The sequence below is a fragment of the Hypanus sabinus genome, chromosome 4 (genome assembly GCF_030144855.1).
Source record: "Hypanus sabinus isolate sHypSab1 chromosome 4, sHypSab1.hap1, whole genome shotgun sequence".
Lineage (NCBI taxonomy): Eukaryota > Metazoa > Chordata > Chondrichthyes > Myliobatiformes > Dasyatidae > Hypanus > Hypanus sabinus.
In genome coordinates, this window is record NC_082709.1 from 183,312,417 (window position 1) to 183,600,774 (window position 288,358).

The 288,358-nt window shown below is 45.2% G+C and overlaps 1 protein-coding gene across 10 annotated transcripts; it reads right to left on the reverse strand.

The window, feature by feature from the left end:
• Nucleotides 1-962: 962 nt before the first annotated feature.
• On the reverse strand, nucleotides 963-132,146 carry nrip1a (nuclear receptor interacting protein 1a). Of its 10 annotated transcripts, none has more exons than XM_059968969.1 (5): nucleotides 131,616-132,146; nucleotides 64,453-64,580; nucleotides 32,541-32,581; nucleotides 21,799-21,964; nucleotides 963-4,864 (listed from the first exon to the last, which is right to left on the reverse strand). In XM_059968969.1, the coding sequence occupies exon 5, from the start codon at nucleotides 4,441-4,443 to the stop codon at nucleotides 1,429-1,431; it is 3,015 nt and encodes a 1,004-aa protein (XP_059824952.1). In that variant the 5' UTR covers nucleotides 4,444-4,864; nucleotides 21,799-21,964; nucleotides 32,541-32,581; nucleotides 64,453-64,580; nucleotides 131,616-132,146; the 3' UTR covers nucleotides 963-1,428. The 10 variants fall into 10 exon arrangements, with proteins under 10 accessions (XP_059824952.1, XP_059824950.1, XP_059824951.1 ...); XM_059968967.1 differs by lacking the exon at nucleotides 32,541-32,581 and adding an exon at nucleotides 82,543-82,691; XM_059968968.1 differs by lacking the exon at nucleotides 32,541-32,581 and adding an exon at nucleotides 127,300-127,424.
• Nucleotides 132,147-288,358: the final 156,212 nt, after the last annotated feature.

The following is a 288,358-nucleotide window of genomic DNA, read 5'->3' on the forward strand; positions in this document are numbered from 1 at the left end:
AGACCAAGTAAGTAATTAAAATTAGATTATTAAGACATTAAATTCTCTTTTACTCTCCTTTTTTAAATCTTGTATTTTTTTTAATAAACACATCACATTTTTTGTGCATAGGACTTCCACATGCTTTTCGTCTCATGCGGATTTCGGAGTTAGAGGGCTTCTTCAACAATAGTTTCAACAATAGATTGGACAAAATATGCATATATAACTATACAATATTTAACACTTGCAAATGCAAACACATGCAACACAAAATAGGCACCTTCCCCCATTCAACATCCGTACGGGCACTGTGTATATATACACACTCATTGAACAGTCAATGTACATAACAAGCTGAGTAACTCTCCGGAGATGCCAACTCCTCGCAGAGCAAGAGACAGAGAGATGGTAAAAATCAGCGGCGGGCAAAAGAGTAGGTAATGGTTCGCTTGCGTGGACAAAACACGACGGTCGTCTTGAAAAGAAACCAGCCCCACCCCCTCAAAAAAAACAGCTGGTTTTACGCACCGTTTTGCGTTTGGAGGTAAAACGCGTTGGAAGGAGCTACGAAATTTTAAAAAAATGTATTGTGGAGAATTGGGAGTTTGTACCACCGCGATCTAACCCTCTCTCCACCACATTCGCACTATCCCCACGTCCCCCCCCCCCTCACACACATTTTAATATCTATTTCCCTGCACTGGAGCGCGAACCTGAACAGTAGACCAGAGGCGCACCAGGAGAGAAGTGTGTGAGGGAGGAGGGGCCCCGAGCAGAAATAAACAGCATGTCTCAAAGGCCAGAGAACTTAGGCGGGGCTGTCGCGGTCCCCCCTCCCCCTTGCGAGGCCGCCTACATGAGAGGGAGCTCAGCGCAGGGATCCCAAGCTAACGTGGTCTCTCTCTCCCTAACCAGCACACCCACCCGCTGTAATCACCATGCAGATCTAAGAGAGCGGAAGACAAGTGGTTTCGTCCGCCTTGTGTGTGTGTGAGTGAGTGAGTGTGTGTGTGGTGTGTGTGTGTGTGTGTGTGTGTGTGTGTGTGTGTGTGTGTGTGTGTGTGTGTGTGTGTGTGTGTGTGTGTGTGTGTGTGTGTGTGTGTGTGTGTGTGTGTGTGAGTGAGTGTGTGTGTGAGTGAGTGTGTGTGTTTTTGTGTGTAATATATATCTGTCTATATATAAAATTATAATATAAAAATCGGTAGATCCCAATATTTTGACATTCCTGACAACAGATACAAGTTCCAAACATGAGCACGCCCTCCAGTAAGATGTCTGTCGGCGCTGTTATATATATTATATACATTTCTCTCTATATATATTATATATATTCAGCATGTGCTCTCCCGTTAGCTGACCCGCGGGATATTGCACAAGACCTGGTCCTAATAACAAGATTGTCTTCTTGCTTGTCTGATCTGTTTGCTTTCGCCGGAGGCCCTTCCCTCAGTCTGGCTCGCGTTTGATTGCAGCCACTTTCTCCATGATCTGCCCGGGGCTTGGCGGTGGCGGGACGCGAAGGGACCCAAAACATGCCAGGGGTTCCTCTGGCTCTTCCTTCACCCAGCAAGGGCCGGCCTGACTCTCGGCATTGGAACGAGGCTGGTGCCTCTTCCTGTCCTTCCTAAACGCATCTCCTTCGTTCGCTCTGGGCTGGACCTCGTCCCCGCCTCTCTGCAGCATGTAATAGAGTATCGGGTTGGCTTTGGTGAGCCAGGGTGGCTCGGGGTGGGTTCCTCTCTGGGGCTGAGGGAGCCGGGCTGTCCCAGGATACCTGGGGGGCTGCACTGGACTCTCCTTCCCGCCCCTCCTGAGGTCGCGCTCACGGTAATACTGGGCGGGGGCCCCACCCGGTGCCTTCGGTTCGCCCAGGTCCCGCGCGGAGCCACCGTTCTGCAGGGTGCGGTGATCCGACAGAGCTTTGATGCCATTCTCGGACAGCAGTAGCTGCTTCAGTACATTGAACCCTTGCGTATCCTTCAGGTAACTGCGGGGCCCTGCCTCCGCGCCGCCGTGCCCAGGCCCACGCTCCTGGGGTTTGCAGCCTGCTTCCGCAGCTGACAGCCCGTTGGAGTAGAAAGCGTGACCGTTAATGGCCACTGGGCGTTCTGGCATCTTCTGTAGGTCCCGGCGATCGGCTGGAGAACTGGGCAGTAGGTGCCTCAGCCCGGGGCAAGGGTTGGAGGGGGTGGCCGATGCTTCTAAGCTGGCCGGCCCGCTGGAAAGGTACCCATGCGGTGGTCCCGAGCTGTGCCGCAGTAGTTGGCTAAGGACCCCTCCCCTGGCGTGGCTGGAGGACATGAGGGGAGACGGGGACTGGGGTGACCTGACCTCTTGTTTCAGGTTCTCCAGCAGCAAGGGGGTCCCTGAGGTTCGCCTCTGGCACTCGGGGCTCTCCTCCACCTTATAGAAGGGGGTTCTACCATCGTCATCTTCGCTGGGCTCAGTCTTCACTTTGACAATGGAGACGGTATCGGCCTCACCGAGGCTATCCGGCGCTGCCGGCTGCTCGCTCCGCCTAGCCCGCGGCTGTCCGCGCTCCTTCTCAGTGCTCCTCAGCAAGAGCTGGAGGACGCTGCGCCTCTCCAGGTCGCCTGCCCGCCCTGCCCTTCGCTCGTGTCCCGCCCCGGGATCACTCCGCTGGAATCCGAGTGGGCGCCCTCCGCCCTCCTTGGCCACCTTGGGCTCCAGGGAGGCCCTGAGCTCGGGCTCTAAGTGCATGGGCTCGGGTGACCTATGGGAGCCGGTGCGCGCCAGGTCGTGGAGCAACTTACTGGCGCTGAAGGAGAAGTTGGAGAGGCGTCCGTCGCCTGCCAGCACCGGCGCGGGTGCACAGGGGCTGGACTGGCGCAACTCCAGCGGGAAGAGCTGCTTGGGGAAGGGGGCGGCCAGCGGTGACTCGCTAGCCACCGGCCGTTCCGGGAGGAAGCGCTGGGCCTTGCCCAGGTCGCCCGGCTTGGGCCGGGGCCTCGCCGCAGAGTCGGCGTGCAGGGGCAGGGTGTGCGACGGGCAGTCAGCAGGGGAGGCGGGCTGGCCCCGGCGGGCCCCGAGGCTACCACGGGGCTTCAGGGAGGTACTCCTCTCCGCCAAGGAGGGAGCGGGGGACGGGAAGGGCTCTCTTTGGCTGGGCCGCCTGCTCCGGGCCGTGGCGGCTTCCCCACCAGGCTCTGGGGTGCGGCTACCGGGCTGGTGGTGACCCAGTAGTAACTGAAGCAGGGTGACCTTCTGGTGACTCTTGCGTTCAGTGCCCTCCTCGTCCACCTTGGGTTCAGGGCCCTTCAGCCCGGGGGCTTTGGGGTTCCAACTGAAGAGCAGGGACTCGGTCATCTGCTCCAGGGTGCCAGGCTGCAGGGACGCGGGCTCGGCGGATGATACCCTGCCCTTGGTTGACAGGTCCATGGGAGTGCAGTTGGAGCGGGCTTCGGGCTCGACTCGGCGGCCTATGCCTCCCCGCTCCTCCTCCCCACCCTCTCTGGATGGCCTGCCACCAGCTGGCGGGTGGCTACCGGGACGGGAGCCCACTTCTCCCGCTGCCGCCCAGGCGTGGCCATTAGCGGCTGGGAGCTTGGGCGAGTTCAGGAGGTGTTTCAGGAGGCTACTGCCGGTGGCCGGGGAAGCGGGCGAGCGGCTGGCCCTGTCCCGCGGTACCGAGGCGGGACCCTTGACAGCCGGCCTCTCCGGCGGCGGGACCCCGGCAAGCTTCTTGCTGGCGATGGCCGCTAGCCGCTGACTCGCTGAGGGGGCCAGGGACCGTGCACGGGAATACTGCTGGAGCTGGCAGTCGCTGGAGAGGAGCAGAGCGAGCTGGCTGCAAGCGGCGCTGGGTTTGGGCGAGCTGGGGGCGCTGGGGCCTTTGCCCACCATGCTGGCTACCGCCTTCAGCCGGGCGGAGCAAGAGAGACGCTGGGCGCCGGGGATGGGCGGACTCTCCCGCTGGGGCTCCTCATTCTTCCCATCATCCAGCAGAGCTGCTAGCCGCCCGCAGGCCCCGGGCTCCTCCTCCTCCTCCTCGGGTGAAGAAGCTCGGCTTCCCGGAGACACGCCGTGCTGCTGGTGGTCTTGCACGCCGGAGCCGAAGGACTGCAAGAGGGAAGCCAGCAGGGTGCTGTGGGTTTGCTGCTGGGGTCTCTCCGGACTCTTGGACTCCTGACCACTGATCTTCCTCCTCTTTGCCCCGTCCCACGCCTCCCCCTGTAGCAGCCTCGCCTTCTTCACGTTGAGCGCAGGGCCTGTTCTGGCGGCCCTGGGAGGGGAAGGGGCTGGGGGTCGGCCGGGGATGGGGGCCGTGTCGAGCGCTCCCTCGGCCCCTCTGCCCGGATGCGCCGACCCCTCAGGGCCACTCTTGCCAGGAGAGCCGGCCGCGCTGGCCACCGCCGCTCGATGCATCAGTACGCTCTCGAGGTAAGTCAACACGACGGAATCTTGGTGCATTTCAGAGGAAAGTTCCTCGCCATGGGTCATGTTCAAAGAACACGCAAAGCCAAAAAAAAGTTGAAGATGCAGACAACCCACGCACTCTCTCACACACACGCACAAAGCAACCTAAAAGTCTTGGGGCGAGGGTAAATTAAGTGTCCATTCACTTTCTGGGCAACCTCTTTGTAGGGTCCGAGTCCATGGAGGGAGCGCCTTGGAGCGAGGGGCAGGCAGGATTCTGCAGAGCCATTCCCAAACACGAGGCTAATAGACCTCCGAATGTCCCTTCGCACCTCCGCCCGTCCCCTTGTGAGTTATGAGGTGGAGGGATTTGAGCCTTGGTCCTGATACACGCTGTTGCTACGAGGGGAGTCAGCCATGTGCCAGACCCAGCGAAGCAAAGGGCTTTCCATCTGTAGTCTCCCCTGGAACATACGAGGCCTTCTCCTGGCGAGTGAAATTCCACCTGTAAGATAAGTAGGCACGGTCAGTTGCGGTTGCTTGTGGCATTCAAGATATGGAGATACAAGAGATGCTGGAATCTGGAGCAACACACACACACAGAATGCTCGAGGGACTCAGCAGGTCAGACTGCAACGAGCAACTGGACTGACTCAGTGGGTCAACAGGTCCACGGGCCTTGATCTGAAATGTTGTCCTTAGCCTGACCTGCTGAAGTTGGTTCATTTAAAGATTCAGCGCTGAACAGGTCCTCCTTGCACAGTGAGCCGCATCGCCCAGCAACGCACTGATTTAATCTTAACCTGAGTCACCACACACAAAATGCTGGAGGAACTCAGGAGGAGAGGCAGCATCTGTGGAAAACATTAAACAGTCGACGTTTCCGGCGTAAACTCTTCATCAGTCCTGACGCTTCAGATCTCAGCCGGAAACATCGACTGTTTACTCTTTTCCACAGATGCTGCCTCTCCTGCTGGGTTCCTCCAGCATTTTGTGTGTGGTGCTCCGGATTTCCAGCATCTACAGATTTTCTCATGTTTTCTATCCTAACCTAATCACAGGGCAACTTACAATAACCAATTAACCTACTAACCAGTGCGTCTTTGGACTGTGGGAGGAAACTGGAGCACCCGGAGGAAACCCATGCTGTTTACAGGAAGAAACATGCCAACTCCCGTACTTACGGCAGCAGAATTGAAATGCGAAAACTGACGCCCTGAGCAGTGATAGCATCACGCTAAACGCTACACTGCCATGGCACAAAATTGTCATATTGTTATTGCCACATGTACTGAAGTACAGCAGAAAACTTTGTTTTACCTGCCGTCACACAGATCATTTTGTACCTGTGAATAAGAAAGATTTTTCAAGGGATATGAACCAGAAGCAAGTAAATGAGACTAGCTGAGATGGGTATCTTGGTCAGCATGGAAGTGTTGGGCCGAAGGGCCTATTTCTATGCTGTGTGACTCGATTAGTCTTTGACACTATTTATCTTATAATTAATAGTAACGTTTGGGTCTTGCCCTGCACAACAAATATATTTGTCAATGATAACGTACCTGATCAATGACTCCGGAGGACTTTATTGAACCATAAGATGCTGAGCAGTTAATGTGGAGAGTATATTTCCTCATGGGAGAGAATATAGATTGAGATGGTGGGGGGGGTCACTGGTTAAACAGAGGGATTCACTATTTAAGACAGGGAAAAAAATATATACTTTGTCAGAGAGTGGTGAGTTTTTAGAGGACAAGAGGTGTAGATTGCTTGACAGCCAGAGACTTTTTCTCAGGGTGGAAATGACTTGTACAAGGAGACATAATTTTGAGGTGATTGGGGAAAAAAGCATAGAGGGGATACCAGAGGTAGTTTCTTTACACAGAGAGTGGTGGGTGTGCGGAATGCCCTGCCAGGGGTGGTGGTAGAGGCAGATACATTAGGGATATTTAAGGAACTCTTGGATAGGCATATGGATTATAGAAGATTGGAGCTAAGTGGGAAGGAAAAAAAGAGTTAAATTGATCTTACAATCAGGTTCAAAGTTTGGTATAGCACTGTAGCCTGAAGGGCCTGTACTGTGCTATGCTCCTCTTCCTCAAAGAGTAGTGAGGCAGAAGCTTTGAATATTTTGGGCACCATGGTAGCATAGCCATTAGTGTGACACTATTACAAGCTGGGGTGTCTCAGAGTTCAATCCCGGCACCGTTCAGTAAAGAATCTGTACATCCTCCCTGTGGAATGTGTGGGGGTCCCCTGGTGCTGCAGTTTCCTCCTACAAAGATGCATCAGGTAGGTGAATTAAGTTTGGATTACTCAGGTTTGCTGGCGCAGGAAGGCCCTTCTCCATGCTACATCACTAAATAAATAAATACTTCTGGGACTGGTGTAGAATAATGTTTGATAAGGGGGAGGGATTCAGAGCTGAAGTTATGGTTGTGATGCAGTGGGTTTGAGGAATTTTCCTGTCGCGATTACAGAGTCATTGGTACAAAAACACAGCCCATCCATGCTGATACCTGAGCCAGCTTCATTTACCTGAGCTGGCCGATAGCCCCCTAAACCTTTCCTACCTATGTACCCGTCCAAATACCTTTTACATGTTATTGTACCTGCCTGTCACTTTCTCTAGTAGGTTGTTCCAGAAACACACACCAAACAATGTTAACAACTTCAAAGTCAAAATAAATTTGTCATTGAGAGTGTACAAGTGTCAACATATACTACTTGAGAGTTATTTTCTTACAGACATTTACAGGAAAGTAATGATATAAAATAGAATTTATGAAAAACTATACATAAATAAAGTTGACTTTCAGGTCCCCTTTAAAACTTTCTCTTCTCACCTTAAACCTATTTCTTCTAGTATTAAGTTCCCCTGCACTAAGAAAAAGACTGTGACCATGCCTATGCCCCTGGTGCTTTTGGGTATATGGTTGCTTCTCTGTTCCACGCTCCAGGGGAAACCGTCCCACTCGAAACAGCCTTCTCTGATAGCTCAATCCCTCCAGTCTCCAGAACATCTCCGCAAAGCATTTCTCTACATATTAATTGCAACCCTCCTATGGAAAAACACCAGAACTAAGTAAACGTGAGGTCTCACTGACTTCATGTACAGCTGCATCATGACATCCCGACTCTGAGAATGTAGTAAAGTATAGGGACTTCAACCCCGCCCTTTTAACCTACACCAAGATCAATTTAAACCTCCCCTCCCACATAGGACTCCATTTCCCTTTCATCCATGAGCTTATCTAAGAGTTTCTGAAATGCTCCTAATACATCTGCCTCTACCACCACCCCTGGCAAGGCATTCCACGCACCCACCACTCTGTGAAAGAAACTTACCCCTGACCATACCTTCTATACTTTCCTCCAATTACCTTAAAATTATTCCCCCTCATATTTACCATTTCTGCCCTGGGAAAAATTCTCTGGCTGTACACTCTAACTATGCCTCTTATCATCTTGTACACCTGTGTCTAGACACCTCTCGTCCTCCTTCGCTCCGAAGAGAAAAGCACCAGCCCACTCAACTTATCCTCATAAGACATGCTCTCTAGTCCAGGCAGCATCCTGGTAAATCTCCTCTGCACCCTCTCTAAAGCTTCTACATTCTTCCTTTCATGAGAACATGAATCAGAATCAGAGATATTGGTCATGAAATTTGCTGTTTTGCGGCAGCAATACATAATAATAAAAATATAAATTACAGTAAGTATTTATACTTTTAAATTAGTGCAAAAAGAGAGGAAAATATTGAAGTAGTGTAATCTGATGTTAGTGGGAAAGAAGCTGTTTCTGAATCATTGAGTGTATGTCTTCAGACTCCTGGCGGTAGCAATGTGAAGAGGATATGTCCTGAGTGGTGGAGGCCGTTACCGATGGACACCACCTTTTTGAGGCAGCGCCTTTTGGAGGTGTCCTGGATGCTGGGTTCTACACTCCAAGTGTGCCCTTATAGTTGGAACAGTTATTCCCCCCCAACCATCAGGCTCTTGAACCAGAAGGGATCACCCCAGCACTGAACTGATTCCATAACCTATGGGCTCACTTTAAAGGAATCTACAGCTCATGTTCTCAATATTTATTGTTTATTTATCTTCTTTTTTTTTTGTTTTTTTTTGCATTTGCATAGTCTGTTATCTTCTGCACATTGGTTGTTTGGTTGCCTTGTATACGATTTTTCATTGATTTTATCGTGTTCCTTTCCATTTACTGTGAATGCCCTCAAGAAAATGAATCTCAAGTATATGATGACATATATGTAGTTTGAAAATAAATTTACTTTGAACTTTTGAACTTTGACCAAGTCTGGCAAATGGCTTCTTCACCAGCCCCAACAACATACATGTGATGCTTCTAATCCAGATATATTTGTGTGTGCATGTTTGTCATCACAGTGTGCTGCAGGATCAGTAATTCAGAACCCTGAATTAATAAATGATACTTAAGTTTGAAACCCACTGTGACAGCCGAGGAATGTAAATTTGATTAACTTAATATCTGCAATTGAAAAGAGCACACCAGTACTTCTGACCATGAAACTACCCGATCGTTCACTAATCTCCTCCAGGGAAAGGAAATTTGCTGACCTTACTCAGTCTGTTCTTTACATGGTTCTGGATTCCCAGAAACAATATCTGTTCTCTGGAACAGTCTATCTAATCACCCAGCTCAAGGGCAGTCAGGGATGGGCAATGAATCCTGAACACTCCAGCAAAGCTTGCATCCTGTAAACTCATTATGAAAAGTTTCATAGTCAGTGTTGCTGAAACAGCAATTGCTTCAGCAAAGCAGAATCATTCCAGTTATTTCTCATATATTCCCACTTGTGAGATATATATATATATCTTACAAGTACACCCACACCTGTGACACATTTCACACTGAAATGATGTCAATACCCATCATTGACCGATGACGGAGAGTCATTGATCTGACTAGTTAACCCTTAGATTTAGATTTATTGATTTGATTTACTTACCTATCAATTGCATTTCAAAACATGTGAAATGCACCATTTGTATTCACCATCAACACAACTTGAAGATGTTGATTCATCCCGCCACTGTAACCACACATTCCGGCACCAAAATAACATGCCTGCAATGTTCAGCAGAACCCGCACAACCAACATTGAACAAGCAGCAGCAACAAACACACCCCTTTCCTACACACCCTCCACTAACACACAGAGATGGGCCTCCAACCCCAGGTCAAGCTGACTCCAGGCCCCCAATCTCCAGACCATGGCCTAGAACTTGCAGACATCGGGCTTCTGACCTCAGGGCTTCAACCTCCAGACTTGCTTATCACGGATCTCCAACCTGCTGACTGACCTGAGACCTCCAATCCCAGGACTGGCTGACCTCTGACTCCCATGGCTTGTTTCCACGGATGTTGCTGCATGTTCCGGGCACCTTCTCTTTTGATTTCAGATTTCTAGCATCTGCAGTTTTCCGTCTATTGACATAACTCCCCACCATGGAAACAATCTCCCAAGAATACATTTGACTTTCTCACCCATCTCCATGGTTGACAGTAGTAGTAGTGAGATAATTCAAATCAAGTGTGACGTTGCCTGAAGTGGTTGTCCATTGGCGAGTTTCCAGATGGCTGTAGAGGCCGATCCAGGATCCACTCATTCTGGTCATTAGCGGTTTCTAAACCTCGCAATTCTGCCGCCTTCACCACTTGCTGATCACCACAGTATTTATTCCAGGGTGTGATAGGGTGGTCCCTCAATGGAAACTGCCTATGCGTGACTTATTTAACGTGGGGAGGGTCATCTGCAGGCAGCCACCACGCAGTTCCTGACAGACTGGGGTCAGGGTCCAGTGTCGTGGATTGCAGGATGAATGTAACACATCTGGAACATCCACAGCGCAGTGTCACCCTTGCCTCAATGTGTAACAGACCACAGAAATTTAAGGTGGGAACGGAGCGGCCATTGCATGGCATTGGAAAAAGCTGCAGAGGATTGTAAACTCAGCCAACATCCATCATTAAATATCCCCATCTCCCAGGGCACGACCCCTTCTCATTGCGACCGTCAACGAAGAGGTACCAGAGCCTAAAGATGCACACTCAATGTTTCAGAAACAGATTCTACCCCTCTGTCATCAGAATTCTGTATGGAAATTGAACCTATGAACACTACCTGACTACTTTTTATTTCTTTTTTCTGCTCTCTTTGTGCACTATTTATTCAATAAAATTTTTATATATATTTCTTACTATAATTGATAGTTTTTTTTGGTATTATATATTGTGATGTACTGCTGCTACGAAACAAAAAATGTCATGATATATGCCAGTGATCCTGATCCTAAAGATTATGGGAAAATCTTCCAGTATGTTGCAGTCAGAATATCTTAAGGCAGTGAACTGTAACCTGCCTCAGATAAAAGGTGAAATGGTATTACTTCATTGAAGCAATTGGAGTGTGCCTCTCTTGGATTTACGCTAAGCCGCAGATACTGCCTTAAGGAATGGACCCTTTTCTCATTGCTACCATCAGGGAGGAGGTACAGAGCCTGAGGACAAATGTTTTAGGAAAACCTTCCCCTCATCATTAAATCTCTGAACAGACAATGAACCCATGTACACGTATTATTTTGTTTTGCTCTCTTTTTCCACTACTTATTAATTAAATTTACATACAGTGCCTTGAAAACTATTCAGCCTTCGACCCTTTGTTCATGGAAATGAGTATTACATCCAGGGATCTTGATCAATTTAACTCAGAATTTTATTTTTGTGAATCACATACTCCTTTTTTCACAGTAGATCCCAAAAAATGGAAAATTGTAAGCATGAAATCTAAAGATTCAAAAACTGAAATATCAAGCAGTTCAAAAGTACTCATCCCCCTTTGCTCAGTTCGACCATCTCTTACAGCTATTACAGCCAGTAGTCTTTTTGGATAAGACTCTGTTAGCTTTGCACAATATGATGGGGCAAGATTCGCCCATTCCGCTTTGCAAAATTGGCCAAACTGTGTCAGGTTAGTTGGGGAGCAGCGGTGGACAGCAATCTTGATGTCTTGCCAGAGATGTTTGATCTGGTTAAGGTCAGGACCATGAATGGGCTATTCAGGGACATCAATTTCCTTAATTTGAAATTACTCTATGGTTACTCTGGCATTGTGCTTTGGGTCGTTGTCCTGCTGAGAGACAAACTTCCTCCCCAGTTTAAGCTTTCTGGCAGAGGCTGGCAGATTTTTATCCAGGATCTCTCTGAATTTAGCAGCATTCATCTTCCCGTCAATCTTGACTAGATTTCCAGTACCTGCTGCTGAAAAGCATCCCTCTAGCATGATGCGATGCTACCTCCACCATACCTCATAGTGGGGAGCTGTAACCTGCCTGATATGCAGTGTTAGATTTACACCACATGCACCACTAAACAGAAAAGCATATGCTTTCTTGTAAAGACTTCGCAAAGCTTCACTTAGAAAATACTATAAAGGTGTGGAAGAAAGACTTGTAATCGGGTGAGACAGAAGTTGAACTTTTTGGCCTCAACACTAAGTGGTACATATGGCATAAATCTAATTCCGTGCATGCTATGGGGATGCTTCTCAGCAGCAAGTGCTGGAAATCTGGTCAGGACTAATGGGAAGATGAATGCTGCTAAATACAGAGAGATGCTGGATTAAAAACCTGCTAGCTTCTGCCAGAAAGCAAGTTCATTGTTCAGCCGGACAATGACCCAAAGCACACTGCCACAGCAATCATGGAGTTGCTTCAAAATGAAGAAAACTGATGTCCTTAAGTGGCTCAGTCAGAGTCCTGACCTTCACCCGATCAAACGTCTCTGGCAAGACCTCAGGACTGCTGTCCACTGCCGCTCTCCAAGCAACCTGGTACAGCTTGACCAATTTTGCAAGGTGGAATGGGCAAATCTTTCCCATCATGTTACGCAAAGCTAATAGAGACTTATCCAAAAAGACTACTGTCTGTAATTGCTACAAGAGGTAGTTCAACTAAGGACATTTCAACTAAGCTGATATTTCAGTTTTTTAATTTTTTTGTTTTTCATGCTATACAATTTTCCCTGGTTTTCTATGGGCTCTATTATGAAAAAAAGGAGATTGTGATTTACAAATAAAAATCTCAGTTAAATTGATCAAAGTTCCTGGTTGTAATATTCATTTATGTGAACAAAGAGCTGGGGCTGAATATGTTTTCCAAGGCACTGTACATAAACTACTGTGCAAAAGAGTGTCTAAGACATTTGTCAACACAGAGTGGAAATTAAGTTGGTAAATCTGGTGGGAGCAAAGGATGTTGGGAATGGTGAGGGTAGAGCGCCGTGGATGGGGTGTGGTACAGGTGGCAGAGAAGGAGTGCCAGGGGCGAGGGTTGGTGCGGGTGCAGACACGCCCAACCCTGAGACACCAGGCACAGTAATTTGATTCCAAACAATTGGTTTATTGATCATTACAGTATGTCTCTCTGGTGCTTCCCACTCACTCCCCTCTCTCTTCCTCTCTTCCCAACCATGATTCCCCTTGCCCTTTCCTCTTCCCGTTCTCAGTCCACAATAAAGACCCAGATCAGAATCAGAGTTGATCATCACTCACATACGTCATATTTTATTGAGATACAGTGTAGAATAAGCACCACACCACCCAGCAATCCCACAATTTAATGCTATCCTAATCACAGGACAATTTACAATGACCAATTAACCTCCCGATTGGTACGTCTTTGGATTGTGGAAGGAAACTGGAGTACTCATGTGGTCCCAGGGAGAATGTACAAACTCCTTACAGGCAGTGGTGGGAATTGAACCTGGGTCTCCTGTACTGCAAAGCGTTGTGGTAACCACTACACTACCGTGCCGCATCATGAAATCTGTGTTTTTTGACGGACAACAGTATAATGCAATGCATAAAATTACTACAGGACTGTGCAAAAGTCTTAGGCACCCTAACACATACACTTGCCCAAGACCTTTACACAGAACATTTATATATTGTATTCCACTATACTGTTGCCACAAAACAACAAGTTTCACGATATCTGGATGTATACATTAAAACTGATTCTGATTCCATATCTGATCTGCTTTGTTCACACTGCACTCTCTAGAAGCTTTCTTACAACATATGTACAAATTGGGTGCCTTCCTGCCTATAGATCAGTGACTGTGAAACACTACACAAATATCCTGAGGTTGTGAAACTCCATGTGTAAATAATGGACTTGGCAAAGGACTGAGCGGTGAGGTAGAAGGAAATGTAACTTTTCCATGCAGGTGAATGCTTTTACAATTGCAATCTGGGGTCAGTTGTCTGAATGAGCAGTGGATGCAGATTTGCAGAAAGATTAAAAAACCAAACCAATAAATATTGCGCATCTGTTTACATCACCAGTGCTGAGGGTTGAAGGTTTGAATTTCTTAGAAGTGAACATCACCAATTCCATGTCCTAATCCAATCATGTAAACAACATGGTCAAGAAAGCTCACCAGAGCCTCTACTTCCTCAGGAGGTCAAAGTTGTTTGAAATGTCTCCGTTGACTTTCACTGACTTTTATCGATGCATTACAGAAAGTGTCACAGCTTGTGACAACAGGTACAAGTTTTCTCTTCGGAGAGAAGGAGGATGACAAGTGACTTGATAGAGCTGTACAAGATGCTAAGAGGTATAGATAGAGTGGACAGCCCGAGACTTTCTCCCAGGGACAGGGGATGAAATGCCTAATGCCAGAGGGCGTAATTGTAAGGTGTATGGAGGAAAATATGGAGGGGATGTCAGAGGTAAGTTTTTTTTTTACAGAGGGAGGTGAGTGCATTGAACGGCCTGCTGGGGGTGGATATATATGAGTGACTTTCATATTTAAGAGACTCTTCAATGGGATGGATGGGCACATCGATGAGAGAAAAATAGAGGGCTGTGTGGCAAGGATTAGATTCAATAGGTCGAAAGCTCACCACAACATCATTTAATATCAGAGAATACTATATTACATTATACAGCCTTAAATTCTTGCTCTTTGCAGGCATCCAGGAAAACAGAAGAGTACCCCAAAAGATGAGTAATAGTAAAAAAAAAGTTTAGAACCCCATGATGCACCATCAATAACTCACACTGAGACGTAGGCGAGATATCGGCTTTTATTGACTGGAAGAAGGAACCAGGAGTGAGTGTCTATCATACAAGGTCCTGGAGACTGAGGCCGATCTTCAGGCCGCAGGTCTCCTTTATACAGGGGCCTGTGGGAGGAGCCACAGGAGCAGTCAGCAGGGGCGTGTCCCGACAGGCACATAGTTCACCACATTCACCCCCCCTTCGTTTGAAAAAGTCCTCATGTAGCGAAGGTTCTTACAAGTCAAGCCGATCAGGCGGTCGAATCTGTCGCTGCGATCTACGTAGCACCGGCTGTGACCGCATAGGTGCCGGCAACATTGGCGATTGCACAGGGGACGGGGTTTGCGCGTGTTCTTGCCCACTAGGCGCCGGTGATCCCTCATGCATGTGCGAGGCGCCTGGTATAAATGCGTACGAAACGCCCGGTATACAAGTGTCGTGAGGAGTCTGTGTAGGGCCTGGTGAGTACGGTGTCACCTCTGGTGCAGGGTTCACAGTTACCGGAGAGCCTTCAGGGTAGTGGTCTGCTGCACCTGCGGGTGCCAGGTCGCGGATGGAGACCGTGTCCTCCCGCCCATCAGGTAAGACCACGTAAGCATACTGGGGGTTCGCATGGAGAAGGTGAACCCTCTCCACCAGCAGGGAGTATTTATTGCTCCTCACATGTTTCCGGAGCAGCACTGGCCCCGGGGACGTCAGCCAAACTGGTAGGGTGGTCCCAGTGACAGACTTCCTGGGAAAAGAGAATAGGCGTTCGTGAGGGGTGGCATTGGTGGACGTACATAACAGAGAGCGGATAGAGTGCAGTGCCTCAGGGAGGACCTCCTGCCATCGAGAGACCGGCAACCCTTTGGACTTAAGGGCTAAAAGTGTGGCCTTCCACACTGTGGCATTCTCCCGCTCCACCTGGCCATTACCCCGGGGATTATAACTCGTGGTCCGACTGGTAGCAATGCCCCTAGCTAGCAAGTACTGGCGCAGCTCCTCACTCATAAAGGAGGACCCTCTATCACTGTGGATATAGCAGGGATACCCGAACAGAGTGAAGAGCTGGCGCAGGGCTTTTATGACGGACGTGGCAGTGGTGTCGGGGCAGGGGATGGCAAAGGGGAACCGTGAGAACTCGTCAATAACACTGAGAAAATAGACATTGCGGTCAGTGGAAGGAAGGGGGCCCTTAAAGTCAACACTCAGGCGTTCAAAAGGGCGGGTGGCCTTGACAAGTTGTGCCGTGTCAGGACAGTAGAAGTGCGGTTTGCACTCGGCACAAATTTGGCAGTCCCTGGTCATCGTCCTGATGTCCTCCAGGGAGTACGGCAGGTTCCGAGCTTTCACAAAATGGTAAAATCGGGTGACCCCCGGATGGCAAAGTTGTGCATGAAGGGCGTACAGCTGGTCGAGCTGTGTGCTAGCACATGTTCCCCGGGATAGGGCATCAGGGGGCTCATTGAGTCTGCCAGGCCGGTACAGGATATCATAGGTGTAGGTGGAGAGTTCTATCCTCCACCGCAAAATCTTATCATTTTTGATCTTGCCCCGCTGTTGGTTGCTGAACAGGAATGCAACCGAGCGCTGGTCGGTCAGCACAGTGAATCTTTTGCCAGCAAGATAGTGCCTCCAGTGCCTAACAGCCTCCACTATGGCCTGGGCTTCTTTCTCCACCGCGGAGTGCCGAATTTCAGAGCCTTGGAGGGTGCGAGAAAAGAATGCTACTGGTCTGCCTTCCTGATTAAGGGTAGCAGCCAGAGCGAAATCGGAGGCATCACACTCCACTTGGAAGGGAGCGGTCTCGTCCACTGCATGCATCGTAGCTTTGGCAATGTCCGCTTTAATGCAGTTGAAGGCCGCGCAGGCCTCAGCAGAGAGGGGAAACGAGGTAGACTTGACCAGGGGGCGAGCCTTGTCTGCGTAATGGGGGACCCATTGGGCGTAATAGGAAAAAAACCCCAGGCACCGTCTGAGGGCCTTGAGAGTGGTGGGAAGAGGGAGCTCTAACAGGGGGCGCATACGTTCGGGATCAGGCCCAATAACCCCGTTTTCCACGACATACCCAAGTATAGCAAGGCGAGTGGTACCAAAAACACACTTGTCCCTGTTATAAGTAAGGTTCAGAGCTGCGGCCACTTGGAGAAACCGTTGGAGGTTGGCGTCGTGATCTGGCCTGTCATGACCACAGACGGTGATGTTATCCAGATAGGGAAATGTGGCCTGCAGTTGGTACTGGTCCACCATCCGGTCCATTTCCCTCTGGAAGACAGAGACACCATTCGTGACACCGAAAGGGACGCGCAGGAAGTGATAGAGCCGGCCGCCCGCCTCGAAGGCGGTGTAGGGGCGGTCCTCTGGGCAGATGGGGAGCTGGTGATAAGCGGATTTCAGATCTATTGTCGAGTACACCTTATACTGAGCAATCTGGTTGACCATATCCGCGATGCGGGGTAGGGGGTATGCGTCAAGCTGCGTAAACCTATTGATGGTTTGACTATAGTCCACCACCATCCTATTTTTCTGCCCAGTCTGAACAACAACCACCTGGGCCCTCCAAGGGCTTGTGCTCGGCTCAATGATCCCCTCCCTGAGCAGCCGCTGCACCTCCGACTGAATGAAGGCCCGGTCCCCCGCGCTGTACCTCCTGCTTTTGGTTGCCACAGGTTTACAGTCGGGGGTCAGGTTGGCGAACAGCGGTGGGGGAGGGATCTTGAGAGTGGAGAGGCTGCAAGTGTCGGTAGCACAGCTGTTGGCCTGGTTCTGGATGGGATGTGTGTGTCCGTGTGTGTGTGTGGGCAGTAGCAGGGTATGTGAAGAAGTCCCACAAAACTGAGGATTCTTGACAGTGAGTGGTGGGAGGGGCCCGTCGTATACCATAGTCACACTTTCGAGATGGCTCTGGAAGTCCAGCCCCAATAGCACAGGTGCACACAGATTAGGCATGACCAGCAGTTCAAAGTCCCGATATACTGTGCCTTGCACCACCAAAGTCGCTACACAACCCGCCCGGATGTCTGCGGACTGCGACCCAGAGGCCAAATGGAACCTCCGACTGACCGGCCGCGTTGCAAGTCCGCAGCGTTGCACTGTGAATAAAACTGTGAATAAAACTCCCAGTGCTGCCCGTGTCAAACAGGCATCCAGTCCAATGCCCCTCCACCTGGATGTCCATCATGGATCTTGCAAGCTGGTGTGGGGCGCTTTGGTCGAGAGTCACAGTGGCCAGAGTTGGATCGCCGTCGGGGTACCCGGTCAGCATCGGAGGGTCGGGGGCGGGGCATGCTGACGCCGACAAAGATGGCCGCTCACATCCGGGGTACCCGGTCAGCATCCGAGGATCGGGGGCGGGGCGTGCTGACGTCAACAAAGATGGCCGCCCACATCCCGGCATGCAAGATGGCGGCCCCCACGTTTCACCCGCAGCGCTGCACTCCGCTCGAGGTTGAGACTTACAGACCTTGGCGAAGTGGCCCCGCTTTCCGCAGCTGGAGCAGGTCGCTTCTCGCGCTGGACAGCGTTGTCGAGGATGTTTCTTTTGGCCACAGAGATAACAAAGCACGAGTTTCTTACGGGCCACAGCCGTGGTCTGGGTCGGGGAGCTCGTGGAATGGCGACTGGCGGCGGCGTTGGCGAATTCGCTCCCGGGAGCCGGCGGTGGCGGGGTCTGAGGCGTCCACGAAACCGGCGGGGAATCGCGCGACTGGACAGCGTCGGCGTTATGCCGCGCAGCTTCTAGAGCGTTGGCCTTCTCTATCGCCGAGCTTAAGGTAAGATCCGAGTTCTCCAGCAGCCGCTGGCGCATGTACACTGACCTCAGTCCCGTCACAAAGGCGTCTCGCACCAGCAGCTCCGCATGCTGTTCTGCCGTGAGCGTCTTGCAGTCGCAAGCTCGGACGAGTGTCTGTAGTGCTCGGAGAAACTCAGCGCACGATTCGCCAGGCCGCTGTTGCCGGGTAGCTAAGCGATGTCTTGCGTAGACGGTGTTCACCGGCCGCAGGTACTGTCGTTTGAGGGCGTCCAGTGCCCCATCGTAGGTCGGCAGATCCCGGATAATGGAGTAAACTTTGGAGGAGACCCTCGAGAGTAGGATTCTGTGCATAACGGCGGGTTCAGTCGCACGAAGCTCCGCCAAGTACGATTGGAAGCATGCAAGCCAGTGTTCAAAAGCGAGAGCTGCGTCAGGGTCTTGAGGGTCCAAATCCAACCGGTCCGGACGCAAAACGGGTTCCATGTTTTAAAACTTCCAGTCAATAAAATTGATGCACCATCAATAACTCACACTGAGACGTAGGCGAGATATCGGCTTTTATTGACTGGAAGAAGGAACCAGGAGTGAGTGTCTATCATACAAGGTCCTGGAGACTGAGGCCGATCTTCAGGCCGCAGGTCTCCTTTATACAGGGGCCTGTGGGAGGAGCCACAGGAGCAGTCAGCAGGGGCGTGTCCCGACAGGCACATTGTTCACCACACCCCACAGCCCCCTTCTCCGCTCCCATGCACAAACAGCAGCAAAACATCAACCCTCCCCTCCCCACCTACTTCAGCACCCACCACCCACCAAGCCAGCAATTGTAAAACACCCTAGAAAGACCATGATCTGCAGTACAAAAGCTAATTGTTCATCCTGACAAATTCGACATGCCACAGCCGCTCTCTCTCTCTCTCTCCCTCCCCCCCCAATAAAGGGGTAAGAGGTGTCACACAGTGAGAGGGGAGACTATCAAAACAAAGAAAACCATGGGCGGAAGGGCCTGAACGGGTTTGTAATGTTCTACGTTTTAACTACGTCGTCTATGATTGGAGGAAACCATGGAGAGATGTAGACACACAGCTCAGCACACCACTGAAACCAGCCTCCCCTCCGTGGACTCTGTCTACAATCTGCACTGCCTTGGCAAAACAGCCAGCACAATCAAAGCCCCCGCCCACCCTGGACATTCTCTCTTCACCCCTCTCCCATCAGCCAGAAGATAAAAAAGCCAGAAAGTTATTCCATTAGGCTCAAGAACAGCTTTAATTCTGCTGTTATTAGACTATTGAACGGTTCCCTAGTACAATAAAATGGACTCTTGACATCACAATCCACCTTGCTATGTCCTTGCACCTTGCCCAGCACTTTCTCTGTAATGGAAACACTTCACTCTGCATTCTGTTACTGGTTTATCTTGTCCTACCATAATGCACTGTGTAATGAATTGATTGGTATGAACAGTATGAAAGAATAGTTTTTCACTGTATTGGCTACATGTGACAATAATAAACCAATTTACAAGAGGATTAAATCATAAACACAAAAGATTCTTGGAAATAATTCGGAAAATGTGTAGTTCGGGTGGCTGATGATTGGGTTGAGTTGTTCTCTGATCTTGGCAATTTACTTGCAACCATTTCCACCCCACATCACAAATGAGTTTCCAAAATGACAGCCAATCAGCTGATCGATAAGTATATAAAGGACAAGCATTCGGAGAACACACCCCAAACAACAGCACATTGATGATGTCTCCTCGAATGGTGATGAAAAGTTTGCAAGTAATTACAGCTCAACCCAACAAGAGATTCTGCAGATGCTGGAAATCTAGAGCAACACACAAAATGCTGGAGGAACTCAGCAGGTCAGGCAGCATGAATAAATGAATAAATACTCAATGTTTTGGGCTGAGTCCCTTCAGCAGGACTTTGAAAGCTCTCGTTTTGACTTCTGGTAAGGTGGCTGCACATTTGGTCCCAATGGCCTCTCTGGGTCTAACAAATGATGTAAATATGGTCTTAAATATTTTTTCTTGTGACAACAAAACCTCAATACTGCCAGTACGGTTTATCGGTTCATTGGTAAGGCAGATGGCGGGGAAGCTGTGTGGCCTCTGCTGTTGCGCAGTCCAGGCCCTCCTGCCGCATTGCTTGTTACAGCCATCCGGGGGAGGATGTGCCGTGGCAGTGTGGGAGACAACAGAGCACAGCGGCCACTCAGCCTGGCTCTCCAATAAGTGCTGTTCTCCAGAGTTCACCCCCTGGAAGACGAGCCAGCTTGTCCCAGCACAAGATGAGGAACTGCTGCGTGCTTATTGGCTCCAGGACAACATCCCAGCACCATCATTCTTCAGGCTAAACCAGTCAAGGCCTTGTGCTAATATTATCTTTGTGTCTATATGTGCAATCATTATGATATCAACGTTTAAAGTGCAAAGTAAACTTATTATCAAAGTGCATATATGTCATCATATACGAACCTGAGATTAATTTTTTTGCAGGCATACTCAGTAAATCCAAGCATCATAATAGAATCAGCGAAAGACTGCACACAACAGGATGAATAAGCAATGTGCAGAAGACAACAGACAGTGAAAATATAAAAGCAAAAATAATAAATAAAAAAGCAATCTATATTGTGAATACGAGATGAGTCCTTGAAAGTGGTTGTGGGAACAGTTCAGTGATGGGGTGAATGAAGCCATTCCTCTGGTTTACCCGTGATGGACTGGGACCTACCTAATACTTTTTGTAGAATTTTCTGCAGAAAGGCTGAAATGTGCTGTGTGTTGTGTGATTACAGTACTGAATTTTGCATCTTGGCCCTAGAGTAACGCTGTTTCGTTTGGCTGCATGCATGTTTCTGGTTGAATGACAACTACACTTGAACTTGATTTCCACCCTTGTGATACCAGACACATAAAATTGAGAATTCATTTCCTGCATATACTGTGCCTGTCTAAATGCCCCTTTAATACCACTATCATATTTACCTCCAATACTACTCTTCACAGTGAGTCCCAGACACCTACCACTCTGTGTAAGGGAAAGCTTAGCCTACACCTCTCCTTTAAACATCCCCCCTCACACCTTCATTCCTACTCTGGGAAAAAGAGAGTTATAGACTCAGTCAAGTCCCTGCCCACCACTGAGGACATCCCTCACCATCTGTGACATGCCCTTTTTGCCTTTCTACCAGTGAGGAACCTGAGACCAATACTCAACAATTTAGGAACAGATTACTGAATAACCAATGAACCCACTATCACTAGCTCATTATTCACAAACACAGGGTTCTGCAGATGCTGGAAATCTAGAGTAACACACACAAAATGATGGTGGAACTCAGCAGGTCAGGCAACATCTGTGAAGAGGAATAAAGGGCTGACATTTCAGCCCAAGAGCCTTCTTCGGGGCTGGGAGGGCAGGGGGAAGAAGCCAGAATATGAAGGTGGGGTGAGGGGAAAGCATTCAAGCTGGCTGGTAACAGGTGAGCACATGAACAAAGATGAGCAGGGATCACCGAGGGGGAGTAGCGAGACAGGGTCTCACAGAACTCCCACTGAAGAGAAGATTTAAACCTTCGGGGTGGACATACCTGGAAAAGATTTCACAGTGGAGCAGCAAATCATAGATAGAAGTGATTCTGCAGATGTTGGAAGTCCAGAGCAACACACAAAATGCTGAAGGAGCTCAGCAAGTCAGGCGGCATCCATAGAGGGGAATAAACAGCTGATGTTTCGGACTGAGATCGTTCATCAGGACTGGAAAGAAGAGGGAAGAAGCCAGAATGAGAAAAGTGTGGTGAATTACTCTTTTTTTTTAACATTATTTATTTATATTTGTATTTTATACATTTTATGTCTAGCAGTGTACTGCTACTGCAAAACAACATGTCATATCAAAGTCAAAGCGAAATTTATTATCAAAATACATACTGTATATGTCACCATACACTACCCTGAGATTCATTCTCTTGCAGGAATTTACAGGAAAATAAAGAAATACAATATAATTTGAAATAAAATACATAAACAAAGACTTTCGAACAACCAATGTGCAAAAGAAGATAAATTGTGCAAGTAAAAATATAACACAGAGAACATGTGTTGTAAAGAGTCCTTGGGAGTGAGCCTGTAAGTCATAGAATCAGTTCAATGTAGTGGTGACTGAAGTTATCCAAACGGGTTCAGGAGCCTGATAATTGTAGGTCAGGGGTTTCGTAACATTTGTTATGGACACCAACCATTAACTGAGATGTCCATGGACTCCAGTTTGGGAACCCCTGTTGTAGGGTCCTGAACCTGGTGGTGTGGCTCTTGTACCTTCTGCCCAATGATGGTAGCAAGAACAGAGCACGGCCTGGATGTTGGGGGTCTTTGACGATGGATGCTGCTTTCTTGTGGCAGTGCTCTATGTAAATATACTCAGGTATGGGATTGTGCTGATGGTGATTGTGGAGGAGGTGTCGTTGCCAATCCATACAAACTGGGGTCTGCCAGTGAGGAAATCTAGGATCCAGTTCCACAGTGAGGTATCAAAACCTAGGTCTTGGAGCTTTGCAATGAGTTTTGAGGGGGTGATAGTGTTCAATGCTGAGCTGTACTCAATGAAGAGTAACCTGATGTATGTATCTTCATTGTCCAGGTGTTCCAGAGCTGATTGAAGAGCCAATGAAATGGCCTCTGGTCTTGACCTGTTTTGATAGAGTCTAGAGAACAGGTTTAAGGAGAGAGGGGAAACATTTCAGAAGGACCTGAGAGGCAACTTCTTCATGAGAAGAGTGATATATTTCTGAAACGAGCTGCCAGATGAAGTGGTCGAATAACAGTTAAAAGACACTTGGACAGGTACATGGTTAGGGAGGGTTCAGAAAAGGGTTCCCAACATTTTTATGTCATTGACTCTTACCATTAGCTGAGGGTTCTATGGTCACCAGGTTGGGAACCCCTGAGTTTAGAGGGATATTGGTCAAATATGGGCAAACAGGACTACCTTAGGTGGACATCTTGGTCAGCATGGACATGTTGGGCCGAAGAACCTGTTTCCATGAGTCTATTATCCCAAGCCTTGAGAGATTTGTTTGGAGATTGCTGGTTGCAATTTCCTCGTGGAAAGGCGAAGGTTCAGGGGAGACAGAATGAAATAACATCAAATGAAATATTTCTGATACAATTTCACATGTTTGAGATACTCCAGAGAACCGTGAAGTGTATAAGAGGCAGATCACTGTTGTAGTGTATGGAACAGCAGCAATCAGTTACTGACAGCAAGCTTATGATGACATAAGTAGACCATAAGACATAGGAGCAGAAATAGGAAATTCAGACCATCAAGTCTTCTCTGCCATTGCATGGCATGGATAATTTATTATCCCTATCAATCCCATTCTCCTGACTTCTTCCCATAACCTTTAACATCCTGACTAATCAACCTCCACTTTAAATGTACCCAATGACTTGGCCTTCACAGCTGTCTATGGCAATGAATTCCACAGATTCTCCACTCTCTGGCTAAAGAACTTCTTCACAACTCTGTTCTGTCCCCCTATTCCGGGGCTGTGCCCTCTGGTCCTAAACTTACCCACTATTGGAAGCATCATCTTCACATCCACTCTATCTAGGCCTTTCAATATTCAATAGGTTTCAATGGGATATCCCATCATTCTTCTAAACTCTCGCAAGTACAGGCCCAGAGATTTCAAATGTGCTCTTTATATCTCAACCTTTTCATTCTGAAACCTTTCTTGTGAACTTCCTCTGGACTCTAATACCAGCACATCCTTTTGTACATAAGGGGTCCGAACTGCTCACAACACTTCATGGGAGATCTAATCAATGCCGTATAACTTCCCAGCTTATTATAATTAGTGATGTTAGTTGAAATGTTCAAAACTAAGTAGGTTCTTGACTAATTCAAACCTGCCTACACTGGCTGGAGAGTCAGTAACTAAAAACTTAAATATACAGTATTGGAAAGATGATTAGTGAGGATGTTGCAAGTACTCAAGGGCTAGTGTTATAGAGAGGTTGGGCAGACTGGGAATTTATTCCCTGGGGTGTAGGACACTGAGGGGTGACCTTATAAAGGTGGTGTAAGGCTATGAGAAGCATAGATACGGTGAATGTAAAATCAAATTCTCTTTGCAGAGTGAAATGACTGTGGGAACGCACAGTAGCGTAGCACTTACAGCTTCAGATTTCACCAGTCGGGGGTTCACCACTGCCTGTAAGGAGTTTGTACATTCTCCCGTTGGGTTTCCTCTGGGTGCTCCAGTTCCCTCCCACAGTCCAAAGATGTGCAATTTGGGGTTAGTGATTTGTGGGTATGTAATGTTGGTGCCAGAAGCACGGTGACACTTGCGTGCTGATCCCACGCAATCCTCGCTCATTTAGCGCAAATGATGCATTTCACCGTATGCTGAGATGTATACTACATGTGACAAATAAAGGTAATCGTTTAAGATGAGATGAGATCATAGGTTTAGGATGAGCAGGGGAAGATTTAAAGCAGTGACTTCTTCATTCAGAGCGTGGTCCATATATGGAAGGAGCTGCCAGAGGAAGAGTTTGAGGCAGCTACAAGGATGACATTTAAGAGACGTTTACAAGCATTTTGTCTGGATGCATTACAGATTGGTATGGCAATTGCTCTGTATGTGAATGCAGGAAGCTAAAGAGACACAGCTCAGCACATCACAGGAAACAGCCTCCCCTCCGTGGACCCTGTTTACACTTCTCACTGCCTTAGTAAAGCTGCCAGCGTAATCAAAGACCCTGCCCACCCTGGACATTCTCTCTTTACTTCTCTCCCATCGGGCAGGAGACACAAAAGGCAGAAAGCACATACCATCAAGCTCAAGGACAGCTTCTGCCCAGCTGTTATTAGGACATTAAAGAATTAGGCCATTTAGCTCACTGAATCTGCTCTGCAATTGAAAGGTCCCCTAGTACGATAAGCTGGACTCTTGGCCTCACAACTTACCTTGTTAAGATCGTTCACTTTATCATTTACTTGTCCTCATCACTTTTACACTTCATTCTACATTGTTATTGTCTTACCACATTCTTTCTCAACATGTAATGATCTGATCGGCATGAACAGTATGCAGAACAAGCTTTTCACTGTATCTTGGAACATGCAACAATAATAAACCAATACCAATATCAACAGATTAGGATAGGAAACGGTTAGAGCAACCTCCTTTATGCCACGGACCTCTACCATTAAATGAGGGGACCATGGACCCCAGGTTGGGACATTATGGGGTGGTACGTCAGCATAGTGGCTAGCACAACACTTTACAGTACCGGCAACCTGGGTTAAATTCCCGGTGGTGCCTGGGAGGAGTTTGTACGTTCTCCCCGTAACCACGTGGTTTTCCTCCGGGTGCTCTGGTTTCCTCCCATAGTCCAAAGATGTAGCGACAAGTGGGTTAATGGGTCAATGTAAATTGTCCTGTGATTAGGCTCAGTTAAATCGGGGGCTGCTGGGCAGGCCGCTCGAAGGGATTGCAGCAGTATCTGAATCGATAAATAAACAAGATGATGACCACACTTGGTTTAATTTGCAAATTGCTGTGACCTTGACTGGCAGTGGAGACATATTCAGCAGGAAGGTTACAAAAGAGAATTGGATAAACATTTTAAAAGAAAAGCTTTGTGGGTTGTGGGAAGAGGACAGGGAGGATAATGACCTGGAGAACTCCTTGAAAGATAGACATATGGATATTTTATTGATCCCGAAGGAAATGAGTCTCACAGTAGCATTAGAAGCATACAGATATACAAATATTAGAAGAAAAGTAAGAAATAAGTTATCTCAAACAGTCTCACAGGCAGGGGCACCACCTCCCCAGCCATAGGTTGATTCATTATAGAGCCTAATAGCCGAGGGTAAGAATTACCTCATCTAGCGCTCCTTGGAGCAGTGCAGTTGTCTCAGTCTATAACTAAAAGTCCTCCTCTGTTCAGCCAAGAGAAACATTAAATAGGATTTCTAGGACTTTCCGTGGGGTCTTGTTCTAGTACCACAGCCTCCAGTGTGTCCAGTTTGACTCCTATACTAACCAAGCCAGCCTTTCTAATGTTCTTTGAGCTTGTGTTGACGCCAATGGCTCAGCACACCACCACACAGAAGATTGCACTGGTGACAACAGACTGGTAAAAGCTGTGAAAGAGAGGCCTGCGTACTCCAAAAGACCTCAGGAAGCAGAGCTGACTCTGGCCCTTGTACACAACCTCTGTGTTGGTGCTCCACTCAAGTCTGTCATCCGGGTGCACCCCAGGTAATTGTAGGTCCTCACCACATCCACGTCCTCACCATCACCAGTAAGAGGGAACAGCGCAGGCTTAGTCTTCCTAAAGTCCATCGCCATCTCTTTTGTCTTACTGATGTTGAGCTGCAGATGATTCAGCTTGCACCATTCAACAAAGTCCTGCACCAGGGCCCTGTATTCATCCTCCCGTCCTCCTTTTGTACTCCCAACTATTGCTGAGTCATCAGAGAATTTCTGCAGATGACGTGACTCAGTGTTGTATCTAAAGTCTGAGGTACACAGGGTAAACAGGAAGGGAGACAATACAGTCCCCTGTGGGGCCCCTGTACTGCTTATAGCCACGTCTGACACACAGCTCTGAAGATGCACAAACTGGTCTGCCAGTCAGGTAGTCCATTAGTCAGGATACAATGGAAGTGCCAGCCTGCATTGTATGGAGTTTTTCCCCCAGCAATGAGGGCTGTGTGGCATTGAAGGCAAAATCAAAAACCATGACCCTCACAGAGCTGTCCTGCTTATTCAAATGGGAGTCGGCTCTGTTCAGCAGGTAGACGACAGCATCGTCGACTCCAATGTGGGAAAACTGCAGGGTATCGAGGGCTGATATGACCAGGGGCCAGAGGTGAACCAGGACCTGCCTCTCTCGGGCCTTCACAATGTGTGAGGTTAGGGACACTGGACGGTAATCATCCCAGACTTTCGGTCGGCCCTTCTTGGGTACTGGGGTCACACATGATGTTTTCCACATAGTGGGGACCCTTTCCAGGCTGAGACTCAGGTTGAAAATGCACTGGAGAACTCCACACAGCTGCTCAGCACACTCCTTCAGGACCTTGGGGTTCACACCATCCAATTCCAATGATTTGCCGTGTCTGAGTTTCCCCAGAGCCCTTCTCACCTGCTCAGTGGTGAAGATGAGTCCATGATGACTGGTGAGTTGGTGGAAGGTGGAGATCAGGACGATAGCAGTTGGTATGTGGAGGTGTGAATGGTAGGTGCAGGGCACAGAGAGGTATAGACAGCATTAGCCTGTGTTGTTCATCCATGTGTTGAATTTGAGGGGGGAGCATTGGATGCCTCAGCACCTGGACTGGTATGCTGAGGGGGGTGTGAGAGGGAGGGCAGTTATCAAACCTAATGAAGGATTGCTTAACCCATTCACGGGTGCATTCCGAGATTCTACAGCTAGGCTGATTGAAGCCAGCGATGCTCTTCATGCCTCTCAGCACCTTCCATGTGCTACTCTGCCCAAGCTTGTTCTCCAGCTCTCCCCTGTATTCCTCTTTAGCCACCTTGATCTTCTCCTTCAGCTCCCTCCGCATGTTCCAATTCCTCCCTGTCTCCTGATCTAAAGGCTCTCCTACTGTGGTTGAGAAGAGCACTTGACCCATGGTTTGTTGCTAGGGAAGCATTGATGGTGTTACAGTGTCCACACAGAAGTGAGCCCGTGTCCTCCCCATACGGTTCACAAAGCACATTCCAGTCATCAAACTCAAAACAGCCCTTCAAGGCTTCAATGGCCTCTAGTATGTGGAGGTGGAAAGAGATAGTACAGGGGCAAATGAACCAAATGCCTCCTACAACTGGATTCTATAGAAACCTGCTCTTCCACATCAGGGTTTCTACAGATGTGTCGTGGAGAGCATTCTGACTGGTTACAGGAGCCTGAAGGCACGCACTCAATGATTCAGGAACACCTTCTTCCCCTCTGAATGGACATTGAACCCATGAACACTACCTCTGTACAATTTTGCACTACTTATTTAATTTACAGGTACTTATTTAATGTACAGGCATACGTACAAAATTAAGGGAGTGAAGTTTAGGGGAGACATCAGGGGTTAAGTTTTTTTACACAGAGGGTTGTGAGTGCCTGGAATGACTTGCTAGGGATGGTGGTGGAGGCTAAAACATTAGGGGCATTTAAGAGCCTCTTGGACAGGCACATGGATGAAAGAAAAATGGAGGGTTATGGGACAGTGAGGATTTAGTACTTTTTTTTTAAGGATTATATGGGTCGGCACAACATGGGGGGCTGAAGGGCCTGTACTGTGCTGTAGTGTTCTATAGTTAACTATATACGAGGGGTGATTGATAGGTTTGTGGCCCAGGGTAGAAGGAGTCAATTTTAGAAAACCTAATACATTTATTTTTCAACATAGTCCCCTCTTACATTTACGCACTTAGTCCAGCAGTCATGGAGCATACGGATTTCTTGTTTGTAGAAGTCGGTGTCTTGGTCCACAGCATGGGTGATGTTATTAGCTTCAAACTTTCTGCATAATCTCTCAAAGAGTTGACCCGCATGAGCATGTAATGAGAGCTGTATAACTCATCTCTTTCTACCTTAGGCTATGAACTTATCAATCACCCCTGCTGTGGACCACCTGGGGGTCCAAGACTCTCAACATGCAGTTCAACTCTTTGAGTGATTATGCAGAAAGTTTGAAGTTAATAACTCGTCTCCTTCTACCTCAGGCCACAAACTTATCAATCACCGCTCGTATATAAAATTTGCTGTAATCCAGTTCTTTTATTAAGTATTCCAATGTTATGCCATTGTAAAACAACATAATTCATCACATACTGTATGCTGGTGATAATAAACACGATTCTGATATATTGCTCTGAGTGTGCAGCAAATCCGAATCAGGTTTATTATTATTGAAAGTGTCTCTATTTTATTTCTTATCAGTTTACAGAGATCAGACATTTCACCAAAAACGTGAACAAACTTCTATAGATGCACAGTGGAGAGTATCCTATCTAGTTGGTGTTGTGTATTTAGTACTTCAGTATTATTTGAGTGATCTTGTAAATATATTGTTTGATTAACCATTCTTTGTTGTTTAAATAATTCATTGTAGTTATATATAAAAATATGTTCATTGTATACATCATGACACTATGTGACATCTTGCTTAAAGTAACGAAGAAAGATTTTCTTCTAAGTAGTTTAATGTTTTGGAGTTACAAAACATAACAATTGCATCATGGCCTAATATGGAAACACCAATACCCTAAATGGAAAAGCCTAAATGGAAAAGTAGTGAATATAGCCCTGTTCATCACAGGAAAAGCTCTTCCCACACTGAGCTCAGGTTACATGGAATGCTGCTACAAGAAAGCAACAACAACCTCTCACTTCCCATCAGCAAAACCAAAGAGCTGATTATCAACTACAAGAGGGAAAAAGCAGAGGTCCATGAGCCAGCCCTCATTATGGGAATGGAGGCAAAGAGGGTCAGTAGCTTTAAGTTCCTTTGCGCCAAGATTATAGAAGATCTGTCCTGGGTCCAGCATGTAAGTGTCACCACAACAATGGCACGTTGTGCCTCTATGTTCTTAGAAGTATGCATAGATTTGGCATGTCACCAAAAACTGAGACAAGCTTCAATGGTTGCACAGTAGACAGTATCCTAATTAATTGCATCATGGTCTAGTATGGAAAGCCAATGCCCAGGAATAGAAAAGTCAACAGCAAATGGCAGATATAGCCCAGTACATCACAGGTAGAGTCCTCCCCATTATTTTAGCAAGGCATTTGACAAGGTACCTCATGCATCATGACACTATGTGACACCTCGCTTAAAGTAACAAACAAAGATAAGTAACATTGAGAAAGTAAGGAGGCATGGGATCCACTGGGAAATTGCTTTGTGGATCCAGAAATGGCTTGCTCACAGAAGGCAAAGAGTGGTTGTAGACAGGTCATATTCTGCATGGAGGTCGGTGGCCAGTGTTGTGCCTCAGGGATTTGTTCTGGGACCCTTACTCTTTGTGATTTTTATAAATGACCTGGATGAGGAAGTGGGGGGATGGGTTACAAAATCTGCTGATGACACAAAGGTTGGGGGTGTTGTGGATAGTGTGGAGGGTTGTCAGAGGTTACAGTGGGACATTGATAGGATGCAAAACTGGGCTGAGAAGTTCAACCCAGATAAGCGTGAGGTGGTTCATTTTGGTAGGTCAAATATGATGGCAGAATATAGTATTAATGGTAAGACTCTTGGCAGTGTGGAGGATCAGAGGGATCTTGGGGTCCAAGTCCATGGGACACTCAAAGCTGCTGTGCAGGTTGACTCTGTGGTTAAGAAAGCATACAGCGCACTGGCCTTCATCAGTCGTGGGATTGAGTTTAGGAGCCGAGAGCTATATAGGACCCTGGTCAGACCCCACTTGGAGTACTGTGCTCAATTCTGGTCGCCTCACTACAGGAAGGATGTGGAAGCCATAGAAAGGGTGCACAGGAGACTTACAAGGCTGTTGCCTGGATTGGGGAGCATGCCTTATGAGAATAGATTGAGTGAACTTGGCCTTTTTCCCTTGGAACAACAGTGGATGAGAGGTGACCTGATAGAGGTGTATAAGATGATGAGAGGCATTGATTGCGTGGATAGTCAGAGGCTTTTTCCCAGGGCTGAAATGGCTAGCATGAGAGGGCACAGTTTTAAGGTGCTTGGAAGTAGGTACAGAGTGGATGTCAGGGGTAAATTTTTTACGCAGAGTGGTGAGTGTGTCACATGGGCTGCCGGTGTCGGTGGTGGAGGTGGAAACAATTGTGTCTTTTAAGACACTCCTGGATAGGTACATGGGGCTTAGAAAAATAGAGGGCTATGGGTAACTCTAGGTAATTTCTCAGGTAAGGATATGTTTGGCAGAGCTTTGTGGGCCGAAGGGCCTGTATTGTGTTGTGGGGTTTCTATGTTTCTATATTTCAGTACACCATGGATTCTGGTTGATTGGAACATATCGGGATCAGTACATTTTGGCCCAATTAAGCAGGTGCCCAATTAGCCAAAGTTTCATGGAAATGGTTAAAAGGTATAAGAAAAACAAACTACCATTTAACTGAGTAACAAACTATGTAATTAAATGAAATACAGAACAAATTAGAACACTACCAATACCTCTACAGTACAATAAAACTGTGTATTAGTGCCTAATAGTTATCGATGGAGGAATTCATCTGTCATGTTCTTTTGATTGACTACCTTCCTACAATGCTTTAAATGATTGAATCCCCCAAATCTTCATTTTCATTGTGACATTCACAATGATTGTCGATACTTTCCTGATTCCTAACTTGATGAAGTCGTGAAAATGTTTCATTTTCACTTACGGCTGTCTCTGGCATCTCTAAGTCTGATTGCTTGAATCCATAGTGAGCAGTTCTGAATTGTCGCCAACTATCAGTGACAAAAATCATTGCCTTTTGAACACAAGCACACACAAATGACGCTACTTAAAAGCTGATCGCACTACACACAGTGTAGTGTCTAATGGCCATGCAAGAGCACGCGACTGATGCCTATTAGAAACTGTTCAGTAACAGTCTGCTGCCGAAATTAAGCAGCATCGTGCCCCAAATAGATGATGGGAATCTCGGCTATTTGCATGGTTTTGTTTTTGATTTGGAGTTGTCTCAAATAAACGGCTGTCCCAATGAACCAATGCCTCAATTAATCACAACACAATATACTTACATAGAGCTCTGCTTTAAGAAAGCAGCATCGATCGTCAAGGACCCCCACCATCCAGGCCATGCTCTCTTCTCACTGGAGTTACAGGAGCCTTAAGTCCCACAACAGGTTCAGGAACAATTACCGTTCAACCATCAGGCTCCTGAACCATTGAGGATAACTTCACTCACCTCAACTCTGAACTGATTCTAACACATATAGACTGACTTTCAAGGAGTTTTTACGACTCATGTTCTCAGTATTTTTATTTGCATAGTTTGCCTTTTTTTTTGCACATTGATTGCTTCTCAGTCTTTGTTTATGTAGTCTTTTTTTCATAAATCATATTGTATTTAAAAAAAAATTTCTTGTAAATGCCTTCCAGAAAAGTAATCTCAAGGTAGCACATGGTAACATATAAGTACTTCGATAATAAATTTAGTTTGAACTTTGAACTTTTGAACTTTGAACACATCTCCAAAGCACTGTCTCCATAGCAACCTTCCCGTATAACTCTGTGAATGCAAATGCTAGCATTCAGAACATAGATACAATTTTCTTTGCTATCTCCCCATCAAAGTATTGTTAATTGCTCCATACCTTATAATGTTCTGGCTGGGTTGCTGACGAGACAGGGAAAGCTGCAGACAATATCCACAAGAAAATGAAAATCAGGGTTGCATGCAGTGACATACTGTATATGTACTTTGATAATACATTTACTTTGAACTTTGATATTTACTTTACGTCAAATGTGTGATGATTTGCAGAAGCCTGCTGCCAAGGCAAGGCATCTGAGATCGGGAGGAGAGGCCTCAACTCCTGGGTGTGTGTGGGGAGGGCTGAGGGGAGTCTGAGGAGGATCTCCGAAACAGAAGTGCTGGTAATCTTTGGAAATCAGACCCAATTCAGGGTTCGGACCCGGAATGTCAACAATCCCTCACATCTCCTGCTGCCTGACCCATTGAGCTCCTAGAGCTGATTATACAATGTTGAGCCAGATTTTTAACCTACTGTAAAGTCAATCTGACCCTTCCCTCCCATATTTCCCTCCAATTAACCCACGTGCCTATATAAGAGTCTCTTAAATGCCCCCAATTTGCCTGCCTCTACCATCATCCCTGGGAGTGTGCCGCACACCCACTACTCTCTATGTTTGAAACTTACCTCTGACAACCCCCTATACTTTCCCCCAATCACCTTAAAAATTCTGTCCTGGGAAAAAGACCCTGGCTATCCATTCGATAAATGCCTCTTATAATCTTATACGTCTCTATCAAGTCAACTCTCCTTCAGTCCAAAGATAAAAGCTCTAGCTCACTCAACCTATCCTCATAAGACATGCTCTTTAATCCAGGCAATATCTTGATAAATCACCTCTACACTCTCTCTAAAGCTTCCACATCCTTCCTATAATGAAGTGACCAGACCTAAAGTTGTGTTGCTTCACAAGTGTATGGTTGGATTATCCTTTTGAGTTTTTGGGTAATATTGTAGGAGGCAACAAGGAGATATACAGGAGTGGTTGAGTGGTGTCAAAAGAACAAACTTGCACTGAGCAGCAATAAGAATAAGGGATTGATTGTGGACTTCAGGAAGGATAAGTCTAGGAAGCTCACACCAGTCCTCAATGAGGGTATCAACAATGGAAAAGGTAAGCAGTTTCAAATTCCTGGGCAACAGTGTCTCTGAGGATCTACTGCATTCTGGGCCCAACGTATTAATACAATCACAAAGCAGACACACCAGCAGCTATATTTCATTAGGAGTTTGAGGAGGTTTGGAATATCACCAAAGACTAGCAAATTTTATTCAGATGTTCCATACAGAGCATTCTGACTGGTTGCATCACTGTCTGGTATGGAGGGGCCACCACAGAGGATCAGAAAAAGCTGCAGAGGGTTGTAAACTCAGCCAGATCCTTCATGGAAACCAGCATCCCCACCATGAAGGACATCTTCAAAATGCCATGGACCAATACCATTAAGCAAGAAGCCTGTGGACCTCAAGTTGGGAACCCCTGATTTAAGGTGAGAGGGGACAAGTTCAAAGGAGATGTGTGAGGCAAGTGTTTTTACACAGAGAGTGGAGGATGCCCGGAATATGCTGCCGCAGGTGGCGGTGGAGACGGATGTGATAAGAGGCTCTTTGACAGGCACATGAATATGCATTGACAGGAGGGGTATGGACATTGTACATGCAGAAGGGACTAGTTGAGTGAGGTAGTTAATTACCGGTTAACTAGCTTGGCACAACATCATGGGCCAAAGGGTCCGTTCCTGTGCTGAACAGTTAGTTGTATGTAGTCAGGATCACTGGGCCAGATAATACCAGGAATTTCAGCTACATGGTAAAACAACAGTGGAGGCTCAGTGGACAGAGGTTGTGGTTCAGAATCCCATAAGTTCAGCAATTAGGCCATTCAGCCCATCAAATATGCACCACCATTCTATCATGGCTGATTTATTATCCCCTGCAACAACTGACTTCCTGACTTCTCCCCATAATCTTTGATGCCCTTACTAATCAAGAACCTATCAATCTCCACTTTAATTATACCCAATGATTTGGTCTCCATGGTCGTCTGTGGCAATGAATTCCACAGATTCATCACCCTCTGGCTGCATCTCTGCTCGAAAGAGATGTCTCTCTATTCGGAAATGATTCTACAGGTTATAAAATCAATTCAGTGTTGAGGTGAGTAACTCTAGTTCAGGAACCTGATGGCTGAAGGGTAATAGCTGTTCAGGAACCTGGTGGTGTGCGCCAAAACGCTAGTTGGCGGTGGGGTTTCTATGCCACCGTGTTGAGCTTCTTCGTGAGAGACATGGACGAGGAAATGCATTTCAAACATTTGCGCATGTCGGCAAGTAGATTTGACGATTCAATTCATCTATTTCGTGTCGGTGTATGCACAGCCTACAGACATAGCGGAGAGGAAGCAACCGGAAATGTGTAGGAGGAAATGCAACGCTACCAAGCAGACCAATCACAGTTGTTGCGGTCTGTGTCGCCGCGACGCGTGAGTAACTTTTCTGGAGTGGTGCACATCACTCTACAATGTAGGGTACGGCGTAGGGTATGCGTTAGCTACGGCATCAATGTGACGCACAAGTATAAATCAGCCTTAAGGCTCCTATAGCTCCTTTCCAATGGCAGCAGAGAGAAGAGAGCATGGCCCAGATGGTGGGAGTGCTTGATGATGGATGCTGCTTTCTTGTGGCAGCACTCCTTGCAGCATTTATGTTGCATGTTTCCACTGTCCCCACGTGCTTTACCATTCATGAAGTATGGGCTGCAACAACAACCTCTATGCTGCAGTAACTTGGGGGTGGTGGGGGGGTTCAGGGTCACGAGGTATCCATGGAGGGAATGGAACTGTCAACGTATCAAGTTGTGGGCATGCAATGTTGGCACTGGAACGTGTGGCAAGGCTTGAGGGCTGCCCTGGCACATCCTTGAGCTGTTAATGCAAACGACACATTTCGAGACGCTGCATCACGACTAGACCTCTGCATTGCCACTTGACTGATTTGTGGTGTGGCCAGTCATACGTTTCCCAAGGGCAAATAGAGATGGACATTAAATGCTGATGCTGATACCTACACCCAGGGTATGATCTTACAATGATCTTCTATTTATGAACTCTGAGATTTCCTCTATTTCAAAGGCAACACGTCAAAACTTCTTCATTTCCAAGTATCCTGAGGTCACGAAAGGCAGGCTATAAATGTAAGTCTTTTTTTAACACTCCCCTCCCCAATTTGTTTCTGGAGGTCAATGAGATTCAAAACAAATTTTCAGAGTGCATATATGTCACCATATACAACCTTGAGAGTCACAGTAAATACAAAGAAACTTAAAAAAAAATTAAATAGGCAATGAATATCAAGAACATGAGACAACAAATTCTTGAAAGTGAGTCCATAGGTTGTGGGAACAGTTCAGTGTTGGGGATGGATAAAGGGGATGCAGTGGATGTTGTATATTTGGACTTTCAAAAGGCCTTTGACAAGGGGCCACACATGAGGCTGCTCACCAAGTTAAGAGCCCATGGTATTACAGGAAAGTTACTAACATGGTTAGAGCATTGGCTGATTGGAAGGAGACAGTGAGTGGGAATGAAAGGATCCTTGTCTGGTTGGCTGCCAGTGACTAGTGGTGTTCCGCAGGGGTCGGTGTTGGGACCACTTGTTTTTATGCTGTATATCAATGATTTAAATGATTAAGTAGATGGTTTTGTTGCCAAGTTTGCAGATGATATGAAAACTGATGGAGGTGCAGGTAGTGTTGAGGAAACAGGTAGGCTGCAGAAGGACTTAGACAGATTAGGAGAATGGGCAAGAGAGTGGCAAGTGAAAGACAAGGTTAGAAAAGGCATGATCATTCACTTCACCTCTTTCACCTCAGATGGTTGAAGATGTTTGGTATAGGTCCCCAAATCCTAAGAACTTTCCACAGGGGCACTATTGAGAACATCCTGACTGGCTACATCACTGCCTGGTATGGGAACTGTACCTCCCTCAATCGCAGGACTGCAAACTCAGCACATCTGTAGATGTATACTTCCAATTATTTAGGACATTTACCAAGACAGGTGTGTAAAAAGGGCCCAAAGGATTGTTGAGGACCCGAGTCACCCCAACCACAAACTGTTCCAGCTGCTACCATCCGGGAAACGGTACTGCAGCACAAAAGCCAAGAACAACAGGCTCCAGGACAGCTTCTTCAACCAGGCCGTCAGACTAGTTAATTCATGCTGACACAACTGTATTTATATGTTATATTGTTGTACATACTATTTGTTACAAGTTACTGTAAATTCCACATTGCAGATTTAGACAGAGACATAATGTAAAGATTTTTACTCCTGTATATGAAGGATATACGTAATATAGTCAATTCAATTCAATTCAATTCAATTCAATTCTTTTGGTAATAGAAATAAATGTGTGGACTATTTTCTAAACAGGGAGAAAATCTAAAAATCTGAGATGCAAAGGGCTGTTTAAGGTTTACTTGCAGGTTGAGTCGGAGGTGAGGAAGCTAAATGCGTTGTTAACATTGATCTAAAGAGGACTTGAATACAAGAGCAGGGATGTGATGCCGAGGCTTTATAAGGCACTGGCGAGGCCTCACCCTGAGTATTGTGAACAGGTTTGGGACCCTCATCTTAGAAAAGATGTGCTGGCATTGGAGAGGGCCCAGAGGAGGTTCACAAGGATGATTCCAGGAATGAAAGGTTTATCATTCGAGGAAAGTTTGCTGGCTCTGGGTCTGTACTTGCTGGAATTCAGAAGGATGAGGGGGGATCTCACTGAACCCTTTCAAATGCTGAAAGGCCAAGACAGAGTAGATGTGGAAAAGATGTTTCCCATGGCAGAGAGCCTAGGACAAGAGGGCACAGTCTCAGGACAGAGGGGTGCCCTTTCAAAACAGAGATGTGGTGAAATTTCTCTAGCCAGAGGGTGGTGAATTTGTGGAATTTGCTACCACAGGCAGCTGTGGAGGCCAGGTTGTTGGCTGTATTTAAGGCAGAAAATAATAAGTTTTTGATTGGACCTGGCATTAAAGGTTATGGGGAGAAGGCCGGGGTATGGGGTTAAGGAGGGGAAAAAAGGATCAACCATGACAGAATGGTGGAGCACACTCAATGGGCCAACTGGCCTAATTTGGTTGCTATGTCGTATGGTCTTATCGAGTGAAGTTATCCACACCAGTTCAAGAGCCTGATGGTTAAAGAGACAGCACAATATAGAACACTGAGGCAAATAGGCATTGCCTTCAATTACAGAAAGGTCTCCATTACATTTTTACGGACACATTATAAATATCCTCTTTATTTTGAATTCTCCTCTTCCCAGCGCTGACTTCAAACCTGACCACAGGCGACCGACCTTCACAGTACTGAACCGCCATGACCTTGCTTACAATTCCTTTACGTGAATCAATAACCAGAACCTTCAATAGCCAAGGTCAAAGGGGGGAGGGAGATGGAAGTTAAGGGAACACAAAGTGCTGTCTCATAGATTTGCCAGGAGCCTGAGATTTAGCTGAGGATGGCAGTCACTTCAGTAATGCTACTAAAAGGGAAACGCATTATCCTGAAGGCTACTAATTAATGACATTAGAGTGGAATGTCGCCACAAAGAAAAGAGAGTGGAAAATATAATGTGAAGTCACAATACTTTAGCTCTCTCCTTCGGGTACACAGCACAACATAAAGGTTTTATAACGAGTAGTCAAAACTGCCCAATACATCCCTGGCACTGGCTAACCCACCATCAAGGACATATATATAGAAAGGTACCAGAAAAGGGACAGTAACATCATGAAGGATCCCCCCACCCTGCTCGTGGACTGTTTGACGCCAGGACCATCACATTCAGAAAGTTACTTACCCAAACAGTAAAGCTGATCAACAACCCCCCACAAACCCACCCCTCAACACCCCCAACTACCACTACTTTATCATGTCCTGTCAGTAACATAAAGTACAGACACACCTATGCCTATCATCACTTTATTTACATACAATCAATCCATGTATATAACCTATCTTATACATTTATATTTATTAAGTTTTTAAGTCTTTATCTTAGTGTGTTTCTATACGCTGCATCGGATCTGGAGTAACAATTTTCTTGTTCTTCTTTACATTTGGAAAAAGACATTAAACAATCATGAACCTTAAATCTGCACTGCTTAGCTGATGAGTCCGGAGTTGGGTTCCGCAAAACAGAGTGAATAAATTCAAAGGTAAAGAATAAAAGATTAGCTTTATTTGTCGCAAGTATATCAAAACATACAGTGAAATATGTTACCAGCATCGGAGACACAGTGGGGGGCCTGTAAATGTCACTACATTTCCATCACCAGCACAGCATGGCCTTTACCTAACCTACACGCCTTTGGAGTGATGGAGGAAACCGGAGGATGTGGGGGAACTCACAGGTCACAGGGAGAACGTACAAGCTCCTTAAGGACTGCGGCAGGAATTGAACCCTCATAGAACACAGAACATAGAACAGTATAACACAGCACAGCATCGGGCCCTTTGATCTACAATATTGTGCTGAACCATTTAAATTAGTAATTAAATGGCCAACTAAACTAATTCCTTCCGCCTACACAATGTCCTTATCCTTCCATTTCCCTCACAATCATGTGCCTATCTAAATGTCCCTTAAAAGTCCCTAATGTATCTGCCTCCACCACCTCCCCAGGCAGCTCATTCACGGCACCCATCTCTCTCTGTGTAAAAAAACCTTGCTGCTCACATCTCATAGAAACATAGGAACATAGAAAACTACGGCACAATACAGGCCTTTCGGCCCACAAAGCTGTGCTGAACATGACCCTACCTTAGAAAGTACCGAGGGTTACCCATAGTCCTCTATTTTTCTGAGCACCATGTACCTGTCCGGGAGTCTCTTAAAAGACCCTATCATATCTGCCTTCATCACTGCCAGCGGCAGCCCATTCCACGCACTCACCACTCTCTGTGTAAAAAACACTTACCCCTGACATCTCCTCAGTACCTACATCAAAGCACTTTAAAACTGTGTCCTCTCATGCTAGCCATTTCAGCCCTGGGGAAAAGCCTCTGACTATCCACATGATCAATGCCTCTCATCATCTTATACACCTCTATCAGGTCACCTCTCATCCTCCGTCGCTCCAAGGAGAAAAGGCCGAGTTCACTCAACCTCTTCTCATAAAGCATGCTCCCCAATCCAGACAACATCCTTGTAAATCTCCTCTGCACCCTTTCTATGGCTTCCACATCCTTCCTGTAGAGAGGTGACCAGAACTGAGCACAGAACTCCAAGTGGCATCTGACCAGGGTCCTATATAGCTGCAACATTACCTCTCGGCTCCTAAATTCAATTCCACGATTGATGAAGGTCAATACACCATACACCTTCTTAACCACAGAGTCAACCTGCACAGCAGCTTGGAGTGTCCTATGGACTCAGACCCCGAGATCCCTCTAATCCTCCACACTACCAAGAGTCTTTCCATTAATACTACATTCTGCCATCATATTTGACCTGCTAAAGTGAACCACCTCATGCTTATTTGGGTTGAACTCCATCTGCCACTTCTCACCCAGTTTTGCATCCTATCAATGTCCTGCTGTAACCTCTGACAGCCCTCCACAATATCCACAACACCCACCTTTGTGTCATCAGCAAATTTACAAACCCATCCATCCACTTCCTCATCCAGGTCATTTATAAAAATCATGAAGAGTAAGTAAGGATCCCAGAACAGATCCCTGAGGCACACCACTGGTCACCGACTTCTATGCAGAATATGACCCATCTACAACCACTCTGAATTCTGTGGGCAAGCCAGTTCTGGATCCACAAAGCAACGTCCCCTTGGATCCCATGCTTTCTTACTTTCTCAATATACCTTGCATGGGGTACCTTATCAAATGCCTTGCTGAAATCCATATACACTACATCTACTGCTCTACTTTCATCAATGTGTTTAGTCACATCCTCAAAAAAATTCAATCAGGCTCATAATGCACGACCTGCCTTTGACAAAGCCATGCTGACTATTCCTAATCATGTTATGCCTCTCCAAATGTTCATAAATCCTGCCTCTCAGGATCTCTTCATCAACTTACCAACCACTGAAGTAAGACTCACTGGTTTATAATTTCCTGGGCTATCTCTACTCCCTTTCTTGATTAAGAGAACAACATCTGCAACCCTCCAATCCTCTGGAACCTCTCCCATCCCCATTGATGATTCAGAGATCATTGTCAGAGGCTCAGCAATCTCCTCCCTTGCCTCCCACAGTAGCCTGGGGAATATCTCGTCCGGTCACAGTGACTTATCCAACTTGATGCTTTCCAAAAGCTCCAGCACATCCTTTTTCTTAATATCTACATGCTCAGGCTTTTCAGTCCACTGTAAGTCATCCCTACAATTGCCAAGATCCTTTCCTGTAGTGAATACTGAAGCAAAGTACTCATGAAGTACCTCTGCTATCTCCTCCAGTTCCATACAAACTTTTCCACTGTCACATTTGATTGGTCCTATTCTCTCACGTCTTATCCTCTTGCTCTTCACATACTTGTAGAATGCCTTGGGGTTTTCCTTAATCCTGTCTGCCACGGCTTTCTCATGGCTCCTTCTGGCTCTCCTAATTTCTTTCTTAAACTTCTTCCTGCTAGCCTTATAATCTTCTAGATCTCTATCATTACCTAGTTTTTTGAACCTTTCGTAAGCTTTTTTTTCTTCTTGACTAGATTTACAACAGCCTTTGTACATTTTCTTTGAAAATACCCCCTCTCACCTTAAATGCATGGTATTGGGCATTTAAATCTGATCTTACTGCTGGTGCTCTAATAGTGTTACACTACCCTACCGCTTCACCCATCAATGTTCAAACCACCAACAACAGGTCCCAGAACATCCACATTCCCACCCCACCCATTCAAACCCAGTGACAGGAAAAAAGGAATTATAGGTGCAAACATAAAACCATCATCCAGTATATAATCAGCTATTCAAACACACCCATACAAAGTAAAACTCCCTCTGCACCAGGGGTTCCCAGTCTGGGGTCCACAGATCCCTTGCTTAATGGTATTGGTCTATGGCAAAAAAAAACCCTGGTCTGCACGTTCTCTCATGTTCTGCTGGGAGTGTGGGCTTTGTGAGTCACTTGTGGCTGAGGGGAAAGGTGGATGTGGGGCAGGGAATGAGTACACTGACCGTGGGATGGGGAGGCTGGTGCAGGAACAGCAGCTGAGAGAAGATGGACTGAATGGCCTATTTCTGGACATAACATTACTTGCAATCGTTTGGCTCAGATTCATTTATTTGTCACGTACACTGAAGCAGACAGTGAAATGTGTCGTTTGCATTAAAGACCAACACCTGCTAGGGGGGCAGCCCGCAAGTGCCCCACACATTCTGGCACCATCGTAGCATTCCCACAATGCTCAGCAGAACAACAGAAGCAACAACAAGAACAACAGGGAAACAAGTCCTTTTCAACCACCTCTCACACACACAGCCAGACCTCCAACCCCAGGACAGGCTGCCTCTGGACCTACAGTCCTCGTCCCTGGACCCTCAGCCTCTCAGACATCAGGCCACTAACCTCCATTCCTTGGCCCTGGATTCTCAGGATCAGAGACATCAAGACTTTAAACCTCCGGACAAGCCAACCCAATCTTCGGGACTTGCCAACTTCAGTTTTCAACCTTCAGCTTTTCCCTCCAGATTTTGCTGGACTATGGGCCTTGACTGCTGGACTTTCCAAACATGGGTTTAACCCTCAGAACTCAACACCAGTACTTGCTGATCATGGGTTTGACCTTTGGGTCTCAACCCCAGGACTTACCAATCATGGATTTGACCTCGACCCCAGAATTCACCAAACACAGGGCTGTGGCTTCTGGATCTGCACAGACCTCCAACCCCCGTGTCCAGTCCAATTGTCCTTGCCTCACTGAAGCTCTCTGAACCACTTATAAGGTACCAAAGGGGAAAATGATGGAATACTGTCCATTTGCCTAGATGAAGACTGCACCAGCAAAATGCTCTCAGAATTGTAATGCCTACACTATTTTGTGCACTTTATGCAGTCCTGGGTAGGTCTGTAGTCTAGTGTAGTTGTTGTGTGTGCTTTTTTTTCTGTGTTGTTTTTTACGTAGTTCAGTCTAGTTTTGTACTGTCATGTAGCACCATGATCCTGAAAAACGTTGTCTCGTTTTTACTGTGTACTGTACCTGCAGTTATGGTTGAAATGACAATAAAAAGCGACTTGACTTGACTTGAGAAGCTACAAAAGCCTGTAAGCAGGTACCAGCAGGCTCAAAGACAGCTTCTACCCCCTTTTTATCCAACTCATACACACAAACTCTAAAACCAGGCAGCAAAGGTTAAAGGTAAGGGTGAAGAATCTTAAAAGGGGATCTGAGGGTAGCTTTTTCACGCCGGGAGTAGTTAGTATCTTGAATGAGCTTCCGAAGGAGGTGTTGGAGGCAGGAACAGTTCCTTTCACTGGGCGGAAGATATAACAGCGTGTAAGCACGTACCACCAGGCTCAAGGACATCTTCTATCCTGCCGTTAATAAGATGATGAGAGGCATTGATTGTGCGGATAGTCAGAGGCTTTGTCCCAGGGTTGAAATGACTGCCACAAGAGGGCTCCGGTTTAAGGTGCTTGGAAGTAGGTACAGAGGAGATGTCAGGGGTAAGTTTTTTATGCAGAAAGTGGTGAGTATGTGAAATGAGCTGCCGGCGACAGTGGTGGAGGTGGATACAATAGGGTCTTTTAAGAGGCTCCTGGATAGATACATGGAGCTTAGTAAAATAGAGGGCTATAGGTAAGCCTAGTAATTTCTAAGGTAGGGAAATGTTCGGCACAATTTTGTGGGCCGAAGGGCCTGTATTGTGCTGTAGGTTTTCTATGTTTCTAAGACTCTTGTACAGTTCCCTAGAATAACAAGATGGACTGCCAATCTTACACCTTATTGTCTTCCTGCACTGCACTTTCTCTTTAAAGTGTAACCCTGTGTAGCTGTTACATTTTATCCTGCATTGTTATTGTTTTACCTTGTTCTACCTCAATGCACAGTGTAATGAACTTATCTGTATGAAAAGATCTGTATCTCTGTAATGGCCTGTTCTAGCTCAATGCACTGTGTAATGATTTAATCGGTATAAACAGTACACAGTTCAAGACAAGCTTTCTCTGTATCTCAGTACATGTGACAATAAAACCCCAAATCCATTCCACTAACTCTCAAGCGGTTTGACACCAAACACAGTAAAGCATGGGAGTAAACTTAGGTCATTCAGCCCATCAAATCTGCCCTGGCATTCCATCATGGCTGATTTATTAACCTCATTCTCCTGCCTTCTTCCTGTAACCACTGCAATTAATCAAGAACCCATCTACCACCAGACAAAATATACTTAAAGACTCGGTCCCCCTAAGCTGTCTGTGGTAATTCCACAAATTCAGCATCCTCTGGCAAAAGAAATCTTCCCTCGTCTCTGTTCTAAATAGATGCCCCTCTATTCTGAGGCTGTGCCCTCTAGTCCTAGCATCCCCCACTATAGGAAAAATCCTCTCCACATCCTCTCTGTCAAGGCCTTTCAACATTCAATTGGTTTCGATGAGATCTCACTTCATTCTTCTAAATTCCAGCAGGTACAGGCCCAGAGCCTTCAAACACTCCTGGAAAGCATTAATGCTTTCATTCCTGCGATAATTCTTGCGAACTTCTTCCGGACCCTCTGGAATGCTAGCACGTCTTTTCTAAGATACGGGACCCAAATCTGCTCACTATACTCCAAGTGCAGTCTGACCAATGCCTGTTAAGCCTCAGGATTACATGCTTGCTTTTGTATTCCAGTCCTCTTGAAATGAAAGCTAACATTGCATTTGCCTTCTTCACCACCGACTCAACCTACAAGTTAACCTTTAGGGAATCCTGCAAGAGGACTCCCAAGTCCCTTTGCCTTTCTGATTTCTAAATTTTCATTGTTTATAAAATAGTCTACATCTTTATTCCTGCTACCAAAGTGCATGACCATACACTTCCCTACTCTATATTCCACCTGCCACTTCTTTTCCCATTCTCACAATCTGTTCAAGTCCTTCTGTTGACTCTGTTGACAACACTATCGATGCCTCCAACTATCTTGGTATCATCTGCAAACTTGGCCACCAAACCATCAATTCCATCATCCAAATCCTTGATATATAATGTGAGAAGAAGAGGTTCCAACATTGGCCACAGTGGAACACCACTAGGCACAGTCAGCCAACTAGAAAAGGCTCCCTTTATTCCCACTCACTGCCTCATGCCTATCAGTCAATCTTCTCTTGACTGCTACTGCATCCTCCACGCTGAATGTGGACTCCATCCTCTGCTGGAGCTCCATGGATGCAGTGTCCTGTCTACAAGCAGAATAACAATTACTGAATAACAATGCTGAATAACAATGCTGAAAGAACTCAGCAGCATCTATTGAAGGGAATAAACAGTCGGCATTTTGAGCTGAGATCCTTCATCAGGACTGGAAAAGAAGGGAGGGAGAGAAGCCAGAATAAGACAGTGGGGAGTGAGTGAGGGAAAAACCAAAATAAAGAGAAAAGATTCTGCAGGTGCTGGAAATCCCGAGCAATGCACACAAAATTATGAAGGAGATTAACAGGTCAGGCAGCATCTATGGAGGGGAGTAAACAGTTGAGGTTGGGGGCTGAGTCCCTTCATCAGCAGTGGGGAGGCAAAGCTCAGAGGACTGCTGCCACCAAGGCCAAAGAAGTAGTCACAGTGGACCAACATTATCAGCAGGTAACTCTCCAAGCTGCACACCAGCCTGACCTAGAAATATATTTCTGGTCTATTTCGTCTGTTGCCCTGGATTTCCAGCATCAGCAGAAACCCTTGTGTTTCCATCCCTTCGTCAACAGTACTATAGAAGCATCTTCACCAAAAGGAAGAGTGCTAACCACAACTCTCCCAAAAATGGGACACTGAACGACAGCATTGTTAGTAACCATCTATCCCATGAATCAGTGACATAGAGACGCAGTGGCCACTTTATTAGGTACACCTGCTCCTTGATGCAAATATCTAATCAGCCAATCATGTGGCAGCAACTCAATGCATCAAAGCATGGTGAAGAGTTTCAGCCTGGGGAAGAAACTTAATATAAGTGACTTCGACTACTGGGGCCAGGCGGGATGGTTTGAATATCTCTGAACTGTTGATCTCCTGCGATATTCACACACAACAGTCTCTAGAGTTTACAGAAAATGGTGCGATAAACAAACAAACAAAAAACAAACAAAAAAAATTCAGCATTGAGTCCTGACGAAGGGTCTCGGCCCAAAACGTCAACAGCGCTTCTCCTTATAGATGCTGCCTGGCCTGCTGTGTTCCACCAGCATTTTGTGTGTGTTGCTTGAATTTCCAGCATCTGCAGATTTCCTCGTGTTCAGCAGTGAGTGGCAGTTTTGTGGGTGAAATGCTTTGTTTATGAGAGAGATGAGTGTTGCAAATGGCCAGACTGGTTCACGCTGACTTAAATGGAACGGTGTAAAGGGAGCTTCACTCTGTAACTAACTGTCCCTGTCCTGGGAGTGTGTGATGGGACAGTGTAGAGGGAGCTTCACTCTGTATCTGACTGTCCCTGCCCTGGGCGTGTGTGATGGGACAGTGTAGAGGGAGCTTCACTCTGTATCTAACTGTCCCTGTCCTGGGAGTGTGTGATGGGACAGTGTAGAGGGAGCTTCACTCTATCTAACTGTCCCTGTCCTGGGAGTGTGTGATGGGACAGTGTAGGGAGCTTCACTCTATCTGACTGTCCCTGCCCTGGGAGTGTGTGATGGCACACTGTAGAGGGAGCTTCACTCTATATATCTGTCCCATCTTTTATTTCTGACACACGACTAGATCTAGATGTTATTTGGGTGCAAGTGTTTAAACTCCAGCATGCACGAGACTGCAGTCAACTCCTTATTATCACTTCATTTTAATATTTGTACTGCGGAGATCAATAGTGTTGTCTACATAAGCCAGTCATGCTGTCCCAATCGATGATCCCATAATGTGTTACATTACAATCGTGACCTCACTGTTTAACCTCCCATCTGCCAATGGTAATTTCAACAGGACCCTATTAATATTGGGTTTCCGATGCGTCTAATGTCAGAATCCATGGGGCTAATTCTGACACAGAGAGGCATTATGTTAGTGATCTGCCTTCAGTCCTGCTCCCCCATCACACCACAGCCCTCAGCCACTCCATCTCCTCAGCAGCCTAACTTCAGGAATCAGGGATAATTGGTTGATACCAGAAGACATAGGAATAGAACTAGGCCGGCCCATTGAATTTGTCATTCCTCTCCACTCATTTTAATGACATACAATCTGTCTATGTACATAAACGATATGATATATTTATACTTACTGTGATATTTTTTGTTATTGTGTGTGTGTTTTTTTGTGCTGCATCAGATCTGGATTTACAATTACTTTGTACCATGACTGTGCTGCAACACACAGCTCGAACTATATCATCAAGTTCGCTGATGACACCACCGTGGTGGGTCTCATCAGCAAGAACGACGAGTCAGCTTACAGAGAGGAGGTGCAGCAGCTAACAGACTGGTGCAGAGCCAACAACCTGTCTCTGAATGTGAACAAAACAAAAAAGATGGTTGTTGACTTCAGGAGGGCACGGAGCGACCACTCCCTGCCGAACATCGAACATCGTAAAGTGCACCATATTTCTTGGTGTTCACCTGACAGAGAATCTCACCTGGTCCCTCAACACCAGCTCCATAGCAAAGAAAGCCCAGTAGCGTCTTTACTTTTTGCGAAGGCTGAGAAACGTCCATCTCCCACCCCACTTCCTCATCACATTCTACAGGGGTTGTATTGAGAGCGTCCTGAGCAACTGCATCACTGCCTGGTTCGAAAATTGCACCATCTTGGATCGCAAGATGCTGCAGCAGATAGTGAGGTCAGCTGAGAAGATCATCAGGGTTTCTCTTCCTGCCATCACGGACACTTACACTACACGCTGCATCCGCAAAGGAAACAGCATTATGAAGGAACCCACGTACGCTCATGCAATTTCTTCTCCCTCCTGCCATCTGGGAAAAGGCTCTGAAGCATTCGGGCTCTTACAACCAGACTATATAACAGTTTCTTCCCCCAAGCTATCAGACTCCTCAATACCCAAAGCCTGGACTGACACCTTGCCCTACTGTCCTGTTTATTATTTATTGTATTGCTGGTACTGTTTTTGTGCACATTATGCAGTCCTGTGTAGGTCTGTAGTCTAGTGTAGCTTTCTCTGTGTTTTTTTTATTACGTAGTTCAGTCTAGTTTTTTTGTACTGTGTCATGTAAACCATGGTCCTGAAAAACGTTGTCTCATTTTTACTATGCACTGTACCAGCAGTTATGGTCAAAATGACAATAAAAGTTGACTTGACTTGACTTTACTAATGGAAATGACATTAAACAATCTTGAATTTGGAACTCTTGCTTCCTCTTGGTAACCCTTGATTCCTATTAGTAATCTAGAACCTATGAGTCCTGATGAAGGGTCTTGGCCTGAAAGGTTGACTGTACTCTTTTCCATAGTTGCCTGACCTGCTGAGTTCCTCCAGCATTTTGTGAGCATTGCTTGGATTTCCATCATCTGCAGATTTTCTCATGTAAGAACCTCAGCTTAAATATACTCAATAACTCGATCTCCACAGCTGTCTGTAGCAATGAATTCCACAGATTCACTATCCTCTGGTTAAAAATAAACCTTCCTCATCTCTGTTCTAGAGGGAAGTCCTTGTATTCTGAGGTTGTGCCTTCTGGTCCTAGAGCTCCCAATAAGGGAAACATCTCTCCACATCCACTCTGGAATTCTTGTTTTATGTCTTACTTTGCATTAGGCAGCTCAGCATCAAAGCCAACATAATGAACCTCATTAATTCAGGATTAGAAAAAGAAAAACAAACTCCTGATAAATGATAGAGTGCTTTCATTTTTTGTATTTTCTGCCTGATGGGAGAAGGGAGTGGGTGGTGTCTTTGATTATGCTGGTTGCTATAATGAAGCAGCAGGAATTACAAGCAGCTGGTTTTAGGGAGGTTTGATAGAGTTATTCAAAATTATGAGGTAGATGGGGTAAATGCAAGCAAGCTTTTACCACTGTGGTTGAGTAAGACTAGAACTAAAGGTATCCTAGAATATTGAGCTGTTAGTTCTACCCCTCTTGCAAGCAAGTACAACTAATGGTTACAATATCATAATTCCATTTAAAGTGTCTGATAACAGTGAGATAGAAGCTGTTCTTGAGGCTGGTGGAACATGCTTTCAGACACTTGTATCTTCTGCTCAATGGGAAAGAGGAGAAGAGAGAACGTCAGGGGTGGGTGGGGGGATTTCATTATGATGGCTGCTTTACTGAGGCAGTACGAAATATTAACAAAGTTCATGGAGGGGAGGCTGGTTCCTGTGATACGCTGAGCTGTAGCCACATCTCTCTGCAGTTTCTTACAGTCTTGTGCAGAGCTGTTTCCTTACCAAACCATGATGCATCCAGATAGGAGGCATCAATAAAAAGTGATGTACGTTGCTCCAGATTCCAGCATCTCTAGCATCATCAATAAAACTAAGGAAGTCGACCGAGTGAAGGAATGGTTCAGCCAAGATTGAGTCATATTTGGCTTGACGTTGGAATATATAGCATTAGTTCTTTGTGTCAGTGTTGAGTGATGGAAAATCAAGTCAACTTCAGTCAAGTGTGTTTGTGACCATTTCTCGGTCAAATCTCATCACTTGGGAAATATGACCAGGTGCTTCCTCTGATGAATCATAAACCATAAGACCATTAGGCATAGGAGCAGAATTAGGCTGTTCTGCAATCCAGTCTACTTCACCATTCCATCATGTCTGATGTATTATCCATCTCAATCCCATTCTAGTGCCTTTTCCCTGTAACCTTTGACTCCCTCAATCAATATCACCTTTCATTGAATATACCCAATGACTTGGAGTCCACAGCTGTCTGTGGCAATGAATTCCACAGATTCACCACCCTCTGGCAAAAAGACATTCCCCCTCATCTCAGTTCTAAATGGACGCTCCTCTATTCTAAGTCTGTGCCTTCTGGTCCTAGATTCCTCCATCACAGGAAACATTCTTTCCACATTCACTCTATCTCAGCCTTTCATCATTCAATGAAGTCACAGAGTAAAACAATGCTTTAGACCGGCCCTTCATCCTGAACCATACACACCAAGCAAGAGGCTCACCTGAGTTAGCAGTCCCTTGGGGTCCTGATAATTTCTTTATGAGGCTCACATGGGACGATGTTGTATACCTCAATTCCACCCCTCCCCTATCTCCAGGCTGCACCCTCCAATTTATGAATCCCTTCCTTCCTTCACTGTCTTAACAGCTTCCACCCAAGGCCCAACAATAGTCTTCAAGCCTCCACAGTGTTGCATAGCATAGCACCTCTTCATTGGGACAGCGTTCCCCTCCACACTCCAATGAAAACTGTAGAGTGATAGAGTGGTGCAACACAGAACCAGGCCCTTCGGCCCATATAGTCCATGTCAAACTGTTATTCAGCCCTGTCCCTTCTGCCAACACCCAGACCATAGCCCTCCATAGCCCTCCCATCCATGTACTTCCCTCCAAACTTCTCTTAAATGTTGAAATCACACCCAGATCCACTATGTCTGCAGAGAACCCATTCTACACTCGCGCTACCCTCTGAGTGAAGATGTCTCCACTCATGTTCCCTTTAAGTATTTCAACTTTCAGCCTTAACCAATGACCTCTTAGTTCTTGTTTCAGCTAATTTCAATGGAGAAAGGCTGCTTCCACTGACCAGAGTGCCAACACAGAATGAGTGAGCGAGAGTGTGTGTGTGTGTGTGTGTGTGTGTGTGTGTGTGTGTGTGTGTGTGTGTTTGTTTCGGTTTTGGTTTGTGAATAAGTAACAGGAGTGGAGAGTGCAGCTGCCTGTGTGAGTGTGTGTGTGTGCACGTGCGTATACACTTCTCACTACAGCAGAGTATCCTAACACTAACTATCCACAGTCTGGGGACTGAAGGTACATTCTGTCAGTATTCCCCAGGATCCCCCACAGCTCGCCTTCCTCACTGAGCCCTTCCTATCTGTCCTTTCACAAATGAAGATGAGAAACCGAAGGACATTAAGGCAGCCTGTGGTTTCCAAATCCCAACGCAGAGCGAGAGACACAATTATCCACTCGAATCAGCATGTCACGGTCACGGCCAAGGTTAGTGCAACCTTGCGATAAGTCAGCTTCTGAGTTGATGAAGGGTGACACAGTTCCCAGCTCTGCAGAGAAGTGAAAGAATTTCCTTCCTCCCGTCCGCATATCCTCATGACCTCACGGTGAACCGAAGCAGTCATGAAAGGGACAACTCCCTGCCAGAAATGCTCCTTCATTCAGTGCAGCTTATTTCTTCATTCAGTAGTCATAAGCATGACTGATCTGTGCAATATCTCTGAACTAAGACCAGAAGATATAGCAGCAGAATTAGGCCATTTGGCCCATCGAGTCTACTCCACCACTTCATCAGGGCTGATCCATTCTCCCTCTCAGCCCCAATCTCCTGCCTTCTCCTGGTAACCCTTCATGCCTTGACCAATCAAGAATCTATCAGCCTCTGCTTTAAGTATACTCAATGGCTTGGCCTCCACAGCCGCCTCTGGCAACGAATGCCACAGATTAACCACCCTGTCTAAAGAAATTCCTTCTCATCTCTGTTCTAAAGGGACGTCCCTCTATTCTGCGGCTGTGCCCCTGGTCTTAAGAGTCCCCCATCATCCTTTCCACAACCACTCTATCAAAACCTTTCAACATTCAATAGGATTCATTGAGGTCACCCCTCATTCTTCTAAATTCTAGTGAGTACAGGCCCAGAGCCATCAGACGCTCTTCATATGACAAGCCCTTCAATTCCAGAATCATGTTTCTGAACTTCCTTTGAACCCTCTCCAACATCAGTACATCCTTTCTTAGACAAGGGGCCCAAAACTGCTCACAATTCTCCAAGTGAGGCCTCACCAGTGCTTGATAAAGCCTCAGTATTACATCCTTGCTTTTAAGGTAAAGTCTCTACGCGCTGGGTGAGACAACTCTCTTTTATGGCCAATACATAGTACTACCATCAATTGCTCTTTGAAATTGAACATAAGGTAGAACATAGTGCAGCATAGTAAAGGCCCTTTGGCCTATAAGACCATAATACATAGGAGAAAATCTGGCCATTCGGCCCTTCAAGGCTGTTCTGCCATTCCATTATGGCTGATGTATATTTACTCTTTAGCCCATTCTCCTGCAACTTTTGATGCACTTCTGAATCAAGAACCAATCAACCTCTGCTCACTGTGTAATGATCTGATCTGTATGAACAACAAACAATAATAAGCCAATTCCAATACCATAAACTGCTTCTACCCACCTACTAGAAACCTCTTGTTTCTCCACCTACCCACTCTGTACCAGGAACATTCCGAAGTACATAGCCGAGACACTACATACACTGGAGGATCTGTGGTGTTCTCATGGGCAACAGAGGCATGGGGTGAGCCAGCACCCTTGGGCGAGAAAAGGAGTACATTGAGAGCAGCCAGAAGTTTTACTTCAGGATATGGAAAGGATGTTTCCTATAGTGGGGGTGCCTAGGACCAGAGGACATAGAAACAGAATGGAAGGACACTCATTTAGAACAGAGATGAGGAGGAATTCCTTTAGCCAGAGGGTGGTGAATCTGTGGAATTCATTGCCACAGGGCAAGTCATTGGGTATATTCAAACCGGGGGTTGGTCGGTTCTTGATTAGTCATGGTGTCAAAGGTTACAGGGAGAAGGCAGGAGAATGGGGTTGAGAGGGCTAATAAATCAGCCATGATGGAATGATGGAGCAGATCGATGAGCTGAATGGCCAAATCCTGCTCCTATGTCTCATGGTCTTATGGGAATAGTCTGGGACATGAAGCCACAAAGGTTGATGGATGAGGAGAGTTTAGTGGCTCTTGGCTGTACTCGCTGGAATTTACAAGATCTCACTGAAATTTACTGAATGTTGAAAGGATGTGGAGAAGATGTTTACAACAATGAGTTTAAGTCCATAGGGCACAGCCTCAGAACAGAAGGACATCCATTTAGAACATAGGTGAGGAGGAATTTCTTGAGCTAAAGTCACTGAGTATATGTAAAGCAGAAGTTCTTGATTAGTCAGGGCATCAAAGGTTACGGAGAGAAGGTAGGAGAATGGGGTTGAGAGGGATAATAATTCAGCCAGACGGAATGGCGGGTCAGTCTCGATGGGCCAACTGGCCCAATTCTGCACCTATGTCTTATGGTGTTAAGACACACAATGCAGTGTTGAATTCTTGTCCAATCAGTCCAATAAATCACAGCCTCATTGAAATCACACAAACACTGGTGACAACCAGATCTGCAAAAGCTGGAGGTAGGCTTTACCAGTCAAGGTCAGGCCACAGACGAGCTGCCAAATTAGAGGGGAGTCAAAAACAACAGCCAGCCGTGCACCGTGTAAATGACTTGATCTGTATAAACGGTCTCAAGACAAGCTTTTCACGGTATCTTGGTACATTTAATTTTTATTTTTATTTTAGATACTGTGTGGAAGAGGCCCTTCCAGCCCTTCAACCCACAGATTACATGTGACAATGGTAAACCAATACTACCCTTCTACCTTGATGCACTCATGTGATGAAATGATCTGTAAGGATGGCATGCAAGCCAAATGTTTCACTGTGCTCTGGTACATGTGACAATGATAAACTAATTATCAATTAACCTATATCTGGTTTGGTCACCTTATACCCCATTCTGGCTCCTCATAGTAACTGTCATTACTTTCAGTTCGTCCCTGGCCCTATCACCCCATCCGGGTAAATCCCTGCAGACTGCCTGGAACACACTAAGATGCCGAAACTGGATCGCATCCACCACTTCCGCTGGCAGTTTATTTCACCCTCCGACCATCGTACTCAGGTTCCCCTTAAACATTTCATCTCTTGTTAAGGAGCTAAGCTCAGTAACTCACTTTCAGAACTTTTCCAACACTTCAATGTGCTTCTTAAAACTTAAGGCCATAAGACATAGGAGCAGAATTAATTACAGGAAAGTTAAATACAGAATTTAATTACAGGAAAGTTACGTACCTGGATAGAGCGTTGGTTGATTGGCAGGAAACAGAGAGTGGGAATAAAGGGATCCCATTCTGGTTGGCTGCCAGTTACCAGTGGTGTTCCACATGGGTCCGTGTTGGGGCCGCTTCTTTTTATGTTGTATATCAATGATTTGGATTATGGAATAGATGGCTTTGTGGCTAAGTTTGCTGATGATACAAAGATAGGTGGAGGGGCCAGTAGTGCTGAGGAAACAGAGAGTCTGCAGAGAGACTTGAATAGATTGGGGGAATGGGCAAAGAAATGGCAAATGAATTACAATGTCGGAAAGCGTACGGTCATGCACTTTGGTAGAAGAAATAAGCGGGCAGACTATTATTTAAATGGGGAGAGAATTCAAAGTTCTGATATGCAACTGGACTTGGGAGTCCTCGTGCAGGATACCCTTAAGGTTAACCTCCAGGTTGAGTTGGTGGTGAAGAAGGCGAATGCAATGTTGGCATTCATTTCTAGAGGAATAGAGTATAGGAGCAGGGATGTGATGTTGAGGCTCTAAAAGGCACTGGTAAGACCTCACTTGGAATACTGTGTGCAGTTTTGGGCTCCTTATTTAAGAAAGGATGTGCTGACATTGGAGAGGGTTCAGAGAAGATTCACCAGAATGATTCCGGGAATGAGAGGGTTAATATATGAGGAACGTTTGACTGCCCTTGGACTGTACTCCTTGGAGTTTAGAAGAATGAGGGGGGACCTCATAGAAACATTTCCAATGTTGAAAGGCATGGACAGAGTGGATGTGGCAAAGTTGTTTCCCATGGTGGGGGAGTCTAGTATGAGAGGACATGACTTGAGGATTGCAGGGCTCCCATTCAGAACAGAGATGTGAAAAAATTTTAGCCAGAGGGTGGTGAATCTGTGGAATTTGTTGCCACAGGTGGCAATGGAGGCCAAGTCATTGGGTGTATTTAAGGCAGAGATTGATCGGTATCTGAGTAGTCAGGGCATCAAAGGTTATGGTGAGAAGGCGGGGGAATGGGACTAAAGGGGAGATTGGATCAGCTCATGATGAAATGGCAGAGCAGACTTGACAGACCGAATGGCCAACTTCTGCTCCTTTGTCTTATGGTCTTATGGTCAGAATTAGGCAATTCAGCCCACTGAGTCTGCTCTGCCATTCCATCATGGCAGATTTATTATCCCGCTCAACCCCATTCACTTCCCCTCTCCTCATAATCTTTGATGCCCAGAATAATCAAGAACCTATCAAACTCCACTTTAAATATACCCAATGACTTGGCCTCCACAGCAGTTTGTGCCAATGAATTCCACAGATTCACTACCCACTGGCTAAAGAAATTTCTTCTCACCTCTGTGCTAAAAGGACATTTCTCTGGTGGCATCGGAGGCTTGCCCTTCAGTCTGAGACTCCTCCATCCTCCCTACTTCCACTCTACCCTGGCCTTTCAATATTGAATAGGTTTCACTGAGATATCCTCTCATTCTTCAAAACTCCAGCAGGTACAGGTCCAGAACCATCACAGTTCCTCACATGTTAACCCTTTCATTCCTGGTGTCATTCTTGTGAACATCCCATGGACCCTCTCCAAGGCCAGCATATCTTTTTATTTATAAGGGGCCCAAAACTGCTCCAAGTGCAGTCTGACCAATGCCTTATAATGCCTCAACATCACATCCCTGCCCTTATATTCTAGTCCTCTCGAAAAGAATGCTAACGTGCATTTGCCTTCCTCACTAATGACTCAACCTCTTATTTTTGAATCTTATCCCCATTTAGAAAATAGTCTTACACCTTTATTTCTTCTACAAAAGTGCATGACCATAAACTTCCCTACACTACTCTCCCAATCTGTCTGTTCTTCTGCAGACTCCCTGCCTCCTTAATACTACTTGTCCCTCACACATCTTTGTATCATCCACAAAGCCATCAAATTTGTCATCCAATTCATTCAGATAAAACATGAAAAGAAGCGATCCCAATACTGACCCTACACAACCACTAGTCACTGGCAGCCAACCAGAAAAGCTCACTCTTTCCCTCCTGCCAGTCAGCAAATCTTCTATCCAGGCTGGTATCTTTGCTGTAATACCATGGCCTCTTGTCTTATTAAATACTATGTACATCACCTTCTCATACGCCTTCTGAAAATCCCGGAGAACAACATCCACTGACTCTCCTTTGTCTAACCTGCCTGTTATTTCCTCAAAGAACTCCAACAGATTTGTCAGGCAAAATGTCTCCTTAAGGAAACAATGCTTCCAGGTAATCACATCCTTAATAATAAGGCCCTCCAACATCTTGCAAACCACTGAATTCAGACTGTCTCTAATTCTCTTTTTTTGTCTCCCTCCCTTTTTAAGAAGTGGAGTGACATTTGCAGTTTTCCAGTCCTCCAGAACCATTCCAGAATCAAGTGATTCTTGAAAGATCATTACTAATACCTCCACAATCTCTTCAGCTACTTCCTTCAGAACCTTGGGGTGTAGTCCATCTGTTCCAGGTGATTTACCTATCTTCAGACCTTTCATCTACCCAAGAACCTTCTCCTTGTACCAACAACACTCACTTGTGCCCTCTGACACTCTCGAATTTCTGGCATACTGCTAGTTTTCTGAGTGAAATCTGATGCAAAAAAAATTATACAGTTTCTCCACTATTTCTTTGACCCCCATTACCTCCCCTCCAGTGTTATTTTCCAGTGATGCGATATGTACTCTCACCACACTATTACTCTATATATTTGAAAAAACTTTTGGTATCTTCTTTTATAGTATTAACTAGCTTACCTTCATATTTCATCTTCTCTCTCCTTATAGCTTTTTTAGTTGCCTTCTGTTGGCTTTTAAAACCTTCCCAATCCTCTAACTTCCCATTAATTTCTGCTATGTTGTATGCCCTCTCTTTTGCTTTTATGCTATCTTTTGACTTCCCTTGCCAGTCATGATTACCTCATCCTCCCTTTAGAATACTTCTTCATCTTTAGGATGTATCTATCCTGCGCCTATCGAACTGTCCTCAGAAACTCCAGCCACTGTTGTTTTGCCATCATCCATGCTAGTGTCCCCTTCCAATCAGCTTTGGCCAGCTCCTCACTCATGCCTCTGTAATTCCCTTTACTCTACTGTATTATCATCACTGCTTCCTAAGTGCTCCTTTACATTAAACTCGCCAATCAAATTGGGTTAATTACACAACACCAAATCCAGAATTGCCTTTCCCTTAGTGGGCTCAACCACAAGCTGTTCTAAAAAGCCATCTCATAGGCATTCTACAAATTCCCTCTCGTGTGATCCAACATCAACCTGATTTTCCCAATCTACCTGCAGATTGAAATCCTCCATTACTATTAACATTAACATTGCCCTTATTACATACCTTTTCTATCTCCCATTGTAATTTGTATCCCACATCCTGGCTACTATTTGGAGGCTTGTATATAACTCTCATCTCGGTCTTTTTACCCTTGCAGTTTCTTAACTCTACCCACAAGGATTCTACATCTTCTGATGCAATGTCACCTCTCTCTAAGGTTTTACCAACAGAGCCACACCACCGTCTCTGCCTACCTCCCTGTCCTTTCGATACAAGGTGTATCCTTTGATGTTAAGCTCCCAACTATGATCTTCTTTCCGCTATGACTCAGTGACATTGTCGTACCTACCAATCTCTATCTGTTCTACAAGATCAGCTAACTTATTCCGTATACCGCATACATTTAAATAGAGCATCTTCATTCCTGTATTCATCATCCTATACAATTTTCCGCACATTACACTTCAATTCATCCAACTGACAGCAACTTTGCCCTATCATCTGCCTGCCCTTCCTCACAGTCTCAGTACACACTGTGTTTACTTGTATACCAACTGCCCCATCCTCAGCCCTACGACTCTGTTTCCATTCTCCTGCCAAATTAGTTTAAAGCCTGCCAACAATGCTAGCAAACCTGCCCGCAAGGGTATTAATCCCCCTCAGGTTCAGGTGTAACACAGCCTTTTTGTACAGCCTACACCTTATCCAGAAGAGACTGCAATGATTCAGAAATTTGAAACTGCCTCCATGCACTGGTTCCTCAACCACACATTCATCTGGCAAATCATCCTATTCTTATCGTCACTGGTGTGTGGCACAGGTAGCAATCTCAGAGATTACTACCCTGGCGGTCTTGCTTTTCATCTTTTCCCATATTCCCACTTCAGGACCTCCTCCCATTTCCTACCTATACGGTCCCAATATGAACTTTGACCTGTTGAATGCCATGGACCCGATCCAAGACATCCCTCAGCCTTACACCTGACAGACAGAATACCATCCAGGTGTCATTTTCATGTCCACAGAATCTCCTGCCTTCTCCCCCTCATTATGGAATCCCCTGTCACTACTGCGCTCTTCCTCCCCCTTTCCTTCAGAGTCACAAAGCCAGACAGTACAAGCAACCTGCTCGCTGCAGCTTCTCCCTGGTGGGACGTCCCTCCCAACAGTATCCAAAACGGTACACTTATTAGTGAGGGGTACTCTGCACTGGCTGCCTACTCCCTCGCCCTCTCCCGACAATCACCCAGGTAACTGCCTCCCGCAACTCATAGGTGACCACCTCCCTATCTATCACCTCCTCATTGTCCTCTATGAGCTGAAAATCATCGAGCTGCAGCTCCAGTTTCTTGACATGGTCTCCCTCATTCACCTGCATTCTCCTACACCGTTTTTGGGAAGGATCATGAATTCTCTCACCAGTCCAGGACAAGACATTTCCTCCTCACCCCTGTGTATCAGCAATTGTTCTAATTCCTGCTTTAAGTGAGAACTTCATAGCTTAATTTCCCACAAGGAGGCATAATTGTAAGATGATTGGAGGAAAGTATAGGGGAAATATCAGAGGTAACTTCTTTACACAGAGAGTATTGCAGGGAATGTCCTTCCATGATAGATACAGTAAAGTCACTTCCTATTCCCAGTTCCCATTCCTGTTCCAAAATGTCTATCTATGGCTTCCTCTTGTGCCAAAATGAGGTTGCCCTCAGGGTGGAGGAGCAACACCTTATATTCCATCTGGATACCCTTCAACCTGAGGGCATGCATATTGATTTCTCCTTCTGGTGAACAGATATCAACCCTCCTTCTGTTATTCTTCTCTCTGACCTTTCATTTCTTATCACCTGCCTATTACCTCCCCCTGGATCCCCTCATCCTTCCATTCCTCCTATTGTCCATTCTCCTCTCCTGTCAGATTCTTTCTTCTCCAGCCCTTGAACTTTCCCTCCCACCTGGCTTCACCTATCACCTCCAAGCTAGCCTCTTTCCCCTCCATCCCCACCTTTTTACTCATGTCTACCCCCTTCATTCTCAGTTTCGATGAAGGGTCTCAGCCCAAAATATCAACTCTTTCCCATATTTGCTTCCTGACCTGCCAAATTCCTTCAGTATTTTGTGTGAGTTGCTTTGGATTTCCAGCATCTGCAGACACTCTCATGCTTGTCATGTAAGAAATTCTTAGCTAGACACATGGATGACAGAAAAATGGAGGTCTTTGTGGGAGGGAAGGGTTAGATTGATCTTAGAGTGGATTAACTTTTACAACTGTGGACATTGCCCCTGAGTCTGGGTGCTCTCGCAGGTGGACAGCTGAAAGAAGACAGCAGTCGCGCACGTGACCGCGCTCACATTCCAGCCAATTGGGGTTTCTTTGTAATTGAATTTAACTCCCTTCCTTGTGTTTCAACCTTGTCAAGTCATGAGCGATGCACAGCAAAAACAATGCTCCCAGATTACCTTAATCCACATTCTGGGAAAGAAGATTAGTGATTTAGATAGACGCTGTTAAAAGAGCGGTATTAATTTAGTTCTAGGTTACTGCTTTCAGGCCATGGTGTTAGTTTTAAGTTAGAGAGCTTTTAGTTAGCAGCCCTGTTGGCCAAGTATTTATTATTTTCCATTGTTCTGTACAGTTCTGATTAAAACTCAGTGATCTGTCCATTTTGTGTTTGTCTCTCCCTCTGCGCATGGACCATCACTGAACTTCTGTCCTTAGAACAGCCCATACAGTGCTGTAGTATTCTACATAGCCACAGAAGGTGCCACACAGTAACATAGTGATTACCACAGTACTTTACATAAAACAGGCAATCTGGGTTCAATTCCTGCTGCTGCCTGTAACAAGTTTGTACGTTCTCCCCGTGACTCCATGGGTTTTCTCCAGGTGCTCCGGTTTCCTCCCACAGTCCAAAGACTTACTAGCTGGTAGGATTGTAAATGTTCTTCTCCCTCCTGCCATCTGGCAAAAGGTACCGAAGCATTCGGGCTCTCACGACCAGACTGTGCAACAGTTTCTTCCCCCAAACCATCAGACTCCTCAATACCCAGAGTCCAGACTGACATCTACATCATTTATTATTATATTGTAATTTGTCCTCTACTGTGCTTATTGTCTTGTTTATTAATTATTGTACTGCCCTCCACTGTTCTGTGTACTTTATGTAGTCCTGTGCAGGTCTGTAGTCTCATGCAGTTTTTGTTGTTTTAGTTAGTCCAGTGTAGCCTTGTGCTGTCTCACATAGTCTAGTGTAGTTTTGTGTTGTTTCATGTAGCACCATGGTCCTGGAGGAACGTTGTTTCATTTTTACTGTGCACTGTACCAGCAGTCTATGTTCGAAATGACAAGAAACTTGACTTGACTTGATCTCATGATTACAATTGTGAGATTGCTAGATGGCATGACTGAAAGGGCTGGTGGTGCCTACTCCGTAAAAAATAAATAAATCAACATTTTACCATGCCTCTAGTTTGCATAGACACCAAGCAGAGCAGAGCAATTCACCTGCCAATGCACAACGCCAGACAAGTTGTGTCACCAGCACCCCACTGTGACACCCAGCCCCTCTTCCTCCGCTCACACTGATCAGGAGAGAAGACTGCTCCTCTGCACTGAGGTATTGCAGTCCCCTTGTGCAGCACGTCAGAAGGATTGCAAAGGAAACTGAGCACACGATTGCAAGTAATGCTCCGTCCATTTCAAAGGAGATGTGAGGGGCAAGTTTTTTTTTACACAGAGAGTGGAAGGTACACTGCTTGGAGTAGTCGTAGAAGAAGAAATATTAGAGACTTTTAAGGGACACTTGTGAGGAAAATGGAAGGATATGGACATTGTGTAGGCAGAAGTGATTAGTTCAGTCTGCCATTTGATTATTAATTGGTACAGCACAACCTTGTGGGCTGAAGGGCCTGTGCTGTACTGTTCTATGTTGTAGGTTCTACGTTCATAAAGATCAAAGTAAATTCTATTATCAAAATTACCACATTACCATTTACAACTATAACATTCATTTTCTTGTAGGCATACTGAACAAATCTACAGAATGATAACTATAACAAGATCAATGAAAGACCACCCAGCTAGCGTGTTCAACCAGAATGCAGAAGACAGAAAACAATGCAAATGCAAAAAGAAGAATTAATAATAGTAATAATAATAAATAAGCAATGATTTTCGAGAACATGAGATGAAGAGTCCTTGAAAGTGAGTCCATTGTTTCTGGGAACATTTCGCTGATGGGCAGGTGAAGTTGAGTGAAGTTATCTCCTTTGGTTCAAGAGCCTGATGGCTGAGGGGTAATAACTGTTCCTGAACCTGGTGGTGTGAGTCCTGAGGCCTGAGCACCTTCTACCTGATGGCAGCAGTAAGAAGAAAGCATATCCTGGGTGGTGGGGGTTCTTGATGATAGATGCTATTTTCTTGGGAGAGTGTTTCATGTAGATGTGCTCATAAAGAGGCCATTCAGTCCATTTTCTTTAAGCTTCTGCTTGGGAGATAAATGGGGTTTCAAATCAAACTGAACATACCAGTCAAGGTGGTGACAAGCTGCAATGGTCTGGTTCAGACTTAGCTATTTTTAGGTAACCATGTTTTTTTGGGGGGGGCAGTGTGGGTAGTTAGGGGTCAGATTAGGGTTGACAGGCACGAGGGGAAGTTAGAGATCAGAGGTAGCAAATGATGAGTCAGGACAAGAGCTGGTCATTGTGTCCAAGTCAGAGTGCTTCACAGTCAATAGCCAGCATCACTCTTGGATGGATGTCAAATCGGCAGGTGCTGAGAACAAAGAACAGCTGTCCTTGTGGCCAATGACCGGGGTTGGCAGGACCCAGGAACGAGGGCTGGCAGCACTCCAAACCCCAGACTGGCAAGTACCAGGTCCAGAGATCTGTGCAGGTGATACCGGTGAACTCCCAAGTCAGCATGTACCAGGATCAGAGATCTGTACCAGTCCGGAGGTCGAGGCAAAGAGTTCTAAGTTCCGCGGCAGGCAAGTCCTGGGGTCAATACCAGAGGTTAAAGCCTGAAAGCTGAAGACTGAATCGGCAAGTTCAGAGATCATAGCTTAATGGTCAAAGACCCTGGTGTCCAAAATGTCTGCGACTCTACGAGACCGAGCCAGGGACTGAATGTTGGGAGGCCTGGAGGTGGGCTGTTCTGGGCTTGAGGACTGTCTGTGTGTGTGAGTGGGTACGGGGCTTGTTAACTGTTGTTGTTGCTTGTGTTGTCCTGCTGAGCATCGTGGGAATGCTACAATGGCACCGGAATGTGTGGGGCACTTGCGGGCTGCCCCCCAGCACACCCGTAAGTTGTGTTGGCTGTTCATGCAAATAACACATTTCACTGTATGTTTTGATGTACTTGTGATAAGTAAATGAACTAGAATCACACGATTGCAAATAAAGTTACATCCAGATATAGGCCGTTCAGTCCAACTTCTCTCAGCTGTTGTTTCAGCTCCAGCCTCCCCATCCCACCCACTGCCCCTCTGGTAACTAATCCTACCTCCCTACACATCCACCTTTCACCTCAGCCACAGGGGACACAGTGTTCTGGGGACAAGTCCTGGCTGGAGATATCAGTGACAATCTCATATTTATTGCCCACTTCATTTTGGATTTCATCTACTTAATGATATTAAACTCAATGAAGTAAAGGCTCAGATCGACAATCACTCTGCAAAGCCTCTGGCCAATGGCACAGAGGATTCAAATGATATATATATACATATATAAAAATTGCAATACATTTATTTTTAGAAGTTTTGTCATCGCAGAGGATCGTTGTGCCAGCAGCCAGGTTGATGACCTCACTGGGTAAGTTGGTTAGGCAGTGCGGAACCCAAGTCCACGGAAAGGCAAATGACCTTCACAGCTGGTGGGTGAAGGGAGAACAGACACACAACCCACACATGTGCACGTGTACACACACACTGTCCTATTCCTCCAGTCAGACACACACACACACACACACACACACACACACACACACACACACACACACACACACACACACACACACACACACACACACACACACACCCAGTCAGATATCTATACACACACACTGTCCCATTCTTGTACTTGCTCAGCCCATCACACATCTGCACACACTACCAGGCCCCTACACACATAACTCGTCCCACCCCTACACACACAAACCCACACCTGCACCTATTCTTCACCCATACACCCATCCCTCCTCTACGCACACAGAGGCATCCCACCCCTACATTCACACACCTCTACACCCATACAGGAATGGGAAGTCAGGAGAAGCCACACCAGTGCTTCTCACCAGCCACATCAGCAGTGGAAAGGGTGAGCAGCTTCAAGTTCCTGACGAACAACATCACAAAAGATCTGTCCTGGGTCCAACATACTGTTACAATAGTGATCAAGAACACCAGTTGCTCTACTTCAGCAGGAGTTAGAGATCTGGTATGTCACCAAATACTCCAGCAAATTCCCACAGGTGGGCAGAACCCTCCCCACTATCACGGATCTCTTCAAGAGGTGGTGCCTCAGAAATGCAGCTTCCATCATTAAAGACCCTCACCATACAAGACGTGCTCTCTTCTCTTTACTATCTTCAGGGAGGAGGTACAGGAGCCTGAAGACCCAACTCAATGTTTTAAGAAAAGGTTTACTTATTTATTTTTTGAGATACAGCCCTTTAGTCTATTCGAGCTGTGCTGCCCGGCAATCCCAATTTAATCCTAGCCTAATCATAGGATGATTTACAATGACCAGCATTGTACTAACCACTACACTACCGTGCGATTCCAACACCAGATTTCTAAGTGGATCATGAACCCACAAAGATTACCTTGTTATTTAGTTTTTACATTAATTATTTAGTAACCAATATTAATTTTATGCCTTGCGATGTACTACTGCTGTAAAACAATAAATCTCATGACATACAGTATATCAACGATAATAAGCTTGATTCTGATTCATGATAATGAGAGGCAACATTTCCATGTAATTATTTCCTTCAGGAAAAGCAACTCGAACTGCTGCAGTTTCTCCTTATAGATATGGGTCCTTTCCTTGCCCTTCAGACAATCAGATCTTTGTAAAGTATATCAACAGATTTGAGGAATTTTGTTCTTCGGCTGAACATTAATTTGAGGAGCATCACCTCACCTCCTGACTTGATAGGTTACAGGTTTCCAGGATCAACAATGGCATGTCATAGTTCTTGCAAAACAAAGTTCTGCCACTGTACTTCAGTATATGTGATGATAATAAACCAATCATCAATTATCATTGCAGACAGGGGTTTCCACCATAGGGTCCACCAACCCCTCAATTAATGCTAAGGGTCCACGGCATAAAATTTTGCGGAGGTACCGCACCCATTCCCAACATATGGTTTGTCTTTGTTTCCTCCTCCTCTGTTATTTCATTCTTCTCTTCCAAGCTACCCCTCCCTGACACTTCCACTGTCCTCTCTCAGCCGGCTCATGACGTCCACTTACCCTCTCCTGATCTCCACCCTATCATAGTGGTTGTAGATGCGTCATATTCTGCATGGAGGTCAGTCACCAGTGGAATGCCTCAGGGATCTGATCTGGGACCCTCAATCTTCGTGATTTTTATAAATGACCTGGATGAGGAAGTGGAAGGATGGGTTAGTAAGTTTGCTGATGACACAAAGGTTGGGGGTGATGTGGATAGTATGGAGGGCTGTCAGCGGCTACAGTGGGACATTGACAGGATGCAAAACTGGTTTGAGAAGTGGCACATAGAGTTCAACCCAGATAAGTGTGAGGTGGTTCATTTTGGCAGAATATAGTACTAATGGTAAGACTCTTGGCAGTGTGGAGGATCAGAGGGATCTTGGGGTCTGAGTCCATAAGATGTTCAAAGCAGCTGCGCAGGTTGATTCCATGATTAAGAAGTCGTATGGTGTATTGGCCTTCATCAATCGTGGAATTGAATTTAGGAGCCGAGAGGTAATGTTGCAGCTATGTAGGACCCTGGTCAGACCCCACTTGGAGTACTGTGCTCAGTTCTGGTCGCCTCGCTACAGGAAGGATGTGGAAGCCATAGAAAGGGTGCAGAGAATTACAAGGATGTTGCCTGGATTGGGGAACATGCCTTATGAGAATAGGTTGAGTGAACTCAGCCTTTTCTCCTTGGAGCAACGGAGGATGAGAGGTGATCTGAAAGAGGTGTACAAGATGATGAGAGGCATTGATCGTGTGGATAGTCAGAGGCTTTTTCCCAGGGCTGAAATGGCTAGCACAAGAGGGCATAGCTTTAAGGTGCTTGGAAGTAGGTACAGAGGAGATGTCAGGGGTAAGTTTTTTACAGAGAGTGGTGAGTGCGTGGAATGGGCTGCCAGCGACAGTGGTGGCGGTGGATACGATAGGGTCTTTTAGATAGGTACGTGGAGCTTAGTGAAATAGAGGGCTTTAGATAAGCCTAGTAATTTCTGAGGTAGGGACATGTTCAGCACAACTTTTTGGGCTGAAGGGCCTGTATTGTGCTGTAGGTTTTCTATGTTTCTAAAAAAACACTCCTCTGTTCTCTTTGATCTGCCCACTTACTCAGCAACTTCACACTTGTTTTATTTCTGAACTCTCTCACTCGTGATGTGAGTCCATCAAACCAAAATATTGACCCTCTCTCCACAGATGCTGCTTGATTTGCTGAATGTTTCTAGGACTTTTGTTTTTTTTTTTATTTTTCATTAACACAAGCAAACCTGCAGATGCTGGAAATCCAGAGCAACACACGCACAAAATACTGGAGGAACTCAGCATCTCAGGCAGCATCTATGGAGAGGAATAAATATTTGGTGTTTCAGGCCTTTCTTCAGGACTGAGAAGGATTGGGGAGGATACCAGAATAAAAAGGTGGAGGGGAGGGGAAGGAGGCTAGCTGGTAGGTGATAGGTAAAGCCATGTGAAAGGTCGAGAGCTGGAGAAGGAGGAGTCTGATAGGAATGGAGTGAGGACTATAGGAGAAAGGAAAGGAGAAGGGCACCCGGGGGAAGTAATAGACAAGCAAGAAGAGGTAAAGGGTCAGAGTGGCGAACAGAGGAAGTGGAGGGAAGAAATTTGTTTATCAGAAGGAGAAATTGATATTCATGCCACCAGGTTGGTTCCTCCTCCACCCTCAGGATGGCCTCATCTTAGTGCAAGAGGTCATGAACCAACACAAGGGAGTGGGAATGGAATCAGAATTAAAACGTCTGGGCACTGGGAAGTCCTGCTTGTGATGGAGATGCTCAATGAAGCGGTCTCCCAATTTACAATGGGATTTTCATTGTTATTCAGGAGTTTGTTTCAATTCTGATTCATACCAAGCAAGTTAACCATCCAAGCTAGTCATCTGCCAGCGTTTAGCTTATAACTTTTGGAGGAAACTCAATGGACTGAATGGCCAAATTCTGCTCCTATGTCCAATGTCTTTTAGCCAAAGTCAGGTGTTTCCAACCTGCTTAATGATACTGGTCCATGGCATAAAACAGGTTGGGAACCCATGGTCTAAATAAAAAAAGAAAAATTACAACACAGAAAAAGGCCATTCAGCCCATCCATCTATTGTTCCTATCTGTGTACCCATCCAACTATTTTTTCAAAGTTGTTATTATATTTGCCTCCAACACGTTCTTCAGAAGCTCATACCACCCCCAGTGTGGAAAAGTTGCCCCTCAGGTTCCTATTAAATCTTTCCCCTTACTTTCAACAGTATGCTCTCTAGTTCTTCATTCCTCAACCTTGGGAAAAAGGCTGGGTGCATTCACCTTATTTATTTCCCTTCAGGCTTTATACACATCTCAGTTTCTGACGCTCCAAGGAATAAAGACCTCAATTGAATACTTTTCTATCTCCATTTCCATCAACAGGTTCTACTGGGCCAATTGGGAAATGTCCTAGGTGGATTAGTTGAGTTTATGACGTGGAGGTGACCTTTTGACACAGTTAAGATCACAGCTTGCCCTGACCCTAGTCAAGCCTTGTGACCTGTGAGGAGACTTATTGAATTAGCTGACCCCAGTGATAGGGACAGAGCACTGAAGGTCAAAACTGGACCTGACCTTTCCTGATGTCACCAGATGTTGTTGAGGTTCCTCAGAAGCTATACAATACAGGCAGCTCAACGGCCAAACAATTGCCTCTGTTAACCTGAACATTCAGGAAAAGAGTCCATAATGCTGTGCTGAGCTTTTTAAACTAGTAATTAAACACATAACTGAACTAATCCCTTCTGACTACACAAAGCTATCGCCTGCACATTTATGTGGCGATCGTGTGGACGGTCAGAGGCTTTTCCCCAGGGCTGAAATGGTACAGTTTTAAAATGCTTGGAAGTAGGTGCAGAGGAGATGTCAAGGGTAAGTTGTTTTTACTCAAAGTGTGGTGAGTGCGTGGAATGGGCTGCCGGTAATGGTGGTGGAGGCGGATACGATAGGGTCTTTTAAGAGACTCCTGGACAGGTACATGGAACTCAGAAACCTGGGTAACCCTAGGTAATTTCTAAGGAAAGGACATGTTCCACGTAGCTGTGTGGGCCGAAGGGCCTGTATTGTGCTGTAGGTTTTCTATGTTTCTATAAGACCATAAGACACAGGATCACAATTAGGCCATTCAGGCCATCGAGTCTGCTCCACCATTTGACCATGGCTGATTTATTATCCGTCTCAACCTCATTCTCCTCTATCTTTTCTCCATAACCTTTGATGTCCAGACTAATCAATGAACAAACAACCTCTGCTTTAAATATACCCAATGACTTGACCTCCATTGCTACCTGATTTCCACAGATTCATCACCCTCTGGCTGAAGAAATTCCTCCTCATCTCTTTTCTAAGGAGTTATCCTTCTAATCTGAGGCTGTGCCCTCCAGTCCCAGAACATCCCACTACTGGAAACATTTTCTATACATCCATTCTATCTAGGCCAGGGGTTTCCAAACTTTCTTATGCCATGGACCTTAACAAAGTGTGCAGATTGGGAACCCCTGATCTAGGCCATTCAATATTTGTAGGTTTCAATGGGATCTCCACTCCACCACCACTCCCCCCGCCCCCCAGCAACACTCCTCGTATGTTAACCCTATTAGATCTTAAATAATAATATCTAAGAGTTTTTTTAATGCTTCTGTTGTATTTGCCTCCAACATCACCCCTGGAAAAGCATTCCAGGGACCCACAGCTTTCCGTGTTAAAAAGCTTTCCATGCACATCTCCTTTGAACTTGTCCCTCCTCAGTTTAAGTGCATGCCCACTAGCATTAGACACCTCAACCTCGGGAAAATGGTACTGGCTGTTTACTCTATGCCTGTCACAATCTGATAAACTTCCACCAAGTGTCCCTTCGGTCTCTGCTGCTCCAGAGGAAACAACCCAAATTTGTCCAACATCTTTGTCATAACCCTCTGGTGCCCCAAGCTGGAATAGTGCCATGCCTCGGTACTTCGCGCAATGCTACTACAGCTTGGTGCTTCAGAGTTCAGAGTTCAATTCTGGTGTCCTCTGAAAGGAAGCTTGTACGTTCTTCCTGTGTGCACGAGGGTTTCCTCACACAGTCCGCAGATGTATGGTCATGTAATTAGGCTAGGGTTAAATTGGTGGGTTGTTGAATGGTGCGACTTGGTAGGCCAGAAGGGCCTGGTCTCTCTGCTGTATCTCTAAATATAATAAAAATAAATCAGTAACAGGTACTCTCTAATCCTAGCGGTATCCTAGTGAACCACTTCAGCACCTTCTCCAAAGCCACTTTGTAATGGGGGCTGCAGGAGATGTAAGCATACTTCAGCAAGACTCTACAAAGCAGAGTCATAGAAAGCTGCCACATAACTTCCTGACTCTTGGACTCAGTACCTTCATTAATAAAGAAAGCACGACTTTAACTGCCCTATCAACCACCTTCAGGGAGTTATGAACTTGGACACAAGATCCCAAGATAGTTAACGATGTTTTTAAAGCACCAGACGGATAACATACACTCAGTGGCCACAGTATTATTATATGTCCTGTACCTAACAAAGAGTCCGAGTGTATGTTCATTGTCTTCTGCTGCTGTAGCCGTCCACTTCAATGTTCCACGTGTTGTACATTCAAAAATGCTCTTCACACGCCATTGTTGTAATGTGTGGTTACTGTCAACTTCCTGTCAGCTTGCACTAGTCTAGCCATTCTCCTCTGACCTCTCACATTAACAAGATGTCTTCACCCAAGAAATTCAGCTCACTGGATTTTTTTTTTTTGGTTTTTGTACAATTCTCTGTAAATTCCAAAGACTGTTGTGCATGAAAGTCCCAGATCAGCATTTTTTGAGATACTCAAACCACCCCATCTGGCACCAACAGTAAGTCCGAGGTCGAAGTCATTTAGATCACACTTCTTCCCCATTTTGATGTCTGGTCTGAACAACAGCTCAACCTTTTGACCATGTCTGCCTGCTTTTGTGCGCTAAGTTGCTGCCACATGATTGGCTGATTAGATATTTGCATTAACGAGCAGGTGTACAAGTGTACCTGATAAGGTGTAAGTTCAGGAAAACAGCGCATGTACGTGGTTTGGGTTGAAATGAGAAGCCATAAAAACAAGAAGCTGCAAGTGACAGTAGAGCCCTGGTCCAAGTAGAGAACCAAATGTGGGCCAGACACCACAGGAAGACAGTTTGTTGGAAAAGTGTGGGCACAATCATGAGGACATTCATCTGTATAAAGACTGGAAAACATCAGAAGTACAAAGAAAGGTTAGATGAGACGTTCATTGAGCCCCAACATTCAGGTCATATTCTGTTCTCACTGCTGTCATCAGGAAAGAAGTATGGGAGTCTCAGAGCCCACAGCATCCGCTTCAGTACCAGTTATTACACTACAACCAGCAGGATTCTAAACCAGTGTGGAGAACTTCTCTAACCTGAAATCTGAACTGATTCCACAATGTATGGACTCTAAAACTCATGTTTCCTGTATTATCTATCTATCTACAGTGGTGCAAGAAAGTTTGTGAATCCTGTAGAATTTTCCCTGTTTCTGCATAAATATGACCTAAAATGTGATCAGATCTTCACACGTCCTAAAACAAGATAAAGAAAACCCAATTAAATAAACAACACAAACAATTTTTACATGTTCATTTATTTTTTGAGAAAAATGATCCAATATTACACATATTTGTTGGAAAATGCACGTGAACCTTTGCTTTCAGTAACTGGTGTGATCCCCTCGTTCAGCAAAAACTTCAACTAAATGTTTCCAGTAACTATTGATCAGTCCTGCACATCAGCTTGGAAGAATTTTAGGCCATTCCTCCTTACAAAACTGTTTGGAATGTTGGTGGGCTTCCTTGCATGAACTGCTTGCTTCACAACATTTCTATAGGATTAAGGTCAGATCTTTGACTCGGCCATTCCAAAACACTAATTTTCTTCTTTTTAAACCATTCTGGTTTTGATTTACTCTTGTCTTTCAGATCATTGTCTTGCTGCATTTTCCAACTTCTATTAAGCTTCAGGTGACGGACTGCTACCCTGACATCCTCCTACAAAATGTCTTGATACTACTTTGAATTCATTGTTCCCTCAACAACTGCAAGCTGTCCAGGCCTTGGGCAGCAAAGCGGTCCCAAACCATGATGCTCCCTCCAACATGATTCACAACTGGGATGAGGTTTTGGTGCTGATGTGCAGCGCCCCTTTCCCTCCAAACATAGCCATGTTCATTTTGGCCAAAAAACGTTCTTTGGTCTCATCTGTCCACAGAACATTGCCCCCAGGGCACTGTAAAACATGCAGGAGGTCTTTTGCAAACTGAGACGTGCAGCGATGCTTTTTTTGGAGAACAGTAGTTTCCTTCCATGACGTTCTTGTTCAGTGTTTTTCTTATAATGGCAGATGAACAGAGACTTCAGCAAGTTATGGAGATTTCTACAAGTCTTTTGCTGTTACCTTTGGCTCTGTCAGTAACCGGATTTTGAGTGTTTTTTTTTAATATAGGGCAGGGCGCCTCTACAACTCAATCTCATCTCACTGAATGGAACACCTGACTTCAAATAGCTTGAACCAGAGGTTCACATACTTTTTCCTACAAATATATTGGATTATTTTTCTCAATAAATAAATGAACAAGTAAATTTTTTGCATTATTTATTTAATTGGGTTTTCTTTATCTAGTTTTCAGACTTCTATGAAGATCTAATCACATTTTAGGTCATATTTATGCAGAAATAGTGAAAATTCTACACCACTGTAGCTAACTGGTCATTTATTTAATTATTTGCTTATTTATTTATCTATTTATTAATAATTTTTTATTTGCACAACTAGTCTTCTTTTGCACATTGGCTATTTGTCAGTCTTTGTGTATAGAGTTTCGTAAAAATCTATTATATTTCAACCATCTACTGTAAAATACAAAATGTTGAATCTCAGGATAGTATATGGTGATATACATGTTCTAATTACTCTGAAGTTTTGAATATTTGAACTTTGTGTGCTTTCAGGGTAACTTATCTGAACAGAATGTTCTGGAATGAGCTGGAGAGTATTTGATGTGGTATTGTGCAATGGGAAATGATTCATTAATGACCTCTTGTTGAAGCTACTCCTCATTAATGCAGTCATAACGTGACCAAGTTTTACAGTTAGTTAGAGGGATGGAAGACTAGCATTCTGCATGGTTTTCTGTCTCTGAACCATGAGGACAAAAAGCACAGACTAATAAAAAAACACTGGAGATTCTGCAGATGCTGGAAAGCCGAAGTAACATACACAAAATACCAAACAAACTTGGCAGGTCAGGCAGCATCTATAGAGAACAATAAACATTTCAGGCCAAGACCCTTCATTAGGAATGGAAAAGAAAAGGGGAAGAATCCTTTTAATTAGTCCTAATTAGTAAGAAGAAACTTATTAAAGTTAAGTGGTAATTCAGATCAGTTTATTGAGAGAGCACACAGAAAGTAGAACAGTACAACACAGGAAGAGGCCTCTTCAACCCACAATGCTGCGCTGAACTGGCTAAGCTAAGACACCTAACCCCATCTGCCTGCAAATGGTCCATAACCCTCCATTCTCTTCACACTCTATCAAAGAGCATCTATTCTATTTACCTCCACCTTACACCCGGCAGTACATTCCAGGCATCCACCACGCTCTGTAAGAAAAAATTACCCTGCACATCTCCTTTGAGCTTACACCCCTCTTTCCTTTAATGCATGCCCTCAAGTATTGCACATTTTGACCCTGGGAGAAAGATATTGGCTACTTACACCGATGACTTGACATCATCCAATCACAAATCGTAAACTCCGCCAGCTCCATCATGGGCAATAACTTCCCCACCATCAAAGACATCCTCAAACGGCGATTCCACAAGAAGGCGCCATTCATCATTTCCCACAACCTATTAGATGCTCCCATTGGCGAGCATCTCAAGTAGCCTCTGACGACCAAGTTCAGCTCCTGGTCTTCAGGTGTGGCTTAGATACTAAGTACCTCACAACCCAGGGCAAGCCCTCTTCTTGTTATTACCATCAGGGAGGAGGCACAGGAGCCAGAAGACACAAATTCAATGTTTTAGAAACCGTTTCTTCCCCTCTGCCATTAGATTTCTGAATGGTCCATGAACCCATGAACACTACCTTGCTATTTTGCTCTCTTTTTGCATGATATTTTTTGTATATATTTCTTACTGTAACTTACAATATGTTTTATGTATTACACTGTACTGCTGCCTCAAATCAACAGGTTTCACGGCAGATGTCAGTAATACCAAATCTGATTCTGATAAGGAGATTCTTTCTCTCTCTCACGCTCACTGGTTCCTTAAGGTTGTTGTAGCAAGGGGTGGCAATGAGGACATGCTCCCAATGGTGTGCCTCTGACAACCAAGTCCAGCTCCTCTGGCTTTCACGTGTGACTCAGCTACTAAGCCCAGCGGAACTCGTTCTACTGAGAGGAGAAGAGTACACTGGTACACTTAAAACCAGTCACTTCGGGCGGATGGGGCTCATCGGCAGTGATTAGCGGCTCATCCGGGAGGAAAAAGCTCTGATCTCAAACCTCTGCTGCCTGGCATTTACACCCACTCATGGGGAAGGCTCGGGAGTGAACCCTGAGGAAAACTGGAGTCCCTAAGACAGTCCTACATTAAATTCAGTAACGCATACGGCACCCCAGGTACCTAAATGTATGTGACTCTGCTGTTCCTTTGGGTTTGTCAGCTGTAGGAAGAGAGGGATTCTGCTATATGGGCATCAGCTTGCTCTCCATATCTTACTGCCTAGTCTGTGTATCGTTTAGACAGCTGCATGCCACATTCTTGGTTAACCCTAACCAACGGACGGCTTCATGGGGAATGCAAAAATATGGTAGATCAGAAGGCTGTTCGGGAGTCTAGGATCAGAGGGTACAGCTTCAGAACACAAGGATGTTCCTTTCGAACGGAGACAAGGTGGAATTTCTTTAGCCATTTCTACATATTGCTGCTGAGGCCAAGTCACTGGGTATATTTAAAGGTTTACATGCACTTGATTAGTGAGGGCATCAAAGGTTATGGGGAGAATGCATGAGAATAGGTTTGAGGGGGAAAATAAGTCACCCTGGCTGAATGGCAGTGCAGACTTGATTGGCTAAATGGCCTAATTCGGCTCCTGTGTCTACTGGTCCTGTAACAGGTCAATCCACAGGCAAAGTTGTCCCAACCAGAGGGCATGGGGAATTAACGTGGGTTATAGTTTCTCCCAGTCACTCAAGAATCACTCGACTGTGGTGTTCTAGGGCTAGAATGTGGCACAGAGTGCAACGGGGATAGCGGGAAGTACAAGATGCCCACAACATGGGCTTCTGTGACCCCAGTAAAGAGCAAAACCTCCCTGTGTCTGCTCCAGAAGACTTTCCTTTTTGAAATGATTCAGGTATCTTGGCGAGAGAGAACATGGTGCACTGTCACAGGAATGTCGGCACACTAACTGTCTGTGTAACAGGGACTGGTGTGTGTGTGTGTGTGTGTGTGTGTGTGTGTGTGTGTGTGTGTGTGTGTGTGTGTGTGTGTGTGTGTGTGTGTGTGTGTGTGTGTGTGTGGTGTGTGTGTGTGTGTGTGTGTGGTGTGTGTGTGTTTGTGTGTGTGTGTGTGTGTGGTGTGTGGTGTGTGTGTGTGTGTGTGGTGTGTGTGTGTGTGTGTGTGTGGTGTGTGTGTGTGTGTGTGTGTGTGTGTGGTGTGTGTGGTGTGTGTGTGTGTGTGTGTGTGTGTGGTGTGTGTGTGTGTGTGTGTGTGTGTGTGTGTGTGTGTGTGTGTGTGTGTGTGTGTGTGTGTGTGTGTGTGTGTGTGTGTGTGTGACATGGACTGCACCCTAATACTGTTGATGTGTAAAAAATCTCTGTACATGTAACAGGGACTGTGTCCCATTACTGACTGTAATGGGAACTGCTGTGCAGCAGGGCCTAGGTGTGTAACAGGGTCTGTGTGACTGTGTAACAGAGACTGTGTCCCAGCACTGACCATGTGTGTAATAGTGAGTGTCTCAGCACCGACCATGTGTGTACAGAGACTAAATCAGCATTGACTGTGTAACAGGGACTGTCCCAGCACTGACTGCTTGTGTAACAGGCGCTGTGTGTATACCCAGACTAAGGGTCCGAGCACTGAGTGTGTGTATGCAAATAGGATATGTAACTCTAGCTCAGAATCAGTATCAGGGTATCAGGATCAGGTTAATTATGACTGTCTTGTATGACATGAAATTTGTGAAATACTTTCAATGAGTTAGGACACTTTACACCCTGTTACACTCAATATTGCAAACCTTGGTGAATGTTCTACCATCTCTCAATTCATTCCGTCTTACCCCTCCCTTTCAACCCTCGCCCATTTCTTTCAGACACAAACAAGTGGGGTAGGATCTTTGATGAACCAAGGGCCTGTTCAATACTGAAGAAAGAGGTGATACGTCAGCAAAGCCTGTTTTCTCTCTAAAAGCCAGCAACTGCTCGAAAACTTCAGAGGAAATTCTCCTAAAATATAATTGATAATACTGTAGCCCAGTCTCTGCCTCCTATCTACAACACAGTGAGCTCCCACACAAGGAAATCACTATTTTAATCCCACTGTCTGTTCAGAAATAACTTCTACCTCAGAAATACAAAAGATCAATTCAGAAAGAAAACAGTGAAAATTTAAAAATCCGTCCTTCTGGGAGAAAGATTTTTTATCCTCAGAATTCTGTTGAGACTGAAAGGGAAGGATTTTGGAATAATTTATGCATTACTCAGCAGAAGCTCACAGGAAGCAGTGGAGAGACGTGAAACCCATCCCCACCCTGGCCTGACACCAAGTATTAACACCAACACAAGCAGAGAATAACGTCCCCAGCTTCAGGATAACGCACACTGAAGCAAACGCACATGCTCTAGAGTACGGGATTAAATATCAGAGAGAGAGGGGGGAGAGAGGGAGGGGGCAGGGAAGGGAGAGGGGGAGAGAGGGAGGGGGGCAGGGAAGGGAGAGGGGGAGAGAGAGAAGGGGGAAGAGAGGGAGAGAGGAGGGCGGGGAAGGGAGAGGGGGGAGAGAGAGAAGGGGGAGAGAGGGAGGGGGGCGGGGAAGGGAGAGGGGGAGAGAGGGAGGGGGTGGGAAGGGAGAGGGGGGAGAGAGAGAAGGGGGAAGAGAGGGAGAGAGGAGGGCGGGGAAGGGAGAGAGGAGGGAGAGAAGGGGGAAGAGAAGGGCGGGGAAGGGAGAGGGGGAGAGAGAGAGGGTGGGGAAGGGAGAGGGGGAGAGAGGGGGGAGGGGAGAGAGGAGGGAGGAGAGTGAGAGAGAGAGAGGGGGAAGAGAGGGAGAGAGGAGAGGGGGAGGGAGTGAGATGGAGAAAAAAGGAGAGAGGGCAAGAGAAAAAGAGAGTGGGGCGAGAGAGGAATGGGGAGAAGAGGAAGAAAAGGGGAGAGAGTGAGAGGGGAGATAGAAAGTGGGGGGAGAGAGAGAAGGAATGAGAGGTAGAAAGGGGAGAAGGGGAGGGAAGGAGAGGAAGAGAGGGACAGAGGGAGGGAGAGGGGAGATGGAGAATGTGGGAGAGTGAGGCAAAGGTGTAGGTGGGGAGTGGGGGGGGAGAAGGAGCAAAAGAGGGTGGGAAAGAGGAGTGGTGGGACAGAGGAAGGGAGAGGGGGAGAGTGTAGTGCTAGACACAGGCAAAACAAGGGTATCATCACCATATACTGACACTCTTTTCTTTCCACCTGTCTTGCCGTTTATCATTCTCTCCACTCTCTCTCTAAATCCTTACCTCTCCATGTCTCTTTTCCTCTCTCCTTTCCTCTCTTTCATCTTTCCCTACATCTTTCTCCATCTCCCACTGTGAGCCGTTCTGGTAGACACACTGCACAACAAAGGATGTGGAGACTTTAGAGAAGGTGCAGAAGAGGCTCACCAGGATTCTGCCTTGATTAGAGAGTATTTGCTATATCTCTGGAGCTCCAGAGGCTGTCAGGTGATCTGATAGGAGTATATAATATTATGTGGCTCATAGACATCAAATATTAAAATATTAAAAGAACATGGCTTTAGGATAAGAGAGAGAAAGTTGAAAGGACAGAAGTGAGGCAATCTTCTTTAACACAGAGTGGTAGGTACCTGGGACTTGCTGCCAGGTACATTTTAGGATTGAGGATTTATGATATTTAGACAGAAATATGAACAGAGAGGGAACAAAGAGATTAGCCCTGTGTAGACGCAGATAGGATTAATTAGATTGGCACCATGGTATGTATGAAAATGAGGGCCGAAGGACCTCTTCCTGTGCTACACCATCCTGTGTTCCCACCCCTATCTCGCCTTCTCTCACCCACCTTCCCCTCATCTGGTCTCACCTATCACCTGCCAGCTTGTACTCCTTTCCCTCCCCTCCCTTCTTACTCTGGCTTCTGCTCACTTGCGTTCCAGTCCTGATGCAGGGTCTCAGCTGTCCATCCCTCTCCACAGATGCTGCCTGACCTGCAGAGTTCCTTCAGCTTTTTGTGTGTGTTGCACCGGATTCCCAGCATCTGCAGACTCTCCCCATGTGGGTTTCTTCAGGGAGTTCCAGGTTGCTCGTTCAGTCCAAAGACGTACCGGTTAGTAGGTTAATTGGTCATTGCAAATAGTCCAATTACACCAGGGTTAAATCGGGGCGTGCTGGGTGGCACAGCTTGAAGGAGCAGAGGGGCCTATTCCACACTTTACACACAAAATGCTGGAAGTACTCAGCAGGTCAGAGGGATAACTTAAAGGGGATCAGAGGATGGTGGGTACATGGAATGAGGAGGCAGGTCCAATTACAATGTTGAAAATAAATTTGGACAGGTTCAAGGATACGAGACATTTAGAGAGACATAGGCCAAACAAAGGCGGGGAACTGTCGTGGCTACCTCACTAAATATATTTAACACACAGTTAAATAAGATTTTTGCATAACATGGGGTTTGAGGGTTATCAAGTCAAGTCAGGTCACTTTTTATTGTTATTTCGACCATAACTGCTGGTACAGTACACAGTATAAACGAGACAACGTTTTTCAGGACCATGGTGCTACATGAAACAGCACAAAAATTACACTGAACTACGTGAAAACAGCACAGAAAAAACTACACTACACTACAGACCTACCCAGGACTGCATAAAGTGCACAAAACAGTGCAGGCATTACAATAAGTAATAAACAAGACAATAGGTACAGTAGCGAGCAGTAAGTTGTTGTCAGTCCAGGCTCTGCAAAGGACGGTAAATGAAGCTGAGTTCAGCCATGATGGAGTGGGATTAACAGGCCAGTCATATGACTTGTTTGTTTATTTATTTATTGAGATACTGCATGGAATAGGCCTTTCTGGCCCTTTAGCCGTGCTGCCCAGCAACCCTAAATTTAATCCAGTCTAATCACGGGACAATTTACAATGACTAATTAAGCTACCAACCGGTACAGTTTTGGACCTGTGGGAAGAAACTGGAGCATCCAGAGGAAATCTACACAGTCACGGGGAAAAGGTACAAACTTCTTACAGAGAGCGGCGCAGGAACTGAACCCAGGTCGCTGGTAACGTGAAACATTGTGCTAACCACAACGCCACTAATCCTTGTGTTTTTTACGTTTTTATGTAAATAGGCCATTCACAACAGGGAATCTTGCTCAGCAGTGGCCAAAAGGCTCGTTTCTGTGCTGTGTAATTCTACTCCCTTTTAGATAAGTGGGGGAAAGTTTCGGGGAGATGTCAGAAGTAGTTTCTTTACACAGAGGTGCCTGGAATGCTCTACCTGGGCTGGTGGTGGAGGCAGACACATTCGGGGCGTTTAAAAAACCCTTAAATAGGTGCATGGATGAAAAGGGAAATGGAGTGCAGGTGGGAAGGGTTAGAATATACACAGAACATAATTTTATAGGAAAGCAACATCATCATCAAAAATCCTCACCACCCAGGCCATACTCTTCATGTTTCTGCCATCAGGTAGAAGGCACAAGTCCCTCAGGACTCACAGCACCAGGGTGAAGAACAGTTACTACTCTTCAACCATCAGGCTCTTGAACAAAGAGTCACTTGCCCGGTCATTGAGATGTTCCCACAACCAACGATCTCACTTTAAGGACTCTTGTCATTTGATGTTCTCATTATTTATTGCTATTTATTTATATTTGCATTTGCACAGTTTGTTGTCTTCTGGTTGACATTTCATTGATCCTATTATAGTCACTATTCGGTAGATTTGCTGAGGATGCCCATCAGAAAATGAATCTCAGGGTTGTATGTGGTGCTCTAGTAATAAAAAAAAATTACTTTAAACTTTGAACCTACTCTAAGATCAATCTAACCTTTCCCTCTTACATAACCCTCCATTTTTCTATCATTCATGTGCTCAACCAAGAGTTTCTTAAATGCCCCTAATGTATCTGCCTCTACCCCCACCCCTGGCAGGGTGTTCCACACACCCACCACTCTCTCTGTGTAAAAAAAACATATCTCTGATGTCTCCCCCCGCTATACTTCCTTCAAATATATTTAAATTATCCTCCCTCGTATTAACCATTTCCACCCTTGGAAAGGGTTTCTGGCTGTCCAGGTTGTTCATAGTTAAGACTGATTATGGAGTAGGTTTATATACAACATCATGGACTAAAGGGCCCCTACTGCACTCTACTCTTCTTTATTCTAAATAAGCACTTGTGCTTCTCTGGGCTGATTCATCCAGAGCAACACACACAAAATGCTGGAGGAACTCAGCAGGTCAGGCATTATCCATAGAAATGAGTAAATTGTCAACGTTTCAGGCCGAGACTCTTCTTTGGGACTGAGAAGGAAAGGTGAAGATGCCCCACTCTGACGAAGGGTCTCGGCCCGAAACGTCGACAGAGCCTCTCCTTATAGATGCTGCCTGGCCTGCTGTGTTCCACCACCATTTTGTGTGTGTTGTTTGAATTTCCAGCATCTGCAGATTTCCTCGTGTTAGTTCCCCATTCTAACCTTTTACCTCTTTACACCTGCCTATAAGTTCCCTCTGGGTCCCCTCCTCCTTCTCTTTCTTCTGTGATCTACTCTCCTCTCCTAGCCTTCCTCTCCTGTCCTTGACCCTTCCCACCCACCTGGCTTCACCTATCATCTTCCAACTAGCCTCTATCCTCTCCTTTTTATTCTGGTATCTCCGGTCCCAGAGAAAGGTCTTGGCCAGAAATGTCAACTATTTATTGATTTCTGTAGATGCTGCCTGACCTGCTGAGTTCCTCCAGCAATGTGTGTGTTGCTTTGGATCTGCACTTAGTCATATTTATGAGTAATCATAGCATGAGGTTAACATCCCTCAGTTCTCAGGTGGGAGGAACATTCCCTAAGGTTGAGGTCAGGAAAATGTAACAAAGACAAATAAAGGTACAGAGGACCTATTTGTTTCCTTCCCTTGAACATCTGTGGACCACGTGAGTTTGGACCCTCACCCTTTGCCTGAGAGGGTGGGAGGGAGGGAAAAAAGGAAATTTGTGAGGCTGTGAAAGAAAAATGGAGTGAGGGAGGATGGCGGCAAGCAAAGCAGTTATGACACAAACAGTACTTACACAGCTGAGAATCACACCCTTGAAATATTGACCATGTCAACAGGCTCCCTCACGTGACTTGTGTCATCTAGAACCTGGCAGGAAAGCCACCTTCCCATGACCTTCACCCACACCCCTGCCAGCACAAAACTCTCTCACTGTCTCACCAAGGTCACACAGGCATGGAGTCCTCACCCTGTAAGCTGACTGTAATCTATCAGGCTTAAGCAAGGCTAAAGGTGGTATGGCATTGATAGATACACACACGCACATTTACACACACAGTCTCTCTCATACACAAACACACACACATGCACACACACATACACACACACACACACATTTACACACCCAGTCCCTCTCTCACACACACATTTACACACCTAGTCTCTCTCACACACACACACACAAACACATTTACACACATTCTCTCTCTCACACACACACACACACTCATTTACACACCTAGTCTCTCTCACACACAAACACATTTACACACCCAGTCTCTCTCTCTCTCTCTCTCTCTCTCACACACACACACACACACACACATTATTTCTTTCTCTCTCTCAACACACATATACAGAATCTTTATCTCACATACACAAACACAATCTCACACAGTCAGCTACCCTGTTGAGTAGGGTGAACACATCACAGGTCTAGGATTAATGTACAACAATCACAGTCTGTACACCGCTCCTGACGCTCTCTCATATCCACCCCACAACTCACACAAGCTCTGATCCTGTCAACAACATGGGTCAGATAATTCTGCTGTGACTTACAGTAGGACGGAGGAATATGGAGGGGATGAAGGTGACAGGCACAGAAAACAAGAGGAAAATAAGGGGTTAAGGCAGAAAAGTGGGGGAGAGGGAAGAGGGTAGGGAGAACATGACAGGAGAGAAGAGGGGAAGATGGAGAGAGAGCGAAAGAGACAGATGAGAGAGACAGAGAGAGAGAGAAAGAAATACAGAGTTGTGGTGAGTGAAGTTGTCCACACCAGTTCAGTAGCCTGGTGGTCGAAGGGTAATTACAGCTCCTAACCCTGGTGGTGTGGGAACTCCTTCCCAACAGCAACAGCAACAGTGTGGGATCAAGGGTTCCTGGTAAATTTCAGACAACGTAGAGCAGGAGGAAGACTATGCAATGATTGGACAGAGACATTGCCCCAGGGAAGACTGATGAAGGTCAATCATTGGAACTCCAGAATATCACTGCAGGGCTGCCTGAAAGTACTGTCCTCAACCCAACCACGTACAGCTGCCTCATTAGAGGTCCTCCTTCCGTCATGAGGCTGAAAGAGAGGCATGCCCGCGGATAGCTGATATGTAGGTCAGTTGACAGATCAGACAAACATCTATGGAGGCACAGTGGAGAATATCCCGATCTGGCCCATCACGGCCTAGTATGCAAACACCAATGCCCAGGAATGGAAAGGACTACCGAAAGTGGTGGACGTAGCCCAGTCCATCGCAGGCAAATCCCTCCCCTCCATTGAGCACTCTCACATGGAGCACTGCCACAGGAATCATCCAGCAGCACCCATCATTCAGGCCATGCTCTCTTCTTGCTGCTACCACTGGGAAGGAGGTACAGGAGCCTTAGCTTCCACACCACCAGGTTCAGGAACAGTTACTGCCCTACAACCAAAAAGCTGAACCAGCATGGAAAACTGCACTCACTTCAACACTGAACTGATTCCATAACCTGTGGACTCACTTTCAAGGATTCTACAACACATGTTCAGCACATGTTCTCAATATTTTACTTTTTAATAGAATTTGTACAATTTATCTTCTTTTGAACTTCGCTTGTTTGTCTTTGGTATCCAATAGCTTTTCATAAATGCCATTGCATTCCTTTATTTATCTCTAAATGTCTGCAAGAAAGGTTGTATATAGAGACCTCAGTGGCCACTTTATTAGGTACACCTGTACACCTACTCGTTAATGCAAATATCTAATCAGCCAATCATGTAGCATCAACTCAATACATAAAAGCATGTAGACATGGTCAAAAGGTTCAGTTGTTGTTCAGACCAAACATCAGAATGGGGAAGAAATGTGATTGAAGTGACTTTGACTGGTGCCAGACGAGGTGTTACAACAGTGGTGAGCATCCCTGAATGCACAGTATGTTGAACTTTGAAATGGATTGGCTACAGCAGCAACCCACGTCAAGGAGCACAGGAGGTATATCCACTTGGGTTACCCGGAGAAATCGGCGGTAGTACAACACTGCATTCGAAATGGCCATAGGATTGACTTCTGTGGCACAAAACTACTGTGCCACGCCAATGGGTTTTGGGACCACCTGGTAAAGGAAGCCACTGAAATAAAACTAGAGGAAAAGAATTTTCACAGAGACGAAGATCTCACTCTAAGTAAGAATTGGAATTCAATTGCAAAGAAGGTGGGACAGCGAGAATCTAATTGGATGAAGACTAACCAATCAGGAAGGACGGATTTCCGGGGTTATAAACACCCATGGACAAGACATGCCCAGCATCATCCCTGAAGAAGATGGCAGAGTTTGTCATTGAAACTTCGATAATAATTGATACCTGCACCTGGCTGGAACTCCAAGAAGAGCTTGTTTATCATATCCGCTGGGAAAGAACTAGATCCTCAGAATCAGAATCAGGTTTATTATCACTGGCATGTGACGTGAAATTTGTTAGCTTAGCAGCAGCAGTTCAATGCAATACATAACCTAGCAGAGAAAAAATAATAATAATAAATAAAATTTTAAAATAATAAGAAAATCAATTATTGTACACATATATTGAATGGATTTAAAAAACATGCAAAAACAGAAATACTGTATGTTAAAAAAAATGAGGTAGTGTCCAAAGATTCAATGCCCATTTAGGAATCGGATGGCAGAGGGGAAGAAGCTGTTCCTAAATTGCTGAGTGTGTGCCTTCAGGCTTCTGTACCTCCTATCCTTTTTCGTGTATGTACTTTGATAATAAATTTACTTTGAACTTTACAGAAATCCCTGCTGATCTCAGTTTCAAAGGCTGTGACTACAGATCCCAGACTCTCTACTAATGGAAACATCCTTTCCACATCCACTCAATCCAGACCATCTCCGACAAGAGATTTAATCCAGCTATTGTTGACATTCAACTGTAATACCGTGACTGAGTCACACACAGTCAATACCTACTACAGGAGTTCCCAACCTGCAGTCCATGGACCTCTCAGTTAATGGTTGGGGTCCACGTCATAAAAAAAGTTGGGAACCTCTGGTCTATTGGGTAAGCACTGTGGAAGGACAAACCAAGGTAACATTTCCATCATGAGCGGTAGGGACATGGGAATACTAGAAGCATTACTCTTTGAAACTGGCATCACCATCATCAGCTGCACCAGGCGCATCTCTACAAAACGCTGGAGGAGTTCAGCAGGTCAAGCAGCATCCAAGGAAAGAAATACAGAGCAACGTTTTGGGGCTAGACCCTGCATCAGGACTGGAAAGGAAGGGAGCAGGAGCCAGAATAAGGTGATGGAGGAAAGGTGGGAGCAAAGTTAGTGGGTGGTAGGTGAGAGGGGACAGGTAGGTAGCTGGAGGGGTAGGGGACATGTTGTACAACATCAACATAAAATCTCACTCCAGTATCCAGTACTCTGCTTTATAAAGGCCAAAGTGCCGAAATCTCACTCTGTGACCCTTTGTGCCTATGACGAAATTTCAAGGAGTTATGCTTCTGCATTTGCATGTCCCTTTGTTCTATGCACAGCTCAGCATCCTGCCATTCACTTTATAAGTCTTACCCCGGTTTGTCCTTCCAAAGTGTAACATTTCACAGCTGTCCTGAAGGAGAGTCTCAGCCAGAAACATCGACTGTTTATCCATTTCCATGGACGCTGCCTGACCTGCTGAGTTCCTCCAGCACTTTGTGAGTGTTGCTTCGGGTTTCCAGCATCTGCAGAAGCTCTTCTTTTCAAATTCCATCTGTCATTTTTCAGTCCAGGGATAGATCATTTGCACAAATTGCTGGAGGAACTCAGCAGACTAGGCAGCATCTATTGGAAAGAGTAAACGCCGACTTTTCAGGCCAAGACCTTCACCTGGATGTCACCATATACAGCCCTGAGATCCATTTTCTTGCAGGTATTCACAATAGAACAAAGAAATACAAGAGAATCAGTGAAAAACTAAAAAGACTGATAAGCAACCAATGTGAAAAAGACAAACTGTGCAAATCAAAAAATAAATAAATAATGTTAAGGAAGTGAATTGCAGAAATCATAGGTTGTGGAGTCAGTTCATAGTTGAGGTGAGTGAAGTTCCCATGCAGGTGCTTAACAGCAACCTTGCATTCCTTGTCAGTAAGACCAGGGAAATGATTGTGGACTTTAGGAAGGGGAAATCAAGGGACCACACACCAGTCCTCAGTGTGGGATCAGCAGTGGGATGAGCAATTTCAAATACCTGGGTGTCAACTTATCTGAAGATCTATACTGGGCCAAACATATTGAAGCAATTACAAGGAAGGCACGACAGCAGCTATATTTCATTAGGAGTTTGAGAAGACTTGGCATGTTACCAAAGACTTTTGCAAATTTCTAGAGATGTGTGGTGGAGTACATTCTAACTGATTGCATCACTGGTATAGGTTAATAGGTTCTTAGTCAGGGCAAAGGTTACAGGGAAAAGGCATGAGAATAGGGCTAAGAGGGAAATAGATGAAATGGCGGAACCAATTCTGCCCCTATATGTTATGGTCTTATGGTATGCAGCGGGCACTGCACGGGATCGGAAAAAAACTGCAGAGAATTGTAAACTCAGTCATCTCCATCGTGGGTACTAACCTCACCAGCACTGAGGAAGTCTTCAAAAGGTGATGCCTCAAAAAGGCTGTATTCACCATTAAGGACCCCATCAGGACATGCCCTCTTCTCATTGCTACCATCAGGGAGGAAGTATAGGAGCCTGAAGGCCCACACTCAATGATTCAGGAACAGCTTCTGCCACTCCACCATCAGACTTCTGAATGGGCATCAAACCTCTGTACACTACCTCACTATTTTGTTTTCCCTATTTGCTCTCTTTTTACACTGTTTACTTAATTTAATTTTTATATATATTTCTTATTGTAATTTAATTGTAAGTTAATTAATTTTATATATATATTTATATATATTTCTTATTGTAATTTAATTGTAAGTTAATTAATTTTATTGTAAGTTAATATTATGTATTGTAAAGTATTACTGCCACAAGACAACAAATTTCACAACATATGCTGGTGATATTAAACCTGATTCTGATCCTGATTTTGACCTAAGAGCCTAATGGTTGAAGGGTAGACACTGTTCCTGAACCTGGTGGTGTGGGAATGGCAACAGTTTTGTATGTAAAGTATATTTGCATTTTAGTCTAATTGTCTAGTCCACGTGTCTGTTATCATTAAAATGTTTCTGTCCCTACAAGCAAGCCTCCTTTTCTGTCTGTTTGTGTTGCTGTGACCCTGTGTGCATGTGTGTCGATGTCTGTGTGTACTTATGTAAGTCTTTATCTGTGCCTATGTGCGTATGTGTGTGACTGTGTGTGTCTAAATGTGTGTGTGTGTGCATGTATGTGTGTATGATTTTGTGTGCATGTGTATATATTCCCATATGTATCCATGTGTATGTCTGTATGCATATTTGTGTGTGTGTGAGTGTGATTGTGTGAGTGTGAGTGTGTGTGAGTGTGAGTCTGTGTGTGAGTGTGTGTGTGTCTGTGTGTGTGAGTGTGATTGTGTGAGTGTGTCTGAGTGTGAGTCTGTGTGTGTGTCTGTGTGTGAGTGTGAGTGTGTGTCAGTGTGTGTGTCTGTGTGTGAGTGTGAGTCTGTGTGTGTGTGTGTGTGTGTGTGTGTGTGTGTGAGTGTGAGTCTGTGTGTGTGAGTGAGTGTGTCAGTGTGTGTGTGTGTGTGTGTGTGTGTGTGTGTGTGTGTGTGTCTTGCTTGACTGCATGCAAAGCTCAGGAAGTGCCTGATGTTTCCCAAACTAATCTTCCAATTCCTCTCCATAGGATACAAAGCCTCTTTGAAGTGTTTGAGCAGCAACATTTGCATATTTTATTAATTAAATAATAGACGTCCTTGCAGATGCTCTGTGACTAATTCTTCCAGGAAATAGTGTGAGAGGTTTCTCTCTATCCCTGCACAAAACACACATACAGGCATCACTGCTGCCTGGCTGATTAACTGATTTTCCTTCTGCATCCACCCCCCTCTCTCAGCTCTGCACTTCCTCACTCCCCCTTTCCCCTCCATCACTCTCAGCCCCCTCACCACCTTCCCCTCCTCTCACTCTCTCGCCTGTCTGAGCTGGAGGGCTGAAGGTGGCTCACAATGACCTTGCGCCTTCATGAAGAGCTCAGCAAGAGTCAAGCCGCCTGCAGACAGCACACTCTGCGTTTACCAGACACAAACCTTGAAAGTAAAAGCAAAGGACATTCGGAATCTTTTCAGAGGTTGTTGGATTTCATTCCCTCCCCCACCTTCTCGAATTAAAATTAATCCAATGTCACACTTAACCAGTTCCCTGCCAGAGTTGAGGGAACTCACGGTAAACAGATATTTTATTTAGACATACAGCACAGTACCAGGTCCTTTCAACCCATCGAACCCACACTGCCCAAATAGACCCAAGTGACCAATTAACTTGAAACTGGTAAGTTTTTGGGATGTGGAAGGAAACCAGAACACCCAGAGGATGTATGGGGAGAACGTACAAATTCCTACAGGCAGCGGTGGGAATTGAACCGGGGTCGCTGGTTACCGGACCGCACCGCCCAATGGCTTAGGGATCAGTGTCCCTGCTTAAACTCTTGTTCCAAGGTCATTCGTGGTATTTCCTTTGAAGAAGGCTGACTTGTTTCTGCAAAATGGTGCACAAACACACACATCGTGGGCTGTAGAGGGGCATTCCTGTGCTTTACGTTCTCATACATGCACAATCACACACACACACACACACACACACACACACACACACACAACCACATGTATGTACAAAATGGTGTACACATGGGTACCAAAGACTGATAAGACAAATACACACACACCAATGTGTTGTGGTAGACACAGATACATTAGAGGCATTTAAGAGAGTCTTAGATTCACAAATCTCAGGCTATGCGGGAGGGAAGGGTTAAACTGATATCGGAGTAGGTTAAAAGGTCATAGAGTCACATAAAACTACAGCACAGAAACAGACCCTTCAGCCCTTCTAGTCCATGCCAAACCACAAGCTGCCTTGTTCCATTGACCTGCACCTGAACCAATGCCTCCATACCCCTCCCAACCATGTACCTATCCAAACTTCTCTTAAATATTGAAGTTGACCCTGCATCTACCACTTGTACTGCCCGCTCATTCCACACTCTCACCACCATCTGCGTTTCCCCACAAGTTCCCCTTAAATATTTCACCTTTCACCCATGACCTCTAGTTCTAGTACCAGGCAACCTCAGTGGAAAAAGCCTGCTTGTATTTACCCTGTCTGTACCCCTCATAATTTTATATACCTCAATCAAATCTCCCCTCGATCTTCTGTGTTCCAAGGAATAAAATCCTATTCAATCCTTCCTTATAACTCAGGCCCTCCAGACCAGGCAACATCTTTGTAAATTTCCTCTGTACTCTTGAAATCTTGTTTACATCTGTCCTGGACGTAGGAAATCAAAACTGCACTCAATACTCCAAATGAGGCCTCACCAACTTCTTATACAACTTCAACAATAACATTCCATTTCCTGTACTCAGTACTTTGATCTATGAAGGCCAATGTGCCAAAAGCTTTTATATATACCTGTAAGACGTAATGATCACTAAATATAAAGAGTTCCCTACACAAACTCCTTTCACCTATCCTGTCTCAACCCCTAATTGGGGATCAGGTATTGCCAGATCTCTCGTTGGGACTTCTATGTACTGATTAAGAAAACTTTCCTGAACACATCTGACAAACTCTATCCCATCTAGTCCTTTGACAGTTGGGGAGTCACAGTCAAAAAGGCTACACCCACTCCTCACTTATCTGAATCTCTGTCGTACCTGTAGTGGCTGTAGCTCCCTTCTGGAGTGGGCTACAAGGTTATTGAAACAAAAACCTAATGTTATCTTAGAAATTTCTTCTCCAAGACAGTTAATCTGATCAATCATTCTAGTTGGCCACCCCCACCCCCTCCATCTATTACCTCAATCACTGCACTGTAAACACTTTAATCCATTTTTTATTATGCTGCTTACATTGAAATACATGTATATGCATATTTTATTCCATATCTGCACTTGTAACTTTATTTTTGTACAATTCTTTATTCTATACAATTGTTCAGCTATATACATGTGTATGATTGATAACAATTAAACCTGAACTTTTCTGTATTGCACAGTATTGCTAAAGCAAAACAACAAATTTCACAACATATATCTGTGATATTAAACCTGAGGCTGATTCTAACTTGCTCAGAGTTCAGCTCTATGACTCTATAAAGGGAGGGAGATGGAAAAGCAGAGAGACGTAAAGGGTTAATGCCAGGGTTTAGGAACCGGATGGCTGAAAGGAGCAGAGTGGGTGCAGATATCTCGGGTGTTTACCGGGTCAGAGGAACTCGCAGGACAATGGAGGGACTTGGAAACAATCCGAATTATTTTGGCCCTGGAGCGTTCCCCTGATTAGACATTTGTGACAGTCATTCAGAGGAAGAAACCATACCATCTCATGCAATGCTATCTCGGTGCCCTGACCTTCATTAATAAATAAACACATTTGACCTGCCCGTAAACTTTCCCGCACAAGCCACAGGTAGAACTTAAATTACATCCCTGCACGGATTCTGACATCAGTCCACACAAGTCAACACAAAAAATAGCGTCTGATCAAACAGGAGATTAGACTTTGCAGAAATTGGATTAGACTGGATTAGATGACAATGGGGAGGGAGATCATGTCTGGCTGCGGAGGGGGGGTGGCATAGCTTGTTTGTCTGGAAGCAGTGTTGGCAAGGGAGGGGGCCTCGTGCATCCTCGGTGAATTTTTGTAATTAATGAGCCTCCAGACAGTTTCCACCAGAACTCTCTGGAGGAGATCGCTATTCAAGTTTCAAGGAAGTTTATTGTCATTCTACAAAGTTCAAAATAAATTTATTTATCGAAGTACATACATGTAACATATACAACATAGAACAGTACAGCATAGAAACAGGCCAGTTGGCCCAAAATTTTCTGCTGAATCAGCTAAAGGGCAAATCAAAATCACCCAAACACTAATCCCTACAATCTACATAACGCCCATATCCCTCCATCTTCCTCACATCCATGTACCTATCCAAATATCTCAAAGCCTGGAATGTATCTGCCTCTACCACCGTACCGGGCAGCACATTCCAGGCACCCAACACTCTCAAAGTAAAAATCTTACCCCTCGCATCCCCTTTGAACGTTCCCACCCTCTGGTATTAGACATTCCAACCCTGGGAAACAGATACTGCTTGTCTAGTCTATCTATGCCTCTCGCAATCTTATAAAGCTCTATCACATCTCCCCTCAGCCTCTGGCGCTCCAGAGAGAACGACCCAAGTTTACACAGCTTCGCGTGATAGCACACGCCCTCTGAACCAGGCAGCAGTGTGGTAAAATTCAAAGTTGAAAGTAATATTTATGGTCACGGTACATATACGTCACCACGTACAACCGTGAGATTCTTTTTCCTGTGGGCATACTCAGCAAATCTATAGAATAGTAACTGTGAACAGAATCAATGAAAGAGCAAGAGCATTGAAGATGACAAACTGTGCAAATGTAAATATAAATAAATAGCAACAAAAAACAAGAGCGTGAAATAACAAGATAAAGGGTCCTTAAAGTGAGATCTCTGGCTGTAGGAACATCTCAAAAATGGAGTGCAGCTGTCCCCTTTTGTTCAAAAGCCTGATGGTTGAGGAGTAGTAACTGTTCTTGAAACTGGTGGTGTGAGTCCTGACGGCAGCAACGAGGAAAGAGCACGTCCGAGGTGGTGAGGTTTCCTACAACTGCATTTCATCTGGATGTGCTCAACAGTTAGGAGGGTTTTACTTCTGATGTACCGAGCCGATCCCACTACCTTTTGAGGGATTTTCCATTCAAAGGCGTTGGTTCCCATACCAGGCCATAATGCAGCTAGTCAATACAGTTCCCACTACACACCTACAGAAATCTATCAAGGTTTTTGATGACATGCCGAATCTCCACAGACTCCAGAGGAAGTCGAGGTGGTGCCATGCTTTCTTTGCAATTACATTAAAATAATGGGTCCAGGTCAGGTCCTCTGGGACAGTGACGCCCAGGAACATAACCCTCTTACAGCCCTGCGATTAATTTTCTTATGGACATACTCAATAATTCCAATAACTATAATACAATCAATGAAAGACCACACCAACTTGGGTGTTCCACCAGAGTGGCAAACACACAAACTGGGAAAATGTGTAAAGAATGAATAAATAAATAAATTAAATAAATAAGCAACTTAGTATACAAGTGTAAATGAGAATGAAATGATTTTTACTTCTGATCCGATACGGGCATGAAAAGACACAATAAGCATAAGAAACACAATAAAACAAAATACAAAACAACCTGTAGAACACAATGTACAAGTAACTGTTGAGTGTGGCCATGTCTACATAAGAATAGCCTATATACTTCGTGACATCTTATTAGGTAGACCTGCACAGTAATGGCAATATCTAATCAGCCAACCATGTGGCAGTAACTCAAGGTTCAAAGTTCAAATGAAATTTATTATAAACATACAGATATGTCACCATATAGAACCCGGAGTTTCATTTTCTTGCGGGAGTGCTCAGTAAATCCAAGAAATATAATAGAATCAATAAAAGACCACACCCAATAGGATAGACAAACAAGCAATGCACAAAAAGCATACAGATACAATCAAGAGGTTCAGCTGTTGTTCAAGCAAAACGTAAAAATGGGGAAGAAATGTGATCTAAATAACTTTGGCCATGGAATGATTACTGGTGCCACATGGGATGATTTGTTTATTTCAGAAACTGCTGATCTCCTGGGATTTTTGAGCACAACAGTCTCTAGAGTTTACAGAGAATGGTGAGAATAACAAAAAAAATCATCCAGCGATTGGCAGTTCTGTGGGTGAAAATGCCTTGTTAATGAGAGAGGTCAGAGGAGAGTGGCCAGACTGGTTCAAGCTGACAGGAAGGCAACAGTAACTCAAGTAACCACGCGTTACAACAGCGGCGTGCAGAAGAGCATTGTAAGATTTGGAGATTGTAAATATGGCTGAGTGGTGCCACAACAACAACCTCTCACTCAATGTCAGCAAGATCAAGGAAATGACTATTGACTTCAGGAAGAGGAAACCGGAGGTCCCTAACCCAGAAGTGGAAAGAGTCAGTAACTTTAAGTTCCTCAGTGTTATCATTCCAGAGGATCTCTCCTGGGCCTAGCACATAAGTGAATTATGATGAAAGCTCTGCAGTGTATCTACTTTCTTCGAGATTTGTAAAGATTCGGCACGACATCTAATACTTTGACAAACTTCTATGTATGTGTGGTGAAGAGCAAATTGACTGGTTGCATCACAGTCTGATATGGAAACACCAATGCCATTGAATGGAAAATCCTACAAAAAGTAATGAATTTGGCCCAGTCCATCACGGGTAAAGCCCTCCCCACCACTGAGCACATCTGTACAGAGTGCTGTTACAGGAAAGCAGCATCCATCATCAGGGACCCCCACCACTAAAGTCATGTTCTCTCCTCACTGAAGCCATCAGGAAGGAAGTACAGGAGCCTCAGGACTCAGTTATTTGCCCTCAGCCCTCAGGCCCTTGAAACAAAGGAGACAACTTCATTCAACTTCACTTGCCCCATCACTGAACTGTTCCCTCAACCTATGGACTCACTTTCATAGACTCGTCATCTCATGTTCTCGAGACTTATTGCTTATTTCCTTTATTACAATTGTTTTTTTTTCCTCTCTCTTTTGTATTTGCCATTTGTTTTCTTTTACACATCAGTTGTTTGCTTGTTGGGTGCAGTCTTTCATTAATTCTATTCTGTCTCTTTGACTTACTGAGTATGCCTGCAAGAAAACAAATCTTTTTGCTGTATATGGTGACAATATAAGTACTTTGATAATAAATTTACTTTAAACTTTGAACAGATGTACTATGGAGAGCATTCTAACTGGCTGCATCACAGTTTGGAATTGGGGGGGGGGGGCACTGCGCAGGATCAAAGTAAGATGCGGAAGTTGTGAAGTCTACTCCACCATGGGCCCTAGCTTCCTCAACATCTAGGGTATCTTTAAGGAGCAATGCCTTTAAAAGGTGGCATCCATCATTAAGGATCCCCCATTTCCCAAGACATCCTGTCTTCTCATTACCACCATCAGAGGAGGAGGTACAGAAACAGAACCCTGAAGAAAGGCACACACTCAGTGATTCAGGAACAGTTTCTTCCCCTCTGTCATCAGATTTCTAAATGGACACATTTTGCTCTTTTCCTTTTTGCACTACTTATTTAACATTTTATATATACACACACACTTCTCACTGTAATTCACAGATTTGATTATTATATATTGCATTGTACAAAATATGCTAGTGATATTAAACCTGATTCTAATTCTGTTAAACACGTCGAACCTTGAGGTGGTTGGGCTACAGCAGCAGAAGATCACCAACATACACTCAATGAAGATGTACCTAATAATGTGGCTAGTAAGTCTATAGCACACCTAAGTACAACCATGGCAACAAAGGTCTTGATTGCGGTATGTTGTACCGTGAACTCTATACCCACCACTATTATTGAGCAACTTAATTAAAAGTAAAATAAAATATGGCGTTCAAGTCAAGTCAAATCAAGTTTATTGTCATTTATCTGTATACATGTATACCGTCCAATGAGACAATGGTTCTCCAGTCCAGGGTATAGAGCACAGTGGTACACGTGACACGCATATACACAATAACTTATAATGAAGTAAGGATGAAATCTACAGATGGATTACACATAAATAAACAAACAAAAGTGAATAAATTCAATATTGTAAAGTACAGAACAGATTAACAGGTGACACTTTGAATGTGATGTGGCAGGGAGTTCAGAAGCCTCATGGCCTGGGGGAGAATGCTGTTTCCCGATCCCGACTATTCTTGTTTTTATGTATTGGAGTCTCCTGGCTAATGGCAGGAAGACTAAGAGGATGCTGATGGTCCTGCGTACAGAGCACTCCTGATAAATGTCCCTGGTGGACGGTAGGGAGCCCCCGATAATCCTCTCACTGCCCTCACAGTCCAAGAGCGAGAAGCAAGCCAGTTCAAAACCTGCCTGGCGAACAGGAAACAAATGATGATGGCCAATATACACTTTACAGTTAGGAAGGCTGTTTACAGTCAACCTCAGCACCAGATCCCTTGTGGGGAATATCAACAACTCAGATTAAAATGTATGGGACATGATCAAAAAGTTTGCAGATGATACAAAATCTGGTCATGTGATTGAAAGAAAACAGCAAAGAAAGCTGTAGACATCAGAATGTATTGTTGCCTGCTTCAGAGATTGGCAGTACAATTCAATCCAGTGATCCATTTGGAGAGGAGAATCTATGTTAGGTGAGACTACAACCAGAAGTCATAGGTCAAGGTAGAAAGGTGAAATGTTTCAAGGGACCATGAGGGTAAACTTTTTCACTTAGATGGTTGTAAGGGTGTTGAATGAGCTGCCAGTGCAAGTGGTGCACGTCAGCTCGATTTCAACATTGAGGCAAAGTTTGGATAGGTACGTGAACAGTAGGGTTATGGAGGCTTTGGTCATGGTGCAAGTTGATGGAGTAGTCGGTTTAAATGATTTTGGCATGGACTAGAAGGGCCAAATGGCATGTTTCTATGTTGTACTCCTCTATGACTCTAATGCACAAAAAAAGTGTAGAGAAACAGAGGGATAGGGAAGCAGTACAAAGATCCCGTCATTTGGATAAGAATCCATGAGGGTACATGGCTGTTTGGATCAAGGTACAGAATCTAAGAGTTTGTAAAGTACAAACTTTACAGCACCAGTGCTCACCAAATTGGGTTCGATTGCCACCACTCACCGTAAGGTGTGTGTATGTTTTTCCCATCCGTGGTTCTCAATCTTGTCCAGCTTGTGGCCCAATTGTAACTTTTATTTACCTCTATGGCCCCCACCCGCCATAGTCTCCACTAGTTGCTAAAGTTTTTCTTTTAAGTCAACTGTATTAATTATTCTAATACACAGACAATATTTATGCTTTAATGGGTTATAGGTGTTACTGTAAATTAAATATAATGTTACGGGTGGATATGAAAATAAAATTATTTCAAAACAATCTGAATAGGATAGAGGCTCAGTGAGCCGGCCTGCAGGGAGTGAGCGGTGCTTTGTGCGTGGTCAAGCAGGAGCAGGGATAGCGACTGACGTGCCACACCTCCCTCCCCAATACACACAGGCTAAGCTATTTTGCTGCCTCTTTTCTATCGTCTATCTTCCCATTCATTTCATTCCAAAGTCCAATTAATTTATGAACATATATTAATTTACCTTTTTATATATTTCAGCAATATTTCATAAAAAAGCAAACTTATCGTAGCCCATTCAAAAACTCCTGTGCCCCCCCCCCCACCCCCCCAGTTTCTTGTATTTTTTTACTTATAGCCCCTACAAAATCCGGCATGGCCCACGTTGAGAACCTGTTCCTCTTGACCATGCGGATTTCTTCCAGGTGTTCCGGTATCTCCAACATTCCGAACGTGTATGGTTAGGGTTAGTGAGCTGCAAAGTCGGCATTGGAAGCATGGCAACACTTGCGGCCTGACCCAGCACAATCCTCACTGATTTGACGCATTTCACGTATACTTCAAAGACATGTGACAAATAAAGCTAATCTCTTCAATCTCCCACTCTATTCTTCAGGCACCATCTCATTTAGTCAGTGTGAATGGGCTGTTTGGCTGATTATCTTGACCCAACCTAGCCTCACCTTGTCTGTGCTCTCTATCCAACACTTCTCTCCTTTTCACTCCTGTTAGCACTACCTTTCCATTGCCCCCCTCTTCTCCTCTCTTTTTCCCATCTGCTACTCTCTATCTTCCCTTTCCCTCTCCATCCAAGTAAATTCTACTGTGCCAACATGCAGAACCATCCAAAATCATCCATCCCAAGGATCCCCACCATCCAGGCCAGGTCCCTTCTCACTGCTGCCATCAGGAAGGAGACACAGGAGCATCAGGACCAACACCACCAGGTTCAGGAAGAGTTATTATCCTTCAACCAACAGGCTACTGAACGAGCATGGATAACTTCAGTCACCTCAACAGTGAACACAACCCACAGACTCACTTTCAAAGAGATCTCAATATTATTTACTTTTTGACTTACTTATTATGTTCATTTTTTTCTCGACTAAAGCTGGTAAAACCTGAGGTACGGGCATAGCTAGTAACTTTCAGACTATTCTAGTGGTGTTTAGTATTGTGGCTTTCTGGAGATTTACATAAATATTGCTGTGTAGCAATAATTGTTTAATGTTAGTGTGTAGTGACTTCTGGATGATACCAGTTGTAGATATTACTATTGAGACAATGTATACCCCATTCATGTTCCATAGTCTTTCAATTTCCTCTTTTAATTCAGCATATTTCTGGTGTTTTTCATTTATTGATTTCTGTAAATAATGTTCGTTTGAAATGGCTATATCTATTAAGCAAGTTGTTCTTGCTTGTTTATTCTGTATTATTATATCCATATGGTTATTATGAAAAGTCCTATCGGCAAAAACAAATCAGCCATAATATAATTTGTGGGACTCTGCCTCTAAAAACTGGATCAGGTCTGTTTTTTTTACAGTACAGAATGGTTTCTTTTATGAGTTTGTATTTTAAAGCAAGATTTAGATAAATGATGGCTGCTACTTGATTGTGCCTGATTGTGTTAAACCACTACAGGATCCTGTAATGTGTTGGATTGTTAATATTATTATTATTTATATTTGCACAGTTGGTCTTCTTTTGCACATTGATTAGCATTTTTACAGTCTGTGTGCTATTTTTCATTATTCATTGTACTGTAAATTCCCACAAGAAAATGAATCTCAGGATAGAATATGGTGACATACACATACTTTGATAATAGATTTGCTTTAAAGAGCCATATGAAGAAGCCAAAACATTTAACACAAATTCAAGACATACCAAAGCAAGTCCAGCTAGTGTGGATTTTCTTCAAGTTGCCATACAAATCTGTCAGATATAATATCTGATTTTTACTGCGATCACTGTAAGTCCCTGCTAAGCCAACGTTTGAAGTGTTAATTGGTTTCGCTCCAATGGACCAAGAAGCTCATTTGCATATTGCCAACTTCCACAAGCAGCACAGTGAAAATGACTGATAATCTGTTTTGGCCAAAGTTAATCATTGGATGGAGATCAGCTCTAGGCAGAAGAAGGGTTTACTTCTCTTCATTAAATTGATAAACAGATTTTTGATTAGTCAGGGCACGAAGGGTTTCGAGGAGAAGGCAGGAGAATGGGGCTGAGATGGGCATGGATCAGCCATGAAGAAATGGCGAGGCAGACTCAAAGGGCCAAACGGTCTAATTCTGCTCAGATATCATATGATCAAAATGGATCCAAAATATCCTGAACCTCAGAATCAAGTTTATTACCACTGACATATATCATGAAATAAGTGGTAGCCTGGTAGCATAGTAGTTAGCACAATGCTTTACAGTACAGGCGACACAGGTTCAATTCCCGCCACTGCCTGTAAGGAGTTTGTACGTTCTCCAGGTGCTCCAGTTTTCTCCCATAGTCCACAGACATATGAGTTGGTAGGTTAAATAGTCACAGTAAATTGTCCTGTGATTAGGCTGCGGTTAAATCAGTGGATTGTTGGGCGGTGTGGCTCAAGGTGCTGAAAGAGTCTATTCCATCTCAATAAATAAACAAAAACTTGTTGCTTTGTGACAACAGTACAGTAAATATATAACAATTACTATACGTTACAATAAGAAACATTAACAAATAAATAAATAGTTTCAAAAGAGAGCAAAATAGTGTGGTAATGTTCATTGGTTCTTGCACCCCTCACAAATTTGATGTTGGAGGAGAAGTTGTTATTCCTAAAACATTGAGTGTTTGCCTTCAGGCACCAGTACCTCCTCCCTGATGAGAGTAATGAGAGGACGGCATGTGCTGGACGGCGAGGGTCCTTAAAGATGGATCCCGTCTTCTTGAAGCACACCTTATGAAGATGTCCTCAATGCTGGGGAGGCTAGTGCCTGTGATGGACCTGGCTATGCTTACAACCCTCTGCAGCTTTTTTCTGATCCGTTGCATTAGCACCTCCGTACCAGTTGGAGATTCAAGATTTATCACATATACATCGAAACATCCGACCAACACAACTGAAGGTTCACTGGGGGCAGCCTGCAAAGGCCGATACACATTCTGGTGAAGTAAAGCATCGCCACAATGCATCCGTCAGAATGCTCACCATGTTTATACGTCTCATCCACTTGAGACAAGAAACTTGACCCCCCCCCCCCCCACTGAAAGACGTCACCTACCACATTGTAGTCCTCCTTCATACCTCCAAAGAGAGTGACCATGGTTAGGCTAAGAACTTACTTTCAAGACAAGACAAGGTTTCAAGACAAGAGGACCATCCACTTGGCCACAGGTGACAGCTTCACTCTTACCGTTAAAAGTTCTGTTGGATTGTAAACCCACTGCACAGATCTTTCTCGCACTTATACAACCACAGGTCAGCTCCCCTCATATACAAGTCTAGAGGTTTCTTAGCAGATCCCACCAACAACTTGCAAACATGGATAGTGCACTGAGGAATTGTCTGAGACATACTAAATGCATAAATGTTTGGCAAAATTCCTCCTCATCTTTGCTCTGAAGGGGCATCCTAAACTATAGAGTTTTGCCAAACATTTATGCATTTAGTATAGGAATGCACCCACTATAGGAAACATCCTCTCCACCGCCACTCTATCTAGGCCTTTCAATATTCAGTAGGTTAAAATGAAATTCCACTCCCCCCCCCCCACGTTCTTCTAAGCTCCAGCAAGTGACGGAATGCTCCTCATATTTCAAATCTTATATTCCCAGAATAATTTTCTCTGCTGAGATAAGGGGCCCAAAACTACTCACAACCAATGCCTTATAAAGGCTCAGCTTCACATCCTTGCTTTTATATTCCAATCCTCTCAAAATGAACCCTATTATTGCATTTAGAGAACAAGCAGCCAGAGGATCAATGTCAAAGCTGGGTTTATTGTCATATACGTTTGTTCATGTCTGCACAGGTGCAATGAAAAACTTACTTGCTGGAGTATCACGGGTACATAGCATCATATAAACAGTATTCACAAGATAAATATAAATTTACCAAATTTTAAAAAGAAAGAACTCAATTAGATTAAGAAAAACAGGTTCAAAGTACAACGAGGTCAAATCGGACTAAAATGGACTTTGTTTTGTTCTAAGTGATAGAGGCAAGTACAATTACAACATTTAATGGGCATTTTTACAGCTACGTAGATAGGAAATGTTTAAAGCAGGGCTTCCCAACCTTTTTTACGCCATGGACTACTGCCATTAAGCAAGGAGTCCACGCGACCTAGGTTGGGAATCCCTGGTTTAGTGGGATATGGGCAAGATGCAGGCAAACGAGATTAGCTCCAGTGGACACCTTGGTCAGCACAGATGAGTTGGGCCTTTTTGATTCAGAAGTGCTATTTTTCTCCTGTTAAGTACAAAGGATCCCATATTATTCATTGTGTGTTGTTCCACTCCACACCTTGGAGTGCGTTGGGTGGCAACCTTGCTGTTTTTTTTAGCATTTATCGGTTTTTAACGAGGCCGAGTTGCTAGCTCAACACTCAACCCAGCACAAATGGAAAGCATGCAAGGAGCTAGCTGGAATCAAACCCGATAGCATTTGCTTCGAAATCTGGTGCAGATGTCACTACACCACCAGCCGACATTATTTCATAGGGAGTGATTTATGGCAGGGGTTCCCGACCTTCTTTATGCCACCACTAACTTGAGTGCTCTGCAGATGCCAGGATGGCAACCTCTGAGTTGTGGCATCTAAAGCAACGCCAACATCTTTACACAACAGTCGGCATGGTTTCCCTGCTGACATGTTTGGGAATGTGTTGTCTATAATGAGAATGGAAAAGGGAAGACGTAATTCCCACTGACAGCCAATGTCCCAGCTGAACCAGTAAAGTGCAGGGCACCACTTGGCATTAAAAAGCCCCAAGCAGCAAACTAAAAGCACCAAAGCATGCCATTCAGCCCATTGAAATGATGCTACCATCTGGTAGTATTTTTACACCCATTCCCCCTGTCCTTTCTCCTGTGAAACTGAGAGAAGGTACTGAACACAAAAGATTCTGCAGATGCTGGAAATCCAGAGGAGCACACACAGGCCAGGCAGCACCTATGGAGGGGAGTAAACAGTAGACATTTTGTGGTAATGAGAATGTTAAAATACCACACAGAAGTCCATCTTTCCTATAGAAACTTCAGCCAAGTTATTTTGCACAATAAAACCAAATAAAATCAACCATAACACAGATATAAATCAAATCTAGAACATAGAACCAGAACGGTACAGCCCAGGAACAGAAGCTTTGACCCACAACGTTGTACCAGATTAACTGAACTAATAATATCTAATCCCTACATACAAACAAGCTGGAGGAACTCAGCAGGTTGGGCAGCATCCATGGAAACGAGCAGTCAACGTTTCGGGCCGAGACCCTTCGTCAGGACTGAAGAAGGAGGGGGCAGGGGCCCTACAAAGAAGGTGGGGGGTAGACTTGTGAAGACTTGTGAGGCCATCAGTAGCAATAACCAAATTTGCACGTTTCTGAAGAACCTATCATTCACTATCAAGGTCTGGATTGTGTTAGTGTATGAATTTTGCATACTACAGCACTGTCATCCACTCATTCAAGTAGGTGTAATGCCTCTAGATTGTTTTGTGCAAGATTGCAACCATATTGGTCTATATCTAAAGTGGTGGACACAGTCCAGTCCATCACAGGCAAAACCCTCCCCACCACTGAGCGCGTTTACAAAGAGTGCTGCCACAAGAAAGCAGCACTCATCAAAGACCCCCACCATCCAGGCCACGCTCTCTTCTCGCTACTACTATCGGGCAGGAGCTTCAGGAGCCTTTGGTCCCACACCACTGGGTTCAGGAACAGTAATCACCCTACAAACATCAGTCTCCTGAACCAGCATGGGTAACTTCACTCACCTCAACACTGAATTGATTCCCCAACCTGCAGACTCATGTTATCAGTAGCATTTTTTTTTTACAGAATGTGCGCCTTTTGCACATTTTCATGATTTCTGTTGTATTTATTTTTCTGCAATACCTCAAGAAAATGAATCTCAAGGTAGTTTATACTGACATACTCGTGCTATGATAATAAATTTATTTGGACTTTTGAATTTGCTGTTCGCTCACAAAAGATCCAGTTCTCAAAGACACAGAGGGCTCAAATCAAAGGCTCAGGCACATCTCTCCTGTAATCCCAAGTAAGCATCCACAACTCTCCCAAACAACCCATAGGTAGTCTGAACCAAGCTGGGATTCCTTCAACATCACCACTATCCCCTTAGGCCTCCCGCAGGTTTGCCCACAGGACAGTTGCATGCTTATCAAGATTAGAACCAGAGAAAAACATCAGAGGAAGGAGCTGACATCGAAAATCTTCCATTCTACGAGGACATGTCAGTCTACGGCCTCCTATACTGCCATGAAGAGACCACAATCAGATTGGAAGAGCAACATCTTATATTCTATCTGGGTAGCCTCTGACCTGATGGTAGGAATATCGATCTATCTAACTTCTGGACTTTCTCCCCCTCCCCTTTCTCTCTTTTTCCATTTCCCATTGTGGTTCCCCTCTCACCTCTTCTCTCCTCCTCACCTGCACATTCACCACCCTCTGATGCCCCTTCTCCTTCCCTTTCCTCTCCTATCAGATTCCGTCGCCTTCAGCCCTTTACCTCATCCACCCATCCCCTCCCAGCTTCTTATTTCAGCCACCCTCCCCCCTCCCCAGCTAAATCCTCCTGACCCGTTCTCACCTATCACCTGCCAGCCAATTTCCCTCTCGCCTGGTCTCCACTATCACCTGCCAGCTTGCACTCCTTTCCCTCCCCCCACATTCTTACTCTGGCTTCTTCTCCCTTCCTTTCCAGTTCTGATGAAGGGTCTCTGCCTTAAATGTCATCTGTTACTTTACATGCATCTGCAGCCTAACAGATACAAGCTAAATGCACACACACCTGGGCTGAGAAATGGCAGGAGGAATTTAATGCAGACGAGTGTGAGGTGTTGCACTTTGGGAGGACAGCTCAGGGTAAGACTTGCTTAGTGAATGGTAGGGCACTGAGGAGTGTGGTAGAACACAGGGATATGGGAAAACATAATCCCTTGAAAATGGCACCACAAATAGAAAGGGTCGTAAAGGCTAGCTTTTAGCACATTGGCCTTCATAAATCAGAGCACTGAGTACAGGAGGTTGAAGTAGTACAATATGTCCCTCCACCCAACTACCTTTCCCCTCTTACCTGGTCTCACCCATTATCCACTAGCTATGCTCCTCCACCTCCCTTCCATCTCCTCATTCTTCCTCCTTCCCTTCCAGTTCTGATGAAGGATCTTGGCCCAAAATGTCAACTGTTTATTCCTCATCCATAGATGCTGCCTGTCTCGCTGAGTTCCTCCCACATTTTATGTGTGTTGCATAAAATCGTCTCCATTTTTCCTCACAGTTCTGACCTTGGATAGTGAAGGGTCAGTTTAAAATACAACCTGAATGCCTCCGACCACTAGGAAGTGTTGCAAAGAACAACTGCGTACTACAGAGGCATGTGGGGAGTTGCAGTGTCTTCCCAAAGTGCACGGGCACTCTGCATGTAAAGAGGTCTGCTTGGACAACAGCCAGTCATGACAGGCAGGCAGGTGTCTGTAGAGTTAAGTGAAAGTAGGATAGGACTCAAGGACTTGAGTTAGAAGGAGAGGTTTGCCAGGCTAGGACTTAATTGCTTGTAATATCGGAGACTGAGATAGAAACTCAAGAGGGGCATAGATTAGTCAGGGCATCAACACCCCGGGGAGAGGGCAGGAGACAAGTTGAGAGGGATCAAAATCAGTCATGATAGAATGGTGGAGCAAACTCAATGGCCAAGTGACTTAATTCTGCTTCTGTAGTTGAGATTATGTGAACACACCCAATCTTCTCCCAAGGAAGGAGAACCAGGAGTCAGAGGACAGGGGTTTAAAGTGAGAAGCAATGTATTTAAATGGGACCCGAGGGGCAATTTCTTCACATAAAAGCTGGTGAGTATATGGAATATGCTGGCCGAGGAAGTGATAGAGACAGGTACATACATTAACAACAGGGTCATAAGATATCAGAGGAATTGAGACAGATTGACATTAGGAAAGAAACTGTGATGAGTAGACTGGTAGTACTGAAGGCTAATAAATCCCCGGGTCCAGATGGTCTGCATCCGAGGGTTCTAAAAGAGGTGGCTCAGGAAATTGCGGATGCATTGGTAATCATTTTCCAATGTTCCTTAGATTCAGGATCAGTTCCTGAAGATTGGAGAGTGGCTAATGTTGTCCCACTTTTCAAGAAGGGAGGGAAGGAGAAAACAGAGAACTATCGCCCTGTTAGCCTAACGTCAGTCGTGGGGAAGATGCTTGAGTCCATTATTAAGGACGAAATAGTGGCACATCTAGATGGCAGAAATAGGATTAGGCCGAGCCAGCATGGATTTACCAAGGGCAAATCATGCTTGACTAATCTGTTGGAGTTTTTTGTGGGTGTAACAAGGATGTTAGACGAGGGTAAGCCAGTAGATGTTGTGTACCTAGATTTTCAGAAGGCATTCGATAAGGTGCCACATAGGAGATTGGTGAGCAAAATCAGAGCTCATGGCATTGGGGGCAGGGTTTCAACATGGATAGAAAACTGGTTGGCAGATAGAAAGCAAAGGGTAGCAGTGAATGGGTGTTTCTCAGACTGGCTGGAGGTGACTAGTGGGGTACCACAGGGCTCTGTATTGGGACCACAGCTCTTTACGATTTATGTCAATGATTTAGATGAGGGCATTGAAAACTATATCAGCAAGTTTGCTGACGATACTAAACTGGGTGGCAGTGTGACATGCGAAGAGGACGTTAGGAGAATACAGGGAGACTTGGATAGGCTGAGTGAGTGGGCAGATACTTGGCAGATGTCATTCAATGTGAATAAATGTGAAGTTATCCACTTTGGAAGCTGGAACAAGAGGGCAGAGTATTGTCTGAACGGTGTCGAGTTAGGTAAGGGAGAAATGCAAAGAGACCTAGGAGTCCTAGTTCACCAGTCAATGAAGGTGAATGAGCAAGTGCAACAGGCAGTGAAGAGGGCAAATGGAATGTTGGCCTTTGTTACAAGGGGAATTGAATACAAGAGCAAGGATGTTCTTTTGCATTTGTACAGGGCCCTGGTGAGACCACACCTGGAATATTGTGTACAGTTTTGGTCTCCAGGTTTAAGGAAGGACATTCTGGCAATTGAGGAAGTGCAGCGTAGATTCACTAGGTTGATTCCTGGGATGGCAGGGCTGTCTTACGCAGAGAGATTGGAGAGATCTTGTACACGCTGGAATTGAGGAGATTGAGAGGGGATCTGATTGAAACGTTTAAGATAATTAAAGGATTTGATAGGATTGAGGCAGGAAATATGTTCCAGATGTTGGGAGAGTCCAGTACCAGAGGGCATGGATTGAGAATAAGAGGTCAGTTATTTAAAACAGAGTTGAGGAAGAGCTTCTTCTCCCAGAGAGTTGTGGAGGTGTGGAATGCACTGCCTCGGAAGACGGTGGAGGCCAATTCTCTGGATGCTTTCAAGAAGGAGCTGGATAGATATCTGATGGATAGGGGAATCAAGGGATATGGGGACAAGGCAGGGACTGGGTATTGATAGTGAATGATCAGCCATGATCTCAGAATGGCGGTGCAGACTCGAGGGGCCGAATGGTCTACTTCTGCACCTATTGTCTATTGTCTATTTTAGACATTTGGACAAGTACGTGGATAGGAAAAGTTCAGAGGAATATAGATCAAATACCACCATAGGATGAGCTTGCTGGGTTAATACAGGCAAATTGGGCCAAAGGGCCTGTTTCCATGCTGTATTATCGCTGTCTCTATTATAATGTCTTTTTAAGCTCTGTGGTGCAACTAAGTGTCCCAGGATGGGAAGTTCTCCACTTTGAGAAGTTGCCCATCTTTGTCAGAAGCAATTTTCTTGGCTTCCAAAATGAAGCATTGATCACCAAAGATCCAACCCCACCCCCCCCCACCCCCTGTGCCTTTTTACCTGGCAGGACCCTGAAGCAATGTCTCTGAGTCCGAGGCTGACCTTGACTTAGAGATCTGTTTAGGCAATTATGTTTGTTTGTGAGACAAACCCCTAATAGCAGCCAAGCACAAGTGCCTGCACTGCTCTCAAAGTCAATCAGCTCCACACATTAAAGCTTATTCTCTAGCAGAAGGAAAATACGATGATCAAAAATACATTTAAAATATGATTATCTACCAGGCACTCGAGACCCTGAGGGGCCCATCGTACCTGAAAATCCCCCACAAAGCCAAAGGACATCAGAGCAGAATTAGGCCAATTGGACCATCGAGTCTTCTTCGTCATTCCATCACGGCTAACTTATTATCCCTCTCAAACCTATAGAGAGACTGTGTGCATCCTCTGCAAGGTCACCCAGGCATGGGCATAATCCCGGAAGAGGGGCAGGCAATCAGCATGGGCATAGCCCTCAGCTGCCCACCAGCTGCTCCTATGAATGGCATGCTTAACTAGGCCCAGGAGCAAGCCCACCAGGAGATTCCCAGTGTGACCCACCCAACCCCCACCCTCCACTATAAATCTGGAGCATGGGGCTAATGTGTAGCCAGAATTTAAGGTACTTTTAGATACTGAAATAGAGGCTGCAGTCTCCCTCACTCTAGGTACGGATTGAACAATAACTCCTGATGACCACAGAAAATTCGGGAGGCTCAGGTCCATCTTAATCACAGCAACCTTGTCCCAGGGGCCTTGGCAGGCTGGCTCTGCTGAGATACGATGCAAAAGGCTGTTCTCCTGCTTCCTGCTGCAATGCAGAAGCACTATACACAGTGGGGACCTTTCCATTAATGACAAATGCGACTTTCACATTTATAAGTAGAAGGCATCTTTAATTCCCAAAGTACGAGCATCTTTACAAGAATGGAAAAGCCCAGTCCAACTCAGGAAAAGCTCCCCCCCCCCCCCCACCACTGAGGACATCTACAAGGAACACTGCTGCAAGAAAGCAGCAGCCATCATCAGGGTCCCCCACCTTCCAGGGCCAGCTCCCTTCTCACTGTGGGTACAGAAGCCTTAGGTCCCAAACCACCAGCTTTAGGAACAGTTATCACCCTACAACCACCTGGCTCATAAACCGGCATGGATAACTTCACCTCAACACTGAACCGATTCCACAACCTATAGACTAGGGGGTTCCTTCCCTTTTCATGCCAAAGACCCCTACTATTAACCAAAGGGTCTGTGCACCTTGGTTGGGAATCCCTGCAAAAGACTCGCTTTCAAGGACTCTACAACTCATGTGCTCAGTATTATTTACTTATTTATTCATTCATCTATCTAGCTATTCTGCATTTGCAGAGTTTGTCTTTTGCACATTGGTTGTTTTTCAGCTTTTCTGTATAGTTTTTCCATTGATTCTATTGTATTTCATTGTTCTACTGTGAATGCCTGCAGGAAAATGAATCTCAAGCCTCTGTACGCCGACATATGCGTACCTTAATAATAAATTTACTTTGAACTTTTAAAAGGGGCACTTACACTTTTACAGAAATCTCCCTGGTAGCATCCTGTCATAAGCATCCCTTGCACAGATCTGCTGCCTTTGAGGCCCACCACCCTTCCGTCCTCTGGCTATTCTGCCAGAAGTGGAAACTTCTCTACCTCTTCCCACCATTGAACTGTGCAATAATTCGGTGGCCACACTCTCCAGTACCTGCAATACCATCGTAGGAGCAGAATCCGTCCATTCTGCACATTGAGTTTGCTCCACCATTCCAACACGGCTGACTTTTTTTTATCCCTCTCAAACCCATTCTCTTGCCTTCTGCCTTTAACTTTTGATGGTTTAAAGATGCCCAATGACTGGCCTCCACCACCACCTTGGCAATAAATTGCACAGGCTCACCACCCTCTGGCTAAAGAATCTCTGTTCTAGAGGAATGTCCTATTCTGAGACTGTGCTCTCTGGTCCTAGACTATAGTAAACACCCTCTCCACATCGACTCTACCTAGGTCTTTCAATATTCAGTATGTTTCCATGAGAACCCCCACATTCCTCTAAACTCTAGTGTATGGGCCCAGAGCCATCAAAAACACCTCGTATGTTAACCCTTTCATTCCTGGGCTCATTCTAGTGAACCACCTCTGGAACCTCTGCAATGGCAGCACATTTTTTCCAAGATAAGGGCCCCTTACTGCTCACAATACTCCATCTGCAGTCTGACCAATGCCTTGTAATTATATTCTAGTCCTCTCGAAGTAGATTCTAACATTTCAGCACAGCTTTGTGGGCTGAAGGGCCTGTATTGTGCTGTAGGTTTTCTGTGTTTATATTGCATTTGCCTTCCTCACCATTGACTCAACCTGCAATTTAACCTTTCGGAAATCCTGCATGAGGACAGTCAAATCCTTTCTGCATCTGTGAGTCTATCCCTTTCCTTCCATGAGTATTTATTAAAAATGCTTGGGGTAATCTTTAAGGACACCAAGGTAGTGCAACTGTTAGTGTAACACTATCACAATGCCAGCGACTCAGGTTCAATTCCCATCAATATTTGTATATTCTCTCTGTGACCATGTGGGTTTCCCCGGATGCTCCAGTTTCCTCTCACATTCCAAAGACATATGGGTTAGTAGGTTAATTAGTCTCATGGGTATAATTGTGTGGCCCAGGATTATTGGCCCTGAAGGGCCTGTTACTGTGCTGTAACCCTAAGAAAACAAATAATGAATGGTGAAACAGGCTCAAGATGGGTGGCCTTCTCTGTCCTCTTCCTTTTGTTCCTAAAGCTGACTCCCCTGCTTTGAGTTCACAGTTCAAAGTACGTACACAGTATACAGCCTTGAGATTTGTCTTCTTGCAGAAGCCACAAAACAAGGAACATAGAACCCATTAAAGAAAAACCATACACACGACCAGCAAACATACGAGAAAAAATCACGCAAATGAGATTCAAGCGAGAGGACATGATTTGAGTGTTCGGGGGCAAAAGTTTAAGGGAAACACGAGGGGGTATTACTTTACTCAGAGAGTGATAGCTGTGTGGAATGAGCTTCCTGTAGAAGTAGTAGAGGCCTGTTCAGTTGTGTCATTTAAGGTAAAATTGGATAGGTATATGAACAGGAAAGGAGTGGAGGGCTATGGGCTGAGTGCGGGTAGGTGGGACCAGGTGAGATTAAGAGTTCGGCACGGACTAGGAGGGCCGAGATGGCCTGTTTCCGTGCTGTGATTGTTATATGGTTATATATGGTTATAAACGTGTAAGAAAAAAAAGCAAATCACACAAACAAGAAGCGAACAAGCAATGCACAGAACGCTAAACGTCAAACCACAGTCTCCAAAAGACAGTCCACAGCAACGAGCTGCCAAGGCAAGTGAAGCTGGTCCAGCAGATGATGTCCATGGCCACAGCCACTGAGTCAGTCAGTTCAGAGCTGTGGCAAAGGCTGAAGGCCTCAGCCGCAGATCCAGTTCCAGGCCGAAGCTCGCTGTCTCCTGAGAAGTCTGGAAATGCTTTGTTCCTTAAAATTCAGATCTGTTTACAGTGACACAGTCTGCTCCATCAACAGCACAAAAGCTGCACTAAATGTTTGCAAATTCTCCACTCAAAGCCTCAGTGACTGGGACAGCATGTTTATTCTCACGGTCAAATTAACAGATTAATCCTTGCTTGAAGATAAAAAAGTAAATTCTGTACGTGTCACCATATACAATCCTGAGATTCATTTTCTTGCAGGCATACTCAATAAATCTACTAACCACAGTAGAATCAATGAAAGGCCGTGACAACTGAACACGTGATCGGTGTACAGAAGAAAATAAAGTGTGCAAATACAAAGAAAAATAATAATAATCAAACAAACAATAAATATCAGATAAATGAGAAGAAAAGTCCTTGAAAGTGAGGCCATAGGTTGTGGGAACAGTTCAGGGATGGGGCAAGTGAAGTTGAGTGTAGTTATCTCTTCTGGTTCACAAGCTTGATGGTTTAGGGGTTATAACTGTTCCTGAAGCTGGTGGTGTGAGCCCTGAGCCTGAGAGAAGAGAGCACGAGCTGAATTGGGGGGGGGGGGGAGTTCACAATGAAGGACGCTGCTTTGCTGCAAGAAGGCTCTGTGTACACGTGCTCAGTGGTGGAGTGGGCTTTACCAGTGATAGACCAGGTCATAAACACTACTTGTAGGACTTTCCATTCAAGGGCATTGGTGTTTCCATACCAGGCTAATTGTCTTTGCAAATGTGGTGTCACCAGCACTCTCAGGTGTTGGGAGGTCAAATGTGAGTGGAAAATACATCCAGGGAGAATGATTTTTTTATATTTGTTATTGTGATTTATAGTCATTTTTATGTATGGCACAGTAATGCTGCCACAAATCAATGGATTTCATGACATACGTCAGTAATATAAACCTAATTCTGACTTCTGATTTTACTAGGCTCTCCAAATCTTTCCTGTTCTCCAACTCATTTTGTAATATTGACTGATTAATCTTAATTCGATGACTAAAACTATGAACTTTTTTTTTCACATTTGGTCTCACTAGCACTTTAGGAGATCAAATGCAAGGCAAAAAAAAACTCAGCAAATGAGAGAACTCACTCTTAACAACACGATGTTCAGAGAGATCCTGGGGTCTAAGTTCATATCTCCTTGAAAGCGGCCACGTAAGTAGACAGCTTTGTCAAAAACATGAAGGATATACTTGCCTTCTTTGCATGGGATACTGGAAAGATACATTCTGTAACCACTTCATTAAGAACACCTTTACACCCGCTCCTTAATGCAAATATCTAATCAGCCAGTCACATGGCAGCAACACAATGCATGAAAGCATGCAGACATGGTCAAGATGTTCAGTTGTTGTTCAGACCGAACATCAGAATGGGGGAGAAATGTGATCGAAGTGACTTTAAATATGGAATTACTGTTGGCTCCAGGTGGGACAATTTGAGTATCTCAGAAACTGCTGATTTATTTGCTGGGATTTTCACACACAACAGTCCCTAGAATTTACAGAGAATGGTGCGAAAAACAAAAAAAAACATCCAATGAGCTGAGGTTTGGTGAGCAAAAATGTCTTGTTAATCAGAGAATGGCCAGGCTGGTTCAAACTGACAGGAGGGTGACAGCAACTTAAATAACCACACATTACAACAGTGGTGTGCAGAAAAGCATCTCTAAATGCACAACATGTCAGTCCTCTAAAATGGATGGGTTACAGTAGCAGAAGACCACCGACATACACATAGTGGACATCTCATGACGTACAAAAGTTACCTAACAAAGTGGTCACTGAGTGCATATTATAGTAATGTAAAATTTGATTAGGACACATAGGAACCACCAGGTTCAGGAACAGTTACGACCCTCAACCATCAGACTCTTAAACTCACCTTCGCTCGCCCCATCACTGAATTGTTCCCATAATCGATGGACTAATTTTCAAGGACTCTTCATCTCAGGTTCTAGATACCTATTACTTATTTATTTATTATTATTTATTTCTATTTGTACTTGCAGCTTGTTGTCTGTCGCACACTGGTTGAATGCCTATGTTGTGTGGTCGTTCATCTATTATGATTATTATTCTGTTATAGATTTATCGGGAAGACGCGTAAGAAAATGAATCTCAGGGTTGCACAGAGTGACATACATGTACTTCATAACAAATTTACTTTGAATTTTGAACTTTGGCTTGGAGAGTTCTGTGCAGCCCTGATTGCCCCACTAGGAATAATGTAGAGGATTTGGAAAAGATTCGAATGGGGTTCACTGGGATGCTGCCTGGATTAGAGGGCATGAGCTAAGAAGTGATGGTGGGCAAACTTGCGTTGCTTTCTCTGGAGGCTGACAGGTGACCTTATAAACACAAGAGATTATGCAGATGCCAGGAATCATGGAAGTTGAAATACTGGAGGAACTCAGCAGGTCAGGCAGCATCTACGGAAAGGAGTAAACAGCTGACGTTTTGGGCCGAGACCCTTTATCAAGACGTACAGGAGCCTGAAGACACACATTCAAAGCTTTAAAAGAAACTTCTTCCCCTCCACCATTAGGTTTCTATCGCACTCACTCACTATTTTACTCTCTTTTGCACTACTTATTTACTTTTTTATATTTGATTCCAGAATCAGAATCAGGCTTAATATCGGGTGGCATGGTAGCACATTTATAGCACAATGATTTGTACATGCAACTCAGGTTCAGTTCCAATCACTGCTTGTAAGTGGATTGTGTGTTCTCCCCATGACCACGTGGATTGCTCTGGCTGTTATGTTTTCCTAACATATTCCAAAGGTGCACCTGTTGGTAGGTTAATTGGTCATTGTAACTTGTCCTGTGATTAGGCTGGGGTTAAATCCGGTGTTTGCTGGACGGCATGGCTCAAAAGATCGGTAGGGCTGATTCTGTGCTGTATCTCAATAAATAAATAATTATTTTTTAAATGCATGAAATTTATTGTTTTATGACAGCAGTACAGGGCAATACATAAAAAATTTAATTACAGTAAGATATATGTGTAAAAAATTAAATTAAACAAGTAGTGCAAAGAAGAGGCAAAAAGTAGTGAGATGGTGTGCACGGTTTCATTGTTCATTCAGAAATCTGATGGCAGAGGGAAAGAAACTGTTCCTGGACCTTTGCCTGAGCCTTCAGGCTCCTGTACCTCCTCTCTGATGGTAGCAATGAGAAGAGAGCATGTCCTTGGTGACGGGGGTCTGTAATGATGGATACAGCCTTTTTAAGGCATCGCCTTTTGGAGATGTCTTCAATGGAGGGCAGGCTAATGCCCCATGATGGAGCTCCTTCAATTCCATCTCTTAAACAAAACTTCCAAACAGCTTTCCTGATGTAATCTAGGTAGAACTGGAAAGGTTGGTGACTCAGGAAGCAATGTCTGCTAGTAATTTCCAGAAACTTTGGATAAGGGAGTCAGGGGGAGATTAATGTCCTCAGAGCACGTGTTTGTTAAATGTGACGATGAGGCCGGATTGAACAGATTCTGGTTCCAGTATAGAGAGGAAGTGTTGGGAATGACAGTAACTTCTGGAAATCAAACAGCAGTTTATCATTGATTAAACAGATTACTTTATGTTCACAGACCCCGGCTTTCAAGCCAAGTTTCAAGTAACAGACACCAGGTGACAGCCAACATCTGACAGTTTATATAGTTGGTGACCCTTATACTGGTGATTAAACAGTAACTCGCTTCACTTACACAGTAAACCTCACCCGTAATAAAGAGGCAATCTCAAACGTTACAATTCAAGGGACCCTCACCTACCCACCCCGACAACTGCCTTTTCCAAATGCTCACTTCTGGAAAGTGTTATCAGGCCATCAAAACAGTAGCATAGTGACTAGCGCAATGCTTTACAGTACCGGTGACCCGGGTTCAATTCCCGCCGCTGCCTGTAAGGAGTTTGTACGTTCGTCCCGTGACCACATGCTTTCCTCCAGGTGGGATGGTAAGTTAATTGGTCATTGTAAATTGTCTCATGATCATGCTAGGGTTAAATCGAGGGATCGCTGGGTGGTGCGACTCAAAGGCCTGAAGGCCCCTTATTTATTGTATCTCAATGAATGAAAAAAAATGAAAACTTCACACCATCTTACAAGCTTCTTCCCCCACATAGTTAATCTGATCCACACCCCCCTCTATCTATTGCCCCATCACTGTAAATGCATAAATGACTTTCTATAACTGTTTGCATTGTAAATACATGCTGATATTTATGTGTTTATACATATTTTATTCTATATCTGTACTTCTAAAATTATTTTTATATAATCCTTTATCCTTCATAAGGGTGGAGGGGTGGAGACACGTCTCTACCAAAGGAGGTGTAAGGTGCTCCTTCCTTCCACTAGCCTGCAGGTCACCCTTGAGCAAGGAGTAGCACCTGCTTAGTTCCCCTCGCTCCCCCACCGACCAAGGTCACACGAAGCTAAGAGAGCAGGTAGTGCAGTGTTGTATGACCAGCTGGTTCCTGTCACAAGTCCTGGTTGTGTGATCACTGACAATCTTTGAAGAGTATTGAAAATAGCTAAGATCACTCGTCTTGCAAAGACAAAGACACTGCCCCAGAAGACAATGTTAAACCATCTCCAAAGAAAAATTCACCAAGAACGATCATGGCCACAGGAAGACCACCACCGCCCTCACCCTATGATATGGCACATAATGATGACGATGCTTTATAATTGTTGAATGTTGGTGCTTTTTGTTGCATGTTGCACTCTGACCAGGACACCACAACAAATCCATAATACTTGCACGTGCTTATGGTGGATAAAGTTGCTCTTTGATCCTGAATACCTGATTTGTCTACACATCTACACAGTGGGTAATCCTTACCCCGAATTAACAGCAACTCTGTACAACTACCAAGCCGCTGACTCTCCACCTGAATAAACAGCGGCTCTGCACACTTGCAGTAAGTGGCTCTCAACCTCAACGACACACTCACACAGAGAGTGACCCTTACCCTGAGTAAACTGTGCCTCTGTACAGTTGCAAAGTTAGTGACCTTTAATCAGGTTAAGCCAATTCTGCACATTTACAACGACCTGGTGATGAACAGAAATGGCTCCAAATGTTAATCAACAATAGAGTCCATGAAACCCATCAGATGATGTGTGCCCTGAATATCGGGGTAAGAGGACATTTAAGGTAAGGGATACACCAGTTTGCATTAACCTATGAATTTATACAAGGCTTTTTAGACTGAAACTGGAGCTGGTTAAAAAATAGGCAGAACATGCTGGGCCGAAGAGCCTATAATAAGGAAGCATCATTAAGGACTCCCACCATCCAGAACATAGAACATTACAGCACAGGAAGAGGCCAGACGGCCCACAATGTTGTGCTGAACCAGATAAAAATAAATCAAAAACACCCAAATACTAATGGCTCCTACCTACACCAGGTCCATATCCCTCCATCTTCCTTGTAACCATGTGCGTCCCTTTAATATATTTTCCTCTACCACTACATCTGGCAGCGCATTCCAGGCATCCACCAGAGTGAAAAACCTTACTCCTCACATCCCCTCTGAACCTACCCCCCTCACCTTCAAAGCATGCCCTCTGGCATTAGACATTTCAACCCCGGGAAACAGATACTCCCTGTCTTCTCTGTCTATGCCTCCCATAATCTTATAAACCTCTTATCATACCTCCCCTTAGCTCCACCACTCCAGAGAAAACAACCCAAGTTTGTCCAGCCTCTCCTGATGGCACATGCTCACTCCCTAAAGCAGGCAGCGTCCTGGTAAACCTCCTCTGCGCCCTCTCCAAAGCTTCAACGCCCTTCCTATAGTGGGGCAACCAGAAGTGTATGCAATACTCCAGATATGTCCTCCTCTCATTACCACCATCAGGACGGAGGTACAAGAGCCTGGTGGGTGGCACGGAGTTCAGTAGTCTTACAGCCTGGGAGAAAAACTTCTCCCCATCCAAGAGTCACACAATGTTTGAGGAAGAACCTTCCCCTCCGCCTTAAGATTTCTGAACGGACCACAAACCCGTGAGCACTACCTCACCATTTTTGCTCTCTTTTTGCATGTTTTTAAATACACAGTATATTCTTAGGGTAATCTATCATAATTTTTATGTATTGTATTGTTTCTGCCACAAAGCAACACACTTCAAAGTACATGTCACTGATAATAAACCTGATTCTGTACTGTACTGCTGGGTGGCAGGGCAGAAATACGTCCCTACCAAAGGAGGTGCAAGGCCCTCCTTCCCTCCACTAGCCTGCAGGTCACCCTTGCACAAGGTCGGGGGGGGGGGGTGGGGGGGCAGGGGTTACATTTAACTCCTCACAGACAGTGGCAGGAATTGAACCTTCGTTGCTGGTGGTGTGATAGCATTACACTTACTGGTATTCTATACCTCCCCAAACACGACAGTGAAAATAAACTTGATTCTGATTCAGTATATTAACCCAAATTCAGGCACATCACTCGCTCTGTTCAGCGCAGAGCTTTAAGCCCACGACTGATACCTCGGGGTGGGAGGGAAGAGGACAGGTGTACTGGGGTGGTCACTAATGTGTTTGGTGCAGTGGAGAGCTTCCTAACAGCATACAGAATGAAACTATGACTCCTATGGAAAAGGAGAGGGGTTGGGAGGGGGGAAACCGCAGAGACATGGGAGTGAACTGGCTGTGTCACGTCCTCGCCAGGAATTTCATTTCAGAATCCTTCATTAGGAAGAAGGCACAGAGGTCAGAGCTTCCATGGAGATAGAACAATATCCTACCCTTGACTCTATGACCTCTCACCTTCTTCAAGTGAGGGGTCACATACCAATCTCCAAGCAAATAATTACTGGCCTGGAAAGGAAGATGCTTGCAACATAAAGCAACTGGTCCCTTGACCTGCACCTTTTGACCGCTAACATCAAAAGGTTATCAACACCAATGGGCACTACTCCCTTTATTGAGCAACTCTCTTTGAAGTTCTGATGTCTCTCAGTCCTTCAGCACTATGGGGGAGGCCGGGAGAAAGAAGTGTCGATTGAGACACAGAGAGACGTCAAAATAGAGAGATAAAAAGATAGATAGATAAAGAAATAGAGGTAGACAGACAGAGAGACAGAGATAGAGGGAGAGAGACGGTGAGAGATAGATATGTGCATGTTGATTAGATAGAGTGAGAGAAATAAGGAGGTGAAGAGATAGAAATAGAGAGATAGACAAAGAGATAAACAGGGATAGAGAGATACACACAAGTCAGGCAGCATCTATGGATACGAACAGGCAGTCAATGGTAGAAATGCTTGAGACGGAGAAAGAAAAAGCAGGAAGAGAGCTGGGGAATGGACAGTGAGAGAACAGAAGAATTGGAAAAGGGGGAGTTATGTGAAAGAAAGTGAGAGAGAGAGAGAGAGAGGGAGGGAAAGAGAGAAAGGAGAGAGTTGTTGAGAGAAAATAGGAGAGCGAAGGGAGAAAGAGACAAAAACAAAGAGTACAAGTGAGAGGGATCAAGGAGCTCAGGAACACAATGGGTCCTAATGGTGACTCCTTTGCTTGCATCTTTGGGAACAGCTCTATTTCTATCTTTAATATCTCTATTTTTCCCTTTCAGGGTTCTTTTGAAGACCCTAACCTGGAGTTAAATGCTGACTTTGGTTCTTTGTGGGAATGGGACCCGCTCTTGGGGTCTCACAATTGGTCGCCATTTGATATGCCAGGGAAGTGGCCTAGAAGACCGACGCGCCTTCAGAGTGCCGGATTTTCTGGAGGAGGACGGACTCAAGGTCGGTGCCACCACAGGAAATTGGTGTGTCGTGGGAGACAGAAGGTTGGAAGCAGCGAGCCCGGAGACCGGAGTTCTTTGGGCACAGAGCTCGGGAAAGGCAACGCAACAGACTTTTAACATCATAAATCAGCGAGTTGTTTGTTATGTTTCCGCTCTCGCTGTGAAACGGGGACACTTCTTTTTCCCTTATTAGGAAGGGAGAGCCTGTGGTATGTCAATTACCGAGTATTCTTTGGGGTATTGGAAGCCTGTGTCTTTGCTGATGCTTTACAGCATTCTTGAGCGCTCGGTGGGAGGTGCTGATGCTTTTTTGCTGGTGGTGGGGGTTCATCGCTTTGCTGCTGCTTATGTGTGGGAGGGGGAGCTGGGGTGGCTTTGGTGTTCTAACATTTAACTGTCATTCATTCTTTGGGGCAATCCTGTTTTCGTGGATGTTTGCAAAGAAAAAGAATTTCAGGATGTATATTGTACACATTTCTCTGACATTAAAAGTACCTTTGAAACCTTTGAGAGGAAGAAGTGGGAAATAAGAACAGGTAAGTGAATGCAGGAGAGTGGAAGAAGAGAGAATGAATGAGTGGAGTGGGAGGGGTGCAGGGATAGAGCACAGTGAGAGCGTGGGCAAGTCAGAGAGAAAGTGAGAGACCGGAAGAGAGAACAGGGAGAGCATGGAGTGAGAAAGGGAAAACGAAGAGAATGAGATCACAAGGGAGAGCTGGAGAGACAGAATGAGAAAGAGCACAAGAGAGAAAAACAGAACAAGAAAGGGAGAAAGAGCAAAATTCTGCAAAATCTTCACCTGGACACAGGCGTACACGATGATTAGAGGCATACATCAAATGGACAGCCAGAGACTTCCTCGAGTGGAAATGGCTAATACGAGGGGCTATAATTTGAGGGAAGTAGAGGAGAGATATCAGAGGTACTTTAAAACAGTGTGGTAGGTACATGGACATCCTGATAGGGGTGGTAGAGGCAGATACAGAGAGATCACTCGAGGGGACAGGTGAGCAGGGGGAGAGAGAATGAGAGGAGGCACAAGGGAATCTGCAGATGCTGGAGGTCTTGAACAACATACACAAAACACTGGAGCAAAAGTTTGGGCACCTTGCATGATCAATACTTAATAACACCCCCTTTGGCAAGTATCACAGCTTGTTAACACTTTCTGTGGCCAGTTAAGAGTCTTTCAATTCTTGTTTGAGGGATTTTCGCCCATTCTTCCTTGCAGAAGCCTTCTAGTTCTGTGAGATTCTTGGGCCGTCTTGCATGCACTGCTCTTTTGAGGTCCATCCACAGATTTTCAATGCTGTTTAGATGGGGGGGCTGTGAGGGCCATGGCAAAACCTTCAGCTTCTACCTCTTGAGGTAGTCCATTGTGGATTTTGAGGTGTTTAGGATCATAATCCTGTTGTAGAAGCCATCCTCTTTTCATCTTCAGCTTTTTTTTTAAACAGACGGTATGATGTTTGCTTCCAGAATTTGCTGGTACTTAATTGAATTAATTCTTCCCTCCACCAGTGAAATGTTCCCCGTGCCACTGGCTGCAACACAAGCCCAAAGCATGATCGATCCACCCCCGTGCTTAACAGTTGGAGAGGTGTTCTTTTCATGAAACTCTGCACCTTTTTCTCCACACATACCTTTGATCATTGCAGCCAAAAAGTTCTATTTTAACTTCATCGGTCCACAGGACTTGTTTCCAAAATGCATCAGGCTTGTTTATTAGATGTTCCTTCGCAGACTTCTGATGCCGAATTTTGTGGTGAGGACACAGGAAAGGTTTTCTTCTGATGACTCTTCCATGAAGGTCATATTTGTGCAGGTGTCACTGCACAGTTGAACAGTGCACCACCACTCCAGAGTCTGCTAAATCTTCATGGAGGTCTTTTGCAGTCAAACGGGGGGTTTTGATTTGCCTTTCTAGCAATCTTACAATCTCAGAAAGTCTTCTTGGTCTTCCAGACCTCAACTTGACCTCCACCGTTCCCATTAACTGCCATTTCTTAATTACATTACGAACTGATGAAACAGCTACCTGAAAAAACACTTTGCTATCTTCTTATATCCTTCTCCTGCTTTGTGGGCACCATTTATTTTAATTTTCAGAGTGCTAGGCAGCTGCTTGTTGGGACATGGTTTGAGGAGTCAGGGCATTTACAAAGCTTTGAAATTTGCATCACCTGGCCTTTCCTAATGATGACTGTGACCAAGCCATAGCCCTAACAAGCTAATTACGGTCTGAGACCTCGGTAAAAGTTATCTGAGAGCTCAGATCTCTTGGGGTGCCCAAAAGTTTACATTGTGCTCCTTTCCTTTTTTTCCCACCGTAAAATTGTACAAAACAAAAATGCTTAAAATGGTGAAAAATGGTTCATCTTTAACTTTATGGCTTTTGGTGATCAGTTCATCTTCTACACACTTAACTATTCACAGTAACAGAAATTTTGACCAGGGGTGCCCAAACTTTTACATGCCACTGTACATAAACAGGGTGGGGTTAAAATGCAACCAGAAGGCAAGAAGCAGTCCACGCAGATACGCAAAAAGGGGCTGCGGGCTCACACGCTCAATGTACATGTGGTATACAGTCTCCTCCAGCCCGCAGAAGTGACATGCGGCTGGGAGATCCGTGTGCAAACTGAATAATTTATTACAAGGCACCGCTCTATGCAGATCCACCCTAGATCCTCAAAGTGCATGGGAAGAACTCCCTTGTAAAGGGACTTCCATTGGCGACCCTCCTCACCTCCAGGTGGAAAGACCAACTACCATGACGTGTTGGGAATGTGGACAAGGTCTAGGAAGTGGAGAGTGTGGAGCAGCAGCCCATAGAGGTACCTCCCTGAATGGAGAGGAGAGACAGCTCAAGTTGTGTGGACTCAGCTCTTGAATAAGACTGCGAGGCCTGGGCCCAACAAGCAGCTCAGCCTGAGTCGTTCCACACACCGGAGCCCTAACCCAACCATGTTCCAGACTCTCAGTAGGTCTTGATAGAAGCCGGGCAGACTCCACAAAGCAGTACGGCTGACACCCGCCGGTGGTAGCCGCATATCTTTGTGAAGACAGCAGCCCCTCCGGAGGAAGAATTTCGCCAACACGTGCCACCTGGGAGGGTACTCCGCATGCAGGAATCTCTGCAGAGTCCTGAGGCGGACAGCCGCCAGTCGCATATGTACACACACCGACTGTCCGCCCTTTCCTACTGGGAGACTGAAGACTGCTGCAGAGACCCATCGTTTCCAGTCACCCCAGAAGTCGTCCACTAACTTCCTCTGCATTCTCATGACAAAGGAGGCAGGAGGGACCAAGGTGACCATCCGGTTCCACAACATGGAGGCAGGCACCAGCTAGTTTTTGACCACCACCCTGCCTCGATAGCAAAACACCCTGAGAAGGCCTGACCAGCGTCCCAGCTGGGCCATGACTTTTGTCTCCAGTTCGCCAGCCAGGTCTCCCCAGAAGGACTCGGACTCACAGAGGAGGTGCCTGGTGCTCCACTCAAAAACTCTCATCTCCTCCAGCAGGGAGCCCACCTGCTACTGACACACAAAAAGTTTTATGCCCTGGGAGTGAGTGTATCTGACCGTCCCTGCCCTGGGAGTGAGTGATGGGACAGTGTAGAGGGAGCTTCACTCTGTATCTGACCGTCCCTGCCCTGGGAGTGTGTGACGGGACAGTGCAGAGGGAGCTTCACTCTGTATCTAACTGTCCCTGCCCTGGGAGTGTGTGACGGGACAGTGTAGAGGGAGCTTCACTCTGTATCTAACTGTCCCTGCCCCAGGAGTGTGTGAAGGAACAGTGTAGAGGGAGCTTCACTCTGTATCTGACTGTCCCTGCCCTGGGAGTGTGTGACGGGACAGTGTAGAGGGAGCTTCACTCTGTATCTGACTGTCCCTGCCCCGGGAGTGTGTGATGGGACAGTGTAGAAGGAGCTTCACTCTGTATCTGACTGTCCCTGCCCCGGGAGTGTGTGACGGGACAGTGTCGAGGGAGCTTCACTCTGTATCTGACTGTCCCTGCCCCGGGAGTGTGTGACGGGACAGTGTCGAGGGAGCTTCACTCTGTATCTGACTGTCCCTGCCCCGGGAGTGTGTGACGGGACAGTGTAGAGGGAGCTTCACTCTGTATCTGACTGTCCCTGCCCCGGGAGTGTGTGACGGGACAGTGTAGAGGGAGCTTCACTCTGTATCTGACTGTCCCTGCCCCGGGAGTGTGTGACGGGACAGTGTAGAGGGAGCTTCACTCTGTATCTGACTGTCCCTGCCCCGGGAGTGTGTGACGGGACAGTGTCAAGGGAGCTTCACTCTGTATCTGACTGTCCCTGCCCTGGGAGTGTGTGACGGGACAGTGTAGAGGGAGCTTCACTCTGTATCTGACTGTCCCTGCCCTGGGAGTGTGTGATGGGACAGTGTAGAGGGAGCTTCACTCTGTACCTAACTGTCCCTGTCCTGTGAGTGTGTGATGGGACAGGGTAGAGGGAGCTTCACTCTGTATCTGACTGTCCCTGCCCCGGGAGTGTGTGATGGGACAGGGTAGAGGGAGCTTCACTCTGTATCTGACTGTCCCTGCCCTGGGAGTGTGTGATGGGACAGGGTAGAGGGAGCTTCACTCTGTATCTAACTGTCCCTGCCCTGGGAGTGTGTGATGGGACAGGGTAGAGGGAGCTTCACTCTGTATCTGACTGTCCCTGCCCTGGGAGTATGTGATGGGACGGTGTAGAGGGAGCTTCACTCTGTATCTGACTGTCCCTGCCCTGGGAGTGTGTGATGGGACAGTGTAGAGGGAGCTTCACTCTGTATCTGACTGTCCCTGCCCTGGGAGTGTGTGATGGGACAGTGTAGAGGGAGCTTCACTCTGTATCTGACTGTCCCTGCCCTGGGAGTGTGTGATGGGACAGTGTAGAGGGAGCTTCACTCTGTATCTGACTGTCCCTGCCCTGGGAGTGTGTGACGGGACAGTGTAGAGGGAGCTTCACTCTGTATCTGACTGTCCCTGCCCCGGGAGTGTGTGACGGGACAGTGTAGAGGGAGTTTCACTCTGTATCTGACTGTCCCTGTCCTGGGAGTGTGTGACGGGACAGTGTAGAGGGAGCTTCACTCTGTATCTGACTGTCCCTGCCCCGGGAGTGTGTGACGGGACAGTGTAGAGGGAGTTTCACTCTGTATCTGACTGTCCCTGTCCTGGGAGTGTGTGATGGGACAGTGTAGAGGGAGCTTCACTCTGTATCTAACTGTCCCTGTCCTGGGAGTGTGTGATGGGACAGTGTAGAGGGAGCTTCACTCTGTATCTGACTGTCCCTGTCCTGGGAGTGTGTGATGGGACAGTGTAGAGGGAGCTTCACTCTGTGTCTAACTGTCCCTGTCCTGGGAGTGTGTGATGGGACAGTGTAGAGGGAGCTTCACTCTGTATCTGACTGTCCCTGCCCTGGGAGTGTGTGATGGGACAGTGTAGTGGGAGCTTCACTCTGTATCTGACTGTCCCTGCCCTGGGAGTGTGTGATGGGACAGTGTAGAGGGAGCTTCACTCTGTATCTGACTGTCCCTGCCCTGGGAGTGTGTGATGGGACAGTGTAGAGGGAGCTTCACTCTGTATCTGACTGTCCCTGCCCTGGGAGTGTGTGATGGGACAGTGTAGAGGGAGCTTCACTCTGTATCTGACTGTCCCTGCCCTGGGAGTGTGTGATGGGACAGTGTCGAGGGAGCTTCACTCTGTATCTAACTGTCCCTGCCCTGGGAGTGTGTGATGGGACAGTGTAGAGGGAGCTTCACTCTTTATCTAACTGTCCCTGCCCTGGGAGTGTGTGATGGGACAGTGTAGAGGGAGCTTCACTCTGTATCTGACTGTCCCTGCCCTGGGAGTGTGTGATGGGACAGTGTAGAGGGAGCTTCACTCTGTATCTAACTGTCCCTGCCCTGGGAGTGTGTGATGGGACAGTGTAGAGGGAGCTTCACTCTGTATCTGACTGTCCCTGCCCTGGGAGTGTGTGATGGGACACTGTAGAATATACTCTCAAGCCGCTATCTGTGACATCACTGTGGATTATTGACAGACACAGCTGCTGTTTTGGGCAACTGGCCAGGTTTGCCACAACTCTTCTAATCGTAGAGTCACAGCACAGAAACAAGCCCTTCAGCCCATCTAGTCCATGCCGGAATATCAACCTGCCGAGTCCCAACAACCTCAACACAAACCACAACACTCCCTACCCCTCCAATCCATGTATGCATCCAAATTTATCTTAAATGTTGAAATGGAGCCTGCATCCACCACTTCCACTGGCAACTCTTCAACACTCTCCTCATCCTCTAAATGAAGAAATACCCCCTCATGTTCCACATATAACCCTTCACCCTTAACCCATGACCTCTAGTTCTAGTCTCACCCAACCCCTATAACTTTATATACCTCAATCCAACCTCTCATCATTCTCCTATGCTCTAGGGATAAAGTCTGAACCTATTCAACCTTTCTCATTACCTGCAATCCTCAAGTCCTAGCAACATCCTTATAAATGTTCTCTGCACCCTTTAAATCTTATTGATACCTTTCCTACCCGTAGATGACTAGAACTGCACACAATACTCAAAATTAGGTCTCATGAAGGCCAATATAATAAAAAGATCTCTTCACAACCTCATCTTCTGTCACCGAACCAGCCCTTACACTAGCAGTTCTTAAACTCTCCGGTCACAGATTTAACCTAAGTCCGCAGCAGAGATCAAACGGAGCGGATGAAGAGATAGGACCATAAGACAACAAGGTATAGGAGCAGAAGTAGGCCATTCGACCCATCAAGTTTGCTCCACCATTCAATCATGGGCTGATCCAATTCTTCCAGTCATCCCCACTCCCCTGCCTTCTCGCCATACCCTTTGATGCCCTAGCTAATCAAAAACTTATCTATCTCTGCCTTAAAACACCCAGTGACTTGGCCTCCACAGCTGCTTGTAGCAACAAAATCCACAGATTTACCACCCTCTAACTGAAGTAATTTCTCTGCATCTCAGTTCTAGAGGGACATCCTTCAATCCTGAAGTCGTCCCCTCTTGTCCTGGACTCCCCTGCCATGGGAAATAACTTTGTCAAATCTAATCTGTTCAGGTCTTTTAACATTCAAAATGTTAAAAAAAGATGCTGTGGTCTTCTCAAGGTTCAAGATTTAAAATTGTTTAATGCCATTTCCAGTACACAAATGTAAAAAAGAACAAAATAACTGTTACTCTGGATCTGATGTAGCATAAAAATATACAAGATAAAGAAAACAATAAATATAAATACATAAGATAGGTTTTCCATATATATTGACTGTATTTTCATAAAGTGACACTCCATACAGAGTCTATGTACATAGAGTGACTGACAGGAAATGATAAAGTGATAAAGTAGCAGTGGTCGGTGGGATGTGAAGGGGTGATTAAAGGTTCAAAGGTTCATTTATTATCAAAGTATGCAAGTAGTGTACAGCTCTGAGATTCATCTTCTCCTGATAGCCATGAAACAAAGGAAACAATAGAAAGCCAAGTTGCAGCAAGTTGTCCTCTCAATGGAGAAGACCATTGGCTGCCAGTTACTGACACTAAAAGACCCGTTCATTGCCAAAGCAAAGAGCTGGAGAAATTACTACCAACTCCACCCACCCCAGTAGTCACGTATTCGCCAAATTGCCACCTGTGAGATGCTACAGGTCCATCACCACCAGGATTACACGTTATCGCTGAAGCTTCTTTCCTATAGCTATCCAGTTTCTCGACAAAACTCACTCGTGTAATACCCTAACCGTCCCTGTACAACATCCGTTAAATGGTCTTTCCTGCACTCCTTGTTCTTTTGATCATTATTGAGTCTGTACATATGTTCACATGTATGCAAGTTTGATTTTTTTATATTTGCATATGTGACCATTCTGCTAATTGTTGATTGCTCATGGCTGTTTGTCTTGTGAATTGTTGGTTCCTACCGTGTTGTCCAGTGATTGATGCTTGGCACCGAACCACTACCGATTTACACACTGGCAATAAAGTGATTCTGATTCTGACCTCGCTCCTGCCTGCTTCCTTTCCACAGGCTGAAATGCATCATTTGCATTAGCAACCAACACAAAACAGGGATGTGCTGGCGTAGTCCGCAGGAGTCACTGCATGTTCCTGCACCATCAAAGCATGCCCACCATGCTTGGCAGAACACAACAAAACAACAACAGCAAAACAAGCCCTGGTTCCTCTCTCTCTCTCTCTCTCTCTCTCTCTCTCACACACACACACACACACACAGTCCTCCAGCTCCAGGACATCCCATATTCAGCCTCCAGCAGACACACAAATTCACAGATTTCCAACTTCAACTTCATAAGTGGACTCGCAGCTGACTCAGGGCTCTGGCTATGGGGCCTTGAGCTCCAGACTTAAATTGTTGACTGTTTGTGGGCGCAGACTATAAATCTGATACTGATTCCCCAGAGGGGGACAACTGGCCTTAGATCCTTGCTAGAAGGCACTCATCTTACGGCCACTCTCCAGGCTCTGTATTCAATTCTCATCTTCACTTGTTCATTTTCTCTGTTTACTACAGCACAGAAACAGACCCTTTGGCCCATCTAGTCCATTCTAAACTATTAATCCGCCTCGTCCCATCGACCTGCACCCGAACCAAACCCCTTCCATCCATGTACCTATCCGAACTTCTCTTCAATGGTGAAATCGAACCTGCATGCACCACTTCCGCTGACAGCACATTTGCACTGCCCAAGTGAAGTTCCCTCTCATGTTATTCTTGAACATGAAACCACTTCTGCATTTGCACTGCCACCCACTTCACTGGGAAGGAATAGTCTGCTGGAATCAGCAAGCTTAATGGGGCAGTGGCTGGATCCCAGCCTGGGTCACAATTCCGACGGAAGTTGCGCAAAACTCAAAAAGTCAAAGTAAGTAAATTTAATATCAAAGTACATACATGTCACCGTTTCCATCGGTGGGGAGCTTGCACACATTCTGCAGCCCACCTTTCTCATACCAAAGGATGTCAATAAACTGCAAACCGTGCAGGAAAAGACTCACAAGGATGTACAAGGTTCAAGATCAATTTATTATCTTAGAATGTAGGTGGTATGTAACTCTGAGATTTGTCATCTCCAGCTGTTCAAAGGAAAGCATCCACCAACAACCTCCCCCCCCATGCACGAAAATAAAAATCACACAAACGGCAACAAGAACATCAACGCTCAAACATCAGTAACTTTTACTTTTATCCTTTTAGCTTAGGAGATTGAAGGGTGACCTTATAAAACCAAGATGGACATAGATAAGTTCAAATGAAAGTCAAACTACATTTAATATCAAAGTACCTAGATCTCACGGTATATTACATTGAGATTCATTTTCCTGCAGGCATTCACAGTCAAAGAAACACAACAGAGTTAATGGGAAACTACACACAAAGATGGACAAACAACCAAAGAAGACAAACTGCAAATGCAGAAAGAAGTTACTGAGAACACTAGTTCTTACACTCTGCATTTAAAAGCAGAGGTAATGGGACCTTAGGGTGATCCTGCACAAAAACAGGATCTTCATAACAACAGGTATGCGTCAAACATCCCCACCCATTTAGACCACAAGACATTGAAGCAGAATTGGGCCTTTAAGCCCACTGAATCTGTTCTGTAATCCTACACTAATCACATTCTGTTCTCCACACATCCCACCAAAACCTGTACAACTGGCTCCTCGATTTTCTCACTTACAGACTCCAGTCAGTCCAGATTGGCAACAGCTCCTCCACAACCTCCATCAGTTTCGATGCACCATAAGGCTACGTGCTTAGCCCCCTGCTCTACTTGCTCTATACTTATGACTCCGAGGCCAAGCACTCCTCCAATGCCATATTTAAATTGGCTGACAGTACCACTATAAATGGCTGGTTCAAAGGTGATGATGGTTTGGCATTTAGGAGGTAGACGGATAATCTGGCTGAGTAGTGCCGCAACGACAACCTCTCAGTCAATGTCAGTCAGCAAGACCAAGAAGCTGATTGACTTCAGGAGGAGGAAGCAAGAGGTCCATGAGCCAGTCCTCATTGCAGGATCAGAGGTGGAGAGGTTCAGCAACTTTAAAATCCCTCATTGTTATAATTTCAGAGGATCTACCCTGGGTCCTGCACACATGTGCCATTATGAGCAAAGCATGGCAGTGCGTCTACAGTCCTAGAAGTTTTCAAAGGTTCAGCATGACATCTAAAACTTTGCCAAACTTCTATAGATTTGTGATGGAGAGTACATTGACTGGTTGCATCACAGCTTGGTATGGAAACCCCAATGGCCTTGAACGGAAAAACCTGTACAAATTAATGGCTATGTCCCAGTCTATCACGGGTAAAGGCCTCCCCAGCATTGAGCACATCTACAAGAAACTGTGCTACAGGAAAGCAGCATCCATCATCAGGAACCCCACCACTCAGGACATGCTCTCCTCTCACTACTGCCTCAGGAAGGTGGTACAGGAACCTGGTTCAGGAACAGTTCCTACCATTCAACCATCTGGCTCTTGAAACAGAGGGGATAACTTCACTCACCCCTTCACTGAACTGTTCCCACAACCTATGGACTTACTTTCAAGGACTCTTCATCTCCTGTTCTCAATATTTATTGCTTATTTATTTCTTAGTTATCTGTCATGTCATTTTTTTTTTATATTTGCACAGTTTGTTGTTTTTTGCACATTAGTAGTTTGTCCGTCCAGTATGGCGTACTCTTTCATTAAATTCTCTTGTGCTTTTTTTTACTAACTGTGAATACCTGCAAGAAAATGAATCTCAGGGTAGTATATTGATAGTATTAGGGAGTCCAAAACCGCAAAGCATTAACTTTGTTTGTCACATGTACATCAAAGCTTAGTGAGATGTGTCGTTTGTGTCTTCAGCCACCACTCTCCGAGAACCTGCTGGGGGCAGTCCACAAGTGTCGACATGCATCCGGCACCAACAAGACATGTACAAACCGTAACCCATGTGTCTTTGGGAATGAAGGAAAAATCCAGAGCACAGTGACATAGAAAATGTACAAACTCCTTACTGGCAGTGGCAGGGTTAAAAACCCCCCGCTTACAGCTGACACTGTAAACCGTTTTACCTTCCGCACTGCTACTGTGCTGCCCACCAGCACAGGAGGGCATTGAAAGGGGAAAGATTTAAAAGGGACTTGAGGGGCAAACTTTCTTTTTCCACACACTTGGTGGTGAGTTTATGGAATAAGAAGTGGTGGAGGCAGGAATAATTACAGTGAGACATACTAAAACACAAATAGAAACAGGCCCTTCAGTCCATCTAGTCTGTGCTGAACCAAACTGTCTACTCCCATCTGGACCATAGCCCTCCATACCCCTATCATCCATTACATGTAGTAAGTGGGGCTCAGAACCAATGGTCAATATCATGCTCTGGTCAAATTCAGCACATTGAGTAGATTGTCCTCCTTTATCCATTCGTCCCTCCCCACTAATCTTGGAACTTATCCCTGCAAGTGGCCAAAGTGTTACACCTGTCCGTTCACCTCCTCCCTCACTTCCATTTAGGATCCCAAACCATTCTTCCAGGACAGGCAACACCTCACCTGCGAATCTGCTGGGGCCACCTTTTGTGTCCAATGCGCCTGATACGGCCTCCTCTACACTGGTGAGACTCATCATAAACTGGGGGGGCTGCTTTGGCGAGCACCTCCACACCATCCGCCACTTCCTGGAGGATAAACATTTTAATTGTAATTCCTATTCCTGTTCCGACACATGGCTTTCTCTTGTGCCACAATGAGGCCACCTTCAGCTTGGAAGAGCAACACCTTGTATTCTGTCTGGTAGCCTCCAACTTGATGGCATATATACTGATTGCTCTTTCTGGTAAAAAAAAGAGGAATTCCTCTCTTCTCCAATTCCCCACTCTGGCCCCTTATCTCTTCTCAGCTGCCTATCACCTCCCCCTGGTGCCTCTCCTCCTTCCCTTTCTCCCATGGTCCACTCTCCTCTCCCTATCAGAGGCGTTCCCCTCCAGCCTTTTACCTTTCCTATCCACCTGACTTCACCTATCACCTTCTAACTATCTTCCATCCTTTCCGCCCCTCCCTCCTTTTGAGTCTGGCATCTTCCTCCTTCATTTCCAGTCCTGAAGAAAAGGCCTCAGCCCAAAGCATTGACTGTTAATTCATTTCCATAGATGTCACCCGACTTGCTGAGTTCCTCCAGCATTTCTGTGTGTTATATTGGGTAGACAGTCATATTGGCATGCACTCTTTTTATTTAATGCTCATCACTGAAACCCATCATCCCTGGTCAGCTAAAGACTTTGTGGGGCCTCTGAACAAGAGTGGGATGGAGTTTATCCAATGGCGGAGCTTCGTCAGACTAGAACATATTCCTTCTTTTTCCAGAAAGCAGAATTCTGTGGAATCCTCTGCCTGAGGAAGCATAGTAGCACAGTGATTAGCATATTGCTGTACAACACCAGCCCTAAGATCAATTCCCACCACTGTCCATAAGGACAATATACTTTATCCCTGTGGCCTCCTGGGTTTCCTCTGGGTGCTTCAGTTTCCGAAGGTTAGTAAGTTGTGGACATGCTAGGTTGCCACCAGAAGCATGGTGGCACTTGCCAGCTACCCTCAGAACATCTTTGGACATTGATGCAAAATGACCTACTTCATTGTATGTTTTGATATACATGTGACAAATAAAGCTAATATCTCTACTGTCTCCCTTGGGCAGAGAGTTCCACTGAGTACTCTGTGGGGAAAAATTATTAAATATATTTAAGGCTCACTTAAAAGGATTATTTTTTTGCAAAGCAGGGGAATTAAGGGTTATGGAGAAAAGACAGATAGGTTGAGCTGAGTCCACAGCTGCATCAGCCATAATCTTATTGAATGATGGAGCAGCCTTGATGGGCCAGATGGCCAATTCCTGATTGGGTTTCTGCTGTCCATATGTAACAAGGAAAGACTATGCAAAGTATGTTTTGCCAAACCACCTCAATTTATAAATCCACGTTCTTGCACTGAAGAGAAGTTTAAACCAGAATAAATCAGGCATGATCATACTGAGGTACCTGTTCATAAAGTAACACAGCTTGCGAACAGGCCCTTTGGCCCATCTCATCCATGCTGACCACCAACTATTCCCACTTGACCACGTTTGGTCCATACTCCCCTAACCCCTCCCATTCATATTCTTATTCTGTAGAAATATTATTGTTACTGCCTCTCCCACCTCCTCTGACAGCTCTGTGTCAAGGAGGTTTCCCTTAGGTCCCCTTTAAATTTCCCCTCTCACCTTCAACCCATGCCCTCTGGATTTTAATCCCACTCTTCCGGAGGCCTACTCCTGCTCCTACATTCTTGTGTTTTACCAAATTCTGCCACGGCCTCTTCCCACAGGCCCCTTCTCAGTCTGTGAAAAGCTGCGTGGCATCTCTTCCCAACACTGGCTGGTGGACGCTGCCTGTCATCCATGTTCAGGCCCTGTTTCAAGAGTACTAGAATATAAAAGCAATGATGCTTTATACTGCTCTGGTCAGTCCACACTTGGAGTATTGTGAGCAGTTTTGGGCCCCTTGTCTAAGAAAGGATGTGCTGGCATTGGCCAGGTTCCAGAAGAGATTCTCAAGAATCATCCCAGGAATGAACATCAGAACATAAGGAACATAAGAAATAGGGGCAGCAGTAAACCATCTGGCCCATTCAATAAGATCATGGCTGATCTGGCCATCTCCACCTACCTGCCTCTTCTCCATAACCCTTACTTCCCCTACAATGCAAAAATCTATCTAACCCTGTCTTAAATGAAAGGGTTAACAATAGACAATAGGTGCAGGGGTAGGCCATTCGGCCCTTCGAGCCAGCACCATCATTCAATGTGACCATGGCTGATCATCCACAATCAGTACCCCATTCCTGCCTTCTCCCCGTATCCTTTGACTCCGCTATCTTTAAGAGCTCTATCTAACTCTTCCTTGACGGCATCTAGAGAATTGGCCTCCTCTGCCTACCGAGGCAGAGCATTCCACAGATCCACAACTTAATTCACAGCTAATGTATGAAGAGCATTTGATGGATCTAGGCCTATACTCCCTGGATTTTAAAAGAATGAGGGAGAATCTCATTGAAAGCTATTGAATACTGAAAGGCCCAGATACAGTGAATATGGAGAGGATGTTTCTAATTCTGGTTGAGTCTAGGGCCAGAGGGCACAGCCTCAGAATAGAGAGATGCCCATTTAGAACAGAGATGAGGAGAAACTTCTTTAGCCAGAGGATGTGAATCTGTGGAATTCATTGCTACAGATGACTGTAGAAGCCACAGTCATAGAGTAGGTATGACTGTAGTTAAAGCGTAGGTTGATTAGGTTCTTGGTTGCTAAGGGAATCAAAGGTTACAGGGAGAAGGCAGAAAACTGGGGTTGAGAGGGATAATACAACAGCCATGATGGAATGGTGGATTTGACTTAAAGCTAAAAGACAAAGGAGCAGAATTAGGCCATTTGGCCCATCGAGTCTGCTCCTTAATTTTGTGTCCCTGGTGGTGTAATCTGGGCTCCCTGCCCCTCTCCTTTCTCCCCCAACTGCTCCTGACCTGCATGTTTAGATGGATGTTGTAAGTAAATTGGACACTCCTGCCACGTGGAACCAAGGTTGTGGGCGGCTTGATCTGTTGACTTCAGGGTGGGGCGGGGTAATTGCATTTGCCAGAAGGCCAAGGGCCAAGATAGCAGAGAACTCTGCCACTGGACCATCCAGTGGCCTCTGCAATGGACTGCAACTATGGACAGGGCAGTGAGATTCAGGGTCTTAGTGGGAGTCAACGTCCTTAACTGACCACGTCTGGGACTTTAAAAGGGAGAGGTGGGGAAAGATGAGAGGAATTAAATTCTAAAAAGCATAGCATGCCAACAATGACCTGCTTTTCTGTTATAAACAATAAATTAAACGCACAATCAATAACCTGCGGCTAAAACCATTTAAACATTCCAGCCTCCAGCCACTCAGTGTTGACCAAATTGACCACTGGGAGGAACAGGTTAAATACTGTTTATAGATTTACTGGGCATCAACCTTTTTAAAAGGGTGTGTGTGTGTGTGTGTGTGTGTGTGTGTGTGTGTAAGTGTAAGAGAGAGAGTGACAGAGAGTGTGTTACAGAGAGAGTGCACACAGGTTGAGTGCAAGAGCGAGAGAGCGATTGTATGACAGCAAGAGTGTGAGTGAGAGAATGAGTATGAGTATGAGAGTGTGTGAGTGTATGAGTGAGAGTGTGTGTAAGTGAGTGAGTGAGTGAGTGTGTGTATGTGAGTGAGAGTGTGAGTAAGAGTGTGTGTGTGTGTGTGTGTGTCAGTAAGTGTATAGGTGTGTGTGTCAGTGTTTAAGTATACTGTGCGTGTGTCCCACATATAGACCTCCAAGACAGCAAGAGAAAACATTACGAAAGAAACACAAATACGGTATAAATATAACACACAAACACACCACAGAAACCCGCTTTCCAGCGCTGTAACAGCTCTCAACATGACAATTAATCGCAAAATAACCATGTTCGTCCAGCCTAAGATTTAAAAAGATATTTTTGATCATTCCTATATCAGTAGCTTTCTAACGATCAAGACAGATGCTTTCAAGAGGGGAACTCGTCTATTCTCCTGGTTGGCCGGGGCGGGGGTTGCAGAAAGGTCGGAGAAGCATAGTGAAGGGACTCAGGATCCCGAGAGAGCGACAGACAGGCAAGAACTCTAAACCCGGGAGAGCCCCCGGTCAATTTCTCCAGGGTCCGAAAATGACGGTTTATGAAGCGAACGTCCTCTCCATTCACGTTATTTTAGCTAAACAGAACGCACACATAATTTCTTGTTCGTATATGCATTCATAAAATGGTCGATAGAATCCCCCCTTACCTGGTCGCTCCCCCTACCACTCGCGCAGAGACTCACAACCGCTCCGGAAACCCCAAGCAAGGCGAAGCGACGCTGGTAGTTTCAATGGTCACAGAATCACAAAATGTATCATTGTGGCGCTGCCCGGGATTTGCGACAAGGCCTCTGGCGATGATGTATCCAAGCGATTCAGGGATACAAAGTAACCGGCTGTAATGTGTCCTCTGTGTCGCCCGCGATCCAGCATTAAAAAACAGGTCAAAACATGGGCCTCTCTCACAACGAAGAAAAATAATTAAATCGCGAAACAGATGCAGGCTTTGGAATTAATCGGCTGACTTCTTTTCGCCAGTACTTTCCCTGTATATCTCTCTCTCACACACACACACACAACAGAAGCCTTCGCCCGGCCACATGCAGAATGAAGCAATCGCTGCACTCTCAGTTAGACACCTCCCTGATAAAGACATGTAAAAAAAATCACACACATACGACACACTACACCAGTCAACGCCAGCGAGCACTGGGATCAGGCTACCCTTCCGAGGCTGGAGGCACACTGTATTTAACCCCTTAGGTTACAATTCCGCTGACATTAGAATTGCTGGTAAAATATTTAAACGAACGCTTATCACAGTATACTTCACAAAGTATTTGATTGGCTGCGAAACGTTCTGGAACATCCTGCAAAGGGATGTGGGAATCACTGTAGAAATACAGGTTTTCATAACTTAAATAATAATTACATCCATTTAATTACTGCCACTGTCTTCACTGTCAGTGGTGCTTTCAGACCATTCACCCATCTAACACTGACAGAGCTTGCTTCCTGCAGCCTTGTAAATTCTTTTCTTGGTAAACTGGTACCTTAAAATGGTCATCACCATCATTATGTGCTGTGTCCTACAACGTGGAGATCATGGTATTCCATCTGTCTTTCATCTGCCTTTGGGGGAGACCCCTTTGCTCCATTGTTCTCAGTCCATGAGCATGATTGTTCTTGGCAAATATTTCTACAGAAGTGGCTTGCCGTCACCTTCTTCTGGGCAGTGTCTTTACAAGACGGGTGACCCAGCCATTATCAATACTCTTTAGAGATTGTATACCTGGTGTCAGAGGTCACATAACCAGGACTTGTGATATGCACCAGCTGCTCATACGGCCATCCACCCCCTGAACCCATGGCTTCGGGGACCCTGATCCAGTGGGGGGGGGATGCTAAGCAGGTGCTACACCTTGCCCAAGAGTGACCTGCAGGCTAGTGGGGGGAGGGGGGTGAGAGGGAGCACCTTACGCCTCCTTTGGTAGAGATGTATCTCCACCCGCCACCCAATGAAACCCGTAAATTGGTTTATTATGCCCACAAGGCACCAAGCTACAGTGACAGACAGACAGACAGACATACTTTATTGATCCCGAGGGAAATTGGGTTTCGTTACAGCCGCACCAACTAAGAATAGTGTAGAAATATAACAATGTAAAACCATTAATAATTAAATAATAATAAGTTAATCATGCCAAGTGGAAATAAGTCCAGGACCAGCCCATTGGCTCAGGGTGTCTGACACTCCAAGGGAGGAGTTGTAAAGTTTGATGGTCAAGGCAGGAATGACTTCCTATGACGCTCAGTGTTACATCTCGGTGAAATGAGTCTCCGGCTGAATGTACTCCTGTGCCTAACCAGTACATTATGGAGTGGATGGGAGACATTGTTCAAGTGGAAGACCTGTCTTGCATACTGTTCATACAAATCATTTCATCACAGCAGTGCATTGGGGTAGAACAAGGCAAAATAATAGCAGATTGCAGAAAGAAAGTGTTACTGTTACAGAAATGGAGCAGTACCGGGAAACATGGAGGTACCAGGCCAGAAGCAGGTAGATCCTGAGGTCAAGAGTCCACCAGGAGGAAGTCCAGTAGACTTCTAACAGTGAGGTCGAAGCTGATCTTGAGCCTGGTGATGTGTGCTTTCAGGCTATTTATATTCTGTCATTTGGGGCTGCAAGAAGAGAGAATGTGCGGGGTGCATGAGTTCTTCACTATGCTGGCTGCTGTACTGAGGCAGTGAGTATAGACTGGGTCCACGGAGGGGAGACTGGTTCCATAGATGTCCTGAATTGCGTCCACAACTCTCTGCAGCTTCTTGCAGTCTCAGGCAAAGGAAATGCTTAACCAAGCTGTGATGATGCAGTTCAGGTGCCTTCTGTGGTGTGTCAATAAATATTGACACTTTCTTTCTGCAATCTGCTATTATTTTGCCTTGTTCTACCCCAATGCACTGCTGTGATGAAATGATTTGTATGAACAGTATGCAAGACAGGTCTTCCACTTGAACAATGTCTCCCATCCACTCCATAATGTACTGGTTAGGCACAGGAGTACATTCAGACGGAGACTCATTTCACCGAGATGTAACACTGAGCGTCATAGGAAGTCATTCCTGCCTTGGCCATCAAACTTTACAACACCTCCCTTGGAGTGTCAGACACCCTGAGCCAATGGGCTGGTATAAGAAGACATGAGAGATTTCTTTAGCCTCCTGAGCAAGCAGAGGCACTGGTGGAGCTTCCCTTCAGGCTTATCTCCAGCTCCCAACTGTCCATCAGTGATTGGCGGTCAACACAGACATGATGGGCTGAAGGGCCTGTGCGCTCTGTGTCACAGTGACTCCCTATTGATCACTATAATTGGATCTGCCTTCATTGCTAACTCTAATGCAGTCTAGACCCCAACCACTCAACTTGTGAGAAAAATTATAATCTAACTGCACAGCAAAAGGCCCGACAGCCAACGTTGTCCACGCTCGCCAAGATTCAATGTTCAAAATTGCAAAGTACATTTATTATCATGGAACACAGAGCACTACAGGTCGTTTGGCCCACAACACTTTGCTGACCTGTTAATCAAATCTAAGATCAATCTAACCCTTACCCCCTACTTTGCCCTCCCTGTTTCTATACTCCCTCTGCTTAGCTAAGCGTTTCTTAAATGTATCTGCTTCACCCATCATCTCTGGCTGCATTTTCCATGCACCCACCACTGTCTGAGTGTTACAGTGTGCACTGACAACAATTGAACCCGGATTCAGACTCTCACATTGAGACTGAAACCGAAGCTTCTTCATAGGAATTCCAACGGAACGTAGGTGGCCCGACCGAGCAACACCATGACAGAATTCATTCTTGAAACACAAGGACCCCGCATTCAGTGTTAATCAGGAGTCCACTTTCAATAATTATGCTGAAAACCAGTACAGGTCAAAATAAACTGGACAAGATTAAACAGAGAGCACAAGGGTTTAATGACTATAGATAAGACAACAATTAACAAATAAAGGTGAACAGGCCCACAGGTCTCATGACTCTGTATAAAAAAAACTACCTTAGACATCACCCCTGTGCATTTCTCCAAAGATTTTTAAATTTTGCTCAGTCAAACTGTGAATATGTTACCATATAAACATAGTTGTGTTTGCCTGGAGAGCCTATAACCCTGCAAACATTTTCCAATCCATGATTAGAAAACATGTCGACAGCCTCCAATGGCAAATGGTTCCTTATAACAAACACCACACTTATTCCAATATTCCCACGCCCAAGGAACTTGTTTGAGCAGGTACAATGACAACTTTTAAAAGACAGTTGGATGGGTTCAAGAATAGGAAAGGTTTAGAACATTATGAGCCAAACCCAGGTAAATAGGACTAACTTGGATGAGGCATCTCACTCTACATGGACCGGAAGGGCGGACGGGCCTGCTGTATGATCCAAGACATAGAACAACTACATCTCAGATCCCCTTTCACCTGAAACCCTGACTGGAAACCTGTGACCTTTCACCTGAGCACTTGCCAAGTCACCTAAAATATTGACAAGCTTCTATATATTCATGGTGGAGAGTATTATAGACTGGTGTGGAAACACCAGTGCTCAGGACTCGAGAAAGTGGTGGATACCGCTTAGTCCACCCCAGGAAAAGCCCTCCCCACCTGTGAGCGCGTTTCAAAGGTTCATTTGTTATCAAAGAATGGATTTATATACAACTGTGAAATTTGTAAGCAGCACTGCCATAAGAAAGCAAAGTCCATCAGATAGGCCATGCTATCTTCTCTCTAGAACCATAAGGCAGGAGGTAGAGAAGCCTCAGGTCCCACCCTATCATGTTCAGGAACTTATTACCTTTCAACCATCAGGCTGCTGAATCAGTGTGGATAACTTCACTCACCACAACTCTGAAATGATTCCACAACCTACAGACTTATTTTCAAGGACTCTGCAACCCATGTTCTCAGTGTTATTTATTTTTTATTTGCACAATTTGTCTTCTTTTGCACATTGGCTGTTATCAGTCTGTGGTTATGAAGAGTTTTTCATAAATTCCAGTCAAGTGGTTTATTGTCATTTAACTATATATATATATAAAACGTATATAATGTATATAGAAATGAGACAATGTTTCTTCGAACCAGGGTGTAAAGCACAATACACATGATAACTTATGAAGGTAAGGATTAAATCTACAGATAAATCACACATAAATAACAAACTAAAGTGCATTAATATTAAATATTGTAAGGTACAGAACAGATTAACCAGTGGCACTTCCAAGGCAACACAGCCAGGAGTTCAGAAGCCTAATGGCCGAGGGGAAGAAATAGTTTCTAACCATTCTTGCTTTTATGCATCATAGACTCGTGCCTGGCGGTAGAAAGTCAGAGGATACTGGATGGATGGGTGAGATCCTCATTAATACTAAGGGTCCTGCGTATGCAGCACTCCTGATAAATGTCCCCGATAGAAGGTCGGGAGACCCCTGTGATCACTGGATCACTGTGATCAGCTGTTCTCACTGTCCTTTGTAGGGATTTCTGGTCCGATGCTCAACTGCTCCCGTACCAGATGGAGATGCAGCTTGTCAGGATGCTCTCAATGGTGCTCCTGTTAAACACAGTTAAGATGGAGAAGAGGAGCCTTGCTTGCTTCAGTCTTCTTAGGAAGTGGAAGAACTGCTGTGCTTTCTGTTCAGGGAGGTGATAGTGAGGGACCAGGTGAGGTCATCCTTGATGTGAACTTCCAGGAACTTAGTGTACTTAGCTCTCTCTCCAGAGGAGACATGTATTCGTAGAGGGTGATGGTCTATTGTATTTCTTTATTTTCCTGTCAATGTCTTCAAGAAAATGAATTTCATTTTATATGATAGCAAATATGGTAACATACGGGTATTTTAATAATAAATTGACTTTGAATTTGACTTTTACCTTTTCTACCACCCTCATTTTTTTATGATCACCCCTCAGCCTCCTACTCTAATGTAGTTATGTGCTTAGTGGCTATAGGGTGGGTGAGTTGGCTCTGCTCTTGCTGTTGCCTAGCCCCAGTATTGTATCTGTCTCCATTGAGAACATGTCCCTTTAGAACAGAGATGAGAAGGATTTCATTTTAACCCTGAGAGTGATGAACCTATGGAATTTATCACTACAAGTGGCTATGGAGGCCAAGTCCTTGAGTATATTTAATGTGGAGGTGAATAGGTCCTTGATCAGTCTGGGTGTCAAAGGTTACAAGGAGAAGACAGGAGAATGGGATCGAGAGGGAAAATAAATCGACCATGATGGAATGGTGGAGGTGACTCAATAAGCTGATTGGCCTAATTCTGCTCCTATGTCTTATCATGCCAGACTATCCAGTCTATCCTTATGATTCATGGCCTCCAGTCCCAGTAACATCCTCGTGAGTTTTGTGTGCTTGAAATGACATTACAGTTTACACTTTATACTCGTGTACTAAAAATAATATTAAACAATCTTGAATCTTTACAGCTTAAAAACATTCTTTGTACTAGAAAGGTGGGCAGCAGAATGTGTACAAGTTCACCACCAAAGCAACGGGTCCCAGGTTGCCGATGGAAGAACCTGCAGAGCACCTCAGACTCAGCATCACAGACATACGTCGTGAAATTTGTTTTGTGGAAGCAGTACAGTATTATGCGTAAAGAAAGAAATGGGTTTACGACAAGAGATGTAAAAATATAAAATTTAAATATGAAAGTAGTGAGGAGATGTTCATGGGTTCGTTGTCCATTCAGAAATTGGAAGCAGAGGGGAAGAAACTGTTTATGAAATGTTGAGTGTGGATCTTCAGGTCCCCGTACCTGCTCCTTGAGGGTAGTAATGAGAAGAGAGCGTGCCCTAGATGGTGTCTGGCCAAAATCTTCCATACGCAAAAGTAGTGCCTGAGGGCAGATTTTTTTTCAAATCAGACATAGGGCTAAACCCATGTCTGATTTAATTTTAAGCTAATAACTTTATACAGTAATTTGAGGTAATGGTATGGTTTATGTGCCTCTCAAAGTCCCGCCTTACATCCCTGTTGTGAGGGATGGAGATGATAAGGCTGGCCGACAGGCTGCTGCTGAAGCTGCATAGGCCACTCGCTCTGTACCGTGGATTGCAGAAGCATTGATGAATTCCAACCATCTCGTTGACTTCAGAGGACGATGGAGATGGGAGGTAATCAATAGCCTATGCTCTACTGGTAAGTATAGTTTATATACTGTGTGTGATATATGTTTTGTGGGTGCACCGTGGTCTGGAGGAATGGCATTTCCTTTATTTGTGTATAAGTACAGTTAGATAACAAAAAAACCTGCACTTGAACTATTGACCATGCAGTTCAACCACAATGATAAATTGGTAAATTGGTTTATTACTGTCACATGCGCTGAGGTACAGTGAAAAGCTTGTCTTGCAGACTGTTCAGACAGATCATTTCATTTCAACTGTTCATGGGGGTAGTACAGGATAAAACAATAACAGAGCACAGAATGAAGTTCAAAGTTCAAAGTAAATTTATTGTCAAAGTAATAATGTTACCATATACTACCTTGAAATTCTTTTCCAAGAAAATGAGATTCATCGTCTTGCAGGCATTTACAAGAAAAAGAACCACAACATGATTTTACAAAAACTACACACAAAAAGGCAAAGACTAACAAACAATCAAATCGGAGACATCAGGGGTAAGTTTTTACACAGAGGATTGTGAGTGCCTGGAATGACTTGCTAGGGATGGTGGTGGAGGCTAAAAAATTAGGGGTATTTAAGAGCTTCTTGGACAGGCACATGGATGAAAGAAAAATGGAGGGTTATGGGGAAGTGTGGGTTTAGTACTTTTTTTTAAGGATTATATGGGTCAGCACAACATGGAGGGCTGAAGGGCCTGTACTGTGCTGTAGTGTTCTATGGTTCTATAGTTCTAAATGTCCAAAAGGAGACAAACTGTGCAAATAAAAATATTACTGAGAACATCAATTGTGAAGAGTCCTTGAAAGTAAGTCTGCGGGTCATCTGTGAATTGATTCAGTGTTGGGGTGAGTGAAATTATCCATGCTGGTTCTGGAGCCTGATGGTTGTTGTTCCTGAACTTGGGGGTGTGGGAATTAAGGCTTCTGTACCTACTCCCTGAGAAACTCAGCTTGTCGAGTAACATCAACGGAGAGGTCCAAAACCCTTCATCAAAAGTTTCTTCAGAAACATAAAGTGTAAATGAGAGGTGAGAGTAGACCACTGAAGAGGTGATGCTGGAGAGGTAGTAATGGGGGACAAGGAAATGGTGGATGAACTGAATAAGTATTTTGCATCAGTCTTCGCTCTGGAAGATACTATCAGTATAATGGAGGTACCAAGTGTCAGAGGTCATGAAGTGTGTGACGTTACCATTACTAGAGACAAGGCCCTTGGGAAACTGAAAGGTCAAAAGGTATATAAATCACCTGAACCAGATGGTGTACAACACCCCCCCCCCACCCCAAATCTCTTGGTGTACGAGATATTGTGGAGATATTAGTAATGATCTTTCAAGAATCACTAGATCCTGCTATGGTTCCAGAAGACTGGAAAATTGCAAATGTCACTCCACTCTTCAAGAAGGGAGAGGGACAGAAGAAAGGAAGTTATAACAAAGTTAGTCTGACCTCAGTGGTTGGGAAGATGTTGGCGTCTAGTACTAGGGATGAGGTCTCAGGGACATGATAAAACAGGCCATAGTCAGCAATGTTTCCTCAAAGAAAAATCTTGACTGACAAATCTGTTGGAATTCTTTGAATGAAATAAGAAGTAGGATAGACAAAGGAGAATCGGTTTATGTTGTGTACTTGGATTTTCAGAAGGCTTTTGACAAGCTATGAGCCCATGGTAGTACAGGAAAGATTCTAGTGGGGATAAAGCAGTGGCTGATTGGCAGGAGACAAAGAGTGGGAATAAAGGGAGTCTTTTCTGGTTGGCTGCCAGTACTAGTGGTTTTTCACAGGAGTCTGTGTGGGAACCGATTCTTTTTACACTATAGGCCAATGATTTGGATGATGGAATTGATGGCTTTGATGCAGAGTTTGCAGATGATATGAAGATAGGTGGAGGGGCAGGTAAGTTTGAGGAAGCAGAAGCCTCAACAGGAGTTAGACAGTTTAGGAGAATGGGCAAAGAAGTGACAGATGGAATACAGTGTCAGGAAGTGTACAGTCTTGCACTTTGGTAGAAGAAATAAAATGGTTATCTATTTTCTAAATGAGGAGAAAACACAAAATTCTAAGGTGCAAAGGGACTTTGGAGTCCCTGTGCAGGATCCTCTGAAGTTTAATTTCCAGCTTGAGTCTGTGGTGCAGAAGGAAAATGTGATGTTAGCATTCATTTCAAGGCGACTGGAATATAAAAAGCAAGGATGTAATATTGAGACATTATGAAGCACTGGTGAGGTCTCACTTGAAGTGCTGTGAGCAGTATTGGGCCCCTTATCTTAGAAAGGATGTGCTGAAGCTGGAGAGGGTTCAAAGGAGGTTCACGAAAATGATTCCAGGATTGAATGGCTTGTCATAGGAAGAACGTTTGATGGCTCTGGGCCTGTATTCACTGGAATTCAGAAGAATGAGGGGTGACTTAATTGAAACTTATCGAATGTTGAAAAGCCTAGATAGAGAGGATATGGAGAGGATGGTTCCTGTGGTGGGACAGTCTAAGACCAGAGGATACAACCTCAAAATAGAGTGGCATCCTTTTAGAATGGAGATGAGGAGAAATTTCTTTAGCCAGAGAGTGGCATATCTGTGTAATGCATTGCCGCAGGCAGCTGTGAAAACTCTCTTTATGTATTTTTAAGGCAGAGGTTGATAGATGATTTGCTGGGACTTGAAAGATACAGGGGGAAGGCAGGAGATTAGGGCTGAGAGGGATGAGCCATGATGAAATGGCAGAGCAGCCTCGAAGGGCCAAATGGTCTAATTCTGCTCCTGTCTCTTATTGTCTTATGGTTTGTTAGTAGGTTAATTGGTCACTATAAACTGTCCTGTGATTAGGCCATTGTTAAATAGGTGGGTTTCTGAGTGGTGCTGCTCGTTGGGACAGAAGACCCTGTTCAGCACTGTATCTATAAATAAAATAAAATCAGTTATTAAAGCTACAGAGAATGTGCAGTGCAGTGCAGTTAATCAATAAGAGTAAGATCTACAAGGGATGATTGATAAGTTCGTGGCCTAAGGTAGAAGGAGTCAATTTTAGAAAACCTAGCACATTTATTTTTCAACATAGTCCCCTCCTACATTTACACACTTAGTCCAGCAGTCGTGGAGCATACGGATCCCTCCTTTGTAGAAGTCGCTGTCTTGGACCTCCAGAAGTGGTCCACAGCATGGGGTGATTGATAAGTTTGTGGTCTAAGGTAGAAGAAGATGAGTTATTAACTTCAAACTTTCTGCATAATTACTCAAAGAGTTGAATTGCACGAGCATGTAACAGGAGTTGTATAACTCATCTCCTTCTACCTTAGGCCACGAACCTAGAGGGAAAGAAAGAGAGACATTGCTCCTGCCACAGTGAAAGGAGACGCCAACAGCTCACTGTTTTGATGTTACAGTCTGCAGTGTTGCTAATTTTGAGTTCCAGCGACTCGAGAATCAGCAAGCCCTTTCACCATCAAGAGTGAGAGAGAGAGAGAGAGATAGCACTTGAGTGCAGAAGCCTCCGACAGCTGCATCCACTGTCTTGATGTTTCAATCTCCCTCGACACTTCAATTGGCTAGGAATCAGGTCATCCTCAGGGACGCACCCCAAAGACGCACATCTTCCAAGCTGCTCCTGGAGATACAGAACCACTTGACGAGCTCTGAAGAGCGAGAACCGACTGTCTGTGAACAACATAGTTTGAGCGCAGCTGTAGATCATGGGCTCTGACAGGATCCCAGTCACCTTGACAAGAAAAAAAGAACAGACACAAGACCACTCTCTCCTGTTCTGCACTAAAAATAGTTCCATACCATCATTTAGAGCCTCGCACAATACAAGAATACAGGAGAAGGAATTGTCTACTTGGCTCCTCAAGCCTGCACAGCCATTCAATCAGATCATGGCTGATCTATGGTGGACTCAACTCCCCTTCTCTGGTAGGTCCCTATAGCCCTCAATTCCTCAATCATTTTTATCTAAATATATTTTTATTAATAATTATCACTTAGTCAGATTTTATTATTTTTGGTATATTATCATATTTCATATTACTTTATTTTATGTTATATATCACATTTTATAAAGATTATTTTATATTGTTTTATATTATCAAATTATCAAAAATTGATAATAAATTATTAAATATTTATCTACTAAATCTTTATTTATCTCAGATTTTAAACCATCTAAAGATCTAGCCTCCACAAACCCAGGGCAAATAATTCCAGGCATCCACTATGCTCTGAGAGAAGATATTTTTCAGTTTTAGCAGGCTGGTCCCTGATGCTATGATCAACCTTCATCATGCCAAGCCTCCTTAGTGTTTTACATGCTTGAATAAGGTCATCCTTCATCCTCCCAAACTGGGAGGAACATAAACCCAAACCACCTCAGCTCTCTTGACTGAAAATCCCTCACAGGTCAAACCCTCCCCACCACATGGAGCACTGTCACAGGAAAGCAGCAGCTATCAGCAAGGACCTCCAACATCCAGACCATGCTCTCTTCTCACTGCTGCCATCAGGAAGAAGGTACAGGAGCCTTAGGTTCAGGAACAGTTACTACCCCTCAACCATCAGACTCTTGAACCAGAGAGGGTAATTTCACTCAACATTACTTGCTCTGTCACTGAACTGTTCCCACAACAATGGACTCACTTTCAAGGACTCTTTATCTCATGCTCAATATATTTATTGTTTATTTATTTTTTATTATTATGAATAATTGTTTTCCTCTCTTATATTGCACCGTTTGTTGTTTATTTGCACATTCATTGCTGTATGCTGTGGTCTTTTATTGATGCGATAGTATTTCTTGTATTTATTGTGCTTGCTCACAAGAAAATGAATCTCAGAGTTGTATACAGTGACATATATGTACCTTGATAATAAATTTACTTTGAACTTTGAACTTGTCCCAGGAATTAGCCTGGTTAATCTCCCTTGGGCTGCATCCAATGCTACTATGTCCACACAATGAAGTATCTTTTGTGGTTGGAGTGCTGAGAAACATGGTAAGTAGTTTGAGAAAAGACAGCAAAGTGTTTGAACAAAGGACTTTCTTACACAGAGAACGGTTGATGCCTGGAACATGCTGCCGGGGATGGAGGTAGAGGCAGCTACATCAGGGGCCTCTAAGAGACTCTTAGACAGGCACATGGATAATAGAAGGGACTGGACTGTGCTGTAGTGCTCTATGTTGTATGTTTCATGTTCACCCCATGCACAGCTGTCTGTTATGTACTGTGTCATATATATGGGTGATCATGGTCTTTCCATGACTATTACTGTTCTTGGCAAATTTTTCTACAGAAGTGGTTTGCCATTGCCTTCTTCTGGGCAGTGTGTTTACATGATGGGTGACCTCAGCCATTATCAATACTCTTCAGATATTGTCTGCCTGGCATCAGTGGTCACATAACCAGGACTTGTGATATGCACCGGCAGCTCATCCACCACCTGCCCTGATCAGGGGGCTAAGCACCTTGCCCGAGGGTGACCTACAGACTCGTGGAGGGAAGGAGTGCCTTTAACCTCCTTCTGCAGAGATGCAACTCCTCCTGATTCTCCTATCACCCAGCCACACCGGGGGGTAATTTACAGTGGTCAATTAACCAACCAACCAAGACATCTGGTCACAGGGTGAGCGTGCAGACTCCACACAAATAGGACCCACCCAGGTCACTGGAGACAATTGATCTACAAGCTTGTACCACTGTGCTGTCCTTACAAGATCTGGAATGTTTCACCAATTTGTATGGTATCCTTGCACAGCAGTGTACTCCTGTTCTTTCCTCAATAACATTCCAAATTCATCGAAAATACAGTTGTCCGTGGATGTCATCTGCTCCCTTCTACCAAAGTGAAACTGATCTCTATTTTCCCTTCACTCCCAGAGGAATAAAGAAAGAAGGAAAGACCAGATTTAGTGACTGAATGCAGACAGAAGTTTCCACTTAGGAGAAACTTGTAACCAGGGATATTTGCGGTAATGGGGTAAAAGATTTAGAGGGGAACTGAGGAAGAACTTTTGCACCCAGAGGGCATTTGGAATCTGAAACGTGCTGCCTGAGGGGGTGATTGAGGCAGAGACTTACATTTAAGAAACATCTCATCCAGCATTTTAAATGGACAAGGCTGCAAAATCTGCAGAGGCCTGGAGTTATACAGCATGGAAGCAGTGCCTTCAGCATAACTAATCCATACCAACCAAATTGTCCACTTGAGCTGACCTCGTGTTTCGTGTGACCCATGCATCTCTCTGTCACCCCTCAGCCTCCCATGCTCCAGGGTAAAATGCTGCAGCCTGATCAGTCTTTCGCTATTTCTCAAGCCCTCCATTCCCAGCAACATCCTCTTGAATCTTCTCTGTGCCATTTCCTGGCTTACTACCGTTTTTCCTGTAGCTGGGCTGCCAGAACTGTGCACAATACTCCATCTGTGGTTTCACTTCTATTCAGGGCCAGAAACGATCCTTCCAGGTGAGGCAACACTTCACCGGCGAATCTTCTGGGGATGTCTTTTGTATCCAGTTCTCTCAATATGGTCTCTTCTGCACTGGTGAGACCCTACATGAATCGGGAGAGCACTTTGTCCTTCAACTAAAAGCAGAATTTCTCGATGGCCAGCCATTTTAATTCTGATTCTCACCCCACTTCTGATATGTCAGTCCATGATCTTTTCTTTGGCCAAGATGAGGCAACTCTCAGGGCAAAGGAACAACACCTCAGTTTCCAACTAGGCAGCTTCCAACCTGTTGGCATGAACATCAATTTGTCCTTTAGATATATTTTTCTTTTACTTTATCCTCTCCCTTTTTACCCACTCTGGCCTTTTACCTCTTCTCACCTAATTATCACCTCCCCCTAGTGCTCCTCCTTCTTCCCCTTCTCCCATTGTCCACTCTCCGACGGTTCGGGCTGAGGCCCTTCATCAGGACTGGAAAGGAAGGGGGAAGAAGCCAGGATAGAAAGGGTGGGAGAGGGGAAGTATTATAAGCCAGTCGGAGATAGATGCAATCAGGTGAGGGAGAAGGTAGGTGTGTGGAGGAGCAGGGATGAAGTGAGAAGCTGGGAGATAATGGAAATGGTAAAGGGCTGAAGAAGAAGGAAACTGATAGGAGAGGAGATTGGACCTTGGAAGAAAAGTCACTTCGAGCTGGTCACTGCTATCAGTGCAAGCCTCCTCCATCAAATCCCGCCTTCAGAAGAAGGGCAATGAACTCTAGGTGTGTGTAATTAATATGGACTAAACTGCAGAGAGCATGATAAGGAAGTTGGCCTTTGGAGGAAACCTCTGCCTGGAAGAGGTTATGCATGGCCTGGCCATTTGTGTAGAACCTTGGAGAATGGAATTATTTCCTGTGGGTGTGGAGTAAAGCTCCTGGGGGAGGGGCGAATACAAGAAGGGATGGGGAGACAGAGAGTAAACCTTAGAGTACGAGAGCACTGAGCTTACAGTTATAAAGAAGAGGTTCTGCAAATGGTGGCACTCTTGAGTAACACACACAAAATACCAGAGGAACTCAGCAGGTCAGGCAGCATCTATGGATATGTTGGAATGGGAGAGGGCTGAGTGTGTACTCAGTCCATGGCCTCCTCTGCTGCCACGATGTAGCCACACTCAGGTTGGAGGAGCAACACCTCATTTTCTGTCTGAGTAGCCTCCAAACTGATGGAATGAACATCAAATATTCTAAATTCTGGTAATTTCTCCTCCTCCCCCTTTCTCTTTTCCCATTCACCTTTCTGGCTCCCCTCTTAACCCTTCACTTCTCGTCATCTTCCCATCACTTCCCTCCAGTGCCACTCCCCTTCTCTTTCTCCATGGTCCATTCTCCTCTCTATCAGATTCCTTCTTCAGCCTTTTACCTTTTCCACCTATCACCTCCCATCTTCTCATGTGCTCCACCTTCCTCCCACCCACTTACCTCCCTCCTCACCTGGTCTCACCTTCCACCTGTCAGGTTTTACTCCTTCCCTTTCCTTCACCTTCCTCTTCTGGCCTCAACCCCTTCCTTTCTGGTCCTGATGTAATGTCTCAGTCCGAAATATTGACTGTTTATCCTTTCCATCAATGCCGCTTGAATATCTTCCTCCAGCATTTTGTGTGTTTTGTCCAATTGTAACTCCTGTAGGTAATGTTCTGATTTTTGAAGACAAGCATGCATAAAATATTCTTCTCCATACTATCTGCCTATGCCTCAACACTTAGGAAACTATGCTCCTGTATCCCCTGACCTCCCTGTTCTACAACACTCTCCAGGGCCCTGCTATTTACCTAAAGTCCTGAACCTGGCTTAACTTAACAAAATACAACACCTTGCACTTGTACATGTTAAGTAATCTGAAAGTATCATCCATCATCAGAGATCCCCACCTCCCAGGCCATATTCTCTTCTCACTGCTGCCATCAGGTAGAAGGTACAGGAGCCTCAGGACTCACACCACCAGGTTCAAGAACAGTTACTACCCCTCAACCATCAGAGTCTTGAATAAAAGGGGATAACTACACTCAATTGCCCCATCATTGCAAGGTTCCTACAACCAACAATCTTACTTTAAGGACTCATTATCTCATTTTCTCATGTTCCCGTTATTTATTGCTATTTATTTATATTTGCATTTGCACAGTTTGTTGTCTTCTGCTCCCTGGTTGATCTTTCATTGATCCTGTTGCAGGTACAGATGTGTTGAGTATCCCCACAGGAAAATGAACCTCAGGGTTGTAGATAGTGACATATATGTACTTTGATAATAAAATTTACTTTGAACTTTTGAACTTTGATGAGGAACTGGTAAATGGAGTTGGCAATGCCTTCCTTGGTCAGTATGCAGACCAGTTTTATAGCCAATCATATTTCTCCTGATGTGTGTAGAGTTTAACTGGCAGGTGGAATTTAATGCAGACAGGTGTGAGCTGTTGTACTTTCAGAGGACCAAGCACGGTAGGACTTGCAGTGAACTGTAGGGCACTGGGAAGTGCAATGAAACAATGGGATTTGGGAATACAAATCCATCATTCCTTGAAAGTGGCATGGCAGGCAAGAAGGGTCATGAAGAGAGCTTTTGACACATTGGTTATTATAATTCAAAGTACTGAATACAGGAGTTAGTAGTTATGTTGAAGTTTATAAGATGTTGATGCCAAATTTGGATTATTGTGTACAGCTTTGATCACCTACCTACAGGAAAGATATCAATAAGGTTAAAAGAGTACAGAGAAAATTTACAAGGATGTTACTAGGACTTGAGGACCCGAGTTATAGGGAAAGGTTGAATAGGTTGGGACGTTAGATGGAGTAGAGTTTATTAGGTGCATTCAGCGAGCTTTCTTGATACAATATGTAGATAAGTCTACAAGAGGAGAGGCTGTATTTGATCTGGTATTGGGAAATGAACCTGGTCAGGTGTCAGATCTCCCAGTGGGAGAGCATTTTGGAGATAGTGATCACAATTCTATCCACTTTACCATGGCATTGGAGAGGAATAGGAACAGACAAAGTGTTTAATTGGAGTAAGGGGAATTATGAGGGTACAGAAACTGTGGTGTACAAAGGCTGCTGTAAATGTAGTCAAGAATAAAAGAAGAGCTTATGAAAGGTTCAAAAAACTAGGTAATGATAGAGATCTAGAACATTATAAGGCTAGCAGGAAGGAGCTTAAGAATGAAATTAGGGGAGCCAGAAGGGGCCATGAGAAGGTCTGGGAGGGCAGGATTAAGGAGAACCCCAAGGCATTCTACAAGTACGTGAAGAGCAAGAGGCTAAGACGTGAGAGAATAGGACCAATCAAGTGTGGCAGTGGAAAAGTGTATATGGAACCGGAGGAGATAGCAGAGGTATTTAATGAACACTTTGCTTCAGTATTCACTACAGAAAAGGATCTTGGCGATTGTAGGGATGACTTACAGTGGAATGAAAAGCTTGAGCATGTAGATATTAAGAAAGAGGATGTGCTGGAGTTTTTGGAAAGCATCAAGTTGGATAAGTCACTGGGACTGGATGAGAGCTACCCCAGCCTACTGTGGGAGGCAAGGGAGGAGATTGCTGAGCCTCTGGTGATGATCTTTGCATCGTCAACAGGGATGGGAGAGGTTTCAGAGGATTGGAGGGTTGCAGATGTTGTTCCCCTATTCAAGAAAGGGAGTAGAAATAGCCCAGGAAATTATAGACCAGTGAGTCTTACTTCAGTGGTTGGTAAGTTGATGGAGAAGATCCTGAGAGGCAGGATTTATGAACATTTGGAGAGGCATAATATGATTAGGAATAGTCAGCATGGCTTTGTCAAAGGCAGGTCGTGCCTTATGAGCCTGATTAAATTTTTTGAGGATGTGACTAAGCACATTGATGAAGGAAGAGCAGTTGATGTAGTGTATATGGATTTCAGCAAGACATTGGAAAAGGTACTCCATGCAAGGCTTATTGAGAAAGTAAGGAGGCATGGGATCCAAGGCGACATTGTTTTGTGGATCCAGAAGTGGCTTGCTCACAGAAGGCAAAGGGTGGTTGCAGACAGGTCATATTCTGCATGGAGTCCAGTGAATAGTAGTGTGCCTCAGGGATCTGTTCTGGGACTCCTGCTCTTCGTGATTTTTATAAATGACCTGGATGAGTAAGTGGAGGATGGGTTAGTAAGTTTGCTGATGACACAAAGGTTGGAGGTGTTGTGGATAGTGTGGAAGGCTGTCAGAGGTTACAGCTGAACATTGATAGGATGCAAAAATGGGCTGAGAATTGGCAGATGGCGTTCAACCCAACTGGGCTGAAGTGGTACATTTTGGTAGGTCAAATATGATGGCAGAATATAGTATTAATGGTAAGACTCTTGGCAGTGTGGAGGATCAGAGGGATCTTGGGGTTCGAGTCCATAGGACACTCAAAGCTGCTGTGCAGGTTGACTCTGTGGTTCAGAAGGCATATGGTGTATTGACCTTCATCAAGGTTGACTCTGAATAAGAAGGCATATGGTGCATTAGCCTTCATCAACCGTGGGATTGAGTTTAAGAGCCGAGTGGTAATGTTGCATCTAAAGGACCCTGGTCAGACCTCACTTGGAGTACTGTGCTCAGTTTTGTTCGCCTCACTACAGGAAGGATGTGGAAGCCATAGAGAGGGTGCAGAGGAGATTTATAAGGATGTTGCCTGGATTGGGGAGCATGCCTTATGAAAAGAGTTTGAGTGAACTCAGCCTTTTCTCCTTGGAGCGACGGAGGATGAGAGGTGACCTGATTGAAGCATACAAGATGATGAGAGGTATTGATCATGTGGATAGTCAGAGGCTTTTTCCCAGGGCTGAAATGGCTAGCACAAGAGGGCACAGTTTTAAGGTTCTTGGAGGTAGGTACAGAGGAGATGACAGGGGTAAGTTTTTTATGCAGAGAGCGGTGAGTGTGTGGAATGGGCTGCCAGCAACAGTGGTGGAGACGAATACGATAGGTAGAATGGAGCTCAGAAAAATAGAGGGCTTTGGGTGGGTAACCATAGGTAATTTTTTAGTTGAGAACATGTTCGGTACAGCTTTGTGGGCCGAAGGGCTTATAATGCGCTGCAGGTTTTCTATGTTTCTATGTTTATTCCCTGGAACATAGGCGAATTGAGGGGAGATTTAACAGAGGTATACAGAATTATGAAGGGTGTAGATAGTGTAAATGGAAGTAGGCTTTTTCCACTGATATTGGGTAAGACTAGAACTAGAGGTCATGGGTTAAGGGTATCCCAGAATATTGAGCTGTCACTCCTGCCTCTCCTGCCCCTCCTGCAATCAAATCTCACTAATGGTGCCAATCCATTCAAGAGGTCCAATCAAGAGTCTGAAACAGTGGGCCAGACAGTGTCCTTGAGCCTGATGGCACCTACTTTCAGACTTTTGTATCTTCTACCTAGTGAGAGAGGAGTAAGAGAGAATGTCCGGGAAGGGTGGAGTCTTTGATTATACTGCCTGTTCAATGAGGCAGCAAGAAATAGCAACAAAGTCTGCAGAGAGGAGGCAGGTTCCTGTGATACACTGAGCTATACTGACAACTCTCTGCAGTTTCTCACAGAGCAGTTGCCATGCCAAGTCCTGATGCATCCACATGGGCTTTCTACAAAGTATTGATAAATATTGGTGGTGGTTGACAGGACCATGGCAAATTTCTTTAGCCTCCTCTGAGGAAGTAGTCGCTTTTTTAGACATAACATCTCATCCTGAACATTTATGGTGTAATTTGAAAAAATATATTTATTTTTTCTGTTGAAATGCTCCAGATTCCTCCCACACTCCAAAGACATACAGGCTAGTAGGTTAATTAATCACATGAGTGTAACTAGGCGGCACGGGCTCGTTTGGCCGGAAGGGTCTGTTCCTGCGTTGAATCTTTAAATAAATACAGCACAGCAACAGGACCTTCTGGCCCAGTGAGTCCGCACCCCCCAATTACACCCATGAGGCCAATGAACCTACTAGTCTATACGTCTGTGGGATGTGGGAGGAAACAGGTACCCCCTTATTTAACCCATGCAATCACAGTAAGAGCATGCAAACTCCTTTCAGACAGCAGTGGGAATTGAACTTGGGTTGCTGTCATTGTACCAACATTATGCTAACCGCTACACTACCAGGTCACCCCATCTAGCGGTTCATATTTCAGGCTTTTGTCATCAGCATTGTCATTATGACATGGTCTTCCTCACTCTTTCCATGACCATGATTGTTCTTTGCAAAGTTTTCAACAGAAATGGAGTGCTATTGCTTTTTTCTGGGCAGTGTCGTTACAAGACGGGTAACCCCAGCAATTATCAATACTCTTCAGAGATTGTCTGCCTGATGTCAGTGGACTTGTGATATGCACCAGCTGCTTATATGAACATCCACCACCTGCTCCCATGGCTTCACATGACCCTGACTGAGGGCTAAGCTGGTGCTATAGTTTGTCCAAGGGGGATTTGCAGGCTAGCATGGGGAAGGTGCTCCTCACATCTCCTTTGACAGAGACAAATCCCACCCCATCACTCTTACATTTTGGGATCTTCTTCAAAAGAGAGCTTCTGGAACATTGGTCTTCATAAACCAGAATATTGAGTACAAGAGTTGGGAAGTCATGTTAAAGTTGTGTGAAGCGTTGCTGAGTACAAATTCGGACATTATGTGCTGTTTTGGACCATCACAGGGAGAGAGGTAAGCCCAGGAACAACCAATCTGCTTTTACAGTCCTAGGCGCTCAGCCCAAGACACCAACAGTAGCAGACACACAACCACAGCAACGAGAAAAGAATTCAGTGACTGTCACCTCTGGTGAGTGGCCTTTGGCAACCTTGGATACAAAACAATCACAGGTCAGGGAGATCCCCGCACAGAGGCATGAGCCTTAACACTTGAGCTGCCCACTCATCAGACACAACATGCCTGTCAGACACAAGGGTGACTTAAGAGGCGAACAGTACTCATAGATCCCGTCGCACTGTCACAGCAGGTGTTTACTGCACACAGTTGTTCACTTAGTAATGCAACCCCATGCAAACATCTGTCCTGTGGTTCGGTCTGCCATCTGCGTACCTGAGGGTATAATCCAGACATTCACACACACACAAAATGCTGGTGCAGCTCAGAAGGTCAGGCAACATCTATGGAGAGGAATTAACAGTTGGCATTTCAGACTAAGACCCTTCAATAGGACTGATAGATTGGGGACCAGATTTCTTTCTCGAAATGTATGGGTTTCATTTATTTAGAGGTACCGCACGAAACACATCCTTCTGGCCTGATGAGCTGCAGTGCCCAGCAACCCACCTGTTTAACCCTCGCCTCATCAGAACCAGGTTTAATATCACCAGCAGCAGTACAATGTAATACATCATAATAAAAACCGCAAATTATAGTCAGAAATAAATAGATACAAAATTAAGTTGAATATATAGGGATTAAAAAAGTAATGAGGAAGTGTTGATGGGTTCATTTTCCATTCAGAAATCTGATGACAGAGGGATGAAGCATAGGATAATTTGTAATGACCAGTTAAACTACTAACCAATATGTCTTTGGACTATGGGAAGAAACTGGAGCACCAGGAGAAAAGCACTCAATCCATGGGGAGTAGAGAGCATGCTGGGATTGAACTCTGATCTCTGACAACCCAAGCTGTATCAGTATTGCACTACCCACTATGTTACCATGACACCCTCACAGTGGTGCGAGATACTCTGGATATCTAGCATCTACAGAATCTCCAGTGCTGATAATCCAAGTATAACTGTTGTTAGTAAATTATGGTCAAATACAGAGAAAGGCTTTTGCTTTTTGTGGTATGCAGACAGCTCATGCCGGTGTTAGTACTTTGAGGAAGTGAATACAAAACAGAAGGCACTGTAGACTTCATATTCCATTAGGCAGCCTCCAATTTCATAGTATGAGCATATATTTCTCCTTCCGGTAATTTTTTTCCCTCCCCTATTCCTTATCTTCAGTTCCACATGTTGGTCTCTTATCTCTCCTCCTCACCTGCCTATCATCTCCTCCTGGTGCCTCTCCTCCTTTCTTCTGTGGTCCACTCTCCTCTCCTATTATATTCCTTCTTCTCCTGCCTTTTATCTTTCCCACTCACCAGGGTTCAGCTATCACCTTCTGGCTAGTCCTCCCTCACCTCTCCCCACCTTTCTTTTCTAGTGTCTTTCACCTTCTTTTCCAGTCCTGAAGAAGGGTCTTAACATGAAACATCAATTGTTTGTTCATTACCATAGATGGTGCCTGACCTGCTGAGTTCCTCCAGCAAGTTCTGTGTGCGGCTACAGAGTATATTGTGCAATTACAGAGAAATCACTGTGGAGGTATTTAGATAAACAATGGTGGCAAGGCCCATTGCTAATGGGATTACCTCTCAATGCTACAGTCGGAAGTTCCCACCTGCTTCAAAAAGGCAACAGTTATACCAGTGCCTAAGAAGGGTAGTGTGAGCTGTCTTTATGACTATCACCCAGAAGCACTCACATCTATGGTGATGAAATGCTTTGAGAGGTTGGTCATGGCTAGAATGAACTCCTGACTCAACAAGGACCTGGACCCACTGCAATATGCCTATCTAGGACTACAGCAGACATAATCTCAATGGCTCTTCACACGGCCTAGGATCACCAGGACAACACGGACACCTATGTCATGTGTTGTTCGTTGACTGTAGCTCAGTGTTTAACACCATCATTCCCACAAACCTGATCAATAAACTACAGAACCTGGATCTCTGTACCTCCCTCTGCAACTGGATCATTGACTTCCTAACTGGAAGACCACAATCTGTGCTGATTGGTGATAATATCTCCTCCTCACTGACGATCAACACTGGCGTACCTCAGGGGTGTGTGTTTAGCCTGCTGCTCTAGTCTCTCTATACCCATGACTGTGTGGCTAGGAATAGCTCAAGTACCATCTATAAATTTGCTGATGATCCAACCATTGTTGGTAGAATCTCAGGTGGTGACGAGAGGTGTACAGGAGTGAGATATACAAGCTAGTTGAGTGGTATCGCAGTAACAACCTTGTACTCAATGTCGGAAAGATGAAGGAGCTGATTGTGGACTTCAGGAAGGGTAAGACAAAGGAACACAAACCAATCCTCATAGAGGGATCAGAAGTGGAGAGAGTGAGCAGCTTCAAGTTCCTGGGTGTCAAGATCTCTGAGGAAATAATCTGGTCCCAATATATCAATGCAGTTATAAAGAAGGCAAAACAGCAGCTATATTTCATTAGGAGTTTGAAGAGATTTGGTTTGTCAACTAAAACACTTGAAAACATCTGTAGATGTACTGTGGAGAGCATTCTGATGGGCTGCATCTCTGTCAAGTATGGGTGGCGGGGGGGGGGGGGTGTTTACTGTGCAGGATTAAAAGAAGTGACAGGAGGTTGTAAAACTAGTCAGCTCCTTCTTGTGTATTCACCTCCTGGTACCCAGGACATCTTCAAGGAGAGGAGCCTCAGAAAGGCAGCGTCCATTATTAAGGCCCCCATCACCCAGGGCATGCCTCCTTCGTATTGTTATCAGGAAAGAGGTACAGAAGCACAAAGGCACACACTCAGTGATTCAGAAACAGCCTCTTTCCCTCTACCATCTGACTTGTAGCTAAATTAACAAATTTCACAACACATACCAGTGATGGTAAACCTGATTCTCATTCTGACTATCAGTTACACTACAGCTTACACTGCCAGCAGTCACCCATTGGAATTCAATTCCAGCTGCTCTCTGTAAGGAACTTGTATGTTCTCCCTGTGACTGCTGCCTATTGGAATTTCGATGAATGAGTGAAGTGTTGATGAGATATTGATAAGTGAAGGTGGAGAGAATGCTTTGTTGGAATATCTAATACTGGGATGAACAAAATTAAAATAAAGGGCCATTTGTTTAAGACAGGGATGATGTGAAATGAGTATTTCAGATGGTTGTGGGCTTTTAAGAAACTCTTTGATAAACACATGGGTGATAGAAAAATGGGGGGATATGCAGATTCATCTAAGTTTAAAGGTCAGTACATTATTATGGGCTGAAGGGCTTGTACTGAGGTGTACTGTTCTATGTTCAATGTTTTGGAACTGCCCCAGAGAGCAACAGAAGCCAAGTTTTCACATAATTTCATGGTGGAGGCAGACAGATAAAGAGGCTGAAAGTTTACTACGGACAGAACGGAGTGTGGCATTGAGAGACTGAGTGACATAGTCAAATGCTTCTATTCAAGCAGCAGCAGCAACAACAACAACAACAACAAAACAAGTCCCTGTCCCACCCCCAACCCCCAGACACATAGACAGGCCTCCAAACCCTGGTCAGGCCCCCTCTGGGCCTCCAGTCCTTTGTCATAGACTCTCGAACTGGTAGATGTCAGGCCTCCAAACTAGACTCACAAACCTTGGGCCTTTGGTCTTTGGACAGGCCAACCCAGAGGTTTCAAGCTTCTGGTATCCCTTCTGACTCACTAACTTTGGACTGATCTTCAAGATTCTGCTTCCAGACTCGCTGAGGTGTTTAGACTTAGCCATCCTCTGCGTATCAACCCTAGGACTCACCGATCATAGGTTTGACCTTCAGGCCTCAACCTCCAGACTCCCATGGATCTCCAGCCCTGGTGACCTGGTGAGAGTGGGGGGACGGGATGTCACCAGCCCTTCTGACTCCCACCAATATGGACCTCCAACTATCCAGTTAAGACAGGATGAAGTGAAATAATAACTTCAGATGGTTATAGGCCTTGGAAGTTCCCCAAAGAGTGATGGAAGATTAAAAATTGTTTAATGTGGTTTCCGGAACACGGGTGTAAAGGAGAACAAAATAATCGTTACTCTGCATCCAAAGCAGCACAATAAAAACACAATAAAAATGATCAAGTAACATTATTACTTAATAATGAGCAAGTAATAAAAACACAATAAGTATAAATGCATAAGATAGCTAAAATCCACAGATTAATTGTACAAAAAAGTGACGCAATGCAAGGAAGTATCTGTGCAGGAAACAATAAGAGCAAAAAAAATCCCCAATTCCAATTGTGGTGAGAGACAAAATCGGATACACGTCAGCTCTGGCAGGTTTGCAGGCCATTACTTCCAACAAAACAAAACTTAACATTGTGATCGGCAGTGATGCTTCACGCCCAGATGAGCTCAATGCTTTTTATGCACATTTTGAAAGGGAGAATAAAACTACACCTCTGCAACTCCCTGAGGCATCTGGTGACACTGTCATCTCCATCTCGGAAGCCAATATCAGAACATCTTTCAAGAGGGTGAGCTGTCGAAAGACATCGGGCCCCGATGGTGTACCTGGTAGGGCTCTGAAAACCAGCTGGCGGGTTTGTTCAAAGATATTTTTCAATCTCACATTGCTTCAGATGGAATTTTCCACATGCTTCAAAAGGGCAACAATCATACCAGTGCCCAAGAAGAGCAGGGTGAGATGACTTTTGCCCAGTGGCAGCCAAATCTACTGTGATGAAGCGCTTTGAGAGGTTGGTCATGGCTAGAATCAACTCCTGCCTAAGCAGGGATCTGGACCCATTGCAATTTGCCCATCACCACAACAGGCCTACAGCGGGTGCAATCTCACTGGCTCTTCACTCGGCCTTGCATCCCCTGGACAATTGCACTACCTACATCAGGTGCTCTTTATTGCCTACAGCTCAGCTTTCAACACAATTATACCATCAGTTCTAATCAGCCTTTCTGCTTTGGGAAAGTAAATGTTTTTGAGTCTGGTGGTCCAGATGTGGATGCTACATAGCCTCTTTCCTGATGGAAGTGGGACAAACAGTCCATGAGCAGGGTGAGAGGGACCATTCATGATGTTACTGGTGCCAGTGAAGCAATGGGCAGCTTTGATTACCCATTACAGAGCCTCCCTGTCCATCAACGTGCAATTTCCATACCAAGTAGTGCTGGAGCTTGCTAAGATGCTGTCTGCTACACACCTCTAGAATGATGTGAGCATGGATGTGCATGGTCCCGCTCTATTCAGAAAGTGGAAACATTGATGAGCTTTCCTGATGGTGTTCTGGGACCATGAGAGGTCGAGCGAGATGTGCGCTCCCAGGAGTTGGAACCTTATTGCAGTTTCCACCGCCGCGCTGCGGATGTATAGAGATGTGTGAGTGGTGCCAGTTCTCCTGAAGTTGATAGCCATCTCCTTTATCTTGTTGGCATTGAGGAAGAGGCTATTTGCCTGGGACCAGGCTTTGAGCTCTTCCACCTCCTCTCTGTAGGCCGTCTTATCTTTGATGAGCCCCACCATTGGCATTGTCATCAGCGAACTTGCCAATATGATTACTCAGGAAGCCAAGTCTTCACTCATTTTCATGGTGGAGATAGATAGATACAGAGATTGAAAAGAATGTGGCATTGAATTTTCCGTCAGATCAGACTGGATATGCATTACACATATTTTGTTATTCCCCCCCCCTCCCCCCCCGCTGTCAATGATAGAACAATATCATTGATGAGGCAGCTAAGACTGTTCGAGTTTCAAGGACAGCACAGTTGTATAGTGGTTATTGCAACACTATCGCAGCACTCGCGACCTGGGTTCAATTCCTGCTACTGTCTGTACATTCTCCCTGTGGCTGTGTGGGCTTCCTCTCGTATTCCAAAGACATATGGGTTTTATTTATTTAGAAACATAGTGTGAAACAAACCCTCTGGCCCAATGAGACACTGCCCAGCAACCCATCTATTTAACAGAGGAGTTTGGGTCTGTGAGGAAAATGGATCAGCCATGATGAAATGTTGGAGCAGATTCAAAGGGGCAAAATGACTTAATTCTGCACCTATACCTTATTGTCCTAATTTACAATGACCAATTAATCTGCTAATTGATTCCTCTTTGAACTGTGGGAGGAAACTGGGGAGAACATACAAACTCCTTTCAGATGGTGCCAGAATTGAACTCTGAACTCTGACACACTGACTGTAATGGTGTCATGCTAACTGCGAAACTACTGTGGCTCCCTGTGGGTTAGTAGGTTAATTGTTTCACATAGTTATAATTGGGCTGTGCACAAACTCATTGGCCGGAAGGCCTGTTACCACGGTGAATTCCTAAATAAAAATAAAATTTAGGAAGTTGCCCTTATGAACTTTTGTCATGAGACTGGGATGATTGACATTGAACATACAAAACTGTCTTCCTTTGTGTAAGATACCACTCTAAGCATTGAGGAGTTACCTCAAATTCTCAATGATTTCAGATTTACTGTTGCAAAACAGCCAGAGAGAGGTGGAACTAGTCTATTATTTTTATTCAGAGATACATCATTGTAACAGGCCCTTCTGGCCCAACGAGCCTGCATCGCCCAGTTACACCCATGTGACCAATTAAACTAACTCCATCTTGGACAGTCCCAAGCCTGGCTGTGAAATGAGGAGGGTTGGGCATGGGCTAGCAATCCCATCCTGTAAAAACCCAGTGCCATTGAAACATCAACAGAAGTTCCAAAGGCATCATCCCTGGGAGCGGGAGGATACACCAAGAAGGTGGGCTACACCCGGAGCTAATGTGAAAGACAGCCCTAGGACAGAGGGCTCTGGCAAGCTGCCATTAATGGCCTGTGCCCCAGACAAGGAGATGGCCTGAAGTAAGCAATTAAAACCAATTAGCCCGCTAAGCCGTACGTTTTTGTAATGTGGAAGGAAATCAGAGCACATGGGCAAGGGGGAAAAGTACAAACTATTTGTTGTCAAATGTTCTGGTCTTGCAAATCAATCGTACAGATCAACTTATTACAACAGTGCATTGAGGTAGAACAAGTTAAAACAATAACATGGTGCAGAATATAAAGTGTAAATGCTACAGAGGAACTGCAGGTGCAGGTAGACAATAAAGTGCAAAGGTATAACAAGTTAGGATTATGAGTCTTGTCGTATTAGGGAACTATCCACCAGTCTGAACACAAGGGATAAAAGCATCCTTGAGCTTCGTGAGTCATGCTTCCAGGCTTTTGCGTCTTCTGCCCGATGGAAGAGGGGAGAAGAGAGAATGTCCGGAGTAGGTGGTGTCTTTGATTATATCCTGAAGCAACGAGAAGTGTGGACATAATCTATGGACGAGAGACTGGTTTCTCTGCCATGCTGAGATGCGTTCACAACTCTCTGCAGTTCCTTGTGATGTTTGGCAGACTGGTTACCATGCCAAGCCATTATGTATCCGGACAGAATGCTTTCTATGGCGCATCAATAAAAAGTGGTCAGGGTTGACAGGGACATGCTGAATTTCTTTAGTCTCCTGAGGAAATCAAGGAATTAGTAAGCATTTTTGGTTATCAGTGTCTATGTAGAGTTACTGACGCTGGGTATTTGACCATAGAAAGGTCAAAGTAAAGTAAATTTATTATCCAAATGCATATATGTCCCCATACAACACACACAAAATGCTGGTGGAATGCAGCAGGCCAGGCAGCATCTTCATCAGGGTCCTCGCCCGAAACGTCAACAGCGCTTCTCCCTATAGATGCTGCCTGGCCTGTTGTGTTCCACCAGCATTTTGTGTATGTTGTTTGAATTTCCAGCATCTGCAGATTTCCTCGTATATGTCACCATATACTGCTTTCATTTTCAGCATTTCATTTCACGCATTGACAGTAGAACAAAGACATATAACTGAAACAATGCAAAATTACGCACAAAAACTCTGCACGTAAGGGGTATAAATAGGGTAAATACAAGTGTGCTTTTTCCACTGAGGTTGGGTGAAACTAGAACCAATTGTCATGGGTTAGGGGCGAAAGGTGAAATTTTTAAACTACATGAGTGGGAACTTCTTTACTCAGAGTGGTGAGAGTGTGGAACAAATGCCTAGTGGAAGTGGGGGGGTGTGGATTTGCTTTCAATATTTAAGAGAAATTTGGATAGGTACAATATTGGGAGGGGGATGCAGGTTGATGGGGCTAGACAAGTTAATAGTTTGACACCGACTTGATGGGCTGAAAGGCATTTTACTGTGCTGTGATGTTCAATTATTCTTTTAACAAATACCAACGTGCATTGTTCGAAGAGGTAAGTTGGAAAGCGGAAAGTTAGAGTTGAGGATTATAATTTTCCCTCTTTCTGGCTAAATGCATATCCAACAACTCTCAATCTCAAACTCTCTGGTACAATTGGGGAATTGCAATCAGACCAGACCGAGTTTCCCAGAACTGCACAGAAAGAAAACATCTGATGCATTCATGAAACGTTGAACTTTGAACCTCGGCTGGACCTTGCAGCAATCAGTAACAGGATGGTAAGACTTTGCCCTGGAACTCGGGGTCAGGGTGCAATGTCTGCAACTCAGTCAGGGTAGACTTTGCTCATAGAAACTCGATTATTAACTCATGTGGCCAAACAACATCTACAGTTTGTGCACCTGGAGCAAACGCACAATCTGTCTGCACTTCCCACAATGTAAGAAAACGAGACAACTGAAAATAGGAACTGAAAACATGTAAATTAATAGACGAATGACCATGAACTAGTTTAAGCTTAGAGTGTTAATATCTAATACAGAATGGGGTTCAGCACAGAACACACAGAGCTAAGCCTCCTTTGTATTCTTCCTACAGACACACCCAGAGTAAATAAAGCATAGGCTGCATACTGAGAAATCCTCTCTCTGTAGAATAAGAATCATAGAACTCTACAGCACAGAAACAGGCCCTTCAGCCCATCTAGTCCATGCCAAACTCAGTCCCTTAAATGCTGAAATCAAACCAGGATCCACTACTACTTCTGCTAGCAGCTTGTTCCACACTCTCACCACCAGTACACCCACAACCTTGGTGTCATCTGCAAACCTGCACGTTTACCACATTATCATCCAGATCGTTGTTATAGATGACAAAGAATTAGGGTTTCAGGTTGTATACTGTACACATTCTCAGATGTTAAATTGAACCATTGAACAACAGCGGACCCCCACACCACTAGTCTTAGGCTTTCAGTCAGACAGTCATCTACGACCATTGTCTGGTTTGCCCCACAAAGCTAATGTCTAATCCAATATACTCCTTCATTTTCAATTCCAAGTGACTGAACCTTCTTGACGAACCTCCCATGCAGGGCTTGTCAAAGGCCTTGCTAATGTCCATGTAGACAAAATTCTCTGCCTTTACTGGTAACTTCCTCGAAAAATTCTATAAGATTGGTTAGACACGACCTACCATATTGTCTGTCCCTAATCAGTCCCTGTATTTTCCTATCAACTCCTCCCAGAAAAGGGAGAGTGTAGGTTAGACAGTAAAAGCTCTCTTCACACTGCTCCAATAATGTATTTCACTTTCCGCCTCCCGTGGTGATTATTTTTCCATGCCAGTCAGCTGTCCGTGTGAGATTGCCCATTAACTAAAGTCCAAATTGGAGTTTATTGTCAGAAGCCCTAGGGCAGGTATACACAGGTATAACAAAAAACGTAATTGCAACATCGCAGAGCATCAGATTCACAAGAAAAGTATAAACTAAATATAAATTAAACACGATTTTTACAAGAGGGAACACAATTTGAACAATAAAAAATCTGTTTTAGTGTAAAGTGGTTGTAATGTCTCTGTACTGAGGTAGTGACAAGGGTTGTGCAGGTTGGTTCCAGAACTGAACAGTTGAAGAGAAGTAGCTGTTTTCTTGAACCTGGTGGTTGTGAGTCTTCAGGATTCTGCACCTCTTGACCGATGGCAGCTGTGAGAAGATGGCACAGCCTGGGTGGCGGGGATCTTTGCTGTCTTCCTGATGCAACGCCTTATCAAAGTCCACGTCTTTGGCGTTTATGTGTTGGCTATCTAGGACTGGCAGGATGGAGTTAAACTTCCTTTCAGTTCTGGACTACACAGTAGGTGACACAGCCTTCCAGCTGCTGAGATTGCTGGAAGGTGAGAGTGGGGCTGAGGAAGGAAAAAAATCTGACCCTGTTGCACTTACCATCTTCAGTTTATTCCTTAGTACGCAGGACATCCTCAAGGAGCGGTGCTTCAGAAAAGTAGCATCCGTCGTTAATTATCACTGGCATGTGTCGTGACATTTGTGAACTTAGCAGCAGCAGTTCATTACAATACATAAAATAGAAGAGAAGAAAAAAATAATAATAATAAATAAATAAGTAAATCAATTTCAGTATATGTAGATTGAATCGATTAAATTTGTGCAAAATCAGGAATAATACATATTAAAAAAGTGAGGTAGTGCTCATGAGCTCAAAGTCCATTTAGGAATCGGATGGCAGAGGGGAAGAAACTGTTCCTGAATCACTGAGTGTATGCCTTCAGGCTCCTGTGCCTCCTACCTGATGGTGACAATGAGAAAAGGGCATGCCCTGGGTGCTAGAGGTTTTTAATAATGGACACTGCCTTTCCGAGACACCACTCCTTGAAGATGTCCTGGGTACTTTGTAGACTGGTATCCAAGATGGAGCTGACTAAATTTACAACCCACTGCAGCTTCTTTTGGTCCTGTGCATTAGCCCCTCAATGCCAGCCAGTGATGCAGCCTGTCAGAATGCTCTCCACGGTACAACTACAGATGTTTTTGAGTATATTTGTTGCCATACAAAATCTCTTCAAACTCCTAATGTAGTATACCCACTGTCTTGCCTTCTTTATAACTGCATCGATATGTTGGGACCAGGTTAGGTCCTCAGAGATCTTTACACCCAGGAACTTGAAACTGCTCACTCTCTCCACTTCTGATCCCTCTATGAGGATTGGTATGTGTTCCTTCATCTTACCCTTCCTGAAGTCCACAATCAGCTCTTTCATCTTACTATTGTTGAGTGCCAGGTTGTTGCTATGGCACCACTCTACTAGTTGGCATATCTCACTCCTGTATGCCCTCTCATCACCACCTGAGATTCTACCAACAATGGTTGTATCATCAGCAAATTTATTGATGGTACTTGAGCTATGCCTAGCCACACAGTCATGGGTATAGAGAGACTAGAGCAGTGGGCTAAGCACACACCCCTGAGGTGCGCCAGTGTTAATTGTCAGCGAGGAGGATACGTTATCACCAATCCACACAGATTGTGGTCTTCCAGTTAGGAAGTCAAAAATCCAATTGCAGAAGGAGGTACAGAGGCCCAGGTTCTGCAACTTCTCAATCAGGATTGTGAGAATAATGGTATTAAATGCTAAGCTACAGCTGATGGACAGCATCCTGACATAGGTGTTTGTGTTGTCCAGGTGGTCTCAGGTCATGTGAAGAGCCATTGAGATTGCATCAGCCGTTGATCTATTGTGGCAATAGGCAAATTGCAATGGGTCCAAGTCCCATGATGAGGCAAGAATTCAGTCCAGTTATAACCAACCTCTCAAAGCTGTAGATGTGAGCGCTTCCAGGCGATAGTTATTAAGGCTGCATACATTATTCTTCTTAGGCACTGGTATAATTGTTGCCTTTTTGAAGCGTGGGAACTTCTGCCTGTAGCAGGGAGAGGTTGAAAATGTCCTTGAATACTCCCACTAGTTGGTTGGCACAAGTTTTCAGAGCATTACCAGGTACTCCATCAGGACCTTCCAACTTGCAAGGGTTCACTCTCTTTAAAGATAGCCCAAATTCCGCCTCCGAGACAGAGATTACAGGGTCATCAGGTGCAATAGGGATTTTCACAGCTGTAGTTGTATTGTCCCTTTCAAAGCGGGCAGAGAAGGCATTGAGTTCATCTGGTAGTGAAGCACCGCTGTCGTTTATGCTATTGGGTTTCGCTTTAAAGGAAGTAATGTCTTGCAAACCCTGCCAGAGTTGTCATACATCCAATGTCGCCTTCAACCTCATTAGCTCTTCGCCCTTGAAGTAGCCCTTTGCAAATCATACCTGGTTTTCTGGTACAGGCCTGGGTCGCCAAATTTGAATGTCACAGATCTAGTCTTCAGCAGATGACGTACCTCCTGGTTCATCCACAGCTTTTGGTTTGGGAATGTACAGTAAATCTTTGTAGGCACACACTCATCCGCACAGGTTTTAATGAAGTTGTTAACCTCTGCAGCATACTCATCCAGATTCGAAGATCAATCCCTGAATACAGTCCAGTCCACTGACTCAAAGCAGTCCTGTAGGCGCCCCTGTACTTCTCTTGTCCATACCTTCTTGGTCCTCACTAATATAGTCTCTGCCTATAGAAATACAGCCAGGTGATCAGACTACCTGAAATGAGGAAGTGATATAGCATGGTAGGCATTCTTGATGGTGGTGTAAGAGTGGCCCAGTATGTTGTTTCCTCTGATATTGCAAGTGATCTGTTGATGGTAATTGCTCAGTGATTTTTTCAGACTGGCCTGGTTAAAACCCCCCAAAATGATGGTGAAGGCACTAGGGTGTGTTGTTTTGTGCATGTTGATCCCATTGCTCAAATCATCTAAAGCCTGATTGACATTGGCCCCCACCGCCCAGGACATGTTCTCTTCTCATTGTCACCATCAGGGAGGAGGTACAGAAGTCTGAAGCCACACACTCAGTGATTCAGGAACAGCTTCTTCACCTCCGCCATTTAATTTCTGAAAGGACATTGAACCCATGAACACTACCTCACTACTTTTTTATTTCCTATTTTTGCACTACTTATTAAATTTAACTTCCCACCTAGATTCTTTTTACACAGAGTTGGTGCCTGAAGTGCACTGCCAGGGGTTGTGGTAGAGACTGATCACCATCAAGACATTCAAGCCATTCTTAGGCACATGAATGTAGGAGAAGTGAGGGTTATGGGCTATGTACAAGGGAAGGGTTAGAGGTTAGCGTGATGCTATTACAGCTCAGGGTGTCAGAGTTCAGAGTTTAATTTTGGCACCATCTGTAAGGAGTTGAGCACTCTCCCTGTGATTGCATGGGCTACCTCTGCATGCTCCAGATTCCTCCCACAGTCCAAAGATGTACTGGTTAGTCGGTTAATTGGTCATGGTAAATTGTCCTTCTCCAAAAAGACCACAACCTTCACGTAGTGTTTGGAGGTTTGTGTGCCTCAATGACCCAGAGAGCTATGATGGCTGGAGTCAGGGCTTTCTGCTTTGGCTCTTGGTTGGGTCATGCGTGCCAAAACAGGTTAAAAGGTAGAGGCCAGACTAAGGGTGGTAGACTGGTCCTCTGGTTCTGGGGTTCAACTCAGGGCTAACAACCCTGATTGGTCAAAAAAAAGTTACAGAAGCAGTCATGAAGAATCCTTCTACATCTGTATGTGACAGTATTCCTGAGTCTCCACCCAGACTGAGTAGTGAAAACCGAGAGGAAGCTACTGACATGATGAAGGAAGCTCTGAACACCACCGGAGACAGAGGACCTTCATTGCTGCCCTAAATGCCAGTGGCGTAATAGGCAGTGGGTAAGTAAGTAAATTGTCCAGTGATTAGTTTAGGGTTAAATAGGTGAGTTGCTAGACAGTGTGATTCATTAGGCTGGAAGGACCTGTTCCATGCAGTGTCTCAAAATAAAATAAATCATAAAATAAAATATATGTCGGCACAATATCATGGGTTGAAGGGACCTTACTGTGCTGTAGTGTTCTGTGGTCTATGTTCTATTTAAAGCAAATGAACAGTGTCAAGTGGGTTATATCAAGACTCCAGGGGCAGCATGATCTTACTAGAGTAAGGGTAGACATACCAAATTCAGGGAAGCTGCTGATGATAGGTATTGAGGCTCTGACAAGGAATGAGATGGAATCATGTCCTAAAGAAGGGTCTCGGCCGGAAACATCAACTGTACATTTCTCCATAGACATTGCCTAGCATTTTGGGTGTGTTGAAAAGGTTAATAGATGGATTTGGCAGGCATTTCAAGAGGATCTTCAGTAACACTAAGAGTAAAAGGGTGACTAAGCAATGACTGGCATCAGCACTGGGCTTTGCAGCGAATGGTCCCAAGTTCGAGTCTGCTTTACATCCGTACTGAGTTGAGCATTGAGCAAGCAACTCAGACTCATCAAAAAAGTCAAATGCTACAGAAATGGCAAAAAATGCTGCTAAATGCTGAAAACGAACAACAATACTAACATTACCGGAGCAAAGGGTATACATTGCCATTTTTCTTCTTCAGCCAAAGGGTGGTGAATTTGTGGAATGTATTACCACAGGCAGCTGTGGAGACCGGGTCGTTGGGTGTATTTAAGGCAAGCTTGATAGGTTCTTATAGGACATGGCATCAAAGGTTATGGGGAGAAGGCCAAGGAGTGGGGCTGAGGAGAGAAAAAAAGGATCAGCCATGATGAAACGGTGGAGCAAACTCGATGAGCCAAATGGCCTAATTCTGCTCCTATGTCTTATAGTCTTCTGGACCAGGCCCTCTTAAAAACCATCAGGGCTATCTATGAGTAAAATAGCCAAGATTTTTAATGTCTCTGTCTACTCTGTCCAGTAAGGAGAATAACATGGATGCCAAAGAAATTAGTGTAATAGATATTATATTAAGTTGAGCAAATAAGGTCATAGAGTTATACAATACTACCGAACAGTAAAAGGCCTAACAGGCCCATCTAGTGCATGCTAACCTATTAACTTGACTAGTTCCATTGACTTGCACATGGACCATACCTCTCCATATCCCTCCCATCATGCCGCTATCTAAATTTTTTTCTGAAATGTTGAAATTGAATCTGCATCTGTCACTTCTGCTGGCAGCTCATTCTGCACTCTCACAGAGGTTCCCAATTTTTTTTACGCCAAGGACCAATACCACAAAGCAAGGTGTCCATGGACCTCAGGTTAGGAATCACTGGTAGTGAAGAAGTACTCTCTTAAGTTCTCCTTAAACAGTTCACCTTTCATCCCGAGCAAATGGGGCATGACCAAATGCAGTTCTGGACATCGTGAGAGGCCAGGGAAGAAATCGCAAAGGCCCTTGTGGAAATAATTGTTTCGTCAATAGCCACTGGTGAAGTTCCAGAAGATTGGAGATTGGCTGATACTCCATTGTTTAAGAAGTGTAAGCAAGGACAGGCCAGGGAACTACAGGCCAATGAGCCTGTCTTCAGTTGAAAGAGTTTGAGGGACAAGATCTACCATCACTTAGATGGTCAGGGCCTGATCAGGAATAGTCATCATGGTTTTGTGATGGGGAGGTCAAGTCTGATGACTCCTTTAGAGTTTTTTTGAATAGGTTACCAAGGGGGTAGATCAGAAACAGAATCAGGTTTATTATCACTATATATGGTGTGAAGTCCATTGTTTCACAGCAGGGCAGCAGATGTTATCCCTTTGGACTTTAAGCATGGCCTTTGACAAGGTCCCGCATAGCAGGCTGATTTGGAAGCTTAGGTCACATGGGATTCAGGGGGAGCTGGCGAGGTGGATTCAAAATTGGCTCAATGATAGGAAGCAGAGGGTGAAAGGTGAAGGTTGATTCTCTGACTAGAGGCCTGTGACTCATGGGGTGCCCCAGTTAGATATGTACTAACAGAAAAACAACTGAATAGAGATTTACAAATTCTGTGCTTGCCCAAGCCTGTTCTCACCTCAGTGAGTTGAGCCAAAGCCTGGCCACTCTAATAATGTCCACTCATACAATGGCCACTCAGCTTACACCTCACTTCTTTTGACTGACCCCTGCTGAATGCCTAGTAGATCACTATGATTACAGCCTACTGAAAAGTCCCAAAAGGTCACAGGCTCTTTTTAGACTTCACATTGCCTCACCAGCGAATAACCGCTCATGCTGATTTCATCCCGTGAAAAGTCCCAAAGCTCCTTTTAAACCTTGCACTGCATTACCAGTGAACGACCTCTCATGATGATTTCAGCCACTGAAAAGTCCCGAAAGGCCCCAAACTCTCTTTTTATATATCATGACCCTAACCAACCAGGTCCAATACAGAGCTAAGCTCACTGAAGACTGGCGTCTAACCAGGCTGCCTGCTCCGACACAGTTAGTCAACATTTCTTCTTGCCTGGTTGCACTTCACCACCCCCACCCCCCACACCATGCAACCTTCCCGTGGGAGTAGAGCTAATCATCAGAACTGATGGTAAACTATTTAACCTACGATGCTTGCATTCCTGAACCAAGGTCACCCTGACCTCAGTAACTGAGCTGCTGTGGGCAGATAGCTTGCATTATGCATGTTCAGAGTCTGTGCTTCACGTGAATAGGGTTTAGCTTTACTTGTCATATGTACATCGAAACAAACACTTTGGCATCTATGCAAAGACTGAGGATGTGCTGGGGGCAGCCCACCAGTGCCACCTTGCTTCTGGTAACAACATAAAGCGCTCACAACTTACTAACTCTGACCGTACAGCTTTGGAAAGTGAGGGGAAACTAGAGCACCCAGGGCAGACCCATGCAGTGCCAGGGAGAACATACAATCTCCTTATAGACAGCCGCAGAACTGAACCCTGATAAGTTATCGTTGACACTATGCTTCGGTGTCATGTAGTAAATAATAAGTAATTATTAACTCGCTCATTGAAATTTAAGAGAAGGTGGAACTTGTGTTCATCATCTGTCAGGTAAAGATCTTCCGCCAGCCTGTTCCCACTGCACTACATGGACTTCCAATGATAAGGTGCATGGTTAAAGCCCAGAAGTAGTGAAACACGCCTCATGTCTAAGGAGCTCGCTCTCTGCAGAAGCAGACATCAGTGATAAAAATTACTTTTATCGTTCAAGAGGTAATACCTCAAGTAACGTTAGCCACCATTGAGGACTATCATCACCTGGGATGTGCCACCTTCAGAAACAGGATCAGAATCATTCTTATTATCTCTTACATACGCCTGGAAATTTGTTCTTTTGAGGCAGCAGTTCTGTGCAGCCTGCAAGGGGACAACATCCTGGTCATGGTTTGGAGGCCTGTGTGCCTCAATAACCTGGAGAACAACGTCAGCTGGATTCAGGGCTTTATGCTTTGGCTGTTGTTAGGGTCACCCATGCCAAAGGGTAGTGCCTAGACTAGGAGAAGTCTTCGCTAGTCCTCCAGGTTTGGGGGTTCAGCTCAGGGCTAAAAACCCTGACTCGTAAAACAAAATTATTATGGAAACAGCAATGAATAATCCTTCTACATCTGAGTGTGACGGTATTCCTGAGCCTCCACCCAGGACTTGTATGACTGACAGGAGTGAGAACCGAGAGGAGGCCACTGACACGATGGAGGAAGCCCTGAACACCACCAGGGATGGAGGACCTTCATTGCTGCCCGAAACGCCAGTGGTGTAGTGGGCAGTAAGTAAGTGCAGTACAAGCCATAAAAGTTAATATAAATTACAATGAGAATATGTATGAAATAAATAGATAAAAATAGTGTAAAAAAGAGAGCAGAATAATGTGGAAGTGTTCATATGTTTGTGAACTATTCAGAAATATGATAGTGGGAGAGGAGAGGAAAAAGCTGTCCCTAAAATGTTGATGTGTGTGTGTGTATTCTGTCTCTTGTGTCTCCTTCCTAATGGTAGGAATTGAAAGAGGGCTTCTCATGCTCCGTCCTAGAGTTATCACCTTTTGACGATGTCCTCAACGATGCGGAGGCTAGTGCCTGTGCCTGGAGCTGGCTGAGTTTACAACTTTCTGCAGGTCTTTCCGATCCTGTCCAGCGGCCCCTCCATACCAGATGGCGATGCAACCAGTTGGAATGCTCTCCATGGTCCCTGTGTAGAAATTTCCTCAAGCCTTTGACATAATGAAATATAGCCACTGATGAACCTTCCCCCAGCTGTATCAGTATGTTGGGCCCAGGATAGACCTTCAGAGATGTCGACTCCCAGGAACTTTAAGCTGCTCACCCTTTCCTCTGCTGACCCCTCGATGAGAACTGCTGTTCATTCTTCTCATTGCCATCATCAGGGTGGAGGTATAAGAGTTTCATATTAGCTATTTCTGCCATGGGAACAAGTCTTTGGCGGAACACTCTATCCATATCTCTTAACACCTATCAATCCGCCTCTTTTCCACCTTTGGATAATTGAGGGAAAAGGGTCTTGGAAAGTCAGGGCTGAAACTAAAAGCATGCCTTACCAGGCAGCAGTAATTTTTAGGCTATTGTCTGCCCCTGAGATTTGGACAAACTACAGCATGCACTCAATCAATACCAGCGTTCAATGGTATCTCTACGAAGTTCACCAAACCGTCTGGAAAGTCAAGAAGCTTAATCCCAGTGTTAGCTCCCAGTGCAACATCAACAGCAATGAGGCCCTAAATACACCCTCTTGCCTCTGCTGGGCAAAGTATGTCCGAAATCAGACTCTAGAAGTAGATACTCGATCCCAAGTTCGGTCACATGTGTTGTGAAATTTTTTTCCACCAACCAGTAGAACTAACTTTTCTGCCCCTATCTTATCTAGGTCTTTCATAATGTTACACGATTCTATATGATCCTTTCTCATTCTGCTGAATTCCAGTGATTATCATCACAAGTATCTCAATCCTCCTCTAGGCTGATACTTTCATCTCCAGAATCAACCTGGTGAACCTCCCCCACACTGCCTCTAAAAACCTTTGGGACTATTCCGGCTGCTCTGGGGATTTGGGTCGATGGACTCGATTTGATTCGGAATGTTGCTGCTTGCTTCTGTTGTTTGCATGATTTGTGCTTTCTTTCTCTTTTGCTGTGCACTGGGTGTTGGTCTTTCTTTTTTTAAAATTGGGTTCTTTCAGGTTTCTTGCTTTGCGGCTGCCTGTAAGCAGACAAATCTCAAGGATGTATAATTTACACATAATTTGATAATAAGTGTACTTTGAATCTTCTTTCAATCTTTCCTTAGGTAGTGAGACCAGTACTACACGCAGATGTGTTCAAAGTCACATTGAAGAGACACAATATTCCTACTCACTTGTGGGAATCTCTGGGCCCCTAAATGTTCAAAGGGGAAGAACATTTGGGAATGCATTGATGTATGAATGTTGGGAATTAAACGGCAGAAAGGATTGTGCCATCTCACACACCTGTCCCATCTGGCACCTCTGTGGAAGACTCCGCCATGTTGCCTCAGAACCCAGATAACTGGTTTGGATGTGAATCATCCTTGAAGTGGCTTCTAGGGAAGTTAAGCAAAAGGTATTGTGGGATTTATTGCTGAAGCCTTGTTAGTTGGTTACCTCAGGTTGTTATAGCCGGAGGTGGTAATGGGGACAAGCTCTCACTGCCTATTAAATGCTCCCAAAGGCATGCAGCTTAAATTTCCCTTGACAACCAATTCCAGCTCCTGGCCTTCATGCGTAGCTTAGCTACTAAGCCCGGTGGAACCGCTTCTACTAAGAAGAGAAGCGGGGAAGTTGGATTACTGGTGCTCTAAACCCTGTCACTTCAAGCAGATGGGGCTCATCAGCCATGGTTGGCAGATCATCTAGGAGAAGGAAAACTCTGATCTCAAACCTCCGCTGCCTTGCGGCGATACCCCCTCATGGGGAAGGCTTCAGGAGCAAACACCAGAGGAAAAATCCAGAGCTGAAGTCCCAAGGGCAGTCCTACGTTGACTTCAATGCTGACCGGCAACTCCTGCAATGCTGCTGGTACCGAACTGTATTGGTCTCTGCCGTTCTTTTGGGTTCATCAAATTCGTGGAGGGGGGAGCTTGCTACATGGGCAACAGCTTGCCGTCCATATCGTACAGCCCAGGTGTACTGCCCCAGCTTACATTTCTAGCCAGCTAGGATGCAACATCTGTGGTCAACCCTAACTGATGGAGACCTCACTCACTTGTTAGTTGCACATCCTGTCAATGCTTGCCATGTACATACAAAGCTGTCAACAGAGCATAGATGGCAAAGAAAGCGACAAGACAATCATCAGAAATGGGAGTTCTGACTGATTTTCCCTGCCTCTTTCAATAAACTGGGAAGAGGAGGGTATAAAGAACCAAGGCCTAATTGTATTCCCGATCCTTATCCCTTTGGATCCCTTATCCCTTATCTGCTAAAAGTCCTTTTCCAAAGTAAAACTAACCCAGACCACAGAATAAACCATGGACAGCCTGCTAATCCCAAGCAAATAAAGTGGACAGAGAAGTCTGTTTTAGATAGGTTGTCAGGGTCAAGCTAATTAACTGCTCAGGCTTTGGCAGTTGCAAGGCCCAGACCCAGGGTTACTGAAGTTCACAGAGAGCCTTTGACATTCAGCTCCTTCACTTACTCATTAACACATCAGCAGGCAATCGGTGGCTATTTAAAAGGCTGGCAGCTATGGAGAAAACAAAAGATAGACTCAGAGACTAATATGTTGTTGCCCTTTGGGTCACCTCAAGATTAAAAGAAAGAGATTCATTTTAAATTAAGGTTTTGTTAAAAGCACCATTGAGCTGCAGACTGAAGCTTTGATTAAAATCACACAGCACCAATTATTTCTAAAGGCAAAATTTCTACGATAAAATATATGGAAATATATGGTCTAGTGATGAGCTAGAAAAAAAACTGCTTTCTGGATAAGAGGGTATCCTAAAACATCAGGCACCAAAAGAACTTTGCGAATGTAGTGACTGTCATAAAGCAGGAAACCTTGACATAGAACGTACTGTACAATATAGCTCCAGACAGAACTTTTGGCCCACAATGTGCTGATCTTGATGCCAATTTACACTAAATATGCTTCATCATAAATATGATAGGTATATCATCCATATCCTTCCATACCCTTCATATTCATGTGCCTATCATGTGGGGCAGCGTGATAGTGTAGTGGTTAGCCCAATGCTTTACAGTACCAGTGACCCAGGTTCAATTCCCACCTCTGTCTGTAAGGAGTTTTGTACGTTCTCCTTGTGTATGCGTGGGTTTCCGCCGGGTGTTCTGGTTTCCTCCCATAGTCCAAAGATGTACTGGTTGATATGTCCCTCATGCACAGAGGTAGTAGAAAGAAAAAATATAATGTGCATTTTGTTACAGTTACAGAGAACACACAGTGCAGATAGACAAATAAAATACAATGTAGGAGACTGAGGGGAGATTTGATAGAGGGATACAGAATTATGAGGGGTATAGATAGGGTAAATGCAAACTGGATTTTTCAGCTGAGGTCAGGTGAGACAACATTCAGAGGTCATGGGAGGTGAAAAGTTTAAGGGGAACGTGAGGGGAAACTTCTTCACTCAGATGGTCGTGAGAATTCTGGAACGAGCTGCCAGAATTTTTTAACATTTAAGAGACGTTCATACGGGTACATGGATGGGGAAGGGTATGGAGGGATCTGGTCCAGGTGCAGGCTGATGGGATTAGTCAGATTAAATGGTTCAGCTTGGACTAGATGGGCAGAAGGGCCTGTTTCTGTGCTGTGCTTTTCTATGACTCTGTGACTATGACAAGATACGGTACGTTGAGAGATCAAGAGCTCACACTTATAATATGAGATCCATCTAAGAATCTTGGAAGAGCTGGACAGAAGCTGCTCTGAACTTGGTGGTACACCATCTCAAGCTTTTGTATCTTCTGCCTGATGAGAAGAGAGAGTGATTGGAGTGGGTGGGGCCGTTGATTACTTTGGCTGCTTTGCTGATGCAGCAAGAAGTGTAGACAGAGCCCATAGAGTGGAGGCTGGTGTGTGTTGCTCTACAAGATAGTGACACAAATGGCCCATGTCACAAGGACCTGAAGATGCCTTTAAAGATCCATTCCAGCCACCTCCCATTTCCTGGGAATCCCTTAATCTGATAGGGCTTGAATTAGTGCGGCTCCTGGGGACACTGCTGACTGTGCGATTCTCCAAATGCCAATGGTTGCTGTCAGTCTGAACGTCATCAGGCTGCCACTGAAGAGATATTTGACACAAGACTCAGTCATTGAAACCATCGGCGTGTAGTCAGTTCACCACCTGCTCGCAACATCTTCCATGGTCTCTCTTCGATCAGTCCCTGAAACCAATACTGTCAACACCTCTCCACCTCCTCCTTCCCTAATCATTTTATTAAGACAACACTATAAAATGTAGGAGAAAATCAGGCCATTTGGTCCATCGAGTCTTCACCACCATTTCATTATGGTGATTTATTATCACTGTCAATCCATTTTCCTGTCTTCGCTCTGTACCCTTTGATATCCTGAATAATAAAGAACCTAACAATCTTCACTTTAAATATATTCAATGACTTGGCCTCTGCTGCTGTCTATAGCAATGAATTCCACAGATGCACTACCCTCTGGTGAAAGAAATTCCTCCCCATCTGTGTTCTAAATGGACAAGTCATCCCTCAAACACTTAACGATGATAGTTGTTAAGGCAGCTCTCCGCTGACACTGGTATGATAGTTGCACTTTTGAAGAAGGTGGGGACTTCTGATTGCAAGTCTTTCAACACACCCGCAAGCTGGTTGGCACAGGTCTTCAGAGCCCTGCCAGGTATATCATCAGGGTCTGTTCCTTTGTGAGGGTTCACCCTCTTGAGAGACAGCCTGATATTGGCCTCCGAGACAGAGAGTTGGTGCTGCAGGGATCTTCATAGCTGTAGTTTTATTCTCCCTTTCAAAGTGAGCATTAAAAGTTGTTAAACTTTTCTGGGAGTGAAGTAACACTGCCATTCATGACATTAAGTTTTACTTCGTAGGAAGTAATAGCTTGCAAACACTGCCAGAGTTGACGTGCATCTGGTTCCATCTCTAACCTCAATCAGAATTGTTTCCCTGTTCTTGAGAAAGCACTCTGTAAGTTGTACCTGACTTTCTTCTATAGTCCTGGATCACCGGACATGAATGCCACAGATCTAACCCTTGGCAGACCACGAATCTCCTGGTTCAACCATCACTTTCGATTCGGTTATGTACAGTATGATCTCATAGGCACACACTCATCCATATAGGTTTTAATGAAGTCAGTGACATCTGTGGTGTATAAATTCAAACTCGAAAATAAATCTCTGAATATTGTCATATCAAAGAGAATCTTAAATGTGCCTCTACCGTCACTCAGTGCAATGCACCCACCGCTCTCTGAGTTAAAAGAAATCCCTTTACTCTGGGAAACAAGATTTTGTAGCTTCCAGTTGAGGGTCCCAAAATTGTGTAGAAATGGAGATCAGAAAGAAATGCTGGAAGTATGAAGTAATGGGGTCTGTTATTCACTCCTGTTCCTATATACCTTCTGATTAAATCCATAGATCGCTCAGAGTTGTTGTGCAGGTTTGCAGAGTGGTAAGAAGGCGTATGGTGTGTTAGTCAGGGGCTGAGTTCAAGAGCTGTAATGTTGCTGCTCCATGAAACTCTGGTTAGACCATGTTTGGAACACTGTGTTCAGTTCTGATTGCGTGATTATATGAAAGATGTGGATTGGAGAGCATGTCTTATGAGGAAAGATTGCATGAGCAACAAAGGATGAAAGAAATAGATTTGATAGAGGTATGTCATTGTGAGAGGCAGAGATAGAATGAACACAAATACCCTTTTTCCAGGATGGCAATGGTCAAAAGCAAAGGTCAGCAGTTTAAGGTGAGTGGAGGAAAGTATAGCAGGGATAAAAGAGATGATTTTTTTTACACATAGAGTGGTGGAACACACAATTGGGGCTAGTGTTAGAGACTGATACAATAAAGACATTTAAGAGACATTTAGATAGGCACATGGATCTAAGAAAAATGGAGAGTTATGTCATAGGGAAGAGCTTGATAAATTCTGGAGTAGGTTTATATAGGTTGATAAAATATTGTGGGCTGAAGGACTTGTACTGTGCTGTACTGCTCTATGTTCATAAATCAAAGCACTGAGTACAGGAGATGAGACGTTATGTTGAAGTCGTATAAGACACTGGTGAGGCCTAATTTGAGGTACTGTCTGCAGTTTTGGTCATCCACCTACAGGAAAGATATAAATAAGTTTGGAAGTCTGATGTAGCAGCATTTCAGTGGAGTAAGGAAAATTACAGTGGTATGAGAGAGGAGTTGACCAAAGTAAATTGGAAGGAGCTGCTGGCAGAGATATCAGCAGAGCAGCAATGGCATGCATTTCTGGGGAAAATGAGGAAGGTGCAGGACGTGTGTATTCCAAAAATGAAGAAACACTCAAAAGGTAAAACAGTACAACCGTGGCTAACAAGGAAAATCATTGCTATTGTAAAAGCAAAAGAAAGAGTGTACAACAAAACAAAAATTAGTGGGAAGATTGGATTGGGAAGTTTTTAAAAATCTACAGAGAGCAACTAAACAAATCATTAGAAGGGAAAAGATGAAATATGAAAGCAAGCTAGTAAGTAATATCAAAGAGGATAGTAAAAGTTTTTTCCAAGAATGTTAAAAATAAAAGAGAAATGAGAGGGGGTATAGGACTGCTAGAAAATGAGGCAAGAGAAATAATAATGGGGGACAAGGAGATGGCTGATGAACTAATTGAGTATTTTGCGTCAGTTTTCACTGTGAAAGACACTAGCCTGATGTTGCAGTGTGTGAAGGAAGAGAAGTGGGTGCAGTTACTATTACAAGAGAGAAGGTGCTCAAAAAGCTGAATGACCTAAAGTTTACATAAGTCATCCGGACCAGAGGAACTGCACCCTCGGGTTCTGAAAGAGGTAGCAGTAGAGATTATGGAGGCATTAGAAACGATCTTTCAAAAATCATTGAACTCTGGCATAGTGCCAGAGGACTGGAGAATTGCAAATGTCACTCCACTCTTTAAGACAGGAGGAAGGCAGCAGAAAGGAAATTATAGACCAGTTAGCCTGACCTCAGTGGTTGGGAAGATGTTAGGGTCAATTGTTAAGGATGAGGTGGTGGAGTACTTGGTGACACAGGACAAGATAGGACAAAGTCAGTATGGTTTCCTTCAGGGAAAATCCTGCCTGATGAACCTGTTGGAATTATTTCAGGAGATTACAAGTAGGATAGATAAAGGGGATGCAGTGGATGTTGTATATTGGAACTTCCAGAAGGCCTTTGACAAGGTGCCACACATGAGTCTGCTTACCAAGTTAAGAATCCAAGGTTTTACAGGGAAGTTACTGGCATGGTTAGAGCATTGGCTGATTGGTAGGAGGCAGTGAGCAGGAATAGAAGAATCCTTTTCTCGTTGGCTGCCAGTAACTAGTGGTATGCCACAGGGGTCGGTGTTGGGACCACTTATTTTATGCTGTATATAAACAATTTAGATGATGGAATAGATGGCTTTGTTGGCAAGTTTGCAGAAGATACGAAAATTGGTGGAGGGGCAGGTAGTGTTGAGGAAACAGGTAGGATGCAGAAGGACTGAGACAGATTAGGAGAATGGGCAAGAAAGTGGCCAGTGAAATACAATGTTGGAAAATGCATGGTCATGAACTTTAAACACAAAGTACACTGCAGATGCTGTGGTCAAATCAATATGTACAAACAAACTGGAGGAACTCAGCAGGTCAGACAGCATCCGTTCAAATGAACAGTCAACGGATGCTGCCTGACCTGCTGAGTTCCTCCAGCTTGTTCGTACGTGGTCATGCGCTTTGATAGTAGAAATTAATGTGCAGACTATTTTCTAAACAGGGAGAAAATCCAAAAATCTGAGATGCAAAGGGACTTGGGAGTCCTTGTGCAGAACACCGTGAAGGTTAACTTGCAGGTTGAGTCGGTGGTGAGGAAAGCAAATGCCATGTTAGCATTCATTTCAAGAGGTCTAGAATACAAGAGCAGGGATGTGATCCTGAGGCTTTATGAGGCACTGGTGAGGCCTCACCTTGAGTATTGTGAAGAGTTTTGGGCCCCTCATCTTAAAAAAGATGTGCTGGCATTGGAGAGGGTCCAGAGGAAGCTCACAAGGATGATTCCAGGAATGAAAGGGTTATCATACATTGAACGTTTCACGGCTCTGGATCTGTACTCTCTGGAATTCAAAAGGTTGAAGGAGGATCACATTGAAACCTTTTGAATGTTGAAAGGCCTAGACCAGGGGTCGGCAACGTATACCACTGTAAGAGCCAATATGGACCCATTTCCCACAGAAAAGAAAACACTGGGAGCCACAAAACCCATTTGACATTTAAAATGAAATAACACTGCATACAACGGTTTTTTTGCCTTTATGCTATGTATAAACAAACTATAATGTGTTGCATTTATGAAATTGATGAACTCCTGCAGAGAAAACAAAATTACATTTCTGCATGCAACAAAAACATTTTGAACTCCGAAAAAAAGACGTTGGGTTGAAGGTTACTCCATAGTTAGCCTACCTTGGATCGAAGAATTAAAAGAAAGCGTGCACTAGCAGGTGTCAGGCATTGGCAGTGGTGATGTATATTAATAGCGATAAAAAACACGTTGTAGCGGTGTGCTACACGCAGCGCTAAAATAAAGACACTGCAGTCAAAGGTAACTTTATTCGAACTAAACAGCCTTGCTTTTAAGCCTCCCTCAACCCGTCCCCGTGGGCGCGGATGCTCCAAAAGACACGTACTCACAAACCCCCGTAGGCTATCTCCCTTAGCCGGAACAGTGGCTAATTGTGAGCCGGTTTGGATGTGCCAGGAAATGGGGTCTCCACAAAGTTTTTAGATTGTACAAGATCACCATAATCTTCAAATTTCGAATTACATTTCAAAAACTAACAAACCACGGGGAGCCGCAGCACAGAGATGAAAGAGGCGCATGCGGCTCCGGAGCCGCGGGTTGCCGACCCCTGGCCTAGACAGAGTAGGTGTGGAGAGGACGTTTCCCATGGTGGGAGAGTCTAGGACGAGAGGGCACGGTCTCAGGATAGAGGGGGGCACTTACAAAACAGAGATGCAAAGAAATTTCTTTAGCCAAAGGGTGGTGAGTTTGTGGAATTTGTTTCCACATGCAGCTGTGGAGGCCAGGTAGTAGGGTGCATTTGAGACAGAGATTGATAGGTTTTTGATTGGACATGGCATCAAAGATGGCCAGGAACTGGGGTTGAGGAGAAGAAAAAAAAGGAGCAGCCATGATTGATGGCCGAGTAGGCTTGATGGGCCAGATGGCCTAATTCTGATGGCATAAGTCTTATGGTCTTATGGAAAGAATGCAGAGAAAATTTAAAAGGATGTTGCTGGGTCTGGAGGACCTGAGTTATAAGGAAAGATTAGGACTTTATTCCTTAGAACATAGACTGAGGGGAGAGTTGATAGAGTTATACAAAATTATGAGGGGTGTGGATAAGGTAAATGCAAGCAGGCTTTTTCCACTGAGGTTGGTTGGGACTACAACCAGAGGTCATTAGTTAAGGATGAACATGAAGTATTTAAGGGAAGCATCCCACTATCATCCAACAGCACTCACAACTACAGAAATAAAGATCTTTGAGAGATTAGTTATGGCTAAAGTCAACTCCTGCCTCAGCAAGTGCCTGGACCCACTACAATTTGTCTATCGCCAAAATAGCTCTATAGAGGATGCAATCTTATTGACTCTTCATTCAGCTTTGGATCACCTGGACAAAGCTAGTATTTATGTCAGGCTGATGTTTATTGACTACAGCTGAACGTTTTACACAAAGTTTTCTACAGATCTGACCAAAAAGCTCCAGAGCCTGGGCCTCTGTACCATCATCTGCAACTAGATCCTCAACTTCCTCACCGGAAAGATTAAACTGCGTGGATCAGAAATAATATCTCCACCTTGCTGATAGTCAACACTGGTACTCCTCAATGATGTGTGCCCAGCTCTCTGCTCTACCCTCTACACCCATGACTGTGTGGCTAGGCACAGCTCAAATGCCACCTGTAAATTTGCTGATGATACAATTATTGTTGACAGAATTTCAGATGGTGAAGGGAAAGTGAGGTATATCAGCTAGATGAGTGGTGTCACAGCAACAACCTTGCACTCAATGTCAGTAACACCAAATAACTGATTGTAGACCTCAGAAAAGATAAGTTAAAGGAAAAAACTATGTACAAGTATGGAGTGATCTTTTATTTTACAACATATTCATTGATTTGTGAGAATAAAAACAGGCCTATGAGGCATTATGTAGTTAAACCATTTTTCCCAGTATGAATCAAATTGTTCCAGATAATGATTAACAGATGCTGTTATCTTCTCCATTTTGTAAATGTCCATTGTAATTTCCATCCATGTATTTACAGTTGTATTTGCTTGTTTTTTCTTTCCACTCTTTTCTATAAGCGTATACCTCAGATAAATACTTTGTGGAGATTTGTGATATATATGATTATATGATATATATGTACAATGTCTGAAATACATCTTATGGAAATGTTTGTTTGATGATGAACTTCAATTAAAAAAAATTACAAAAAAAAGGAAAAGATAAGTTGAGGGAACACACATCAGTCCTCATCGAGGGATCAGAAGTAGAAAGGGTGAGCAATTTCAAGTTCCTTGGTGTCAACATCCTTGAGAATCTATCCTGGGCGCAAAATAGCAATGCAGTTACTAAGGAAGCACAACATGGCTATATTTCATTAAGAGTTTGAGGAAATTTGGTATGTCACCAAAGACACTCACAAATTTCTACAGAAGTATCGTGGAGAGCATTCTAACTGGCTGCACTACTGTCTGGTAAGGGTGGGGCACTGCACAAGATTGGTATAAGCAGCAGAAAGTTGTGAACTCCGTCAGCTCCATCAGGGGCACTAGCCTCCCCAGCATCCAGGACGTCTTCAAGGAGTGATGTCTCAAATAGTTGGCATCCATCATTAAGAACCCCCATCGCCCAGGATGTGCCCTGTTCTCATTGATACCATCAGGTAGGAGATACAGGAGTCTGACGACACACACTCAATATTTCAGGAACAGCTTCTTCCCCTCTGCCATCCGATTTCTGAATGGACATTGAACCCATAAACATCACCTCACTACTTTCTTTTCTTCTCTTTTTGCACTGCTTATTTTAGTAAATATATATATTCTTTCTGTATTTCATAGTCAATATGTTTATTTTATGTTTAATTTATATGTTAATGTGCTGCAATGTGCTGCTGCCGCATAACAGCAAATTTCATGACATATTGTAAGCCAGAGATATTAAACCTGATTCTGATTCTAATTCTGAACATGGATGATAAAGAAAAATGGAGGCCTATGAGGGAGAGAAGGGTTAGGGTAGGTAACATCATGAGCTGAAGGGCCTGTACTGTGCTGTTCTATTTTCAATGTTCTATGCAGAAACAATCCTAGTTTGTCCAGCCTCTCCCTATAGCACCCTGCCCTAGCTTGCGTATACAGCTAACACGCACCATCCATGTCGACGCCGATCAGCAGAGGGCCTGATCATTATAGCACATACCCTCTAGTATAGGCAGATACTGAAGGTGATCATTGTCCCATGAAAGTGGATGTGGTGGAACATGAGGGGGAACATCTTCACTCAGAGAGGGGTGAGAGAGTGGGACAAGCTGCCAGTGGACATGGTGGAATACAGGATCAGCTATTACTGAAAAGCAAAATAAAAAGGTCATTGAGTTAGAGAATCAGCTCTCTTCCTTTTGCCACAGATGCTCTCTGACTTGATAAGTCGCTGCTTCGTTCTTATTTGTTATTCACACATCTTCTTCTGAGATGTGGGTTTGGAATTTATCTACAGGGAGGCTTACTTACAGGACAGGTTGATGGTGAGGCCAAACCTGGAGAACTGTGGGGTGCAGTTTTGAACCCCATACCTACAAGAAGAATATAGTCACATAGGAAACAGTCCAAAGGAGCTTCGCCAGGCACGTTCCTGGGATAAGAGGGTTGTCCATTCAAGAGATTCTAGACAGTTTGGGAGAAAGTACAGGAACCTGAAGACCCACACTCGACAATTTAGGAATATCATCTTCCCCGCCACCATTCCATGGAGTTTAGAGGAGAGTTGATTACATTGAGATTATTAAGATCCTGAGAATGACATCATAGAGACATTGAACACTGCTCTACGGAAACAGGCTCTTTGGCTCATCTGGTGCTTATCAGACTATTACTCTCCCTAGTCCCATCAACCTGCTCTCCATACTCCTCCCAGTAACATAGCTATCTAAACTTCTCTTAAATATTGAAATTGATCCTGTATCCACCACTTCCACTGGCAGCTTGTTCCACATTCTCACCACTCTCTGAGTGAAGAAGTTCCCCTAAAAAATTTCACCTTTCACCATTAACCCATGACCTCTAGTTCTAGTTTCACCCAACCTCGGTAGAAAAAGCTTGCTTGCATTCATCCATCTATATCCTTATAATTTTGTAGACATCTATCAAATAACATGCTGAATGTTGAGGTGTTTTCACTACTGGGAGAATCTCAAATGAGGGGACATAATTAAGAGGTTGGTCATTTGAAACCAGGGTGCACAGAACATGGGTACCATGGCCTATAAAGCTCAACAGCTCCACTACTTGTCACGGTATGTGCTGCTAATATCGGAACCTAATTACAGAGGAAAGACAGACTCTCATGCAGAGACAGCAGCTAGAGTTTACTCATAACAATTCCATAAGTGAGAAGAGCTAAAGTTGGTGCAGAGTTTTTTACAGACTTGTGACTTCTTCCAGTTTCTCCAGTAAACAGTTTATTCTTCTCTTCTCATGTCTCCTTTTCCTTTTCAAGGTGGCTGGGGTTCCGCCAGAGTCTGTGATCGAAAGCTACAGCTCAAACCATGGTTCTTCACGGATGGTGGGCACACGCTCTCAGATTCGCTGAGCACCCTGGTTAAATATAAGGTAGCTTATTCCTGATAGGGTTTACTTTACTTGAGTGCTTGTATGCTCCAGCTAGGGATCAGCCCCTTGGTGCAAGGTTCTTCAGGGTTGCAGACTCAAATTACTGTTTCAGGAGACAGTTATACACTGGAATATCTGCTACCATTAGCATCACTAATCAGAACAGACAGAAAGGAAATATGTATTGTAAAACATTAGTCCATCCCTCTATCCCACCACAGTTGTTGGCATATAAGCTTATTTTAATTATTCCCGATAGTGACCTGCCAAACATTGACTTGGCATTAACAAAGGCGTACCATTACTTGCAAGAAGCAACATCAGGAAGGAGCAAGTTCTTTCAAAAGTTGCACGCTTGACTTGAATACTGATTTGTTGAATCAAGTGAACTTTATCGATAAGCTTCCTGGAAGTGCTCAATTGTAATGCAAGCCCAAGTCATGGGATGTGGAAGCTGGGAACCCAGATACTTATGACTTGAAAAGCTTGGAACAGAGACTGAAGCAACTTAGAATGTAGACTAGAGTAGCTTGAAACATGGACTTGCAATGTGGACATGAGAAACTTGGAACATAGACTAGAGACACTCAAAACATAAACTTCAGAAACTCAAAACATGGATTTGAGAATAGATAGCATTCTCATCTGTATTTGATTGATATCAAAATGCCAGTGTTAGACAATAGACAACAGGTGCAGGAGTAGGCCATTCGGCCCTTTGGGCCAGCACTGCCATTCACTGTGATCATGGCTGATCATCCACAATCAGTACCCCGTTCCTGCCTTCTCCCCATATCCCTTGACTTCGCTATCTTTAAGAGCTCTATCTAATTCTTTCTTGAAAGCATCCAGAGAATTGGCCTCCACTGCCTTCTGAGGCAGAGCATTCCACAGATCCACAACTATCTGGTTTCATCTTCCACTGGGGCCATTACTTGGCAGCATCCTTCTATTATGATGTGTGCTAGCAATATCAGAACCCAAGTTTGGAGGAAATACAGGCTCCAAGATAGAGACAGCAGTGAGAGTTTATTCATAATACTTCCAAAAGAACGTCTGTGGTTCGGCTGACCGACACCATGAGAAGTGACGTTCTCAAAACTCGGACACCACGATTAGTGCTAAATGGGCGCCCACTTAAATAATACAAGTAACACAGAAATCCCGAGCCTATCAAAATAAACTTAACAAGCTTAAACAGAAGGCACAAGGAGACTCCATTAAAAAGAGCGAATAGCTTGAGAAAAACACAAGGAACTTTCAACGATTAATAACTTTTATTAAATAACAATTAACCAATTTGAATGCTTGAAAAACCTTGGCACCCAATGCTCTCTGGTGCCCCATACAGGCCCGAAGAGCTCATAGCACTATTTCCTCAGGAGGGTAACGAAAGTTGACATGCTCTCTTCGACACTCATTACTTTTTATCAATTCACCAAAAAAGCATCCTGTCTGGTAGCATCATGACTTAAATACAGCAACTGGTCTGAAAGAGACTGCAAAAAGATGCAGGACATTGTAGACAGAGCACAGCACATCACAGAAACCAGCCAGCCCTCCATGGACTCAGTCTACACTTCTGTCTGTCTCAGTAAAGCAGCTAGCGTAATCAAAGACCCCAACCACTCTCTCTTATCTCCTCTCCCATTGGACAGAAGATCCAAAAGCTTGGAGCACGTCCCACCAGGCTCAAGGACAGATTCTATACCACTGTTACAGGGCTATTGAATGGCTCCCTAGCAAAATAAGATGTACTCTTGACCTCATTATTACACACCAAATGCTGAAGGAACTCAGTAGTTCAGGCAGCATCCATGGAAATGAATAGATAGCCGACATTGATAGGTAGATGCATAAACAGCTCCGCACCATCTGCCACAATTGGGACTTTCCAATGGTCATACATTTTAATTCCCATTCCCATTCCATTCTGATGTGTAGGTCCATGGCCTCCTCTTGTGCCATGATGAGGCCACCCTCAGGGTGGAGAAGTAATACCTTTTATTCTGTCTGGATAGCCTCCAACCTTATGGAATGAATAGCAATTTCTCCTTCCAGTAAACAAATTCCATCTCCCCACGTCTATTCCTCACTCTGACCTTTTACCTCGCCTCACCTACTTATCACCCCTGGGTCACCTCCTCCTTCCCATTCTCCTATGGTCCACTCTCTTCTCCTTTTAGAGTCCTCTCTCTCCACCCCTTGATCTATCCCACCTCCTGGCTTCACCTATCACCTTCCCACTGGCTTCCTTCCCCTCCCCACTCCTTTTTTATTCTGGCATCTTCCCCCTTCCTTCTCAGTCCTGAAAAAGTATCTCAGTCCGAAATGTTGCTGTCTATTAATTTCCTTAGATGCTGCCCGACCTGCCATGTTCCACGGGCATTTTGAGTGTGTTGCTTTGGATTACCAGCATCTCCAAACTTCCTGGTGTTTATGATTTACCTCATTATTAGTTTGGACCTTATTGTGCATTGTTTGCATAATGGCCTGGTATGGGAACACCAATATCTTTGAACAGAAAATCCTAGGAAAGGTGATGGATTCCGCCCTGTACATCACAGGTAAAGCCCTCCCAACTACTGAGCACTTCTATGTAAAACGCTGTCATAGGAAAGCAGTGCCCATCATCAAAGATCCTCACCATCCAGGCCATGCACTTTTCTCACTACTGCCATCAGGTAGAAGGTACAGAAACCTCAGGACTCGCACCACCAGGTCCAAGAACAGTTACTACCCCTCAACCATCAGGCTCTTGAACAAAAGGGGATAACTGCACTCATTTAATGAGATGTTCCAACACCAAGGACTCTATCTTTTACTTTCATGTTCTTGGTATTTATTGCTGTTCATTTGTATTTGCATTTGCACAGTTTGCTGTCTTCTGCACTCTTCTTATTCTTTCATTGATCCTGTTAGAGCTACTATTCTATAGATTTGCTGAGTATGCCCGCAGGAAAAATAATCTCAGGGTTGTACAGTACGTGGAGGTGTATACTCTGTGTACTCCGATAATAAAATCTACTTTGAACTTTTGAACTCACACCACACTTACTCTGCATTCTGTTATTGTTTTACCTTGTATTACCTCAATGTCCTGATCTGATGAAATGATCTATATAGATGGCATGTAAAACAAAGTTATCACTGTACCTCAATGCATGTGTCAATAATAAAGCAATTTACCAACGTTCAAAGTCCAAAGGAAATGTATTATCAAAGTGCATATATGTTACCAATACTACCTTGAGATTCATTTTCTTGTGGTTTTTACAGTAAGAAATGCAATTCATTTTACGTAAAACCATACATGAACAGAGAATCCTACTGTGAATGTCTGGAAGAAAATGAACCTTGGAGAAGTGTATAGTGAGATTTACCCGTATATACTTTGATAATAAATTCGTTGTGGACTTTGAACTTCTTGAACTTTGAACAACCAACATACAAAAGAAGACAAACTGTGCGAATAAAAATAAGTATGATAAATAGAACAAGAATTGTAAAGAGTCCTTGAAAGTGCATCTGCAGGTTGTAGAATCAGTGCAGACTTGTGGTGAGTGAAGTTATACACACCATTTCAGGACCCTGACGATTGTAGGATAATAACTGTTCCTGAAACTGGTGGTGTGGGACCTAGGGCCTCTGTATCTCCTGCCCATTGGTTGTGTCAACAGAATTAGGTTAGGAAATTCACTGCACAACTTTTACTTAATCAAAGCTCGCACTTTATTGTCTTTGCACAAACAACAATATAACTATATTGACCCCAGACCAACAATTCAGACATGAATTCCTCTGTTCCCACTGTATCAGTACTCACTCAGATCACTTTTCCAATTTATAACACTCCAACAGGAGATTGTTGTTGGCCTGATGATTGATCCTTTCTTCTTCCAGCCCCTGGGGTGGGGGTTCTTCCTCGCGATGGTGGGTCTCTTGAGAGAGTTATCATTGCCAGCACAATCAAAGAGTCCACTTTTATCTTCATTCCTGATCAATTCAAATGCAGTGTTCCAATGCCTTTGAATGCACATCACTTGATTGACCCTGAACACCTTTTTATTGGCTCTGGTTCAGGGCTACAACCCATATTATTCTATTGTTTTTGCCCCCAGCCTTGTGTATTTGTTCCTTTCAGCTCTGACTGGTCCAAATCATTATACCTGAGGCTGGTCGGCCATGATCACATAGAATGATGGGCTGAGTGGCCTTCACCTGCTCCTACTCTTTTTGTACTTCCTCATGTAGAATTGCTTTCAGCAGTGCTGTGCATTTCCTGACTGTATTGGGAAAATTCTTGAGCACCCGTAACTGTTGTGTCACGGTGCCTACCTCAGTGTTCTTAGAGCTGGGTCAATAGGAGATGATGAAGTTGAATTGATCAAAGAAGAGGGCCCAGGGAGCCTGGCATTGGTTGTGTTGGTGGGTCTGCTGAATGGATATGAGGTTCTTGTGGCCAGTCCAGATCAGAAAAGGCTTGATGTTTCCCATCAGCTAATGTCTCCATTCCTCCAAGGTCCATTTAATGATGATTAGCTCCCCATCTCCTACTCAATAACAGTGTTGTGTAGGGTTGAACATGTAAGAGAATAAGACACAAGGTTACGTCTTCCATCTGGCTCTTGCTGGGAGAGGATGGCCCTGGTGCTCACATCAGATGCATCCACCTTTAGCACAAAGGTCCAGAAAGGGTTGGATGGTTAATGTCTCTTAAACACCTCAGAAGTGTCCACAGCACTACACCAGGTTATCCGTGAAGAAGGTGACGGTGAGGGAGGTGAGAGGAGCTGCGTTTGGCAGTAGTTCCCGATGAAACAGCATAGAAGTTGGAAAAGCCCAAGAAACGCTGTAGTTTTTTACTTGAGGGAGTGTGGTTGGGGCCAGTCAATGACGGAATGTCCAAGATTATGCCTTGGGGTGAAAGGACATAACTCAGAAAGGAAATGAGACTGGGCTGTAGAACTAGCATTTTTCTAACCGGCAGTACTGTTGGTTTTCAAGAAGACGCTGAAGGACTGAACAGATGTATCAGACAGCTTGGGATTCCTCAGTGAAGATGAGGATGTCATCGAAGTTGATGAACACACTCCTGTGTAGTATATCTCACAGTATCTTGTTAATGAAAGCTTGGAAAATGGCTGGACTCTTGGAAAGTCTGAAAGGCATTGCCAAATATTTACAGTGGCCAGTGGGTGTTTTGAATGCCGTATTTCACTCAACCCCCTGTTTGTAAGTTTGTATGTGATCTGTAGATCAGGTTTGGTGAAAATCTGGGCCCCATGCAATATTTTGAATGTGGTATCCATCAACAGTAGACAGTAGTGGTTCCTAAATGTGATTTTGTTGAGTCCAGGAGAGTCAATATGGGGATGAAGAGCCCATCTTTTTTTTTGGCAAAGAAGAATCCTACATAGGCTGGGGACCGGGATGGTCACTTTGGCGATATAGTTATTCATAGCTTGGGTATCAGGAGGGAACAGAGTCAATAGTCAACCTCAGAGAGGGATGGAACCCAGGACTGTGCAGTCTGCGAGGTGTAGGGAACTGGCTTTCCTTTTACTGAAAACAATGACTAAGTCATGATATTCCTCTGGGACATCAGTGACATCCAGGGTTTGCTCTGTCTCCATGGATTTACAGGGTGAGGTTGAATGAGGGTGCAGGCAGGTGGTCTGGGTAGTGGGTCCCCAACTCTGCGGTTAACTGGACGACTAAGCGAAGTAACGGTCATGAGTGGAGAGCCAAGGGTAAATGAAGATGAGGGGAGTGTTCGGTAAATTGATCAGGAAAAACTGGATGGACTCGCGGTGATGGGGATCTTTAATGATGGACATCCCTTTAGAACAGAGATGCAGAGGAATTTGTTTAAATAGAGGGCAGTGAATCTGTGGAATTGATTGGCATGGACGTCAGTGGAAGCCAAGTCACTGAGTATCTTTAAAATGGAGGTTGATAGGTTCTCGATTAGTCAGGGCAAGAAAGATAATTGGGAGAAAGCAGAAGAATGGGGTTGAGAGGGATAATAAATCAGCCATCATGGAATGATGGAGTTAAGAAATAATGGAGCAAACTCGATGGACCAAATGTCTTAATTCTGCTTCTATGCCTTATGGTCTTTTGCATGCTTGCATAAGACTGTAATACATAGGAGCAAAATTAGGATGTTAGACCAAGGAATTGATTGTGGACTTCAGGAAGGGGAAGACAAGTAAACACACACTAGTCCTCATTGAGGGATCAGAAGTGGAAAGAGTGAGCAGTTTCAAATTCCTGCGTGTCAGCATCTCTGAGGATCTATCCTGAGCCCAATATGTTGATGCAATTACAAACCAGGAATCTTTCCAGCAGCTATATTTCATTCGGATTTTGAGGAGACTTGGTGTGCCACCAAAGATTCTCGCAAATTTCTGTAGTTCCTCTGTGGAGAGCATTCGAACTGGTTGCATCGACATCTGGTACAGAGGGGCTACTGCACAGGATCAGAAAAACCTGCAGAAAGTTGTCAACTCAGAAGCTCCATCGTAGGCATTTGCCTCCCCAGCATCCAGGACTTACACTTGAAAAAATCCATGCATAAGGCCATAATACATAGGAGCAGAATTAGGACATTTGGCCCATTGAGTCTGCTCTGTCATTCCGTACTAGCTGATTTACTATCCCTATCAACCACATTTTTCTACCTCCTCCCCATAACCTTTTGATGCCCTGACTAATCAAGAGCCTTTCAATCTCTGCTTTAGATATGCCCAATGACTCGGCCTCCACAGCAGTCTGTGGCAATGAATTTCACAGATTTGCTGCCATGTGTTTAGATAAATTCCTCCACATATCTATTCTAAGGAGACGTCCTAGTATTTTGAGGTTGTGCCTTCAGGTCCTGGTCTCACCATTGTAGGAAATATCCTCTCTACATCCGCTTTAAATATTCTTTTCAATATTCGATTAGTTTTAATGAGCTCCCCAATCATTCTTCTGAACTCTATAAGATCTCCCCTCCTTCTCGACCCACAAGGTAATGTTGCACCTTGATAAAACTCTGTGTAGACCACACTTAAGTTCATGGCTTCAAACCCTAACCTATTCAACCTTTCCTTTTAACTCTGTCCCGGCAACATCCTTTTTAAACTTGATGAATGGAAGCTTTGACCTGCTTTTACGGGATATTTAGCAGAGCCTTCACTCTTGTAAATTACTGAACAGTGGCCAATGATTGGCCCATTCGTGCCAGATTTTAGCTCTGAATAACAACACATCAGGAGCATTGGACTGAGAAGCCACCCAGCACTCCACATGGACTGGAACTGACCTGCACCTTGGTTCCAAGAACCTTCATATCCTCGGTTTCGATGTCAACAGTTGACCAACACACTTGACTGCTTTTTGGGAATGAATCTCTAATCTGGTGTTGGAGATTGAAGGATGACCATACAGTGAGAAGTATAAAATCATGAATGCATAGGCAGGGCAAATGCCCACAGTCTTTACCAGGGAAGGGGAACTAAAATTGGGAAGGCATTGGTTTCCCTGGCCAGGCCTCATCACCACTGAGCCCCCATTGGGCAAAGCATGTCAGTCACCTGCCCAAAGCCTGGTACCAGAGCAGACAATCTGTTCCAGTCTCTGCCATGGGAGGCCTTCAGTTCATGTTCACTCCAAGTGAACAGGTACACTTGGGGTGGCACAAAACACGAGCCAGTGACTTGGGAGGGCAAGCTTATATGTGAATGGAAGATGAAGTACTTTTGAGATTTAGGACTCAAGATCGCTTAATGTTATTTCCAGTACATAAGTTGACACCAGAAGTGCGGTGACACTTGTGGGCTGCCCAGTACAAACCTCACTGATTTCATTTGATGCAAACAACATACTTCACTATATGTCGCAAACACAAAATGCTGGAGGAACTCAGCACATAAGGAAATAAATAAAACATCGATGTTTTGGTCCATACCCTTCATCAGGGTTGCAGATAGGTTACAATGAGATCCCACCCCTCATTCTTCTGAACTTCAGCGAGTACAGGCCCGGAGCCATCAAATGGTCCTGATACATTAACCCTTTAATTCCCAGGATCGTTCTTGAAAACTTCCTTTGCACCCCTCCAATGCATATCATTTCTTAGATATGGGGGCTAAACGACTCCCAAGATTCTAAGCATGGTCTGACCAATGCTTTATAAAGCCTGTATGTCATGCAGCCAGCTGGATGAACATTTCTCGGGAGGTGAACCTGCTTGTGGCAAGTCCCTGAGGTGTGAGAGGTGATGTGAAACCTTCTCAAGGTTACGCTGTTAATGTAACTGCCAATATTTTAACACCAAGTCGATCAACAGGACGCTTCATCACATTTAGTTCTGAGCCAGCTGCTCTGCCAAGCAAAGGCCATTGCCCGTGGCTTCAAGTAACCCAGTGACACTGCGAATCCTCCCAAACTCTGTCATTCATGCATGTTGACACCAATACAGGACAATCTGTTCTGTACTCTAAATGAGAAAAGAAAGTTCTCTTGGGAGTTTTCCAATCAATGTGACACATTCAGCTTTTCAAAAAAAGCAATGAATTTTGGTTGGACCAAAACTGATGATTCAAAGTCAGTCACTAAAGTGCTCCGCATTGCTGGGAGTTTGTAGAGCATCTTTTGCCCAATTTGGAATGTTTTGGCAACTCATTCTATAGAAAGGTGATTAGTTAACATAAGATTAAAATTAAATCATGTTAATTTAATTTTTTAAAATTCCAAACATAAACTTTATTCATAATGAAATATAAAATAGATGCGCTATGGTAGCATAGCATTTAGCAGCTTTGCGTGTTGGAGTTTGGAGATTAATTCCAGAATCCTCTGTAAGAAAGATTATACATCCTTCCTGTGTGTGCATGGAATTCCTCTGGATGATCCAATTTCCTCCCACAGTCCAAAGCTGGACTTGTTGGTAGGTTAACAGATCATTGTAAATTGTCCTGTGATTAGGTTAGGGTTAAATGCATGGGTTGCTGGTGGCACAGCCCAAAGGGCCGGAAGGGCCTGTTCTGAGCTGTAACTCTAAAATAAATAAACATAAATAATTGAATAGATTATATTCAAAAAAACCCCCAAAATTTTTACATTCATGATCAATACATTCAGTACTGTTAATTTAATTCTTAAAACCATAGCGTCATTACCACTCATGTGGAACCCTGGTGTTATACCAGGTGCTTCAAGTTCAAATTTAACTACACATGATTATAGGTGAACAAAACAGCTGTCTTCTGGGCCAAGGTGCAAAACACATTATCAATAGCACACAGCACATATGGTTATGACTTCAGAAACACATACAGTCACAAAGAAAAAAATATATAACCCAAGTCCCCGAGTATCTAGCTTGTACTTCCACTGCATGAATATGGGAAAGCATCACCGAGCAAGCACTGGAGAGCAGCACTGAGCAAGCACTGGAGAGCAGCACTAATGGGAGGGCCAACCCCCAACCCAGACTGATTCCAGCACACCCACAGAGGCCTCTCCCTCAATGCCTCGATGTCTCCTCCCCAGGCAACTGCAGCAGGTGACCCCAGCCTAGACCTAGTCCTTGCTACAACCAAGCCAACACAGCTCATCAGTCTTGTGAATGAACTAGTGAACCAGACTTGCAGTGTTCTACATTATGAATGTCCACCAGAGTCTTGTGATCACAAGAAAAACATCAAAGACTTTCTTGGGCATATTCTGGAGTTAGTGTATATAGCAATCTTTAGACCTGAATGTGGATTGTAGATTAACTTTAAAATGCAGCCCTGGAGCTGTGAACACCAGTTGATTGAAAACCAGACAATGCTTATTAACTTTCATTTTGGGTGGCTGGATTGTGGGTGCAAAGAATGAGGTGTGAAAATTATATGCGATTTAAAGGAAGCATTGTAGATACATTCTAAGTATAGAATTGTCCTGCTGCTACCCTTGATCTTCAACATACAAAACATCATGTAATATTCAGTTGAGAGGCCTCTTCCTCCAAGAGGGTCTCATTTTGTTGAAGAAAACATTTCTGTATTGAATGGCTTCAGTGTCTTTCCAGTGACTTTGTTCACATTAGAACAACTCCCACCTTTACTTTTTGGGCACCATCCAATGGTACACGACAAGCACAGGTGAAATACAACAGTACACAATAAGTCCACCTCCATCAACTATTGAGCAACTCGCGGATGGGATAGTCCTGCAATACTAGATGTCCTTAGAGTCCAGCAGTGACTTGCAATGATAAAAAAGACCCCCTGACTCACCCCTCCACGTGGATGGAGGCTAGACTGCAGTTCCTCTCCACAGAGCCTTTGCATTGGTTGCACCATGCTTCAGGCCATGCCTCAGAAAGTACTCCTCCATCATGAACTTTGACAGTAGTAGCAGCATTCCCTTATGGACATCTCATCGTATTGGAAGACCATTAACAGCAGCACCTGATGTCCATTTTTGTGTATGTCCATTGATCAGAGAGTCCTCTGTTGATCCCATGGTCAGCTGTGAGATAATTTTGCAGCTCTATAAAACTCTGGTTAGGCTATACTTGGAATAGTGTGTTCGGTTCTGGTTGCCTCATAAGAAGGATGTAGAGAAGGTGCAGAGGGATTTACCAAGATGTTGCCTGCATTAGAGAGCATGTCTCATGAGGATAGACTGAGTGAGCTGGGGCTTTTCTCTTTGGAATAAACGATGATGAGACGTGACTTGATAGAGATGTACAAGATGAAAAGAAACATAGATCAATTGAATGGCCAGAGCCGTTTTCCCAGGAATAACCTCTTTAACCTGAAAAAGGATCTAGTGCTTTCCCGGCATATATGACAAATAAACTCTTCTCGGGCTCCCTGCCGGCTACAGGTATCCTTCCTCTACAGCTTCCTTCTCCTATCCCTGGACCTGGCTGGAAGCCTGAGAAGAGTTTATTGAATCTTTTAACCTACTCTAAGATCAATCTACCGTTCCCTCCCACATACTCTTCCATTTCTCTATCATTGATGTGCCTATCTAACATATCTGCCTCCACCACCACCTCTGGCAGGGCATTCTGTGCACCCACCACTCTCAGTGTAAAAAATATACTTCTAGCATCCTCCCAAAACTTTCCACCAATTACCTTAAAATGACGTCCCCTCATATTAGCATTTCTGTCCTAGGAAAAAGGCTCTGGCTATCCATTCAATCAAGGCCTCTTATCACCTTGTAACCCCTCCGTTGATCAGAGTTGTGTCCTAGCTGTCTACACAAGTTGGGGCAGTACGATCTAGAGGGCAAGCTGTCGCCCATGCAGCATGCTCACCCTCTCCACACAGCTGATGAGCCCAAAAGGACAGCAGAGACCGACACAGCTTGGCACCAGTGGTGTCACAGGAGTTGCCAGTCAGCATTGTACGTCTGCTTTGGGAAATCCAACTCTGGATGTTCCCTCGGGCATTACTCCCAAAGCTTTCCCCATGAGTGGGTATAGCTGCAGGGCACAGGAGGTTAGAAATCTCCTAGCTGAGCTGCCAACCATGGCTGATGAGCTCCATTTGCCTGAAGCAACATGTTTTAGGGCATCAGTAACCCGCCTTTACTCCTCCTTTTCCTGTTCTCCTGAGACAGCCCACTGGACCCAGTAGCCAAGGCACAAGTGAAAGCCAGGAGTTGGACCTGGTTGTCAGAGGCTATTTGAGGCACATGCCATTGGGAGCATTTAATAGTTAATAGGTCCCCATTACCACCCCCAGATATAACAACCTTAAGGAACCACCTTGTACACTTCTATCAAATCACCTCTCAACCCTCAACATTTGGACTTTTTTTGCACAATTTGACAGTCTTTGTTTATGTACAACTGATTTTGTATACTTTACTGTATTTCTTTCTTTTCCTATAAATGCCTGCAAGAAAATGAATCTCAGGGTAGTATCTGATAACATATACAGTATATACTTTGGTAATAAATTTTACTTTGACTTTGACATTGAAATCTCTTGTAAACTATTCCCCAATCTATTTAATTGTAAATCCATTCTATCTCGCATGCTCAATAACACCCTTGATTCTCCCACCACTTACCTACACCATGGACAACCGAACAGTAACCTATTTAACCTACTACCTAGTATGTCTTTAGGATGAGGGAAGAAACCATATAATCCAGGAGAAACACAAACAGTCATAGGAGGACATGCAGACAGCGGTGAAGATCAGTATCGAAGACATGCCACTTAGGCTGTTAGGCAACTTTGTGTTGGTGTTGCTCAGGAGTGAAGATTGGTCCAGGAGCTGATGTAATCAGCCTTGCTTTTCTTTTAAGACCAGTCCTCACAGAAGGATAAGGTGGAAAATGTGGGTAATTTCAAGTTCCTGGGTGACAATATCTCTGAGGATCTAACCTGCTTCCAACATATTGATGCACCTATAAAGAAGGCACAACAGTGCCTATATTTCATAAGGAGTTTGGATAGATTTAGTGAGTCAACAAAGACACTTGCAAGTTTCTACAGCGGTACCATGTACAGCATTCTAACTGGCTACATCACTGTCTGGTATTTGAGGTTGGGGGCTTCAGTACAGGATTGAAATAAGCTGCAGAGAGTTGTAAATTTAGTCATCTCTATCATGGACACTAGCCTCCATAGTATTCAGGACATCTTCAAAGAGCGATGCCTCAAAAAGGCAGCATCCATTATTAAAGACCCTCATCACCTTTGTCATGCCTTGTTCTCATAGCTACTATTAGGAAGGAGGTACAGGAGCTTGAAGGCACAATACATATGCCAGTAATATTAAACCTGATTCTGATAATTCTGTGGGACATCTTTTGCCTCCTGTTCCAGTGCTGTTCAGTATGGATATTGGTATTAGTGTTAGTTTTTATTTATTATGATCATATGTACTGAGACACTGTGAAAATCTTTTGTCTCGCATGGTATCCAGACAGTACCCACAAGAATGTTAAAGTAATAGAATGAAAAATCAAATGCAAAATGTACAAAATTCAAAGTAAATTTATTAAGTATGCATATGTCTCAACATACTACCTCGAGATTCATTTTCTTGCAGGCATTCAGAATAAAACAAAGAAATACAGTAGTATCAATGAAACCTGCAATGATACCAGTAGTATCAATACACGAAGACCAACAAACAACCAAAGTTCAAAGTACATTTATTAGCAAAGTACGTATGCAGTATACAACTCTGAAATTTGTCAAAACAAAGAAGAACCATAGAACCAACCCATTAAAAGAAAAACATCAAGCATCAAAACCCCCTCTCCCTAAGTGCAAAACAAATCACACAAATGACAAAAAAAGATTAAAAGCAGAATACAAACACACTTCAGTACAATTCAGCTCTGTAGGCCACCCTGATTCAAAAATCACCCAATAGTAGTAAGAAAAAAAGAGCACCCAAAACCAGAAGTAGGAACTAGAACAAGTCATAAAAACTGAATTAGCGCACAAATCTACAATCCTCGTCGATGAAACCGTGCTCCAGTGCCATCCACCACCAGCATCAAGATAGAGAGATATTACTCAAACGCAAAGACCTTCCCTCAGAAGCAGCGAGTGAGCGAGAGTGAGAGACCACCTTCTCTGGCACCAGCAAGCAAGAGGCTGGTAGACAGCATTGAAGTCTTGCTCATTTTCCACACTCCCCTCAATGATTTCAATCTTCCATGATACTATTACCGGCAGAATCGATGGAAGAGGGAGTTGATCATGCGCCTGCACTCCATCGCCAGGATTTTTAGCCTCCATGTTGCACACTTTGGTTCAAAAGAATACAAACTGTGCAAATACAAAAATATAATAAGTAAATGAATAAATAAATAAACAAACATATAAATACATAAAACTACAAATACATGAATAAATAAGTAATGCTGAGAACCTAAGTTGCAGAGTCCTTGAAATTGAGTCTGCAGGTTGTGGAATCAGTTCAGAGCTGAGGTGAGTGAAGTTATCCACACTGGTTCAGGAGCCTGATGGTTGAAGAGTAATAACTGTTCCTGAACCTGGTGGTGTGGGACCTAAGGCTCCTGCATCTCCTTTTGAATGGAAGATGGAAGAGTAGGCACTGGTTTGCTCTCTTGGCCTTGCTGTCTATCTGGCAGGAGCAGGACAGATTGTCAGGTCGTAGACTCTGAGCTTGTGGTTGTGGCGTTCAAACCACTAAAGCCTGGCAGAAACACTCTCAAGAGATGAGGCAAAGACCAAGAGACGAAAAGATAAATAAAAGGAAAGGAAATATTCTTGGTCATTGAGACTACAGGACATTAATTCCCCGTTTACAATGCAGGTGTTTAAGTCTTTTATGTTGTCTTGTACTGGGAGTTTCTTGTACAGTACAATATGTTCTGTTCCCCTGTGATTATGCTGTCAGGGTACAGGACGTATGTACTTAATCATCTTGGGAGATGTACCAGACAGGACTTGTTAATGAATGTTCAAGACCACGGGGGCCTCACCAGAAGGAACAGCCCATTGACAAAATATAAAGTTAAGGAAGGCTCTGGCCAACTGAATCTGAGGGTTACCAGGCAACCCTTTGGGAAGTCAAAGTTTGTGTTTTCTTTTGTGTAATTCTTTCTCCTTAGGTTTCACCTAGCTGAGTAGAAAATGAAGACAAGTCCACGCACAATTTTTGGCATTTGAAGAACTTTTGACTCAATAAAAGTTATTTTCCCAAAGCAGTAAGGCTGATCAAAACCTCCACCCACTAACCCACCCCTCCCATCCTGCATACCGCTATTTTATCATTTCCTGTCAATCACTTTATGTATAGACACTCCTGGACTAAGTGTCACTTTATGCAGAACATGAGATGAAAATCCTTGTAATTGACTCTACAGGTTGTGGGAACATTTCAGTGATGGAGCAAGTGAAGTAGAGTGAAGTTATCTCCTTCAATTCAAGAGCCTGATGGTAATAACAGTTCCTGAACCTGATGGTGTGGGTCCTGAGGCTCCAGTACCTTCATCTTGCTGGCAGCAATGAGAACAGAGCATTGTCTGGAAGGTAGGGGTTCCTGATTATGGATGCTGTGACAGCACTTCATGTAGATCTGTAGATAGGGGAAGGACTTTCTTTACCCGTGATGGACTGGGTCACGTACACCAATTTTGTTGACTCTTCCATTTGAGGGCACTGGTGTTTCCATCCCAGGCCATGATGTAACCAGTCAATATACACTCTATCACATATATACTATGTTTTTACAATTCAAAGATTATTTAATAACATAATGATTAGGTGATAGCTCTATAGTTCGATTATATTCCTATTAACTTTTAACTAAGGTGTATTGCACAGAAACATAACTTCATAGGAACAAACTAAAGGAAACAGATAAAATCACGGGATCACAGATCATTGAATAGAAGAATCACAGCATCAACACAAAACAAAATCATCTACCTATTGAGGATAGGCTGAAATATTAGTTTTAGTCATGCTTATTATATGATTTTCTAATGCGACTATGATTTTGTGGTGAGTTTCTGATTCCACAGTTATTCTATGGTTCCATAATTCCATGATTTTCTAATTATTCTGTAAGGTATAATTTTGTGATTCAACTATTCTATTCTGAGTTGAGTTGTTAATTCTGTGACGATACCCCATTTATGATAAACACAAGAGCTTCTGCAGATGCTGGAAATCCAAAGCAAAACATACAGAATGTTGGAGGAACTCAGCAGGTTAGGCAGCATCGGTGAAAATGACCAAGCAGTCACCATTTCAGGCTGAGACCCTTCTTCAGGATTCTTTTATGAAATCTCCTCTTAGTTGTCTACATTCTAGAAAATGAAGTCCTAACCTATTTAACCTTTCCATCTAACTCAGGTCTTCAAGTCCCAGCAACATCCTTGTAAATTTGCTCTGCACTCTTTCAATCTTATTTATATCTTTCCTGTAGGTAGATGAATAGAACAGCATACAGTACACCAAATTAAGCTTCACTAATGTCTTTTACAACTTAAGCGTAATATCACAACTCCTGTACTCAGTATATTGATTTATGAAAGTCAAGGTGCTAATCCTTCCTTTATGGCACTATCTAGATGTGACACAACTTTTAAGAAATTATGGATCTGTATTCCCAGATCCCTCTGTTTTACCACACTCCTCAGTGCCCTACTGATCACCATTTAACATCGTGTAGTCCTGCTGAAGGATCTTGGGCCGAAACATCGACTGTACTCTTCTCCATAGATGCTGCCTGGCCTGCTGAGTTCTTCCGGCATTTTGTGTGTGTTGCTTGAATTCCCAGCATCTGCAGATTTTCTCTTGTTTGTGACCATGTAACAACTGCGCTGTTAGTCCTCTCAAAGTGCAACATGCCACATTTGTCCACATTAAATTCCATGTGACATTTCTCAGCCCATTTTTCCAGCTCGTCCAGATTCCGTGCAAGTTTTGATCGTCTTTATCACTGTCCTCTTCACCTCAGAAGCGGGTGTCATCCACAAATCTGCCGATCCAGTTAGCCACATTATCATCCAGACCATTGATATAGATGACAGGCAACAATTTGGACCCAGCACTGATCCCTGTGGCACATCACTAGTCACAAGCCTCAAGTCAGAGAGGCGACTGTCTAATCCACTCTCTGGCTTCTCCTGTGAAGCCAATATCTAATCCAGTCTTTTCTAGCTCACTTTGAATGCAAAACGACTGAAACTTCTTAACAAAACCTCCCATGCAGGACCTTGTCAAATACCTTGCTAAAATCCATGTAGAAAACATCCCTTGCCTTGACTTCATCAACTTTTCTGGTAAATTCCCTGAAAAACTCCATAAGATTGGTTTGACATGATTAACCTTGCACAAAGCCACATTGACTATCCCTAATCAGTCTTACAAATACTTATACATCTGGTCCATTAGAATATGTTCCATTAATGTTCCCATTATCGATGTCAGGCTCACTGGCCTATAATTTCCTGATTTATTCTTAGAGCCTTACTTAATCAACAGAACAATAGCTATCCTCCAATCCTCTGGCACTTCTCCCATGGCTGAATTTCACTTTTGAAGGCCACCACTCACATCTTTGCCAGAAAACAGCCTGTCCCAATCCACACTTGCCAGATCCTTTCTGATACCATCAAAATTAGCTTTTTCCCAATTTAGGTTCTTAACCCATAGACCAGACCTATCCTTTCCATAATTATCTTAAAAAGCAATGACATCATTATTAAATTTGCTGATGACACGAAGGTTGGGGGTGCTCTGGAGTGTGGAGGGCTGTCAGAGATTACAGCAGGACATCGATAGGATGCAAAACTGGGCTGAGAAGTGAGCCCAGATAAGTGTGAGATGATTCATTTTGGCAGGTTAAATATGATGGTAGAATATAGTATTAACGCTAAGACTCTTGGCAATGTGGCGATACAGAGGGATCTTGGGGTCTGAGTCCATAAGACACTCAAAGCTGCTACGCATGTTGACTCTGTGCTTAAGAAGGCATACGGTGTATTGGCCTTCATCAAATGTGGGATTGAATTTAGGAGCCGAGAGGTAATTTCGCAGCTATATAGACCCTGGTCAGACCCCACTTGGAGTACTGTGCTCAGTTTTGGTCGCCTCACTACAGGAAGGATATGGAAACCATAGAAAGGGTGCAGAGGAGATTTACAAGGATGTTGCCTGGATTGGGGAGCATGCCTTATGAGAACAGGTTGAGTGAACTTGGCTTTTACTCCTTGGAGCGACGGAGGATGAGAGGTGACCTGATAGAGGTGTATAAGATGATGAGAGGCATTGATTGTGTGGATAGTCAGAGGCTTTTTCCCGGGGTTGAAATGGCCAGCACAAGAAGGCACAGTTTTAAGGTGCTTGGAAGTAGGTACAGAGGAGACGTCAGGAGTAAGTGTTTTATGCAGAGAGTGATGAGTGCGTGGAATGAGCTGCTGGTGATGGTGGTGGAGGCCGATATGATAGGGTCTTTTAAGAGACTCTTGGACAGGTACATGGGGCTTAGGAAAATGGAGGGCTACGGGTAACTCTAGGTAATTTCTCAGCTAAGGACATGTTCAGCACAACTTTGTGGGCCAAAGGGCCTGTATTGTGCTGTAGGTTTTCTATGTTCTATGTTCTATTATGATCATTGGATGCAAAGTGTTTCCCTACACAAGCTTCTATCACCTGCCTTGTCTCATTCCCTCATAGGAAATCTAGTATCACATTCTTTCTAGCTGGGACTTCCATGTACTGATTAATAAAACTTCTCTGAACACATTTGGCAAACTCTTTCTCAACCAGCTCTTTTACATTACGGGAGTCTAGTCAATATGTGGAAAGTTAAAATCATCTCCTTTCACAAATTTTTTGCAACAGTTTCTGATCTCTCTACAAATTTGTTCCTCTAAATCCCACAGATTGTTGGGTGGTCCATAATATAATTCCATTAACGTGGCCAAATATTTCTTATTTCTCAGATCCACCCATAAGCCTCACTAGACAAGTTCCCCTGTCTGTCCTGACGGAGCACTGCCGTGACATTTTCCCTCCTCCCTTTAATCCTTCCTGCTCTGTCATGTGTAAAGCAATGGAACCCCAGAATACTGAGCTGCCAGTCCTGCCCCTCCAGCAACCAAGTTTCACTAATGGCTACAATGTCATATTTCCACATATTGATCCATAAGCTCACCTGCCTTTTCTGCAACACTCTCTGCATTGAAGTACACATATATTAGTCCCAACATGCTTCACATTTGGATTCCTGATTTTGTACGTAGGCTTAACGACATTTTTCTCCACAACTCTCCACTATCTGTTCTGGCACTCTGGCTCCCATCCCACTGAAACTCTGGATTAACAAGTTACCACAAATTATAATGTGTCCATAAAAAATAAATAAGTATTGCAAAAAGAGAGCAAAATAGTGAGGTAGTGTTCATGGGTTCATGGACTGTTCAGAAATGTGACAGTGGACGGGAACAATCACACCCTGAATTCAGAATTATGTCTCCAAGTCTGGTGTCCTGAAATTGGAGGACTATCTGCGCTTGTGAGTGGGTGGGTAGGAGGGAAGGAGGAAAAGGGCTTGTTGTTGCTCTGCCGAGCATTGCGGGCATGCTGTGTTGGCACCGGAATGTGTGGCAAAACTTGTGGGCATCCCCCAGTACACCCTCAGGCTGTGTTGGTTGCAGTTTACTGTATATTTCAAAGTATGTGAGATAAATAAATGAATATAAATCAGAATCTGAATAATTACAGAACCACAAAACTGTCAAATAAACAAAACAGGATTACTGTATAAGACCAAAAGATATAGCAGCAGCACTGGGCCAATTAGCCCATCAACTCTGATCCACCATTTTCTCATGGCCTATCCTTTTTCCCTCTCATCCCCATTCTCCTGCCTTCTCCCCGGATCATTTCATAAGGGTCTCAGTCCAAAATTCGACTCTTTATTCCTTTCCATAGATGCTGAGTGAGTTCCTCCAGCATTTTCTGTGTGTTACTCTGGACACACACTCAATGATTCAAGAACAGCTTCTTCCCCTCTGCCATCAGATTTCTAAATGAACACTACCTCACCAGCTCTTTTCTCTTTTTGCACAACTCATTTAATTTAATTTTTATATATATATCTTACTGGAATTTATGGTTTTTATTATTACGTATTGCAATGTACTGCTACAGCATAACAACAAATTTCATGATATATGCCAGTGATATTAAATCTGATTCTGATTCTGATTTCCAGCATCTGTATAATCTCATGATTAGAATTATAAAAATATAAGAACATAGGAAATAGGAGCAGGATGTACAACACGCTGGAGGAACTCAGCAGGTCGGGCAGCATCCGTGGAAATGAGCAGTCAATGTTTCGGGCCAAGACCCTTCGTCAGGACTGAAGAGGGAGGGGGCAGGAGCCCTATAAAGAAGGGACGGAAGGAGAAGGCTGGTAGGTGCCAGGTGAAAAACCAGTAAAGGGAAGGATCAAAGGGTGGGGAGGGGAAGTAGGGAGGGGATCGGCAGGAAAGGTGAAGAAGGAATGTAAGGGGAAAGCACTATGTGTAGTAGAAGAGGACAGAATCATGAGAGAGGTGGTAGGCAGCTGGAGGAGGAGGCAGAGTGAAACTGGGATGGGGGAAGGGAGAGGGAGGGAATTACCGGAAGTTGGAGAATTCAGTGTTCATGTCAAGGGGCTGGAGTCTACCCAGATGGTATATGAGGTGTTGCTCCTCCAACCTGAGTTTGGCTTCATCATGGCAGTAGAGGAGACCATGTATGGACATATCCGAATGGGAATGTGAAGGAGAGTTGAAGTGGGTGGCAACGGGGAGATCCTGTCTGTTGTGGCGGACGGAGTGTAGGTGCTCGATGAAGCGGTCCCCCAATCTGCGTCGGGTCTCGCTGATGTAGAGGAGGCTGCACCGGGAGCACCGGATGCAATAGATGACCCCAACAGACTCAGAAGTGAAGTGTTGTTTCACCTGGAAGGACTGTTTGGGGCCCTGAATGGTGGTAAGAGAGGAGGTGTAGGGACAGGTGTAGCACTTACACTTGCAGGGATAAGTGCCAGATGGGAGATCTGTGGGGAGGGTCATGTGGACCAGGCAGTCGCGGAGGAAATGAACCCTGCAGAAAGCAGAGAGAGGTAGAGAGGGGAAGATGTGCTTAGTGGTGGGGTCCTGTTGAAGGTGGCGGAAGTTGCAGGGGATAATATGCTGGATCCAGAGGCTGTTGGGGTGGTAGGTGAGGACAAGGGGAACACGGTCCCTGTTGTGGTGACGGGAGGATGGGGTGAGAGCTGAAGTGCGGGAAATGGAGGAGATGCGGGTGAGGGCATCATTGTTGACGGCGAAGGGAAACCACGATCCTTAAAGAAAGAGGACATTTGAGATGTCCTGGAAATGAAAGCTTCATCCTGGGAGCAGAAGCAGTGGAGACAGAGGAACTGAGAATAGGGAATAGCATTTTTGCATTTGGCAAGGTGGGAAGAGGTATAATCAAGGTAGCTATGAGAGTCAATGGGTTTATAGAAGATGTCTCGGACAGTCTGTCTCCAGAGATGGAGACCGAGAGATCGAGAAAGGGGAGAAAGTGTCCGAGATGGACCAAGTGAATTTGAGGACTGAGTGGAAGTTAGAGGCAAAATCAATGAAATTGAAAAGCTCAGCATGGGTGCAGGAAGCAGCACCAATGTAGTTGTCAATGTAGCAAAGGAAAAGTTAGGGAGCAGTACCAGTATAGATTTGGAGCATAGTCTGTTCCACATAACCAATGAAGAGGCAGGCATAGCTGGGGCCCATGCAAGTGCCCATAGCTACACCCTTGGTCTGAAGAAAGTGGGAAGAGCCAAAAGAGAAGATATTAAGTGTGAGTACCAGTTCCACCAACCAGAGGAGTGTGGTTGTGTTGGGGAACCGGTGAGGTCTATTGTCCAGAAAGTAGCGGAGGGCTTTGAGGCCTTCTTGATGGGGAATTGAAGTGTATAAGGATTGGACATCCATTGTGAAAATGAAGTGGTCGGGACCAGGGAACTGGAAGTTATTGAAGAGGTGGAGGGCATGGGATGTATCCCGGATGTAGGTAGGGAGAGACTGAACTATGGGTGACAAAATGGAGTCCAGGTAGGCAGATACCAGTTCGGTGGGGCAGGAGCAGGCCGAAACTGTGGGTCTACTGGGACAGTCAAGCTTGTGGATCTTGGGGAGGAGGTAAAACCGAGCAGTGCGGGGTGTGGGAATTATGAGTTTTTTGGCTGAGGATGGAAGGTCTCCAGAGTTGATAAGAGAGGTGATGGTACAGGAGACAATGGTTTGATGTTTTTTGGTGGGGTCCTGCTCCAGGGGTAAGTAAGAGGAGGTGTCAGAGAGCTGCCATTTGGTAGAGGTAGAGGTCTGTCCGCCAGTCTACTACAGCACCCCCTTTGTCTGCGGGTTTAATTACAGGTTCGGTGGGGCAGGAGCAAGCCGAAACTATGAGTCTACCAGGACAGTCAGGCTTGTGGATCTTGGGGGTCCTCTACTTGTTGCACATGTTGCTTTGACCCCAGCATCTGCAGAGTATTTTGTGTTTAAAATAGGAGCAGGAGTAGGCCATCTGGCCCATCAAGCCTGCTCTACTATTCAATAAGATCATAGCTGACCTGGCCATGCACTCATCTCCACCTACTTGCCTTTCCTGCATAGCCCTTAATTCTCCTGCTTATAGAAAATTACAAATTCACATAATCTCCCCCGATTCAGAGAGCAATTGAATCACCACAGAATCATAAAATATTAAAATCACAAAATCATCAATTCATTGAAACATAACTCATGTAGACAAGAAGTGTCGTAGAGACACAAAGTCAGAGATTCATGGGTTAAGGGTGAAAGATGAAAAGTTTAAGGGGAACATGAGGGGAAACTTCTTCACTCAGAAGGTGGTGAGAGTGTAGAATGAGCTGGTGCATACGAGCTCAATTTCAATGCTGAAGAGAAATTTGGATAGTAGGACTATGGAGGGCTATGGTCCCAGTGAATTAGGCAGTTTAAATCATTCACGCAGACCAGATGGACCAAAGGGCCTTTTTCTGTGCTGACCGTTTCTGTGACTCAATTTCTCCAAAATTTTCACCGATCCACAAAAAGATGTGTCTGTGGTGCAAGTAAGTTTTTCCTCGCAGCTGTGCATTCATGCACTTGTGCATGTGACAATAAACTCCACTTTGCATTTGACTTTGAGGAATAAAGTGACCATAGAATCATAGAGCTGCAGAAACAGAACAAAGGCAGAATAATAATCGAATCACTGAATCAGAGAATCAAGAATAATCACTGAATCAGAAAATCATCTGAGAAAAAAATGGAAATTATCTAATCATTCAGAAACACAATCCAATTGAAAAATTTTGGAATCATCATGACAATGTAGAAAGCTGTCAGAATCAAAAGATCTTAATTTGATATCAGTATTGTAGAATTATTGTAAAATGGAAGAATCTTACAACTGTAAAATGATAGACTGATCACGGAAAAATAGAAATAGAGAACCATGAGGGAATTGTCATAAAATGTAAAATATTATAGAGACATAAATTATAAAATAATCATGGAATCAAAGATTATAAAATCAAGTTCAATTTCTTGTTCAAATTTCTTGTGCTGACTGTACATACGTACAACCAAGCAAGGAAATATTCTTCTGGACCAAAGGGCACCCACCAAGCATGTATCACACAGTATAAAAACAAAACAGTACCACAAGTAAGTTAATGAAATATAATTCAAATTGCATGTGGTGCGCAGCCCAGATAAGCAGTAAACAATAAACAGCTTGTTATCATAGTGACGGGATGTCGAGCATGGCAGGGTTTTCATCAGTCTCACAGTCAGAGGGAAGAAGCTGTCACCCAGACTGGCTGATGTTTCTGTACCTCCTCTCTGACAGCAGTGGATCAAAGAGTTTGTGGGATGGGTGATAGGGGTCCTCAACAATGCTTTGGGGCCTTCAACTACAACACTCCTGGCAAATATCACCAAGAGGGGGAGGGAGACCCCAGTAATCTTCTCAGCAGTTTTTACTATCCCCTGTAAGGTCTTGGTATAGATACATTGCAGCATGTGTATCACTCAATGATGCATCCCGACAGAACATTCTCAATAGAGTTCCTATTGATATCTGCTGGAATGGGGGGGTATTTGCACCATTTGTTGTCTTTTGCACGATGGATCTTTGTCCATCCTTTTGGGTGTAGCTGTTCATTGATTCTATTGTGATTGTCCTGAAGAAGACTAATCTCAGGATTATAGATGATGGCGTATGGTGAAGGTGTTGTAGTTGAATGCCTGCAGTATATGGAAAAAGGTAGATGAACTCATCGCACAGTTACAGATTGGCAGGTATGACATTGTGAGCATCACTGAGTCGTGGCTGAAAGAAGATTCTATCTGGGAGTGTTATGTCCAGGGATACACATTGTATTGACAGGAAAGGCAGGTAAACAGAGGGAGCGATGTGTCTCTTTTGGTAACAAATGAAATCAAATCATTAGAAAGAGGTGACATTGGATCGAAAGGTGTAGAATTGTTGTGGGCCGAACTAAGAAATTTCAAGGTTAAAAAGACCCTGATGTGAGTTATATACAGACCAAACAGTGGCAAAAATGTTGTTTACAAATTGAAATGAAGGATAGAAAATGCATGTCAAAAGGGCAATGTTATAATAGTAATGGGGGATTTCAAAATGCAAGTAGATTGGGAAAATCTGGTTGTTGCTGGGTCCCAAAGGGGGAATTTGCAGAACGTCTATGAGATGGCGTTTTAGAGCACCTCTCGTTTGAATCCAGGAGTAGATCAGCTATTCTAGATTGGGTGTTGTGCAACAAACCAGATTTGACTCGAGAGCTTAAAATAAAGGAATCTTTAAGAGCCGGTGATCATAACATGATAGAATTCACCCTGTAATTTGAGAAGCAGATGGCAAAGTCAGATGTATCAGTATTACAGTGGAGTGAAGGAAATTACAGAGCTTGAAAATTAATTGGAAAGGGACACTAGCAAGGATGATGGTGGAGCAGCAATGGCTGGAGTTTCTGGAAGCAATTTGTAACATTTATTACAGGTATATTCCAAAGAAGAATAAGTATCCTAAATACAGGATGACACAATCATGGCTGACAAGAGAAGTCAGCCAACATAAAAGCCAGACAGAGGGCATATAATTGAGCCATAGATGTTGGGAAGTTAGAGGATTGGGAAGCTTTTAAAAGCCAACAAAAAGCAACAAAAACAGTCATAAAGAAGGAAAAGATGGAATATAAAGGTCAGCTAGCCAATAACATTAAAAAGGATACGAAAAGTTTATTCAGATATATAAAGCTAAAATAGAGGCGAGAGCAAAAATTGGAATATTGAAGAAAAGGTATTGGAGAGGTAGTAATGGTGGGGTGGGGGGTATGGCAAGGAAATATCGGATGAACTGAATAAGTATTTTACATCAGTGTTCACTGTGGAGGACACTACCTATATGGTGGAAGTTCCAGATGTCAGGGGGTAGAAGTGTGTGAAGTTGCCATTACTAAGGAGAAAGTGCTTGTCAAACTGAATGGTCTGAAAGTAGATAAATCACCTGGGAGAGTTGGTCTACACTTCAGAGTTCAAAAGAGGAGGCTGAGGAGATAGTGGAGGAATTAGTAATGATCTTTTAGGAATCATTGGATTCCGGCATGATTTGGGAGGACTGGAAAATTGCAAATGTCACTCGACTCTTCAAGAAGGGAAAGAGGCAGAAGGGAAATTATAGTCCAGTTAGTCTGACCTAAGTGATTGGGATAATGTTGGATCTGATTGTTAAGGATGAGGTTTCAGAGTAGCACACTAGCATGGCTAGAGCATTGGCTGCTTGGCAGGAGGCAAACAGTGGGAATAAAGGGAGCCTTTTTTCATTGGATGCCAGTAACTAACGGTGTTCCACGGGGGTCTGGGTTGGGAGCGATTCTTTCTACATAATATGCGAATGATTTGGATGAAGAAGTTGATGGCTTTGTGGCCAAGTGTGCAGACAATACAAAGATTGATGGAGTGGCTGGTAGTGTTGAGGAATCAGGGAGTCTGCAGACGGACTTAAACAAATTAAGAGAATGGGCAAAGAAATGGCTGATGGAATACAGTATAGGAAGTGCATGATCATGCAGTTTGATAGAAAAAATAAAAGCACAGACTATTTTCTAAACTGAAAGAAAATTTAAATACCTGAGGTGCAAGGGGACTTGGGAGTCCTCGCATCAGATTTCCTAAAGGTTAATTTGCAGATTGAGTCAGTGGTGGGAAAGCAAATGCAATGTTATCATTCATTTTGAGAGGATTAGAATATAAAGCAAGGATGTAATGTTAAGGCTTTATAAGGTGCTTATGAAGCCTTACTTGTGAGCAGTTTTGGGCCTTTTATCTAAGAATGGATGTGCTGACGTTATAGAGGGATCAAAGGAGGCTCACAAAAATGATTCTGGGATTGAAGGGTTGATCACTGGAGGAGCATTTGATGGCTCTCAGCCAGTACTCTCAGAAGAATAAGGGGATCTCATTGAAACCTATTGAATGCTTTTTATGGTTAGGAAGCCTAACACCAGAGGGCACAGCCTCAGAATAGAGGGAGTTCCATTTAAAATGGAGATGAGGAGGAAATTACTTAGCTAGAGAGTGGTGAATCTGTAGAATTTGTTGCCACAGGTGGCTGTGGAAGCCAAGTCAGTGGGTATATTTAAGGCAGAGGTTGATAGAGCCGTCATTAGTCAAGGCATGAAGGGCTATGGGGAGGTGGCAGGAGAAAGGGTTGAGAGAGAAATGGATCAGCCATGATGGAATGGCAGAGCAGACGTGACAGGCCAAATAGCTTAACTCTGCTCCTATATCTTATGGTGTTATGGTCTTATAGTCATATATGCATTTTGATTTTAAATTTACATTGAACTTTAAAACATAGATTCATAAAATTATCACAGAATTACACAGATAATAATTAATGAATTTATCAGTTTACAAATGCTGATAGACTAAGCTCAAAATCATAGAAAAAGATCAATTCGTAGAATTGTAGAAATGTCACAGATTGATGGATCATGTTACAGAAATATCTTCATTGAAGTATTATAGAATTGTGGCGGCTCATTTCCTAGCGTATACGAACCGACTCACAATTAGATAGCCTACGGGGGTTTGCGAGCACAGAGCTTTGGAGCCTCTTCGCCATGGGGGGGGGCGGTTGACAGAGGCTTAAAAGTGAGGCTGAAGTTTTCGAATAAAGTTTTTTCCTTCGACTGCAGTTACCGACTCCGTGTCGTAATTTTAGCGCTGCGTGTAGCACACCGCTACAATTGGTGACCCCGACGGTCCAAACGATTTTTGGACCAGAAATGACCGACGCCGCCTCTGTTCATGCGGTTTCGTTGAAACTGCCGGGTTTCTGGACACAGCGCCCGGACCTATGGTTCCAGCAAGCCGAAGCCCAATTCCACGTTCGCCGGATCACCTCAGAAGACACCCGCTACTACTACGTGGTGGGCTCCCTCGACCAGGACACAGCTGCCCAGGTCGCGGAGTTCGTACAGTCGCCCCCGGCAGACGGCAAGTACACGGCATTCAAAGCCCTGCTCCTCAGGACTTTCGGACTCTCACGGCGCGAGCGGGCTGCCCGTTTACTGCACCTGGATGGCTTGGGCGACAGACCTCCATCGGCTTTAATGAATGAGATGTTGTCTCTGGCCGAGGGACACACAGGCCTCATGTTTGAGCAGGCATTCCTGGAGCAGCTGCCCGAGGACATACGCCTGCTGCTGTCCGCCGCGGATTTCAGTGACCCCCGGAAGGTGGCAGCCCGGGCGGACTTGCTGTGGAACGCCAAAAAGGTGAGCACAGATCTCCCAGCCACGCTCCCGGCAGCAAACCAGTCCTGGCCCGGCCGCAGAGCCCACTAACCCCCGGCCCAATGAACACTGGTGCTTCTACCACCAGCGGTGGGGCGCAGAAGCCCGCCGTTGCCGCCCGCCCTGCAAGTTCCCGGGAAACGCCAGGGCCAGCCGCCGCTGATGGCTATGGCGGCTGGCCATCGGGATAGCCTCCTGTATGTGTGGGATAGAAGGTCGGGACGCCGGTTTTTGGTCGATACTGGGGCTGAGATCAGCGTTTTACCTCCGACGAGTTACGACACCCGCAGCAGGGCACCGGGTCCCCCCCTGAGGGCAACTGTAAGTTTGTGTTTGTACGAAGGGGCGGGCATCGGCCACCGCTGCAGCGGCCATACGAGGGGCCGTTTACGGTGCTCCGGAACAACGGGTCCACGTTCGTGCTGGACGTTGGGGGGAAGGAGGAGGTTTTCACGGTGGACCGCCTCAAGCCGGCCCATGTGGACCTGGCGCAACCGGCCGAGTTTCCGGCGCCTCGGCGCAGAGGCCGACCTCCCAAGCAGGTTCTGGCCCAGGCTGTGGACATTGGGGGGTGTATCGTCGGTTCTGGGGGGGGGGTTATGTGGCGGCTCATTTCCTAGCGTATACGAACCGACTCACAATTAGATAGCCTACGGGGGTTTGCGAGCACAGAGCTTTGGAGCCTCTTCGCCATGGGGGGGCCGGTTGACAGAGGCTTAAAAGTGAGGCTGAAGTTTTCGAATAAAGTTTTTTCCTTCGACTGCAGTTACCGACTCCGTGTCGTAATTTTAGCGCTGCGTGTAGCACACCGCTACAGAATCATCATATCATAAAACTAACTACATTCCCATAGAAGAGCTGCTTCATGGATTTATCAATGAAGCTATTCATCGAAGGCAGTAATTTATGGAATCAATAGAAATATGGAAAGCAAGTATCAGAGAAAAATCCCTAAATCATAGAAAAGTATTGCTGAATAATCACAGAATATTCTTCAGAAAGGCAGTATCCAACATTAAGGACCCACATCACTCAGAACATGTCCTCTTCTCATTGCTACCATCAAGGAGGAGGTACAGAAGGGTGAAGGCACGTACTTATTAATTCAGGAGCAACTTCTTCCCCTCTGACAGGAGGAGATTTAGACAGGCTATTTGGCCTGTCACGTCTGCTCTGCCATTCTATCATGGCTGATCCATTTCTCTCTCAACCCTTTCTCCTGCCACCTCCCCATAGCCCTTCATGCCTTGACTAATGACGGCTCTATCAACCTCTGCCTTACTGAATGAACACTAACTCACTTGTTGCTTACTTGTTGCACTACTTACTTAATATGATTTTATATACAGTATCCCTTATTATAATTTATAGTTTTATATTATTATATATTACAATGTACTGGTACCGCATATGCCAGTAATATGAAACCAGATTCTGAATGATCTACACATAAAGTCACAGTTGTACAATCAGGGTATAATTGTAGAATTGGAGCATCATCATAGAATCATAAATAGATAAAATAGCAATGGAGTCACAGAAACCATAGAATTCCTGTGTCAAAGGTCAATGGAATAACCACAAAGAACAATGGAAGCATTGTCCAACTGTAGAGTTGTAAAATGTTCACAGAGTCTAAATCTCCTCCATCTAGTCCTTTCCGTCTTCTCACAGATACCTGCAGGCAGGGGGTACAGGAGCCAGAAGACCCAAATCACCAAAGAACAGTAACGTTGTTTCAACAGTTCAGTGTTTGAACAAATCAGAACAACCTCAATAACCACAAAGTTGAAAGTAAATTTATTATCAAAGTACATATATGTCACCATACACAACCCTGAGATTCATTGTCATGTGGACATACTCAATAAATCAGAATAATAACCATAACAGAATCAATGAAAGACTACATCAACTTGGACATTCAATCAGTGTGCAAAATACAACAAACTGGGCAAATACAAAAGAAAGATATAATAATAGTAATAAAAATAATAAATGAATGAACAGTAAGTATCAGGAACATGGGAGAAAGAGTTCTTGAGAGGGTGCTCCCACATTCCAAATACAGACCAGTTAGGGTTAGTGAGTTGGCACTGGAAGTGTGGTGACACTCGCGGGCTGCCCCCAGCACATACTCAGGCTGTGCTGGTCATTGAGACAGATGACACATTTCACTGTGTAACACACACAAAATGCTAAAGGATCTCAGCAGGTCAGGCAGCACCCATGGAGAAGAATAAAGAGCGATGCTTCAGACCAAGATCCTTGGTCAGGACATTGTGTTTCGATGTACATGTCACAAATGATTATTTATATTTATGTAAATGAAAAAGTCTGCAGATGCTGGAAATCCAAAGATACACAGACAAAATGCTGGAGGAACTCAGTAGGTCAGGCAGCATCTATGGAAATTAATAAACAGTTGACGTTTTGGGCCAAGACCCTTCTTCAGGGCTGGAAAAGAAGGGGAAGGCTCCAAAATAAGAAGGTGTGGGGAAGGAAAGGAGGATAACTAGAAAGTGATTATTGGATAGGAAAGATTAAAAGCTGGAGAGGAGAGAATCTGATAGGAGGGGATAGTGGACAATAGGAGAAAAGGAAGGAGGAAGGGGCCCTGGGGCAGGTGAGAAGTGGGGAACAGAAGAAGAGGGGAATGAGAGGGATTTCTTTATTGGAAGGAGAAGGTGATATTCATGCCATCATATTGGATTCAACCCAGCCAGAATATGAGCTGCTGTTCCTCCTCCCTGAGCAAGGCCTCATCTTGGTTCAAGAGGAGGCCATGGACCAACATGTCGGAATGGGAATGGGAATTGGAATTAAAATGTTTGGCCATCGGGAAGTTCTGCTTTTGGCGGATGGAGCAGAGATGTTCGACGAAGCGGTCCCTTGATTTACAATGGCTTTATGTGCCTGTCATGCTTTTCATTGCGTCTGCTCACACATGCACTGGTGCATGGGACAATCAATGCAACTTAAACTATCATCCTAGAATGTGTAAGGTGGGGGTGGACTCTACAATTAATGAGATTTTCATCAATGAGCCCACACAATTTTCTGATCAAACAATCTATCACTCTGGGGAACATATGCAACTTGTCTCAAGTAGACAGATGCCAAAACAATCCAAAGAAAAAGAGCAGCAGATAATAGACTGGAAACTAGAAGGATAAATCTAAAAACAGAACACTCACTTTGTAATCTAAGCCGTATTAACCCAAAATAACACTTGTAAGTCATGCCTTTGTGCGTTGTAGAGTACATTGTGACACAGACTGAGGTCAGCCTGACCTTCAGATACATCCATTGAAGGATCCTTCAGCAACACATCTTATCCAAGAGCAACTCCCTTTGTACTTTCTCAAGGCTGACTCAGAAACATTCTATCAACAGTAAAATCCAGGGAAATAGTTCCGACTGGAAAAGAAACTGCCTCACTAAACTGTAACTAACTTTGATATTTGTCTGTGGCTAGTTACAAACCTTTCTGATGAATACCTTCATTAATAATATTGTGATTAATTTTGGGCCTTGTATCTAAGGAAGGATGTATTTATTGGTCCAGAGGAAGTCCAGAAGAATGATCTCAGGAATGGAAGGTTTAACCTTCGAGCCGTGTTTGATGTCTCTGGACCTGTACTTGAGTTAAGGATGAGGAGGGATCTCACTAATGCCTCCGGACTACTGGAAGCCTGAATAGAGTGGATATTTTCAGTAGTGGGAGAGTCTAGGATCCAAAGGCACAGTGTCAGAATAAAGGGATGTCCCTTCAGCCAGAGGACAGTAAATCTGTCGAATTTGTTGCCATGAACAGCTGTGGAGACCAAGTCATTGCCTCTTTTGGCAGCTTTTACACTTCATTTTGCATAGTTATTGTTTTATCTTATTCTGGTTCAATACACAGTGTAATGGTTTGATCTGAATTAACAAAGTTAGACAAGGTTTTCACTGTAGCCTCATATATGTGACAATAATAAACCAATATCAATATTTAAGTAGGTCAGACAGTGTCTATGGAGAGGAATAAAGAGTTTACACTTTGGGCCCATAACCTTCATCTGGACCTGAGTTCTGATGACAGTGCCATATGTCCTGATAAAGAGTCTTGGACTGAAACAGCTACTCTTTATTCCTTTCCGTAATTTCTGCCTGACCTGCAGAATTCCTCCAGTATTTTGTGTGTGTTTATCTGGATTTCCAGCATCCACAGAATCTCTTGTGTTTACCGATATTTAAGGTCCAGGTTGAAAGGTTCCTGTATGGTGAAGGGGTTGAGGTTTAAAGGGGCGGGGTAGATGGGAGAATAAGATTGGAAAATAAACACACATGATTGAATGGCACAGTAGAATCAATGGGCCAAATGGTCTAATTAAGCTCCTATATCTTTTGGCGTAATAGTTTTATATCTATCCTTCATGAAGGCAAAGCTCTGAGCAGAATTCAACAGCTGATACCTAAGCGAAGGGAAACTATTAACATAAGAGATTCCAAAGTGCTGGAAATCCAGAGCAACCCACACAAGATGCTGGAGGAACCCAGCAGGTCAAGTTGGGTACCATTTGCGGAGGGAGAGCAGCATTGTGACCACGTGGATCACACATGTACTTGTGCATATCACAATAAGTACAAACAGGTGCTCAGTGCCGTCTGCCTGCATTCGACTGGACTCCCTCTCTTCTTGCTACTACCACTGGGCAGGAGGTGCAGGAGCTGTGGGTCCCACGCTGCCAGGTTCAGGAGCAGTTGCTGCCCTGCAGCCATCGGGCTCCTGGATGGGCTTCCTTCTCCCCAGCACTGAACAGGCTCCAAGGCTGTGGACTCCTATTTTGTGGCTCTGTGGTCATGTTCATTGTGATTTTGCTTGCTTATTTTTTTTTTTACTATTTGTACAAGTTGTCCTCTTTTGGAAATATGGCAATCTTGTTTGTGTCCTTTTAGTGAATTCTGCTGTGTTTCTTTGTTTTGATCAGAGCCAGTCTTAGTGACCTCTTGGAAGGTGTTGTAAACAAAGTGGTACCATTCCCAAGAAAAACTTAAGCATAACTATTTTACAAGGAAAAATAATTAGAACAAAAATACAAAGTCTACTTCCTGCCTGATGATATCTGTAAGAAAATGGCATGGCCCAAGTGGTGGAGATCTTAAACCACCCCAACACTAAACTGTTCCCACAACCTGTGGACTCATTTACAAACCACAAATTAGAGAAAATCTGCAGATGCTGGAAATCTGAGCAACACACACAAGATGCTGGAGGAGCTCAGCAGACCAGGCAGCATCTATGGAAAAAAGTACGGTCGACGTTTTGGGCTGAAGCCCTTCGGTAGGACGGGAGAAAAAAAAGCTGAGGAGTAGATTTAAAAGGTGGGGGGAGGGGAGAGAGAACCACCAGGCGATGGGTGAAACCTGGAGGGGAAGGGATGAAGCAAAGAGCTGGGAAGTTGATTGGTGAGATTTGATGAGAGTGGGAAAAGGGAATGGGAAATGGAGAAAGGGGGGGAAGGGTGGGGGGGCATTACTGAAAGTTCGAGAAATCAATATTCACATATTGAAGTTTTCAGAATCAGAATCAGGTTTATTATCAACGGCATGTGACGTGAAATTCGTTAACTTAGCAGCAGCAGTTCAATGTAATACATAATATAGAAGAAGAAGGAAAAAAACTAAATAGCATAATAATAATAAATAAATAAATAAACCAATTGCAGTATATGTCTATCGAATAGATTAAAAATCATACAAAAACAGGAATAATATATATTAAAAAAATAGAGGTAGTGTTCACTGTTTCAATGACCATTTAGGAATCAGGGGAAGAAGCTGTTCCCGAATCGCTGAGTGTGTGCCTTCAGGCTTCTGTACCTCCTCCCTGATGGTAACAGTGAGAAAAGGGCATGCCCTTCGTGCTGGAGGTCTTCAATAATGGACACTGCCTTTCTGAGGCATTGCTCCTTGAAGATGTCCTGGGTACTTTGTAGGCTAGTACCCAAGATGGAGCTGACTAAATTTTAAACCCTCTGCAGCTTCTTTCGGTCCTGTGCTCTAGCTCCCCCACCCCCACCCATACCAGACAATGGTGCAACCTGTCAGAATGCTCTCCACAGTACATCTATAGAAGTTTTTGAGAGTATTTGTTGACATACAAAATCTCTTCAAACTCCTAATGAAGTATTGTCACTGTTTTGCTTTCTTTATAACTGTGTCGATATGTTGGGACCAGGTTAGGTCCTCAGAGATCTTGACACCCAGGAAATTGAAACTGCTCACTCTCTAAACTTCTGATCCCACTATGAGGATTAGTGCGTTTTTCTTAATCTTACCCTTCCTGGAATCTACAATCAGTTCTTTCGTCCTGCTGACATTGAGTGCAAGGTTATTGCTGTAACACCACTCCAGTAGTTGGCATATCTCGCTCTTGTACGCTCTCTCATCTCCATCTGAGATCCTACCAACAAGTTAGAGGTTACTCAACCAGAATACTAGGTGTTCTTCCTCCAACCTAAATGTGGCCTCATCACAACAGTGGATGGACATATCGGAATGGAAATGGGAAGTGGAATTAAAATAGGTGGCCACTGAGACATCCTGCTTGTTCTGGCAGATGGAGCAGAGATGCTTGGTGAAGTGGTCTCCCAATCTATGTTGGGTCTCACAAGAGGCCACACCGAGAGCACCAAACACAATAACTGACCTCAACAGACTCACAGGTGAGTGTCGCCTCACCTGGAAGGACTGTTTAGGGCCCTGGATGGTAGTGAGGGAGGAGGTGTATGAGGAGTCTATGTTGCAACCATACTTTTCCTATGCTACATTGACAACTCCATTGGTGCTGCTTCCTGCACCCGTGCTGAGCTTGTCGACTTCATCCACTTTGCCTCTAACTTCCACCCTGCCCTCAAATTCACTTGGTCCATTCCCAACACCTCCCTTCCCTTTCTCAATCTCACGGTCTCTAACTCCGGAGACGGCTTGTCCACTGACATCTGTTACAAACCCATGGACTCCAACAGCTACCTGGACTGTACCTCTTCCCACCCTACTGCTTGTAAAAACGCATCCCATTTTCTCAATTCTCTGTCTCCACCGCATCTGCTCTCAGGATGGGACACCCATTAACTTCCCAGCTCTTTATCCCTCCCCCTCCAGGTTTCATCTCTCACCCGGCAGTTCTCTCTCCCCTCCCTCCACCTTTTAAATCTACTCCTCAGCTTTTATTCTACAGTCCTGCTGAAGAGTTTCGGCCTGAAACGTCAACTGTACTTTCTTCCACAGATGCTGCCTGGCCTGCTGAGTTCCTCCAGCATTTTGTGTGCGTTGGCTTATTTTCAAGGACTTTTTGTCTCATGTTCTTGATATTTATTATTTATTATTTATATTTATTAAGTTATTTATTATTTTGTTTGCTTTGTATTTACTGTGGATACCTGCAAGAAAATGAATCTCAGGGTAATGTTTGGTGACATATACAGTATATACTTCGATAATAATTTAACTTTTAACTTTGAAATTGAACTTAGAAAAATAAGGTCAACCTGAGTACAAGGTGGTCAATGTGGTCAAAGTGTTGCTGTACAGATAAGGGTTGTGCAGTTGTTTCAAGCACCGAATGGATGAAAGAAAGTAGAAAGTGTTTTCTTGAACCTGGTAGGACCTCAGGCTTCTGTACCTCCAGCCTGCTAGTAGCTGCTAGAAGAGAAATGGCATGGCCTGGATGGTGGGGATCATTGATGATCCTTAAAGTCAAAGTGAAAGTCAAGTTTACTGTCGTCTGCACAAGTACATGTGTGCACTGATGACATTTTATTTATTTAGTGATACAGTGCGGGGTAGGGCCTTCTGGGCCTTCGAGCCATGCCAACCCAGCTACCCCTGACAACCCCAATTAACCCTAAACTCTTCACAGGACAACTTACAGTGACCAATTAGCCAACCAGTATGTCTTTGGACTGGGAGGAAACAGGAGAAACCCAAGCATACAGAGACTCCATCCCCACAGCACCAGAATTTATTTCAAACTCCGCGGCCCTGAGCTGTAATAGTGCCATGCTAACCTCTACGTACCATGGTGCCCAATGGAAACTTTACTCGCAGAACATGCACAACATTCACAAGAGAAATATAAGCATAACTTATAGAGTATTATTTACAAGAAAACACAATTAAGACAAAAATAAAATCTACTTGAATGTCAAATGCTCAAAAGATTGCAGACAGGAGTTACCTGCCTTGGGGTCCACTGACCCCTCGACTAATGTAGGGGTCCACAGCATAAAATGGTTGGGAACCCCTGCTGGTTGGTTTAAGAACTCAATAGTTGAAGGGAAGTAGCTGTTCTTGAACCTGGTGGTGTGGGACCTCTGCTTTCTGTACCTCCTGCCTGTGAGAAGGTGGCATGGACTGGGTGGTGGGGATCTTGGAAGATGGATATTGTCTTGTTGAGGCAGCGTCTCCTCGATGCTGTGGTGGATATCGTCTCACCAATGATGGGTAGAGACAACTCTCAGGAGAACTGCATACTCAGGGGTCTCTGCGTTGTCAATGATCCCTCCCATTCGTCCAACTATCTCTTTGAACGTCCCTCCCTCCCCACATCAGGGAGAAGGTACCTTAGTATTAGCACAAGAAGGGTTAGAATGAGAAATGTTATCCCCCAGGCCGCAAGACGACTGAACTACCAGCCACCACCAAAGCTTTATCACAAGTTACATTGTTTACTTGTATCATATATGCACCTCATTATTTGAAGCTTATTTGTGGTAATGTTATATTTGTGGTAATTTACATGTAATATGTGTGACTCATGCATTACATATACTGGTCCAGAGGAACATTGTTTTGTTTGCTGGTATACATGTGTACATTTGAATTACAATAAAATGAACTTGAACTTGAAAGTATTTCCCTGGCTTCTCACCTCAGGACTTGAAAGAGACTGCGACAAAGTCTGAGTCATGATTTGGGAAGCAATTTGATCTGCTTGTGCCAAAATCAAAACAGAACTGCAAGGCTTTGCGCCCATTCCCTGGCACAGGGCCCGCCCAATGATCTCAGCTCTGATACTGCCAGTTTGGAGGTGGCGCAGACCATCCTTCCCTTGAGGGGCTGTTGACTGCATCATTCCCCGATGGTTGCTAGGAGATTTCTCAGCAGCAGTGAATGGCCTTGAGATTTATGGGGTACTCTTGGTGTCCTGAAGCACGACTCTCAAGTTACATCTTGGTAGAACGCAAGAACCGCCACAACCAATCAGTGGGCAGAAAACTCACAATATGTGTTAGTTAATGGCTGGGTTGCTTCTTCTGATGTGAGTTTAAGAATTAATTTGGGTATATTAGAATTAGAATTGGTATTGGTTTATTATTGTCACATGTACCAAGATACAGCCAACAGCCTGTCTTGCACGCTATTCTTACAAATTAGATTATTACACAGGATACTGAGGTAGAACGGAGTAAGACAACAACAAGGCTGAGTAAAGTGTTACAGACACAGAGAAAGCGTAGCACAGGTAAACAATATAGAGCAAGTTCATAATGAGACAAATAAATGCATTCCCTGACCAGGAATCGAACCCAGATCATGGTGATGCAAGCACCAAATTCTAACCCCGGCAGATAGCAATGTGGGCCCTTTTACCTCAGGGGGTGTAACGCAAGAACTGCCAATTTAGCAGCCTGTTTATTTGTTTAAACCCTATTTGGATTAATGTACTTCTTCTGTAACTGCGGGCAAGAAAATAAATTTCAACCTACTATATGGTAAGATAGATGACCGTTGATAATAAATTTATTTTGAACTTTGAATTTTGAAGGCCAACAGAACTAACAGCACAGCGCAAGTTCTCAGACAATGGAATCTGCAGCAACAGGCAATCTGCTGGAGGAACTCAGCAGGTCAAGCAGAATCTGTGTGGGGCAAGAGAGGAGAAGTGAAACCTGGTGCAGGGTTTCGACCCAATAAATTGGCAATTCCTTTCTCCCCACAGATGCTGCTCAACCCACTGCAGATTGTTTGTTGCTACAAATTTTACAAGGCTTGGGTCAGGGCTGCAGCTGATGCCTTCAACTTCCTTGGACACACTCAGGGATTTCTTTCCAGGACCAAGACCATGACCATGACCCCTGCTGGAAGAACAAACTGAAACTGTAAGGAGAAAGTCTCAAAGTGACAAAAGGGAAGGAAACTGCAACACTAGTGAGGCCTACAGATGTTAATAAGGCTTACAGGTAAGTCACAGGCCTTCAGGGACTACAAGGTCTCATGATGAATCTAAGACAACTGAGGCAACAGATGATTATTTGACAAAAAAAAGACTAGTGGCACATAGAACGTAGAATATAGCTTTTGTATCTTCTGCCCAATGGAAGAGAGGAGAAGAGAAAATGTCTGGGATGAATGGGGTCTTTGATTATGTTGGCTGTTTTACTGAGGCAGCAAGAAGTGTAGACAAAGAAACCACATCTTAATCACAAACATGAGAAAAACTGGAAATCCGAAGCAACACATACAAAATGCTGGAGGAGCTCAGCAGGCCAGACAGCATCTATGGAAAAAAAAGTAAACATCCTTCTTCCGTTCTTCCATGCACACCCCCACCCCACCCACCTCCAAGAATAAGTCTAAGGAGCACCCTAACTAATTAGTCATGAATGTTGAGACTAAGTGGTGTTACTCTGACAGAAGTTCAGTGATGGTCCAAGTGCAGAGGGAAAGACACAGACACGGAATGAACAGATCTATGAGTTTTAATAAGAACTGTACAGAACAAAGAAGAAAAGTAAACACCTGGCCAACAGGGCCACTGACTAAAATCTCTCAAGCTAACCAAAAACTAATGTTGCCATTGTGGCTCAAGGGCAGTAACTTAGATCATACAGCTTCTTTAACAGGGTCTATTTAACTCATTCATCTTCTTCTCCTGAACGTGGACTATGGTAATCAGGAGAGTGTTGTCGTCACCATGCTTTGCTCAGGATTTGACAAGTCTGAAACAAAAAGGAAGGGAGTTAAATTCAATTACAAAGAAACCCTAATTGGCCGAAGTGTGGGCATTCTCATGTGTGCGACTTCCGTTTTCTTTCAGCACCCAGATTCCGCATCAGTGCCCACCTTTGTAAGATCCTCCCATGTTACTATCCTTTCCGTGCACACCAGGACAAACCTTCAATGTTCCCCCGATTCCCCAGAGAGTATAGATATGGTAAGTGCAAGCAGGATTTTATCCAATCTAGACCCTCGAAGATTGGGTGAGACTAGAATTAGAGGTTAGTGGTTTAGGGTGAAAGATGAAATAATTAAAGGGAATTTGAGGGTGTGATGCGAGTGTGGAACAAAGAGCCAAAAGAAGTGATGGGAAGGGGTTTGATTGCAATGTTTGAGAGGAGTTTGGATAGGTACATGGATAAAAATGGCGGCGCGACGGCAGCGCGCGCGGCCACTCCAGGAATGAATATCTGTTATCTGGAAGTAGGGGCCATGTACAATCCTGATTTGATGGGGACGGACGTGAGAAGCACGGAGGAACATCTGGTGAAACTTCTGACATGCCTGTTTCGCTGCCGCTGCTACTGTGCGATCGAGAAATCTCCGGGAGGATGGCCCTGAATCCTCAGCTTTGCCGGTTGCCTGGCGGCCGGGGCCAAGGTTGAAGCGCTCGGCAGAGATGGTGCTCGGTGCTCGGTGTCTGAGGGTTGGTCGGAGGCTCGAAGTTTTTCGGACGGACCCAGAGTTGGCTGTGGTCGGATGCTTCCAGAGGCTGCATCGGGAAGCTTTGCGGCGCTGGAGGTTCATGGCAGGAAGAGTTTTTCTTCCTTCTACCGTCTGCGTGAGATGATGGGCTATCAAGGACTTTGACACTTTCTTTTACCGTGTCCATGGCCTACCCATATCAAATTACGGCGTTGCTTTGCACTGTTGTAACTATATGTTATAATTAAGTGGTTTTTGTCAGTTAGTCTTGGTCTGTCTTGTGTTTCTGTGATATCATACTGGAGGAACATTGTATCATTTCTTAATGCATGCATTACTAAATGACAATAAATGAGGACTGAATGTCCTCACAATCTAATCTAATCTAATGGAGGGCTATGGTCCAGGTGCAGGTCGATGGGAGTAAGCAGAGTAACAGTTCAGAATGGTCTAGATTGTCCAGAGGGCCTGTGGTGCTCATTGACTCCATGACTCTATCCCAAGGTTTGCATTCTCCTCTTCCTCCCTCTATCCTCAAGTGAAACACGCCTCATCTCCTTCTGCAAAGCAAAAGAGTTGACATTGTTTGTCAGTGATAATGAACCTGATTCTAATTTTGGCCAGCCATTCAACCATCTGTCTAGTGACCTCCTCATGTGGGTCATGGTTAGGAGGGGGAAGGGGAAGAGTCAGGTACTACAGAGTACCCCAGTGGCTGTACCCTTTGAGAATATGTACTCCTGTTTGAGTACTGTTGGGGGGGACAGCCTACCTGGGGGAAGCAACAGTGGCCACGTCTCTGGCACAGAGTCCTACCCTGTAGCTCAGAAGGGTAGGGAAAGGAAGAGGAAGGCAGTAGTGATAGGGGACTCGATAGTTGGGGGGTCAGATAGGCGATTCTGTGGATGTAGTCAGGAGACCCGGATGGTAGTTTGCCTCCCTGGTGCCAGGGTCCAGGATGTTTCTGATTGCGTCCAAGATATCCTGAAGTGGGAGGGTGAGGAGCCAGAGGTAGTGGTACATATAGGTACCAATGACATAGGTAGGAAAAGGGAAGAGGTCCTGAAAGGAGAATATAGGGAGTTAGGAAGGCAGTTGAGAAGAAGGACCGCAAAGGTAGTAATCTTGGGATTACTGCCTGTGCCACACGACAGTGAGAGTAGGAATGGAATGAGGTGGAGGATAAATGCATGGGTGAGGGATTGGAGCAGGGGGCAGGGATTCAAGTTTCTGGATCATTGGGACCTCTTTCGGGGCAGGTATGACCTGTACCAAAAGGACGTGTTACATTTGAATCCTAGGGGGACCAATATCCTGGCGGGAAAGTTTAATAGAGCTGTTAGGGAGGGTTTAAACTAACTTAGCAGGGGGATGGGAACTGGAATGATGGAGTGGAGGAGAGGGAAAACAGAAATAGATCTAAGGTAGTGAGCAGTAAGGATGTCAGGAAGGACAGGCAAATTTGCAGCCATTGGGATGAGTTGCAGTGCAATAAAGTTGCAGTGTAATCAATGCAAAAAGTACCAAATACTGGACTTAGTGTTATCTTAAATGCATGCAGCAAAAGGAATAAGATGGATGATTTTGTCGTACAGCTACAGATTGGCAGGTATGATACTGTGGCCATCACTGAGACGTGGCTAAAGGATGCATGTCTCTGAGAGCTGAACGTCCAAGTATACACGGTGTATCGGAATGATAGGCAGGTAGGTAGAGGGGGTGGCATGGCTTTAATGGTAAGAAATGATATTAAATCATTAGAAAGAGTTGACATAGGATCAGAAGGTGCAGAATCTTTATGGGTTGAGTTAAGAAATCGCAGGGGTAAAAGGACCCTGATGGCAGTTATCCTAACAGCTGCAGTGATGTGGACTACAAATTACAACAGGAAATAGAGAAGGCTTGCCAGAAGGGCAGTGTTATGATAATTGTGGGGGATTTTAACATGCGAGTGGATTGGGAAAATCAGGTCGGCACTGGATCTCAAGAGAGAGAATTTGTAGAACGTCTACGAGATGGCTTTTTAGAACAGCTTGTTGTTGAGCCCACTGGGGATTGGCTGCACTGGATTGGGTGTTGTGTAATGAACCAGAGGTGATAAGAGAGATGGAAGTGAAGGAACCCTTACAAGGCAGTGATCACAACATGATTGAGTTCACTGTGAAATTTGAGAAAGAGAAGCTGAAATCCGATGTGTCGGTATTTCAGTGGGGTAAAGGAAATTACAGTGGCATGAGAGAGGAACTGGCCAAGGTTGACTGGAAAGGGACACTAGCGGGAAGGACGGCAGAGCAGCAGTGGCTGGAGTTTATGCGAGAAGTGAGGAAGGTGCAAGACAGATATATTCCAAAGAAGAAGAAATTTTCGAATGAAAAAATGATGCAACCGTGGCTGACAAGAGAAGTCAAAGCCAAAGTAAAAGCAAAGCAGAGGGCATACAAGGAAGCAAAATTAGTGGGAAGACAGAGGATTGGGAAGCTTTTAAAAGCTTACAAAAGGAAACTAAGAAGGTCATTAAGAGGTAAAAGATGAACTATGAAAGGAAGTTAGCAAATAAAGAGGATACTAAAAGCTTTTTCAAATATATAAAGGGTAAAAGACAGGTGAGAGTAGATATAGGACCGATACAAAATGATGCTGGAGAAATTGTAATGGGAGATAAGGATATGGCGGAGGAACTGAACGAGTATTTTGCATCAGTCTTCACTGAGGAAGACATCAGTGATATACCGGACATTCAAGGGTGTCAGGGAAGAGGATTGTGCACAGTCACAATTACAACAGAGAAATTACTCAGGAAGCTGAATAGTCTAAGGGTAGATAAATCTCCTGGACCAGATGGAATGCACCCTCGTGTTCTGAAGGAAGTAGCTGTGGAGATTATGGAGGCATTAGCAATGATCTTTCAAAAGTCGATAGATTCTGGCTTGGTTCCGGAGGACTGGAAGATTGCAAATGTCACTCCACTATTTAAGAAGGGGGCAAGGAAGCAAAAAGGAAATTATAGACCTGTTAGCTTGACATCAGTGGTTGGGAAGTTGTTGGAGTCGATTGTCAAGGATGAGGTTACGGAGTACCTGGAAGCATATGACAAGATAGGCAGAACTCAGCATGGTTTCCTTGAAGGAAAATCCTGCCTGACAAACCTAGTGCAATGTTTTGAGGAAATTACAAGTCGGCTAGACAAGGTAGATGTTGTGTGTTTGGATTTTCAGAAGGCCTTTGACAACGTGCCGCACATGAGGCTGCTAAACAAGATAAGAGCCCATGGAATTATGGGAAAGTTACATACATGGATAGAGCGTTGGTTGATTGGCAGGATACAGAGAGTGGGAATAAAGGGATCCCATTCTGGTCGGCTGCCGGTTACCAGTGGTGTTCTACAGGCGTCCGTGTTGGGGCTGCTTCTTTTTACGTTGTATATCAACGATTTGGATTGTGGAATAGATGGCTTTGTGGCTAAGTTTGCTGATGATACAAAGATAGGTGGAGGAGCCAGTAGTGCTGAGGAAACAGCAAGTCTGCAGAGAGACTCGGATAGATTGGGGGAATGGGCAAAGAAGTGGCAAATGAATTACAATGTTGGAAAGTGTATGGTCATGCACTTTGGTAGAAGAAATAAATGGGCAGACTATTATTTAAATGGGAAGAAATTCAAAGTTCTGAGATGCAACTGGACTTGGGAGTCCTCGTGCAGGATACCCTTAAGGTTAACCTCCAGGTTGAGTCGGTGGTGAAGAAGACGAATGCAATGTTGGCATTCATTTCTAGAGGAATAGAGTATAGGAGCAGGGATGTGATGTTGAGGCTCTGTAAGGCACTGGTGAGACCTCACTTGGAATACTGTGTGCAGTTTTGGGCTCCTTATTTAAGAAAGGATGTGCTGACATTGGAGAGGGTTCAGAGAAGATTCACTAGAATGATTCCGGGAATGAGAGGGTTAACATATGAGGAACGTTTGACCACTCTTGGACTGTACTCCTTGGAGTTTAGAAGAATGAGGGGGGATCACATAGGAACATTTCGAATGTTGAAAGGCATGGACAGAGTGGATGTGGCCAAGTTGTTTCCCATGGTGGGGGAGTCTAGTACGAGAGGACATGACTTGAGGATTACAGGGCGCCCATTCAGAACAGAGATGCAAAAACATTGTTTTAGCCAGAGGGTGGTGAATCTATGGAATTTGTTGCCACAGGTGGCAATGGAGGCCAAGTCATTGGTGTATTTAAGGCAGAGATTGATAGGTATCTGAGTAGCCAGGGCATCAAAGGTTATGGTGAGAAGGCGGGGGAATGGGACTAAAGGGGAGATTGGAACAGCTCATGATAAGATAGCAGAGCAGACTCGATGGGCTGAATAGCCAACTTCTGCTCCTTTGTCTTACTGTTTTATGTGGCTCATTACTAACTTATTTTCTTTCGAAGCTCAGTGGGATCATTCTGCTGCATGAGATGCAATACAAATGAGGGTCCTTGTTGCTACTCTGAGACCCTCTAACGATTCCCCTCTGCAAACTCCAGACTACACGGAACGGGCCCTTTAACAGGAGTTCAGGTAGAGTACAAAGTATTTGAATTAATACATGTTGCTAACAAAACACAATGAATAACGTCATACTTTGGATGAAAATATTTCTGCTCTCCTGGGCAAGTCGACCTCGGATGATGGTTATTCTGACCTCAGGAGCCGGGCAGAGGGTGACGAGAGCCCACAATGGAATGTGAATGCAGGGAAACAGACGCTGAGAGGATAGTGTTTTGTTCTGCTCACACACTTCATGTGCATTTGTGTGCTTGTGTGTGTAAGTGTGTGTGTGTGTGTGTGTGTGTGTGTCTGTGTGTGTGTGTGTGTGTGAGTGTGAGTGTGTGTGTGTGTGTGTGTGTGTGCTTGTGTGTGTAAGTGTGTGTGTGTGTGTCTGTGTGTGTGTGAGTGTGAGTGTGTGTGTGTGAGTGTGTCTGTGTGTGTGTGTGTGAGTGTGAGTGTGTGTGTGTCTGTCTGTGTGTGTGTGTGTGTGAGTGTGAGTGTGTGTGTGTCTGTGTGTGTGTGTGTGAGTGTGTGTGTGTAAGTGTGTGTGTGTGCGTGTGTGTGTGTGTGTCTCTGTGTGTGTGTGTGTGTGTGTGTGTGTGTGTGTGTGTGTGCGCGCGTGTGTGTGTGTGTGTGTGTGTGTGTGTGTGTGTGTGTGTGTGTGTGTGTGTGTGTAAGAGAGAAAATGTTTCCATAACAGAAAGTGTGTGTGTCTGGAGAGAGAGTGTGTGTCCGTGAGAGGGAGTGGGTGTCAGTGAGAGAGTGTGTGTGTCTGTAGAAAGAGTGTGTGTCCGTGAGAAGGAATGTGTGTCTGTAGAGAGAGTGTGTGTCCGTGAGAAGGAGTGCATCTCCGTGAAAGGGAGTGTGCGTCCATGAGAAAGAGTGTGTGTCCGTGAGAGGGAGTGTGTGTCCGTGAGAGAGAGAGTGTGTCCGTAAGAGAGAGAGTGTGTCTGTAGAGAGAGAGTGTGTCCGTGCGAGAGTGTGTGTGTCCGTGAGAGAATGTGTGTGTCTGTAGAGAGAGAGTGTGTGTACGTGAGAGGGAGTGTGTGTCCGTGAGAGAGAGAGTGTGTCCGTGAGAGAGAGTGTGTCCGTGCGAGAGTGTGTGTGTCCGTGAGAGAATGTGTGTGTCAGTAGAGAGAGAGTGTGTGTACGTGAGAGGGAGTGTGTGTCCGTGAGATGGAGGGTGTGTCAGTGAGAGAGAGTGTGTGTCCGTGAGAAAGAGTGTGCGTCTGTGAGAGAGTGTGTGTCTGTAGAGAGAGAGTGTGTGTCCGTAGGAGGGAGTGTGTGTCTGTCGAGCGAGAGTGTGCTTACGTGCGAGGGAGTGTGTGTCCATGAGAGAATGTGTGTGTCTGTAGAGAGAGAGTGTGTGTCCGTGAGAGGGAGTGTGTATCCGTGAGAGAGAGTGCGTGTCCGTGAGATGGTGTGTGTGTCTGTGAGAGCGAGTGTGTGTCCGTGAGAGGGAGTGTGTGTCCATGAGAGAGAGAGTGTGTCTGTAGAGAGAGAGTGTGTGTCCATGAGAGGGAGTATGTGCCCGTAAGAGAGTGTGTGTGAGTCTGTAGAGAGAATGTGTCTGTGAGAGAGAGTGTGTGTCCATGAGAGAGTGTGTCTGTCTGTAGAGAGAGAGTGTGTGTCCATGAGAGGGAGTGTGTGTCCGTGAGAGCGAGCGTGTTTCCGTGAGAGAGAGTGTGTGTCCGTGAGAGGGAGTGTGCGTCTGTAAGAGAGTGTGTGTGTGTCTGCAGACAGAGAGTGTGTGTCTATAGAGTATGAGTGTGTGTCCGTGAGAGCGAGCGTGTTTCTGTGAAAGAGTGTGTGTGTCTGTAGAAAGAGTGTGTGCCCGTGAGAAGGAGTGTGTCTCTGTCAGAGGGAGTGTGCATCCGTGAGAGAGCGTGTGCGTCTGTAGAGAGAGAGAAAGAGAGAGTGTGTGTCCGTGAGAGGGAGTGTGTGTCTGTGAGAGAGAGTGTGTGTCCGTGAGAGAGAGTGTGTGGTTCTGTAGAGAGAGTGTGTCCGTGAGAGGGAGTGTGTGTCTGTGAGTGGGAGTGTGTGTCTGTAGAGAGAGAGTGTGTGTCCATGAGAGGGAGTGTGCATCCATGAGAGAGAGTGTGTGTGGCTGTAGAGAGAGAGTGTGTCCGGAAGATAGTCTGTGTGACCATAAGAGAGTGTGTGTGGCTGTAGAGAGAGAGTCTGTGTACATGAGAGGGAGTGTGCATCCCTGAGAGAGCGTGTGTGTGTCTGTAGAGAGAGAGTGTGTGTCCATGAGAGGGAGTGTGTGTCTGTAGAGAGAGTGTGTGTCTGTAGAGAGAGTGTGTTTCCATGACAGAGAGTGTGTGTCCGTGAGAGAGTGTGTTTCCGTGACAGAGAGTGTGTGTCCGTGAGAGAGTGTGTGTCTGTGAAAGGGAGTGTGTGTCCGTGAGAGAGAGGGTATGTCCGTGAGAGAAAGTGTGTGTCAATGAGAGGGAGTATGTGTCCGTAAGTGAGTGTGTGTGCGTCTGTAGTGAGAATGTGTCCATGAGAGAGCCTGTGTGTCCGTGAGGGAGAGAGTCTGTGTCTGTAGAGAGTGTGTGTCCGTGAGAGAAAGTGTGGGTCCGTGAGAGAGTGTGTGTGTCCGTGAGAGAGAGTGTCTGTGTCTGTAGAGAGAGAGTGTGTGTCCATGAGAGGGAGTGTGCATCCATGAGAGAGAGTGTGTGTGTCTGTAGAGAGAGAGTGTGTGTCCGTGAGAGAAAGTGTGTGTCCATGAGTGGGAGTATGAGTCCATGAGAGAGTGTGTGTGTCTGCAGGGAGAGAGTGTGTGTCCGTGAGAGGGAGTGTGCATCCATGAGAGAAAGTCTGTGTCTGTAGAGAGAGTGTGTGTCCATGAGAGAGAGTGTGTGTCTGTAGAGAGAGTGTGTTTCCATGACAGAGAGTGTGTGTCTGTCGAGAGAGAGTGTGAGTCCGTGACAGAGAGTGTGTGTCCGTGAGAGAGTGTATGTGTCTGTAGAGAGAGGGTGTGTGTCCGTGAGAGAGTGTGTGTCCGTGAGAGAGTGTGTGTCCGTGAGAGAGAGTGTGTGTCTGTAGAGAGAGAGTGTGTGTCCGTGAGAGAAAGTGTGTGTCCATGAGAGGGAGTATGTGTCCGTAAGTGAGTGTGTGTGCGTCTGTAGAGAGAATGTGTCCATGAGAGAGAGTGTGTGTGTCCTGAAGAGAGTGTGTGCATCCGTGAGAGCGTGTGTGTGACTGTAGAGAAAGGGGGTGTGTCAATGACAGGGAGTGTGTATCCGTGAGAGTGTGTGTGCATCAGTGAGAGAGTGTGTGTGTCTGTGAGAGAGTGTGTGTATCTGTGGAAAGAGTGTATCCGTGAGAGAAAGTGTGTGTCTGTAGGGAGAGTGTGTGTCCGTGAGACAGAGTGTGTGTCTGTGAGAGACTGTGTGGGTTTGTAGAGAGAGTGTGTGTGTCTGTGAGAGAAAGTGTGTGTCCGTGAGAGTGTGTGTGTCTGTAGAGAGAGAGTGTGTGTCCGTGAGAGTGAGTGTGTGTCCGTGAGAGAGTGTGTGAGTCTGTAGAGAGAGTGTGTGTGTCTGTGAAAGGGAGTGTGTGTCCGTGAGAGAGAGGGTATGTCCGTGTGAGAAAGTGTGTGTCCATGAGAGGGAGTATGTGTCCGTAAGAGAGTGTGTGTGCGTCTGTAGAGAGAATGTGTCCATGAGAGAGAGTGTGTGTGTGTCCGTGAGGGAGAGAGTCTGTGTCTGTAGAGAGAGTGTGTGTCTGTGGAGAGAGTGTGTGTCCATGAGAGAGAGTGTGTGTCTGTAGAGAGAGAGTGTGAGTCCGTGACAGAGAGTGTGTATCCGTGAGAGAGTGTATGTGTCTGTAGAGAGAGAGTGTGTGTCCGTGAGAGGGAGTGTGTGTCTATGAGAGGGAGTGTGTTTCTGTGAGAGTGTGTCCGTAAGAGAGCATGTGTGTCTGTGAGAGAGAGGGTGTGTCTTTGAGAGGGGGAGTGTGTCCGTGAGAGAGTGTGTATCTCTGTAAAGAGAGTGTGTGTGTCTGTGTAAGGGATTGTGTGTCTGTGAAAGGGAGTGTGTGTCCGTGAGAGAGTGTGTGTGTCTGTAGAGAGAGAGTGTGAGTCCGTGAGAGTGAGTGTGTGTCCGTGAGAGAGTGTGTTTCCATGAGAGAGAGTGTGTGTCTGGCGAGAGAGTGTGTGAGTCCGAGAGTGTGTGTGTCTGTAGAGAGAGAGTGTGTGTCCATGAGAGGGAGTTCGTATCCATGAGAGCGTGTGTGTGTCTGTAGAGAGAGAGTGTGACTGTGAGATAAAATGTGTGTCGGTGAGAGAGACTGTGTGTGTCTGTAGAGAGAGTGTGTCCATGAGAGAGAGTGTGTGTCCGTAAGAGGGAGTGTGTGTCTGTGAGAGGGAGTGTGTGTCTGTGAGAGGGAGTGTGTGTCTGTGAGAGTTTGTCCGTGAGAGCGATTGTGTGTCTGTGAGAGGGAGGGCGAGTCTTTGAGAGGGGGAGTGTGTCCGTCAGAGAGTGTGTGTGTGTCTGTAGAGAGAGAGTCTGTGTCCATGAGAGGGAGTGTGCATCCGTGAGAGAAAGTCTGTGTCTGTAGAGAGAGTGTGGGTCCATGAGAGAGAGTGTGTGTCTGTAGAGAGAGTGTGTTTCCATGACAGAGAGTGTGTGTCTGTCGAGAGAGAGTGTGAGTCCGTGACAGAGAGTGTGGGTCCGTGAGAGAGTGTATGTGTCTGTAGAGAGAGGGTGTGTGTCCGTGAGAGAGTGTGTGTGTCTGTAGAGAGAGGGTGTGTGTCCGTGAGAGAGTGTGTGTCCGTGAGAGAGTGTGTGTGTCTGTAGAGAGAGAGTGTGTGTCCGTGAGAGTGAGTGTGTGTCTGTAGAGAGAGGGTGTGTGTCCGTGAGAGTGAGTGTGTGTCCGTGAGAGAGTGTGTGTCTGTAGAGAGAATGTGTGTGTCTGTGAAAGGGAGTGTGTGTCCGTGAGAGAGAGGGTATGTCCGTGTGAGAAAGTGTGTGTACATGAGAGGGAGTATGTGTCCGTAAGAGAGTGTGTGTGCGTCTGTAGAGAGAATGTGTCCATGAGAGAGCCTGTGTGTCCGTGAGGGAGAGAGTCTGTGCCTGTAGAGAGAGTGCGTGTCCGGAAGAGGGTGTGTCTGTCCGTGAGAGCGTGTGTGTCCGTGAGAGGGAGTGTGTGTCCGTGAGAGAGAGTGTGTGTCTGTAGAGAGAGAGTCTGTGTCCGTGAGAGAGAGAGTCTGTGTCTGTAGAGAGAGAGTGTGTGTCCGTGAGAGGGAGTGTGTGTCCGTGAGAGGGAGTGTGTGTCCGTGAGAGAGTGTGTGTCTGTGAGAGAGAGAGTCTGTGTCTGTAGAGAGAGAGTCTGTGTCTGTAGAGAGAGAGTGTGTGTCCGTGAGAGGGAGTGTGTGTATGTAGAGAGGGAATGTGTGTCTGTGAGAAAGAGTGTATGTCCATGAGAGAAAGAGTGTGTCTGTGAGAGGGAGTGTGAGTCCGTGAGAGTGTGTGTGTGTCTGTAGAGAGAGTGTGTCGGTGAGAAAGAGTGTGTGTCCGTGAGAGAGAGGCTTTGTACTTGAGAGGGAGTGTGTGACCATGAGAGAGAGTGTGTGTCTGTAGAGAGAGAGTGTGTGTCCGTGAGAGAAAGTGTGTGTCCATGTGAGGGAGTATGTGTCCGTAAGTGAGTGTGTGTGTGTCTGTAGAGAGAGAGTCTGTGTGTCTGTAGAGAGAGTGTGTGTCCGTGAGGGAGAGAGTCTGTGTGTCTGTAGAGAGAGTGTGTGTCCGTGAGGGAGAGAGTCTGTGTGTCTGTAGAGAGAGAGTGTGTGTGTCTGTAGAGAGAGTGTGTGTCTGTAGAGAGAGAGTGTGTGTCCGTGAGAGAGAGTGTGTGTCTGTAGAGAGAGAGTGTGAGTCCATGAGAGGGAGTGTGCATCCATGAGAGAGAGTGTGTGTGTCTGTAGAGAGAGTGTGTGTCTGTAGAGAGAGAGTGTGTATCCGTGAGAGAAAGTGTGTGTCCATGAGGGGGAGTATGAGTCCATGAGAGAGTGTGTGTGTCTGCAGGGAGAGAGTGTGTGTCCGTGTGAGGGAGTGTGTGTCCATGAGAGAAAGAGTGTGTCTGTGAGAGGGAGTGTGAGTCCGTGAGAGTGTTTGTGTGTCTGTAGAGAGAGTTTGTCTGTGACAGCGAGTGTGTGTGTCTGTAGAGAGAGTGTGTCGGTGAGAAAGAGTGTGTGTCCGTGAGAGAGAGGCTTTGTCTGTGAGAGGGAGTGTGTGTCCGTGAGAGAATGTGTGTGTCTGTAGTGAGAGAGTGTCGGTGAGAAAGTGTGTGTGTCCGTGAGAGAGCGTGTGTGTGTCTGTAGAGAGAGAGTGTGTGTCTGTGAGAGAGAGTGTGTGTCCGTGAGAGAGTGCATGTCCGTGAAATGGAGGGTGTGTCAGTGAAAGAGTGTGTGTGTCCATGAGAGAGAGTGTGTGTCCGTGAGAGAGTGTGTGTGTCTGTAGAGAGAGTGTGTCGGTGAGAAAGAGTGTGTGTCCGTGAGAGAATGTGTGTGTGTCTGTAGTGAGAGAGTGTGTGTGTGTAGAGAGAGTGTGTGTCCATGAGAGGGAGTGTGTATCCATGAGAGCGTGAGTGTGTCTGTTGAGAGAGAGTGTGACTGTGAGATAAAATGTGTGTCCGTGAGACAGACAGTGTGTGTCTGTAGAGAGAGAGTGTGTGTCCGTGAGAGGGAATGTGCATCTGTGAGAGAGTGTGTGTCCTTGAGAGAAAGTGTGTGTACATGAGAGGGAGTATGTGTGCGTAAGAGAGTGTGTGTGCGTCTGTAGAGAGAATGTGTCATGAGAGAGACTGTATGTCTGTGAGGCAGAGAGTCTGTGCCTGTAGAGAGAGTGCGTGTCCGGAAGAGGGTGTGTCTGTCCGTGAGAGCGTGTGTGTCCGTGAGAGAGTGTGTGTGTCTGTGGAGAGAGAGTGTGTCCGGAAGAGAGTCTGTGTGTCCGTAAGAGAGTGTGTGTGTCTGTAGAGAAAGAGTCAGTGTCCATGAGAGGGAGGGTGCATCCGTGAGAGAGCGTGTGTGTGTCTGTAGAGAGAGAGTGTGTGTCTGTGAGAGAGAGTGTGTGTCCGTGAGAGAGTGTGTGTCCGTGAGAGAGAGTGTGTGTCCGTGAGAGAGAGTGTGTGTGTCTGTAGAGAGAGAGGGTGTGTCAGTGAAAGAGTGTGTGTGTCCATGAGAGAGAGTGTGTGTCCGTGAGAGAGAGTGTGTGTGTCTGTAGAGAGAGAGTGTGTCCGGAAGATTGTCTGTGTGACCGTAAGAGAGTGTGTGTGTCTGTAGAGAGAGAGTGTGTGTCCGTGAGAGAAAGTGTGTGTCCATGAGTGGGAGTATGAGTCCATGAGAGAGTGTGTGTGTCTGTAGGGAGAGACTGTGTGTCCGTGAGAGGGAGTGTGTGGCTGTGAGAGAGAGGGTGTGTCTTTGAGAGGGGGTGTGTGTCCGTGAAAGTGTGTGTGTGTGTCTATAGAGAGAGAGTATGTGTCCATGAGAGGGAGTGTGCATCCGTGAGAGAAAGTCTGTGTCTGTAGAGAGAGTGTGTGTCCATGAGAGAGAGTGTGTGTCTGTAGAGAGAGTGTGTTTCCATGACAGAGAGTGTGTGTCTGTCGAGAGAGAGTGTGGGACCGTGAGAGAGTGTATGTGTCTGTAGAGAGAGAGTGTGTGTCCGTGAGAGAAAGTGTGTGTCCGTGAGAGAGTGTGTGAGTCTGTAGAGAGAGTGTGTGTGTCTGTGAAAGGGAGTGTGTGTCCGTGAGAGAATGCGTGTGTCTGTAGTGAGAGAGTGTGTGAGTCTGTAGAGAGAATGTGTGTGTCTGTGAAAGGGAGTGTGTGTCCGTGAGAGAGAGGGTATGTCCGTGAGAGAAAGTGTGTGTCCATGAGAGGGAGTATGTGTCCGTAAGAGAGTGTGTGTGCGTCTGTAGAGAGAATGTGTCCATGAGAGAGCCTGTGTGTCCGTGAGGGAGAGAGTCTGTGTCTGTAGAGAGAGTGTGTGTCCGGAAGAGGGTGTGTGTGTCCCTGAGAGCGTGTGTGTGTCTGTAGAGAAAGTGTGTGTGTCCATGTGAGGGAGTGTGTATCCATGAGAGCGTGTGTGTGTCTGTAGAGAGAGAGTGTGACTGTGAGATAAAATGTGTGTCCGTGAGACAGACAGTGTGTGTCTGTAGAGAGAGAGTGTGTGTCCGTGAGAGGGAATGTGCATCCGTGAGAGAGTGAGTGTGTCTGTAGAGAGAGAGTGTGTGTCCGTGAGAGAAAGTGTGTGTACATGAGAGGGAGTATGTGTCCGTAAGAGAGTGTGTGTGCGTCTGTAGAGAGAATGTGTCCATGAGAGAGAGTGTGTGTCTGTAGAGAGAGAGAGTCTGTGCCTGTAGAGAGAGTGCGTGTCCGGAAGAGGGTGTGTCTGTCCGTGAGAGCGTGTGTGTCCGTGAGAGAAAGTGTGGGTCCGTGAGAGGGAGTTTGTGTCTGTAGAGCGAGTGTGTGTCCGTGAGAGAGTGTGTGTGTCTGTAGAGAGAGAGTGTGTCCGGAAGAGAGTCTGTATGACCGTAAGAGAGTGTGTGTGTCTGTAGAGAGAGAGTGTGTGTCCGTGAGAGAAAGTGTGTGTCCGTGAGAGAGTGTGTGTGTCTGTAGAGAGAGAGTGTGTGTCGGTGAGAGTGTGTGTGTGTCCGTGAGAGAGTGTGTGAGTCTGTAGAGAGAGTGTGTGTGTCTGTGAAAGGGAGTGTGTGTCCGTGAGAGAGAGGGTATGTCCGTGAGAGAAAGTGTGTGTCCATGAGAGGGAGTATGTGCCCGTAAGAGAGTGTGTGTGCATCTGTAGAGAGAATGTGTCCATGAGAGAGCCTGTGTGTCCGTGAGGGAGAGAGTCTGTGTCTGTAGAGAGAGTGTGTGTCCGGAAGAGGGTGTGTGTGTCCCTGAGAGCGTGTGTGTGTCTGTAGAGAAAGTGTGTGTGTCCATGTGAGGGAGTGTGTATCCATGAGAGCGTGTGTGTGTCTGTAGAGAGAGAGTGTGACTGTGAGATAAAATGTGTGTCCGTGAGACAGACAGTGTGTGTCTGTAGAGAGAGAGTGTGTGTCCGTGAGAGGGAATGTGCATCCGTGAGAGAGTGAGTGTGTCTGTAGAGAGAGAGTGTGTGTCCGTGAGAGAAAGTGTGTGTACATGAGAGGGAGTATGTGTCCGTAAGAGAGTGTGTGTGCGTCTGTAGAGAGAATGTGTCCATGAGAGAGAGTGTGTGTCTGTAGAGAGAGAGAGTCTGTGCCTGTAGAGAGAGTGCGTGTCCGGAAGAGGGTGTGTCTGTCCGTGAGAGCGTGTGTGTCCGTGAGAGAAAGTGTGGGTCCGTGAGAGGGAGTATGTGTCCGTGAGAGAGAGTTTGTGTCTGTAGAGCGAGTGTGTGTCCGTGAGAGAGTGTGTGTTTCTATAGAGAGAGAGTGTGTCCGGAAGAGAGTCTGTGTGTCCGTAAGAGAGTGTGTGTGTCTGTAGAGAAAGAGTCAGTGTCCATGAGAGGGAGTGTGCATCCGTGAGAGAGCGTGTGAGTGTCTGTAGAGAGAGAGTGTGTGTCTGTGAGAGAGAGTGTGTGTCCGTGAGAGAGTGTGTGTCCGTGAGAGAGAGTGTGTGTCCGTGAGACAGAGAGTCTGTGTCTGTAGAGAGAGAGTGTGTGTCCATGAGAGAGAGTGTGTGTGTCTGTAGAGAGAGAGTGTGTGTCCGTGAGAGAAAGTGTGTGTGTCCATGAGAGAGAGTGTGTGTCCGTGAGAGAGTGTGTGTGTCTTTAGAGAGAGAGTGTGTGTCTGTCCGTGAGAGAGTGTGTAAGTCTGTAGAGAGGGTGTGTGTCGGTGAGAGTGTGTGTGTGTCCGTGAGAGAGTGTGTGTCCGTGAGAGAGAGTGCATGTCCGTGAAATGGAGGGTGTGTCAGTGAAAGAGTGTGTATGTCCGTGAGAGAGAGTGTGTGTCCGTGGGAGAGAGTGTGTGTGTCTGTAGAGAAGGGGTGTCCGGAAGATGGTCTGTGTGACCGTAAGTGAGTGTGTGTGTCTGTAGAGAGAGAGTGTGTGTCCGTGAGAGAAAGTGTGTGTCCATGAGTGGGAGTATGAGTCCATGAGACAGTGTGTGTGTCTGTAGGGAGAGACTGTGTGTCCGTGAGAGGGAGTGTGTGTATGTAGAGAGAGAGTGTGTGTCCATGAGCGGGAGTGTGCATCCGTAAGAGTGCGTGTGTGTGTCTGTAGAGAGAGAGTGTGTGTCTGTGAGAGAGAGTGTGTGTCCGTGAGAGAGTGTGTGTCCGTGAAATGGAGGGTGTGTCAGTGAAAGAGTGTGTGTGTCCGAGAGAGAAAGTGTGTGTCCATGTGAGGGAGTATGTGTCCGTAAGTGAGTGTGTGTGCGTCTGTAGAGAGAATGTGTCCATGAGAGAGAGTGTGTGTCCGTGAGGGAGAGAGTCTGTGTCTGTAGAGAGAGTGCGTGTCCGGAAGAGGGTGTGTCTGTCCGTGAGAGCGTGTGTGTCCGTGAGAGAAAGTGTGGGTCCGTGAGAGGGAGTTTGTGTCTGTAGAGCGAGTGTGTGTCCGTGAGAGAGTGTGTGTGTCTGTAGAGAGAGAGTGTGTCCGGAAGAGAGTCTGTGTGTCCGTAAGAGAGTGTGTGTGTCTGTAGAGAAAGAGTCAGTGTCCATGAGAGGGAGTGTGCATCCGTCAGAGAGCGTGTGTGTGTCTGTAGAGAGAGAGAGTGTGTGTCTGTGAGAGAGAGTGTGTGTCCGTGAGAGAGTGTGTGTCCGTGAGAGAGAGTGTGTGTCAGTGAGACAGAGAGTCTGTGTCTGTAGAGAGAGAGTGTGTGTCCATGAGAGAGAGTGTGTGTGTCTGTAGAGAGAGAGTGTGTGTCCGTGAGAGAAAGTGTGTGTGTCTGTAGAGATAGAGTGTGTGTCCGTGAGAGAAAGTGTGTGTCCGTGAGAGAGTGTGTGTGTCTTTAGAGAGAGAGTGTGTGTCTGTCCGTGAGAGAGTGTGTGAGTCTGTAGAGAGGGTGTGTGTCGGTGAGAGTGTGTGTGTGTCCGTGAGAGAGTGTGTGTGTCCGTGAGAGAGTGTGTGAGTCCTCAGAGAGAGTGTGTGTGTCTGTGAAAGGGAGTGTGTGTCCGTGAGAGAGAGGGTATGTCCGTGTGAGAAAGTGTGTGTCCATGAGAGGGAGTATGTGTTCGTAAGAGAGTGTGCGTGTGTCTGTAGAGAGAATGTGTCCATGAGAGAGCCTGTGTGTCCGTGAGGGAGAGAGTCTGTGTCTGTAGAGAGTGTGTGTGTCCGGAAGAGGGTGTGTGTGTCCCTGAGAGAGTGTGTGTGTCTGTAGAGAGAGTGTGTGTCTGTGGAGAGAGTGTGTCTCCATGAGAGAGTGTGTGTCACTAGAGAGAGATTGTGAGTCCGTGACAGAGAGTGTGGATCCGTGAGACAGTGTAAGTGTCTGTAGAGAGAGAGTGTGTGTCCATGAGAGGGAGTGTGTGTCTATGAGAGGGAGTGTGTGTCTGTGAGAGTGTGTCTGTAAGAGGGCACGTGTGTCTGTGAGAGGGAGGGTGTGTCTTTGAGAGGGGGAGTGTGTCCGTGAGAGAGTGTGTATCTCTGTAGAGAGAGTGTGTGTGTCTGTGAAAGGGATTGTGTGTCTGTGAAAGGGAGTGTGTGTCCGTGAGAGAGTGTGTGGCCGTGAGAGAGAGTGTATGTCCGTGAGAGGGCATATGTGTCTTTGAGAGGGAGGGTGTGTCTTTGAGAGGGGGAGTGTGTCCGTGAGAGAGTGTGTGTGTGTCTGTAGAGAGAGAGTGTGTGTCCATGAGAGGGAGTGTGCATCCCTGAGAGAGCGTGTGTGTGTATGTAGAGAGAGTGTGTGTCCGTGAGAGAAAGTGTGTGTCCATGAGTGGGAGTATGAGTCCATGAGAGCGTGTGAGTGTCTGCAGGGAGAGAGTGTGTGTCCATGAGAGGGAGTGTGTGTATGTAGAGAGGGAATGTGTGTCCGTGAGAAAGAGTGTATGTCCATGAGAGAAAGAGTGTGTCTGTGAGAGGGAGTGTGAGTCCGTGAGAGTGTGTGTGTGTCTGTAGAAGAGAGTGTGTCGGTGAGAAAGTGTGTGTGTCCGTGAGAGAGAGGCTTTGTCTGTGAGAGGGTGTGTCCGTGAGAGAATATGTGTGTCTGTAGTGAGAGAGTGTGTGTCCTTGAGAGGGAGTGTGTGACCGTGAGAGAGAGTGTGTGTCTGTAGAGAGAGAGTGTGTGTCCGTGAGAGAAAGTGTGTGTCCATGAGAGGGAGTATGTGTCCGTAAGTGAGTGTGTGTGCGTCTGTAGAGAGAGTGTGTCCGTGAGAGAATATGTGTGTCTGTAGTGAGAGAGTGTGCGTCCATGAGAGAGAGTGTGTGTCTGTAGAGAGAGTGTGTTTCCATGACAGAGAGTGTGTGTCTGTCAAGAGAGAGTGTGAGTCCGTGACAGAGAGTGTGTGTCCGTGAGAGAGTGTATGTGTCTGTAGAGAGAGGGTGTGTGTCCGTGAGAGAGTGTGTGTCCGTGAGAGAGAGTGTGTGTGTCTGTAGAGAGAGAGTGTGTGTCCGTGAGAGAAAGTGTGTGTCCATGAGAGGGAGTATGTGTCCGTAAGTGAGTGTGTGTGCGTCTGTAGAGAGAATGTGTCCATGAGAGAGAGTGTGTGTGTCCTGAAGAGAGTGTGTGCATCCGTGAGAGCGTGTGTGCGTCAGTGAGAGAGTGTGTGTGTCTGTGAGAGAGTGTGTGTATCTGTGGAAAGAGTGTATCCGTGAGAGAAAGTGTGTGTCTGTAGGGAGAGTGTGTGTCCGTGAGACAGAGTGTGTGTCAGTGAGAGAGTGTGTGGGTCTGTAGAGAGAGTGTGTGTGTCTGTGAGAGAGAGTGTGTGTCCTTGAGAGAAAGTGTGTGTCCGTGAGAGAGTGTGTGTGTCTGTAGAGAGAGAGTGTGTGTCCGTGAGAGTGAGTGTGTGTCCGTGAGAGAGTGTGTGAGTCCGTAGAGAGAGTGTGTGTGTCTGTGAAAGGGAGTGTGTGTCTGTGAAAGGGAGTGTGTGTCCGTGAGAGAGTGTGTGGCCGTGAGAGAGAGTGTATGTCCGTGAGAGGGCATGTGTGTCTTTGAGAGGGAGGGTGTGTCTTTGAGAGGGGGAGTGTGTCCGTGAGAGAGTGTGTGTGTGTCTGTAGAGAGAGAGTGTGTGTCCATGAGAGGGAGTGTGCATCCGTGAGAGAAAGTCTGTGTCTGTAGAGAGAGTGTGTGTCCATGAGAGAGAGTGTGTGTCTGTAGAAAGAGTGTGTTTCCATGACAGAGAGTGTGTGTCTGTCGAGACAGAGTGTGAGTCCGTGACAGAGAGTGTGTGTCCGTGAGAGAGTGTGTGAGTCTGTAGAGAGAATGTATGTGTCCGTGAGAGAGTGTATGTGTCTGTAGAGAGAGAGTGTGTGTCCGTGAGAGAAAGTGTGTGTCCGTGAGAGGGAGTGTGTGACCGTGAGAGAGAGTGTGTGTCTGTAGAGAGAGAGGGTATGTCCGTGTGAGAAAGTGTGTGTCCATGTGAGGGAGTATGTGTCCGTAAGAGAGTGTGTGTGCGTCTGTAGAGAGAATGTGTCCATGACAGAGCCTGTGTGTCCGTGAGGGAGAGAGTCTGTGTCTGTAGAGAGAGTGTGTGTCCGGAAGAGGGTGTGTGTGTCCCTGAGAGCGTGTGTGTGTCTGTAGAGAAAGTGTGTGTGTCCATGTAAGGGAGTGTGTATCCATGAGAGCGTGTGTGTGTCTGTTGAGAGAGAGTGTGACTGTGAGATAAAATGTGTGTCCGTGAGACAGACAGTGTGTGTCTGTAGAGAGAGAGTGTGTGTCCGTGAGAGGGAATGTGCATCTGTGAGAGAGTGTGTGTGTTTGTAGAGAGAGAGTGTGTGTCCGTGAGAGAAAGTGTGTGTACATGAGAGGGAGTATGTGTCCGTAAGAGAGTGTGTGTGCGTCTATAGAGAGAATGTGTCATGAGAGAGACTGTGTGTCCGTGAGGGAGAGAGTCTGTGCCTGTAGAGAGAGTGCGTGTCCGGAAGAGGGTGTGTCTGTAGAGAGAGAGTGTGTGTCCGTGAGAGAAAGTGTGTGTCCATGAGTGGGAGTATGAGTCCATGAGAGAGTGTGTGTGTCTAGAGGGAGAGAGTGTGTGTCCGTGAGAGGGAGTGTGCATCCATGAGAGAAAGTCTGTGTCTGTAGAGAGAGTGTGTGTCTGTAGAGAGAGTGTGTTTCCATGACAGAGAGTGTGTGTCCGTGAGAGAGAGTGTGTGTCTGTAGAGAGAGAGTGTGTGTCCGTGAGAGAAAGTGTGTGTCCATGAGAGGGAGTATGTGTCCGTAAGTGAGTGTGTGTGCGTCTGTAGAGAGAATGTGTCCATGAGAGAGAGTGTGTGTGTCCTGAAGAGAGTGTGTGCATCCGTGAGAGCGTGGGTGTGACTGTAGAGAAAGGGGGTGTGTCAATGAGAGGGAGTGTGTATCCGTGAGAGTGTGTGTGCGTCAGTGAGAGAGTGTGTGTGTCTGTGAGAGAGTGTGTGTATCTGTGGAAAGAGTGTATCTGTGAGAGAAAGTGTGTGTCTGTAGGGAGAGTGTGTCCGTGAGACAGAGTGTGTGTCAGTGAGAGAGTGTGTGGGTCTGTAGAGAGAGTGTGTGTGTCTGTGAGAGAGAGTGTGTGTCCTTGAGAGAAAGTGTGTGTCCGTGAGAGAGTGTGTGTGTCTGTAGAGAGAGAGTGTGTGTCCGTGAGAGAGTGTGTGTGTCTGTAGAGAGAGAGTGTGTGTCGGTGAGAGTGAGTGTGTGTCCGTGAGAGAGTGTGTGAGTCCGTAGAGAGAGTGTGTGTGTCTGTGAAAGGGAGTGTGTGTCCGTGAGAGAGAGGGTATGTCTGTGTGAGAAAGTGTTTGTCCATGAGAGGGAGTATGTGTTCGTAAGAGAGTATGTGTGCGTCTGTAGAGAGAATGTGTCCATGAGAGAGCCTGTGTGTCCGTGAGGGAGAGAGTCTGTGTCTGTAGAGAGAGTGTGTGTCCGGAAGAGGGTGTGTGTGTCCCTGAGAGAGTGTGTGTGTCTGTAGAGAGAGTGTGTGTCTGTGGAGAGAGTGTGTGTCACTAGAGAGAGAGTGTGAGTCCGTGACAGAGAGTGTTTGTCCGTGAGAGGGAGTGTGTGTCTATGAGAGGGAGTGTGTGTCTGTGAGAGGGAGTGTGTGTCTATGAGAGGGAGTGTGTGTCTGTGAGAGTGTGTCCGTAAGAGGGCACGTGTGTCTGTGAGAGGGAGGGTGTGTCTTTGAGAGGGGGAGTGTGTCCGTGAGAGAGTTTGTATCTCTGTAGAGAGAGTGTGTGTGTCTGTGAAAGGGAGTGTGTGTCTGTGAAAGGGAGTGTGTGTCCGTGAGAGAGTGTGTGGCCGTGAGAGAGAGTGTATGTCCGTGAGAGGGCATGTGTGTCTTTGAGAGGGAGGGTGTGTCTTTGAGAGGGGGAGTGTGTCCGTGAGAGAGTGTGTGTGTGTCTGTAGAGAGAGAGTGTGTGTCCATGAGAGGGAGTGTGCATCCGTGAGAGAAAGTCTGTGTCTGTAGAGAGAGTGTGTGTCCATGAGAGAGAGTGTGTGTCTGTAGAAAGAGTGTGTTTCCATGACAGAGAGTGTGTGTCTGTCGAGACAGAGTGTGAGTCCGTGACAGAGAGTGTGTGTCCGTGAGAAAGTGTGTGAGTCTGTAGAGAGAATGTGTGTGTCCGTGAGAGAGTGTGTGTCCATGAGAGGGAGTATTTGTCCGTGAGAGAGTGTATGTGTCTGTAGAGAGAGAGTGTGTGTCCGTGAGAGAAAGTGTGTGTCCGTGAGAGAGTGTGTGTGTCTGTAGAGAGAGAGTGTGTGTCGGTGAGAGTGTGTGTGTGTCCGTGAGAGAGTGTGTGAGTCTGTAGAGAGAATGTGTGTGTCTGTGAAAGGGAGTGTGTGTCCGTGAGAGACAGGGTATGTCCGTGAGAGAAAGTGTGTGTCCATGTGAGGGAGTATGTGTCCGTAAGAGAGTGTGTGTGCGTCTGTAGAGAGAATGTGTCCATGAGAGAGCCTGTGTGTCCGTGAGGGAGAGAGTCTGTGTCTGTAGAGAGAGTGTGTGTCCGGAAGAGGGCGTGTGTGTCCCTGAGAGCGTGTGTGTGTCTGTAGAGAAAGTGTGTGTGTCCATGTAAGGGAGTGTGTATCCATGAGAGCGTGTGTGTGTCTGTAGAGAGAGAGTGTGACTGTGAGATAAAATGTGTGTCCGTGAGACAGACAGTGTGTGTCTGTAGAGAGAGAGTGTGTGTCCGTGAGAGGGAATGTGCATCCGTGAGAGAGTGTGTGTGTTTGTAGAGAGAGAGTGTGTGTCCGTGAGAGAAAGTGTGTGTACTTGAGAGGGAGTATGTGTCCGTAAGAGTGTGTGTGTGCGTCTGTAGAGAGAATGTGTCCATGAGAGAGCCTGTGTGTCCGTGAGGGAGAGAGTCTGTGTCTGTAGAGAGTGTGTGTGTCCGGAAGAGGGTGTGTCTGTCCGTGAGAGCGTGTGTGTCCGTGAGAGAAAGTGTGGGTCCGTGAGAGGGAGTATGTGTCCGTGAGAGAGAGTTTGTGTCTGTAGAGCGAGTGTGTGTCCGTGAGATAGTGTGTGTGTCTGTAGAGAAAGAGTCAGTGTCCATGAGAGGGAGTGTGCATCCGTGAGAGAGCGTACGTGTGTCTGTAGAGAGAGATTGTGTGTCTGTGAGAGAGAGTGTGTGTCCGTGAGGGAGAGAGTCTGTGTCTGTAGAGAGTGTGTGTGTCCGGAAGAGGGTGTGTCTGTCCGTGAGAGCGTGTGTGTCCGTGAGAGAAAGTGTGGGTCCGTGAGAGAGAGTTTGTGTCTGTAGAGCGAGTGTGTGTCCGTGAGAGAGTGTGTGTTTCTATAGAGAGAGAGTGTGTCCGGAAGAGAGTCTGTGTGTCCGTAAGAGAGTGTGTGTGTCTGTAGAGAAAGAGTCAGTGTCCATGAGAGGGCGTGTGCATCCGTGAGAGAGCGTGTGTGTGTCTGTAGAGAGTGTGTGTCTGTGAGAGAGAGTGTGTGTCCGTGAGAGAGTGTGTGTCCGTGAGAGAGAGAGTGTGTCCGTGAGAGAGTGTGTGTCCGTGAGAGAGTGTGTGTCCGTGAGAGTGTGTGTGTCTGTAGAGAGGGTGTGTGTCTGTGAGAGAGAGTGTGTGTCCGTGAGAGAGTGTGTGTCTGTGAGAGAGAGTGTGTGTCCGTGAGAGAGTGTGTGTCTGTAGAGAGAGAGTGTGTGTCCGTGAGAGAAAGTGTGTGTCCATGAGTGGGAGTATGAGTCCATGAGAGAGTGTGTGTGTCTGTAGGGAGAGAGTGTGTGTCTGTGAGAGGGAGTGTGTGTATGTAGAGAGAAAATGTGTGTCCGTGAGAAAGAGTGTGTATGTCCATGAGAAAGAGTGTGACTGTGAGAGGGAGTGTGAGTCCGTGAGAGCGAGTGTGTGTGTCTGTAGAGAGAGAGTGTGTGTGTCTGTAGAGAGAGAGTGTGTCCGGAAGAGAGTCTGTGTGTCCGTAAGAGAGTGTGTGTGTCTGTAGAGAAAAAGTCAGTGTCCATGAGAGGGAGTGTGCATCCGTGAGAGAGCGTGTGTGTGTCTGTAGAGAGAGAGTGTGTGTCTGTGAGAGAGTGTGTATCCGTGAGAGAGAGTGCATGTCCGTGAAATGGAGCGTGTGTCAGTGAAAGAGTGTGTGTGTCCGTGAGAGAAAGTGTGTGTCGATGTGAGGGAGTATGTGTCCGTAAGTGAGTGTGTGTGCGTCTGTAGAGAGAGAGTGTGTGTCCATGAGAGGGAGGGTGCATCCATGAGAGAGAGTGTGTGTGTCTGTAGAGAGAGAGTGTGTCCGGAAGATAGTCTGTGTGACCGTAAGAGAGTGTGTGTGTCTGTAGAGAGAGAGTCTGGGTCCATGAGAGGGAGTGTGCATCCCTGAGAGAGCGTGTGTGTGTCTGTAGAGAGAGTGTGTGTATGTAGAGAGAGTGTGTGTGTCCGTGAGAGAAAGTGTGTGTCCATGAGTGGGAGTATGAGTCCATGAGAGAGTGTGTGTGTCTGCAGGGAGAGACTGTGTGTCCGTGAGAGGGAGTGTGTGTATGTAGAGAGAGAATGTGTGTCCGTGAGAAAGAGTGTATGTCCATGAGAGAAAGAGTGTGTCTGTGAGAGGGAGTGTGAGTCCGTGAGTGTGTGTGTGTGTCTGTAGAGAGAGAGTGTGTGTCCGTGAGAGAAAGTGTGTGTCCATGAGAGGGAGTATGTGTCCGTGAGAGAGAGTGTGTGTCTGTAGAGAGAGAGAGTGTGTGTCCATGAGAGGGAGGGTGCATCCATGAGAGAGCGTGTGTGTGTCTGTAGAGAGTGTGTGTCTGTGAGAGAGAGTGTGTGTCCGTGAGAGAGAGAATGTGTCTGTGAGAGAGAGAGTGTGTCCGTGAGAGAGAGAGTCTGTGTCTGTAGAGAGAGAGTGTGTGTCCGTGAGAGGGAGTGTGTGTCCATGAGTGGGAGTATGAGTCCATGAGAGAGTGTGTGTGTCTGTAGGGAGAGACTGTGTGTCTGTGAGAGGGAGTGTGTGTATGTAGAGAGAAAATGTGTGTCCGTGAGAAAGAGTGTGTATGTCCATGAGAAAGAGTGTGACTGTGAGAGGGAGTGTGAGTCCGTGAGAGCGAGTGTGTGTGTCTGTAGTGAGAGAGTGTGTGTCCTTGAGAGGGAGTGTGTGACCGTGAGAGAGAGTGTGTGTCTGTAGAGAGAGAGTGTGTGTGTCTGTAGAGAGAGAGTGTGTGTGTCTGTAGAGAGAGAGTGTGTCCGGAAGAGAGTCTGTGTGTCCGTAAGAGAGTGTGTGTGTCTGTAGAGAAAAAGTCAGTGTCCATGAGAGGGAGTGTGTGTGTCTGTAGAGAGAGAGTGTGTGTCTGTGAGAGAGAGTGTGTGTCCGTGAAATGGAGCGTGTGTCAGTGAAAGAGTGTGTGTCCGTGAGAGAAAGTGTGTGTCGATGTGAGGGAGTATGTGTCCGTAAGTGAGTGTGTGTGCGTCTGTAGAGAGAGTGTGTCCGTGAGAGAGAGAGTCTGTGTCTGTAGAGAGAGAGTGTGTGTGTCTGTAGAGAGAGAGTGTGTCCGGAAGATAGTCTGTGTGACCGTAAGAGAGTGTGTGTGTCTGTAGAGAGAGAGTCTGGGTCCATGAGAGGGAGTGTGCATCCCTGAGAGAGCGTGTGTGTGTATGTAGAGAGAGTGTGTGTGTCCGTGAGAGAAAGTGTGTGTCCATGAGTGGGAGTATGAGTCCATGAGAGAGTGTGTGTGTCTGCAGGGAGAGACTGTGTGTCCGTGAGAGGGAGTGTGTGTATGTAGAGAGAGAATGTGTGTCCGTGAGAAAGAGTGTATGTCCATGAGAGAAAGAGTGTGTCTGTGAGAGGGAGTGTGAGTCCGTGAGTGTGTGTGTGTGTCTGTAGAGAGAGCGTGTGTGTCCGTGAGAGAAAGTGTGTGTCCATGAGAGGGAGTATGTGTCCGTGAGAGAGAGTGTGTGTCTGTAGAGAGAGAGAGTGTGTGTCCGTGAGACAGTGTGTGTGTCCGTGAGAGGGAGTGTGTGTCTGTGAGAAGGAGACTGTGTCCGTGAGAGAGTGTGTGTGTCTGTGGAGAGAGTGTGTCCGTGAGAGAGACACTGTGTGTCTGTAGAGAAACAGCGTGTGTCCGTGAGTGGGAATGTGTGTCCATGAGAGGGAGTGTGTGTCCGTGAGAGAGAGTGTGTGTCTGTAAGAGGGAATGTGCGTCTGTGAGAGAGTGTGTGTGCATCTGTAGAAAGAGAGTGTGTGTCTGCCGAGAGAGGGTGTGTGTCCATGAGAGGGAACGTGCGTGTGTGAAAGAGTATGAGTGTCTGTAGAGAGAGAGTGTGTGTCCGTGCAAGGGAGTGTGTGTCCGTGAGAGAGAATGTGAGTCTGTAGAGAGAGACAGTGTGTCTGTGAAACGGACTGTGTGTCCGTGAGAGAGTGTGTGTGTCTGTGAGACAGAGTGTGTGTCCGTGAGAGTGTGTGTGTGTCTGTAGAGAGAGTTTGTCTGTGAGAGGGTGTGAGTGTCTGTGAGAGTGTGTGTGTATGTAGAGAGTGAGTCAGTGCCCGTGAGAGGGAGTGTGTGTCTGTGAGAGGGAGTGTGCGTCCGTAAGAGAGTGTGTGTTTCTGTAGGGAGAGTTTGTGTGTCCGTGAGAGGGAGTGTGTGTCTGTAGAGAGAGAGAGAGAGTGTGTGTCCGTGATAGCGAGCGTGTTTCCGTGAGAGAGTGTGTGTGTCTGTAGAAAGAGTGTGTGTCAGTGCGAAGGAGTGTGTCTCCGTGAGAGGGAGTGTGCGTCCGTGAGAGAGCGTGTGGGTCTGTAGAGAGAGATAGAGTGTGAGTCCGAGAGAGAGAGTGTGTGTCCGTGAGAGAGTGGGTGTGTCTGTAGAGAGAGAGTGTTTGTCCGTTAGAGAGTGTGTGTGTCCGTGAGAGGGACTATGTGCCAGTGAGGATGTGTGTGTGTCTGTAGGGAGAGAGTGTGTGTCCGTGAGAGGGACTGTGTGTCAGTGAGGGTGTGTGTGTGTCTGTAGGGAGAGAGTGTGTGTCCGTGAGAGAGAGTGTGTGTGTCCGTGAGAGAGTGTGTGTCCGTGAGAGAGTGTGTATGTCCGTGAGAGAAAGAGTGTGTCTGTAGAGAGAGTTTGTCTGTGAGAGGGTGTGAGTGTCTGTGAGAGTGTGTGTGTATGTAGAGAGTGAGTCAGTGTCCGTGAGAGGGAGTGTGTGTCCGTGAGAAAGAGTGTGTGTCCGTGAGAGGGAGTGTGCGTCCGTAAGAGAGTGTGTGTTTCTGTAGGGAGAGTTTGTGTGTCCGTGAGAGGGAGTGTGTGTCTGTAGAGAGAGAGAGAGAGTGTGTGTCCGTGAGACAGAGTGTGTGTCCGTGAGAGCGAGCGTGTTTCCGTGAGAGTGTGTGTGTGTCTGTAGAAAGAGTGTGTGTCCGTGCGAAGGAGTTTGTCTCCGTGAGAGGGATGTGCGTCTGTGAGAGGGACTGTGTGTCCGTGAGAGAGTGTGTGTGTCTGTAGAGAGAGAGTGTGTGTCCGTGAGAGAGTGTGTGTGTCTGCAGGGAGAGAGTGTGTGTCCGTGAGAGGGAGTGTGTGTCTGTAGAGAGAGAGTGTGTGTCCGTGAGAGAGCGTGTGGGTTTGTAGAGAGAGATAGAGTGTGAGTCCGAGAGAGAGAGTGTGTGTCCGTGAGAGAGTGGGTGTGTCTGTAGAGAGAGAGTGTTTGTCCGTTAGAGAGTGTGTGTGTCCGTGAGAGGGACTGTGTGCCAGTGAGGATGTGTGTGTGTCTGTAGGGAGAGAGTGTGTGTCCGTGAGAGGGACTGTGTGTCAGTGAGGGTGTGTGTGTGTCTGTAGAAAGAGTGTGTGTCCGTGCGAAGGAGTTTGTCTCCGTGAGAGGGATGTGCGTCTGTGAGAGGGACTGTGTGTCCGTGAGAGAGTGTGTGTGTCTGTAGAGAGAGAGTGTGTGTCCGTGAGAGAAAGTGTGTGTCCGTGAGAGAGTGTGTGTGTCTGTAGAGAGGGACTGTGTGTCCGTGAGAGAGTGTGTGTGTCTGCAGGGAGAGAGTGTGTGTCCGTGAGAGAAAGTGTGTGTCCGTGAGAGGGTGTGTGTGTCTGCAGGGAGAGAGTGTGTGTCCGTGAGAGAAAGTGTGTGTCCGTGAGAGAGTGTGTGTGTCTGTAGAGAGAGAGTGTGTGTCCCTGAGAGGTAGTGTGTGTCTGTGAGAGGGAGTGTGAGTCCGTGAGAGTGTTTGTGTGTCTGTAGAGAGAGTGTGTCGGTGAGAAAGTGTGTGTGTCCGTGAGAGAGAGGCTTTGTCTGTGAGAGAGAGTGTGTGTCTGTAGAGAGAGAGTGTGTGTCCGTGAGAGAAAGTGTGTGTCCGTGAGAGAGAGTGTGTGTGTCTCTTTAGAGTGATTGTGTCCGTGAGTGAGAGCAAGTGTGTCCATGAGAGAGTATGTCTGTAGAGAGAGTGTGTGTCCGTGAGAGAAAGTGTGTGTGTCTGTGAGAGAGAGTGTGTGTCCGTGAGAGAAAGTGTGTGTCCGTGAGAGAGAGTGTGTGTCTTTGAGAGAGAGTGTGTGTCCGTGAGAGGGAGTGTGTGTCCCTGGGAGAATGTGTGTGTCTGTAGAGAGAAAGTGTGTGTCCATGAGTGGGAATGTGTGTCCGTGAGAGGGAGTGTGTGTCCGTGTAAGGGAGTGTGTGTCCGTGAGAGAGTGTGTGAGTCTGTGGAGAGAGTGTGTGTGTCTGTGAAAGGGAGTGTGTGTCCGTGAGAGAGTGTGTGTGTCCGTGAGAGCGAGCGTGTTTCCGTGAGAGAGAGTGTGTGTCCGTGAGAGGGTGTGTGCGTCTGTGAGAGAGTGTGTGTCTGTGATAGGGAGTGTGTGTCAGTGAGAGAGTGTGTGAGTCTGTAGAGAGAGTGTGTGTGTCTGTGATAGGGAGTGTATGTCCGTGAGAGACTGTGTGTGTCTGTGAGATAGAGTGTGTGTCCGTGAGAGCGAGCTTGTTTCCGTGAGAGAGTGTGTGTGTCTGTGAGAGAGAGTGTGTGTCCGTGAGAGAAAGTGTGTGTCCGTGAGAGAGAGTGTGTGTCCGTGAGAGAGAGTGTGTGTCCGTGAGAGAAAGTGTGTGTCCGTGAGAGAGAGTGTGTGTCCGTGAGAGAGAGTGTGTGTCCGTGAGAGAGAGTGTGTGTCCGTGAGAGAGAGTGTGTGTGTCTCTTTAGAGTGATTGTGTCCGTGAGTGAGAGCAAGTGTGTCCGTGAGAGAGTATGTGTGTCTGTAGAGAGAGTGTGTGTGTCCGTGAGAGGGAGCTTGTTTCCGTGAGAGAGTGTGTGTGTCCGTGAGAGGGAGTGTGTGTCCGTGAGAGGGAGTGTGTGTCTGTGAGAGAGTGTGTCTGTAGAGAGAGAGTGTGTGTCTATAGAGTGAGAGTGTGTGTCCATGAAAGGGACGGTGTCAGTGAGAGAGTGGGTGTTTCTGTAGAAAGAGTGTGTGTCCGTGCAAAGGAGCGTGTCTCCGTGAGACGGAGTGTGCGTCCGTTAGAGAGCGTGTGGGTCTGTAGACAGAGATAGAGTGTGTCCGTGAGAGAGTGTGTGTGTCTGTAGAGAGAGAGTGTGTGTCCGTGAGAGAGAGTGTGTGTCCGTGAGAGAGTGTGTGTGTCTGTAGAGAGAGAGTGTGTGTCCGTGAGAGAGAGTGTGTGTCCGTGAGAGAGAGTGTGTGTCCGTGAGAGTGTGTGTGTGTCTGTAGAGAGAGAGTGTGTGTCCGTGAGAGAAAGTGTGTGTCTGTAGAGAGAGAGAGTGTGTGTCCGTGAGACAGTGTGTGTGTCCGTGAGAGGGAGTGTGTGTCTGTGAGAAGGAGACTGTGTCCGTAAGAGAGTGTGTGTTTCTGTAGGGAGAGTTTGTGTGTCCGTGAGAGGGAGTGTGTGTCTGTAGAGAGAGAGAGAGTGTGTGTCCGTGAGACAGAGTGTGTGTCCGTGAGAGCGAGCGTGTTTCCGTGAGAGAGTGTGTGTGTCTGTAGAAAGAGTGTGTGTCAGTGCGAAGGAGTGTGTCTCCGTGAGAGGGAGTGTGCGTCCGTGAGAGAGAGTGTGTGTCCGTGAGAGAATTGGTGTGTCTGTAGAGAGAGTGTTTGTCCGTTAGAGAGAGTGTGTGTCCGTGAGAGGGACTGTGTGTCAGTGAGGGTGTGTGTGTGTCTGTAGGGAGAGAGTGTGTGTCCGTGAGAGGGACTGTGTGTCAGTGAGGGTGTGTGTGTGTCTGTAGGGAGAGAGTGTGTGTCCGTGAGAGGGACTGTGTGTCAGTGAGGGTGTGTGTGTGTCTGTAGGGAGAGAGTGTGTGTCCGTGAGAGAGAGTGTGTGTGTCCGTGAGAGAGTGTGTGTCCGTGAGACAGTGTGTGTGTCCGTGAGAGGGAGTGTGTGTCTGTGAGAAGGAGACTGTGTCCGTAAGAGAGTGTGTGTTTCTGTAGGGAGAGTTTGTGTGTCCGTGAGAGGGAGTGTGTGTCTGTAGAGAGAGAGAGAGTGTGTGTCCGTGAGACAGAGTGTGTGTCCGTGAGAGCGAGCGTGTTTCCGTGAGAGAGTGTGTGTGTCTGTAGAAAGAGTGTGTGTCAGTGCGAAGGAGTGTGTCTCCGTGAGAGGGAGTGTGCGTCCGTGAGAGAGAGTGTGTGTCCGTGAGAGGGACTGTGTGTCAGTGAGGGTGTGTGTGTGTCTGTAGGGAGAGAGTGTGTGTCCGTGAGAGGGACTGTGTGTCAGTGAGGGTGTGTGTGTGTCTGTAGGGAGAGAGTGTGTGTCCGTGAGAGGGACTGTGTGTCAGTGAGGGTGTGTGTGTGTATGTAGAGAGAGTGTGTGTCCGTGAGAGAGTGTGTATGTCCGTGAGAGAAAGAGTGTGTCTGTGAGAGGGAGTGTGCGTCCGTGAGAGTGTGTGTGTGTCTGTAGAGAGAATTTGTCTGTGAGAGGGTGTGAGTGTCTGTGAGAGTGTGTGTGTATGTAGAGAGTGAGTCAGTGTCCGTGAGAGGGAGTGTGTGTCCGTGAGAAAGAGTGTGTGTCCGTGAGAGGGAGTGTGCGTCCGTAAGAGAGTGTGTGTTTCTGTAGGGAGAGTTTGTGTGTCCGTGAGAGGGAGTGTGTGTCTGTAGAGAGAGAGAGAGAGTGTGTGTCCGTGAGACAGAGTGTGTGTCCGTGAGAGCGAGCGTGTTTCCGTGAGAGTGTGTGTGTGTCTGTAGAAAGAGTGTGTGTCCGTGCGAAGGAGTTTGTCTCCGTGAGAGGGAGTGTGCGTCTGTGAGAGGGACTGTGTGTCCGTGAGAGAGTGTGTGTGTCTGTAGAGAGAGAGTGTGTGTCCGTGAGAGAAAGTGTGTGTCCGTGAGAGAGTGTGTGTGTCTGCAGGGAGAGAGTGTGTGTCCCTGAGAGGTAGTGTGTGTCTGTGAGAGAGAGTGTGTGTCTGTAGAGAGAGAGTGTGTGTCCCTGAGAGGTAGTGTGTGTCCGTGTAAGGGAGTGTGTGTCCGTGAGAGAGTGTGTGAGTCTGTGGAGAGAGTGTGTGTGTCTGTGAAAGGGAGTGTGTGTCCGTGAGAGAGTGTGTGTGTCCGTGAGAGCGAGCGTGTTTCCGTGAGAGAGAGTGTGTGTCCGTGAGAGGGTGTGTGCGTCTGTGAGAGAGTGTGTGTCTGTGATAGGGAGTGTGTGTCAGTGAGAGAGTGTGTGAGTCTGTAGAGAGAGTGTGTGTGTCTGTGATAGGGAGTGTATGTCCGTGAGAGACTGTGTGTGTCTGTGAGATAGAGTGTGTGTCCGTGAGAGCGAGCTTGTTTCCGTGAGAGAGTGTGTGTGTCTGTGAGAGAGAGTGTGTGTCCGTGAGAGAGAGTGTGTGTGTCTCTTTAGAGTGATTGTGTCCGTGAGTGAGAGCAAGTGTGTCCGTGAGAGAGTATGTGTGTCTGTAGAGAGAGTGTGTGTGTCCGTGAGAGGGAGCTTGTTTCCGTGAGAGAGTGTGTGTGTCCGTGAGAGGGAGTGTGTGTCCGTGAGAGGGAGTGTGTGTCTGTGAGAGAGTGTGTCTGTAGAGAGAGAGTGTGTGTCTATAGAGTGAGAGTGTGTGTCCATGAAAGGGACGGTGTCAGTGAGAGAGTGGGTGTTTCTGTAGAAAGAGTGTGTGTCCGTGCAAAGGAGCGTGTCTCCGTGAGACGGAGTGTGCGTCCGTTAGAGAGCGTGTGGGTCTGTAGACAGAGATAGAGTGTGTCCGTGAGAGAGTGTGTGTGTCTGTAGGGAGAGAGTGTGTGTCCGTGAGAGAGAGTGTGTGTCCTTGAGTGACAGTGTGTGTCCGTGCGAGGGAGTGTGTGTCCGTGCGAGAGAGTGTGTGTCCGTGAGAGAGAGTGTGTGTCCGTGAGAGAGTGTGTGTGTCTGTAGAAAGAGTGTGTGTCAGTGCGAAGGAGTGTGTCTCCGTGAGAGGGAGTGTGCGTCCGTGAGAGAGAGTGTGTGTCCGTGAGAGAATTGGTGTGTCTGTAGAGAGAGTGTTTGTCCGTTAGAGAGAGTGTGTGTCCGTGAGAGGGACTGTGTGTCAGTGAGGGTGTGTGTGTGTCTGTAGGGAGAGAGTGTGTGTCCGTGAGAGGGACTGTGTGTCAGTGAGGGTGTGTGTGTGTCTGTAGGGAGAGAGTGTGTGTCCGTGAGAGGGACTGTGTGTCAGTGAGGGTGTGTGTGTGTATGTAGAGAGAGTGTGTGTCCGTGAGAGAGTGTGTATGTCCGTGAGAGAAAGAGTGTGTCTGTGAGAGGGAGTGTGCGTCCGTGAGAGTGTGTGTGTGTCTGTAGAGAGAATTTGTCTGTGAGAGGGTGTGAGTGTCTGTGAGAGTGTGTGTGTATGTAGAGAGTGAGTCAGTGTCCGTGAGAGGGAGTGTGTGTCCGTGAGAAAGAGTGTGTGTCCGTGAGAGGGAGTGTGCGTCCGTAAGAGAGTGTGTGTTTCTGTAGGGAGAGTTTGTGTGTCCGTGAGAGGGAGTGTGTGTCTGTAGAGAGAGAGAGAGAGTGTGTGTCCGTGAGACAGAGTGTGTGTCCGTGAGAGCGAGCGTGTTTCCGTGAGAGTGTGTGTGTGTCTGTAGAAAGAGTGTGTGTCCGTGCGAAGGAGTTTGTCTCCGTGAGAGGGAGTGTGCGTCTGTGAGAGGGACTGTGTGTCCGTGAGAGAGTGTGTGTGTCTGTAGAGAGAGAGTGTGTGTCCGTGAGAGAAAGTGTGTGTCCGTGAGAGAGTGTGTGTGTCTGCAGGGAGAGAGTGTGTGTCCCTGAGAGGTAGTGTGTGTCTGTGAGAGAGAGTGTGTGTCTGTAGAGAGAGAGTGTGTGTCCCTGAGAGGTAGTGTGTGTCCGTGTAAGGGAGTGTGTGTCCGTGAGAGAGTGTGTGAGTCTGTGGAGAGAGTGTGTGTGTCTGTGAAAGGGAGTGTGTGTCCGTGAGAGAGTGTGTGTGTCCGTGAGAGCGAGCGTGTTTCCGTGAGAGAGAGTGTGTGTCCGTGAGAGGGTGTGTGCGTCTGTGAGAGAGTGTGTGTCTGTGATAGGGAGTGTGTGTCAGTGAGAGAGTGTGTGAGTCTGTAGAGAGAGTGTGTGTGTCTGTGATAGGGAGTGTATGTCCGTGAGAGACTGTGTGTGTCTGTGAGATAGAGTGTGTGTCCGTGAGAGCGAGCTTGTTTCCGTGAGAGAGTGTGTGTGTCTGTGAGAGAGAGTGTGTGTCCGTGAGAGAGAGTGTGTGTGTCTCTTTAGAGTGATTGTGTCCGTGAGTGAGAGCAAGTGTGTCCGTGAGAGAGTATGTGTGTCTGTAGAGAGAGTGTGTGTGTCCGTGAGAGGGAGCTTGTTTCTGTGAGAGAGTGTGTGTGTCCGTGAGAGGGAGTGTGTGTCCGTGAGAGGGAGTGTGTGTCTGTGAGAGAGTGTGTCTGTAGAGAGAGAGTGTGTGTCTATAGAGTGAGAGTGTGTGTCCATGAAAGGGACGGTGTCAGTGAGAGAGTGGGTGTTTCTGTAGAAAGAGTGTGTGTCCGTGCAAAGGAGCGTGTCTCCGTGAGACGGAGTGTGCGTCCGTTAGAGAGCGTGTGGGTCTGTAGACAGAGATAGAGTGTGTCCGTGAGAGAGTGTGTGTGTCTGTAGGGAGAGAGTGTGTGTCCGTGAGAGAGAGTGTGTGTCCTTGAGTGACAGTGTGTGTCCGTGCGAGGGAGTGTGTGTCCGTGCGAGAGAGTGTGTGTCCGTGAGAGAGAGTGTGTGTCCGTGAGAGAATGTTTGTGTCTGTAGAGAGAGAGTGTGTGTCCGTGAGAGGGAGTGTGTGTCCCTGGGAGAATGTGTGTGTCTGTAGAGAGAAAGTGTGTGTCCATGAGTGGGAATGTGTGTCCGTGAGAGGGAGTGTGTGTCCGTGTAAGGGAGTGTGTGTCCGTGAGAGAGTGTGTGAGTCTGTGGAGAGAGTGTGTGTGTCTGTGAAAGGGAGTGTGTGTCCGAGAGAGAGTGTGTGGCCGTGAGAGCGAGCGTGTTTCCGTGAGAGAGAGTGTGTGTCCGTGAGAGGGTGTGTGCGTCTGTGAGAGAGTGTGTGTCTGTAGAGAGAGTGTGTGTGTCTGTGATAGGGAGTGTGTGTCAGTGAGAGAGTGTGTGAGTCTGTAGAGAGAGATTGCGTGTCCGTTTGAGAGAGTGTGTGTCCATGAGAGGGACTGTGTGTCCGCGAGAGAGAGTGTGTGTCCGTGAGAGGGAGGGTGCATCCATGAGAGAGAGTGTGTGTGTCTGTAGAGAGAGAGTGTGTCTGGAAGATAGTCTGTGTGACCGTAAGAGAGTGTGTGTGTCTGTAGAGAGAGAGTGTGTGTCCATGAGAGGGAGGGTGCATCCATGAGAGAGAGTGTGTGTGTCTGTAGAGAGAGAGTGTGTCTGGAAGATAGTCTGTGTGACCGTAAGAGAGTGTGTGTGTCTGTAGAGAGAGAGTGTGTGTCTGTAGAGAGAGAGTGTGTGTCCGTGAGAGAGAGTGTGTGTCTGTAGAGAGAGAGTGTGTGTCCGTGAGAGAAAGTGTGTGTCCATGAGAGGGAGTGTGTGTCCGTGAGATAGAGTGTGTGTCCGTGAGAGCGAGCTTGTTTCCGTGAGAGAGTGTGTGTGTCCGTGAGAGGGAGTGTGTGTCTGTGAGAGAGTGTGTCTGTGAGAGAGAGAGTGTGTCTATAGAGTGAGAGTGTGTGTCCATGAAAGGGACGGTGTCAGTGAGAGAGTGGGTGTTTCTGTAGAAAGAGTGTGTGTCCGTGCAAAGGAGCGTGTCTCCGTGAGAGGGAGTGTGTGTCCGTGAAAGGGAGTGTGTGTCCGTGAGAGGGAGTGTGTGTCCCTGGGAGAATGTGTGTGTCTGTGAGAGGGAGTGTGTGTCCCTGGGAGAATGTGTGTGTCTGTGAGAGAGAGTGTGTGTCCGTGAGAGGGAGTGTGTGTCCCTGGGAGAATGTGTGCGTCTGTAGAGAGAAAGTGTGTGTCCGTGACAGAGTGTGTGTGTCTGTAGAGAGAGAGTGTGTGTCCGTGAGTGACAGTGTGTGTCCGTGAGAGAGAGTGTGTGTCCGTGAGAGAATGTGTGTGTCTGTAGAGAAAGAGTGTGTGTCCGTGAGAGGGAGTGTGTGTCCGTGAGAGAGAGTGTGTGTCCATGAGAGAGTGTGTGTGTCTGTAGAGAGAGAGTGTGTGTTCGTTAGAGGGAGTGTGTGTCCGTGAGAGGGTGTGTGTGTCTGTAGAAAGAGTGTTTGTCCATGAGAGTGTGTGTATGTCTTTAGAGAGAGTGTGTGTGTGTTCGTAGAGAGAGTAGGAGTGTGAGAAAAAATGTGTGTGAGAGTTTGTTTGTGGAAGGGAATTTGTATATATATATACACATGTATGTGCATGTGTGGGTGGATATATGAGCATTCGAGTGTGTACAGGTATTATGAGTGTATACATGTGTGAGTGCTTAAATCTGACTGCTCACAATTATGATGTGTGCATGTTTACTTCAATACATGTTTAACTGAAAATGCACGGGAAATGTAGTGTGTGTATGTGAATGTGACAGAGTGTTTGTGTCTGTGTGTGTGTGTGTGTGTGACAGAGTATTTGTGTCTGTGAGTGTGTGTGGGTGTGTCTGTGTGAGTGTGTGTGGGCGTATCTGTCTGCTGCCTCTGGTATTTGAGAATCTGCAGGAACACAAGAGACAGACAATTGGAAACCAGTCTCCCCAGAGGGTGGTTAGACCCTGCAACACAGGGCTTAAAGGGTGCTAGAGGCAGACTCTCCCACAAATCTAAAGAAATACCTGGAGAATTCCTTGAATTATCAGTGTGGACCAAGGGGTCAAGGGCTCTGGTGTAAGCAGCTCTTGATGGGACAGTATGGTGAAAACTAAACAACTGCAGATTCTGGAAATCCAAGTTGAAGCTTGTTACTGTTTTATTCGGGATTTGATAATTGAGATTGTTTATTGTGCTTCCTTAGGTAAAGGAAAATGAAATGTACATTCTCATCAGAGAAATGCACATATTGTGTTTCCCTTTTCCTTATCAATGCTTCCTTTGCTGACTACTCCATTTCTCAATCCTCAGACTTATTGCTTTATTTAGCAACATTTTATAAGCCTTTTCCTTTGATCTAATGTAATCGTCAACTTTTCCTGACATCCACAGCTGGACCACCTATCCACTTGTGCGAAATATTTCATTGTAAACCACGCACTAATATATCTCTCAATGTGAATCATTGCTTGCTTACCTGCATACTTTTGTAATTTAACTCAAATTTCCTGCCATTGTTCAAATTTGATGAGAGATAGAATGAAAGCACCTAGAATTTTAATGTAAAATTCAGTTACATTACAATCTTTTTTCCATAAATGTAAATGTACTTGTTTTTGTGTTTGTGTGTGAAAATGCAGATGTGTACATGCAGTGTACAATTGTCTGTGTCCATGTGAAGTGTGAATTAATATGAGAGTGTATGCAGTTTGTACCAATGTACAGGTACTTCTGGTGTGTGTGTGTGTGTGTGTGTGTGTGTGTGTGTGTGTGTGTGTGTGTGTGTGTGTGTGTGTGTGTGTGTTCATGCATCCCTGGATGTATGTGCTTTTGAGTGAATGTGAGCACGCTTGTGTGTGAGGTCGGTTCTTTGCAAATGTGGTTTTTTAAATGAGTTTACGAGTCTTTTATGAGTTCACAGTTTTTAATATATGGGATTTTACGTGTCTGAGTAGAGAGAATTTTCCTCTATGTGTGTCCATGTGCAGACTTGTGTGTCTGTTTGTGCTTATATGTCCATATGTTTAAGTGTGTGTCTACATATGAATCAATATGTGTCTGTCTGTGTGAGTGTGTGTGTGTGTATCTGTCTGTTTGTCTATGTGTGGTTGTGCCCGTGTGAGAATGTGTGGGAGTGTGTGATGTTAATTTTCCGTCCACCCCATCTCTCCCACTACTCTGGACTCACCTGTTTCTCTCCCCATTACGGACAAATTTGAAAACCCCAGATCTGGCTAAATGAAGCTGCTGAGGTTTTCATTTCTCACTCCAAGTTTTGGCTCCTACCTCTCCGGTAACCCAGGGGACCCATTTGAAAGGAAATGCATCCTTTTCCATCCGAGTGCCGGTTAGAGAGCTGACATTAATACAATGGATTTGATTCCATTTTAAAAGCTGTCGCCTTTGTGAGTTATACTTTATGCATAAAAAATGTTGGGTTGGCAGTTTTCCTTGGAATCCTCCTAACAGCACCAACATAGGGGCAAAAGTAGAGGTTTCAATTGGTGTTAAACACGGTCTGCAGATAGTGAGGCAGCTCTGAGGTGAGAGTGAGAGCCATCATAAAAGGAGGCGCTCATCAGCTCTGCTGAGAAACTGCCCAGCAATTCAGAAACAAACATCTAGAGACATGAGGAATCAGGAATAAAAATACAATAGCAAGCTGGGGCTTTTCTCTTTGGAGTGGACTGGTGACTTGTTAGAGATGTACATGACAATAAGAGGCATAGATCGAATGGACAAACAGACTTTTTCCCAGGGTGGAAATGGCTACTACAAGGAGGCATGAATTTTGAGATGATTGGAGGAACGTACAGAAGGAATGTCAGAAATAGGTTTTCTACCCAGAGAGCACAGGCGATGGTGGCAGAGGCAGATACATTGGAGATATTTCATTTATTTATTTAGGGGTACAGCATGGAACTCAACCTTCTGGCCCTAAGAGCCACATTGTCCAGTGTGTAATCTCATTCAAAGTTCAAAGTCCATTAATTATCAACCCTTGAGATATGTCTCCTTACAGACATCCACCAAACAAAGCAACCCAAAAGAACCCATTAGAAAGAAGTCTGACAAATACCCAAAGGGAAGAGCAAAAAAAAACACATTGTACAAACAATAAAAGTAAGCAAATAGCATTTAGAACAAAAGCAAGTCATCAGACACAAAGCCCTCAGCAGCCTAGAACCCTAGATTAATCACAGGACAATCTACAATGACCAATTAACCTACTAATGGGTATATCTTTGGACTGTGAGTGAAAACCAGAATACTCCAGAGGGAATCCAATGCCTCACAGAGAAAATGAACACACTCTTTACAGACGACAACAGGAAGAGACTTGAATGTAAGTAAGTTAATTTGTCCTGGACCAAATGTGGATGAATAGGATTGGTGTAGAAAGGTACAATGTGCAGGATAGACTCAGAAGAAGAGCCAGTTTCTGTCCTGTATGATCTTTGACTCTGAGACCAATAACGTTTCATCAGACCTGTGAGAAAACAAGAACATGTTAAAGGGAGAGGGTGGAGACATCAATGGGACTGGCTGCATCCCTAATGTATCTGACTCTACCACCACCACTGGCAGAGTGTTCCACACACCCATTATTCTCTGTTTAAAGGCCTAATATCCTCCTTGTACGTTCCTCCAATCACCTTGAAATATGCCCCTTGTATTAGCTATTTCCGTCCAAAGAAAATGGGGCAGTAAAGTGTGTTTCATGGTCATCACAGACAGTGGGATCTAGGGTCTGGTCCCAAGCTGTATTTCTCTAGGAACCTGGAAGAATCCCAGTTACAGGATGCTCTTGGTGTCATCCAAGTGCAGCACAGCAGCATATCGGTTAGCGCAATGGCTTTACCGCACCAGCAATCACCATTTGGGGTTCGATTCCCACTGTTCTCTGTAAGGAGTTTGTACATTCTCCACGTAACTGCATGGGTATCCTCTGAGGGCTTCAGTTTCCTTCCATAACATGTACAGTTGGGGTTAGAGAGTTGTGCCCGTGCTACGTTGGTGCTGGAAGAGTGGGGATCCTGATTTTCCTCCATATCTGCTGAGCTCCTCCAAAACCCTGTTTATGTTGTATTCAAGATCTCCAGCAACTGCAAAATCTCTTGTGTCCCAGGGAAATTGAGGAATGCTTGTTTTTTTTAAAAGATTAAAGATCAGCTTTATTTCTCACAAGTATGTTGAAACATACAGTGAAGTAGACTGTTTGCATCAAATCAGATCAGTGAGGGCATGCTGGGCAGGCAGCAAGTGTCGCCACGCATCTGGCACCAACTCAGCATGCCCACAACTCGCTAACCTTACCTATACGTCTTTGGAATGTGTGGGGCAATCTGGAGCACCCGGAGGAATCCCACACCATCACGAGGAGAATGGACAAACTCCTTACAGGCAGCGGCGGGAATTGAATCTCAATCGCTAATCGTTGGTGCTGTAATAGCGTTAAGCTAACTGCTATGCTATCATGCTGGTAATTAAATCATTGTTGAGTTGACCAAAAGATTGTACTGAGGTCATTCATTCGTGCTGCATAGAACCAAAAGTCTACCTCTGATGCTCAAGCCAGAGCCTTCTACAGCCGCAGGATCACTGCTTTCTCCTCGTAGTCTAGCCCGACAGATTAAAACAACATTCTCCTTGCTCTTTTGGTTGCAAGTGTTGGAATAGTTTTGATCTAACCACATAAAACTTGAGTAACAGGCACAGACTGAGTGCATAGTCGGAGCCCTTTCCAAGGGCAGAAATGTCTGATCCGAATTAGAATCAATGTCGACGCAGCCAGTTAAAATGCTCTCCACAGTACATCCAAAGACATCTGTGAGAAAGTTACGAGGGGGCATAATTTTAAGGTGATTGGTGGAAACTATGGGGGGGAATAAGAGGAAAGTTCTTTACACAGAGAGTGGAGGGCTTGTGGAACACCCTGCCAGGGGAGGGGGTGGAGACAGATCAGATACATTAGTGACATCTAAGAAACTCTTAGATAGGCACATGGATGATAGAAAAGTGGAGGGTTATGTGGAAGGGAAGGGTTAGATTGATCTTAGAGAAGGTTAAAAGGTCATGACAACTTCATGAGTTGAAGGGCCTATGGTGGGCTGTAATGTTCCATGTTCAGGTCTCTTTGAACCTCCTCGTTATCTAAATCTTCACCATTTATGGATGTGGGTTCAACTACTATATGTAAGAGAGGTTTAGGTAGGTAGGTGTGAGCCGATGGAACTAGGCAGAATAACTGCTTGGCATGGACTAGATGGGCCGACAGGTCTGTTTCCATGCTATAGTGCTCACTGACTCTGTAACTCCAAATATACACTGTTGAGTACTTTTTAGGCAGATAAGTGGCTGACAGCCCCTTACAGACATTGACCATAAGACATAGAAGCAGAATTAGGACATTTGGCCCATCGAGTCTGCTGTTCCATTCCATTTTGGCTGATTTATTATCCCTCTCAACCTTATTCTCCTGCTTTTCCCTGTAACCTTTGACACCCTGACTAATCATGAACCTATCAACCTCACTTTAAATACATCCAATGACGTGGCCTCCAGTTGCCTGTGGCAATGAATTCCACAAACTCAGCACGCTCTGTCTAAAGAAATTCCTCCCTATGCCTGCTCTGAAGGGACATCCTATTCTGAGGCAGTGCCCTCTGGACATAGGTTCCCCCACTATAGGAAACATCCTCTACATATTCACTATATCTTGGCCTTTCAGTATTTGATAGGTTTGAATGAGAACCCCCATCATTCTTCTGAACACCAGCGAGGCCCATTTGTCACAGTCCTGTCCACTTACTTGGTCTATTAATGCCTATCCGTAATGTAATGCTTCTATTGACTCTGCAGAGATTGTTTTGTTTCATCAGCAAGTTTGGAAAAGCAGGCTTCAATCCCCTCATGCAAGTTGTTAACTCCACAGCTCCAAAACAGATCCCTGTGGGAAACCACTAAAATATCTGGCTGGAAAGACTCCCTGCAATTATCCCGTTCTCTCTGTCCGCTGACACTCAGTCTACTTCTGAGATAATTCGATAAACTGTCATTGTCTTATTACAAACTATACCTGATGGTTTCCTTTGAAAGCATCAAGTACCTTCAGGGTTTGCAACTACACACAGTGGCCACCTTGTTAGATACCTCCTGCACCTAATAAAGTGGCCATTGAGTGTATGTTCATGGTCTTCTGCTGCTGTAGCCCTTCTGCTTCAAGGTTCAATGAGTTCCGCATTCAGAGATGCTCTTCTGCACACCACCATTGTAACAGGTAGTTATTTGAGTTGCTGCCACCTTCCTGTCAGCTTGAACCAGTCTGGTCATTCTCTTTTGGCCTCTCTCATTAACAAGGCATTTTCACTCACAGAACTGCCACTCACTGTTTTTTTTTTTGTTTTTCTCACCATTCTCTGCAAACTCGAGAGACTGCTGTGTGTAAAAATCCCAGGAGGTCAGCAGTTTCTCAAATACTCAAACCACCCCATCTGCAACCAACAATCATTCCACTGTCAAAGTCACTTGGATCACATTTCTTCCCCATTCTGATATTTAGTCTGAACAACAACTGAACCTCTTGACCATGTCTGCATGCTTTCATACATTGAGTTGCTGCCACATAATTGGCTGATTTGATATTTGCATTAATGATCAGGTGTACAGGCGTAACTAATATAGTGGCCACTGAGTGTAAGTATCATCAATCACATCCCCCAGACCACAGTTCTGCTGCTATTCAAAAAAAATCTCGAGTCAACCCCTGCCTGGCTATCTCTCGTCATCTTATTTCTTTTTAATGTGTTTAGACAGACCATCCTTAATTCTAGGCTCAAATGCTTTTCCAAGGGTTGCTAAAATGCTGGTGGCCTCCGAGGGTGGTGAGTCCAGGGGTTGGAGAACTAAAGCCAGTGAGTCCTGCAATTGGATGCCCGAGGTCAGTCAGCAGGCTCTGAGGTCAGAGGCCCGAGATCATGTGTCCTAGGGTCAAAGCCCAGAGGTCAGCAAGTCTGGAGTTTGAAGACCAGAGGTTGAGCCCCAACGTTGGTGAGTCTGGAGGTTGGAGACTTGATGCCTGCGAGTTCATGCTATGGTCTAGAGGTCAGAGACTGTGAGGTAGCCATTGCTGTTGTTGAAGAACTGTACATGGGGGTTAGAAGAAAGGGGTTTGTTTTGTTGTTGTTGCTTGTTGTTTGTTGACTGTGTGTTGGTCTGCTGAATATTGTGGACATGTTGCCGCCTAAACATGTGATGATATCTCCAGTCCCCAGCACATCCTCAGATGGGGTTGGTGTTAGCACAAACTCCACGGTAGTGTAAAGGTTAGCGTAATTGCTTTACAGCGTCACAATCGCCCATCAGAGTTCAATCCCCACTGCTGTCTGTACTGATTGTGTACTCTGTGGGGAGTTTTATGTTCTCACCATGACAAGATGGGCTTCCTCCGGAGGCCCCGGTTTCCTCCCACATTCCGGACATGCAGGCCAGGGTTAGGAAATTGTGGACTTGCTATGTTTGCATCAGAAGAATGGCGATACCTGTCACTGACTTAACCTGCAGGTTAACCTTTAGAGAATCCTACACAAGGACTCCCAAGTCCCCTTACACCTCTGATTTTTGAATTTTCTCCCTGTTCAGAAAATATTCTACACCTTTATTCCTTCTACCAAAGTGCATGACCATACACTTCCCTACACTATATTCCATTTGCCCATTCTCCCGATCTGTCAAAGTCTTTCTGCAGCCTTCCCTGCCCCTCCATCTATCTTTGCATTGACCATAAACTTGGCCACAAAGCCATCAATTCTGCCATCCCAAATTATTGACATTCTGTACAATGTAAAGAGACAGGAAAGAAGCTGAGCCAATATCACAGACTGACAACTTGCAGTGGAAATGGCCTACTGGGCCTCTGTGGCTTGTCATAGAGTGTTGGGCCTTTAGGTTTCTTAAGCATCTGCATTTACTAGTTATAGACAATAGGTGCAGAAGTAGACCATTCGGCCCCTCGAGTCATTCTGAGCTCATGACTGATCATTCACTATCAATACCCAGTCCCTGCCTTGTCCCCATATCCCTTGATTCCCCTATCCATCAGATATCTATCCAGCTCCTTCTTGAAAGCATCCAGAGAATTGGCCTCCACCGTCTTCCGAGGCAGTGCATTCCACACCTCCACAACTCTCTGGGAGAAGAAGCTCTTCCTCAACTCTGTTTTAAATAACTGACCTCTTATTCTCAATCCATGCCCTCTGGTACTGGACTCTCCCAACATCTGGAACATATTTCCTGCCTCAATCCTATCAAATCCTTTAATTATCTTAAACGTTTCAATCAGATCCCCTCTCAATCTCCTCAATTCCAGCGTGTACAAGCCCAATCTCTCCAATCTCTCTGCGTAAGACAGCCCTGCCATCCCAGGAATCAACCTAGTGAATCTACGCTGCACTTCCTCAATTGCCAGAATGTCCTTCCTTAAACCTGGAGACCAAAACTGTACACAATATTCCAGGTGTGGTCTCACCAGGGCCCTGTACAAATGCAAAAGAACATCCTTGCTCTTGTATTCAATTCCCCTTGTAACAAAGGCCAACATTCCATTTGCCCTCTTCACTGCCTGTTGCACTTGCTCATTCACCTTCATTGACTGGTGAACTAGGACTCCTAGGTCTCTTTGCATTTCTCCCTTACCTAACTCGACACCGTTCAGACAATACTCTGCCCTCTTGTTCCAGCTTCCAAAGTGGATAACTTCACATTTATTCACATTGAATGACATCTGCCAAGTATCTGCCCACTCACTCAGCCTATCCAAGTCTCCCTGTATTCTCCTAACGTCCTCTTCGCATGTCACACTGCCACCCAGTTTAGTATCGTCAGCAAACTTGCTGATATAGTTTTCAATGCCCTCATCTAAATCATTGACATAAATCGTAAAGAGCTGTGGTCCCAATACAGAGTCCTGTGGTACCCCACTAGTCACCTCCAGCCAGTCTGAGAAACACCCATTCACTGCTACCCTTTGCTTTCTATCTGCCAACCAGTTTTCTATCCATGTTGAAACCCTGCCCCCAATGCCATGAGCTCTGATTTTACTCACCAATCTCCTATGTGGCACCTTATCGAATGCCTTCTGAAAATCTAGGTATACAACATCCACTGGCTTACCCTCGTCTAACATCCTTGTTATACCCTCAAAAAACTCCAACAGATTAGTCAAGCATGATTTTCCCTTGGTAAATCCATGCTGGCTTGGCCTAATCCTATTTCTGCCATCTAGATGTGCCACTATTTCGTCCTTAATAATGGACTCAAGCATCTTCCCCACGACTGACGTTAGGCTAACAGGGCGATAGTTCTCCGTTTTCTCCTTCCCTCCCTTATTGAAAAGTGGGACAACATTAGCCACTCTCCAATCTTCAGGAACTGATCCTGAATCTAAGGAACATTGGAAAATGATTACCAATGCATCCGCAATTTCCTGAGCCACCTCTTTTAGAACTCTCGGATGCAGACCATCTGGACCCGAGGATTTATTAGCCTTCAGTACTACCAGTCTACTCATCACAGTTTCTTTCCTAATGTCAATCTGTCTCAATTCCTCTGATATCTTATGACCCTGGCCCATCCATACATCTGGGAGATTGCTTGTGTCCTCCCTGGTGAAGACAGATCTAAAGTATGCATTAAATTCTGTTGCCATTTCCCTGTTTCCCATAACAATTTCTCCCAATTCATTCTTCAAGGGGCCAACATTGTTCTTAACTATCTTCTTTCTCTTCACATAGCTAAAAAAGCTTTTGCTATCCCCTTTTATATTCCTGGCTAGACTGAGCTCATACCTGATTTTTTTCTCTCCATATTGCTTTTTTAGTTAAGATCTGCTGTTCCTTAAAACTTTCCCAATCATCTGTATTCCCACTCATTTTAGCCCTATCATACTTCTTTTTCTTTAATGCTACACAATCTCTGACTTCCTTTGTCAACCACTGTGGCCCCTTCCCCCTCTTTGAATCCTTCCTTCTCATTGGAATGAACTGCATTTGCATCTTTTGTATTATGCCCAAGAATATCTGCCACTGCTGATCCACTGTCTTTCCTGCCAGGGCATCCGCCCATTTAACTTTGGCCAGCTCATCCCTCATGGCTCTGTAGTCTCCTTTATTTAATTGCAACACTGACACCTCTGATCTGCCCCTATCCCTCTCAAATTGTAGATAAAGTTGTCTTAAGTTGTTTAAGTTGTCTTAAAGAGAGTCATTAAGACCTTGTGCTTTTTGTTTAATCTTGTCGTTAATTGGGACTGGTACAGGTTTTCCATATTCTTTGATTATTTAATGCTGACCCTAGTTTAATGCACATCGTGGGATCTATGTGTGGAGAATGATTTGCCTCGTGAAGTCACTCAGTCATGCCTCTGATATTCTGTTGGAATATTTGTGTATAACCTCTTGTTTCTGTCTCTACATGGGAGTTTTCCGTTCCTCTGCTCCTGGGTCCAGTCATTACTAGTGGTCACATTGACAGCCAGCTCTAATATAGATAGAGAGAACAAGTTACCACACGTTGGAGAATTTGGTACTGATTCCAACAGTCTGCACTGGGTTTGGACAGAAGTGAGATATCACTTGTGATATCTGTAATATTCTCACTTCCCTCCATTGAGGAGATTTATAGCAACCGGTGCAGAAAGAAGGCCTGGAAGATCATTGGGGACACCAGTCACCCTGACCAAAAACTATTTCAGCTGCCTCCATCTCGCAAACGCTATCACAGCATTAAAGCCAGGCCCAACAGGCTAAAGGACAGCTTCCTTCCAAGCCATTAGACTTTTAAATTCACATGTCTGTACATTGCAACAAATCCAGAACACAAAGAGTTTTACTTCCTCACATTGTGGGATGGATGTAAGATTTAAATAAATTCTAAATTCTAACTTGTAAATACCTGGAAGGAGCTCACTTAGTTCTGGGTGTTTATCGCTCTTTAATGCTATCATTGTTACTTTGGATCTATGAAAAGTGGTGAATCCTCATTCAATATCAGTTTCCTCAGGATGTCAATTATGCCAGCTTCTTTTAGGACAAAAAAAATCAAGATTTGCTTCATTCTCCATCTCTGCCGGCCGAAGCTCAAAATTTGATTATGAATCGTCGCCAATGAGCTCTTTACCTGACATTGTTTCATTGCGTTTTGCAACTTTGGAGTAAGCGTGAAGAAAATGACCAGGAGGAGGGACAGCAAGAGCAAGAGAGAGAAAGAGAAAGAGAAAAAAGATAGAACAAAAGAGAGAAATCGAAATAAAAAGAACGAGGGAGTGGGTGAAAGAGAAAGGTCTGGGCCTGAAACGTCAACTGCTTATTCATCTCCACAGATGCTGCCTGACCTGCTGAGCTCTTCCAGCATTTTGTGTGTGGTACTATGGATTTCCACCATCTGCAGAATTTCTCATGTTTATTCTGTTCCTTCAGCCCAGTGGCAGTTGTGAGATGATGGTGTGGCCCAGATGGTGGAGATCTTTGATGGTGAATATTATGTTCCTGAGGCAACGCTTCCTGTAGATACCACCAATGGTGAGGAGAGTTGTGCCTGTGTGCAGCTTCCTACACTCCTGCACATTCAAATTGCCTGTTGAAAGCATCCTGTGAAAAGCCCTTGTGAAGAACTCTGTGTTGGTGAAAATTCTTCTCAATAAAATGCTCAGAAAAAGAATGCATCATTTTAATTGGACAGGTGAATGGAAGCAAGAAGTCAAAAATAATTGGCAAAAATCAAGTTAGCAAATCAATGTAAAGGTCGTGGATGAACTTAGAAAAATACAAAGGCCAAGCAGGCAGATCCTTGATCCAAGTATTCCTAGAGCCTGGAGACAAGTCAATCAACCAAAAACCATCCTGAGAACTGGGGGAGATCATTTAGGTTAGAAAATGACACGAGTTAGGAAGGTTGGTTAGGAAAGGATTGAGGAAAAACTTAGGGAAGCTCACATCTGGGTGAGAGTGGATCACAAAGGATGAAGTGACATCTTCAATGATTGCTGAACATGATTGAAGTTTGTGATTAAAAGAAGGTTAAGTGAAAATGTCTCTGGATGTTATTCAAAGGGACTTTGTTAAAAAGCATTTTAAAATGTCCCTCAAAAGAGCTATAAAGGCATGGAATATTACAGCACAGAAACAGGCGATTCAGCCCACCACATCTATTCTGATTATCAAGAACCTTCCTACCAAAGCTTCTTCCCCCAGGCTGTGAGACTAATGAATACCCTGCCACCACTGAGGTCTTGTCACTATGACAACAAGCTATTTACTGTTTATCTGTGCTGTGCACTACAAACACTTTGAATTATATTTTATTGACTCATTTGTGGTAATATTTTGTTTGATGTGCTGTGTGATATACGTTTAGTGGGTGCACCATGGCCTGGAGGAACAATGTTTTGTTTGGTTGTATATATGCACAGTCAGATGACAATAGACTTAAACTTGAAGTAACATTCACAAAATACTTGAGGAACCCAACAGACCAGGCAGTATCTATGGAGGAGAATAAACTGACAATATTTTGGGCTGGACAGGATGGGGGAAGAAGCTGGAATAAGAAAGTGGGGGGAGGGAAAGGAGTATAAGCTGGCAGGTGATAGGTGAGACCAGGTGAGGGGGAAGGTAGGTGAGTGGGGGAGTGATGTTGAGGTAAGAAGTAGGGAGGTGCTGGGTGGAAGAATTAAAGGAATCTGATGGCGGGACAATGGACCATGGAAGAAAGGAAAGAGGAGTGGAACCAGAGGGCGGTGATGAGCAGGTGAGGAGGTGGGGTGAGAGGCGAAGCACAATGGGGAATGGATAGAGAGCAAAGGAGGGAAGGGGTAGAAATTACCAGAAGGTGGAGAAATTGGTATTCATGCCATCAAGTTGGATACTACCCAGATGGAAAATGAGGTGTTTTTCCTCCAACCTGAGTGAGGTCTCTTAGAGTGGGAGAATGGGAAAGGTGCGAGCTCCTTCCTCCGATGTCATTCTCTGGTTCTCATCTGATGAACGTGGAGCTATCCTGTGGGCAAACCTGCAGGAACCCTGTGGGGTTATTGGTGACAATGAGGAGATCCCAGCTTCGTTCAGGCTACCTATAGGTTGCTTGGGAGAGAGTAATAGATGCTTACTCATGACTACAGGAGCCTGAGCACTTCAGTGACCTTTGGCTCGAATCTTCAGCATCAATGAGGACTGGATCTTCTAGAAACATAGAAAATAGGTGCAGGAGTAGGCCATTCAGCCCTTCAAGCCTGCACCACCATTCAGTATGATCATGGTTGATCATCCAACTCAGAACCCTGTAACTGCTTTCTCTCCATACCCCCTGATCCCTTTAGCCACAAGGGCCATATCTAACTTCCTCTTAAATATAGCCAATGAACCGGCCTCAACTGTTTCCTGTGGCAGAGAATTCCACAGATTCACCACTCTCTGTGTGAAGAAGTTTTTCCTCATCTCGGTCCTAAAAGGCTTCCCCTTTATCCTTAAACTGTGACCCCTCGTTCTGGACTTCCCCAAATTCGGAAACAATCTTCCTGCATCTAACCTATCCAATCCCTTTAGAATTTTATATGTTTCAATAAGATCCCCCTCAATCTTCTAAATTCCAGAGAGCATAAACCTAGTCGATCCAGTCTTTCTTCATATGAAAGTCCTGCCATCCCAGGAATCAATCTGGTGAACCTTCTCTGTACTCCCTTTCTTTCCTTAGATTAGGGGACCAAAACTGCACACAGTATTCTAGGTGCGGTCTCACCAAGGCCTTGTACAACTGCAGTAGAACCTCCCTGCTCCTGTACTCAAATCCTTTTGCTATGAATGCCAACATACCATTTGCCTTTTTCACCGCCTGCTGTACCTGCATGCCCACCTTCAATGACTGGTGTACAATGACACCCAGGTATCATTGCATCTCCCCTTTTTCTAATCGGCCACTGTTCAGATAATAATCTGTTTTCCTGTTCTTGCAGCCAAAGTGGATAACCTCACATTTATCTACATTAAATTGCATCTGCCATGAATTTGCCCACTCACCTAACCTATCCAAGTAACCCTGCATCCTCGTAGCATCCTCCTCATAGCTAACACCGCCGCCCAGCTTCGTGTCATCCGCAAACTTGGAGATGCTGCATTTGATTCCCTCATCTAAATCATTAATATATATTGTAAACAACTGGGGTCCCAGCACTGAGCCTTGTGGTACCCCACTAGTCACTGCCTGCCATTCTGAAAAGGTCCCGTTTACTTCCACTCTTTGCTTCCTGTCTGCCAACCAATTCTCTATCCACATCAATACCATACCCCCAATACCGTGCACTTTAAGTTTGCACACTAATCTCCTGTGTGGGACCTTGTCAAAAGCCTTTTGAAAATCTAAATATACCACATCCATTGGCTCTCCCCTATCCACTCTACTAGTTACATCTTCAAAAAATTCTATAAGATTCGTCAGACATGAATTTCCTTTCACAAATCCATGCTGATTTTGTCCGATGATTTCACCTCTTTCCAAATGTGTTGTTATCACAGCTTTGATAACCGACTCTAGCATTTTCCCCACCACCAATGTCAGACTAACCAGTCTATAACTCCCCGGTTTCTCTCTCCCTCCTTTTTTAAAAAGTGGGGTTACATTAGCCACCCTCCAATCCTCAGGAACTAATCCAGAATCTAAGGAGCTTTGAAAAATTATCACTAATGCATCCACTATTTCTTGGGCTACTTCCTTAAGCACTCTGGGATGCAGACCATCTGGCCCTGGGGATTTATCTGCCTTTAATCCCTTCAATTTACCTAACACCACTTCCCTACTAACATGTATTTCCTGCAGTTCCTCCATTTCACTAGACCCTCAGTCCCTTACTATTTCCAGAAGATTATTTATGTCCTCCTTAGTGAAGACAGAATCAAAGTTGTTATTCAATTAGTCTGCCATGTCTTTGTTCCCTATGATCAGTTCACCTGTTTCTGACTGTAAAGGGCCTACATTTGTCTTGACCAATCTTTTTCTTTTCACGTATCTATAAAAGCTTTTACAGTCAGTTTTTATGTTCCCTGCCAGCTTTCTCCCATAATCTTTTTTCCCTTTCCTAATTAAGCCCTTTGTCCTCCTCTGCTGGTTTCTGAATTTCTCCCAGTCCTCAGGTGTACCACTTTTTTTTGCTAATTTATATCTTTCTTCTTTGGACTTGATACTATCCCTAATTTCCCTTGCCAGCCACGGGTGCACTACCTTCCCTGGTTTATTCTTTTGCCAAACTGGGATGAACAATTTTTGTAGTTCATCCATGCAATCTTTAAATGCTTGCCATTGCATATCCACCGTCAACCCTTTAAGTATCATTTGCCAGTCTATCTTAGCTAATTCACGTCTCATACCTTCAAAGTTACCCTTCTTTAAGTTCAGAACCTTTGTTTCTGAATTAACTATGTCACTCTCCATCTTAATGAAGAATTCCACCATATTATGGTCACTCTTTCCCAAGGGGCCTCGCACGACAAGATTGCTAACTAACCCTTCCTCATTGCTCGATACCCAATCTTGAATGGCCTGCTCTCTAGTTGGTTCCTCGACATGTTGGTTCAGAAAACCATCCCGCATATATTCCAAGAAATCCTCTTCCTCAGCACCCTTACCAATTTGGTTCACCCAATCTATATGTAGATTGAAGTCACCCATTATAACTACTGTTCCTTTATTGCATGCATTTCTAATTTCCTGTTTAATGCCATCCCCAACCTCACTACTACTGTTAGGTGGCCTGTACACAACTCCCACCAGCGTTTTCTGCCCCTCAGTGTTATGCATCTCTACCCATATCGATTCCACATCCTCCAGGCTAACGTCCTTCCTTTCTATCGCGTTAATCTCCTCTCTAACCAGCAATGCTACCCCACCTCCTTTTCCTTCCTGTCTATCCCTCCTGAATATTGAATATCCCTGGATGTTGAGCTCCCATCCTTGGTCACCCTGGAGCCATGTCTCTGTGATCCCAACTATATCATATTCATTAATAACTATCTGCACATTCAATTCATCCACCTTGTTACAAATGCTCCTCGCATTGACACACAAAGCCTTCAGGCTTGTTTTTACAGCACTCTTAGCCCTTATACAATTATGTTGAAAAGTGGCTCTTTTTGCTTTTTGCCCTGGATTTGCCTGCCTGCCACTTTCACTTTTCACCCTACCACTTTTTGCTTCTACCCTCATTTTACACCCCTCTGTCTCTCTGCACTTGTTCTCATCCCCCTGCCACATTAGTTTAAAGCCTCCTGAACAGCATTAGCAAATGTTCCCCCTGGGACATGTTTATACTGGTCCCACTGCCCTCAGAACTGGTTCCAATGCCCCAGAACTTTGAATCCTTCCCCCTTGCACCATTTTTCAAGCCATATATTCATCTGAAATATCCTCCTATTTCTACTCTGACTAGCACATGGCACTGGTAGTAATCCAGAAATTATAACTTTTGTGGTCCTACTTTTTAGTTTATCTCCTAACTCCCTAAATTCACCTTGTAGGACCTCATCCCATTCTTTACGTATATCGTTGGTACCTATGTGCACCACAACCGCTGGCTGTTCACCCTCCCATTCCAGAATGTCCTGCAGCCGCTCAGAGACATCCTTGACCCTTGCACTGAGGAGGCAACATAACATCCTGGAGTCTCATTTGCAGCCGCAGAAATGCCTATCTATTCCCCTTACAATCGAATCCCCTATCACTATAGCTCTCCCACTCCTTTTCCTTCCCTCCTATGCCACAGAGCCACCCATGGTGCAATGAACTCGGCTGCTGCTGCCTTCCCCTGATGAGACATCTCCCCCAACAGTATATCTGTTTAGGAGGGAGATGACCTCAGGGGACTCCTGCACTACCTGCTTATTGCTACGCTGTCTCGTGGCCACCCCTTCCCTTTCTGCCTGTGTAGCCTTTACCTGCAGTGTGGCCAACTCACTGAACGTGCTATTCACGACTTTCTCAGCATCGCGGATGCTCCAGCATGAATCCAATCGCAGCTCCAGACGCTCAATGCGGTCTGCCAGAAGCTGCAGTTGGACACACTTCTTGCACACTGGAAGTATCCCTGATTTCCCACATGCTGCAGGATGAACAAACCACGGGGTCGATCTCAGCTGCCATGACCTACCCAATACTTGCCTCAACTTTTGAAACTTTCTCCTTTGAAAGAAACTTACCCAGCCTTACCTTACTCGGAGTGAAGCTCATCCTCAGCCACTTCTCATCAAAGCCTCAAACTCTGTGAGTGAACAGCTTGTCTTATATCTAAGGCAAATTCAAAAGTCCAAGAAAATTTATTATCAAAGTACTAGTATTTCATTATAAACTGCCTGGAGATTCATTTTGCTGCAGGCATTCACATAAAAATAAACGCAACAGAATTTATGGAAAGCTGCACATGAAGTCTGACATACTACCACTGTTCAAATAGCACTGAGAACATTATAAAGTTGTAAAGAGTCCTTGCAGGTGAGTTTGTAGGTCATTGAATCAGTTCAGAGGGGATGAGGCCTGTGGCAGATCAGTCATTAATAAATGGGCAGAGCAGTTTTGATGGGCCGAGTGGTCTGCACCTACTCCTGCTGTTTTATTGAGATACTGCATGGAATAGACCTTCTGGCCCTTCAGGCCATGCTGGGCAGCAACCTCTTGATTTAATCCTAGTCTAATCATGGGACAATGTACGATGACCAATTAGCCTACCAACTGCTGTTCCTTTTATGGCAGGAAACTGGAGTACCCACAGAGTCGTGGGGAGGATGTACATACCCCTTATAGGCAGTGGAGGGAATCGAACCTGGGTCACTGGCATTATAAAGTGTTGTGCTGACTACTACGCTATCATGCTTCTTGTGTCTGTTGTACTTCAAATGCTTTGCTCTGTAATACGCCATGAGGTAGTCACCTATTAATGACCAATATAAATCCAAGTCACTATTGTTGTAAAGAACTTAACTGCTTGCAGTGGCCAGGATGAAAATATTCCCCAGGAATTGGCTCCACATTGAGCTTACTTACTTTTCCCAAATCCTCATGAGTAAGTAGATGTAAGGGAATTCATCTGGCATGATAACATAATGGTTAGTGAAATGTTTTACTCATGTGGAATGGTAATGTAGCGGTTAGTGTAACAATTTGCACGCGGCCTGGTGACACAAAGCTTCAGAACACCAGCTCAGAGATCAGGTCTAATTCCCCCCAATGTTTATCAGGGGATTGTATGTTCTCCCCGTGATCTGGATGCAATTCCACCATCGTCTGTAAGGAGTTTGCATGTTCTTCCCATAACCGTGTGGGTTTCCTCTTACATTCCAAAGAAGTACTGGCTGTGCACATGCTATGTTAAAGCCAGAAGCATGGCCACCCTTGTGGGCTGCCCCCAGCACTCCCATTGATGCATATCACTTGTATGTTTTGATGTACATGTGACAAATGAAGGTAGCATTTGCTCTGTATCGCAGTGGGGCGAGCCTACTGTTGTACCCCAAGAGTGGTGACCAGGTTTTTTTCTGAATTTTGAATGTGGACTTGGACTATTCTTTTTTCAGCCTCATAGTTTTTATATTCTGTGTTTTTTAACACCCAATCTTCTCGAGTCTTTTTTTGTGCAGAGAGGAGGATTTGGGGGTTGATGTACCTGATCCAATTTGTATGATTTTTGTATGTGAGGAAGGATTTGGCAGTCTATGTGCCTGATCCATTTTGTTCATTTTTTGTGAGGGAGGAGGGATTTGGTGGGTTGATGTGCCTGATCCATTTTGTTCATTTTTTGTGACGGAGTAGGGATTGGGGGGTGGGGGGGTGTGATGAACCTGTTCCATTTTTCTTTATTTTTTGCCAGGAGATGGGAATTGGGGGTCGATAATCATCTGCCTTTCTTTTTTTCTTGGTTTCATGGAGAATTGAAGTATTTTAAAGTTAAATACTTTGATTAAAAAAATGAACCCTTGAGCATTTAATTTTAGTCATACAGACCCAGAATAATGAGGAAGATGGCCAGAAGTGTTGGGGTCATTTAGTACCACCCAGTGACCTGGTGTACGTGTGTCCATTTAGAGGTCAAACCAAAACCCGGCATCCTGGGAGAGCCTAACGTGGTCAAGTCCGGGGTTAATCCCCATCTAATGCCACCAATGTGACATTCAAAAGCAAAAATAATAAATCTGATGCTTTCAGAATGGAACGGCAGCGCTTCTTCACACAAACAAATCAATGCATCATGGCCTCTGCATAATGAACAAAGCATGCTAATATATGCTAATATATCCAAAATATCCCAGTCCATCAACCTTCACTAGAGCAGGAGCATCATCATGTACGTTCTTTAATGTTGCCACACACACCAAAAAATTTAAAGGGTCTTGTAATGTATTTTCTGGTACAGAGATCAAGCCCTTCTACCTGCCATCGATCCCCAGTGTAAGGTCATTAATGCTTAGATACAGAGGAAGGTTCCTTTGCACTATGTGGTCGAACTTCCTCAGGGCAGGGACCGCAAAACCAAAAGGTTCAGCCACTGTTCCTGCACTATCCCATCACATGCCTCCAGAGCTGGGACAATTAGAACGCAGAACTGAGAACAGTACAACACAGGAACAGGCCCGTCAGCCCACAATGTTGTGCAGAACCAATTAAATTAGTAATCGAATAGCTAACTAATCTCTTCTGCTTACACAATGTTCATATCCTTCCATATTCCTTACATTTATGTGCCGATCTGAATGTCTGTTAGAAGTCCCAAATGTATCGGTCTCTACCACCACTTCATGCACTCAACCCTCTCTGTTTTAAAAACTTGTCCCTCACATTCCCTCTCACCTTAAATGTATGCCCTCCAGTATTAGACAACCCTGGGAAAAAGATACCGTCTCTCTACTTCATCTATGCCTCTCGGAATCTAATAAACCTCTATCAGATCTCCCCTCAGCCTCTGCTGCTCCAGAGAAAACAACCCAAATTTGTCCAACCTCTCACTATAGCTCATGCCCTTTAAAGCCGGGCAACATTCTGGTAAACGTCTTCTGCAACCTCTCCAAAACCTCAACATCCTTTCTGTGATGAGGCAACCATAACTGAATGCAATACTCCAGATGCAGTCTAGCTAGAGTTTTATAAAACTGTAATATAAGTTCCTGGCATTTGAATACAATTCCTTGACTAAGAAAGGCAAGCATACCATATTGCATCTTAACCTTCCTATCCACCTGCGTAGCCACTTTCAGCGAGCTATGATCTTGGACCTCAAGATCCCTCTGCTCATCAACACTGCCAAGGGCAAGACTGTCTCTTTACATTTAATCTACCAAGGTGCAAAACTTTATATTTGGCTGGTTAAACTTTATCTGCCATTTCTCTGCCCATCTGTGCAACTGATCTACATGCCATCATATTCTTTGTCAGTTTTCTACACTCTCCACAATGTCACCAATCAGTATCATCAGCAAACCTACTAATCCACCCATCCACATGTTCATTGAAGTCACTTAAATACATCACAAACAGCCAAGGTCCAAGTACAGATCTCTGTAGAACACCACTGATGACAGACCTCCAGTGAGAGTAAGTCCCTCTGATCACTACTCTCAGTCTTCTCCAGGCAAACCAGCTTTGAATCCAAGCAGCCAATTCACTATTGATCCCATACTTCTTCATCTTCGGCATGAGATTCCCATATGGGACCTTGTCAAATGCCTTATTAAAATCCACCTAGACAACATCCACAACTCCACCTTCATCAAGCACCCTTATTACCTTGTCAAAAAACTCAATCAAGTCAGTGAAACACGACTTCCCTGAACAAATCCATTCTGGCTCTCCCTGATTAAGCCATGGTTTTCCCAATGTTTATAAATCCTATTCCTAAAAATTCTTTCTGGTAACTTCCTTACCACTGATGTGATACTCGCCGGTCTGTAGTTTCTGGGATTACTCCTGGTTCCATTCTTGAGTAATAGAACAACATTAGCTACTCGTCGGTAATCTGGGACATCTCCTGTGGCTAGGGTGGACACAAAGATTTTGATCAAGGCTCAAGTAACCTCTTCACTTACCTTTCTCAATAACCTGGGATATATCCATCAGACCCTGGGGACTTATCCACCTTAATGCTGTTTAAGAGACCCAACACTACCTCCTCCTTTACCTTGAAATGCCTGAGCATATCAGTACACTCAGCCACATCCTCCATGTCCTTTCCTTGGTAAATACTGATGTAAAGTACTCATTAAGGACCACACCTATCTCTTCTGTATCCAAGAAATTGCTCCCCCCTTTATCCTTGAATGGTCCTATCCTCTCCCTGGTTTTCCTCCCTCTACACTGTCCCATCACACACTCCCAAGACAGGGACAGTTAGATACAGAGTGAAGCTCCCTCGACACTGTCCCATCACACACTCCCAAGACAGGGACAGTTAGATACAGAGTGAAGCTCCCTCCACACTGTCCCATCACACACTTCCAGGGCAGGGTCAGTTAGATACAGAGTGAAGCTCCCTTTACACTGTCCCATCACACACTCCCAGGGCAGGGACAGTCAGATACAGAGTGAAGCTCCCTCTACCCTGTCCCATCACACACTCCCAGGACAGGGACAGTCAGATACAGAGTGAAGCTCCCACGACACTGTCCCATCACACACTCCCAGGGCAGGGACAGTCAGATACAGAGTGAAGCTCCCTCGACACTGTCCCATCACACACTCCTAGGGCAGGGACAGTCAGATACAGAGTGAAGCTACACTGTCCCATCACACACTCCCAGGGCAGGGACAGTTAGATACAGAGTGAAGCTCCCTCTACACTGTCCCATCACACACTCCCAGGACAGGGACAGTTAGATACAGAGTGAAGGTCCCTCTACACTGTCCCATCACACACTCCCAGGGCAGGGACAGTCAGATACAGAGTGAAGCTCCCTCGACACTGTCCCATCACACACTCCCAGGGCAGGGTTTGTATGATTCGCAGTTTTGCATCACAGAAACTGGCCCTTCAGCCTAACTTGTCCATGTCGAACATGTTGCCTAGCTGAACTAATCTGATTTGCCTGCATTTGGTCCACATTCCTCAGAATCTTTTCCATCCACGTACTTGTCCAAATGTTTTTGAAACCACGTAATTGATCCCACCTCGACCACTCTGCAACTCGTCCCAGAGGTTACTACGTTGATCAGACGTCTTGTGCAATAGTATGGACTCTTGGCCTCACAATCCGCCTCGTTATGACCTTGCACTTTACCACTTATTTACCTGTACTGCAGCTTTTCAGTAGTTTTTACAGTTTATTCTACGTTGTTATCATTGGACATTATTCTAGCTGAATACACTGTGTAATGGTTTGATCTGTTTGAACAGTATAGAAGATAAACTTTTCTCTATAGCACTCCACAAGACAATAGTAATCCAAAGCCAAAACCAATATCTAAAGTCAAAGTCAGACGAACTATTATTAAAATACGTATACTACCTTGTGATTCATTTTCTTGCAGGAAAGTTAAAATTTAAAAGATACAGAAGAATTTACGAAAAGCTATACATAAATAAAAACTGAGAAGACAAATGTTACAAATAAGACTTGTCACTGATCATCCTTGCTGGGTCAAAGTTGTCCCTTGGATGTCACTGAGTCATAGAACACGACAGCACAGAAAGCCGCACTCAGCCCATCTATTTTGTGCTGAACTATTAATCTGCTTAGTCCCATTGACCTGCCCCCAGTCCATAACCCTCTATACCTTTCCCATCCATGTACCTATCTAAATTTCTCTTAAATGTTGAAATTGACCCTTCATCCATCACTTTCGCTGGCAGTTCGTTCCACACTCTCACCATTCTCTGAGTGATAAAGTACCCCCTCGTGTTGCTCTTAAATGTTTCATCTTTCACCCTTAACCCATGATGTCCAGGTGTTTTTCAAACTTTCACCTCTCTCCTTAAGACTATGCCTCTAATGTTTTACTCTCCTCCCCTTGGAGAAGACTGTGACCATCCACCTTCTCAGCGCCCTACGTCACTTTATAACCATTTATAAAGTCACCCTCCAGCTTCCTCACTCCAGGGCACCCTTGTAGCATGATGGTATTACAGCTCAGGGTGATGGAGTTCAGAGTTCAGTTCTAATGTCATCTGAAAGGAGTTTGCACATTCTGCCCATGAATATGTAGACTTTCTTCCAGTCCTCCAGTTTCCTCCCACAGTCTGAACATGTACCAGTTAATAGATTAATCGGTCATTGTATATTGTCCCAGGATTTAGCCTGGATTAAACAGCTTGGTTTTTGGGTGGCATAGAAGGGCCTGTTCTGTGCTGTATCTGTAAATAAATAAATTAATAGAACAGCCTCAGACTATCTAGTCTCATATTACACCTCAAATCCTCCAGTTTCAGTAACATCCTTTCTGCAGCCTTCCCCACTTAATGATGCCCCTCCTATAGAGTCACAGAGCTCTACAGTACAGAAACAGGCCCTTCAGATCTGTGCTGAACCATTAATCTGCCTAGTCCCATCGACCTGAACTCAGACCATTGCACTTTATACCACTCCTTCCATGTACCTAACCAAATCTTTCTTAAATGTTGCAATTGACCCCGCATTCACCACTTCCACAGCCAGCTCCTTCAACACTCTCACCAACCTGAGTGCAGAATTTCCCCTTTATAACACCATAAGGTCATAAGGTATAGGAGCAGAATTAGGGCACGAGACCCATTGCCCCTGCTCTGCCATTTCATCATGGCTGATCCAATTTTCCTCTTGCCTGCCTTCTCCCCATATCCCTTCATGCCCTGTCCACTCAAGAATCGATCGTCCTCTGCCTTTAATATACATACAGACTTGGCTTCCACAGCTGCCTGAGGCAATGAATTCCATAGATTCCCCACCATCTGGCTAAAGATATTCCTCCTTATCACCCCTTTATTCTGAGGCTGTGTTCTCTGGTCTTAGACTCTCCCACCATAGGAAATATCTACTCGCCATCCACCCTATCAAGGCCTTTCATCATTTGAAAGTGGGCCAGAGAATACAGGCCCAGAGCCATCAAATGCTCTTCATATGACAAACTGTTCAAACCTGGCATAATTTTCGTGAACCTCCTTTGAACCCTCTCCAGTTTCAGCACATTCTTTCTAAGATAAGGGGCCCAAAACTGCTCACAATATTCCAAGTGAGGTCCCACCAGTGCTTTATAAAGTCTCAACATTACATCCTTCCTTTTATATTGTCAAAGCAATGTTCCCCTTAAACATTTCACCTTTCACCCTTAACCCATGGCCTCTTATTGTCCTCTCAGTAGAAAAAGTCTGTTTGAATTTACCTTATCTGTACCTCTCATAAATTTATAAACGTCCAAAAGGTCACCCTTCAACTTCCTTCACTTCAGGTCACCACAATAACGTAGCGATTGTAGCACAGATGACCAGATCTGCATACAATGTTGGGTTAGATTCAGGGAAAATCTTCCTTGAAAGTGGCATCACAAGTAGATACTGTAAGGTCATGAAGAAAGCTTTTGGCACATTGGCTTTCATAAATGAGGGCCTTGAGCACAGGAGTTGGGATGTTATGCTGAAGTTGTATAAAATGTTGGTAAGATGTCTAAGTCAAGTATTGTGCGCAGTTATGGTCAATTCCAAGGCACAAATCCATGGTCTCACGAGACTAACGAATGCCTATATATGGTCAATTACCAACAGGAAAGATATCAATAAGACCATAAGACATAGGAGTAGAATTAGGCCATTCAGCCTCTCGAGTCTTTTCCGCCATTCCATCATTGAAGGAGTACAGAGAAAATTTACGGGGGTTTTGCTGGGACTTGAGGACCTGAGTTCCAGCTCCTGCAGCACAGGAGAGTGAATGGTTTAGATGGGGTCAACGCATGCAGGCATTTTCCCGTCAGGTTGGCTGAGACTAAAACTAGAGGTCATGGGTTAAGGGTGAAAAGGTAAATATTTAGGGGGAACGTGAGGAGGAACTTCTTCACTCAGAAAATGGTGTGAGTGTGGAATGAGTTGCCAGCGGAAATGCTAGATGTGCGTTCGAATTCAACATTTCAGAGAAGTACATGGACAAGTGAGGTTTGGAGGGCTATGGGCCTGGTCAGAGTCAATGAGACCAGGAAGAAGACTAAGGTGGTGGTGACTAGATGGTTAAAAAAGGCCTGATTCTTCAATGCAGTGCTCTATGACTCCATAAAACCCCCTCAGCAGTGTGCCTTTAAACACCGAGAAATGCTGTTAGCAGATGAACCAAAATTCACTGACAAAAAAAAGCAAACCAGATTAAAGCATTGAGACCTCAGCATTGAGTGGAAAATGAACCAGCGTTCAGCCCCCATGCCGGCCACAGCCTCCGCATGAAGCCATCCCGCCTGCCTGCATTTGACCCTTCTCCCTCTTTTCTCGCTACTGCCATTGGACGGGAGGCGCAGGGCTCTTGGTTTCCACGCCAGCAGGTTCGAGGGCAGTTGTTGCCCTGCAGCCATCGGGCCCCAGGAGCAGCCTCATTCACTGCAGTGCTGACTCTCCAGTCTGTCAACTCACCTTCAGGGACTCTGCAGCTCAAGATCAGTGTAGTACTTGTTTACTTATTTTATTCTTTACACAATCTCTCCTCTTTTGCACATTGGAGTGTGTGTGTGTGTGTGTGTGTGTGTGTGTGTGTGTGTGTGTGTGTGTGTGTGTGTGTGTGTGTGTGTGTGTGTGTGTGTGTGTGTGTGTGTGTGTGTGTGTGTGTGTGTGTGTGTGTGTGTGTTGCTCTTTGCTTTCCTGTGAGTGCCTACAAGAAAATGAATCCCAAAGTTGTATATGATATACACACTTCCACAATAAATTTACTTTGAACTTTGAAAACTCTCTGGAACGCTTTGATAGTCAGCAGATAATAAGTTACAGGGCATGCTGAGAGTGATCAGGATGTGGTAACTGAGTTGACTGCATACTATTAGATGACGTTGAGTTGTCTATAAATATCTTGCAGTCTTAGTTGTAAAGGTACTTCCATAATGCACCAGATGGGTAATAAACACAATTACCTCTAAGCCGGGCAGTAACTGAAATGCTCCCTCGCACATCGCCTTTGTGGCCATGCAGCTGGGCTGTTCCTTTATATGATGTTCTGTTCAAGTGCAGATTAAAACTTCCTGCTCAGTGTAGTGTTTGGTCCACATGGCTGTAAGAGAAAATTAGGGGTAACTTTGGGAATAAGCTCCAGACCAGTGACTGTAGAACAATAAACGGTGGGGATTTGCCCCAGAATATGATGAGACTAAAGAGATTAAAGATTAGCTTTACACGAGCAAATCTGCAGATGCTGGAAATTTAAACAACACACACAAAATGCTGGTGGAACACAGCAGGCCAGGCAGCATCTTTAAGGAGATACACTACAGTGCTTCTGTGTTCCACCAGCATTTTGTGTGTGCATTTAAAGATTAGCTTTATTTGTCAAGTGTACATTGAAACATACACACAGTGACCGCTTTATTTGGTACCTCCCGTACCTAAGAAGTGGCCACAGAGTATATGTTCATGGTTTCTGCTGCTGTAGCCCGTCCACTTCAAGGTTCAATGTGCTGTGCGTGCAGAGATGCTGTTCTGTACACCACTGTTGCAACACATGGCTATTTGAGTTACCAACAGCTTGAATCAGTCTGGCCAATCTCCTCTGACCTCTCTCATTAACAAGGCATTTTTGCCTAAAGATCTGCCACTCACTGGATTTTTTTTTAAATTTTTCTCACCATTCTCTGTAAATTCTAGAGACTGTTGAGTGTGAAAGTCCCAGGAGATCAGCAGTTTCTGAGATACTCAAACCACCCCCTCTGTCACCAACAATCATTCCACGGTCAGAGTCACTTAGATCACATTTCTTCCCTATTCTGATCTATGCTCTGATCAACAACTGAACCTCTTGACCATGTCTGCATGCTTTTATGCATTGAGTTGCTGCCACACGATTGGCTGATTAGATATTTGCATTAACGAGCAGGTTTGCCTAATAAAGTGGCCACTGAATGCAGAGTGAAATGTATTGCTTGCGACAACAACAAAGAATCCAAGGATGTGCTGGGGGCAGCCCGCAAGTGTCGCCACTTTTCTGGCACCATCACAGCATGCCCACACCTCTCTAATCAAAACTGTCACTATTGGTACAGGTACAGTAACAGTGGAAGGACACCACTTACTAACAAGGGAAAATCTGCAGGTGATGGAAATCCAGAGCCACACACACAAGATGCTGGAGGAACTCAGCAGGCCAGGCAGCATCTATGGAAAAAAGTACAGTTGACTTTTCGAGCCGATACCTTTCGGCAGGACTAAGTACGTTATTTATCCAGCATTCATCCAATGAAGGCTGCATCGTTGAGGCAATTTTATTGTGCCTCAACCAATGGGGAGAAGGCAGAGGACTGGGGTTGAGGTGGAACATAAATCAGCTACTCTCCTCAACACCATCAATCTTCATGTCATCTTACTAACCCACCATTCCGCTTCCATAGCCAAATCACTTATAAAAATCACAATAAACAGGGTTTCAGGGCAGATCCCTGCGGAACACCACTGGTCACGGACCTCCAGGCAGAATACACTCCATCTACAACACAGTCTGCCTTCCGTGAGCAAGACAATTCTGAATTCACACAGTCCAATTTCTCTGGATCCCATGCCTCCTGACTTGCTGAATGGCTAAAGATGGCGCTGGTGATGCCCAGGACAACTTACAGGCAGCAAAAAGCAAAACATAGGAAACTATTATATTCCTTATTAATAACGATCAATGCTAACAATGGACAGATGAGCAAAGGCTGGGCAAGGGAAGTGGAGGAGAGCCGTGGCGGAGGCGTTGGGAAGGCCTGGTCGTGACAGTCCCGAGAGTGAGGAAAGTGTCAGTGTCTGGTCCGTTTTAGCTCAGCTCCATGCTGAAATGCAGTGCCAGGCTCTGGGTCTGTTGTCTCGCAACGTTTTCTCAGCTTTGCGATGAACCGTGACTGTTGCCTGCCACGCAGTAATGATGCCTGACTTTCATTAACTTTCACTTCTGAAGCTATTTGCTCACTTTTACTGTTTGCACGGTTTCACACGGGTGTTCAACGTTCTTCTTTTATTAAATGGTTCTATTGTGTTTCTTTGTTTTGTGGCTGCCTGTAAGGAGACAAATCTCAAGGTTATAGGATGTATACATACTTTGGTAATGAATGCATTTTGAACTTTAAGCTTTGAACTTTGAATGAGTTGTCCATGGGGAATCTTGTCAAATGCCTTACGAAAATCCATAGGCACATTAGCCTCTGCATTTCCTTTGAGGACGACATTTCAAAAGTATTTCTTGACTCCCCAAGGGCCCTCAAACAGATACAATAAGGGCCAGTGCTCCCTCCTGTGCTCTGTTGATTGTAATTGAGCATAGAGAGTGCCAGCCTCCTGTCAAACATTCTGTGCACAGCATCCCTGCCAAATCCCAGAGTTGTACATCACCGATATAGCTTCTACTTGGAGAAAGAAAAAATATCTCAGGGAATCCAGAGATCTGGGGATATCAGAGGTAAGTTCTTTGCACAAAGAGTGATGGGTCCATGGAACGTGCTGCCAGAGTGGTGGTAGAGGTACCGATGCATTAGGGACACATTAGAAGCTTTTAGATACGCACATGGATGGTAGACACGGACTAGAAGGGCCGAGATGGCCTGTTTCGTGCTGTAATTGTTATATAGTTAGAAAGTCATTCTTGCCTCCCTTTATTCTAAAACATATCCTTGCATTCTGAGGGTGTGCCCTCTGTTCCCACTACAGGAAAAATCTTCTCCATGTCCACTCTATCTGAACCTTTCAATATCGGATAGGTTTCTGTGGTATCTCCCTCGTTCTTCTAAACTCCAGCACATATAGGCCCAGAGCAACTAAACGCTCATACATTAACAGATTTAACATTTGAGGAGCATTTAGAAACATAGAAAATAGGAGCAGAAGTAGGCCATTCAGCCCTTCGAGCCTGCACCACCATTCAGTATGATCATGGCTGATCATCCAACTCAGAACCCTGTACCTGCTTTCTCTCCACACCCCCGATCCCTTTAGCCACAAGGGCCATATCTAACTTCCTCTTAAATATAGCCAATGAACCGGCCTCAACTGTTTCTTGTGGCAGAGAATTCCACAGGTTCACCACTCTCTGTGTGAAGATGTTTTTCCTCATCTCGGTCCTAAAAGGCTTCCCCTTTATCCTTAAACTGTGACCCCTCGTTCTGGACTTCCCCAAATTCGGAAACAATCTTTCTGCATCTAACCTATCCAATCCCTTTAGAATTTTATATGTTTCAATAAGATCCCCCTCAATCTTCTAAATTCCAGTGAGTATAAGCCTAATTGATCCAGTCTTTCTTCATATGAAAGTCTTGCCATCCCAGGAATCAATCTGGTGAACCTTCTCTGTACTCGCTCTATGGCAAGAATATCTTTCCTCAGATCGGGGGACCAAAACTGCACACAATATTCTAGGTGCAGTCTCACCAAGACCTTGTACAACTGCAGTAGAACCTCCCTGCTCCTGTACTCAAATCCTTTTGCTATGAATGCCAACATACCATTTGCCTTTTTCACCACCTGCTGTACCTGCATGCCCACCTTCAATGACTGGTGTACAATGACACCCAGGTCTCATTGCATCTCCCCTTTTCCTAATCGGCCACCGTTCAGATAATAATCTGTTTTCCTGTTCTTGCAACCAAAGTGGATAACCTCACATTTATCCACATTGAATTGCATCTGCCATGAATTTGCCCACTCACCTAACCTATCCAAGTCACCCTGCATCATCTTAGCATCCTCCTCACAGCTGACACCGCCGCCCAGCTTCGTGTCATCTGCAAACTTGGAGATGCTGCATTTAATTCCCTTGTCTAAATCATTAATATATATTGTAAACAACTGGGATCCCAGCACTGAGCCTTGCGGTACCCCACTAGTCACTGCCTGCCATTCTGAAAAGGTCCCGTTTACTCCCACTCTTTGCTTCCTCTCTGCCAACCAATTCTCTATACACATCAATACCATACCCCCAATACTGTGTGCTTTAAGTTTGCACACTAATCTCCTGTGTGGGACCTTGTCAAAAGTCTTTTGAAAATCTAAATATACCACATCCTCTGGCTCTCCCCTATCCACTCTACTAGTTACATCTTCAAAAAATTCTATAAGATTCATCAGAAATGATTTTCCTTTCACAAATCCATGCTGACTTTATAGACAATAGACAATAGGTGTAGAATTAGACCATTCAGCCCTTCGAGCCTGCATCACCATTTTCAGATCATGGCTGATCATCTACTATCAATACCCGGTTCCTGCCTTGTCCCCATATCCCTTGATTCCCCTATCCATAAGATACCTATCTAGCTCCTTCTTGAAAGCATCCAGAGAACTTGCCTCCACTGCCTTCAGAGGCAGTGCATTCCAGACCTCCACAACTCTCTGGGAGAAGAAGTTTTTCCTTAACTCTGTCCTAAATGACCTACCCCTTATTCTCAAACCATGCCCTCTGGTACTGGACTCTCCCAGCATCTGGAACATATTTCCTGCCTCTATCTTGTCCAATCCCTTAATAATCTTATATGTTGCAATCAGATCCCCTCTCAATCTCCTTAATTCCAGTATGTACAAGCCCAGTCTCTCTTACCTTTCTGCGTAAGACAGTCCTGACATCCCAGGAATGAACCTTGTGAATCTATGCTGCACTTCCTCTACAGCCAGGATGTCCTTCCTTAACCCTGGAGACCAAAACTGTACACAATACTCCAGGTGTAGTCTCAGCAGGGCTCTGTACAAATGCAAGAGGATTTCCTTGCTCATGTACTCAATTCCCTTGGTAATAAAGGCCAACATTCCATTAGCCTTCTTCACTGCCTGCTACACTTGCTCATTCACCTTCAGTGACTGATGAACAAGGACTCCTAGATCCCTTTGTATTTCTCCCTTACCTAACTTTACACCATTCAGATAATAATCTGCCTTCCTGTTCTTACTCCCAAAGAGGATAACCTCACACTTATTCACATTAAACATCATCTGCCAAGTATCTGCCCACTCACCCAGCCTATCCAAGTCACCCTGAATTCTAACATCCTCATCACATGTCACACTGCCACCCAGCTTAGTATCATCAGCAAACTTGCTGATGTTATTCTCAATGCCTTCATCTAAATCGTTGACGTCCTTCACCTAAGTCATTGACTTTGTCCGATGATTTCACCTCTTTCCAAATGTGCTGTTATCACATCTTTGATAACCAACTCTAGCATTTTCCCCACCACCGTTGTCAGACTAACCGGTCTATAATTCCCCGGTTTCTCTCTCCCTCCTTTTTTAAAAAGTGGGGTTACATTAGCCACCCTCCAATCCTCAGGAACTAATCCAGAATCTAAGGAGTTTTGAAAAATTGTCACTAATGCATCCACTATTTCTTGGGTTATTTCCTTAAGCACTCTGGGATGCAGACCATCTGGCCTTGGGGATTTATCTACCTTTAATCCCTTCAACTTACCTAACACCACTTCCCTACTGACATGTATTTCCCTCAGTTCTTCCATCTCACTAGACCTTCGGACCCTTACTATTTCCAGAAGATCATTTATGTCCTCCTTAGTGAAGACAGAACCAAAGTAGTTATTCAATTGGTCTGCCATGTCTTTGTTCCCTATAATCAATTCACCTGCTTCTCACCGTAAAAGACCTACATTTGTCTTGACCAATCTTTTTCTTTTCACGTATCTATAAAAGCTTTTACAGTCAGTTTTTATGTTCCCTGCCAGCTTTCTCTCATAATCTTTTTTCCCTTTCCTAATTAAGCCCTTTGTCCTCCTCTGCTGGTCTCTGAATTTCTCCCAGTCCTCAGGTGTGCCGCTTTTTTTTTTGCTAATTTATACGTTTCTTCTTTGGACTTCATACTATCCCTAATTTCCCTTGTCAGCCATGGGTGCACTACCTTCCCTGGTTTATTCCTTTGCCAAACTGGGATGAACAATTGTTGTAGTTCATCCATGCGATCTTTAAATGCTTGCCATTGCATATCCACCGTCAACCCTTTAAGTATCATTTGCCAGTCTGTCTTAGCTAATTCACGTCTCATACCTTCATGATGGCTTTGGGAATGTGGGTTGTGTCTGCATTGGGATTTGAACCGAAATTTTACTGATTTAGTAACTCTTCTGCCAAACTCTAGGGTTTAACATGGCCACGCTGCCAATTCAGCTTCGACTTGGAGATAGAAAACAAGGCTCAAGAAAGCTTGAACTGATGTAAGATCCTACCTGTGGCCCCGTGGGAGGTAGTCATTTCTGATTCAGTCTGCATCAGGATTTCAGGTATTTCTTCCAGTTGAGATTTCACTCTCCACCATGTGAGGAGGTCATGCACTTTGGTGAATAAATATCAGCATAATGTAGCTTGTCTTGTATTCCCAGAAAGACTCATCATGAATAATTATGATTCTCATCCCAACATGTCGGTCCATGGCCTCCTCTTATGCCAAGCTGAGGCCACCCTCAAGGTGGAGAAGCAACACCCTATATTCCGTTTGATTACCCTCCAACCTGATGGCATAAATAGCAATTTCTCCCTCCATTAACAAAAATTCCCCTCCTCCTCCTCTCCTCTTCTTCTATTTCACTCTGGTCTTTTATCTCTTCCTGCCTGCCTATCACCTCCCCCTGGATCCCCTGGTCCTTCCTTTCCCCCTGTTATCCAATCTCCACTCCTATAAGAGTCCTTCCTCTCCAGTCCTTTACCTTTCCCACCAGCTGGTTTGACCTATCACCTATCTAGCCTCCACACCTTTCCCCCAAACTTTTTAGTCTAGTGTCTTCCCCACTTCCTTTCCAGTCCTGAAGAAAGGTCTCGGCTCGAAACGTCGACTGTTTATTCATTTCCATAGATACTACCTGACCTGTTGAGTTCCGCCAGCATTTTGTGCATATTGTTTTGTCATTATGAATAAATTTGATCTTACATACAGGACCTATGGCCATCAGAGGCAAGGGAAAGTGTGATAGCTTCAGCTCCTCATGCAATGCAGAAACCCTAAGTGTAATTGTGTCCATTTTACGAGTATGAAACAAAGCAAAAATTTAAATTGTGATCATGTGAAAGCCTTTAGTACACTATATTCAAATCAGCTCAGGGGTAAACTGGCACTGATTCGGCACTAAAGCACCACAGTAGCCACAGCCAGATGAGAGAATGTCTCCACTCCTTCCTACTGCACCACAAGAGCCGAATGCTTTCCCCTGACCTTCTGTGACCTTTGCTCCCTCTCCTCAGTCCCCGGCCCATTCTGCAAAGTCATTTCCTGCAGCTATACCGGTGACCTTTGACCACGGCGACAACACACCCCCTGCACTCGCCGACATACCCCCCCTCCCAACTTTTTTGTTCTGAGTCTAGAGAATGTGACCTTCCTGCCCTACGCAGGGTGAGCTGTTACAACCTCGTTCCTTCAGCGACGCTGTGAAATACATGACCTCACTGCCTCTTGTATTCCCTGACCTCAGGTCAACTGATGTGTCTCGGAGCTAAATCACCAGCTGGATGTTATTTTTTCTAAAAAAATTTCCACTTCTTTGATTGTCTTCACAGGCAGAAATAGCAGTTCTCACACTCTGAATATTACATGATTTAGTTTAATCCATGGACGTCCTTATCAATTAATATAGACACTAACAATTCACTCCGTGGCCACTTTATTAGAGACCTGCACTTTATTAGAGACAACAATCAATGACTGTATGCTCACGGAGTTCTGCTGCTGCAGTCCATCCACTTCAAGGTTCGATGTGTTGTGCATTCAAAGCTGCTCTCCTGCACACCCCTGTCGTAACGCATGCTTATTTGAGTTACTGTCGTCTTCTCATCAGGTTGAATCAGCCTGGCCATTTTCCTCTGCTCTCTCTCATTAACAAAATATATTTTTCTCACAGAATTGCTGCTCACCGGAGGTTTCTTGTTTCCTGCACTGTAAACCCTAGAGATTGGTTATCCTTGAAAATCCCAGGAGATCAGCAGTTTCTGGGATCCACGAACCACCCTGTCTGGCA

Coding starts and splice junctions, on each gene's coding strand:
- nrip1a (XM_059968974.1), bottom strand. CDS start 4,443: ATGACCCATGGCGAGGAACTTTCCTCTGAAATGCACCAAGATTCCGTC.